Source organism: Antedon bifida, chromosome 1 (genome assembly GCF_963402885.1).
Source record: "Antedon bifida chromosome 1, ecAntBifi1.1, whole genome shotgun sequence".
In the NCBI taxonomy this organism is placed as follows: domain Eukaryota; kingdom Metazoa; phylum Echinodermata; class Crinoidea; order Comatulida; family Antedonidae; genus Antedon; species Antedon bifida.
In genome coordinates this window covers 14,041,015-14,245,533 of record NC_136226.1, presented here as the reverse complement: position 1 = coordinate 14,245,533, position 204,519 = coordinate 14,041,015, and the positions used below count along the sequence as shown (strand labels likewise).

The window sequence follows — 204,519 nt, the reverse complement described above, 5'->3', positions numbered from 1 at the left end:
CAAGGTGCAGTGCACAGATGCTCGTCTGGCATTACGAAAGATCCCTCATTCAGATCTGAATCCATCTGATCATGAGGCCGTGTCAGCAACTTTGGAAATTCAACATTGTCATGGTAAGTATTTATTGTTATAGACACCTCCCTACGTTTTTTAAGTTCTAATTTAAGATCACAAACTATATTTAATGTAAAAATAATACTATATGGTCCTATTGCGATAACTTATTTCGTCTTTAAATGGTTAAAAATGTGAAAAATAAGTTGATTCTAATAATTTTAGCGGCCCGCTATAAATCCCAAAATGCATTGCGCACGGATTGATATTTTTGTTTTTCTTCTGTAATTCACCCACTTTTCGATCGATCGTGAGGCCAAAACAAATGGAAGACTCCTAACTTTTCAGCGAAAATACCGGGTTTTCCCCCAATTTGTATCAACGGAGTCTGGCAAAAATAGAAAGACAATTAATGCAGCAACTAAACAACGTCAGGCTAGGTATATAACTAGTGTACGATGTTCGTACGTTACCGATGTTTACCAGCTAGGCCTACAAAACTAAGCCTAGCTAGGTTAGGCCTAAAGACCGTCCACGAGAGGTCAGTCGCCGCAAGCTACTTTGGTAGTGCATTGTTTCTCACTTTTTATCGTAATTTACCATAAAACGTACATTTAAGACAAGGAATGACCTGGTTTAATGTTTTTAAAGTAATATATATGTATTATTTTTACAAAACGTCACAAATTGTAGGGAAGGTGTCTTTAATATATTTGTTTTTTTTTTTTTTTTTTTATTTATTTATTACGGTATATATAAAATTACAAAAACAATAGCACATAGCTAATAACGTTTGTATTACAATAAAAAATATTGAAATGAAATCTATAAAAACTACAATAATAAATTCGGAAAATACAATTACAAAATTTCACAATTATTCACTAAAATTTAAAATATTAAGAATCTTAAAATATATACAAAATTTTGGAAAATACAATTGCACTTTTATTTAAAAAAACGAAAAATTTACATTATAATATACTAAAACCTATCTGCACTGTTCTTTATTTGATTATTATTATTATCTTTTAGTATAGGTGGCAATATTGCACAATTATTCACTAAAATATTCACAACATTAAAAATCTACAAAAATATATTAAATTTCGGAAAATACAAATACAAAAAAGAAAATTTAAAAAAAAAAAAAAATTTACAGTATATATTAATATTAAACGTTGTCTGCAGTGCTCTTCATTTGATTATTTTAGGCGGTAATATTGCACAATCATTCATTATATATTTTTTTAATTTAATTTTTCACAGGAGGAATTTAATTTGTTTATAATATAGGGAATCGTTGAATTTTTATATCGATTAGTTTTTATTTTAGGTAATGTAAATCTATTGGGGTTACGTAATCTAGATATATTAGGTCTTTCAGCAGGCAGCATATTACGATGTCTCTCTGACTTAAGGATACCTTCTCCAAATTTTAATGTTAATTTTTCTCTACGTTCAGCAAGGCTGGTAATTTTAAGTTGAGTAAGTGCCGTATCATAGCTCTCATAGTCCTGGCCAAGTATAATTTTGCACGCTCGCTTTTGCAACCTCTCAATTTCATTGGTCTGATGTTTTGTAATGCTAGAGTGCCAAACAACACATGCATACTCAGTCAGCGGTCGAATATAGAGTTGATAAATACTTAACATGTCACCAATAGGTGCACTATAGCCTCTCAATACATAAAGAAGAAACATTCTTCTACTTGCTCTAGAGATAATACTTTTGATTTGGATATCCCAACCTAAATTGTCTTGTAGCTCAAGACCTAATAATTTCATACTATGTACAGTATCAATTTTTTCACCACTTATAGTAAATTGGGGATAGTTTATTTGGGATTTCATAAAATTTATATTAATAACATGGCACTTCGAAGGCTTGGGTAGCATGTCATTTTGTTTACACCAACAACTCAAGGAATCTAAATGAGATTGAAGTTCTGATGCTGTACTATTATTTTTTATATTAATTATTTCTCCCAGTGTTAGATCATCCACAAATTTCCAACGATTATCAGTGGTGTTACCCGCATCATTCACCATAACAGTAAATATGCTGGGTCCCAGTTTGGTACCCTGGGGGACCCCACACGTTATAGTTCTTAGTCCAGAACAATGACCCTTAAATTTCACACACTGGGTGCGATTCATCAGAAAACTGCTAATCGTTGGAATTATCGACGGTCTAACACCAGATTCTATCATCTTTGAAATAGCAACATTATGGTTTATCCTATCAAACGCAGTTGTGAAATCAACTGTACATAATGTGGCGTAGGTCCCTGGCACATCAATATTGGATATAACCGTATTCAACATATCTACTAAGTAATGTGTTGTACTAGTTCCTCTCACGTTACCATACTGTTTACAATCCAATACTGGTTCGAAATCCGTTTTTAACCATCCCGCTAGGAATGATTCAAATACTCTACCCAATATTTTAGTTAGTGAAATAGGTCGTAATTGGCCAACCATTGTCGGTTTTTTAACTTTAGGTACTGGTACAATTGATGCGGTCTTCCACACAGTTGGAAACACCCCTTCGTTTAGACAGGTATTAAAGATTAAAAACAGGGGTTGTGCTATTTCAAAAGAAAACAGCTTAATGAGTTTCACCGGAATATCATCTGGGTGGCCAGATTTATTGGAGTTTAATTTGTTTAAACTCTTCCAAATTTCTCCATGGTATATTTTGGGGGGTGGTTTTGTAGGCAAGTACGAGGGAAGTGTTTCCAATCTGAGTGGTGGAAGCTGGCAACATACTCTTGAGAAATGTTCATTAATTTGTTCAGCCTGTTCTTCAACAGATTCACCATAATTATTTAATTTAACATTGTCTGACTTATTGTTATATCCTGTAATGTTTTTAATTTTTTTATTCCATTTACCGGGTTGTGCATTTTTTAGTCCTTCTATATTATCCTTATAATGTTTCTCTTTAGCTTTGTTAATTTCATACTTTACTTTGTTTCTTAGGCTTCGCCATAAATTTATATTATTAGATCTATATGCCTTTTGTCGCTCATCAATCAATTTATGTATGCGATAGTTCATCCACGGCTTTTCATTATTTCGTCGTCGAATTACTTTTTGCGGAAAATGTTCTTCATATTTTTGTTTTAGTATATTTTCAAGGATTTCTGCCATTTTCTCTCCTGATTCTGCCAAATACACCTCCTCCCATGATTCCTGAGTTATCCATTGGCCCATCGATCGAATACAAGATTCTCTGAATGGCCTTGTGATCAAGGCTTTTGAGGTAGGCTTGCGAATTTGATTTAAAGGCTTCCAAATGATAACACAGTGGTCACTCTTGCCCAATGGACTGTGCTTTATGGGTGTTTCGTAGACATTATCAACATCAGTGACAATTTTGTCAAGGCAATTTTGTTTGCGAGTTGGGAAAAGAACGACTTGTTTAAGTAAGAGATGGTTTTCTAACTCATCAGTATCAAATTCATTGAAGTCGCCTAGTATAATAAATTCACGGTATAACAGTAACCAAAACAGTAAAATAAAGGTAAAAAGAAAAAAATTTGTCCAGGTTAGCTAGGAGTACAGGCGTCAGCACTACAGCGCCCTCTTATACGCTTATGTTACATTATGAGTCGGTATACAATATAGATTTATTGGACAGGTTTAGAGTCAGACAAGTTGAGTAGAGCCTATAATAATCAGCACACCATGAGACCATTCATGCACACAGAACCAACAAATCCAATCCAGGGAAAAGATAACAATAAAGCCATCTTGCTTATGTAACATTAGTTGGTTATCTGGCCTTGCTTTTCACAAACCAAAATAATTAATATCTTTTAGATTCATTTATTATTATTTTACTTATAATGTTACGTTTTTCTACTATTCATTTATTAATTTACGTATAATTTTACATTTTTCTATTACAGATGCGCAGTCTCCAAGTCCATCTAATGATTTACCAAGTTTACTAGATAATGTTGAAGAAAAGTTTTTATTAGCTTACAATGAAGTTCAACACAAGAGGTTTCAGTCTGCCTACTTAGCAGCTTTATTAGGCCTTTTACTTTCTGTTATACAGCTAACATCCATTATGGATATTATCTATGCTAAATTTGTAATATCTGCATTTCTTGTGTTGGTTATCTGGATTTGTTTATGGGATATTTGTGTACAAAGAGTATTTGAAGCTAATTCATTCATGGCACTCTTAGAGAATGTAAGAATTCGTAAAATGTACTCGGGGAAATTCTGAAAAAAATAAATATTTATTGTATATTGTACAGCCATACTGCGTTGAAACACTGGTTCTCGTCAGATCACCGAAGTGAAGCAACGTTGGGCCTGGTTAGAGCTTGGATAGGAGACCATCTGGGAATATCGGGTGCTGTATGGAGAATGATGGTGTAATGATAATATCGGATATCTGTACCATACTGATTGCATCATTATGGAAGTGCCTTAGTATTGCTTCGTTCTTTGGATAGGACGTATAGCCGTTAGGCCCATGTACATATAGTGCATGTCAAAGACCTTGGTACCCTATTCGAAAATAGATGGGACCAGAATAAATACTTCTAACTTTACATACCTTTAACCTAAAGATGATTATATTTTTAGATGAAAATTTGAAAATCAACTACTTTAATTTCCTCAACCTTATAAATAATATACGTTTTAAAAGACAATACTGTACAATTATAAAGTTAAAATATATTTTTTCTCAAACTGCATTGTGTAACAAATATTCACTAAAGCTACATTCACAATCATAATTTGTCAAAATACTTTATGGGATTGTGATGTGCCCATATATGGACATGATGATGTCATCTCTACCATATTTAAGAATATCACTACCATATTTGGACACATAACACTTTTTTGTCAATCTAGTTTGATGGTGTAAACAGAGCTTTAGTCTTTATATATTTTTTATGATGAGTGAAAAAAATACAATGACGTACAGATATAAATAGCCCGCTGATGATGTACGTTTTGCGTAAAAAGTGAGAGTTCTATTTGTTTGACATATACCAACTTCTTGTTGGATGGAAAACTTTACATTCAATAACCCAGCTGACCAAGTTATTGTAACAATATGAAAGACTTAAAAAATAAATTTTCAGAGGAGTGGACTTTTTTCTTTTTTTTTTCTCTATGGTCTAGTGAACTTCGAGTACCATTACCATATAATAAGAAAAATAATTTAATAATTAATATACTGGTAGATTCGTTCGTTTCATTAATAGGACAGCGCACGTATGTATAAACTTACCAGTTACAGTATATGGATAGTTAACAGATCGTTAAATGTTAGAAGCAACTCTTTTACTCCAAAGTAGGGCATTGTACTGTTTCTGGTGATCTGAACGCCCGTACATGCAATGACATTTTTAAAAATTAATAATGAATGGCTGAATTATTTTTCTAACTAATTAAATAGATGTACACCTCATGCAGATTCTGACATTAACAATTATGATGATTTCAACAATTTAGCAATAGGCCTATACTAGACACTCGTATTTATTCATTGGATATAGTCTGGGAGCCCAGAAGGTTTTAATTAGCAATTTGAGTACAAAAGGTTTGAGATGTGGAGTATGTAGATATGATCTATGGGACCCAGAAATGGCAATTCTTAAGTGACGGGTCCTGTTCAATTTTAAGGGGGAACCACCCAAATTACCCCTAAAATTGGATTTAATGCAATGACATTTTTAAAAATTAATAATGAATGGCTGAATTATTTTTCTAACTAATTAAATAGATGTACACCTCATGCAGATTCTGACATTAACAATTATGATGATTTCAACAATTTAGCAATAGGCCTATACTAGAGACTCGTATTTATTCATTGGATATAGTCTGGGAGCCCAGAAGGTTTTAATTAGCAATTTGAGTACAAAAGGTTTGAGATGTGGAGTATGTAGATATGATCTATGGGACCCAGAAATGGCAATTCTTAAGTGACGGGTCCTGTTCAATTTTAAGGGGGAACCACCCAAATTACCCCTAAAATTGGATTTAATTAGCATTTCGAGTACATGGACCAAACCAATTCTAAAATGTTCTCTGACCTATCAGGAATCAATATCCATAATTCTTAAGTGACCATTCCTGTGCTAAATTTACTTAAGAACGCCTTTAATTAGCGCTAATTAGACATTTAATTAGCATTTTGAGTACATCAACGAAATTCACACCACACATACTTATGAACATTCATCATTCTTAAGTTTGAAATCTGGGGCAAAAGCCACTTAAGAATGGGTCAAAGACGCTTAAGAGTGGGTCAAATGTCAAAATAATAAACAAACTTTTTGTGCCACTAACTGTACAATGAACCCTGCACTTAACCGTGCCAATATGTACAACTCCCGTCCTGGATTGAAAAAGATAATGGATTAATGTACATTCAGTATCTGGAGAACATACAAATCAATTATTCAATCATATTCCAGTAGAACTCATTGAACTAGCAATGATGCAAATGCTGCTTCAAGAAATAGCAAGAGATGACATGGCGTCTGATAAACCTGTACGGATCAGCGTGGCAACAAGATCTACTGTATCCATATCAATAACCCTTCTGATAGAGATGGATAGTCAACACATTAACAAGTCTAGTTGATACACTGGAAAGTTGCTAATAACATTCAAACCATTAAATCTCTGCTACACTTGAGCTTACTCTTAGACTCTTATCTTTTATTCTCTTGTTTTGCAATCAAACGGTGGTGCTTTCCCTAATAATCTAAGAGATCCCTGTAGGACTTGATGCTGTTTCTATCCTCAGTCTATCAGAAGGGTTATGACAGCAGGGCTATTGTAGATCCTTGCCATGCTTTATATATATCCATGCAGGTTTAATCTTATTAGAAATTATCTGTTGCCTAACAAATGTATTCCAATGTCCAATACTTAGATCTACTAGACTGAAATACGACTAAAATAATTTATTTATTTATTAAATATGGACACTGTACATTCTCTAGAATGGGACTAGTTTACTAGATAATGTTGAAGAAAAGTTTTTATTAGCTTACAATAAAGTTCAAACAAGAGGTTTCAGCAGCTTTACTAGGCCTTTTACTTTCTGTTATACGTGCTAACATCCATTATAGATATCATCTATGCTAAATTTGTAATATCTGCATTTCTTATGTTGGTTATCTGGATTTGTCTATGGGATTTTTATGTACAAAGTGTATTTGAAGCTAATTCATTCATGGCACTCTTAGAGAATGTAAGAATTCGTAAAATGTATTCGGGGAAATTATGAAAAAAAAAATTATTGTATATACCATAGCCATACTGCGTTGAACACCGGTTCTCGTCAGATCACTGAAGTTAAGCAACGTTGGGCCCGGTTTCGTTCTTGATGGGAGACCATCTGGGAATGATATACCGCAGAGTTATGGTGTAATGATAATATCGGACTAGCATGTGATAGCCTATCTGTACCATACTGATTGCGTCATTAGGCAAGATGCCTGACTATTGCTTCTCTTCTTTGGATGGGACGTATAGCCGTTGGTCACGTGTACATATAGTGCATGTCAAATACCTTAGTAAACTGTTCAAAACAAATGGGACCAGAATAAATACTTTTAACTATACATACCTTTAACCTGAAAATTGATTTTGAGATCAAAATGTGAACACCCAGAGGGACGTGCATATTGAATTATGTAAATAATGTGAAAATCAACTATTTTAATTTCCTCAACTTTATAGAAAATATACGTTTTAAAAGACAATAGGCCTACAGTACTGTACTATTATAAAGTTAAAATATATTTTTTCTCAAACTGCATTGTGTAACAAATATTCACTAAAGCTACATTCACAATCACGTAAATTGTCAAAACACTTTATGGGATTGTGATGTACCCATATATGGAAATGATGATGTCATCTCTACCACATTTAAGCATATCACTACAATATTTGGACACATCACACTTTTTTTGTCAATCTAGTTTGATAGTGTAAACAGAGCTTTACTCTTTATATATTTTTTATGATGAGTGAAAAAATACAATGACGTAGGCCTACAGCTATAAATAGTCCGCTGATGATGTAAGTTTTGTGTAAAAAGTGAGTTTTCTATTTGTTTGTCACATACCAATTTCTTGGATGGAAAACGTTACATTCAATAACCCAGCTGACCAAGTTATTGGAACTATATGAAAGACTTGAAAATAGATTTTCAAAGAGTGAACTTTTTTTAATTTATATTAATTATAGGTTACTTCATCAAAATTGGTATATCATTTATGTAAAATTGATGCATTTTTCCTATGGAAAATGTACATAAATCGAAAGAAAATATTTTTTTTTAAATAAATAATATTATGGCCGTTATAGGATTGTAGGCATAAGTTGAAAATCAGTGAATTTATGTCGTGGTTCCACACAAAAAAGGAGAATATAAACACTTGGATTCTATCCTTCCGATTTATTAGTGATCGTTATTGTACTATAGGAACAAAACATTACTTCAATTACATATCATTTAAGTACATGAGAATTCAAGCCCTGCAAAATATTAATAAACGAATAAGAAACATCACTGTAGCCTATATAGTCAATAATATAGTAATTCACAACAATTCAACAACGAACAATTAATTATAATAAATATTACCTCAAGTCATATTTATACAACACCATAACACGGCAACAAGTCGCCCTAAACGTGTAGACGCATCATCTTCCGTTCGAGCAAAATGCTGACAATCATTCAAAATGTATCAAAACTAAGATAAATATAGTAAATGTATATATAAAGTGTCATTAATTGCTAAGCACAGCATGGTTATTTGGTAACAATTGCTTATAGTACATAGGCCTACGATATGAGCAAGAACTATAAGATTATAATAACCAAGTAAACTTGCATGTCATCCAATTGCTAAATACAGTATATAATACGATAACTTACATAAAGGTAACAACTGCAAATGCGAAATAAGAACATAGCGAAAGCCTGAAAGACAACGAACAAAAGACCCGCTCTTCTTTACACACGGCTTTACACTTGCAAAATGATATACTGTACAATGTAAATATGCCTAGGGAAGAGTGAAAGTGTAAGTGTAATTTCACTTTTCCTTATTGGTTCTTGTATACTACAGACTATAACACATGGAGGGTAGCTCTAAATGTATAAACTAAGCACAACACATCTACACATCAAGTAAATAAAATAAAGAGCAAAATGTTACAACATTCAAAAGAAAAATTAGTTTAAAATACAAATAAAACACTAGACATGAAACTCGTCACTTTGACGAGTTAGTTATCCGCACCACGACAAACGCCACGTGCACGTCATACGTTGGAATATTGCACACAGAGATAAAGATTATGGCATTATGACAAGAACTGAAGAATATGATATGCTGTTAGTGCTGAATTCTGTCAATTTTGTGTCATATAGTATATACATGCAAACAGTATAATCTGTATACATATTACATACAGTGTAGAATAGGTGAAATTACGGGACCCGCCATTTATTCCAATTTTTAACATGGCGACGGTATCAAAATGAAACACTTAGATAGCAATTTCAGAAGGAAATTATCTTAGGAACAACATATTAACGTGTAGAAGAAATTTGAATACGTAAAATATAGATGCGCACCCTTTTAAATGTGATGAACTATTACGCAAAATATGAAAATACAACTTTTTTTATTCAACTGGCCATATGATGACGTCACAACATCCGATTGGCAAAATGTTTACATGAATTCGTATCTACAATCCAATAGCTTCCAGAAAACGTTTTAATCGTGATTATCACATTTTATTCTTACGAGCTATTACAGAATAAAATTTACTGTAAAGATGAAATTAATGACCCACGTAATTAAAATTTTTAGGCATGATGACGTCATAAAAATTAAAATATTTTTATCTCATGCTAAAGAAAGTTGATTGACCTACACAATATTTAAATGTAGGAGAAAAAGGAATACAGATAAGCGTGATGCGCTCCATTCACACTAAAAAAAAAAGGTGCAAATCTCTACCTAAAAAGGTGCAAACCGATGCAACAATAGCAGCTCCCTTTAAGGTGCACAACTGCACCTTTGACGGAAGGTGCAATTTTGAACCCTGATAAAGGGTGCTATAATGCTCCTTTGGAGTTCACATTTGCACCATATAAGGTGTAATTTTCTACCCTAAAAGGTGCAAATGAAATGCAACAATAGCAGCTCCCCAAAGGAGCAAAATTCAACCTCTAAATAAAGGTGCAACTTTACACCCTAATAAAAGGTTCAATAATGCTCTTCTAAGGTTCAAATTTCTGTTAAAAAGGTGCACAAATAAAAATCACTAAAATACAAAAAATATTGATTAAGCGTGGTATAATTTTATTCAACTTTAAAACATTACATTATTCAATTCAACTGCTGAATTATTGGATGGCAATTACCAGTCTTTGCACCTTAAATAGAGTGTGGCCATCTCTTAAACCAACAATAGGCCTATTGTTAAAAGTATCTAATGATGACATCTTTGACAGTATTCTCTTCAGTATCCCCATATATCTGAAACAGTGTTCTTGATGTCTGGTTCACCTTTTCCGAACATTTTCACCTGATTATGTACTTTCCTAAAAAGCATGAAATAGGAAGGGAAACTATTATATTAATATTATCATTAATATGACAACATCATACAATACATTATTGACATTGTTCTGATTTTTAAAGTCAAATTACCTAGTCCACATGCTTCACATACTTTAAAGTATGTTCCTCTCCCTTTCCTCAGCTCGTAGTATAGTAGGCCCTATATATACTAGCTAGAGTATTACGGTACATGTGGTCACATTTCTTTCTCCTTTTCTGGACATCTTCATTGCTGCTGATCAGAGCAGAGGTGCTCTTTCATGTTTAAACTTATTTTATCCCTCCATGACATCATGTAGGCTGTAACTATTTATAATTAAAAATAATGTGTATAAGAATTAATATAGCCTAGGTAGGCCTACTAGGCATAATAATACCCAACTACTGTAACTATTAATATTAATAACTAGGCTAGGCCTATTATTAATTATAGGCCTAGCTAGCCGGCTAGGCCTAGACTAGCCTAGTCTAGGTCTGCTTTTAATTAAGTTTAAGGTCTACCTAGCCTATGCCTAACCCACTAACTAGGGCCTAGGCCCAGGTAAGTAGGCTAGGCCTGGTCTAGGACTAGCCCCCCCCCCCCCCCCCCGAGAGGCTACTGTAGGCCTCTAGACTGCCTACTTTAGGCCTAACCTAGGCCGCGCCTAGCCGCCTGGCCTAGGCTACCCTCTAGGTAGGCCTAGCTAGCCTTATTTATTTAGCCTAGGCTTATAGGCCTATATAATAATTAATCTAATAAAAACCACCAAATTACATGCCTATAAAGCTTCGTTACTTACTTTCAACAGCTATCCTACACGGGAGAGGTGTGGGATCCGGGAGCTAGGCCTAGTTTTATAGGCCTGATTTTTTGGGCGCAAACTCTGCTCACAATATTTAAACTGCATGGATGGATGTTTAACAACCGCACACGGGACGCGCTTAAAATTATTGTTCAATTCCTGTTTCAAATAAATTTACAACAGATGCCTACATTATGATATTAAATATTCTAATAATATTGTTAAATATGAAAGAAAAGTTTACTTATTCTAGACTTAAGCAAACCAGAGTAAATAACCTCTGAAATTCAATATTTTAAAAATTGTTTAAAGACATCTTGCGTGCGCATACGGCACGAAAATTGTACAAAAAGGTGCTATTATGCACCTTTTAACTGATGTTAAACCTTATAGGGTGCCCAGTTGAACCTTTGAATTTATCATGTTAAAGGTATAAAACTTTAATTTTCAGTTACAAGCCAGCGACTTTCTAATGTTCCGTAAGAAACAGATTTTTTCGAATTCCGATATTATTATGAATCTTTCTTATTTTTGTTTTAACTTACCACAATAATGTCATTCTAAAAAAATTGTCATAATCATTACCTTTTAAGTTTTTAGAAGCCCTAAGTTAAATATATCAAGAAGCGTTCATTAATCTAACACTAATAGGTCTTATTTTGTCACACAGTCACCATGGCGTCGGCCTACTTGGGCCTTTGTGGTGCAGTTCTGCACCTTTTTATATTTTTCTGCATTTTTCGATATAAAAGGTGCAAAAATAAACCTTTTATGAACTCTGCACCATTTTATGAGAAAAAGGCGCAAATTAGCACCCTTTTATAGGTTTGCACCCTTTATTGCACCTTTAGTTTTAAGTGTGTTGAATGTGATGAGCAATAACGAAAGAGACAAAAATCCTATATTTTACATTCGTGTGGCCATACGATGACGTCACAATTTTTTTTTTAGCCTTATCGATGCATGATCCGATATCTACAACTCATCAACTTCTAGATTTTGTAATAAAAATAAACGGTTCACGGTTTACTTTAGAAACTAAGACTGTTTAAAAAAAGACAAAATTTTGACGATTTTTTAAGCTTTTTCATAAAAAACGCGCATGAAATGTTTAATTCAACGTGTTCGTATGGCGTTATTTAAATTGGAAAAGGTCTAAATTGTTTTCAAAATTACTAGAAAAGGCTTGAAAAATATAATTCAAGAGAAAAAAATATGTTTTTAACGCTACGTGCGCACGGCGTGCGTAAAAAATTGCGCGCCCGTGGGAATTTATGACATGCTCAAAATGACAAGAAACGCATAAAAAGTTGATTAGAAATTAATTTTGCGCATTTTGAAATTTTAAATGCGCGTGCGCGCGTAACTTCTTGTGAAACATGCCATTTTTAATCCATAGAAAGTTTGCCCTTGATATGACTTAAATTTTCACCAAGTGTCAATATAAAATGACTTTTGGTTTATAATCTATGATCAATCATTGAAATTCATAAAATCGCGCGTAACTTACGCTACGCGACTCTAACGTCATATAACAAAGTTTCCTGCACATCTACAGCTACAGGTCAATCTTATGAGAAAGTTATACAAAGTTATGTCTACAAAAATTTGAGATATAGCTGCAACAAAAATCCGGGAAAGAAAGAAGAATAAAGATGAAGAAAAAGAAACGTGACAATAACAAGGGTTATCCGCAACTAAGTTGCGGATAACCAAAAAACTGTTGATCTCATCATGGAGAAATATCTCATACAATAACAAGGAGTTATCCGCTTGGTATACCAAGCGGATAACTAAAAATATGCATAACAATGAAACCAATGAATGGTTAGTTTTCCTTTATACACAAAATCATGAGGATTGAATGACACAACTTTATAATTCTGCATAGTCAAAGCAGTGTTGCTGACATTGGAATCGTTAAATGTTAGAAGCAACTCTTTCACGTAGTGCTAAATTAAAAAGGGGAAGGAGTGAATCGTAAACGATATCGTAAATATGAAGCGTTATTTAGTAGCTGGAATGTGTACCATACTAAAGTTTTGTTTGTTTTCTACGAGAGTGAATATTAATATTGCCATAATCGAAATGGTGGAAACTCATAATTCAACAGAGAGGGACGGCTTTAATGGAACTGTGACATTAGCTGCAAGTTATACAAACAAATATACCGAGGTAATCACTTCACGTTTGTTCACATCAAAATACAAACAAGACAAAATGTGAAAAAACAATCTTATCCTATGTTCTTAACTTAAATACTTTCTAAAAGTCTGTAGTTTTAATATTGAGTTTTCCCTTTCTATCTCTTAAACCCACGCTCGCGTGGTAAGACGATAACTACTACTGTATTTAAAGTTGGACATTTTACACTTTCAATTTTAAACGTTATATAGGCTATTTACGATAATAACTTGCATTATTTTCAGTTTTTGATTATGTTTATGTATACTATAAATAATTTTGGGAACATTGATGGGCTTCATTGTAGAATTGGTGGAACCCGTAAATTAAACTTGATTTTAATATTATAACCGTTTTAAATAACTTATATTTTTTGTTAATAGAGACACATTGCAATATTAGTGACACTTCCAGATTCAATATGCCTGCCTTTTCTTTTATTAATAAACTTAGACCCAAGAGCCCAGCATCCATTTGGTGGTTTATTTGATTGGTATAAAATTTGATATCTTAAAGGGTATTTTGGAAATGAAATGTAAATCTACTGAAATCATTTTGATTAAATACAGATGACAATTCTTATTTATTTATGCTTTACATATTATATTAGCCTAAAAAATCATCCTATACAGCTCGAAGAGAAAATATATTTGATTTAATAATAATAGGGCCTACGTACACTAACTAAATTCTCCAAAGTAGGGCATTGTACTGTTTCTGGTGATCTGAACGCTCGTACATGCAATGACATTTTTTTAAATGAATAATGATAGTGATAATTATTTACAATTTTAAATACGGTGTTGATACCCCCATTAAACCATGATAATAACTAATAAACCGTCTGACGACATGTCGAACTATAATTAAATGTTAAACTATATGCAGAAATAGTGGTATTAGAATTATGAACGGTATAGAACAGTGTAGTGGATTTATATTGTAGGTTCCGAGCGTAATATGTTCTCTGGCGTATTTAATCCACGCGACGTACACTGACTGCCAAATGATTCCACATACAAAAAGTATATTCAACTATAACTTTTATTTCTTGTAACTCAGTATTAATACAATACAACTTTCTACCAGTCTAGACCTTTCTTCTCTATACTCTATACGTCTTTCTACTATCATATTATTTTCTCTACCCTTAATATCTATTACATTTTTCTACTTATACTGGACATGCAAATTAGGGGCTTCAGAGGAGGATAAAATGTTCCCTCCAGGGCCTAGACTCTAGACCTACTTACTAGGCTAGCTAGGCCTAGGCCCAGATAGGCTTATTTAATTTAGTTATTAAATAGACCCTAGGCTAGGGTTAGGGTTAGTGGTGGGTTAATTTCCCACCACAATTACACCATTATGATTGGCTAATCCTTTATCTAACCACAGGAAATCAGAAACATAATATTATGACAACCAGACTCAAACATTTTGTAATTGTCAAATAGCTTTCTGGAATTGAATACATTGGAAAGAACTGAGCATAGTATTTGCCAAAAGAATGGCTTTTCTAACTTATTAAATAGATGCACCCCTCATTCAGATTCTGACATTAACAATTATGATGATTTCAACAATTTAGCAATATGCCTATACTAGACAGTCGTATTTATTCATTGGATAAGGCTGTACGAAACCTTAAGAACGGTAGTCTGCTGCTGCGTATGACGGAATTCGTAATGAAATGCTAAAACTTAGCCTTACCACTATCGTTAAAAGTTGCTTAACTGAGAACAAGTGCACCAGGGCCGTAGCCAGGATCTGTCAAGGGGGGTTCGGACACTAAGTATTTGGGTCACTGCCCCGCGCCATACTAAATGTTGTTTCTGCCACTAAATTAAAATTGAGTTCCATTTCATCGTATACAATATCCATCCGGACCCGGAACTTGATAGGCTTAGTCATAAAGTAGTTACAGAGTTGCAGGGCATTTTATCATTGTTGAATGTTTTGATTAGCCTAATTGTTAAAACGACCTTCACAACTAAAATATTTCTTTGTAATTTATTTTAAATGGAACGCTACAAAAATCAGAGCATGAATACCTAATAACCAGACAAGAACGTATCTTTATTACGTTTTACTATCAATCCATTTTCATATCACGCAATCCATTTTTCAACAATATAGTAGTATAATAATAACATTTTGATTGAATAGTGAGGGATTAGTTACAGTTTGACTTTGAATAAACCATTGGTAATTTACTGAAAATCCAAAATGAACTTGTGTTATAATACAAACAACATTATTCAATCAAAGAAACGCTCTACTACACATGAGAAATAGATGTCGGTCGATAAACTTCTGACGACGACTAAAACAACGACAATCAGCTAAATGTTAGTGATTTTATTTCATCTCTGGCTTGTTACATTTTTCATGACACATTACCGGACTTCCCCCTCCTCTCGCAATGAACGACAGTACAGATCTTCCCTATCTAGGCTCGTGTATGTAGCATACTACGTTATTCACAAATTATCCACGCATAGCAGTGTTACTAGAGCCAGCGCCATCACAGATAACCTCTAATGGATCAATCATTCACACATGAATTCAAAAATTCATCGACAAACGAAATATAGCCTATATTCATTCCTTTTAAATATTAGGCATATTGCCAAGGCTAATAATAATCGATTTGTCCATAATTATTGCGTTTTGCCGGGGGTTTTCCATAATCTAAGGCCAATTTTTAGGCCAAATCATAATTGTGCGTATAGTTTTGTATTTCCGATGCGTGTAGTACCCTATTTATCTTCATTTCCGTACGTTCGTAAATATTAGGCCGAATTTCCGTAGTAATTTATAGACGTTCCGAAATTTGAACCGTGTTATACCGGTAGCAGAGCAAAGTTTGCTTCTTTCTGCAAATGTCCTATCATTATTTTCTTTGTTTTATTTGGAGTGTGGTTTAAAACAACACGTTTGTAAAGTTTATAGTGGATAAATAAAAATGATTTTTTGGAAATTGTGGTTTTAACATCTGACTTTATTTAGCATTTTTAAATGAATTAAAATTCCAAATTATACACCTTTCGCTCAATATATTTATAGCAACAGCTTCATATTTTTTGTATAACTTTTTAAAATTATTAATTGATAATTAATTTACATTAATTGAGTACAGTTATTAGAATGTATTACCGTACCAAAAGTACCTTCATCGGGGACTTCCCCGTGACGTTCGCATTGAACGAAAAAAAAATTATCATGAATTTTACGCGCGAGAGTACCATTTGCGGCCATCTAGGGGTGTCATTTAACAATTTTCTTGCTCAAATACTCAGTGTCTACAGCCCTGGAGTCTTTGGGCAACCCTCTTAAAATAGTCCTGCGACCGCCCCTGATAGCTCTATCTATATTTATTTACAGCAATTTGTTGAGGAAACTAAATATATCAATGTAAATAGGTGGTATTAATACAGTTGAGTAGGTCTACGTATCGGCTGGTGGTCTAGAAAAAAAAAATCGAATGCTATAGGCCTAATGTAAACTACAGAACATGATACCATATATATTATAGTGTAATATATTAAATTCACTATAATCCTCTATGATGATGATACACTATACTTCATAGCCACACATAAATATTGTAGGTAACCGCAGCGTTCCATTTTTTGATGTACGTCGGAAGGCTATATACTTTATGCATGCTGACTGCCAGTGATCGAAACAATAGGTACGCGGTTGTCTAGCGGTGTCCTTTGTACGATTCGTTCGTGCCCAAGCTCGCGTCAATATCATGTTACATCATGGGACCAAAAATTCGTATTATTTTTCAGGTGAAAATCGGCAACCAATTCATTTGTTTAACATTAAGGTATGAGTTATTCACGAACGAGTTTACGAATTTTTAAATTTACAAATAACCTTTTGTATTGTGGGGCACGTATTTGGAGGATTTTCAGAGATGAGGGTGGTGAGGTATTGGGGATGTCGGGGATGGGGGTTCGCAGTCGGTTAAGGGTTGGGGTGGGGGAGGGGGGTGGTTCGCTGTAAAGGGGGGTTCGCCCGAACCAAACCCCCCCCCCCCTGGCTACGGGCCTGTGCACTTTGCCCTCTGATAGACTATGTACCTGCAACAGGAACGAAATTGAATATGAATTTCATCATCAAATGCTCATTTTATTCAGATTTACGTTATGATTTGTATATCAATGTTAGACAGGGAGCAATTTATTTTGATTTCTTATGGGCGCGCATGATTTTGATATTATTTTACCGGTTATCAATTATGTTAACTCCGCCTTTTTATGAGACATAATTAATTGTTTTTGAAAGTTCCGATGTTGTTTGTTTATTTGTTTGTTTTGTTGCTTACCTTCTTGATGTTAATTTTATCAAATTTGTTCTGATGTATTAATAAAGAATTACATTGCATATAATGCTTATAATAATATTTTGTTCAATAGATACCCAGTTACGCCTGGGATGAAAAAACATGTCAAATGATACTTGGTGCTGTTTACTATGGGTTTAGCGTATCAGCACTTCTTGGAGGATTGGTGACGTACAGATTAGGTGGGAAACGAGTTAATCTATTTTCACTTCTTTCATCAAGTATTCTTACAGCACTGATACCTTGGTCAGCTGGAGTTAGCAGTAATCTTGTAATAGTTCTACGTGTATTAGACGGCATGGCACAGGTTAGTAGCGAAACGTGGTGATGAACTTTGGAGTTTAATCAGCTTTATATTGATGCCAAATATCTTGTTGGTTTTAGAAATATACCACAATTATTTTACTTGCATTGATATTTAAATTAACTGTAAGTTATGCCGACATGTAATAGGAAGTACAAGGGAAAACAAGGAAAAGATAATAGTATTCTTGCTTTTTCAGGGATTACACAATCCGGCAATGTTGAGTATACTGGCAAACTGGTCTGTTCCACATGAACGAAGTACACTTGTATCTATTGCTTTTTTAGGTAAATAAGATTATAAATATGCTTTTATCGTAGCATTGGTCATGGAGACTTTGATCAACGTAATTATGAAGAAATAAGTTAATTCTCGTAATATAGTATCAAGACATTGAATGGTCCATCATGATGATTCTGACAACTTCGAAATCACTTCACACCAAACTTTTGAACATTCTTTTTATACAGGTATGGCTTTAGCTGAAGTTATCTGTAACCCACTGTCCGGTTGGATTTGTTCTGCTTACAATCTCGGTGGATGGCCGTTGACATTTTATACATACAGTAACTTGAACAATATTATTCTTGTATTTTACTGTGAGATTACCAAAACACAGAAAATGTTGTGTAAAGAAAATTATCTGAAATGTGTTTTCAAATTATTTATAATATTGGATTGCAAATAATTGGAAACAATTTTATTCATGTCAGGTAGCTTTGGAGCTGTTACTGCAATATTATGGGCTATTTTAATTTACGAAACTCCTGATGAAGATCCGTGTATATCGAGTAACGAGTTGGTATACTTAAAAGGTTTTGACACTGAAGATGGAGAGAAAAATAAGGTATGATGATATGGTAGGTAAGGTATGGTCTATTATACAAATAATGAATTGTTAAAAACAAACACAGAAGAACAATTATAAATAAGCTTGTACTTTATATGAAGTATGTATGGTGAGTATAAAAAGCGTAAACATATCATATCATTCCGCTTTTTATAATAGAGCACTTCGGTTCCATGGTTGAGTATACTGAAGTCGTCAGCTGTTTGGGCGGTAGTCGTTGGTTTCGCTAGCAACGTGTTTGGTTTCTTTTTTATTCTTACTGAAGCACCGACGTTTATCTCAGAGGTCTTAGAATTTGATTTAAAAACGGTGAGTCTAGTAACGTTTGTCTTTTGTTGAGATTCACTCACCCTTTTCCCCATTTTAGTCATTATATTGTACGATGCTACCCAGTTGTATTGTTACATATGGTATTATTTTAATTTAAAAGAACCCTTTATTTGCAACTGAAATTGATGTATATAAGTTTATACTTAAAGATATCTTAACATAACAAGTCATGAAAGTTACACTGATTATTGTGGGACGTGACTAGTGATATTATATATTTTGTAATACCTGTATAAACCTAATTACAGATTGGATGGCTTATGTCGATTCTAGGTATTGTGGAATGCTTATTTGCTCTACTCTCTGGTGTATGTTCCGACTATATTATTCGCCGCGAAATGTTGACTATTTTGCAAACAAGGAAACTATTGGCAATTCTCAGTAAGATTTCATAGATTTATTATCATCATTCGTTAGGAAGTGATAGTCCTATCCTATGGTGTAAGCATATTATTATTATTGATTATTGCCAAGCATAATTATACAACAACATCCACTTTCAACACATATGTTAGCTTGAATACAAATAAATAGAAATAGGTTGTAATAGTATGCTATATTAGTTTCCAAGGTTCAATTTTTTCCATCGGAGTTCGAACGAGCTTTATAACTTGACTTGATGGTTAGAAACTGTTTCTAATCTAGGCTTTCTTGACTTGATGGTTAAAACTGTTTCTAATCTAGGCTTTCTTGACTTGATGGTTAGAAACTGTTTCTAATCTAGGCTTTCTTGACTTGATGGTTAAAAACTGTTTCTAATCTAGGCTTTCTTGACTTGATGGTTAGAAACTGTTTCTAATCTAGGCTTTTTACAAGTTTCACTTTCTTGTATTATGAATAATGTTTCGGAATATATGAAAACTGAAAAGCAAGAATGAGAATCATTCACTAATATAATATTTCTCTTTCTTAGGTATGGGGTTATCTGCTTTCTTACTTATTTGTATAGGATTGTTCCAAGACAGTGCTATAGTATGTCTGATTATGCTAATACTAGCATTCGGGTTACTAGGATGTGATTATACGTGTTTTATGGCGAATGTATTGGACATAACGAAGCACTATTCATCAGTAATCGTAGGAATCATGACATGTTTAGCAAGTAGTACTGGATTTATTGGGCCAACATTATTTGCTGCATTATTAAAGGCAAAAGTAAGTTGTAGTAATAAGTAATATATTCACTGTCTATCGCATGTTTACATTTTGTAATCTTTTGCCCATGCTCACTTTAATTATTCCTTTAGGTCTATTATTTATTCCTTGGGTGACCTCTTCAGTCAAATACTGGTCTCCCACATGAGGGCCCAGATGTGATGAGTGGGTTTGACAGTGGCTGTTTACTAGTATACCAGGGTAACCCCCTACTTTCTCCATTATTGTTATTATTAATTTTCAGAACACACATGATCAGTGGTACTTGATGTTTAATATAATTGCGGGAATACAGTTGTTTGGACTGACGATGTTTTTGTTGTTTGCAAAAGCAGAGGAGCAGTTTCATTCCATCGAAGAAAACATATCCAAACAAGAAATGAAATCTTATAATTCTATAAACGATACTTCTGCAGAAGTTGTTGATACTGAAGAGTGACTGTTGAGAAGGTTATTAAGTTTGTGGCCTAAAGAAAGTGTCGAAAACATAATATAAAAAATAATATACTATAAAATATTATATTATATAATTTATAGTAATATTACACTGTTATGTAAATCTCACTTTAATCATGGTCTATGCTGTATTTCAATGTTGTATTGTAAGAGCAAAGTCAATAAAGAATCTTTAGTTTACATATATGTTAAATTGATGTCAAAATGGTAATTGAGGGATGTGAATAACGGTTTTTAATCAGAGTCACGTTGTAATTCCAATATATGATAATAATTATAATTAATTATAATAATACTAAATGGTAGTAATGCAATATTGGTTTGTTGTTAAAATCAACTTAATATGCCATAACTGTTACGATAAATGATTTATTATAAACAAATACCTTTTCGAAGTATTGGAACAAATTGTCTTTTCTAAAGTTTCCAATTGAGGTTGTTGCTCTTCGTTGTTTGCTGATTTGACAGCGACCATCTTGTGAGCTGTAGTTCAAGGACCAGCAAAAGATTTTTCGTGAACAGGCTAACAAACATGAGATCCGCTGCATATGCGTCATCTCATAACTCCATCCTTGTAAAGAAGATTGCGATATGATGGTGGTGTACATTTCCCAACTTGTGCGTTGCATGTCCGTTAACAACGCTAACGCGATCAGTGTTACGTGGATAATTTTCATTTTGCGATGAAGTTTTCCTAAATATTGCTTATTCAGAATTGAAGGTTTATATATTTTGTACGTAAACAACTGAATAGAAAATATTCACACACGCAGTTCGTTTAGTTCGCTATCTTTTGGGGAGAGAGAACGTTTGGGTTTTATAATAGCAGAAACACATTATGTAAATCTATTAAGTCATTTAATACATTGCACCAATCAAATACACTGCTACAAATTGTACCAAACAAGATAATAAATGTGTCAATATCTTATGTAAGTTTTTTGTATATCACTCTGATGAGGAAGGTTCTATTTCCTATACATCAAAAAAACGGACAAACTTCGACCATCTCATTAAAAATGTGTTACGTGGCACCCCATAAGTAGCCTAGTAGTAGGCCTAATTAAATTTTGAAAAAGTTCGTAGTTTGAATTTCAGTACAGTGCATAACAATATTATCGTAATTGCGAGTTGTTGGTCCGTACAATATACTTTAGGCCTACCTGTAGTAGACTTGTTAAAGGAGGGAAGGGTGAGATTTGGAGCAATATACCAGAAAGCCCGATCAATATACGCGATCGATTAGATGGGAATAAATTCGAGCTATAGGAGAGAAGAGAAAAAATGTATTTATTTATTTGAACATGCACCTTTAAATCGGTAGTAGTCGGGAACAATATTTGGTGCGTTATTGGAAAAATAAAAATGAAATACAGACTTAACTAATACTTATTAGCGAATATGTGGCAGCAGACTCGAGAAATATAGGAGAGCCCGATCAATATACGTGAATAGCCCTAATTTATTTATATAAATATTTATTTTTCAATGTTTAGTGGCTGAATTTGATTAGTTTTAACTATTTTTAGCCCTTTCCTTGATATATTAATTATATTTTACTTATGTTACAATGAAAGAAAAAAATATTGCAATCAATCTTAATCATATTAAGAAAAATTTGTATTTATATTGATCAATGATCAATCGATGCAAGTTTTAAGAAGAGGAAAGTTATAGGCCTACATCGATTTGTATACCAAATTTTGAAATTAATGTGTAAAAATCGATAGTCATTTTTAAAGAAACTAAAGATACCGGTAACAATTTAACATAATGAAAGTGTGTCTATCGATTGACTATATAATTGGAGTTGCTTTGACGGATTGAACTTATACAAATTGAGTAAAATAAATTCTAACCCCATAATATTCGAATTGTTATTTCCACATGATAAATTAGAATGGCCTATTATAAGACCAACCATAATGATGGTATAATCTCTTTAAAGTAAAAACTTACTTAACAATGGTATAATAATGAAACATGTCATTGTTCCGTTACATAGTATAGCTAACAAAATATTATCAATCGAAGTCAATATATCATCAAAACCGTTGCATAATCACAATATTAAACGCAATGATAGAATACAAGTTCCAATAACTAAAGACAAACAGAACAAACTTTGTTGCAAATGCCATCCATATCATTAACTCACATCACCATCGATAAAATACTGTATTTTAATTAAGAAAGAATATGCAAATAAAACTTTTTTAGCTACAACATTTTAAATCTGTTTTTTTATCATACTATAATATATATTTGCCAATCTTTAAGAAGAATTTCTATTATTATTTTATATGATAATGGACAAATACAGCTTTTCAGTATTCAATATTTTATATAATAAATTAATGAATTAACTAATTTCTAATAACATGAATAGAGACTTAGTTTGATGACTACGCCTACTTATTTATATCAACACTTTTATTTGAGAATGTTTGCAGTTTGTCCATGTTGATTTTAGATTGACCAAATAACATACTTGTTCGGTCTTTCCTTGCATATTTTCTGTATTTGGCAGCAATTTTAATAAATAAAAAATGTAATTAACTCCGTCTTGTCGTGTTCGCCTCAATGCCATAGTTTTTGAAAACTAGTATTTATAGTCAACAAAACATTACATGTTTGAAACAATCTTAAGCTCTGTCTACACTATCAAACTTTATGTAGCAAAAATGTGATGTGCCCATATAATATGGATGATGTCATATCACTACCATATTTGGGCACATCAAATTAGTTTGATAGTGTAGACAGAGCATTAAACATGAGATTAAGATATTAAGATTTAAAGAAAAAGCTTTCGATTTTTACAACCTAAGCTCTATCAAACTACGGTTTGTTGACAACAAAATGTGATGTGCCAAAAAAATGATAGTGATATTCCCAAATATGTTCCAATCATCATGTCCATATATGGGCACATCCCATTTTTTGATCACATAAAGTTTGATAGTGCAGACAGAGCATTAGGTATTAATCAAATTTAATCAAAAAAAACGAAGGCACTGTCATCGAAAAATATAGAAAACTCGACATGCATGATGGGAAGCCTACGACCCCTCTATAAGCAGCTGGAAAAGAAGACTACTCGTTTTAGCGCCAAAGGAAAGTGTCTGAAGTCACGTCTACATGTTATGCGGACATGTTTTGGAATAATTTGCCTTTGGCGCTAAAACGTTGAGTGTTTGAGTTATGGGACGCTTTTATAGCAATATTTTGATTTGACGTTCCTTTCGTCGGTACATTCGTTCGTTTTTATGAATTACTATGTTTATGTTTTTCAAATTAGAATGATTATTCGTTGAATATGAATGTATCCTGTTATTCTACTGATTATTATATATATTGTTTTGTTTAACAGTTTTCTAACCTTTTAGTTTAATTTTTAATCAATTCCGTTTTTTTAAATGTATAATGTTATTTATGTTTTTTATTTATAAGTTCTTTAAGAATATGAGTTACATAATCACATTTTTGTCACTTATTATACCTACAGTATAAAACTGTATTAACTTTGATGTCTGAAACATTAAAACAGAAATTCGCAATAATGGCGAACCTAAGTCGCAAATTTTTAGTTAGATATTCGTTATATTGTCATCATCTCATTTGTTACACGTGTGTTTGACCTATAATAATATAATAAGGGATGGTACAGGTAGGCCTAGGTCGAGGGGAAATTCATCAAATTGTTTCATCAAAACAATAACTCATAAGGTCGGAAACATTTAGAACATAAATAGATAATGGAACCAAATTTGCAATAAAGATGAGATATTGCGTTGTTCTCTTTTGTTATCAATCTTTTAATAGGTCACGTAACGTAATAGAACGTAACAGTTGAACATATCACAATAAAAAATCGCAAAAATCGTCATGGATAACTACCATATCTTGGAATCTGACCCAGTAACTAAGAACATTTTTAATGTACATCCCATGATATCATATAAACGAGATCGTAATCTTAAAGATCAGTTAGTGAATTCTAAATTAAAATCATCGAATCATAATGATGTTGGTATGACTAAGTGTAACAGAAATAGATGTAAGACGCCGGTGTAAACATGTATTATGTACTAGTAGTATCATATAGGACCACGTAAGAATTTTGATATTCAAGATAATTTTAATTGTGTTTCTACTAATGTGATATATGCTATTATTTGTACGAAATGTAATGTAATCTATGTTGGAGAAACCAAAAGAAGACTTGGGGATAGATTTGTAGAACATCTACGTTCCATTCATCTTAATACACCCGGTCTTCCTGTGGCAGAACATTTTCATGATAACCATAATATTAATGATATACGGGTTACTGGCATAAAACAATGCAACTCATCCGAACGTGACCGTAGACGACTAGAAGAACGTATACTTTTCAACTTGGAACTCTCAAACCCAATGGACTTAATGTATCATTTAAATCTAGGATTTTAGGAATTTAGGAATTGAGTACTATCTTGTCTATCTGATTGACATGAGTTTATTATTATGTAATACCTTTTGTTTGTCATTGCTTTTGTCAATTTGTTATTTGCTTGTTCATTGTTACGCCCATATAGCCCACAATAGACTCCTTTGTTTTCTAGTGTACCCTCTCTATATGTATTCGTCTTTTACCAATATTCTATCAGTAGTACCTGATGATGACCTATGGTCGAAAGTACTAGTACAATAAATATTTTATTCATTGAGGCAGAAACAAGAACTTTGTCTGTTTTATTTTTATACATGATCCTGCCTATGCAGCACATATTTCTTTTCTGTTCTAACCATTAGACCACTGGGGATTTCGTGGTATTGTTCAAACTCGATTGAATAGCGACTCTTTAACAATGAATTTGATTTAAAGTCGGTAAGCGTGTAAAGACAATTATGTATTTTTGCGAATTGAATACGAGTCGTCAGTGACAGTCAGTTGGTACGCAATCGGCTGATAAAAACTTATATTACAATATAACCTTATATATTTACAGATTGGGTGGCTTATGTCGATTGTACTGTGGAATGCTTATTAATGCGTGATACGGTGGAACAGCTATCAAGAAAACCACTGGGAATCACAACACAAAAGAATTACAGTTTAAATTCCTTAGTTGTGTACGAACCACTTTCTGTAGATTTGAATGCATGCATATTTTTAACAATGTTATTAAAAATCGCACTATGGAAAATTGGTTTAATTTACTGAAACAAAATATTTTAAATAATGTAAATAACCAATGGTCAGAGGACCTCGCATCTAAATCGTCGCTATCTTTTTATGCAAAGTTCAAATCAAAGCCGGATCTTGAAAAGTTTTTACTTGATAAAACAAATTTTAATGGTGCCCGTCTTAGATTTCAAGCCCGTTCCAATACTCTACCTTTAAATTTTAAATTAAGTAAATGGACCGTGGATAATGATGGTCTCTGTTCATTATGTAACTCTGGAAATATAGAGGACATATCTCACTTTTTATTTTGTTGTGATGCATTACAATGTGTAAGAGAAGAACAGCTAAATATACTTAATTTATCATAACGAGTTATGTTTGGGAAACATTCTGCACCAGTAACAATGACGAAAAAACGTTATATGTTCTGGGGACGGATACACTTTCCCTCAGTAATAATATTCTATTGTGTCTTGACAAATTTTGTAAAGAATACCTAACAAGATTATGGAAATTACGAAACAATCTTATAAAACTCGCAGATAGCATGTAATGTTTTTGTTTGTTGCGGTATAGACATCTTTTTAGGTGATCATTTAGAATAAAATGATCACCTATTGTTATTGTATAAAATCTTTATTATTGTTCTTATTTATTTCTTTCTGTACAGATTTTGTGTTTCAATTATCTCAAAAAGTTAAATGTCAATAATCACCAAAATTTTAAAATATATTTAAAATAATTTAATTTAGTTGTAGTTAGGTTTTCAGCGTGATCACTCATCCGTGACGTCATTTATACGCCATTTTGTGAAATCACATTATCAATCATATCTCCATAATTCATTATCACATGTGAATAAAATCACATGTGAATAAAATTCACTACACATAAACTTCAGGTCAAAGGTAAAAATATTAGCAAATAAAAACTTGCGCGTTTCAAGGTCATGCTTATGAAATTGCGCGTTAAAAATTTAAAAAGCTCAAAATTAAGTTTTGATCAATTTAGAGCATCAATTGGGCCATTTGCGTGTTTCAAAAAATTACTGCGCAAAAATGCGTTTTTGCGCGCGCAATATTTAAAAAGTATAAAAATGCGAATATTTTGTGCAAATCGCATTCTACTCACAATCCTTAGTACATTCACCGATTTTGAGTCCATTTCGACTTAAAATAGCGCTATACGAGCACGTTAAATATGGCAATATTCGCACATTAATTGCATCAAAGTGCTGAAAATGGTCAAAAATAAGGTATTTTTAAATAAAAATAACTCTTCAGAATGCACGATGACCGCCACCTTTTTAAACTTATTCTGGAAGCCATTGAGTTGTAGATATGAATTCATGTACACATTTCATGGCCACTCCCATTTAAAAATTAGGGTTTTTTCTCTTTCGTCATAGATTATCACATTCCACATAGCGCATCTCGGTTATTTTGTGCCCGATTTTCGCTCAAATTTGAGTATGTGATTGCTCAATTAATTGACTTTCTTATGACTTGCCACTATTTTCATTTTGATGACGTCATCACGCGTGCATGTTTAAAAAAAAATTAATTTCAGTAACATGATAAAAATGATCACCTATAATTCGTCAAAGTGACGAATTAAATTCTAGTTATTTTTGAGTTTTTTAATATTACTATTTTTAAATTTGGTACAATATTTTTCAGTTATTACTGTACTACTTAAAAATTGTTTGTATTTCTTTTCTTTTTATTCATTGTATATTGCATAAGTGATGTACGACTACGATAGCGATCGAGTCGGCGGCGTACGACTACGATAGCGATCGAGTCGGCGGCGTACGACTACGATAGCGATCGAGTCGGCGGTTGACTAGTTTTATTTTGTATGTTTGTTTTTATTAATTTGTATCTGTTGAATGTCTATCTGTATATAGAACGCACCGTGTATGAACGGGTGCCACCGTTGTAAAGGTGTAGTTTCAATAAATTATTATTATTATATTACATTACTTAAAACCACAAAGCCTTTTGGGCTTAATATTAGGAACATACTCCCACATATCGGTAAAATTATTCCATTGATTATGTTAATACTAGCATTCGGCTTAATAGGATTTATTGTTATAATACGTGTTTTATGGCGAATGTATTGGAGCATTTTTCATCAGTGATCGTAGGAATCAAGTGTAGCAAGTAGTACTGGGTTTATCGGGCCAACAATATTTGCTGCATTATAAAGAAAAAGGTAAGTTTTATTTTATTAATCACTCAACACTGTATTGTATGATTACATTTGTTAACTCTTCCGAACTTGCCTTGCGAGCTGTTTCTTAGTTGCTGCCGCAGCCTTAGATGCTAAACTGCTAGGTTTGGCTTTAAGCATTATATCTAAGAGGTATGTAAAACAATATAAACACATGTTATTATTGGGACGACGCCATCAACCGAGAAAACAGCTGATAGAATTAGCCCGGAGGCATTAAAATTAGCCCAAAGGCAACACAAATATCCCGGAGGCAGTATATGCCCCCGAGAAATACAATACAACAATAGCCAAGAGGCAATACAGATAGCCCGAAGGCGATACAAATAGCCTGGAGGAAATACAAATAGCCCGAAGGCGATACAAATAGCCTGGCGGCAACACAAATAGCCCGGAGGCAAGACCGCCCGGAGGCAATACAACTAGCCCGGAGGCAATAAAAATAGCCCGGAGGCAATACGAATATAGCCCGGAGGCAAAATGGTAGCCCGGAGGCAATACAAATAGCCCAGAGGCAATACAAATTCTAAATAGCCCGGAGGCAATATAATACTAATAGCCCGGAGGCAACACAAACAGCCCGGAGGCAATATAAACAGCCCAGCTGAGGCAACATAAAAAGCTCGGGCGATATAGTGGTATAAAATATAATAGCCCGAAAGCAACACAAGTAAATCGCCCGAAGGCAAAGTTAATATAAAAGTATAATGATATAGCAAGTAATTAAGGTATCTATACTGGCCTCGTAACTTTCCTGGCGTGCAAAACAGCGGACGCTCCGTGCATATCGATACATCCCCGACGATCGTTCTTGAGTGGAATGTCTGCTGAGGTGTACGCCGTAAAAATGCATGTGGGACCAGTCATTCCATAGCCCTCTGTGTTTCCAGTAGGTCACCACGGCATCATTTGCGTAAATAGACTTTAGTTTGCGATTAATATCCACAACTGCGTCATTAAATACATGCCCCACTGGATTGGGGTGCCGTTTAAGCAATTGGCTTAAGAAGTTTTTCCATTGTGCTCGCCTATGTCAGAATTAACCATAATTTATAATTATTTAGAAACGCAATGCGTTATTGTAACAAACTTGTAGCTTTTTCAAAGTGCCTTTATTGTAATTAGACCATAATGATTCAAAATACATATTTAAGCAATATGATCTAAAGAACATGCATTTAACCATATCAGAACAATTCTAAACTTCCTAGCAATAGAATTTGTTTCCATTGAAAGACTTTTTATATATTATTCAAATTCATCAATGCATGCAAACGATATACTGTAACCGCTTAAAAACCGACGCGTAGGTGTATTGAAAACACAAATTAAAACGTTGTTGTAAAATTTGACATCTACTCTTCCAGTGTGGCAATTCTAAGTTAGCGCCTATATAACGAGCAGCAGGAGTGGATCCAGTGTTGTAGGCACGGCCATACAACATCGCCAATATGAAGCGTTATCTTGTAGCTGGAATGTGTTCCATGGTAAAGGTGTGTTTGTATTGCATGAGAATGAATCTCAATATTGCCATAATCGAAATGGTTCAAAATTCTACCGAAAACAACGCTTTAAATGTCACTCTGACAACAAAGGCTACACGGTCTAAAATTATTAACAAAGAGGTAAGCTTAAAAATAAAATTACGTATAACATTTATTAAATGAAGACATTTATAGGATTTTACACAATGTATTTCCTTTATTTTTTTTTAAATTGGAGTGTAAGTTTTTAAGATTACGTGTAGGCCAAAACTATAAAATTTTGTTTGAGGTAATCTTATAAAGGGGTAGGCCTACACTTCTCTTCGAGAAATATTTCCCCAAAAAGTGTGAGAATTGTATTAAAGCTTCAAAGCAAAATTAGTATTCCTTTTGTTTATTTGAATTAATGTTTTGTATGTTGCACCCAAATGGGTGCAAGATACGTTTAGAATCTAAACATCTGGCAAAGCTAAGAATATATTAAGCTGGACTTGTGGAAAAGTGGGTAGGCTACAAGCTATGCTTGTATAATCTAAATATTATATTATATTGTATGTTTAACTGAAAATAGTGTAATTGCACTGATTAGTCTACAAACGTTTTATTTAGCGAATTTTCTGTTGTAAAATAATCTCCACATGAATGATGGGTATACGTATCACAGAAGGATGACAGACGTGACCCTTTTTTGACCAATTTTGTTATTACCAATAGATACCAAGGTACGCCTGGGATGAAGAAACACGTCAAATGATACTTGGTGCTGTTTACTATGGGTATAGCGTATCAGCACTTCTTGGAGGATTGGTGACGCACAGACTTGGTGGAAAACGAGTTAATCTATTTTCAATTCTTTCGTCAAGTATTCTTACAGCACTGATACCTTGGTCAGCTGGAGTTAGCACTGATCTTCTAATAGTTCTACGTGTACTAGACGGCATGGCACAGGTTAGTTTTATTCCATATTGAACGATGCATAGTTGGTTTTAGAAAAAACTGTTCTACTTATATTTACTAATATTTAATTATCTGAAGAATCATGGAGTTACACAATATAAGACAAAAGAAAGGAAAATAATAATATTTATGGTGTTTTTCAGGGATTACACAATCCGGCAACATTCAGTATACTGGCAAACTGGTCTGTTCCACATGAACGAAGTACACTTGTATCCATTGCCTATTTCGGTAAATAGACATTAAAACTTATTTGCTTGCGATCGTTAGCTTTTATCAACGTAATATATTATACGTTCCAACTATGGCGATTATGTTCTTAATTTAGAAATCAATTTATGCGATGTTTTTTATTATTAAAGTTGGCCTTCTTTGTGACCGATATATTTTTCTTCATTCGATATGGTGTTCACACCAAATCGTTGAATGTTACTTTATACAGGTGTGTCTTTTGCGGAGGTTATCTGTAACCCACTGTCCGGTTGGATTTGTTCTGCTTACAAACTCGGTGGATGGCCGTTGTCATTTTATACATACAGTAACTTGAACAATATTATTTTTGTATTTACTTATTTTTATTTATTGTTTAAAGTGAACCAAACTATTATTGACATTACCTCCGCTTATAGGAGGTTACGTTTCACCCTTGAAACTGGCAACAATTCATTTTATTTAGGTGCCTTTGGAGTTGTTACTGCAATATTATGGGCTGTTTTAATTTACGAAACTCCTGATAAAGATCCGTGTATATCGAGAAACGAGGTGGTATACTTAAAAGGTTTTGACACTGAAGAGAAAAATAAGGTAAGGTTTATATATTTTGTATGAAGTTGTATGAAAGGTGATGAGTCTGATAAATATAGCAAACATAACATTAGATGTATAAAAATAACAATTATATATAAATATTTTTTTTCATATAGAAAAGATCGGTTCCATGGTTGAGTATACTGAAGTCGCCAGCTGTTTGGGCGGTAGTCATTGCTTACGCTAGCAACGTTTTTGGTTTCTTTTTTATTATAACTGAAGTACCAATCTTTATCTCAGAAGTCTTAGGGTTTAATTTAAAAACGGTAAGTCTATAATAGATAACGTATTTTTGCAAAATGAAAATAAGAGTTGATGGTGACAATCTGGTTGTTGTGACAAAGGCCTTTATTGACGGCCGGGGATATACTGAATATTAATTAATTTAAAACGATAAAGATGAGAAAATCTGTGAGAATGTGAGAAAAAGCCGTCCCAACCGAGATTCGAAACGTTCCTGCTTGATATGCAGATGTCCTAACCATTAGACCTCTGGAGAGTTCGAGGTATAGTTCAAATTCGATTATATAATATACCTTAAATTTTACAGATTGGGTGGCTTATGTCGATTCTAGGCATTGTGGAATGCTTATTCTGCCTACTATCTGGTGTATGTGCTGACTTCTTTATTCGCCGTGAAAAGTTAACTATTTTGCAAGCAAGGAAACTGTTCACAAATCTCAGTAAACGTTCATAGATTTATTATGGAAAAAAAGTCACTCATTTTAGGAATTTATATTCTATTCAATATACGCCTTATAATAATTGAGTATTGTCAAGCATTTAGACGAAAACAAAGTTTACTTTCACATACGACACATGGATAATAACAACTTGAGTACAAATACTTGTTGTAGTGAACGATACCTATATTTGGGTGTCCAAATTTCTTGCCTCTGAGTTAGTATTTTTTTCACAATTTTGACATTGTATCATAATAGTGTTTCGGAATTAGAATGACAACCAAGAATGAGAATCATTCACTAATATAATATTTCTCTTTCTTAGGTATGGGATTATCTGCTTTCTTACTTATTTGTATAGGATTTTTCCAAGACAGTGCTATATTATGCCTGATTACGCTAATACTAGCATTCGGGTTACTAGGATGTTATACGTGTTTCACGGCGAACGTATTGGACATAACGAAGCATTATTCATCAGTGATTGTAGGAATCATGACATGTTTAGCAAATTGTACTGGATTTATTGGGCCAACATTATTTGCTGCATTATTAAAGAAAAAGGTATAGTTTGCTAATATTAATCACTGTATTGTAAGCTTACATTAATGGAACCTCTTTAATCTGTTCATATCCATTTAGTTCCATATCACCATATTGTTATTATTAATTTTCAGAACACACATGATCAGTGGTACTTGATGTTTAAGATAGTTGCGGGAACACAGTTGTTTGGACTGACGATTTTTTTGTTGTTTGCAAAAGCAGAGGAGCAGTTCCATTCCATCGAAGAAAACATATCCAAACAAGAAATGAAATCTTATAATTCTATAAACGATACTCCTGTAGAAGTTGTTGATACTAAAGAGTGACTGTCGAGACGGTAATTAAGTATGTGGCCTAAAGAAAGTGTCGAAAATGAAGAGCACATGCTAGTTAAATGTAAATATGCATGGTCTAAACCTAATAGATTGTCTAACCGTTGCTTAAAGACACAGATTAGAATTGATTTTAAGCAGTACTATAGCGTCTTAAAAGATTCATGTCTTAAACATTAAAAATGAAGATTAATAAAATCAGACTTTAATAGGCCATTTTGTAGTTTTAATGAAGTTATTACTGTAGAAAAAAAATAATAACAAGGGGTTATCCGCCAAGTGCGGATAACCAATAATTTCGCTTGTAAAGAGACAAAATAAAAGGTTAATTTGACCCAAAAACTAGTAAGTTAAGTATTTTTTTGCTTTAAATTATATTTTTTCAGGTAAATTCTTCTTTTTCGATCAAGTTTTTTGTAAAAGTGAATAAATAATAAAATGACATATTCAACAAAAACTTTTAAATAGGCCTATATATATATATATATATATATATAGGGCGACAATATATCTTTAAGCATATAGTTGTTAGTGGCTGCAGCCGACTTCATGTTTATTTAAATTCTAGCATAGAGTTCGTGTTATTGAGAGACTTGGAAAGAAATCGAGAATATTTGGTCTTTGTTTTATTGTTCACTTTATCTTTATTTATTCCATTAAAAATCTTACAAATAGAGGCCCAAAGGGCCAAATTCCTTGTAATAATTACTTTACCTCAGAAAAAATCGAAGATTCCAAAGGTTTCACTTCCGCCGTGGTAACTCACTTCCGCCGTGGCATTCTGTAATTTGCCGTGGTGTTCCATTATTAATTTGCCGTGGTGTTTCAATACTAATTTGCCGTGGTGTTTCATTTTTAAGTTGCCGTGGTATTTTTGTTAAATTGCCGCGATGTTTTATTTTTAATTTGCCGTGATGTTTTATTTTTAATTTGCCGTGGCTTTTTTCAAATTGCCGTGGCTTTTTTCAAATTGCCGTGGCTTTTTTCAAATTGCCGTGGCTTTTTTTGAAAAAATTGCCGTGATATTTTTTGAAAGTTGCCGTGACACTTATAGGCCACCGTAGTTTTGTTTATTAATTGTTTAGTCCTCCTTCGTAGGGCTACTCAACTCGTACGTATGACATGCCAAATAAAACGCCAATAAATAAGGTACATACCACCACCGACCGGCACACAACAGGGCTACACCACCACAAACACAGAACAGGACAGGGTCTGGGTGGGAATTATAAAATCAAATTATCTCCGCATAATATGATCCATTCAATGTTTGATTTGGCGGAGAAGCTAGCCTATCATATCAAGACGAGTTTTCATGTTCTTGGGAAAAATCCCATCAAATGTTTACCAGACTACTAGGCATATAAAATCATTTATAGCCTTCAGAAACTTTCATCAATGTATACCCAAGTACACATTGTCTAAACGTAGCATAGCGCATGCGTATCATATTAGATGTTGAGTCTTTGAAATTCTGAAATATGAATATTAAAACTGCCTGCGAGTGAGTAGCCAATGGCATGCGGCTGAAACTAGTCAACTGGATAATTTATACACCAAGAATTCTTGGTGTCAAACCACGTGACTTATGCGTGTTTCCCCAGACACGGAGTATCCAAACTCAAGTAATACATGTATGAAACGCCATATGTGCAAAAATATTTATATTTTTACTAATATTAAGACAAAACTCCGTCTGGAGCCCAGACTAAGCTCTTTTTAAGGTTTCGGAGTATAAACAGTTTCCTGTTGGTCTTGGGTGTGCTACTTCAAAATATTCTGAAGGGTAACTCCAAATATAACCGTTTTATTAACTATGGTGATTGGTTTGTGGTCAAAATAAGGTTGTATTAATGGTGGGTTTTTTGCAAAGCAGACCTATAATGCATGACACTTTTTAAGATTAAATTGTAAAGAGTTTTCAGTACACCAATTATAAAATACATTGAGATCATGCAATATTCCTTGTTGCTTAATAGGTCGATTTTCATAAAAAGAAAGACCATCAACGTACGTACTTCAAATATTTTGTCTTGAAATCACTACATTAAGAGAAAATAAATACCATGTGAATGAAGAATCAGCAAAAAGAGAATAGAACATTTATGAATTTGTATAGAGCATTGATTACATAATATAATGCAAATAATAACGAGATACAATAATGTATCAGACAGAAAAGAGAACCGTAAAACCAAAGTATAAGATAAAATTATAAGAAACAACGAATTATTAGTTGAACTAATTGCATTCAAATTAAATTATAATTGTATTTTATAGATTTATACAAAAATAAATGTGTATAAACATAAGAAAATTATAATTGTGTATAAGAAGAAATGTTAAAATAAATCATGTGTATAAACTAAAACATGGGTTTTGGAGCTATTTAACTTTTTATGGAATTAATCTTATTCTAAGAATAAGAATGTCAGATTAGCTACTGTACAATATAGGCTTTGTATATCTATTTTCCATTGAAAGACTATTGTTATAATTATATATTATTCAAATTCATCAATGCATGCAAACGAAATAACTGCTTAAAAATCGACGCGTAGGTGTATTGAAAACACAAATTAAACCGTCAATATTAAAATTTGACCTCTACTATTCCAGTGTGGCAATTCTAAGTTAGCGCCTATATAACGAGCAGCAGGAGTGGATCCAGTGTTGTAGGCACGACCATACAACATCGTCAATATGAAGCGTTATCTTGTAGCTGGAATGTGTTCCATGGTAAAGGTAAATCTCAATATTGCCATAATCGAAATGGTACAAAATTCTACCGGAAACAACGCTTTAAATGTCACTCTGACAACAAAGGCTACACGGTCTAAAATTATTAACAAAGAGGTAAGTTTAAAAATAAAATAACGTATAATTTATCAAATGAAGAAATTTATAGGATTTTACACAATGTATTTCTTTTATTTTTTCTTAAATTGGAGTGCAAGTTTTTAAGATTGCGAGTAGGCCAAAACTATGAAATTCCCTTTGTTTGAGGTAATCTTATAAAGGGGTAAACTTCTCTTCGAGAAATGTTTCCTCAAAAAGTTCGAGAATTGTATTTAAGCTTCAAAGCAAAATTATTATTGCTTTTGTTTATTTGAATTAATGTTTTGTATGTTAATCCCATCGTTAATAACCTGGCAAAGCCAGCATGTATCAAGCTAAACTTTAGTACAACGTGGGTACAAGATACGTTTAGAATCTAAACATCAGGTAAAGCTAAGCACGTCATGCTAAACGTGTGGGGAAAGTGGGTACAAGCCTACTTTTAGAATCTGAACATCTGGCAATTGTGAAAAAGTGGATAGGTTATGCTATGCTTGTATAATCTAAATATTATGTTATATTGTGTGTTTAACTGTAAATAATAATTGCACTGATTGTCTACAAACGTTTTATTTAGCGAATTTTCTGTTGTAAAATAATCTCCACATGCATGATGGGTATACGTATCACAGAAGGATGACATAGATGTGACCATTTTTTGACCAATTTTGTTATTACCAATAGATACCAAGATACGCCTGGGATGAAAAAACACGTCAAATGATACTTGGTGCTGTTCACTATGGGTATAGCGTATCAGCACTTCTTGGAGGATTGGTGACGCACAGACTTGGTGGAAAACGAGTTAATCTATTTTCACTTCTTTCGTCAAGTATTCTTACAGCACTGATACCTTGGTCAGCTGGAGTTAGCACTGATCTTCTAATAGTTCTACGTGTACTAGACGGCATGGCACAGGTTAGTTTTATTCCATATTGAACAATGCATAATATCTTGTTGATTTTAGAAAAACTGTTTTACTTATATTTACTAATATTTAATTATCTGAAGAATCATGGAGTTACACAATATAAGACAAAAGAAAAGAAAATAATGATACTTATGGTGTTTTTCAGGGATTACACAATCCGGCAACATTGAGTATACTGGCAAGCTGGTCTGTTCCACATGAACGAAGTACACTTGTATCCATCGCCTATTTCGGTAAATAGATATTAAAACGTATTTGCTTGCGATCGTTAGCTTTCTTCATTGTAATATATTATATGTTCAAACTATGGCGATTATGTTCTTGATTTAGAAATAAATGTATGCAATGTTTTCTTAAATACTGTTATTAAAGTTGGTCTTCTTTGTGACCGATATTTTCACACCAAATCGTTGAACGTTACTTTTATACAGGTGTGGCATTGGCTGAGGTTATCTGTAACCCACTGTCCGGTTGGATTTGTTCTGATTACAAACTCGGTGGATGGCCGTTGTCATTTTATATATACAGTAACTTGAAAAATATTATTTTTGTATTTTACCTATTTTTATTTATTGTTTAAAGTGAACCAAACTATTATTGACATTGCCTCCGCTTATAGGAGGTTACGTTTTCACAACTTGAAATTGGAAACAATTCAATTTTATTTAGGTGCCTTTGGAGTTGTTACTGCAATATTATGGGCTGTTTTAATTTACGAAACTCCTGATAAAGATCCGTTTATATCGAGTAACGAGGTGGTATACTTAAAAGGTCTTTACACTGAAGATAAAAATAAGGTAAGTTTTATATATTTTGTATGAAGTTGTGTGTAAGGTGATGAGTCTAATATTAATAAATATAGCAAACATGAAATAAGATGTATAAAAATAACAATTTTATATCGTCTATTTTTCATATAGAAAATATCGGTTCCATGGTTGAGTATACTGAAGTCGTCAGCTGTTTGGGCGGTAGTCATTGCTTACGCTAGCAGCATGTTTGGTTTTTTTTTTATTATTACTGAAGTACCAATCTTTATCTCAGAAGTCTTAGGATTTAATTTAAAAACGGTAAGTCTATAATAGATAACGTATTTTTGCAAAATGAAAATAAGAGTTGACGGTGACAATCTGGTTGTTGTGACAAAGGCCTTTATTGTAATACCTTACATGGACATAGAAGAATTCTAGACGGCCGGGGATATACTGAATATTAATTAATTTAAAACGATAAAGATGAGAAAATCTGTGAGAATGTGAGAAAAAGCCGTCCCAACCGAGATTCGGAAAGTTCCTGCTTGATATGCAGATGTCCTAACCATTATACCACTGGAGAGTTCGTGGTATAGTTCGATTATATAATATTATTATATATACATTACATTTTACAGATTGGGTGGCTTATGTCGATTCTAGGTATTATGGAATGCTTATTTGGCTTACTATCTGGTGTATGTGCTGACTTCTTTATTCGCCGTGAAAAGTTGACTATTTTGCAAGCAAGGAAACTGTTCACAATTCTCAGTAAACATTCATAGATTTATTATGGAAAAAAGTCACTCATTTTAGGAAGTTATGTTCTATTCAATATAAGCCTTATAATAATTGAGTATTGTCAAGAATTTAGACGAAAACAAAGTTTATTTTCACATATAGGCTAGGTATCACACGATACCTATTTTTGGGTGTCCAAATTTCTTGCCTCTGGGTTCGTATTTTTTACAATTTTGACATTATATCATAATAGTGTTTCAGAATTAGAATGACAACCCAAAATGAGAATCATTTATATGGTATTTCTCTTTCTCTATAGGTATGGGGTTATCTGCTTTCTTACTTAGTTGTATAGGATTTTTCCAAGACAGTGCTATATTATGCCTGATTACGCTAATACTGGTATTCGGGTTACTAGGATGTTATAATACGTGTTTCACGGCGAACGTATTGGACATAACACAGCATTATTCATCAGTGATCATAGGAATCATGTCATGTTTAGGAAGTAGTACTGGATTTATTGGGCCATCATTATTTGCTGCATTATTAAAGAAAAAGGTATAGTTTGCTAATATTAATCACTGTATTGTAGGCTTACATTAATGGAACCTCTTTAATCTGTTCATATCCATTTAGTTCATTATCACCATTTTGTTATTATTAATTTTCAGAACACACATGATCAGTGGTACTTGATGTTTAAGATAATTGCGGGAATACAGTTGTTTGGACTGACGATATTTTTGTTGTTTGCAAAAGCAGAGGAGCAGTTTCATTCCATAGAAGAAAACATATCCAAAAAAGAAATGAAATCTTATAATTCTCTAAACGATACTTCCGCAGAAGTTGTTGATAGGCCTACTGAAGACTGACTGTCGAGAAGGTTATTAAGTTTGTGGCCTAAAGAAAGTGTCGAAAATGAAGAGCACATGCTAGTTAAATGTAAATATGCATGGCCTAAACCTAATAGATTGTCTAACCGTTGCTTAAAGACACAGATTACAAATGATTTTAAGCAGTACTATAGCGTATTTAAAGATGTATTGTCCCCAAAAACATGAAAATAAAGATTATTAAAATTAGACTTTTAATAGGCCATTTTGTCAATCTAAATCTGACGAACAGATACGTCTGATACGTAATGCTTGACTGTATGTTTTTAGTACAGTGTCGGGGATGACAACTGCTAGGGAGCAGGTACATATTTTTATCCGTGGGTTTACGGAATAGGTCAGTTTTGAGTGTACCATTTTCTATGGTCACTATAGTGTCCAAAAAATCAACGCTACTAGTGGATTTGTTAGCTGTAAATTTGATAGTTAGGTGGGCTGAATTAATATTGAGAAGAAAAGATTCCAAATTATCTTCACCATGGGTCCAGATCATGAAGATGTCGTCAATGTATCTAAACCAAACAAGTGGTTTATTAGTTTGGAGGGACAGAAAATTGGCCTCAAATTGTCCCATAAATAAATTTGCAAAAGATGGCACCATTTTTGTGGTTGGTTAAAATCAACATGACCAGTTCTCGTAAATGAGCTTTAGTAGGCGTTTTGCCTGGAATTTGTTTGCAATTTAAAATACATGCGTGGGCTCCTTCTTCGTGAGGGATATAAGTATATATATATATATATATATATATATAAATCATACTGTAAATTATAGAAACAGTGCTCATATTCGGAACATGATCTCATAATCGCGTCGAGCATAGCTCATTGGCGAAAGTTCCGTATTTTTTTTTTTTTTTAGTTGTATGAAAAAATGTCTCTGGCGGGATTTATATATAATTTACACAGTGCTACGCAACATCATTGATTTATATATATATATATATATATATATATATATATATATATATATATATATATATATATATATATATATATATATATATATATATATATATATATAATTAATGTTCTTTGCCTACTGTGTTTATATATATATATATATATATATATATATAGATATATATATATATATAAGCATATAAGTGATATAGATGTGTTCATAGGGCGAAAATATATCTTTAAGCATGTAGTTGTTGGTGGCTGCAGCCGTCTTAATATCTATTTAAAGAATTCTCGTATTCGAGTTCGTATTATTGAGAGACTTGGAAAGAAATCGACAATAGTTGGTCTTTGTTTTGTTTTGAAATCAATCACTACATTAAAAGAAAATGAATATCATGTGAATGAAGAATCAGCAAAAAGAGAATAGAACATTCATGAATTTGTATTAGAGCATTTATTACATATATAATGCAAATAACAACGAGATACAATAATGTATCAGACAGAAAAGAGAACAAAACCAAAGTATAAGATAAAGTATTAGAAACAACGAACTATTAGTTGAACTAATTGCATTCAAATTAAATTATAATTGTATTTTATAGATTTATACAAAAATAAATGTGTATAAACACATCATAAGAGGATTATAATTGTTTTTAAGAAGAAATGTTAAAATAAAATTCTATAATCATGTGTATAAACTAAAACATAGTTATGGAAATATCACATAAGAAAATTAGAATTATGTTTGTAATAAATAGATAAAAACATATTAATGAACATTTTATATATATAATTATAGATATTCTATAATGTACTAATCGAAAGAATAAATGCGGGTCGACTCACCCAAAAAGAAAAAAAAAGTTTGTGACCCTGATACTAGCACGCGATATAGCACTACGTAATGGGATTCGAATTCTGGGTTTTGGAGCTATTTAACTTTTTATTGAATTAATCTTATTCTAATTCTAATTATTTGTTGAAAATGATCATTGGTCATCTCTTAAATATATCAGATTAGCTACTGTACAATATAGGCTTTGTGTATCTACTTTCCACTTGAAGGACTACTTTTTATATATTATTTAAATTCATCAATGCATACAAACGATATACTGTAACCGCTTAAAAACCGACGCGTAGGTGTATTGAAAACACAAATTAAAACGTTGTTGTAAAATTTGAGCTCACTCTTTCAGTGTGGAAATTCTAAGTTAGCGCCTATATAACGAGCAGCAGGAGTGGATTCAGTGTTGTAGGCACCATACAACATCGCCAATATGAAGCGTTATCTTGTAGCTGGAATGTGTTCCATGGTAAAGGTGTGTTTGCTATGCATGAGACTGAATCTCAATATTGCCATAATCGAAATGGTTCAAAATTCTACCGGAGATAACGCTTTAAATGTCACTCTAACAAAAAAGGCTACACGGTCTAAAATCATTAACACAGAGGTATGCTTAAAAATAAATTAACGTAGGCCTATAATTTATCAAATGAAGAAATCTATAGGATTTTACACAATGTATTTCTTTTATGTTTTTCTTAAATTGGAGTGCAAGTTTTTAAGATTGCGAGTAGGCAAAAACTATGAAATTCCCTTTGTTTGAGGTAATCTTATAAAGGGGTAAACTTCTCCTCGAGAAATGTTTCCCCAAAAAGTTCGAAAATTGTATTAAAGCTTCAAAACAAAATTATTATTGCTTTTGTTTATTTGAATTAATGTTTTGTATGTTAATCCCATCGTCAATAACCTGGCAAAGCTAGCATGTATCAAGCTAAACTTGAAACGTGGGTACAAGATACGTTTAGAATCTAAACATCAGGTAAAGCTAAGCACGTCATGCTAAACGTGTGGGGAAAGTGGGTACAAGCCTACGTTTAGAATCTGAACATCTGGCAAAGCTAAACTTGTGGAAAAGTGGCTAGGCTATGCTATGCTTGTATAATCTAAATATTATGTTATATTGTGTGTTTAACTGTAAATAATAATTGCACTGATTGTCTACAAATGATTTATTTAGCGAATTTTCTGTTGTAAAATAATCTCCACATGCATGATGGGTATAGGCCTACGTATCACAGAAGGATGACATAGATGTGACCCTTTTTTGACCAATTTTGTTATTACCAATAGATACCAAGGTACGCCTGGGATGAAAAAACACGTCAAATGATACTTGGTGCTGTTTACTACGGGTATAGCGTATCAGCACTTCTTGGAGGATTGGTGACGCACAGACTAGGTGGGAAACGAGTTAATCTATTTTCACTTCTTTCGTCAAGTATTCTTACAGCACTGATACCTTGGTCAGCTGGAGTTAGCACTGATCTTCTAATAGTTCTACGTGTACTAGACGGCATGGCACAGGTTAGTTTTATTCCAGATTGAACGATGCATAGTTGGTTTTAGAAAAAACTTTTTTGCTTATATTTACTAATATTTAATTATCTGAAGAATCATAGAGATACACAATATAAGACCTCAAAAGAAAGGAAAATAATAATATTTATGGTGTTTTTCAAGGATTACACAATCCGGCAACATTCAGTATACTGGCAAGCTGGTCTGTTCCACATGAACGAAGTACACTTGTATCCATTGCCTATTTCGGTAAATAGACATTAAAACTTATTTGCTTGTGATCGTTAGCTTTTATACAGGTGTGGCTTTAGATGAGGTTATCTGTAACACACTGTCTGGTTGGATTTGTTCTGCTTACAAACTCGGTGGATGGCCGTTGTCATTTTATACATACAGTAACTTGAACAATATCATTTTTGTATTTTACTTATTTTTATTTATTGTTTAAAGTGAACCAAACTATTATTGACATTACCTCTGCCTATAGGAGGTTACGTTTTCACCCCTGAAATTGGAAACAATTCATTTTATTTAGGTGCCTTTGGAGTTGTTACTGCAATATTATGGGCTGTTTTAATTTACGAAACTTCTGATAAAGATCCGTGTATATCGAGAAACGAGGTGGTATACTTAAGGTTTTGACACTAAGAGAAAAATAAGGTAAGGTTTATATATTTTGTATGAAGTTGTATGAAAGGTGATGAGTCTGATAAATATATAGCAAACATAACATTAGATGTATAAAAATAACAATTTTATATATATAGGCCTATATATTTTTTTTTCATATAGAAAATATCGGTTCCATGGTTGAGTATACTGAAGTCGTCAGCTGTTTGGGCGGTAGTCATTGCTTACGCTAGCAGCATGTTTGGTTTTTTTTAATTATTACTGAAGTACCAATCTTTATCTCAGAAGTCTTAGGGTTTAATTTAAAAACCGTAAGTCTATAATAGATGCAAAATGGAAATAAGAGTTGACGGTGACAATCTGGTTGTTGTGACAAAGGCCTTTATTGTAATACCTTACATAGGCATAGAAGAATTCTAGACGGCCGGGGATATACTGAATATTAATTAATTTAAAACGATAAAGATGAGAAAATCTGTGAGAATGTGAGAAAAAGCCGTCCCAACCGAGATTCGGAACGTTCCTGCTTGATATGCAGATGTCCTAACCATTAGACCACTGGAGAGTTCGTGGTATAGTTCAAATTCGATTGTATAATATACCTTAAATTTTACAGATTGGGTGGCTTATGTCGATTCTAGGCATTGTGGAATGCTTATTCTGCCTACTATCTGGTGTATGTGCTGACTTCTTTATTCGCTGTGAAAAGTTGACTATTTTGCAAGCAAGGAAACTGTTCACAATTCTCAGTAAACGTTCATAGATTTATTATGGAAAAAAAGTCACTCATTTTAAGAAGTTATATTCTATTCAATATAAGCCTTATAATAATTGAGTATTGCCAAGCATTTAGACGAAAACAAAGTTTACTTTAACATACGACACATGGATAATAACAACTTGAATACAAATACTTGTTGTAGTGAACGATACCTATATTTGAGTGTCCAAATTTCTTGCCTCTGAGTTCGTATTTTTTTCACAATGTTGACATTGTATCGTAATAGTGTTTCGGAATTAGAATGACAACCAAGAATGAGAATCATTCACTAATATAATATTTCTCTTTCTTAGGTATGGGGTTATCTGCTTTCTTACTTATTTGTATAGGATTTTATGATATAAGATATTATGCCTGAATACGCTAATACTAGCATTCGGGTTACTAGGATGTTATACTTGTTTCACGGCGAACGTATTGGACATAACGAAGCATTATTCATCAGTGATTGTAGGAATCATGTCATGTTTAGCAAGTAGTACTGGGTTTATTGGGACAAATTATTTGCTGCATTATTAAAGAAAAAAGTAAGTTTGCTAATATTAATCACTGTATGCTTACATTAATGGAACCTCTTCTGTTCCTATCCATTTAGTTATTATCACCATATTGTAATTATTAATTTTCAGAACACACATGGTCAGTGGTACTTGATGTTTAAGATAATTGCGGTAATACAGTTGTTTGGATTGACGATATTTTTGTTGTTTGCAAAAGCAGAGGAGCAGTTCCATTCCATCGAAGAAAACATATCCAAACAAGAAATGAAATATGACAGTATAAAAGACACTGAATAGTGAACTTATTGATTGGCATATTCCAACTTACAATGATAGATACGTTACACAGATTGGTTCAATATGAAGAGTGCAACAGGATTCCTTGTTTTTTGCTTATGCAGGCCTATGTCTCTTTATTTTTTATATTTCTTGTTGAATTATATATAATATAAATATGCCAAATTCAATGACTTGTTGAATCTCGATTTAACTATACAAAACAGGCATAGCCAAATTAAAATTGAAGTCATGAAAGAAATGCATTTACTTTATTGTAGTTTTCATAATTTGTATACAGTTCGTTTAATAAAAACAAGGCCAACAGCCATAAGTCGCGTGCTCTCAGAAAAAAATAAACTTTCAAAAAGTAATGTACTTTAAAACTTTTCTGTACATCAAAACAAAAAAGTACAGAAAAGCGATAAAACGCATAGTGATACCGGACCGACAGACAGACCGACCGACGACATAGTGAACTATTGAGCCGCGTCCACGCGACTAAATAGAGGCATTTAATGCAAATATGTGTTTACTATTATTGAATAGGCCTAACTCAAATGTATTCTTTTATTCTGCAAAATGATATAAAATGTAAAACACTTCGGCATACGGACAACGTGTATCGGATGATTGTTTAACTTTATAAATGTACGGATAGCTTACTGTATACTGTATACAGTCATCAGACCAAAGTATCCATGGTCTAATAAACAATATAATGTAGACTAATAGATATGCTGGTACAGTATGTTATTTTTATTCAAATTCATTTGTGGTTGTAAACAATAAATTGAAGAATTCACCACGTTTACAAAATTACCAGTTAAATGGAATATTAACACAAATGAAGTAAAATAAATTAGCATGTATCGTACACAAATCATTTGCTAAATCGTAAATATGAAGCGTTATTTAGTAGCTGGAATCTGTACCATGCTAAAGTTTTATTTGTTTAGCACGAGAGTGAATATTAATATTGCCATAATCGAAATGGTTCAAACTAGGAATTCGACAGAGAGGGACGAATTTAATGAAACTGTGACAAAGACATCAGCTGCAAGGTATAATGAAATAATTGATGCCAAGGTAAGCACCATCTTCGTTTTTCTTGATCAAAATGCAAACATGAAATCCCAGGGCGTTCATGATATATAAACCAACCTGCTATTTTTGTTGTCAATAGATACCAAGATATGCCTGGGATGAAAAAACATGTCAAATGATACTTGGTGCTGCTTACTATGGATTTAGCGTATCAGCACTTCTTGGAGGATTGGTGACGCACAGACTTGGTGGAAAACGAGTTAATCTATTTTCACTTCTTTCTTCAAGTATTCTTACAGCACTGATACCTTGGGCAGCTGGAGTTAGCAGTAATTTTTTAATAGTTCTATATGTATTCGATGGCCTGGCACAGGTTAGTAGCAAAACTTGTAATTTGGACTTTCATCAGTTTTATAAATTGATGCCAAATATCTACCTACCTACCTGGATCTACATGGATTTTAAGACTTAATGCTTCTGTGCCCCTCGTGACTAGAACATATTCTTCTTATATGGGCTGTATTTTAACGGGTTAGACCAGTGCTTTTTTAGTGTGGTTTTAAATTATTATTATTATTTACATTTTGAGACTCAATCATATTTTCGCAAAGAGCTCAAACAATTTATAGTTCTTATAGAGAACATAATTATTCTGTCTTGCATTCGATACTTTTGATACCTCGCATCATTTTAAATATTTGAAGCATATCGGCCCGCTGTCTTCTGAAAGATAGTGTTGGCAGTTTTAAGTATTTCAGTCTCTCTGTATAATTGTAGTTACGTATTTTCGGAATAATTTGTGTTGCTCTTGCTGAACTGAAATATCTTATATATCGAACAATATGTTTTATATGAATTTATTTATAATTAAATCTGAAGTCGTTCTTTCTATTGATTACACAATGCAACAATATAAGACGACAAAGGGAAAATAATAATATTCGTTGTGTTTTTTCAGGGATTACACAATCCGGCAATGCTGAGTATACTGGCAAACTGGTCTGTTCCACATGAACGAAGTACACTTGTATCCATTGCTTTTTTTGGTAAATAGATAGGCTTATAAATATTTGATATCGTAGCTTATATAAGATCAGCGTAATATACTAATGAGGAAATAAAGAAATCAAAGCCTATTGGGATCTATTCGTGAATATTCGACAGGTGGGCGAGGTCTTTGCTGATGTCGAGTCTCTCCGTGGCAGGGGGAACTAACCTCTCCCGATATCACTTGTACTAATCTTAAGCCAGATATTGTTTGTCTTGATAGGCCAGGAAAAATTGAATTTTTTAGTTATGTGTCCCTTTTGAGCCAAATATATTTAGAGCTCACATTTACAAATCTGAGAAGTTGACCATCTCATAATGACCTCCAATGTAAAAGATTCAATTGTAAATTATTAGAATAAGTTGGTACTTCAAAGATCTAAGTGAATCAGCCCTATAATACACAATATGGAATGCAAAATACAAGTCTGACCTGGGAGGTAACTAGTAGGCCTACACATTGATCAGTTTATAATGGCATTGTGCAATTGTTTCCTGTTCTTAGCGTTTTATTCTGTTATGTCCTCTGCCCCTCTTAAACTGTATTTATTCCTGTTATTTTATAATTTTTGATGAATAAAAGATGAATAGTCATTTTTGTCTTCTATTCACTTCACACCAAACTACATATTGAACCGTCTTGTTATACAGGTGTGGCTTTAGCTGAGGTTATCTGTAACCCACTGTCCGGTTGGATTTGTTCTGATTATAAACTCGGTGGATGGCCGTTGTCATTTTATACATACAGTAACTTGAACAATATTATTTTTGTAAAAATTATTTATATTTTCAAACGATTGATATATTTTTCTTCGGAATAATTAAATTGAATTTTATTTAGGTGCCATTGGAGCTGTTACTGCAATATTATGGACTTTCATTATTTACGAAACTCCTGATGAAGATCCGTATATATCGAGTAATGAGGTCGAATATTTGAAAGGTTTAGACACTAAAGATGAAGAGAAAAATAAGGTATGGTATAATAATGTAAAATGTTTACACGCCTCCATTATACTCTGTCCCATCCTCTCTCCATGGCCTATGTATTTATTTCTAGTTTTCTTCTTCCCGTTATTTATAATACGAATTTATTGTTGTAATTACCTAACTAACAATTGCACCTAGCACTATTGCTACACAACACTAAAATGAAGATTGTGATATATATATAGTTTGTATGAAACATGTTAGTTAATCAAAAACGTAAATAATAAACATTATCATTCCGCTTTTTATAATAGAGCACTTCGGTTCCATGGTTGAGTATACTGAAGTCGTCAGCTGTTTGGGCGGTAGTCATTGCTTTCACTAGCAACGTGTTTGGTTTCTATTTCATTATTACTGAAGCACCAATCTTTATCTCAGAAGTCTTAAAATTTGATATAAAAACGGTAAGTATTCAAATGGTATATTTTGCAATAAGGAAAATGCGAGTCGTGCAGTTACTTGAAAAGAAAGGTTGTTGTGGGACGCGAATGATGGTAACTTATATTTACAGGTTGGATGGGTAATGTCGATTCTAGGTATTGTGGAATGCGTATTGGCCCTACTCTCTGGTGTATGTGCTGACTTCTTTATTCGCCGTGAAAAGTTGACTATTTTGCAAGCAAGGAAATTGAACGCAGTTTGCAGTAAATGTTCATATATTTATTATTTAGAAAACATCTTTGTTCATAGGAAGTATTAGGCCTTTATGCTATTACAATATTAACCTATTTTTGAGTATTATACATTTCGGAAAACGCCGAACGTTTTATTATAGTATTATTTCTAATTCTACTATGCTGTCGAAAGTCTATAACACCTTAAACACTTCTTACGAAAGTTAGAAAAACTCTCCATAAAATCCACAAAGGCAGCAGCTGAACTACTTTAAAAACTATTATTTAGTATTTTCATTTTTTTTAAAATATACATTTTACTTTTGATATACATTTTATCTTTGTAAATTGTGATTATCTTTTTATTGTTCCATATTTTTTAAAGAATACAATTCAATTTAGCACTTGTATATTTATTGTTTTATGGAATAAATATACTAGCAAGGTTTCAGTATTAGAAAGAAAACTGAAAAGCAAAGAATGAGAATCATTTACTAATATATTTCTCTTTCTTAGGTATGGGGTTATCTGCTTTCTTACTTAGTTGTTTAGGATTTTTCCAAGACAGTGCTATAGTATGTCTGATTATGCTAATACTAGCATTCGGGTTACTAGGATGTTATAATACGTGTTTTATGGCGAACGTATTGGACATAACGAAGCATTATTCATCAGTAATCGTAGGAATCATGTCATGTTTAGCAAGTAGTACTGGGTTTGTTGGACCGACAATATTTGCTGCATTAATAAAGAAAAAGGTAAGTTTGCAAATTATTGTATTAATCACTCTGTATTGCAGGATTACATGTGTAACTTTGGTTCCTATCCATTTAGTTATTATCACCATTTTATTACTATTAATTTTCAGAACACACATGATCAGTGGTACTTGATGTTTAAGATAACTGCGGGAATACAGTTGTTTGGACTGACGATATTTTTGTTGTTTGCAAAAGCAGAGGAGCAGTTCCATTCCATCGAAAACATATCCAAACAAGTATCTTATGAAAGTATAAAAGATACTGAATAGTGAACTTACAATGAGTGATACGTTACATATTGATTGGTCTGATAAGATATTACCATTATTAGCATTCCATCATTGCTACTTTAATTTGAAAGCCAACGGGATTGCTAAATTTGTTTGACTTTAATTAGGCTACATTCAGTATTTCAAAACAAGAACCTATCTATATTTTTCACTCTGTTTTATTGAAAATTTATTCTATTACAAAAAATTTTTTTCATCGTTTGAACATGCATTGTAAACAGACAAGAAACAACACAGTGTTCAATATTAAAAGGTAAAAAGTAAATATGAGTGTCGTATTTATTCTGAACACAATTTCGTTTAATTTCATTTCTTTTCCTTTATTTCGTCAAGACAGAAATATAACAAAAAACAAACAAAAACCCGTGACGGTGACGGGATTAGGCCTAAACAGAAGCAAACTGAATTGCTGTATAAACTTTCTCCGCCGTCACGGGTCACGGATCCTTCAAGTGTCCTTAGCCACTCTCACATACTTCCACCGAATTATTTGAATGAATCGTATATACTGCATACTGGTATTCTCAATGAGCTAGCGCAATTATAAATATGTTTTTCATGAAATCATTTTTTTTTTTCATCATATGTAATGTAAATGATAACTTGTGTAATAGTATAAATAGTTTTGTAGTAAGTAACGGCCTTGTGAAAAACACCAACGTTTTTAAATAAAGTTGCTATAAAGAAGGTGTTAAACGATACGACATAATCTACATGGTTTAAACTAAAAAGACTGCCCTTTTGACAGCTGAGCCGATTCTCTGTACTGTTCCGAAGTATCATAAGGAATATATTTGGTAATACAACATCACATTTATTGTATCTAGTAGTAACCTAACCCTTAACCTAACCTATACATGATACAGGCACCGCATGTGATATGAATTATATGCTGTATTCTCAAATATTCCTATGATACCTCGGAAACTGTGGAGATACAGCACTGGGAATCGTCTTTTGAAACGTCCATTATTCAAATCCATTCAAGTCGACCGTACTCCCATACCAGTCGATCAATGGCATATCAAGGCTGCTAACCGGTAGACATTATTCTAGAGTCAATTTTAAAAAGGAATAACGGATAGGGTTGGATCCCGGATTGAATTGTCAGCGAAATCAGCGAAATTGTCAACATGAAGCGTTTTTTAGTAGCGGGAATGTGTTCCATGATAAAATTTTGTTTGCTATGCATGAGAGTCAATATAAATATTGCCATAATCGAAATGGTCCAAACTCAGAATTTGACCGAAGAAGACGCTTCAAATGTCACTTTGACAACACAGGTAGGTTTCAAAGTCTAAACACATTGACAACATGATTTGTTTTTTCTTTCATTTTAGTATTTTTTTAATAAGCATTGGGTTTTAATTCACCCTTGTTTTTACTCAGTTTTTCTTTTAATTGTTATATATATACGTTTTTGCACATTTTGTCTTGACGCTTCGCCTGTACCCGATCCCAGTTTATCTGCAAAAAGGGATCAAGTACCAAGTAAAGAGAACATTGAAGAAAGAAACTTATCATATCATAGTAGGCCTATATAATAACTTTTATTGAAGTTTTTTTTGTAAATTAATCTCTATGATGGGTAAGGACGGCATAATCGATCTTGTTGTTGTCAATATAGGTACCAACTTACGTCTGGGATGAAGAAACACGTCAAATGATACTTAGTGGTTTCTTCTATGGCTATACCATAGCACCCGTTCCCGGAGGATGGATCGCTTGTAGACTTGGTGGAAAACGAGTTAATCTATTTTCACTTCTTTCGTCAAGTATTCTTACAGCACTGATACCTTGGGCAGCTGGAGTTAGCAGTAATCTTCTAATAGTTATACGTGTATTAGACGGCATGGCACAGGTTAGTATGAATAATCTACTTATATTATTATTAATGAGTAATTGAAGTGCAATAAAATTCCATTTGAATATTATTTATTAACTCTTTGGTTTAATAATGATAATAATAATGGTGGTAATAAGAATGATGGTAATAATAATAATAATTCTTTTAAATTATTTTTTTCTAGTTGTAGGCCTAAAAGTGCAATGAAAATCAATAATATTCATCATTGAATCAATGTTATTTTCTTTGTATGATGGAATTCAATTTCAATGCCCGAGACACATGTATTTTAAGGTTGTTTTCGCAATGTAATAAGTTATAGTTATACTGCTAGGAAAGAGTAAATAAATAGCGGTAAAGGTTAAGCGGAAAACAAAACTAAAGATTATATAATCTGTTATTTCTGTAATGACTATTTACACAAAACGAGGACCCATATTAAAGTGAACTATCAATATCTCTATGGAAGACCGGATAAGCGGTTGAGCGGAAACTTTTCTTTTCAGGGATTAAACAATGCGGCAACGGTGGTGACACTGGGAAAGTGGGCTGTTCCACATGAACGGAGTACTCTTGTATCCATTGCTTTTTTTGGTAAATTATTTTCATTATCTTCTTTAAAAGATTTGTTCATTTGTCCACAGTAACTCCGTGTTAATAGAGTTTCATTGATACACTTTAGACCTACACGGATTATTTTATTTTTTTTAGATACGTGAAATTGTATTATTCCATGATGGGAATATCGCACGAACCGTTACTGGATATAGGCCTAATTATAACATTGTTTGATATTATCACATAGGCTGTGATGAAAGTCTACCTGATTCGTTTTTATAATTGTTTGTTAAATATATGAATTTTTGTATTGAATTACGATCTTGAATCTAGACTAAGCCGACCCTCCTACCCAAATCAATCGTGGTGATTTAATATCTGTGATACCTACTTCTTAAAGTATTATACGATTTTAATTCTTGATTCTATTCACTGTAACCATAGAGATTATAATATCTCTATACTGTAACTTAATGGATATCACCGATTGTTTCGTAGGTTTGGCCTTAGCTGAGGTCATCTCTAACCCTCTTTCTGCTTGGATTTGTTCTGCGTACAATTGGCCATTATCATTTTATACATACAGTACGACTACCTTTTAATTTTATATTTTTTTAAACGCAGATTTTATAATAGACATATACTCTGATCAAGAACTTTCCTGCAAGCAATTTGAATTTCTTTGTTTGTATTATGTTTTGTGTGGTAGTAGGACCCACATTTTGTTTAACTTTAAAAACAAATCATTACTAGGCATACAATATATAATAAAAGAATAAAATATGACGTTATACAGACGATTTGTATGTTTGTGTTTATAGGATTAGTAAAATCTTACCTTATTATGATGGTGCATAATATAATAATAATAGTAAATATCATTGAAATATTCACATTTATTTTAATCCAGGTACATTTGGAGCTGTTTCTGCAATATTATGGGTTGTTTTAATTTACGAAACTCCTGATGAAGATCCGTTTATATCGAGTAACGAGGTCGAATACTTAAAAGGTTTTGACACTGGAGATGGAGAGAATAATGACAAGGTATCATAATACAATTTTAAGATGTATTGTCCCCCATAAATATGAAAAATGAAAATGAATAAAATCAGATGTTGAATTGGTCATTTTTGTTAGTTTTAATAAGTTAATCACTTATCACCTATAAAATGACAAAAGTTTTTTCAGGTAAATAATTTGTTTTCGATCCAATTTTTGATTAAAATTAAATAACTATTACGACAATAAAATGGCATATTCATGAAATATCTTTAACATAAATGCATATTATGCGTTCACTGCTATTACTATTGTATCATACAATTCATGGTTTCACTTTATATGGCTAGATTTATAAGGCCTCACACACATTGTAGTCAATCACTAAATCATTTATTTTTTTTGTGTTTTTTAAAGAACATATCGGTTCCATTGCTGAGTATAATTAAATCGTCGGCTGTCTGGGCGATAGTCCTTGTTTACCTTGCTTATTGTTTTGGTTTCTATTTTATTATTACTGAAGCTCCGACATTTATCTCAGAAATATTTGGATTTGACTTAGAAACGGTAAGAGTATTAAGTAACGTATTTTGCTAAAATAAGTCGTACTAGTACATGCATACCATTGCATAGGCATGGATATAATGATATATAGTTGGACTTCTTATTAATATTTAGACTGGATGGCTTATGTCGATTCTAGGTATTGCAGATTGCTTCTTCACTCTAACCTCTGGTGTATGTGCAGACTTCATCATTCGTCATAAATACTTGAATATTTTGCAAACAAGGAAACTGTTCGCATTTCTAGGTAAGAATTCATAGAATTGTCGTGAACGGTTCTTGATTTTAACTGAAATCGTGTATCGTCACATAGTCATAGTATAAACGCTGTTGATTATGTTGTCAACGAATCAATTCATTATTAAAACTCGTAGATACCGTCCTAATGCATATTAAAAGAAATATAGAAACACAGTAAATCAATATTATGCATAATATTTGTTTATAGGTACTGGGTTATGTGCGTTTTTACTTATCTGTATGGACTTTTTCAAACATAGTGCTATATTATCTCTGATTACACTCATACTGGCATTTGGTACACTCGGATGTAATCATTCGAGTGTTATGCCTAATGTATTGGACATAACGAAGCATTATTCAGGGGTGATCATAGGAATCATGACAAGTGTAGGAAGTTGTTCTGGATTTGTTGGACCGACACTTATCGGTGCTTTAATAAACAATAACGTAAGTTTGCTAATACTTTGCATAATACTATTATAAATTCAAAGAAATGTATATAAGATAACAATCTATAATACATACATCATCATCATCTTTCATCATCAACTTTTTAACGATTTGAAAACTGAACGGATAACTCAACAGGCCTAATAATGATTGTCATAAACATTTCCATATATTCAGGCCTATTATTATAATCTGTACATTTATAATTACCATCATTATTTTCATGAAGAACACATACGGACAATGGTCTTTGATGTTTAAGATAATTGGTGGAATACAGTTATTTGGAGTGACGATATTTTTATTGTTTGCAAAAGCAGAGGAACAGTTTCATCATCCTAACAAAGAAAATATTTCAAAACAAGAAATGAAATCTTATAAAGCCATTGAAGATAACTAAGGTATTCAAATACAACGTTTTGGATTAAAAGTGGAATGTGGTGTCAGATCTATTGAGTCGTGTTATGAACTAGGCCTACTTTTTGATATAGTTCTATACTGTACTTTATTATTATTACTATAGGCCTACTCGCGCTCCCCAGTTAAAAATTATCCTGTCCGTTTGAAAGAAAATTCGGATTAGATTAGTAGAATGTGTTAATATCCCAAATAAAAAAGGAATGATAGGGCCTTTATGTCCATTAAAGAGTGTTACTTATTTACAAACGAGAAAGCATTCGTTCGACAGATTATGGACGTTATTTACGATGACTGGTGGATAGACAGGACGTTAAAATAACGGCAGAGGCGACCAGTTCCATCAAGAAACTAGCCGGGTCGGGTATATACAAATAACAAGAAGATATTAATAGCGTCACATCCATAACAAAATATTTAACTACAGTGTTGATGCTATGTGATGGTTGCATTTGATGATGCCTATAATGTTATACACTAAATTTGTATTGATTGATGATAATAATAAATTGATGATATAAATTGTACATTATAACAAATTTCAGTAAATATCATGGTAAATAATAGGCGTATATGAATTGTAGCAAATGATAAAATGTAATTCAGTATGGTAAATAGGCCTAATTATATTATATATATTATATATGGTGCAGGTGAATTTAATAATTAGCCTATATAAGCCTACTTTTGGCCAATAAATTTGATAAGATAATGTAAATGCTGCAATTATATTAAATGAATAGGGCTAACGAAAATGATATTTTGCACAAAGTGGTAACAACAAGGCCATAAAGATGGCTGCAGTCGCGTGCTCATTAGTTTTTACCGACCGACCGACCAACCTACCAACTGACCGAAATTACTGAACATGTTTAAAACTGTTGAAATGTTTAAAAACATTTATATTTTTTCACGTGCGTAGCCTGTCACTTTTGACGTGCTCGTATAACGTAATTTCGCAAAAATCTGCGCACTCATGGCAATTTTGTAAACGCTTAAAATTGCCTGAAACGTACTCTTATTTCATCGAAAATAAATTTTGAAAATTTTAAGCGCGCGTACGCATGCATTACATGCGCTACGCACGTAATTGTATTGCCATATGATGATTTATGCCCTGAAATTTATGAGTACCAAATTTTATTTAATTGTGATTCATGGTTGTGAAGATATGATTACAAACGTGATTTCGTTACATCGTGCGGCGTACACCGCGTAATTTTTTATTTCGCACTGTGAAAACATAACCACATCGATTCCTGGCCATAAGGAATATACTGTGAAAAATTGACTTAGCTAGATTAAACTGATATCGAGATAAGGTCAGAAAGCGATAAAACGCATAGTGATACCGGACCGACAGACAGACCGACAGACCGACAGACAGACAGACAGACAGACAGACAGACAGACAGACAGACAGACAGACAGACAGACAGACAGACAGACAGACAGACAGACAGACAGACAGACAGACAGACAGACAGACAGACAGACAGACAGACAGACAGACAGACAGACAGACAGACAGACAGACAGACAGACCGACAGACAGACAGACAGACAGACAGACAGACAGACAGACAGACCGACCGACCGACCGACCGACCGACCGACAGACAGACAGACAGACAGACAGACAGACAGACAGACAGACCGACCGACCGACCGACATAGTGAACTATAAGTTCAAGTTTCATGATGAGGCTCCGAGTACGCATGCGTACATGTGCCAGAACGTCCTGTGTAAAATGAGGACGAGGTTGAATGTCAAAATAAAAAGTTTTCGACACATGCGAGGCTAGGCCCCGTTCGACTTGCCATCGAGAAATACGTTAGTAGAATAAAACTGGCGAAATATTAGGCCTATATAGTAGCAGTATTATTATTTTGTAGACGAAACAAGTAGTAGACTAGGCTGTGTCTGCTACTATATCAATCATTTAGGCATACCAAGCCTAGGCCCTACTTTAAGTGTGTGCGGTCTGTTGATTCCGTAGTAAAGAGGGCGGTACTCTGCTGCTGAAGTGCTATTAATAAAAGGCATTCAATCAGGCCTAGGCCTAGCCTGCAGTTGATCGAGAACAGTGTTTACTAAAATGGTACTGACAAAAAGTGCAAAAATTAGTATTAGTTGGTAAGTATATATGATATGATTAATTAATTAATATTTGCCAGTGTGTAGTGGTTTCCTTTCGCAAAACATTAAATTTTGAGTGAGCAAGGCAAGGAAATCTTTCTTACCAAACTGCATAAATTCATTGTTTCCTACCTGTGCTTCAAATGGCATGTTTTCTATTAAAAATCAATCATGCACCTTTTTCTGTTTATTATATGGCACAGAGCCTTGGACAAGTACACATTCAGATGGAAAACTTTACATTCAATTAACATTTTCATCACATTATTTCTATTGTTAGTATTCTTATCATTACAATTAATATGGTACATTATACTGTTTTATTTATTTAATTATTTATCTATTTCAAATTTTTTTCGTTTTAAGGGGCTTTGCGTCTAAAGCATTAGCTTACAGCTTAACCCCATTCACAACTTCAATTAATTTTGCATGTACTTTGTATTATCTGAGATTGTGAATAAAGTTATATATGTACACATAACTACTTTTATCATTTTAGGGCTGGTATTATAATTGTAGGGCTCACAAGCTTCGTTATGGCCAAACGGCAAGTTGATCGAAACCGGGTTGAGGTGATGAAAACAAAGGAAAGAATGAGGAATGCCAACCTCTATGCAGCTCATGATGAAAGCATACGATACAAATGAAACTTTAACATCAACTATTATAAAATGAGTTTATCATTAATTCAGTGAAATACACACTTCAGTATTTTTAAAGACGGTTATCTATAAAAAAGACATTCAAACTGCATTCACTGCCTGATTGGTCTTATTGATTGCTGTGGCTGAATTCGATAACAGGATGCATTCTACCCAAGATTAAACAGTATATAAAAGCTCTGTCTACACTATCAAACTATCAACTCAAATAATAAATTTCTGTATACAATATATGATGATAAAATCTACAATACAGTATATTATAAAACAACAAATAATGCCATAAAAATAAAACACAATGTAAAGTATACTTTTATTTTCTATAATTAATACTTTCTAAGAAGACTGTTTTCAACACATAGCAGAATCATAAACATCATGTTATATATTTAATTACTGTATACATTTATAATACGTGATATTTCTACTTTTAATTTGGGCAACATACAAATACAAACAAGATTTAATATTTATATAATTACTAACTATACATTATTATTCATACATGATTTTGAAAGTGCTAAACTGTATCCTCAGATAAATATTCAAAGACTGTAACCTCGCAAAAAGTATACAGTTTATTTTATTAAAATGCTACACATTCTATGTAATAAAATCCATACTGTACATACAGTACTGTGATTTGAAATTACTGGAAAACATGATACTACAATAGTTATAAAAGTTGAAATATTTTTCTGGCAAGATTTTTTAATAATTTAAGTTTTTTAAATTGCCACCAAATTATTATCTTGTTTATTTTAATTTGTGTTTCAAATCTGACTTTTGGAAAAGGTGAATACTTCTTTTCCATTTTGTTGCACCAAAGTCTTTAATTAAAGTCATTCCACAGCTATCGGTAAGGTAATTCTTTATCTGAACATCAACATCATTCCTTATCTTAATATGTGGCAACAGCTCAAAACCTTCGCAGCCCAACTTTGTAACTCTTCGTTCGGCATTACGGTAGCACCTCCATGGATGTGGTTCTATAAGGACAAACCTTGTCATGCTAGATATAATGTCTAAAAACTCCAGTAAACCAGTGTCACCATTATTTAGATGGATCCACATGGTCAATGAGAAGCAACAAACAAGATCAAAGTGTTCTTTTCCGTGAGACTTTAGGAATGCTTTTAAATGTTTAACCCGTGTAGCTCCATCCATAAAGTTGAATGCCTGGTAAGCTATTTTGTCTGGAAACGGATTGTTTTGAAGTGCACGTTGAATTAATGTTTTATCAATGTCACAACCAAGCATTGATATTTCTGGAGAATTTTCACTTTTGTTGATTGTAGTAGGTCTTTGTGTTAGGTTCTTGTACATCCCAACTGTCAAATCCTGAAAAGAGGTTGGTGCAAATAATTTCATAAATAACATATAAACAGTACATTAATTTCAATTTATTTCATACTATACAGTATTACTAACTCCTTTTTTATGCTGAATGGGGTGTGCCTATTTTATCCACAAGTTAGGCCCAGAGACAGAGTAATTAAGAGTTACTTTAGACAGCCACCACAACAACCATACATATTTGTAGTTATACGTTGATCCCTAGTCTACTAGTACTACTAGCCTAGGCCTGCCCGCCCATAGGAGCCTACCTAGTTTAGTTAAATGAGCCGGTTTGCCATATACTAGGCCCAGTCTAGCCCACACACTCTATAGCAGGATAGGGTAGGCTTAGCGTGAGCTACTGCAGTTTCGCACCTAAAACTGGGCATAAGTCACTCACCATCACCGCCGCGCAGCTGGTGTGAATTGGGTAAGCTCAAGAAGAGATGGTGGTAGACCATACAAAAAGACTTACCCCAGCATTACATCCAATATCCAGTATTAATATTCTAGTTGATTTATCATCATTTGTCAAAGAAGTTAACAAACTGTCAGGAATTAATTTCAGTCTGTTCTGTGGTGGATTAAAGGAGTAATAATTAATAAAATTGCCAAATGGAGCGGCACCCGGCTGGAACGGCTTCGCCATTTTGTATTCATGGGCGCTGCCATTTTTAACCTTTTAGTCAAATTCTACTAAATGTTTATGTTAGATTTGTTCAAATTCTACAATTTTGAATAACTTTTGTATACAATAATTAATAAAATATGAAAACAAATATTTTTTTGTAATGCTGTTTTATCCAAAAAAGTTAAAGTTACAATTTAGCATTTGCTTTAAAAACTCTAAATTAAATGTCACTATGGGTTTAGAGTGGTCCAGAGAGGGCCTCCTACGTTATTTATTTATTTTTTGTAGAAGTTTTTTCTACACGTACGACTATAATTAGAATTTTTTAGAGGATGGCCTAGTAATTATCGGGGTTAAAATATAAGTTTATGTAGTGCTAGAATTGAATTATTTTATATTGAATCTATATGAGTACAAAGTATGTCGGAGGAAACTGAGGTAATATTTAAGAACATTTATGATATAGTAAAAGTAGGGCCTAGCCTAGACTTTAGAGGCCTACCTTATATTATTACCTAGTACTAGGCCTAGTAGGAGGCCTAGACTAGTCTAGGCTAGCTCTTACTTAGTGTTCTTATTAGTAGTACTGTAGTAGAGAAGTAGGCCTAGGCCTGCCCTACTAGTAGAGTGTACCCGTTAGTTGGTAGGCATAGCACTGGCAGGTTCTGTACAGTAGGGAATAATGCTTAGTTAGACAGCTGATTAGAACTATATTTCCCTATTTAAAATGACAGATTTGTTGGCATTTGTCGTATTCGAGTGTACCGTTGAGTTGTTTTTCCGTTGAGTACTTCTTAACGGAGTATTTTGAGCGTTGAGATTCTTCTTAACGAAAAAGCTTTCGTTGTCAACGTTTTCTATCCGAATGACTTTCTGTTGAGCACAAATTTACAATTCGAATACAAAAAGTACTCAACGAATCTTTACGTTGACAACGAAAGTTCCCAATCGAATACAACAATTGCCATAAATGAATTGATTGTGTACAGTATCTGTAATCCGTGATTTTATAATTACAGGATACAGATGTCTTTGAGATTACAGATTTTACAACAGCTTCAGAATGGGAAAGGTGATGTGCAAATCTATTTTATAATCCCGCTACTAAATAAACAACAATTTTAATTTAAGTGCACTCTTTTCATTGTATCACACATTTAGCACTTTTCAACACATCTTTACTAAAGTTTTAAAATAGACCCATCAATATCAGTATCTGTGAACAATATTATTAGTTTTTATGAATCATCAAATTTATATATTTTCTATTATTTAAAAATGTTATAATAAATATATATATTTTTTATCATATTAAAAACTGTTTTGCAAACACAGATTTATAGCACGATTGGAACACATACTCCATGACTGGAAATTAAACATTGTCCCACAAAATGATAAAGTGAAAAAAGGAGAAAATGGTTGCTGGAAAGAAAGACAAGAATTCATACAGTTTGCAAACTTTCGATTTATTATTACTGAGCACAGGCTGTTCTTTGAAGATGAACAGACAGAAGAAGTATCATCTAGTAAAGAAGAAGAAACAGATGGTAAAATGTTTTTTTAATTTATTTTTTATATTATATTGTGTGAAACAATAAACTTGAAACTTGATGCAGTAGAAAATACTGGGTATTATTAAACATTTGACTATGATTATTATTATTATTATTTGAGATAAATTATACTGTCCTAACTCAGATTTTTATTGCACATTACTCTTTTTCCTTCTTATTTCTTTTTCTTCTCTTGAATTTTGTCTGTGGGCTTTTCCCAATAACTAAGCCTTAATAACATTAATATCTAAAAACCGTTTTTTCTTCTTATCCCTACTGTAGATCGTTTGCCACAAACAATGGAGGATATGATCTCAATGGACTGTGACTTTCCACCAAGAGCCCACTGTCTTTGTAGATGGTATGTATACACAGGTGTTTAAAATCAAACTTTTCTGAGGCAGCAGTAGTAGGTATGGCTTTAAAAGGTGAACAATTATGGTACTATACCAAGGAGATTGAAATAATTAATAATAAGATAGTAATACTGTACTTTTTTTCCACATGTAGGTATGGTGTACAACATTTTCTTGTTCTAGCACCCTCTGCGAAAAGTGATGCTATTAGCAGTGAAAGCAAGTGTAACTTATTATTAAGTTCTGCCACAGTTGCCATTAACAATACAAATTGGTATGCACTATATCTTCTATTTAATAGCAAAAAAAGTTTAACCTTTATTGTTATGCCTTTTCCTACAGTTGCCATTGATAAAACAAAAAGCAAAACAATTCTGTTTCAAACAGCAGATTTTTACGTTCTACCACAGTTTTTACTACCACTGTAAAAGTATTTTAACACTAAACCACTGAATTAACACCCTGAATTAGGAATATATTAAGATTGTTTTTATTCAATGCTCCTTTTTGCACTATTAACTATCATTATTATTCAAATCAAAAAGCAAATTATGGAGATACAAATAAAATAAGCAAAAAATCTAAATAAAAACGTAAGTAAAACAACCAGAAAGAAATTGCAGAGCTATCCCTTCCTCAGTGCAGGTGCACTATCATTATTATCTATATTGTACTTCTTGCATATTTATATGGTACTCCCTCCATATTTATTGAAATAATTAGATTATTGTTATGAATTTATTATTTTGATGATGGCTTATTAAATCCCAAATTCATTTATCCCTGACAGAGAATACAATAGGCACTAATTTCCCAACCTTTTTTATAATAAAACACTGAACGCATAGATTTGTACAAAATATAAAATATTCTATTTTAATTTTTCAGTAAAGTTCCAGTATTTGCTCAAATTCAGCAGAAATGGAGGCGAATGTATACTGGAGTGGCTGAAGCTCCCGGTGTTCGTACGACCTTTGACATGGTACACCTGATGAAAGCGCCACCACAGTACAATCACTTACAGGGTCTGTTAAATATTTTCAGATCTAAAATTGTAAGTTGCATTATTGTAATACTTTTTTTAATGTTAATGTTGACTAAATAGTAATGAAAGCAGACATAAGATTGTAACATTGTTGTAGCGAACTATATTGCTGAAATTAGATTAGAAGAGATGCTGGATTGACTATGAGAAGTGTTGATATCAAAAACAAAGAGAAATAATGAAAAAAACTGAGTGGGTGTTGTTTATTTAGACCTGTTGTATTCCTAATGTGTGCATCAAATGAATATCGTTTTATTTTTTGTTTATCTATATTTAGGCTGGTACTGTAAATATACCTTATGTTAATGTGTCAGTACGATTTACATTTGTCCTTCAAGACTGGACTCACTACTCAGCTTGGCCTCAACAACCTCCAGGTAAGGATTTTGACTATTCAAATTATAGACCTTTTTAATTTTCTATTAGTTTAAATAGCAAAAATGCTTGTTTTTTTTTTCAAATTCAGATATTGACGAAGTTGATAATGAGAATGACGTGTCCATAGGTTATGCTGGTTTTAAAAGCTTACCGTTTGGAGCTATAGAAGATCCTATACGTGAACTACATCTGTACACTACATGGCCTTGTTTTACTGAAGATATGATGGTTGATAACAGTTCATTTTCGTAAGTACCTCTAGGTTGATAAATTAATAATTAATTATCTATAAATTGTATTTATTGATTCAATCCTGTTATGGGCGACTTTGGTCGCTGTTGGAAGAAGATGAAATAAAATAAAATAAAAAATAAAAAAACTTGATAGTAGGAAGAATTGTATGGATTGTATGGATTGTTGTGAATGACAAGAATGAAATCAGTTTTTTCTCATTGATTGTATCTTGTAATTTATTTGTAAAGGGTTTTTTTTGCACCCATTTCAGTGACCTTGACCCTTTACGTGCACCTGTATGGTCAGTTCGAGTAAGGATGGTGGACAACCCTGAATGCCTTTTAGGTGAGAATTAATTAATTGTTTTATGAGAGGCACAGGTTGGTTCTATATGAATGTGTACTTGTCCTTCCAAATGGGCTGTTCTGCTCAATTTTCACTAAGTGTTAAATCATTAATTTACTTTTTAAAACTAAAACTAAAAAAGTTAACAAGGAGTCTATACTGTTGAATTTAATCTTAACTTTGATATAATTCATAATCTAAATAACACTAATATTTTTTATAGCGGATTACCTTTTAGAGTTTGAAAAACTATGCAGTCGTAAAGAATCAACTGAGCAATTATTAGGTAAGGCTTACCAAGAGGAGAATGAAGAAAATATTGGAGAGGCCTTGCAAAGGCTTACAGATCCAGGAATGGCATTCATATCCAAGAAGGCAACAGTAGTGAGTAGGTTAAAGACAAGAAGAAAAAAAAGGAGAAAAGTGGAAAGCAATGAACCGGAACCAATTCCAACTGAACTTCTTAATGAAATATTATCAGTAAGTTTTGATATTGTTGAAACTTTTGTCAAATTGAGTTTGAAGTAAGTGCTACTGCTTACTAATTCCCCTTGCCCCCTCTCCCCTCAATTTGGCTTGTGCCTTTTGGCAACTGAGCATGTTTGTTAACACTGAAACCGAGTTGAACTAAAATTTAATTTTGTACTGATACAGGAACTAATTTAAGATGTTTTACAGAAGTATTCATTATCATTTTTTTTTCATCTTTAGTATCTTTTTCCTGATGATGCTGAAAACAGTTCAGAGGAATCAAATCCAGTTAATGATGAACAACAAGAAAACAAGGTAAATAAATCGGGTTTTAGACAACTACTCGTATACTAAATTGTGGCATGATTAAAACAAGAAAACAAGGAAAATAAATTGGGTTTTAGACTACTACTTGTATACTAAATTGTGGCATGATTAAAACAAGAAAACAAGGAAACTAAATCGGGTTTTAGACTACTACTTGTATACTAAATTGTGGCATGATTAAAACAAGAAAACAAGGAAAATAAATCGGGTTTTAGACTACTACTCGTATACTAAATTGTGGCATAATTAAAACATGAAAACAAGGAAAATAAATTGGGTTTTAGACAACTACTCGTATACTAAATTGTGGCATGATTAAAACATGAAAACAAGGAAAACTAGATTTAATTCGTCACTATGACGAATTATAGGTTATATACATTGATTTAAATAAAGATAATTGATTTTTAATAGATATATTGATTGATTGATTGATTTTCTCAGAATCTTTAATTATTTATAATATATGATAGGATCTTGCTAACATGAATACAATAGCCGGTATCACAATCCGATCAAAGATCCCTCTGCGTATAATGTCATAAACCACATTGTTACATAAGTAATAAAGACATAAGTTACTTTTTATCTAGATTTCATTATAAATCATATGTATAATCTATACACTAAGAAATATATTTGAACAAACAATACGGATAATAAAAAAAAATCTTATTTCGTTTCACAAGGTGAGACTCGATCTTGGTACCTTGAATGCCTTGAATTGACAATTTTAAACATTTTAAGCGCGCGTACGCATGCGTTATATGGGCTATGCACGTAATTATATTGCCATATGATGAAATATGACCTGAAATTTATGAGTACCAAATTTTGTTTAAAGTGATTCATGATTATGAAGATATGATTACAAACGTGATTTCGTTAAATCCCGCGTAATTTTTGATTGCGCATCGTGAAAACATAACCACATCGATTCCTGGCCATAAGGAATATACTCTGAAAAATTGACTTAGCTTGATGAAACTGATATCAAGATAATTGACGGACAAAATAGTGCTAAGAAAGAATAAATAAAGATTCTGACAGAATCAAGAGGTTATATGCATGATAATGCATATAACCTAATAAATCAGGTTTTAGACTACTACTCGTTTACTAAAAATTGTGGCATAATTTATTTTTGTCAAATGATGAAGTTATTTGAAAGAACTAGAGTAAGTGCTTTAAAGTATTTGTATGCCAGCCTGCTTTTCTTTAAGCAGGCTGTTTATCTGAACATTGTCACTTGTACTAAAGTGTAGTGTATGATAAAAATGATTTAGATTTTTAAACTTAATTTATGAATGTAAGTATAACCCATACAAATGTTGATTCATGTCATTTTCCCCCAGGAAAAGTATCGTCATTTCAAAACTGCACCTGAAGGAAGCTTAGTATATAAGCTTGCTGTGTGTATGTGTGTGGTTAACTATAACCATGGTGGAATGAAAGGAGCTGCACATCTATGGCATGAATTTTTACTAGAGTTGCGGTACAGACTGGAAAGTAAGACATTAATATCAGGGTAAGTTAATGTATTGTTATGTGTGTTTGTCGTTTACTACTATACATACTGTATGATGCTTAAGTAGTAAGGATTTTGCTTATGAGAGAAAGGCTAGTACTGTGGAAGAACCATGGCCCTGAGATTGGTAAGTAATCATGCCATTAAAATACCATTACCAATCGAGAGAATATACACACTTATATTTTTTTAGGTTGAATTCTGGTTCTCCTAACCTTGGTTACTGTATACTTCATCAAAAACTGCAGGTAAGATTATTGCTTCAAATGAATGGAACCTCATAAATGAGAATAACTACTTCAACAAGGAAATGATATGTATCTTAAATCCTCATTTTAAATAGAAAAGGTGTAACTACTGTGGTGTTATCTTGATCTAATGTTTTAATAAATAATGTTTTATGATTTTATTTTATAGATGTTAAATTGTTGTATTTCACGGAAGATAGCAAGAGAAAGAAGATTAAAACAAACAAACTCACAAACAACTACTGAAACTAATAATGAAATTAGCTCCCATCAAGAAATAACCAATACTAAAGAAATACAAAGTAGCAGTGTGTCTGTAAGTGCAGAAGAGGAAATGGTCACTGATGAATTACAAGGATCAGAGTGGAGTGTTAAAAGCAATAAAACAGACAGTGATAGTGATGAAGAATTCTTTGAATGTGATGATGATAGCAGACATTTTGATGATAAATCTTCTAACTCTGACGAAAAAAATATATCGGAAGAAAAATCAGGAAGTTTAGAAGGTACAAGTGATGATGCCAGAACTGACACATCTCCAGATGCTTCATCATTATCAACTGTAACATCACAACAAATATCACCAGAGGAAGAGGAGGAGGAGTCTTTAGGTTCAATAGAGACTAAAAACTTTGTAGATTCGGTTGCTCACCAACCTGAGGGCAGGCTTCGGCAGTGTGATGATTTGCTTCTGCAGAGCTGTAAGGAGCCATTATATATACCCATTATGCAGGTTAGATTTTAATGCTTTTTGTAGGTTAATAATTATCTTAAAGCATTCTTATATGGGATTTCAGAAGACTAATTTAACAGCGTTTTTAGTCGCGTGCAACGCGACTCTACAGCTCACTGTGTCGGTCGGTTGGTCGGTCGGTAAACACTAACTTGAGCACGCGACTGCAGCCATCTATATGGCCTTGTTTATTATTATATAAATAAATGTGTAAAGTAACTATAATTTGTATTTGTTGTAGGATCCAGCCCCAATGACAGAGGACATGCTTGAGGAGCATGCTGAGATCCTAGCCCAGCTAGGCACGTCCAGTGAAGGTGCTGAGTTGAGGGCTAGAATGCAAAGTGCTTGCTTACTCTCAGACATGGAATCATTCAAGGTAGGGATACCCTGCTGACGTTTTTTTGACTGTGCTCTATGACTTACGGTGCTACAGATGTTTTAAATATTTCTTTGATTGATTTCATTTATTTTTTGTCATAGGCTGCCAATCCAGGATGTATCTTAGCAGATTTTGTAAGATGGTATTCTCCAAGAGACTGGATCGAGGAGGTTAATGATGATGGAGTTGTAAAGGGTTCACTGAGTCAAAGAATGAAGGTATTTTAATCTATAATTTTTGTTGGATGTTATTGAATTTAAATTTTCTGAATTGTTGTTATGATGCCATTATAATGAACTAATACATGTAATTGCTTTACATATTATTATTATTATTATTAGATTCCTGGTAATACTTGGCAAGAAGTATGGAACCAAGCAAAACCCTGTCCAGCACACCGACAAAGACGATTATTTGATGACACCAAAGAAGCTGAGAAAGTGCTACATTTCTTAAGTTCAATGACACTAGGAGATTTGGCTCTTCATTTAATACCTGTGCTTATACATACTGCACTTATACGAGTTGAACAAGCAGGTACGGTGGTATTAGTCAGTATTAGCCAGTATACTGTAGTACTGTAATTCCCTTTATCAATTCATGTTTAGTTCATTCAATGTACTAATTTGTGATTTGTGTGGCTGAGTACTAAACTCGTTTAGTTTTCAGTAAGTCTATCAGTCCTTCACTAAGCTGTTAATTTGGTTCTCTTAAACATTTCATAAAACAGTAATTTCTACCATTTTTGTATTTCACTGAAACTGAATAAAAACCGTTTATAATTTTCAGAAATGAAGAACCTGCCAGTTCTAAAGACAACCCTAGAACAGATTATCTCATCAGCCTCTAAGACTACACGCAGTGCTTCACAAGAGGTTACCAAGTATCAGGTAATTAAAAAGTTGGTGTTAGTACTTTGGAATTTTGCCAAATCATGAACAAATTACTGTCATCGTCATTCCTTGGCTACGTCAACGTTTTGACAAAAAATATTATTAAAAATGCTAGCTTACAGTGTCTTAATATGAATTACTTTTGTAATTTCAGGATTTAATCAAACAAATTAAGTTGGTTGAGGCAGTTATTGCCCGTTCTGAGTCACTGAAGACCAAATTCAGTCCCCAAGCAACAGGAACTAAGAACCAAGCCGAGATGGAAACATTTGTGTCTAGCCTCCTTGAACAACCCGAGGTTCCTGTTATTGGAGCTGCTAAAGGGCCAGCTGGCTCACTTATCAAGAAGCTGTTCATCGATGCACAAAGGGTATATATAAATTGCTTTTTTTTAATTGAAGCCCACAAACCAAATCTGCTATCAAGGAATTTCTCCCATATAAAAATAATAAATAAAAATAAACTTTGTTTCATTCGTTCCTTGCAGACTTTTAAATCAACAGATGAAGAAGGATCGTCAACAGGCCAGAATACATCTCAATTCCCACGACCTACAGGTCGAGAGTTTATACTGAGGACAAGTGTTCCACGACCAGCACCATACTCCAAGCCAACTCATCAACGAATGTTTTGTGTTTTGATGCAAGATGAATTTAGGATAGCTGGCGCTTTCTCGGAGGACACTTCATTCCAATAAAATATAATAATTTTCTGCTTAAAAATATTAAGCTTAAAAGTGCACTGTTAATGAATTTAATCAAATGAATATAGGTCTGTACTGTATCTTACAGAAATTACAAAAATATACTATTATTTTAGTTTTTTTGTGTGCGAAAAACAACATGTAAACTATGGCAGTGTATTAGAAGTAATTGAAACCTACTTGAGAGAATGTTGTATTAAATTATTGTATTAAATCTAATATATTATATCATTTAGTAAGAATCATAGATTTTAAATAAATTAGCTCTGTTTTGCTGAGTGAAATCTTCTTTTGTTTTGAGAGATTGACATATAACAATACATTGTGCAGAATGTAAATGAAACTACAAGTTCTTATTACCGTAATGGAAATCCTAAATGTAATCCTACATGACAAGTCTAGCCCCCTCTTATATTGTCGAAAGTTCTTGGAACTGTGGGGCAGGGCATAGTACCAAGCAGACAATTATTTTTTTGTCAAACGTCGTCCAATCGTTGTACCAAAGCAGTTCAGAATACGCGTGATGAACTGTGCTATGCTAAATAGCCAATAAACAGCAACAACAGTGACAGCCGATTCAGCCAATTAAAAGTAAGAAAAACATCTTCAAATTTGCATAATTAAAAGTTTACGTCAAGTCGATCACAAACTTAGCCTACTTCTGCCATTTTGGAAGTCGACGGTGGTGAAGACACAAGCCTTGAGTAATTGAGAAGATAATAGGTAGGTGGCATTAAATACATTAATAACGTATATTTATGAGGCAACAGAAGCAGAAGAATTTTTTTTATTTTAGTTTTTTTTTGTGCGAAAAACGACATGTAAACTATGGCAGTGTATTAGAAGTAATTGAAACCTACTTGAGAGAATGTTGTATTAAATAAAACACATCAAAGAAATTCTGAATTCATCAAGTTTATTGTTTCACTACTTCATGTGAAATCTTTTTGAACAATATTGAGATAACACTGTTGTTTGAGGTACGATAGTATTAAAATTGATATTGAATTTTGAGCCTGTTGAATGCAAAACAAATAATTCTATCAAATAGAATTACAATCATATTTTCACATCAAAACTTCAGTGAAATCATAATAAATAAAAGCTTTTTTGTACAGTTATATCGTTTATTTACTATTTAAATTTTAAAATAAAGAATCTGGCTTGTTTTTAATAATTTCTTGTTCAATTTATGTGATGATCAACAGTCAGTTAAAAAAGTTAAAATTCTAACAAATAAATGAAGATCAATTATTAATGAAAACTAAAATAAGCCTATTTACAATGTTATTTAGGTTTTATCATCTGTATAACATTCTAGCTTCTAAGGCACTTGTAAAAATACTGTGGATATATGTATCAACAAAATCATTACATTTCTAATTATCAAGTCAAAAACAAACCATGGTTAAGAGTATGCAAGACTATTTTAAAGTTGCATTTAATTTATTTACCTAAAATGAATCAAATACAAATGTGTAAAATATATAATTGTATTACAGTATAAACAAATTATACATTTATTAACTTAAACATTTTATTGAAATCACTCAATTTATGACATCATCATAAATAATGTATTCAATTCATTAATAATTATTAGGACATCATGCACATATGACATAGTCCTCTCACATCACCTAGCCAACTCTGCAATTTAACACACAGGGGTATCAACACCTAGATAACACACACAGGGGTATCAACACCTAGCAAACACACACAGGGATATCAACACCTACATTTTGTATGATGTGCACCTCGGTCATTGTGTAAATTTCAGAGTTTTGTTAGGCGATGTGAAAAGGGTAATAACAGTCAATAAACATCAACATGCATAGCAATCAAATGTGTAAATATAAATTGATAGAAATAATAAAATTTATAGAGTTTTATTAATACTAGAACATTGCAATAATATACAGTATTTAAATAACAAATTTTGAATCACTATTAAGCGACTACGAATCTATCATATCAACCATGGACAACATAAAGTAACAACATGACATCATTAGTTAAATGAATGAATGATGACATCATCAGGGTAATGACGTAATTGATGGAATGTCATTCTCATATAAACAACTCCGCATGTTATGTTTAAAAAAGAACAGCAGCCTCTTGTTAACACACTTTACATCAATACCCTTGTAAGCCATTATATACTGTTGGTTTAGATACTTCATTTAAAATTTGTTTAAATTCTGCAATAAAAGAAAACAATAACATTTAAACAATATCCACACACTGCATCATTAATTTGTTACATTTTAAAAGTTTGTTGCGCAATAGACCAAACTTTTGGTATGTTTTAACAACACTAACCACTTGGTACTGGTTGTGGTGATCCATTTGCAGGTCAATGTAAGCTATACATGTGATAGGGTGAAGCGTCAGAGGCATTAACATGCAATTTAACATAATAAACAAAACACTTACTTTCTTTATTTTCATCTGATATTTCACCTTTTGGAAATTTAACATCAAATGTTATGAACAGTGATCCTTTATTGTTGTTATTATCGTAAAATGGCATTCCTTCTCCGGTTTTTCGTATACGAGCTCCAGGCCACGTAATTTTATCTCGAACCACATGAACCTAAATAAAAAATTCAATATAAATACTAGCCATACAAAAAATGATTTTACAAATTCTTATTATTTAGTTACATTTTGTTGTATTAGCTATAATGGTAGCGGTAGTTTTTTCCAACAATTTTGATCATATGTATGGATGCGTGCAGTAGCAAAATGTGTCATAGTATCTTTATTTGTCGATTAAAACTGAAATTAACAGAAATTTGCTTTGAAAAACTGGCATATCATATAAAAATATAAATAAAACAGTAAAAATACACAGAAAATTGCACAACACAGAATAGCATGCTAACAACACAGAAACAACACATTAGTCTGATAAAAGATTAAAAATTACTTATTATTGATTCAATATTACACATTAATGGTAATTAAAATAAGTTTATATGTTTACAAGAGTACAATTAACCTAACACATCAAAAATGCACTCTCCTATTTACCGTTTAACTTTAGAGTTGTATAAATGTATTGCATTAGATACAAAAGAGCACGCAAGAGCGCATACCAGAATTCATCAAGACAAATTGCTTATTTAGAGGGTGCGTTTCATCACCAATGATGCTTTTTACTTTTTTCTTATAATATATAAACTCTCTTTTAGTAAATATAAATACTAATAATACTTAGTAGTGAACGAAGACTTTGTAGGCCTTACCTTATGTCCATCTAAGTGTGTAATATCCATTTCAAATCCTACTAAAGCATCTTGTAGGGATATTGTTACATTCGTATAAAGGTCATTGCCCTTCCTTTCAAATCTAGGATGTCTAAATGAAAGAGGACAGAATCTTTGTTAATAGTTCCCTTTAATATTAGCATTAAATATATTAACATAATACATTATTGATAGTATCAGTTATTATCAAAATAAGACCACAAATGGTCTGAAATATCATTTTATAACTGTGATTTCTAATTTCTGCATACTTCAATTCAATAAACTTTATTGTCAAACTCATGAATGGAATACTGTATAAATTGTTGCTTATTTACAGTATTACAGTACAGTAAATAATAGAATATCAGAATTTCTGGAAACCAGACATATATTAGGTCAGCCCAAGGGTGTCTGGTATTGGGAGAGATTAACACTTACTTTGCAGCAATAATATAAAACTTAAGATCTCCAGCTTCCCCGTCGATGTTTGGTTCACCTTCGGCTATGAACGAGTATTCTTGTCCGTCAACCATACCTGGTTCAACCTCTAATTCTAGAATCTTTTCTTCATTTACTAATCTATATAGAATAGAACAAAACAGTTTTTGGAAGCTCATCATAAAAGACAATTAGAGTAAAACTCACTAATTCTCTGCCCTAAACTCCATAAAGCATTACATAGTTAATAACATGACTAAGTTAATCACTAAATTGTACCACAATACTGATTTCATGCATCCCCATTAAATAAAAACAGGCCTTGTCTTTTCAAAATTATAGGTGTGCTACAAATTGCACTCCTCAATACATTCAGGGATGCTGTAGGTATGTGCTGTTTGTATGTTGTTGTGTAGAAGTTTACCAAATTTAAGCGTGTTGTAAATCGCACTCCTCAAGGGCAGTTTAGAAGTGTGTTAGGCGAGTGATCGCACTCACTTGCCTTAAAAGATAAGGCCTGTAAAAACATAAGGTAGTTTAGAATCAACTTATTTCTTCATTATTTTTGGTGAAGATTGCCTTCCATACATGTCTGTCTTTGTTCTATATTTGAAAGAGAACTACACTTACTTAACATTTGGACATTCATCACAAACTTCGTGTTGAGACATTTGAAATCTTCCTGGGCCTAACTGCATTGTTCGCATCTCCTGTCGACAGTTGCACTTCCTTGTTCCAGATGAGGTATGAGGTACGGGCCTATACCTTACAATCTAAAAAAAGAAGAGAGTTAAAATAAATTGATCCAGGATTTTTAAAAAAGATGAAGACTAATGTCCTATCATTTGCATTATAATTACTGAAATTTAGTAAGGCCCTGGATTACTTTGGGTCGGTTTAGCATTGGATTCTTACCTCTACAAAGTTACCAGTATACAGTTCTTCTAATGATACCTCAAGATCTACATGTACATCATCTCCTCGTGGGACATCATCATTATGTGAATGATGATGACCACCAAAATGGAATCCAAAGTCACCAAAAAAACTAATGGAAGAAATTGAAAGTTTTGTACATAATAAAATATTTTATTAATAGATAACATCAACCTTCATTAAACTTTGTTATAACCTTGTTTTGAACAAAATTGGATGAATGTTATAAATTTGGCTTAGGCTTATACCACTGCATAACAATATAGGACAACATACAGGAAATCTAACATTGTATTTTGAAGTGGGATTATATCTGATCACTAATCAATATTAATTCTAATTGGTTCGAGTTTCAAACAATTTGAAAGTGCACTACCAGCACAACTATAAGTCAAAATCACTTCAATTTGAATTTATTTTGAATTAATTATTAAATGCAAATTTCTGTATTTTTTTTTAAATAAAGAAGCTATTTCCTACCTTGAGAATGGATCTCTGTGGCTACCAGTATCTTTTAGACCTTCTTCTCCATAGTTATCATATTGTTTACGTTTTTCTTCATCTGATAACACCTAAAATTTATTAATTCAAAGTAATTATTATCAATACTTAATGCAGGATACTATTTATTAATATATTGAAATAACAAATTTAATGTGGTGTAGTAATTAAACAGTATTTTTAATTATATATTAAAATAGAATATAATATATTGATAATGTTAAATTTAATCATATACAAATATAAAAACAAACTAGAATTTAATTCGTCACTTTGACGAATTATAGGTGATCATTTTTATCATTTTACTGAAATTAATTTTTTTTAAACATGCATGTACGTTAACATACGATCGGAAAATGTTGATGTATGCCATCCTATTATATGCTTATAGTGCTGAGTTGTGCCTATATGCCATATACAATATGTACAGTATATACTGTATATCTATATACAGTGTAGCATAGGTGAAATTACGGGACACACATGTTCTAATTTTTTGGCATGATGACGTTATCAAACTAAACTTTAAGATGACGATTTCGAAAGATAATTAATTGAGCAAAAAAATATAAGATTTGGAAAAAAATTTGGCTCGTAGAAGCGCTGTGCGCGCTCTTTGAATTGTGTATAACTTTGACGAAAAATATGAAAAAACTAATTTTTCACTTCAACTGGCCATATGTTAACGTCACAACATCCGATAGGCTTAATTTTTATATGAATTAATATCTACATTTCATCAGCTTTCATAATAAATTATAATCATCAAGGTAACCTTCAATTCTGAAGAGCTGTAAGATATTCAAATTTACTGCGAAGGTGAAATTACACGGCCTACGTTATTCAAGTTTTTACGCGTGATGACGTCATTAAAATGAAGATAGTGTCAACTCATGATAAAGATAATTAATTAAGCAAGCACATACTGAAAGTTGTGCGAAATTCGAGCACGCATAACCAAGATGCGCTCTGTTGAATGTGATAATCTACACAAAAAGATAACAAATCCTAATTTTTAAATTCAAGTGGCCATTTGATGACGTCAAAACATTTTGTACGTAAAATGTGTACATGAATTCATATCTACAACTCAATGGCTTCCAGAATAAGTTAAAAAAATCGGGGGTCATCTTGCATTCTGAAGAATTATTTTCATTTTAAAAAAGACCTATTTTTCACCATTTTCAGAACTTTTGTAAAATTAATGTGCGCATTTTGTCATTTTTAACGTGCTCGTATAGCGTTATTTTAAGTCGGAACTGACTCATATTTGGTGAATGTACTAAGGATGGTGAGTAGAATGAGATTTGTAAAAAAAAATTATATTTTTTACGCTTTTTAAGTATCGCGCGCGCAAAAACGCATTTTTGCGCAGTAATTTTTTAAAACACGCAAATGGCCTAATTCATGCTCTAAATTGATCAAAACTTAATTTTGAGCGTTTTAAATTTTTAACGCGCGATATCACGCGCATGAACCTACGTGCGCGTGCGTTTTTATTTGCTAATATTTTTACCCTTGATCTGAAGTTTACGTGTAGTGAATTTCATTAATATGTGATAATGAATTATGGAGATATGATTGATAATGTGATTTCGCAAAATGGCGTATAAATGTCGTCACGGATGAGTGATCACGCTGGAAAGCTTATTAGGATTAAGTTATATTATTTGAAAGATATTCTGAAATTTTTGTAATCATTGACATTAAACTTTTTGAGATAATTGTTACACAAAATAGTGTACAGAAACAATAAAAAGAAAGAAAAAAACAATAAAGATTTTATACAATAACTAGAATTTAATTCGTCACTTTGACGAATTATAGGTGATCATTTTACTGAAATTATTTTTTTTTAAACATGCACGTACGTTAACATACGATCGGAAAATGTTGATGTATGCCATCCTATTATATACGCTTATAGTGCTGAGTTGTCTATATGCCATATGTACAGTATATACTGTATATCTATATACAGTGTAGCATAGGTGAAATTACGGGACACACATCATGTTCTAATTTTTTGGTATGATGGAATTATCAAAATAAACTTGAAGATGACAATTTCGAAAGATAATTAATTGAGCAAATAAATATAAGGATTGGAAGAGAATTTGACACGTAGAAGCGCAATGCGCGCTCTTTGAAATTTGTATAACTTCGACTAAAGAAATTTAAAAACAACGTTTTAACTTCAACTAGCCATATGATAACATCACAACATCCGTATGAATGTGAATTCAAATCTACATTTCATCAGCTTTCATAGTAAATTATAATCATCAAGGTCACATTTAATTCGGAAGAGCTGTAAGATATTCAAATGTATGGTGTAGGTGAAATTACACGACCTACGTTATTCAAGGTTTTACGCGTGATGACGTCATCAAAATGAAAATGTTGACAACTCATGAGAAAGATAATTAAATGAGCAATCATATACAAAAAATTGAGCGAAAATCGGGCGCAAAATAACCGAGATGCGCTCAGTTGAATGTGATAATCTATGACAAAAGAGAAAAAAACCTAATTTTTAAATTCAAGTGGCCATGTGATGACGTAATACCATTTTGTACGTCTAATGTGTATATACATTTATATCTACAACTCAATGGCTTCCCGAATAAGTTAAAAAATTTAGGGGTCATCGTCCATTCTGAAGAGTTATTTTCATTTTAAAAAAGACATATTTTTCACCATTTTCAGAACTTTTGTGAAATTAATGTGCGCATTTTGTCATTTTTAACATGCTCGTATAGCGTTATTTTAAGTCGGAACGAACTCAAATTCGGTGAATGTACTAAGGATGGTGAGTAGAATGCGATTTCTACAAAAAAATCGTATTTTTATGCTTTTTAAGAATCGCGCGCTCAAAAACGCATTTTTGCGCAGTAATTTTTTGAAACACGCAAATGGCCTAATTCATGCTCTAAATTGATTAAAACTTAATTTTGAGCTTTTTAAATTTTGAACGCGCGATTTTACGCGCATGACCCTACGTGCGCGTGCGTTTTTACTTGCTAATATTTTTACCCTTGACCTGAAGTTTACGTGTAATAAATTTCATTAATATGTGATAATGAATTATGGAGATATGATTGATAATGTGATTTCACAAAATGGCGTATAAATGACGTCACGGATGAGTGATCACGCTGAAAAGCTTATTAGGACTAAGTTAAAGTATTTGAAAGACATTGTGAAATTTTGGTAATCATTGACATTAAACTTTTTTAGATATTTGTTACACAAAATAGTGCCCAGAAACAATAACAACAACTAGACATGTAACTCGTCACTTTGACGAGTTTGGTTTTCCGCCGCGCAAGTGGTGCAACATGAACGTGTAACGACGTACCTTACCGTACCGAACATTAAGGGGATAGGTTGAGGACAAAAGGAAGTGTCCACGTTGGCATTATGACCTGAACTGAAGAATATGATATGTTTTTATTGCTGAATTCTATTATTTTGATTCATATATAGTATACACAGTATAATCTGTATCCATATCACATACAGTGTAGAATAGGTGAAATTACGGGACCCGCTATTTATTGCAATTTTTAACATGGCGACGGCATCAAAATGAAATACAAAGATAGCAATTTCGGAAGGATATTATCTCAGCAACAACATATTAACGTGCAAAAGAAATTTGAATACGTGAAATATTGATGCGCGCTCTTTTAAATGCAATGAATTATGACGCAAAAGATGAAAATACGACTTTTTTCATTTAACTGGCCATATGATGACGCCACAACATCCGATTGGCAAAATTTTCACATGATTTCGTATCTAAAATCCAATAGCTTCCAGAAAACGTTTTAATCGTGATTATCAAATTTTATTCTTACGAGCTATAACAGATTAAAATTTACTGTAAAGATGAAATTAATGCCACATGTAATTTAAATTTTTAGGAATGATGACGTCAAAAAAATTTAAATATTTATAATTCATGCGAAAGACAGTTGATTGACCTAGACAATATCAAAATTTGGGTGAAAATGGAAAACGGATAAGTGGAGATGCGCTCTATTAAATGTGATGAGCTATGACGAAAGATACAAAAATCCTAAATTTTATATTAGCGTGGCCATACGATGACGTCACAATGTCCGGTTAGCCATATTAATATATGATCCGATATCTACAACTCATTAACTTTCAGAAAATGTCATCCACAAAAAGTTGACCGTGCAGTTTAGAAATTACGACTGTTTAAAAAAAGGCATAATTTTGACGATTTTTTTAACTTTTTCAACAAAAACTCGTGCAAATTGTCCAATTCCACGTGCTCGTATGACGTTACTTTAAGTCGAAATTGTTTAAAAGTTGGTAAAATTACTAGAAAAGGCTGGAAAAACATAAATCACGCGAAAAAAATATGTTTTTAATGCTACGTGCGCACCGCACACGTAAAAAATTTGCGCACGCGTGGGAATTTTTTACATGCTTAAAACGACATGAAACGCGTAGAAACTTGATTAGAAAATAATTTAGCGCATTTTGAAATTTTAAATGCGCGTGCGCGCGTAACTTTGTGTAAAACACGCAATTTTGGTTCGACAGAAAGTTAGCGCATGATATAAATTAAATTTGTGCAAAGTTTCAATATAAAATGTTATTTGGTTTTTGACCTATGTTAAATACGAGAAAATCGTTAAATCGCGCGTACGTCACGTTGCGCAATTGTAAACATCATGAAAAGCTTCGCTTGACGACGTTACATAAATGTCAAAATGTTAACATAGTTCACAAAATGTTATGTTTGCAAGTTTCAGAGAAAAGCGATACACAAAAATCATACAGAAAGAAAGAAGATAAATAAAAAGTTGATGATGATGATGATTTCGTACAATCACAAGAGGTTTTCCTGCAACTTCGTTGCGGAAAACCAATAAAGATTTGATACAATAACAATAGGTGATCATTTTATTCTAAATGATCACCTAACAATAGGTGATCATTTTATTCTAAATGATCACCTAATTATAAATACTGTATTTAATTTAATAATTCCCAATAAAACTAGGCCTGTATAATTATAATATAGGCCCACTACTAGTCTGAATAAAATAGTTGAATTATTAATTTTAAAATTTATAATGTATTAATTATCAAATAAAACATGTTATTTATAAACAAAAACATACATCATAAAATGGTATACACCACCATACAAATTCAAATTATCCTCCCTATGTTTTTATTGTGTTAGTAATAACTAATACTTATTAGCCAATCACGTTTGGCCACATTTACTCAAATCAACTACTTGGGCTATTCCATTAGGTAGTAGGTTAAATAGATACTGTCTGTTTAAATATAATTATAAATGAGAATCTAGTTTCCTTTAAAATAAAAGATGTGAGATCAGTTGTAAGCATAGATTAGAAAGTGCCTTGTGTTTAAAGTTCATAAGTACCAGGTTAAACAAAAATTATTTATTTATAGACATTTAATTTAAAACATCAATAAATATGAGAAGGATACTACACTTGGTATGTATTAATAAAGTTAATATCAGTAATTACAAATAATTTTCATCCAAGGACCAAGAGTAAATAAATAAATATGGTACAAGGTTTTACTCTTTTCTTTTAATCTCATAATAATCTATCTTTATAAAGTGATATACAAGAAGTTAGGATAGATACAATTTGTAACAATTTAATCAATAATATTAATAATCTAAAATATTTTGAATCATTTCAATATAATACTACACTATATTCCAAACACAGAAAAACATTTAAGCGATATCATGATATACATATACCTTGGGTAAACAAACTTTGGCTGCTAATTATTCTTTAGAATAAATATTAAACTTAATACAGTATTATTAAATGACCTACCTCATAGGCTGCTCCTAAATCCTTGAATTTCTCCTCAGCTTCAGGATCACCCTGGTTTTTGTCAGGATGATACTGTATTGCTAATTTCCTATATGCTTTTTTAATTTCATTTTTTGTTGCTTTTTTCGTGACGCCCAATATTTTGTAGAAATCACGCCTATTAAGATAGGAATAATAATTGTATTGTTATTGTTAAATATTATTATTAGTGTTCTTATTATAAAAATTGACTAGGAAAGGGCCTTTTTTAGTAAAAACTACAGTAGGCCATACCTAGGCCTATGTTAGCCTAATAATGATTGTTGATTTATAGATTATTTTATATCAATCAGTTTTTATAGGCCTACTAGGCCTAGGCCTATTATAAATAAAAATTATTAAAAAATAAAAGTATACTTTAATTATAGGCCTATTTATTTAATAAATCTAAATTTTAAAAATATTAATATTTACAAAAATTACAAATAACAAATTGATCTAGGCCTATCCACAATATGTTCTAATCGGTCCCAATAGGTACACGTAGGCGTTTATGACTGCCTGACGGAATTCATCGAACCCCTGTGTGTTTACCTGTCACAGTACTTCCCTATCTCGTGTGCGCCTAGCGAGGATAGGCATGCATGCTATTACTAGCAGGCTAGGCCTAGAAAATAATTAGCATGTGTACCGATTGGCAGATAATTTAGTTCATAAAGAAATATATTATTACTTACCCAGCTAATACTGTAAGAGAAACTTGAAAAACAAGAACTAGTAAACGTATTAAATAATTCATTATTTAGAAACTTAATTAAATTGACCGGTAGAACATAATAAAAAGTACACTGCCTTTTTTGTGTGCAGCTGATGTGTTGTGCGATCGCGAGTGGTTGATTTCCTTTCCGATCCGATCCCTTATTAATTGTCATGATTGTAGAGGGCGGAATTTACAATTGTTAAAAGTTTTTTAGTACAAAATAGGCCTCAAAATAGCCCATATTTAAAAACATTCTGCCAGGAATTTAAATATAGACCTAAACGTCGTATTTAAACAAGTATATAACAAATGTCTACTAGACAGTTATACCATATGAGAAAAGTAATTATAAATATTTAAGAATTCGTAAACCCATTCTTCTTTTAATTAAAAGGTCGTAAATGTAAGTCAATGATGAATATTATATTAATGACAATGTTTTTAATGTAATTTTTCTTAGGCCTCTAGATCATCTAGATAGTGGTGGTATTTTGTTGAAAACTGATTTTTGTTTATTTCATGAAATTGATATTTAAAGATAGGATTGGTTATGTTGGGCCTAGATTGTCGTTTGTAAGTTGTCATTTGGTGCTATTGATCATGGCCAAATTTAACAAACATTTGTCAATCTTTATACCAGCACAAACTCAGGAACGGGTGATGTAGAGAGTGATAAAGAGAAGGCGACTGACAAGGGGTGGACACCTTCTTCGTCTACACTCTGATATCCAGCGTAAGAAGCTCTTCGAATCTATGAAAAAGTCAAGAGACCAGGACGATAATAAACTAGAGAATGATACGAAAATAAAAATAATAACGTTCGTGATCTTGATGATGATATTTAAAATTGGCCAGGTTCTTTCTTTTATAAACAAATTATCCTTAAAGATTTTTCCCTTTCCTTTGTTAAAAATATTTTTAGCTTATTTGTTATATTATTTTATGATCTGATTAGTCATTTTATGATCAGATTAGTCATTTTATAATCAGATTTAAAATCAACAAAAACATTAATAGCATTATGTTTTATTCTAAGCGAGAAACATCGTTCACTTTTATTATTTATTATTATCTCCAGCCTAAATTTGACATTCAGTGTTTTGTGCACGTAAGCATATAACTATTATTAAACACTTTTTTTATTCCTAAAAACAGAATAATAAATAAAAAACAACAAAAATAAACGTTTCGAGTAGCACATGTTCCATAGGTATAGAGTAGGCCTACGCACGGTGTGTCACACGACCATTATTAAAGCTTGGTTCCCACAAACGAATTGACCAATCCAAGCGATGGATTATTCGAACCGTTCCTTGTGATTGGTCAATTCGCTTTCGTTACGGCTCGTCCTTGCGTTACGTTCTAGTGGGAACCAAGCTTAACGCGTGCGAAACACGAGGCAACCGGGGCCTGGATTACTGCATAAAGTCAAACAGACGTTTCTCCGGCGGTGAAGGTGTTACCATTTCTATCTTCTGTTGTTGCCTTATCATCATCGTCTAAAAAAGATGTCATTGTCACATAATCTGGTCCCTTCTTGTTAGCCGTACCGACTTTTAGAAAAGCTCTTCGTTTTACTTGCTTCTTTATTTGTTTGAAGCTTAACCTAACAAAACAAAAACGATGCTATCTGTCAGTGCTTAACGTTTCATCTGAAAGACGTGTTCTTAGATTATTATTTAGAAGAGAGAGATCCGTTATCTCTATTATACTTACTTCCCGTACTTTTCTCCTTCTTCCATTGTTTCGGGTAAATTTCGACCGACTGTTTCTGGCAAAATCAACACAAGACTACCTGCGATGATGGACAGAATACCGAAAACGATCATCGGTATACCCTCCCAGTTTCGAAGTGCACGCAGCCATAGTAAGGGTGCAGTTATTCCTCCTAGTCGAGCAAATGTAACAGTAATACCAATTCCGGCTCCTCTATAAAAATTAGACACATTATTTAAATATTATAAGCACGGCAGATTAACTGCTGCATCCAAACCCGTGCAAGTAGTGTAGTTCAAAATCCCGGGCATTATGAGTCTCCATTGGGAGCAGTGCTTAGTGGCAAAGAGAGATACATGACACTTCCCCATTGATCTTACAATACAAACAATCCTTGTGTTTTGTTTTTTGTGTATTAATATGAATCGCATTCATTATTGACTGTGATAATTAATATAAGTCAAACACATTTTAATTGGGGTAGTATACTTTACCTGACTGGTGTAGGGAAAAGTTCAGCTGCGTAAACAATACAAATGCCGATTGCTGCTAACACAGTAAACCGTGAGATAATTCTCAAAATCAGTCCTAATAAATTCAATGCTGAAAATAAGAAAGAAAATAATCCTATTCAACTATTCCAACTATCCTTTTTCGATTGAGTGTTTCTGTGTAATAACGCATTCGGATACTTCTGAATAAATAAATGTTGATTGTACCAATCGGAAAACTAAATGTTACACATTGGAAAACTTTGATAAATCATGCCCGATACTAATGATTGGTTCCCTCTAGGACGCAACGCAAGGACGTTAATGCAACGTAAAGAGTGGTTCTCACTAGAACGCAACGCAAAGTGCTGTATTGCGTAACCACAAGTGGGAACCGACGATGCAATAGTGCTGCAAACATCACAGGTTTGATTTCACGCAGGCGGGGCAAACATAATTATTAGAAGGGCATTTGCTTGCGTAGATTGCGTTACGTTGCGTCGCTAGTGGGAACCACGCTTCAGCGTGTTGACCAATGACAAGCGACAGTTCGAATAATCCATCGCCTGTGGTTGGTCAAAACACTTAGGCCTACGTCGCGTTACGTCCTTATGTTGCGTCTCTAGTGGGAACCACGCTTACGGCAAGTTGTGTACATTTCTTTTGATACTATTGAGGTACTGCAACAAAGCTAACTTGAAACAAATTAAATATTCCTTACATTCAGGAATGAACGGCAAGATCAGCAAACTAACTCCTCCAACACAGAAATACACAGATAAAGGCCGACGTCTTCCGAATCGAGCGATAGCTAAGATGAAGGAAAAGTTGGCTGGAAGTGATAGGGCGCCGTTGAATAAAAGGTCTAAGTACCGATCCCCAAATAGATCATCTGTGCCAATTGATATCCCGTAATATACACAGTTTATTACGTACCTACAAAAAATAGAAAGTATGATGTACACTGTAGGCCTACATGAAGGTATTATAATAATAAAGACAAGTCGTTATGAAATTCCTGAAGATATGAGCAAATAAAGTTCGAAATATTGAATCATGGCTTGCCTCACTTTTTCGAAGTTTGTTTTATATCTTATGGAATATCATAATGACATTCTACTGTTACACTTATTCGAAACAAAGGGATAGGCCTATCGTTCTGATATCGTACTAAACTATTGTATTAATACAAGATTTGGCACTCACCAACACACGCATTGAATAATAGTTTTCTTAGCCATATTTGGAGTTTTAAATAAATCCAGCACGGTTGTACGTTTACATTCCTGGGGCCCAAACTTAATGAAAACAAAAACATTATACTAGTTGGGGAGCCAGAAAGGGTTTACCTGCACCCTTCGGCTATATGTCAAAGGTCAAAATTAGGGGTTTATTGACAGTGTTATGATTTTTATTACATTAGAACAAATATAAACATATACTTTGCGAGTAATTTGAGACCACAATTATCACTTTCTAACCAGTGGTTGATGAGATATTCATATGGCCAATTTCTTGACCAGTGGTCAGAAAAGGAGTTTGTCCACTTTCGGCAAAAGTTTCCCATTAGAGTGAATAGAAATCTTCTGAGTAGTTTGGTACACAGAATATTTCAATACACCCAGTATATTAGTTACCAAGTTACGCAAAGTCTTAACTTTGACCATATTGACATTTTGGCTCTTGTTATACTGACCAAGTATCCCAATTTTTTTCGGCCAACAGCAAAAAATTGATTTGTATTGATATAAAGAAAGCAAAAAAAAACACTTTCTGGCTCCCCAACTATACCACTTTTATACATAAAATTAAATTAATATGTCACTTGTCGTAATTATGTCGCAACACTGCGTTAAACATTTTTTGTCACATCGTCGCATTTCGTCATCACGTTAGTCATAGTAATAGCTTATAGTATTTTTTCCTGCTACCTGTCAAACTAGTTCAACAAAAAAGTGTGATGTACCCAAATATTGGTAGTGATATGCCCGAATATGGTAGTGATATGATATCATCATGTCATGGGCACATCATATTTTTTTGTCACATGAAGTTTGAGACTGTAGACAGAGATTTATTGATTCTGTATACTCTTACTTCATCAAACCCGCGTGTTTTTTTGAAGTAGTCTTGAGACAGTGGTCTTTTGTTCATTTTTGCAGCGCGTCTCATCGTTTCTTGAGCGCTGGAATATCGACCTTTTGACATCAACCATCTTGGTGACTCGGGAATCCATCTGCAGAAAAGACATAAGCCTACGTTGACTAATGTGATTATGGTTAAAGCTTGGTTCCCACTAGCGACACAACGTAACGCAACCTATGCAACGTAAGAAAATGCCCTTTCAATAATAGTGTTTGCCCCCTGCGTGAAATCAAACCTGCGATGTTTGCAGCATTGTTGCGTCGTCGGTTCTCATTGTGATTACGCAGCTGAATACATCACTTTGCGTGCGTCAATACGTCGTCGTTGCGTTGCGTCGCTAGTGGGTGAGGGCGATGGTTGACTAAACGATATTGGATAACAATACTTACGGCCACACTATGAGGATGACAATTGCGGGGAACGAGACAAAAAACTGTAGAAGTCTCCAATCACGTACTGTGTATCCTATCCCAGCCAGTAGCAGATGACCAAATGTGTATGCGGCTTCTTTAAAAGCGGCGTACAAAGCACGTCGATTTGGACCAATGAATTCTAAACCTAAAATAAATTTTACATTTAAGATAATCATAGGGAAACGGAAGTTGTTATTGGTAATTCATAAACAAAGCACGGTACTTACCAAGAACATAACCTGAAACCGATGCTGATGAGGCGCATATCCCCGTGAAAATCCGAAGAATTACGAAGGCATGATACGAAGGAGCAGCGCCGGTCGATGAGCCGAAACAAACGAATAATAATATAGAGCTAAAATATACCCGCTTTCGGCCTATTCTGCAAAATAAAATGCGTAGTTTATAATATATATATATATTTAATTATTATGCTAATTACTTACTTATTTACATAGGCCTACAACATGTCCTATTGGTATATAAGCACTCTACGTGTTGTTTACTGTTCTGATGATGAGAATAGTTTCTCGAAACATGTCACATTTTAAGGCCTTTTTATTAAATGCCTCGCTATAGTCATTTTAACTCGTAAGTTTGGTGGTATTATTCATGATATATATATATATATATATATAATGAACTGAATTTCTTTTCTTCTCGTTCTTCTTTTTGAATGAATATAATTTAAAAACTTACAGATCTCCTAAGTTTCCGCCTATAACGGAACCAATCAAAAGTCCTGACATAAACATCGACTGAGCAAACTCGGCTTTCCATCGATTGTCACAGACCAAATCCCACTAGAATAAAATTATTATCAAAATACTTTTTTAATATGTTCGTTTGCGTCACAATTGCTTATGAATTGAACGTGATTTACCAATCACAAGAGACAGTTCAAACGATCCTTCGCATCTGATTGGTCACATCACTTGAGATGCGCTTACTTCCTCACCCGTCGCGTCTCACGCGTTGTACATAATTGAACTACTTACTTCCGTGGAAACAGATTGAATCTCCATATTATGGTAAACATATCCATTATCACATGGTATCGTCGATACACCAACTAAGCTATCTCCAACTTTAAAAGTTGAATTGATGTTATATCTTCGGCAAGAATCGATCAAAGAAGTGCGTGTCTCTAGAAAAGATGGCGTTAAATCCCAGGGAATCGTTAATTTACCAATTGTTATTCTCTCTTGATAATCGAGATAACCGTAGTAACTGTGAACGCTCATAACTTCAGGAACGTAGCAAAAGGTCTCGGGAACCTCAGCAATGTAGCGAAGACTAAGCATTTGAAAAGAGAAGAAAATAGTGAACAGGCAAAGAAGCAACGTTTGAAAACGCTGGAATCGTCCATATTCTCCGATGTCTTTTAGAATGTAATCGGTATGTACCACCATAATGATTTGGCTTTATGTACTAGAAAGATACTACTCTCGTTTTCGCTCAAGAGAACTTCAAGAGACTGGTTCTGAAATAGAATACGGCACGGTTATCAAGCAGAAGAAATTGATTGAATTTATATGGAAAATCTTGAAAATGATAGATGCGAAGTCATAACATTATTACAGCTTTTCACATTTTTAGCTATTAATATGTTTAACCCTTGTACATTTTCATTATCAAGCCATACGGAAATTATTTTTAAATAAATAGGTATTCTTGGGAAGTATTTCTAGGGTACCCTACTAGGCATAATGTTCAATAATTCTGTATAACCAATAATATACGACAAAACAAAGAGTACTTAATGTTATAATTTTACTAACCGTTTCAGTGTCTGTACCATCAGCGTGAGGTAATACAGTAATAATCAATTTTCGTTGTAAATCCCTGTATTATTTGGTGCATATACACATTAAAATGTAGCCTACTCAATAGAATGCCCTTTGATTTGTTTGTTCAAGATATCTAGTAGAGCACACATATGGTATCTGATTACTGAATCAGAAACAATGACTGACTAAAAGATCAACATTGGTCTGCATTGTGATAAATTTGGCCGAATCTAACTTTTACATGTGGTCTTTAAGACGCATCAAAATCAAGTACTTTAGACACCTTGGTGGTAGTTTGTTCCCAGGCAGTGCAGGTTTTCCCCTTTTCAAAGCAACCACACTAAAAGTCTTATCAACTTTCTTTAAGGCATCATCATCAAAACATCGTCAGAATCAACATCATTCATTATTATTCTCATTGCCATTGTTCATTAGTAGATCAACATTGGTCTGCATTATGGTAACATTGTGTTTATTATGGTAACATTGTTTTTTGTACACTTTAAAATAATTGTTGCTGTTGTTTTAAATCAAACTCATATAGATTAACTTTATTTATTATTATCTACCAATCAGAAATCACTGTAAACTTTCATTTCATCAGCTTGGCCAAAATTATTTTAATTGTTAGCAAACAATACATTAATTAATATATTATTTCTATTCTAGTGATTTTAAATAATACTGTTGCATATTACGGATAACAAACCAAACAGTTATTTTTTTTGAGAGAAAATGTTCAAGGTGTAACATTTACAATATAAACTCAAATTAACCCAAATTTGTAAAAATAAAATTCATAATTTAAAAGCAAATTGACCAAATTGTGACACAATAAGAAAACATACGTGTACTGTTTGAACATAGAGTTTAAGGTAGTTCATATTCCTTGGGTCTATAACAGTCGCTCAATACAGTTTGTTTAAAAAATGCTGCTTCACAAAATACTAGTATAATATTGGTAAAATCAGCTGCTGTAACACTACAGTTAAAAGCTTTTAAAAGTTTATTACTGTAATCCTTACAATGTTCTTTTAGTTTGATAAAAGTGTGTCTGCTGTAGCAAGTTTCTCAATAATAGCTGATCATCAATCCTCCAGTTCGTCGCCAGGGAAACCATCAGATGATGTATTTAACAACTTGCCAAGAGTTACTTGAGTAATTGTCCAATTTGTGTCTTCTTCAGATGATACATCACGATGGAACCTAAATTAGTAATAAACAATGTCGCAGTTTTTTTATAAAGGTTTGGGAGAAGCTTTAGTCATAATCATAATTAACGATGCATCAATATTTTAACAAAAGAGAGGGAAAGAGCAATTATTAAATCTTGCTCTAAATGAACACTTTCTTCTAACACTAACTATTTACTTTACAGATCAAGGGCATCATGGCACATGGATTTATATATGGATGAATTATGAAACTTAAAAAGAGTCAGCAATCATTCAACACCAGTTATTCACTACTGATATGCAACTACTTTGAAGTGAATTCATGTGCAAGATTTATTTGTGCGGTTCAATTTACAAAACTCAGGAATACAAACATACTGTAAGACCTTCTCTTTTAAACTATAAACTTACTCAAAGGTACAGGTATAAACTTTTCCCATGTTCTTGAATTGCTCGTCTGACATACCAGGAGGTGGTTGCCCAACTTTGAATCCAACTATACCAGGGTCATTTTGACTATCAGCATTGAAACTTAAGCACCAATATCGCATCAAAATATTCAAGAATTTACCACCTATAAAAGAAATTATACATTACTAACATTAGAAAGTAAATAAATAGTAGCACACTCATCTTTGCAGGATTTGTTACAGAAGTGACTAAGCCTGGCTTACTAATGTTATTAATTCCCTTATGTTTCTGGTTAGATGACACTACTGTTGTTGTAGTATAGTGAAATAAGTGCTGACCAATTTCACTCCATTATCCACATAGAGTCGGAATCAAGATAAATGATGGCAGGTTAAGAAAGCAAAATTTCCTTTTTTACCAGCTTTATCATAATGCACTGCAACATTATAAGGCACAACATGCAGAATATCTTCTAATTCAATTCCTAGACTTCCTCTATCCTTCACGCCAAGGGTTTTATATGTGTCTTCTACTTCAGCTATTGTCTGAAATGAATGCAACAGAAATAAATTACAGTCAGTTTAGATATATTGGAAAAGTTGTATGTGCCTTTTTAACCTCATATTAACTACATTGATTCCGATTTTTTAAGGTATTGATGGTCTCAGAATTGATGACTTCGGCTGGGAAACTGTTCCAATACATAATCACTCACTACAGCTCAGTTATTTGTGAAGAATCTCGGTGCCATACATTTAATAGATATTGTGATAAGTCGTTGGTAAAGACTTAATAAACAAATATAGTGCAAGAAGCTGTTTTCCAAATGCTACTCTGGTGTTTTTAATCAGTTGCATCCAATTGATACTAATTTAATACAAAGCTCTATACCTTTGGAGACACCAGCCCAACAAGACCTTCAAAATTGCCTTCGGCTATTTTTTGGGAAACAACACTCATAGCCTGAAAAATAATATAGGCCTATGTGAATACATTTTTAAAAAGGCTTGTATGAAAGAATTGTGTTCTTCAGATTAGATTTAACCTGGTCTGTACTCTATTTTGGAAAGTTGAATAAATAAGTTTATAATGCATGGCATATTCAGATAACTTTATCAATCATCAACATTAATAAATAATTGGTGTTTTTTTTGTAGCTTAAATAATAATTGCTTAGTTAGTACCTGCTTAGCACCTTCTGTGAATTCTGCCATGGAAAATTCTTTATCAAAATATCCTCGTATCAGCCATGAGTACACAAAGTTCCTTATTGCCCTGATAGGATTTGGAACTGCTACAAACACTGGCTTTACTCTCATTCGTCCATTTTCATTTGAATTTGATGAATAGTTTCTTTGAGAAAATGTGGTTATTAATGAGTTATTAGACGACTGCAGTAAAGAATGCCGTGGCCATGTATTATAATGACTAAAGTGTCTGTATAGTGTACATTTCAGCCCATAATTGCTAGCGCCAGCGACATATGCATTTTTATCACCAGCACCGTCCAGTTCACGGGAAACAACCTGGTCAACTCCGCTTGCTACACAAGTGCTTCCCTGTCGATAGTTGTAATAATGAGGCTTGCGATTTAAAGTTAAGTTTACGCTAGAGCTACATCGGGAAGTTCCTAAATTTACAATTTTTGAAAGCTCATAATCTAAATAGTGTATGCTGCTTGATAAAATTCGTCCTCTAAACTTTAAAAATCTCATTATACGATTGTTCTTGACTGAACCCTAAAAAAGAAGCAAAGTGTAAATATAAAATAAAAACAAAATGTGACAGTTCGCCCTCTATAGTACCAAAGAATATATATATTCTTTGATAGTACTAACAAAGTCACGTGATCTTGCCAAGCAACAACACACAAATCTTGTCAACGAATCGAACAGTCTGTGGTTTTTGTGTTAAGAATTTACTTTTTACTTTAAATAAACCAGTTAGGTATTGTTTTTTGTTGATTACAAAATTAATATATATACATTTAATAAATGCGCTAAGATCTATTTCTAATTAATTAAGTTTAGCTAGCCTCTAGGCCGCTACTAAACTCTAGCCTAGGCCTAGGCCTAGGTAGTCTTCTATCTAGTGGTTTACGATGAAATCGGTCGCGTCTGAAATCGGTTGCGTTTGAAATCGGTCGCGATAAAATCAACTTCCGGTATTTTGTATGGCGCGCCGCTAGAGCTATACTTTTAATGATATCGGTCGCGTTTGAAATCGGTCGCGCTATTTTATATGGAGCGAGATGCATGCTACAGTAGCGGGATATACATTTTCTTTGTTTGTATTGATTTAATTGATATTTTTTAGGAACTAGATTATTTATGTGGATATTTTTTATTTGGTTATTAAATATCAATCATTAATTTTTTTTTTATTTCACAGGTCTCGGAGAAGGTGTCTTTTCAAAATGGCCATTTATAAACACGTTTAAATATTATATTAGTAGGCATATAATAATTTACATCTATTTATAATATGTACTGTAATTATATAGAGAATATACGTCTGTGTCTTTTATTATGCAAACAATTACGTAAAAGAGAACAATTTATTTAAAAACAATAATTGTTACAATGTATAGCCCCAGCCAGCGTATCCATTTTATACTATGCATACTGTGCGATATCATATCCATGTCGTTAACAACTTACTATTCGATCACCTTATTTTTATTTCTATTTTATTTATATCCGTACGTTATTTAGGATAACATTAAGTATATAATGATTATTGTTGAGGCAAATCACATGTATATTTTTATTTCTAATGTTTAAAATAGTTTTTAGTAAATATGATTATTATATGCGGATCGTTAAAAGGCGAGTTACTGAAATAAACCCCCAAATAAGCTATATCGGAGATGCGCCTTCTATGATTGTGCTGAGCTGTTTCCTCTAACAGTACGTTATTTTGCTGACGGGGATTCCCCTTTAAAAAAAAACACGCACAGTGTTTCAAATCATGGACAAAACACGTACGATCGTTGTCCATGGCCACTAATAACCATACGTTTGAAACATCTATAGGCCTCCTGCACATGTTTTTGTGAAACGATGTACTGTATATAATTTACGTATATACGTCGGCGATACTAGGTCTATAGTTTTTAATTTGAATATCTTTTATTTCTTCATTTATAATAATCATTTAATGTAAATAATTAAGTACAACTCAGTGTCTCACATCCATACGCCGTTCGTATCTAAATGTTTAAATATCAGTGCAGATTATCTAATTATTATTCTCACATCTATCATTGTACATCATAGTCCTACTTAGCTGTATAGGCCCAGTAGATTAATTTATAACGGCATATTATCTATATAGTTTATTATTATCCTAAAACCATGCTCACGTCAGAGTGGCGGATATCGAATGTAAAAATCATCGTCATCCATCATCTTCCTTTTTGCATAAACCTCATTGAGCTGGTATCCACTTGCAGGTATAAAACGAGTTTCCTAATTAACTGTGATTAAAAATATGCAATATGCGCGTCTACTTGTTTAACTATTAAATTATTTCAACATTTTCAAAACTTTGAACAGTGGCAGCCAATCTTTTCAAAAATTTAAACAATATTCAATAAAACATTTTCAAAACGATTTTCTGAACGAACACATTACAATTCATTGACATCTGTAAAATAAAATGAAAACACAAATTATTTATAAATAATGAGATAAATATTTATATTTACTGTACTTAAAAAATAATAACGATTGAGGTAAACAAAATGTCAATAGTATTATTAAAATTCTATATTCAAAATTAACTAAAAACATAATTAGCGTTTTCATTAAAAATGTATCTAGTGCGTCCCATACAAATTAGCGCGACCAAAATAAAACGCGACCGATATCAAACGTAACTAATATGATAAAAAGCGTATCTAGCGGCGCTCTATACAAAATACCGGATGTTGATTTTATCGCGACCGATTTCAAACGCGACCGATTTCAAGCGCGACCGATTTCATCTGACACCGTAGGCCTACTACTAGGCCTACTACTAGCTCAGCAGGGAAGGCGGCTCGGAGCTGGAGGCCAATTTCAAACAATCTACATTCGGATGATCCCAACTCGATCGGGACCTTCCTGGGTTGGAACCAAACGGCAGTCCAGTACTAGGCTACATCAGAAACAATTTCCAGGAGGGACCAGTAAATAGTCTAGCTAGGCGGCAGCCTAGACTGTAGGTACTGCCAGTAGGTTAACTAAATGCAGCACTACTACTAGGCCTAATCTATATCCTAGACCTATCTTCTATCTAAATCTATTATGAATCTAGGTTAGCCTACTAGGCCTAGTTATATGCCTAGTATAGCCTATAAGCCTATAATATGATGAAATGATGCAGTTCTCAATTATTTTACAGCATTAATTTAAATAATCAATTACCCTACTATAGTACTTAAGCCTAAGGTGTTAGCATTTGTTTCAATTTTTAGCATTTAGTTTTCTACTAATGAAATGAATTACATTTTTTTAATACACAGTGAGTAGCATGACTCACTGAACTATTTTGTGTATTATTTCAGATGCACTATGCCTCCAAAAAAAGAAGCTGTAGCTCTTCAAAAGTCTCTGGTTAATCAAGAGCATTGGGATGAGATGCTAGCCACTGATGGTTTAACAGGTTTGTAAATGTGATTTGATATTTTGAATTCTTTTAAAAATAAATTGATGTTTCTTTTATTAAATTTAAATTTTCAAACCTTTTTATTAGTCGTTGATATTTACCAAAAGTGGTGTGGACCATGCAAAGCAGTACAAGGACTTTTTCGTCGATTAAAAAATGAAATCGGAGATGATTTATTACACTATGCTACAGTAAGTTTTTAAACAATTATTAAGTTAATACAGTTTAATATTCCATATTGTTTTTGCACAGCATCTGATTTTTTCACTTTCTTTTCATCTATAAATTTAATCTGTTTTCTACCAAAGAAACAATATACACTTTTGTCTGAAATAGATAATTAATCTGTTCCTTTTTTTAGGCTGAAGCTGATGGTATTGAATCTCTAGAAAGATACAGAGGACGATGTGAACCTTGTTTCCTGTTTTATGGTGGTGGTGAACTCATAGATGTTGTACGTGGTGCAGCAGCTCCTGGTCTTCAGCATAGTATTGTACACCAGCTATCAGCTGAGCACAAAGTCCTGGAAGAAGGCGCTGAAAGAAAAGTGGTATAGAATCTTGTTGAGTAATTATTTCCATAGAAGATATAAAGATTTATACTCTTCCTGTTGTTGAATTTGGTAGAGCACATAAAAAGAAATAAGATTTTTTTTTGACTGTGTTAGATTAAAGATCCTATCTTGGCTTCAATGGAGAAACAGGAGAAAGCAGCAGAAAAAGCAGCATCTGACGAACAGAAACGCCTGGAGGAAGAATCAATGAGTATGTACAGTCAGTTATTTATTTAAATACTAATTCTCAGCAGTGAGTTTAGCCCTGTAGTGACCCAATGTGACAAGGGGACCAGATTTTATTTAATGATTAAGCACTTTATAAATATTATTCTAGATTTAAAATGTTATGGGTTTGAGTTTGATACACCAGCTCATTATAAAAGAGAGATATTACTTTTTAAAAATCTGCCTAAGCTTAAACTTCATACCCACTGCTTTAAGAAAACAATTATTGGGAGCTCCCTGGTTCATGATTTTATGCTAGTCAAATAAATAAAAGGAACGAAAGTGTTCATTATGTATTATAAATTGCTGGCTTTAAGGTGGTCATTTTGTTCCTGACATTATTTAAAAAGTGTATGTACTGCATCATTTATAAGAAATGAAATGTATTTATATGGTTTAGACGAGATAGGTGGTGAGGACATCAGTTTGAGGCCTGTTAGTGAAGGCAAAGTCAGAAGGTTTTTTGATGGAGAAAGTTCAGGTAGAAGAAAGGGGTTACTTCTGACTTAAATTTGAATTTATCATTTCAACTTTATGTTAGCAGATAGTTGTTTTACTAACACTTCATCACATGTTATTGTTCTCTTGTTTTAAATGATTACTTATTATTATAGTTGTGTTCCATGTTTTTTATATTGTTAAAATAGATTGTGTTTACTCTGTAATAATTTTCCATAAGTATTGCTTGATTGTTTTTCTCTGTTTTAGATGTAAGTTGATCAGATTAAAATGGGGTTATTATTATATTTAAGTTTACATAACATATTTAAGTAACATTTGTTTACTTTTTTGTAGTATTGTCAGTAGTTTTTAGAATAATTATAACCATTACTGTATTGTTGTATAGTTATTTTCAGAGTTTCTTTCATTTTCACTATAGTATTTGAAACCCATTTGTAACAGCTCTTTTTGATTAATTTAGAACCTGTCCCAAAACAAGTCACAGTTGTGCTTATTAAACCAGATGCAGTAAAAGCTGAAAAAACTCCAGAGATTATTGAAAAGGTAATTAAAATTAAAATTAGTAAATTTAAGAAAAATGTCATCTTATGTAATTTGTTTTAGTTGTTTTCAATGAACAGCCTATTTCCGGTTTCCAATAGAATACTTGCCTACAATTGATTAAACTTTGTATTAAATGTTTGCAGATAACTGCACAAGGCATGGAAATATTAGTCCAGGAAGAAAGGACACTGACAGAGGAAGAAGCAAGAGAATTTTACAAAGACCAGGCAGGTGAAGATCACTTTGAAGACCTTGTGGCATTTATGGCAAGTGGGCCTAGCTGCATCATGGTGCTTACGAAAGGAGACACTGGGGAAGGAGTGGTTGAAGAAGTTAGAGAGGTGATTGGTCCCAAAGATGTCGAAGTTGCAAAGACAGAAGCTCCTGACAGGTGAGTGTGTCAGATACTGAATTCAATATCAAACAAACAAAACATATAGCTTTTAAAAAAAACATACGAGGTGAGTGATAGAATAATTAATTAGATTGTTTTTCATTTTCAATTAGTTTGAGAGCAATATTTGGTACAGACAAGACAATGAATGCTCTTCATGGTGCAGACTCTGGAGAAAGAGCGGCCAGGTAATACTTTTGGACAAATTGATTAACCTTGTCCCTTAGCATTACCATAGACGGACCACTGTTTGATGAAGAAGAACGATTGGAACAGAAAAAAAGACAACCAAATTAAAATTGAATATGGTGGAATATTTTCTAGGTACTTCATTCTGGTGAGGTTGAATGATTCTTAAAATATCCTTCTTTTGTTTATCTAGAGAATTGTCATTCTTTTTCCCGTCATTTAATGTACCCAACGTACCTGGTACAGGACCACCGCTAGCAGTACAGAAAACGCTTGCTCTTATCAGACCAGATGCATTGAAACAACATAAAGGTATGCCCATTAATCCAAATTTTAGGGTGATACTTCTAGGTATACTAAGTGTAAAGTTTATTGTCTGAACGATGCAGTGAATTAGCATAACTACCTGTAGCTGTTTACTCTATGTTTTTGGATTGTAAGCAGAAAAAACTTTTGGTATGTACTGTATAAATTGAAGCATCTATTAATTTTAAGTATGATCTCATTTAAGAAATATTTAATATGATTTATATTTCTATAGATTCTATAATTGAAAAGATCCAAGAGGCTGGGTTTGAGGTGTGTCTTCAAAAGGAAATCCAACTAACAGAAGAGCAGGCTAAAGAATTCTATAAAGAACAAGAAGGACTTGATCATTTTGATGAGTTAATACAACATATGATAAAGTATGTAGTTTCCTGGTAGATACAGTACATAACAAATATACTAAACTTCACTTATTATTACCAGAATATTTATAATAGTCATTGAAGCGACAACAGTTTTTATTTTCAATGCAGACAACAAATTGTTTGTATATTGAGTGCTTTTTTGTCTTTTAGTGGGCCAGTTTTAGCATTAGGTTTAGCAAAAGAAGAAGCAATTCAGGGCTGGAGAAATTTAATTGGACCAAAAGAGGTTGATGTGGCAAAAGAAAAAGCTCCAGACAGGTATTTATCCTATCTAACTGAGTATCAAACATCAGTCCAAATGTGCATTCATCATGTTCATTCTAAAGCTCTGTCTACACTATCAAACTAATTAGACAAAAAAAATTGTGATTTGTCTAAATATGACATCACGTTTTTTGTCACATAAAGTTAGTGTAGACATCTCAGCATAATAGTTTTAGAAATAAGGGACCAGTATACAAATTATGCACTTGCTGTCCTTCAAAATACCTTTCAAAGTTAGTATGTTATTTCATTGTTTTCAGCAAATTTAGTTGTTTATGTTTTCTCTTGTTTTGTAATTTCCAGTTTAAGAGCTCAATTTAGTATCACAGATTCCAGAATAAATTCCCTCCATGGAAGTGATTCTATAGAAACAGCTGAGAAGGAACTTGATATGTTCTTCCCTAAGGAACACACTCTTGCTGTCATCAAACCTGATGCAACTACCGAACATAAAGGTGACCTTTATTGTTTATAGTGATGATGATATTATAATAGTATTTATGACATGAGGATAATTCAAGGATTTGAATGATTTTTTTATGTAATGATTTTGAGGAAAATAGGGTTAGTAGTTGTGAAGGAAGTAGAAAATTATAGTAACATTTTAAACATTATTCTCATTTCATTAGATGCAATTATTGAAAGGATAACAGAAGCTGGCTTTAACATTGCCTGCCAAAAAGATATTCACATGGATCAAGATATTGCAACACAGCTGTACAAAGAACATGAGGGAAAAGAATTCTATGACCAACTAATATCTCACATGACCAGGTTTGGGCCTATTATACGTATATTATATGTTGCTGTGGCCAGATGTTAGATGAAGACCTCTTTCATGCTAGTTATACATGTGTGTCAGTGTAGGTTATCCGTCTATTATTTCTATCAAAGCTTCACTTTTAATGTTTTTTTGTAGTGGTCCGTCAATGGTGATGGTGTTATCAAGAGAAGATGCTATAGACAATTGGCGGACACTCATGGGGCCGACTGATCCAGAGGTAGCCAAGGATAAAGCACCCGAGTCGTTGCGGGCGCTGCTTGGTAAAGATATCCTTCACAATGCCATCCATGGAAGTTCGTCAAAGGGACAAGCAGTGACAAAAATAAAAGAATTGTTTCCAGAGGTCCAAGTAACGGAAACAGGAAAAGTCATAGGTATGTTTGATTTAAAAACATTTTCTAATTTGAATGTAAATTAATATATTAAATTGAAAAATATTTTTTTCATTTCTTAGGAATTATTTTTTTGTGTTGTTATCCTTTATGTCTAATCCTTTTTTGGCTTATTTGCACACAAATAGTTTAAAAAGGTTATCTTAAATTTAAATGATTTATTATATTATGTGGAACAATAAAATGAATGGAAATATGTTTATAAGAATAACATGAAGTAAAAAAAAAACACTTCATGTTGAGAAAATTATCTTTATACTGATTCAAAATTCCAACTATGTCACTTATATTAGTAATATCAAGTACAAGCTTGGTGGTATACCAGGCTCTTATCTACAAATGTTGTATATTTATTCAACCAGCAGCATTAATATCAGTACAATATACAATAACATACAAAACAACATATACAAATAAACAACATCTGGAATTCATATTTCATACTATTATTAATTTTAATATAAAAAATGGATATCTCTTACAAATTGAATTATGTTTTGTTTATTAAATATTACACTATGCAGTGCCAAAGGCAGCTGATGGAACGAAAGATGCCAAAGGAGAAGCAGCAGGTAGTCATCCAGGACTTTTCACTTCATTTAATAACATCACTTTCATTTAAATGTGACATGTTTTGTGTAAAACTAAATAGCAGGGAAAATATATCACTTTGGCTGCTTTTTGTCTTCTCTAAAACTTTGTCTACACTATCAAACTATTAGTTTTACAACAAAAAAAGTGTGATGTGCCCAAATATGGTAGTGATATGACATCATATATTGGTACATCACATTTTGTTGTCACATAACATTTGCTAGTGTAGACAGAGCTTAACTAAATAACAAATCATCCACCTAATTATAATACAATCTTATAATAGGTGAATGTATACTTTTTGTGATATAAATAGGAGATGAAATATTTTCAGTACAACATTGATTCGTATCATTTAAGAATGTCAAATTAATTTATGAACTTTTATTGCACCTTATCTTTTTCACACATTTTAAGTAAACTTCATTTGTATTATGCTATTATGTAAATAACACAATTCTTTATGCTTCTAATCATAAGATAGTGTCTATAATATCTCTATGTTCTAATTTACCTCTTGACTATAATATCTCTATGCTCTTACTACTTACCTTTATCATTGCAATGCTACAAAGCTTTTTGCACTTTCTTTTACTACTAAGTGACGTTGCTTGCAAAAAGACAATTCTTCTAAATGAGTTCTATGGTATAGCCCTTCCATGTATTGGAATATTTAACAACTTTTGTATTTAATAAAAATATCATTTTCTTCTTTATTTCATAAATACATTAAAAAAAATACTGTCGTAACATCCAGAAACTAACAGATTTTCACTACTACACCATTTAATGTAGCACAGTCTGTATTATGTAAATCATGTTTCACCAAATTAACTAACTGTTATAATTGCTATTCTATATTAAAATATTTGTTAATCATTTTTTCACAGATGAGGAGGATGGAGAAAAGAAATCAGAAGATACCAGTAATGATAAAGCAGGTTTGTATATTCTTTAAAACTGTTTTTATAGATTGATTATTTTACTAATTTATATCCAGTGATAGCTCTTTCAAGATGGGATAATGCGTAAATCAGGATAATGTTTTAAAAATGTTTTTTTATTGAAGTTAATGACATTGTACAGTTAAGAAGCCACCCAAATAATGATCTTAACACAGTAAGACGGTTATGATTATCCTAAAACATACTAATTTGAAAAATTATTTTATTTTTGTTTTATTCATTTAAAAATGTTTGTTTTATGCTCTCATTTGTAATATGTTGGTTCTAAATAATTTGAAATGATGGAATCAGTCAAAAAAATCCAAAACGCAACGGATGCTAAACAGAGGTTAAACGAAATATTAGAAGGATATAAAGCACCGTTAATAAGATCAGATCAGCCTGAACCAGAAGTTGTCGCACAACAAAAGTCAGGTGATGAAATATCTGTCAACGAAGCCAAGAATTCAAAGATGCAAAGCAAAAAACTATCAAGCAGAAAACTTGCTGGAAGTAAGAAAGTAACACAAAGAGGACAACAAAATCCAAAACCATCTGTCAAAGAGAAACCAGCAAATAAGAGATCGTATACTGATAACAAAACTAGGATGCATGGGAAAAATAAAAAAACAAATAAACCAGATAAAAAGGTAGATTCTAAAGCAGCTTCTGTGATTGAACCAACCTCATCTGGCCACCAGCGGTTAGACAATGCAATACCATCATCAGATCTAACCAATGAAACCGCCTCTGCAGGGGATTGTGTGCCACATAGTTCATCTGAAGATACAGCCATGTCTGGTAGAGCTGATGGAACTGGTAAAAAAGATGTATTATGTCGTATAACCTACATAGTGTATTGAAGATGTCAACACTGTGTGTCGTATATTCTGTAAAAGGGTCACACTGGAGTGATGTTCATGCATTTGTAGTTGCATAAACCCAAAACTATGAACAATCATACAGTGTCCACCCATCACAAATTGCAGCATTTTCACTAAAATCAATCGATTTATATTTAATTCAATTTGCAAAATAAAAATTCACGATGCACCAAGCAATTACTGTAGGTCTATCCAATAGAAATGATTTACTCGATTGCCACATAGTCCAGTGTCGATTTGTGAAATGAAAGTTTTTACTATTAGAAAAGCAACATCACAATTCTATTTTTTACAATTAGTTGCACAATTTACACAACTTTTCCAGATATTTATGTGGATTTTCTTCTTTTTTTTATATACAGTAACTTCTCTACCTTCTTACAATGGTCACTCAATGAATATACATACTAGATGTTATTTTCAAATGCAACTACTGTATTATATTTGAATTATGTCAATAGTCCATTTATTTGAATTATGTAAAAAAAAATCAGCATATTTGTACATTCTGTGTTAAATATTGCAAACAAATCGTTGTTTAAGTAAGATAAAAATGTTTGTGTTTACTTGTTCTGTAAGGTATTATTTTAAATTATCACAGTATATAAAGCCATTCAATGTCCCTTTGGTGTTTAGTTGTTTTATAGTCCACACACATTCACCAGTACTCTCCCTATTAATCCCAATAATGTTAATAATGATCATTCACATACAATATCTGCCAATAGAAACAAGTATTGCAGTTGCAGAGATTAGTGCCCCAGTAGCAGAAACTACTGCTAAAACCCAAGAAGCTACTGAAGAAGAGAAAAAGGAAATTAATGAATCGGAAGACAACAAAGAAACTAGGACAGAAGAAACAGATAAAGCAGAAAGCAATACAGAAACTAAGACAGAAGAAACGGATAAAGCAGAAAGCAATACAGAAACTAAGACAGAAGAAGCGGATAAATCAGAAAGCAATACAGAAACTAAGACTGAAGAGGGTAATGGAAACAAATTTGATTTAAAAAATCATTTTACAGTGCTAGTCCTATATTATCAGAATTGAAGTTGAAAGCAGTAATTTTATGATCTATTTTGTATGAAATATATCACTTCTTACTGTACTACATTATTGTAGAAAAGATCACTATATTATCCATCCAGCCTACAAATTATAAAAACGTATTTTACAATCCACCTTCTCTGACATTTGTAGTAGAAAAAGGAGAGACAATAAAACCTGATGGAAGTGATCCAGTTGATTCTGTTGAACAGAAAGAGGAACCAGAACCAGCAGATGGTGAGGAAGAGCATCAACACTAAAATAGTTTCTTTTCTAGAAAGCTGCGTTTTTTCTTCTTTCAAAAGTTGTGCATGAAAATTCTTTTATCGCTTACCATATTAGTTATTTCTGCATGCAGCATGAAATATAATGTATCATTTCATATATTCTTTTAGATATTTTAAGATTTGACTGAGATTTCTTTTTTCAAATAATGCTTTTATATAATTTAGCTGTACAGATTTTTTTAAACAGTAATTTGTTTGTGTATTTTTTAGAATGTTTTTTCGTTTCCTTTGAAATAGCACCTTCTAAATCACATTGCTGAATAATCTTTTATAATGAATTTTTCTTCTATATTCTAGCTTATCCTAATTTTCACAAAGAATGCTTGTATTATCTATGAACAAATACTTTTATTCCAATAATTCTTTACATATATAAATATGATTATATACATTTGATTATAGAATTATTAATCAATAGAAATAAAAAATGTATGCTTTATTAGATGCATGTACTACATAGAGTATGTTGTCCACAAATGCTAACTGTTTGAAATGTTAGTTTATCAATTGAAAGTGATGTGTGTGATTTGCATTACAAACAGTATCAATAATATTTTATTGAATCATTTTTCCACTGTATTTTTGACATTGTCTATTTAATATTACAAATTTTAGTCAAGGATGATGCTAACCCTGATGAGGGTAAACCAGATGAAATAACAGGAGATGAGAACAAACCAACAGAAGAAACAAAACCACCAGAGGCAAGTGAGGAACAAGGTGACAATGAAGCTAAGCAGGAGAGTGTAGAAAAGGCAGAAGATGCACAAGAACCTAAACCAGAGAGTGCAGATGATGCTGCAGTAAAATATGGTGACAATGCTAACACAGAGTCTGCAGAAGAACCTAAAGTTGCTGAAGATGCAAACAAGGCAACGGAGGAAGCCAAAACAACCGACGAGCCAGCAGAAGAGGCAGCTGGTGAACAACCAGCAACAGAAACACATGCAGATGAGAAACGTAAGTTAATGCAAAATCTTAAATTAACGATGTAATTAAATCAGAACCACCATAATACAACTTTTTTTCTCTATTTACAGCAGACAACTCTGCAGGAGCAGATGACACTGCTGTGTCAAAACCTGAAAATGGGGAAGGTAAACCAACAGAAGAAGCAACTGTAGAATCCACTGGAGGTGGCGAGTAACTAAGACCAGAGGATTTAAATGGAAAAAATTGGCTCAGCTAAAGAAGTTTCTTTAAAAAATGAAGACTGGTTTACGAACATTCCGTCCATATTTCAATTCATTTATGCAGCACATTGCAAGTGAAGGCACCCATGTTTAATTGTAAATTATTAATATACATTTTTATTGATTTTTTTAAATAGTTTACAATTGATTGTAGCTGAATGTGCCTTGTGTTATTGTTTGTATATTTTAAATATCAATAATTGGATTGACTGTGTACTGATACTATATTTAAAGTTTATATATAAATCATATACTGTGTCAATTTATGTAAAATCAGTTGAGAAGTATGAAATACATAGTATGAGTTCGGAAATACTGTAAACACAACATTTTTTACGCGTCGTGGTAAACAGTCGTTCTGCCAGGTTTCAGGGCTCGCGCAATGATTTTTCGCTTGATGTGTCATATAAAGCAACAAAACAATTTTGCATAGTTATTTTCAAAGTATTTATCTCCTTTTCCATACGTCTGTAATTGGACTGAATTTCCTTAATTACATTACATTCGCTAGAACCCTGTTACCTTTAAAGTACCAAACATCCACACAGTCACAACATTGTTGTATTTTGTACTTTATTTTAGCACAAACAGATTTAATCGTACATAACTGTATACATTTTAAAATGAAAAATATTGCAGTATATACATAAAATAAAAGAATCCATCATATGTTGGTAATGATATATCAGGATAACATATTGTAAGTAAAACAAAAGATCAAACAATGACGCATAGGACATCACCAGAAAAAAAACCCAGTACAAACAGAATTATATTTCTGAAATATTAGCACTTTGCATAAAAGAAATGGTTGTTGTTATTGATGGGAAGTCCCCCCTTGAATTTAAAGCCAACTTCAAATATGATTACAGGCAGCAATATGAATATATATTATATACAGTAAAGGAAATACATTGCTACAATAAGCATAATGTAACATACAAAGTTTATATCACCTCACTGCTAACATTTAAAGAGCAAGGAGTTTGAGAAGCTATAACTGGCTGATTATCTGCTCAAACATCTGAGTTGTGTGCATATGTCATGATTTAGAAAGTTTCAAGATGGATTTATTTTCAAATATTGCATTTATTTCTTGAACTGTGAAGACACCCACGCTAATGCCCACTTCAGATTGGTCAACATAAACTTGAGAGCTTTGGTCCAATGCTCCTCAGAATTGAATTGGATCCTACAACAATATTAAAATTAACTTTAGTGAATTACTGTAAATGTGCAGATCATCGGTGTGCAAAAATTGTTACTAGACGACATCAACCAAGCATAATTAATTACATAGACATAATGGCAGATAAAACGAACATTACTTACTTAATTGAATAAGATGTCTTTGTACTTGGATCTTCTATTTTGCCATTTACCATTGGATAAGGAAGACAGAATCCTTTATCTCCTTTCTCTACCTCCTCTTTGAACTGCTGAAGGCAATCTAAGAATGCTACCATGGCCTGATCAAACCTACAAAAGTGAATTGAGTACATTTAGACAACATATATACCATACAGACTTGCTGTTCCGCCGAAAAGTCTAGTCAGAAATCTTGGCTAGAGTTGTTCTGTCTAATTCCTTGATGAGGTTCCAGTGTTTCTTATCCCTTGCTATTTCTTTTAGTTTTTCTAAATCTTTGTGCATTTCAAATTTAGTTGGGTCAGTTACTCGTTATTTAGTCTTGGTATACCATAACTGAATATGTTAGATTTTTACGTACAGATATTGCATATTATAATTATTTTTAATCTATAGACCAACAACGGTTGTTCCACCTGGGTCACATAGGCTACTTTATTTAATTGCAATTGCTTTCATTAAAATCTATAAATGATTGCAAACTTACTTTGTATCCCAAAAGAATCGAAATCCACCAGATCCATGTAGAGGGAGCTCTTTATTCTTATCAGATAATGATTCCAAGAATGAGTGATTACCATAAGGTACAAGACGATATCTGTAAACAAGTGAAACATAGTTTTTCAACATCATCACGAATGCTGAACGTCTTGCAACATATAACAAGACTTCTACAATCAGTGTGAATATTGGCAAAAGTGTGCATAGACTTATTTATTTTTCTGTTCTGTTCATATTTTCTATCATTTTTATCCATGTGATTTTGGGTCGTCCTCTTGGTCTCTTGACTTTTCTCATAGATTCAGATAGAGCTTTTTACGCACCATATCAAGCATCTTCTCTGTGTTATGTTTTTCAACATAACACAGTTGAAAATATTTAAAAACTATAGGACTATAAAATTGCTATACCTTTGGAAATCATATTGCATTTTTTTAGCAAGTGAGTAGAGTAATAGCACAGTCTGCCCCCACGCTGCATTGATTTCACTCCATTCCACTGGTACACTGGGAAGTCTCCCTAGTCGGAAGTTGTTTATTGTCCCAAAATGTCCACTATGCCTAAAATTAACAAATTCTTCATTTATACAAAACTAATGTATGAAATGTTCATACTTTAATAGTTTATTGTTTATTGTAAACATCAAATATAATAAACATCAAAATAGTGCATTTTATAGAATTTACCATTTAACATCTTCATTTTCTTTTCTATTAATAGAGAACAAAAATCATAATTACCAGATATGGAATGTAGCATTGAACACATTTGTTCGTGTTAGTTTGTCTAGTTGAGCTTGGGCATATTTCAATTGGTTATCAACACTTCTCTGTTCATCTTCTATCTCTAATAGCTGTCTTTTATAAACACTATACTCACTCCAGTACCTAAAAGTAAAAAAAATTAGTATGTATAATAGATTTACTGTAGCTGATAAGCAATGACTACGGTAATTAAATATAGGTATATATGATCACCATTCGGTCAATGGCCGTGTTTCCACAGACATTCTGATTGGACACTTGGTTGTTTAATGACTGATCAAGTGTACTTTATTTTTTTTAATAATTATCTGGTTAAAAATCTAACCGATAATTTTTGTTATGGCTGCAGAAACCTCAGCCAACAATGGAGATGTTTCAATGCACAAACACAAAGGCTAATGAAACAATAATGTGCTTTCGATTGATTCAGTAATTACCCTGTGTTTCAGTTGTGTACAAATGATGGTACATGATGCTTTCTATTGCTTCATAAATTAATTACCTAGTGGTCTAGTAATGAAAATGAAGCACTACATGATACTGTTCATGCTTGCTTTAGTCTATTATGCAAGCAACCCTACTGTATATTTTACCTTTTTTCTTCATCTTCATATTTTTGTAATTCTTCCTTTTGTTTCTCAGTTTCTGCTTTAATTTTTTCTTTTTCTGCTTCCATACTTTCAAGTTCTTCAATAAGACTTTTCTCTTCTAAGCATAACTGAAAAATAAATAGTAAGTAAACTTAGTTTTGTTACTGATAAATATGATTTATTTATTGCACAAATGCATTAGCTGTACTGTTTAGCTAGATAGTTACAATGTTTTAAATTATCAGTTTTGAAAATGCTTAATAAACTGAGAGATACTCAGTGATATACAAATGAAAGTCACACCAATGACAGCAAGCAGCACAGTAACATCTATAGATACTAGTAAAGTGAATATACTATATAAGCAATGAAATATGTCAAAAATAACAGTTGGAATGCATAGTTGATTACCTTATCTAGCTCTTCACTAAGGCTGTCTTTAACATCTCCACCATCACTTTCTTTCAGCTGTACTAATGATTCAGTGTAGTGTTTCAGTTCATCTTCTGTTGTTTTCAGTTGGATATCTAGCCCATCCAATAAGCTGTCTGTGCATTCCTACAAATTTATATTGATATCCATCAACATGTAATCAAGATCTCAAATATTCAATTCGGGAGGTTTGTCTCCAAATCTACCACACTTTTTTTAAGGGTCTCGGCTTAAAAGCTTTGCTTATTTTGAGTTCCCTTTTCAATAACTTTTTGAATGATTTGTAGATATCCTTAGTTTATGGAATAAATTGATTTTGTTTGATTTGATTGACTATATCACTAAATTAAAGAGCATGTCTTACCTCACAAAGTGGGTGGTCAACATCTGAATGACCTGACATAATGTCAAAGAGCTGACCCCAAATCTAAAACAAAACAAATGGTTATAGTATACAGGTTTAGTATAAAAATCAGATTCCATTGTCACACCAATCATTAATCTAGTGTTGGAATCCTTGTTTTGCAATTTAAAAACATTCTGTTTCTGGGAAGCCCTTCAAAAGCCTTTGCTTTTAGTGGGATATTACCCCTCTTAATATGCTATATAAAATTGATAATTATTAATTTTATTGATTAATCTATGATGACTTTCTACATACCTTACAAGCATAGCTTCTAGTTTCAACCTGAGTATTGCCAGCTTCACCTAAAATAGTAAACTCATGACTGCTGTCTGTTGAAGACATCCTAAAAGTAAAATCAGAATTTAGGAAATTTCATTGAATACTGTATACTTCTACTCATAAGCATAGATGACACATTTTGATGGTATGATGTAAAATCTAAGATGAGTTGCTTAAAAACTAAGTTTATTATGTTGCAATGTTGGTTGCTTTTGTACTTTGTTTTGAGTGAAAAATTCTTATTTGATTAGAACTAAATTAGTTCTAGTATCTGATCATTCTAGTCACCAATGATCTTACTAAGCTTTACCTTTGCGTAATAATTTCTTTTCTCGCCACATTATCATCTTTATTGCCATCAAACTGATCTAAGCTAGAGGTTGTTTCTGCTGGCTTTTCAAAATATGATCGTATGAGTGGAGCTGAAATTAAACAAAACACATTAAAATCATAAAGTCTAAAATTCTAATTCCCTTTAAGCACCATTGTTTAATTATTAGAATTGGTCTGATAGTGATACTGTAGAAATTAGACATAGGTCTACAGTTAGAATCCACTAATAGCCTTGGATTTTTTATCCTATAATTTACAAGCAAATGAGGAAGACAAATCAGGAAACATCGATTTGTAAATATCTTTTTTTAATTTTCATAAAAATCCACTTACAAGCAAGATCACTGTATGTTTGGCTATCCAATGAATTGAAAGACGGATCAAGTTTAAGAGGTGCACAGCATCTTTGGCAGACAAAGCTAACATGAGTACTGGCAACTCCGCTGCGCTGAGAGTCACCAATTTGTGCCATCACCTTGCTATTTGAAAAAACATGTTTCATTATAAATAACACAAAAATTGCATAAGTTTTAAAGCTGTGCCTTTATTAAACAAAATATATATTGAATAGGTTTTTGATAAGAAGTTTCTTAGAAAGGCAAGTAATAAATCAAAAACTAGAAAGAAATGCCTGCCTATGTGATGGCCTGTAATAATAAAAAAACATTTTTTAATATAAAGCCTAAATGTATGCCTAGTCTAGAGAAGTAGTAGGCCTAGGCCTAGTATAAAAAAAAATTGTATGACCTGTCTTTATCACCGGCTGGGATCACTTAGATAGCCTACCTCTACTAAGTACTTACTTAAATCTATCTATCTAGGCCTAGCCTAGTTGGCCTAATACTAGCTAGGCCTAGGCTATGTCCTATAGCCTATAAATAATAGGCCTATTATTAATAATCTTATTATTAATATTTTATAATTAATCTATTAAAATATTAATAATAGCCTACAAAACATCATATTCTAAGTAAGTAGGCCTAGCCTAGGCCTAGGCCTAGTATTTAATAGGCTAGCCTAGGTTATTTATCAATCAAATCAACTTACATCTCACAGCAAGCTAATTATAAATATAACTAATTAAAGTTAAATGGTCATTTCTACACTCTCTAAAAGCTAGGCCTCTTGGCTAGGCTAGAACCAGCAGCAGCAGCAAACAATTTACTTTCTTGGCGTATGGGCCCACCTTTTGCAAGGTAGAACATAATACGATTTGATTGGCTAATGGTGGGTGGTGTATTTTTCCAAATTCAGTCAAGCATTCAGTTCAGAACTTACTTATCTATGGAACGCTTGTTCGGTATAGTTACAATGCTATTCTAAATTCTGTATTCCTAGACCTAATTTCCTTTATTATTCAGTGCTATTGTAGATAGATTAATATTCCTTAAATATTAAATGTCTAAATAATAATGTATGCAATAATCTAATTATCGGTTTTCATTTCTCTCACGTCACTACACAACATCTTTTTGGCGTACCATGTTTGATTATGGTCTTTATTAAAATGGTGGCGCTCTCTTTGATAGATTTATGGCATAGCAAAACCTGCAAAAACATAATAACAAACTATACGCCGGAAAGAACAACAGAGCAGCCTAAACACAAGCTAGGCTAGCCTTAATGTCATTGTTAAAGCAGTTTTTACGAGCTTCCTATTTACTCAGAAATTCAGACCAATCACCTGGTAGGTTTATTTCAATATTATCTTTCCATATGTGTTTTTTATTATTAATTAAGCCTATAGGCCTAGCCTCTACTACTAGCCTAGCTAGGCCTAGGCCTACCTAGCTAGGCCTCCACCAATAGTAATAGTATCCTCTGTGTGTGCAGTGTGACAGACTTTTGAGAGGGTGTGTGTAGTACACACAGGGGTACACACAGAGGAGGAAGATGTGTGCTCTTGCTGAGGTTCCTCTTAATACAAGTTGCCACTACATGGCCAATCTGTTGGTCCTGTGATGTATTTCTCTAGTAGTATTCAAATATTATGTTTATTAATTTTAAATAATTAAACATTTATTTATGTTAAATTACAAATTAAAAATATTAAAATATAATAAAATAATAATCTTTTTAGTTGGTTTTTGTATAGGGTATATTGTAATTGTATTACTATCTACACTAAATAGTAAACATAGGATGTAAAATATTACATAATAATAACAATAAATTCAGCACTACCCATGGCATATTTTTTATTCAAACATTTTATTTATTTTTTGTTTTCATGTAAAAACATATGCCATGAATCATTCTTTCATATGATGTTTAATGTACTATGTTTTGATTGTGACATTCTGTGAAGCAAATCTACTTTCAATCAATTCACTATGTACAGTATGTGCAATTTTATATTACATTAAAAAATAAAACTAATTTTAATTTGATTTAATGAAAAGTTATCTATATGCTAGCTAAAATTGATTGGTAAAATTTATGGATCAAATACTGACAATTATCTGAGAGTGAACTTGTTATGTAATTAATTATTAATCATGAACAGGGTTTCAGAAATCCACTCTATATAATTACTTGTGCATTGATCATACTGTACTTTTTTTAGTATAATATTCTTAATGTAGTAAATGCACATTGTTTGAAGTAATCATTATGAGAGTATTCTCTCCTTTTAATTATTGTAATTAAATATGTTATCATGATTAAAATGTTAATATTATTATTCATTATTGAAAACAAATTTTATGTGGCAATAAATTGAATCTATTCTCTCATCTTTACATTTTTTTTAGTATGATATATTCTATATAATATATATATTCTAATATAGTAAATGCTTGTGTTTATATTGTAGTAATCATCATCAAAGTATCTCCTTTTAATTATTATTGTAATCTGTTATCATATGATTTAACATTTTAATATTAATTATTTTTCATTATTGAAAACAACCTCAACTCTTTTTTTTTTGTTATCTTATTTCTTAGCTTAAGCTTCTTTATCTGATATGGATATATTATGTAATCATGGTATTCCGAAACTTTCATGTAATGTTATGTAGCAATAAATTGAATCTTGAATCTATTATCTCATCTTTTAGTAATATTAATACCTAAACGTCAGGTGTCGAAAATGGCAAACAATCCCCCATCTCCTTGTGTGTTTTGTGGACCATCTGGAGCAGGCAAAAGTACTTTAATTAAAAAACTCATGGACGATTATAAAGATATATTTGGTTTTTCAGTCAGCCGTAAGTAGATCTAATATTTTTTAATTGTACTTTTTGTTCAGTACTTCTAACCCCTAAGCTATTTTGTTTGTTAGTACACAACATTTGGCCTGTAGTTTATTATTTTGTTTTAAATGTAATTAATTGTAGGTATATTTTGTTTCATCAGATACCACAAGAAAAGTAAGAGGTTCAGAGGTTGATGGAAAAGGTATATGTTATTCTAATAACAATATTATTCAGATACAGAGACATACTGTTCCTTGTGATTTGATAGCTACATTACTTTATTAAACTTAAAGATATATTGTCCCCCTAAAAAAATATTTTTTTAAATTTTTTTGTTGAATATGTTATTTTAATGTCACATAATAGTTATTCACTCTCACAAAAAATTGGGTCTGAAAAAAATTTATTTACCTGAGAAAAATGTAATTTAAAGCAAAAAATTGTCAAATTGTCTGGAAGACAATGAGTTTTTGGGTAATTTAACTGTTTATTTTGTCTTTTTATAGGTGAAATAATTTTTTTCCCCCGTTTTTTTTCTTATGGAAGTGAACAACTTCATTAAAACTGCAAAATGGCCTATTCAAAGTCCGATTTTAAAAATCTTTATTTTTCATGATTTTGGGGGACAATACATCTTTAAATAGGTATATTGTTTGGCACGCATATTGTTTATTTCTAATATAATAATTAAGAAATTTTAATCTGTTCTCAGATTATCATTTTATAACCAGAGAAGACATGCTATCAGCTATTGGAAGAGGAGAATTTATTGAACATGCAGAATTTTCTGGCAACCTATATGGAACAAGGTATCTACAGTAGTACAGTAATACAGTAGTGTACTAGGTTCTTGTTTGAGGAATTTTTTCAAACAGTCCAGAGTTCCAGAGAAATTATTTTGAGTGCAAGCTTATATGTTTTTACCTCCATGCTTAAATATCATCAGAGTGCAACCTTACAATGCATTAACTGAAGTCTTACAGTACCTCTTGGGTGCAGACAAAAATATGTTATTATAATAAACCTGCTTGTTCAATTCCACTATATATATTGAATCACACTGAGAATATTAAAGAGTCGCTATCCAATCGGGTTTGAACTATACCATGAAAGCCCCAGTGGTCTAATGGTTAGAACAACTGCATATCAAGCAGAAGGTCCGGGTTCGAATCTTGGTTGGGGCGACTTTTTCTCATTCTCACAGATTTCCTCATCTTATCGTTTCAAATTAATGAATTAAATTTCAGTATATCACAGGTGATTTAGAATTACTGTTCTATGCCTAATGTCTTAATATAATAGTATATATATGATATTCTTTGAATGTCTTTTGAATGAAATATTTCTGTTTTGTCAATAGTAAAGCAGCAGTAAGCAAGGTTTTAAATGAAAGAAAAATGTGTATTCTGGATATTGATGTGCAGGGCGTGATGAGTGTCATGAAAACGGACTTAAAACCTATTTACATATTCATTGTCCCACCAAGCCTTGAGATACTGGTATGTATAAACAGTACACTCTTACACTTAAAGATGTATTGTCCCTTTGACTAATTCCAAAAAAATAAAAGATTTAGAAAAAAGGTGGGTCATTTTAAGTATCATAATCACCAAAAAATTGTCGTTTAAAAAATAACTTTGACTTCCAGTCAAAGTTTTCGATCAAAACATATCCCATAATGAGACGCGCTTGTTTGGCTACTCTGTATGCATAATCATAAAACTTCCTCACGATCTGTGTGAAAATACCTTCTCAACCGTGACAAGTTGTAAACAATCCTAATTAGCATATGCATAATGCGTACTCGTGGTTTACTTGTGGTTTACTTTTGCTCGCGACGATTTTCCAGACGAAATGTAATCAAACTAATTTACCTTTTAATTACGTAAACTTGTTTTTGGCTCAAATTTTCGACTTAAAATGAATAACTTTAATATTACTTTGATATGGCCAATTTAAATTTAGAATATTTTGACCTTCATTTTTTTGTGTTTCAAGGGACAATACATCTTTAAGATTTGATGGAATATGTTAATTTCAGTTTTCTGGGAATTTAATTATAGAGAATGTATAAAACAGAAGCTACATGCCTTTTGTAAATTATTACTCTTTGTTATGTTGTTTTAATCAATACATGTTATGTAATTAATTATTATGATTATATTAATAGGAACAACGATTGAGAGAGCGTAAAACAGACAGCGAGGAAGCTATTTTGAAGAGGCTTGATACAGCTCAGCGAGAACTCAAATTCAGTAAGTTTAATATAGCAATCAAGTAGATAATAGATAATTTGTACTAAAACAATTGTGTTCATAATCACATAACTAATGATATCATTAATATTTTTTCAGTTAATGAGCAAAATGATTCTGTGCATAAAATTGTCAACAATGATGTAGATGTTGCCTACAGCAAACTGCAGGGAGTTTTAAGCACAGAGATTGCACGTGTTCGGGACATGCGATTTAAAATTGGCCTCTGAGAACTTATAGTTATGATCAATGCATTAATATTTAGTAAAAAATCCCTGTATACCACTTTTTAAAAAAATCATTCCTAGTACAGTATTCAGTGTTGAATCTAACAAAAAATATTTTGTAAATCTGAGTGTGCTTTTGTACTTAGCCAGTTTGTTTTTCTGTAATTTCACTTTCTGTGTACTACAAACCCACCATAAACCTGTTAAGGTTAATAAGAAATTGGTATTAGTACTATTGCACAAGACTACATATGATTAATGTGAAGCTATCAAAATGGATTGTAAGTACTGTATATGCAATGGCACCGCCATCTTGAAACCATTAAAGGATTTGAACCACCGACCGTGGGATTGGTAAGCAAGCATGTTAGTCACCAAGCCACAGTGCCACTTCTGTACTACACTGGGTATTGTTGTCATATCGTCAGTCCTTATTTTTAAAATCTCCTAATGTGCAACTAGTGAAGATCAATGTATTGTGTTCACCTGTGCTCTAACACTATTTCTCTATCTTTTTTTAGTTCTGTTTTGAATTACTCTTTAAATACCTTCTTTATTAGAACGTATATTATGTGCACCTTCTTGATAATATATAGAGAAATTTAGAATATTTATGCAAAAACTCATTTTGCTATATTTTTGGTAGGGGTTCATTTGTAATGCTTTTGAAAATGACAATTTTTATACTTAGTGATACAGAAAGTTGTGTTAAGTATTTGGACTGATTTTATATACTGTATATATATTGGTATAAGATTAGTACTGAATGTTTGTTATATAGAAAACTATAAATGGTCATTATATAATGTATAATCACTAACATTACACACATAGTAATACTGTTTTTTGTTGTTGACAGATATTACTATATACTATATATAATAACGTAAATACTTGTTTAGTGACCAAAATCATAACCTTGCAGAATATTGATACACAGTATATTATTTCTGGATGTTTCTGTTTTAAAAGAAAGTTTCTTGCAATATATAAATGCAGTTCCAAGATTTAGATATTTGAATATTTTTATTGTTAAACACCACTATAGTAAATACAATATAGGGACCATAGTACATTGAATGAATTTTCCAGTGATCAAATAGTATTTACGATTTTTATCTTAAAATATTTTAAATGGATTTAAATATGATTTTTAATAATCTTTAATATTTTGAGTTTAACTGTTTTACTTCCAAGTGTGTGAAAATAGAAAGAAAATATTGCTTTTTTTCAAGTTTAAAAAAGGGTAGATCACATCTGCTCCAGTCTAGGTTTGCGTCAGATTTTCACAACGCACCATGCAGCTATCAAATAAAAATACTGGCGCATATCTGCATGGAGTTTCATGAAAACAACCATTAACATGGATGGGAGCAGGTGTGAAAGACAGATACACTGATGAAAATATGACCCAAAATTGATTATTAATAGCCAACATTATTTTAACATAACACAGCAACAGCTGTTAAGACAATGTCTCTATGTGTAGTTAAACACTTTTTATTGTTTTATGAGAAAGCCACAGTTAAATAAATGTGTTTACACCGTCAACACTTGATGTATGTACAGTTTGTATGTTTCAAATCACCAATTCAAATTGAATTTACAGATTGTTTTACAGATCCCAACTTCTGTATGTACTGTATTGGCTGGCCTACAAATCTCTGATTTATCAAGATTTGAAACTATCAAATTCTCAGATATTGAATTTATTGAACTATACAACTGTTCACATGGAAATCTGTTTTATTTTAATCGTGGAGGAAATATATAGCCTCCATGTTTCAAGCAATGTATTTAATCTTCTAATTTTTGTCCACATTCATAACGAACAAAGTCATTTACTTGGATGCCTTCTTGGTATAATAATTCTCCAACTGTTAAAGATGGGTCTATCAAATATTCTTGGTTTAGAAGTTCTGTCACAATTATTTCTTCAACATTTTCTGCATCTTCTTCATTTTCTATGATTGAATAAAGAATGTGTATTTTAAAGTATTGAGGGTATAGTGCTCTGCAGGACCAAATGTATGACGTTAGTTATTAATTACTACTGTACACTCGAACCACAGTGTAGTGGACAAGATCAGCCCAGCTGGTCAATTTTCAGATATTTAGAAAATGAATAGTTTAATTGTTTTGAGAAAACAGGTTTTTCTACATACCTTCCTGTTGTATATTCTGTATAGGTGGTATGAATTCACCTATTGTTAGTGGCTTCATGCCAACAATGTGCTGACATAGCCTCCTGCCCATGGCAGCAGGTTGCAATTTGGGAGATGGTTCTTTGATGTTTTCGGCAGCTATGAGTGCTCCATATTTCCCAAGTGAACAGTCATTTGTATTTAAGACGGACGTTTGTGCGATAGAATGAACATAGTTTCCTGTAAATCAAACACAATTTTAACTAGAAATGCAATGTTGAATATACATCATGGGGGTTGGAGTGTGTAAAAATATTGCATCAAAAACTGTACTTGCCCAATATATTTCCAGGGGGAACATGCATACAGACAGCACGCTTTATTGTCAAATTTTCACCGATCTTCCCAATAGCTAATGCTGTAATGTCTTTCAATGTAGTGTTGCTGTCTTTTAAACAATTTAACTTATCCCCTGACAATTCACTCTGCATGTAATTAAAAGTAACATATTTATTCAAGCATATAGTGCTTCATTTTTTTTATAGAGGAAACTGACATTATATATGCACATTAATTGATTAACTGTTTTATTAGTTCAAAACAGGAGTATCTAAATAATTTAATGATGAGGTCTAAAAATGGTGATGCAATAATGCCAATTCTCAAATCAGAATTTAAAAACACTACCTTGCCAACTTCATTTATTTCAGCATTTTTATTTATGTGCTGTCTTAAAGCCATGGATGCCACTTTACCAACAAATGTATGAAAATCAGAATTCCTGGCTACAAAGTCAGTTTCACAATTCACCTGTTATGATAGAAAAATTAATAATCAAACAATTTATATTTGTTTCCGTTTTTGTACCTTTTTATGTTTTTACCTACAATTCTATTCATTCATTCCTCAATATAATTGGTTAACCCACTGAATCCCTACATACTGTATGCAATCTCAAATAATCAACCCAATATAATTTAGGTTGCAGCAACTCTGTAATGCTCTGTCTACACTATCTAAGTAGTTCGACAAAAAAGTGTGATGTGCCCAAGTATGGTAGTGATATGACATCATTGTGTCCATATATGGGTATATCACATTTTTTTTGTCACATAAAGTGTGATAGTGTAGACAGAGCTTTACAGACCTCTACCATAGCAGCATAGTTATTTTGACATAAGATTGCTACCATTCCCTGAGCTGTTTCACGTCCTTGTAAACGGGTAGCTTTACTCCAACCCTCCTTTTCAGCTTGCTTGTATAGCCATTCTTCAGCCTTTTTAAAAACAAAAACAATAGAAAGAGGAATTATATTAGGGAAAGTTTACAGCCTATTTCATGAGCATGGTTCTGTACAGTTAAAGATGTATTGTCCCTTGAAACACAAAAAAATGAAGGTCAAAATATTCTAAATTTAAATTGGCCATATCAAAGTAATATTAAAGTTATTCACTTTAAGTCGAAAATTCGAGCCAAAAACAACAAGTTTACGTAATTAACAGGTAAATTGATTTGATTACATTTCGTCTGGAAAATCGTCGCGAGCGAAAGTAAACAAAGATTTCAAACCACGAGTACGCATTAATATGCATATGCTAATTAGGATTGTTTACAACTCCTCACGGTTGAGAAGGTATTTTCACATAGATCGTGAGGAAGTTTTATGATTATGCATACAGAGTAGCCAAACAAGCGCGTTTCATTATGGGATATGTTTTGATCGAAAACTTTGACTGGAAGTCAAAATTATTTTTTTAATAAAAAAAACATCTGTATTTCAGTTAAATGATTTTTGGTGATAGTTAATAACTATTATGATACTTCAAAATGACCCACCTTTTTTCGAAATCTGTTTTTTTTTTATTTTTTTGGAATTAGTCAAAGGGACAATACATCTTTAAATAAAGGTAGAATATATTTTTACATCTTTTTACCTTTGCCAAGTCATTGTTGAACTGTTTTAAAGCATTTTTACAATTAACAAAAGTGAAACCAGTTTTCTTTCTTAGCTTAGCTAAGTTACTTTTCTCTGCTGATTTACAGATTCTTCCCAGATGAACACTGCGTCGGAAAAGTAAAAATTGTTCTGTAATGAAAACAATTATTATTGTTGTTTATTGATTCCACAAATAATACATATATTTCTTTATTATTTATAAATCATTTAATAAGTATATATAAATGTGCCTGATAATATACCAGAAAGAGACGTACGTAACACTCATTTTTATAATTTTGTTTATTATAGGCCTATTAAATAAGTAATGCAAGTTGCTAATTGCGCAAAGATTGAAATCGCGCACAACATAAAAGTACGAATTGACCACACACGGGTTAGCAACAACAGTCTCAGTCAACTACAGAAGATGTAACATTGCACTTTTTGGCAAACTTCATAGGCCTAGGCTAGACACTATCACAGTCTGTTAGCTGAGGTAGCCTGAACATTTGAAATGTAAAAATAACATTACAAGATTTATATATCCATGTATACGCACAGAATATCAATACATACTTGTTTGAATCATGTTTTTTCGTTAGATTTAGGCCAACCAACACTGCATAAAAGAGCGGCGGTTTTCCCCACCACCACACTCAAAACACGTTCGATTCTTGATTTTTTTCTCACACGACGTCGTTTGAATACCTAATAAACGCGTTTTATTACCGATACAATAAAAGAGAGTGAACCAAAGAACATATCACGTTATTTGGTAATATTGCACGTAAACGCGTTTGAAACGCATTGTTATGTTTTGGATAACTCGTATTATCTCTTGGTACAGAGTAAAGCTGCTCTCGCTCTGATGATGTGGAATGAAAAAATTATAAAATATGGACAACTTGTATCACCAAACAAACAGGTAAATTTAATATGAATTTGATAGAAATTCAATCAATGAAATATGTATAACTTATGCTATTCCAGGCATTATCATGGTGTATAATATTTAAGGTGAAATCGTTCTGTTTTAGGCCTACTGATCACCTCTCCCCTCTCATCTAGCTAGCTAGGCCCTCTATCTAGCTGGTCCTTTCCTCCTAGCTAGATAGTAGTAGAAGTAGGCCGGCCGGTCCTCTCTCAGTACATGTAGTACTTTAGGCCTATAGTATAGTCTTGGTCTAGACCTAGATAGTAGGCCTAGTTAGTATTTCGGAATTCGTCTGTACTTTAGGCCTATATCCGATAAATACTATGTATTCTATTTATTAATATTATATTATTGTTGTATTGTTTGTGTTAAGCGAAATTTGCGCAAGGATTTTCTTGCGCAATTTGAAATTGCACAACAAGAATTGTTTATTTATTATATTCTCTCTTATAAAAATATAGGCCTATGCCTAGATAAAGAGTTTTATTTTGATATTTATAACAAACATTTTATTATAAGGTTTATGTCGAGCTGTGGTTTAATAGTAATACTGAAATACTCTTTGCGCATTTTAAAAAATTCTGCGCAATTTGAATTGAGTATTTTAATTCAATTTAAAATCTTACAAATCATTCAAATTGCGCATAACAATGTGCATTGTTTTATTTCCCTAGAGTAAAGGAGGGCCACCTACTAGGCCTATTATTTCGAATTTTAAAAATGTTTTATCATCTATTTTATTGAATTTATCAATAGGCTAGTGCTAGTAGTAGACGTAGTATAATAATTAGTAAGTATCATTACAATCGTGTATATAATGATATTTAACACATTTCTTACAGAATAATTCATGATGTACAGAATAGTCTTGGCAGGTTAGAGAAGGCCTCGAATGAGAATTATCACAGTACGTACCATTCTATACATTCAACCAAATATTGAATTTATAAATACATATAACTATCCGTATCCATATTTCTACCAAATATTATTATCATTGTATTAATCTTTCTACTTTTACCGATGCTTTACCAACAATGATATATACTTTTCTTATCTCTTAGCTTTAGAAAATGATGTGCGGGATCGTCTTGAACGCATCACAAGTAACTGCGAACGCCTAGATATTCTAGTTAACAAGGAACCTCCATCAAGAAGACAACATGCAAAAATGTAAATTAACATTACATTTTCATAAAAACATCTAACAATAAAATTATATAAAAAATTTTAAATTGTGTTAAAAATTTGAAAAAAGATATATTTTGTAATATTAAATTTATAATATATTATATTAAAATCCAATTTAAACATATTAAACAGAATATTTGTCGTTTTTAACTTGTAGACAAGTAGACAAGCTGAAGTATGATTTATCGCATCTACATACAGCGCTACAGTTGCTCCAACAACGTCGTGAAAGAGCACAACAAGAAGCACAAGATAGAGAAGAATTGCTAAATCGCAGTTACACAACTAATGTAAGTTTTACCTACTTTTGATATACAGTAATGTATTAATAAAATCACACTTTATCATGTTTACTCATGTAAGCTATTTCTAGATTGTCGCCCTCTATCCTCTATTAACTTTTTTCAATTTCTGTAGTACAGTTATATTCAACTCTCCAAAGACTACTGTTTTCTAAATCAATTTTTATACTAGTTGTGTATTTGTTTATTCATTTTTATTCATCTTTTATCTTTTATTTCGGAATCTCTGGTCCATAGAATGTAAAATTACGTATAAATTAACACAAAAATATACTGTACTAACTAATTATAATCATTAAAATATATTTTTTTCATTAATTTGTGTTAATTTATTAATTTATCTTTGTTTAATAATATTATTATTTAGGATAGTGCAGCTATTGATATAGACCATGACTTACAATTTCATTCATCTTTACGGAGTTCTATTAATGGTGTAAGTGATCTGATTGGTCAAGGAGCTGAATCAATGGCTAACCTCCGATCACAGCGGAATATATTAAAGGTCAGTGTCATCTTTCTTTTTTTGTTCTTCCAGTTCAATTTGTCTAAATAAATTAAGCTTAAAGGTTTTAAGCTAAATAAAAGAAAGAATAGAAAATTCTACATCATGAATATAAAAAGATATTTACTGTGACAATGATATTCTAAAGCTCTGTCTACACTATCAAACTATATTGTCACTATGTGACAAAAAAAATGCGATGTGCCCATATATGGACATGATGATGTCATCACTACCATATTTGGTCATACTACTACCATACTTGAGCACATCACACTTTTTTTGTCAAACTAGTTTGATAGTGTACAAAGCTTAATACAACAATTATAGAGATTAATCAAAATTTAGACCAATAAAGTAAGAAAAATGGAAACAAACCCAGGCATTATTTTATAATACATACGTAAGAACCATACTTAGTCTTTACTTTTTATCCAAAACATTCTGCTTTTCTGTCAATTTAAAGACATTAACATTGAATTGAAAAATAAAAGTTCTCTTAAATAATACTTGATTGTAATTCCATGTTACTCATCACACTGTGTTCCTATCATCGCGTTTCATTACACCTATTGTAAGCTGTGGTTTATATTGCGTGTTTAACTAACAATGTGTATAAATATTGCACTGTCCTTTAATGAGAAACACCGAATGCTGTGACACAATTAGCTTAATGTTAACAACTCATTGCATAGACATTTGGCTCTATGTTCTAATTGAATTGATCACTGTGATAATTGTTCATTTTAATTCAGTAATTAAATCAGTCCTTGAAATTAATGCTTACATGCTTTTCTACATTTCTGATGGTGATTGTTGATAGATGATAAAGGAGAGTTGGGTTGTTGACAAATTTATCAAGGAGAACTACTGTAGTGTTTAAATTATTTCTATCATTTCTTGTTCACTTTCATAGAGGCTAACTGTTCTCTCTCCACTCCACATGGTCACATGTTTTGTGTTGTAGAAAATCAACTGGCACCCTTTTTTCTATGCCAAGCCAAGTTTTTATGCCATTTTCTTAAAAAATATGTTTCTTACTCAGTATCTATGCTTTTCTACTATTCAGAAGCAAAATTAGTAATTAACTAGACTTAGCCAACGTTGAAAGTTGTAATGGTATAAACATTAGTTAAAATAATGTGGCTATGATAGTAATATCAGAAATCAGTTCTTTAGAGAGTAACCGCCTACCATCTACTAGAAGAGGCGGATATAAAGTCTATACATTGACTCATCTTTTTCTCTTGTTTATGATTTGTTGTCCGTAATTCCTCTTGCATTAACATGGATTCTGAAGCTTAACGCTTTAGTTATGCGATTATTTCAAGAATTTCAAAATTCTTTTTGAAGTATGTAAATATTACCTCTTATCATGATTTTGTTTGTCATACTGCAATTTTCTCATTTATGAAAATACTCAGTACCTACCATGCTGTGTATTACAATAATTGTATTTTTTTTCTGAAATTGTTTAGTCCTCTTTTAACGAATGTTTTATTTTGCAAACATTTATAAGCATGGAGGTATTTGTTTCTAAACTAATTCCTCTGATATGTAATACTCTTTTCTATTCAATAATATACAAATAATAATAATAATAGTTATAAGCAAACTCTCAATGCAAATAATGAATGTTTATGAGTGGAATGGTACAAATAATGCCATGAGGTGAATGCTGACAGGTTATACAGTATTTCAACAAGGCCAAGGAATTTATTTAGGTGTTAGGTATAAAAACATTTAATGTGTCTCTATTTTAACAGGATGGTCCTTGTTCCTTCATTACAACTGAAACTGGAAACATGTTATATTTGAAATTTTACTGAATGGCATTCAGCCAAATATTGACAATATATCATATAATATTGCCACTCCTTCTTACATACAATTCTTTTTGTGTGTGGGTTTCTTAGTTTAATCTATTTCTGTGTCTGAAGTATTAACAATTCTAATCTTACATCTACAGGACCTAAAAAACTAGAACTTCCAAGAGATTAGCACTTAATTCTTTGTGTTGTACAGTAAGACGTCTAGTTGCTATAGATTATGTGAGGGTATATGACAGATGTCAATATTCTTATAATAATGATGATGAAAACTGTGGATTTTCTTGTTAAAACGGCTATAAAGTACAGTACAGTAGACTAGGAAATGTGGGTGTTTATAAGATATAAAATCAAAATTATTTAATAGTAATATAATAGTTGTCTTGATTTTGTAGGATAGAATATTTGATCATTATGTAAATGCCCTTGATTATTACATACATTAATATTAATCACTAAAATTGTGTAGTAAATAATTTGTAGCATGAAATGAACACTTTATTGGCAGTTCTATCATGCATGGTCATTAAATTATTGAGTTTGTTTTGAATTAGATCTTGCTTTAAATACTGCTTTTAAAGTAACAGATTAGTTACAATGTTACACACAACTTGTTTTGTGTTTTCTCAATAAACTGTCATATTTTGATATCGATTTAATCCCAGAGCTACAACTGAAAGTTTCGTTGATTAAATATCAACTTTGTAGCTGCTCAAATTCATGTTGGCCAAACAATGCGGTAGTTGTTGTGTGGAAACTTCAAATTACAGCGCATATACCCAACTAATAATTGTCACGAAGGAAAAGTGTATCATGGTTCATGTACAGTGGTGACACTGTCAAGAAACGCAATTAAAAACTGTTCATAATAGGTATAGTTGACATGGATACAAGCCTTGTCTTTGAAGAATGTTGACAAAGATACCAATACTGTTTTCCCGGCTTAACACCCAAAGATATCGTATGTCGAAGGCTTTACAAACTAGGCTTTGTGTCATAAATTCATTAGCGATGATTGTATCATTCTTTGCATTTTGATTGGCGTACAAAATGTGAATTATTTAAAAATGACTTTTCAAGATTTTTGTGGAATGTAATTTTTTGAATTAATTAAAAAGTGACCTTGACTTTGCAAACATGAAATTAATTGATATAATTCATATTAATTGGTACTGAAATTGATACTGAATTGGTGCCGTAAAATCAGGTGTGTTTTTTTCAGTTTTCGGTGTTTATGGCCGCCATTAAAAATGTAATTTTTGTTGAGTGGAACATGGAGGTATAACATTTATACCTCCATGAGTGGAAGATGTTTTAGAGAGCTAGCTAGGTTCAGTTTATTCAGGAGCTAAGTTGATTAGAGGTTTAGGTTGATTATATCAATATCTTTATTCATACAAAAAGCACAATGATACATAGAGTTAACTTGATATATTTGGATTTTAAAATTGTGTTCATTCATTCCTTCGAACATACATACATACAGTACTACCATGCACTGTTCTCCAAACTTTGTGGCCTAAAGGCTTTTAAACCCTCTGTTGAAATGACAGTTTAAAAACAGATACAATTTGTTTTTACTCTAAATCCAGTTGTTTTTAACTTTATGCCAGCATTAACAACTAAATATCAATTGCCTATGGAGTGTATCATTAGTATACAGAATGTCCACACAATGCCACCAGAATACCCTAAGTATAGTAGCTCTGTCTACACTATCAAACTAGTTTGACAAAAACGGTGTGCTGTGCCCAAATATGGTAGTGATATGCCTACATATGGTATTGATATGGCATCATCATGTCCATATATGAGTATATCACATTTTTTTGTCATAAGTTTAGAGAGTAGCAACAATCATAGTGACAGTAGCTGCACAAATTAACAACAGAAAACCCATACAAAGAGTAGCTATGTATGTTGGAGATCCCACACAATTATTAAATTACATTAAGATATAAACTGAACAATTGAATTGATTGCATTGTTTTTCAGGGCACAAAGAAGAAAATGTTGGACCTTGCAAACACATTAGGGCTAAGCAACACTGTAATGAGACTGATAGAAAAGCGTTCTGTGCAAGACAAATTTATCTTATTTGGTGGCATGATAGTAACTTGTATCATAATGGTATTAATATATAGATACTATGCATAGCATGGTAAGCCAATCAGCAGAGGATTACAAAGGGAATGGTAATGCACTGTGTGGGTAGGAAACAATGGGAAGAAGAAAAGACAAGTTTAAATGGATAAAGGATGGTGCTGTAACATTTTAATTACTCCTTAAAATTTGACTTATTTTTATGGGAATGTGTTTTTTTCATTATTGCAATGTTGTTCCTCTATCCTTCCCCTATTCCGTATTTAAATGCCGCCCTTGCATGAAGTAAGTCATCAGCTATAGTTGTGCTTTCTGGAATTTCGTGGCCAATTCTTATTTATGATTGGATGCTTCAAGAAACTAGTTGAGGTTGCCAACATAATTTCTTTATTGTCAATGAAGGTATCTTATCATTTATGGCCTTTGATTTAATTTTTGCGTGGGAAATTTGGGCATACTTGATTGGTTGTAATGTTGTCTTGGGATTGGTCGTAAAAAGATAAATATGTGCGCATCTTGTCTGTTTAAAGCAATTAGATAAACAAATTAAACAACATAAATAAATATATATATATATATATATATATGATTCTTATCGACACATCACATTCTGGTAACAAGATTGAATTTGAACGTTGGGCCATTTTATGGTCTATGGTATCTTCACTGATTGTATAATTTTTAAATCATTCCATATATTTTTTAGTATTACACAATATATAAAAGATTAATGTAAATTAACAGTCAATTTATTGTAGTTACACATCTGATTTATGTCATCTTATAGCTTCTAACTTAATGTTAAACTTGTTACTGTAGCTGTTTATTCTTGCATGCTTTACTTAAATGTATTTTTCTGTTCGGGAAGAAATTTATGCTTCATTAATATCTTATTAAAATGTACTTTTCTGTTTGAAGGATGAATCAACGCAATTGCCTTGAAGTGATATTTAAAAAATAAAAAAAAAACATCAGAACTAAAATAAAAGTGGATGAAATTGGCATATTTTAAATGAAAGGAAACATGATGATACATGCATAAATGTGATAACTCCAATTTTGTGTAACATTTTAAAAACTTTCAGACGTTTACACTTTTAAAACTATTTTTTAAAGGTGCCATTGTAGGCAAAACCACGTAATAAGTTTACACTTTAAAACATAATAATGTCCCATATACACTTATTTTAAGTAAAAAGAGGATTATCCCAGTAGGTTCATTGTAAAAGAAAAAAAGAAAATAACGAAAACAATGATATAAATAAATTGCTTTTCGTGCCAGGAATCTAACCCGTGGATAAAACTACTATTCTGTATCTTTTAAAGATGAATTGAAATTCTGCTGTTTGAAGTATTAAATGACATAGCAAATGAAACATGCACTAGTACTATTATACAACTAATAAAAGTAATTCATTGTACGCTACCCATCAGATAAATATATTCGTTTTATTTTTTAAAATATTACTAGTAATTACTTTTAACGTTTTAAAATTTACTTTGATATTTTTGTTTTAACTTTTCGCTTATTATTCCACCGTATTTTGTGTTTCTCTAGTGCTTAAAATTTACTATATTAACTCAGTTGATCTTCATCAAACAACGCGAAAGAATTGTTAAAATTACGTAATACTCTATAAACACTATAATATATATTTTCAATAGTTTATTTATTAATGCCAGCGTTACTGTGAATGTGTAGTACAATTATGAATATTAAAATTTATATAATTAAAGTGTTTTGAATCGTATTTTAAACTGTGTTGTATTATCTACATGACAATGCATTTTTAGAACAACCACCTTAATTCGGCGATTCGGCTTATTAGTAAATATAAATCATGTTGGCACACACACTTGCGTGCCATGCGTATACCTGAGTTGGATTTCAGAAAAGAAAAAAAAATCGAAATTCAAAAGGAATTACTAGATTACATACAGCATGAACTAGACATAACTAGACTTGGGGGAAACCTAAAAGTTTTATATTTGTAGGTCTGCCACTGACCTACAAATGTATACACTATTTATAATGATTGAATTACTGTGTAAAAGAAATCATCTACGAACCAACAGCTAACTAAAAAGTTAAAATTACTTTTGGAAAAAATAAACTAAAACCAGTAAAACGGAAATTGGCTTTGAATTTAGACGTATATAGCTTTATTTTCTGTCGCTGTGTCTCGTAATGTTTCTTGCTGATGTTTCCGTAGTATCATAGCTAGCGGCAAGTTTTTTTTAAAACACCGGTAGGTTTCGATTACTGTATATTGAAACAAATAATATCCGGAAATGCTTGTTTGAAGAGTAGCACAGGGTTTTAATATGCTATTTTTATTATAAAAATAATAATCCTGTACAATATCCGCGATGCGCTTAATAGATAACAAATTGTAATTTTGCCAAAATATGTTATTAATAAGAAAAACCTTGTAAAATGTGTATCATAATTTTACGCCCTTAACCTATTACTATGAGTGCCATATGCCAGATGTAATTTTGTCCTCCCGTCAAGCATAGGTATTCTTTATACCGTGCATGAAAATGTAATTTCCCAGGTCTATTACTAATATGCAATATGAACCAAGGCCATACGGAAATAACAATTACACACGTAAAAAGTTCGATGCCAAACCACTTTCAGCTAGAGGACCATGTGACGATCATCTCTCATCGCTTATTCAACGACTTAAACAGGCTAAATCGCCAAACAGACATTGTTTCGAAAATGTAGACCTTAATCGAATGTGAAAGAACGGAGATTGAAACGGGAAAATATTAACATGTTTGACATCGTTCGAAATCATGTAACTATATAAAACGCTAATCACACATTTAACGTCACTACAACTTTCTTTTCGTCAGTCGTCTGTTAATTATTAAATGACATGTTTAAACATACGTTTATCTACATATTAATGATGACCGCGATAAGAATGTCGATAAAGTCTGTTATCGTTCGCCATGATTTATATTATAATTGATAAAACAACATTACATACTTGCGTATTGTTTCATGTACTTTTAAAGTCAATGTTGATACAACGTTTTTTTCAAAATACGCAAACATTTACGAAATTGTAGATGGTAAATACATTTTTATAACCGTATACGTAATACGACAAAGATACTGAACTGATACTGCCCCCACGAAAGAGCTAACAATATTGTGCACAATTAAATATTTCCACGTTTCTCATTTACAAGTAAAAGTGTATTATTTCCATATTGGTACATGGCCAAGAATTAACTGCCAATAGTTAAATGTCACTAACCGACCGTCCGCGAGACAAACATTTTAAAATCAAATTAAAACTGTACTGTATAAGGCCTAGCTAGACCCAAATATAATGGCAAGCGTCAAAAAGATGACTTAATGAGGTAATGTGCCATAGTCTCCTGGTTCATGATTTGAACGCATGTTACACGTGCAAGGAACTTACCCCAACCTCCAACCAAATTACAATGCTCTTTAGTGCACCCAAATTAAAAGTGATTGTGCATAGACATATATTGATACAGAATGAATAATAAATACATTTTATTGTGTAAAATTACAGCAATTGATTATAAAACAAATTGTATATCGAATACCCGGGTATTTTGAGTGAAGTGACATTTATAAAAACGATTCAGACACAATGCGTTTCTAACAATTTGAGTTTACTTGACCACAAAAATCAACAAGTCCTTAAAATCATATTAATGATTTGTAACGGTGTATTTGAAACGGATGTTATCTTAATGTGTGGTCTTTTAATATAATGTCGTATTCATATATCTAATTGTCCCTATGTGTATAGGAAAATGTAATAATTTTACAGCCTATTTGAAAAGGTTAACGTATTCCAAGACTTTAAAGTAAGTCATATGTAGAAACAATAACAACTTTATTTTCAACCACAAACTTCGCTCGGGGCATGATAATGTCAAATTATAAATATATAGACCCACCAGAGGACACATTTTGTGGCTTCTAACTTCGTTCTCCGTAAGCGTTTAAAGAAATAGGCCTACACCAAATTATGACCACCGCCAAATTTCTTTCTTTCCGAGTTGTTGATCTTTTAGTTTTAGGCCTAATATACATTATTGTGACTTTCCGTACATTTTCCTTGGGCTAAAAAGTCATTTAATGAGTCTAAAGAAAAGTAAAAACGGCTAAAAGTGCAAGAGTATTTGTATGGGAGGCTTACTAATTTGATAGAGCTGATTCATTATGCCAAAGGTTATTGGCCACGATGTATTTAAACATGGCCCTATAGTCAACAGTTTTCACTTTCACTGCATCATTAATGAAATAAGCATCTGAAATATTTAATCGTCTAGTATATAGTATACATCTATACCCGGCGACGGGTTATAAATGTCTGGAGGGAATGTAGGCCTATCCCATGTGCATGACGGTGATCTCACCCCATAAGTATAGACGGCATGAAGGAAAAAACAGCTAAGTGTATAATAATGCACTAACAAATGTATATGTAATCGTACTTTCTATGGACCAGAGATTCCGAAATAAAAAGATTGAATGAATGAATGAAAAAACTATGCGTAGTCTAGCGATTTGAGTTTAGGGCACACGAGTTTTGAGAACCGAGCATTAGAAAAGTTATATAAATGTTTAGGAGTGGACATCGTATGGCAGCAGATTAATTAATTCATTTAGGCTCCTATAATCTCATTTTCATATTTCCATATGTCTTTCTTAGCAAAGTATTGTTCTTAAATTCTATGGAATTTATGACGTCTGCCTGTCTTTATACCCTTAAAGGATAAGTCTTTAGGCCAAGTGGTTATGAATTAATCCGTTGACGACAAATGTGTTGAAATCACATTTTTCCATAATTAATTGTTATTTTCTCACACTTCGAACAGTCGTTTTTTCTGTTTTTAGCTTGTGGAGGGCGGCCAGGTTGTAAATGAGTATGAGAGTGGTTTCGGAAAGAGTTGAATAGTATACCAATACGTGTGATTTTATACGTGGGACACTATACTGGTCTTCGTGGGCTTCTATCAAAATCAAAGAGTTGGTTTTTCTTGGCAATGGCTCTCATAGCCATTGTACTATTATTGTATTGTAAAAACGAATATAGGCCTACAGTTATGTAGATAAGATAATTACTATTGGTAACAGAAACCAGTAGGCCTATAAAATATTGATTAATGTCAATTATTGACCCCAAAAAAATGTCGAACGATATTGTGATTGAAATATTCCTGCTGTATAGGTGGCGTGCTATAATCAGTTTTACTTTTAAAGGTGATCTATATTAGGGTATAGTTTATATGAACACGACAAATTGTATGTTTGAGAATAATATCGATAATACTGTACGATATATAAATGATAAGTAACAATAATAACAGAAAAACAATTATAGTAATTATATTATTATTAATAGTATAGGCCTATCAATGCTAAAACGGCTAGAATGGTATTAATAACAATTATTCGAATTTCTTTTGAATACGTTCCATGTACAAACGGCTCTAAACAATCATGATGCATCCCAAAGATTTTACATACCAAAATTATGAATTCATTTGGCGATAATGATAACTATTATAAATTAGCAATCATGATTATCGTTCTCAATTTATCACTGCGCTATATTTTCTCAAATTAAATAAAAACTACGGTACTTATTTACGGTAAATATTTTCAATGATAATATTAGTTCTTACAATTTACATAAACAACCAAGAATAAAGTATCATATTTGTTTACAAGCGGGAGATCAAAGAAGACAGTTCTATTTGACAATAAATCACCCTGTTGTGTGTTGGCACACGTCAAATTATATGGATATAGTCAAATAGTCTATATACTTTATGATACCCAATTATACACACAATGTCTTTTTCTTCTATTCCTCCAGTCATCAGTAAGTCCGTAGTTCCGACAACTAGAATAAACTCCATACACCTATCAGGCCAAAGGTGCGATATATGTCAATATTGGAATTTTGTCTTACAAATCCAATGTAATATGCTGTAACTTAACATTACGTAAACCGATCATGATCGTCTGCAGTCTCTACTGCCCGCCTTCGACAAGAACCAACCAATCATGACTTTGCAACCCAAAGCACAAACGCGCCTGAAATGAATGATTGATTCTTTGTGAACTTAAGCGACTTTTTGCCTTAGTCAGGAAACAGTAGAATAAGTGCTCAGTTTAGTGCGGGCGTCAGTTTCTAAAGGTTCGCCCTGGATCTATTATTGGTCTGCAAGTAGGATGTTTCTCATAAAGTGTTTAATACGACAACATGAAGTTTGGGTACCTATTCATGGTGCTTCTTTTTGGCCTTAGTTTACTGCCCAGTTGCTCAACCTACTTTGGGTATGTATTGTTTTTGTCGACTTTTAGGTGTTTTTTTTAGCGAGTGAGAAAAGTAGGTATACATAAACATTCAGCTGAAAATGTTATAGGCCTACTAAAATACAAACATATATCATGTGTATGAGCACTCTTTCGATATAAATGTACTTGTATTATTTTGTAGGCATAATTATTTAAAATACGATATGTACTAGCATAATGTATACGTCTTTCAATTACATAATATCAAAGATTTCCCTATATGTTTCACTTTAGGCCTAAGTCAATAAATAGAAGTATTGATATTCATTTAGCTGGGTGAATTGTAGAATTATACGGGTGTTTACCTTAGCATAGAATAAAGTGTGTGTTACATGTTCCGCGTGCTTAAAACATTCGTAAACACAACCTAAATGTTGAAATGTGAATACTAGGACAGCTCGATATATGAATTATCATATTAATATAATAGGACACAACTACAAGATGTTTATATTTAAATGCCAATATTTACGGATTGATACAGACTCCAAACTATTTGTAGAATGAACTTTAAACAAGTCTTTAAAAAATAATTCAGCTAAAACAGCAGCATTATAGTATTAGTTGTCAAAATAATTCAAGTTAAATTAATTTCAAACGATGTTATTTTTGTGGTGATAATAAGTGTCGGTTGGGTGCCTTTTGAACGAATGAATGCCGACACTATACATCTGATGTTGTCTTGTGATAGTATCATCAGAAGCCACCCTGCAACGTATCAACGTCAAACTATTTAAGTGGTTGGAAGGTATTTTAAATAGGCCAGTTTAGGTTTAGAAATTTTGTGACAGAGAGAATTTTCATGATTAACGGCTACAAATATTTTAGTAACTTTTTTGCGTTTCTTTTTTCAAGTTTTATATTACAGTAGTTATATTAGAATTGTCTCGATAGAAAATTGATTTAAACACTAGTAGTATTGTGAAATATTTCTCACTGTTAAAGAAATTAGCATTCAATGAAAAAAATGAATCCAAGAAAAAGTTCAATCATTCCTGTCCCGTAACCCCAGTACCAATCCCCCTTTTTCCAACTCGCTAAATACTGATAATATATAACGTGTTACAGATGGACAGACGAATTTGATATTCTAGTATAATTGATCATTTATTTTAGAAATCATAGTTCTATGTTTTAGCCTTGAATTCATAAGCGATGCTACAGTGGCTATGAATAATTTTTATAACTTTGTTAGGTAGTTGGAAAAGAAACCGGAAATTAGTTTTACAAACTGTCAATGTTTATTTATCTAATTTTTCTGAAATGATACATTTGAATACCATGTTAAAGGGCCATGGACATTTATGAAATGTAGATTATTCTTAATAACAATAACGATATATACGACTATCATCGGTTGTGTATCAAATCAGGCCTCTTGAGCATACATATCTGTTATTCTTAAGTTCTCCGTTTAATGTGCGGTAATAACAGAGAAGACAAAATACACGGAACTTATAATAGAGACCAGTAGCATTGTATTTTTACCCTATTTCTGAAAAGGATATCAATGCCGTATGTTTATAACAAGCATTTGATTCAACCTGTTGACTATAGTGTCCATCAGTGTATTTGAATTGCTGACATTTATCAGGAAGCTGAAATGTCATACCTATATTTAAGTTTGGTTATAGAATTAATAATTTCTAAGAATTTTGAATAAATTAATCGATTGTTTAGTATATTTTATCGGTCCTTCCGTGGAATAATTAGGAGAATCGTCGATCAGTAGATTTGATTCGTTGGTTGATTGATTGAATGAGTGGTTTACTGATAACCTGACTGACAGATGATTTGTCGGTGGCTTTTTTTGATTGATGAATGGTTTGGTTTCAGTTGACTTGTATCTGTCAAATACCTCTGTTTTATCTCATATTATGAACCAAATCTGACTTGATCTTTACTAAACTTATTTTTGAGGGGATTCCCTTTCTATAACAAAATATGAAAACAACGGTAGATACTCATTAAAAGAACACCTTAACTGGTTGGTTTTTAACTCCTTTTCGTCTGAAATAGTTTTCACAGCAATTCCAGTCCAACTTTTATTTTTGACGCTTTGTGCGTAACTTGAGGTGACCATCTTCTATTGAGAACTTTTAGATTCCTCTCATCAGTTGTTTTATTATTAAATAGTGTATGGCAAGTTTCACATAATTATAGTACAGTACATTGTATTATCTGACTACTGTGTGAGAATTCTGCACATTTGTCTTGTAGCCTATACCGCGTTTATGGTTCCACCCCACCATGAACAAATTCAATAAAGAGGCCTACTTTTTGTCAACTCTGTGGCCTAGATTATGCCTATCTAAAATCATCTTCAAACTTCAAAGGAATCGCGCAGTACATTATTTATAAAATTTAGGCTATTCACCCTTTACGAGTGTCGAGATGCATGTTATCTTGAAAAGTGTATTGTGTATCCATCAGGTAGACTTCAGAATATGGAACACTGTACTTATTAAATAGTAATTCTTTTCACGTCAAAATGTAACAAAGTTTTCTGAACCTAACGGGTGTGCAGCTCCAGTTCGTGTTGACGAGATGTATTTGGGCTAATCTAGATTGTATCAATCTTAATAGCGTCCTATCTTGAATAAACTATTACAGATAATGGAATTAAGAAACGTTATATGACCAAAAAGAATATTCATGATTGACTGTGTTTAATACACTATTAACAAAATAGTGAAACTATTAGCATGCTTAATTGATATGTGGTTCAAATCATAGTCTTGTAAGACGTGTTTCCCTCATTTTCCTCATAATTTGCGTTTTTCGACATTTTTGTTTTAGAAGCATGATACAAGATTTAACACTATCCAAACATTGTCATTGTCCATTATACTTATTAATTGATTGTTTTTCTTTACCAAGTCATACTATTAAATAACACTGTTTCTCCCAGGTCTAAACTGATTATGGTATAATATCTCAAAGGAAACTGTATAATTAAGAATAAGGATTGTTCTTATTTCAACACATTATATGAAAATTAAGGTTAACTGATTATCGTACATGAGAGAATTGTATGGCTGTGCACACGTTCTTTCTGTGCTGTCTGGAAGGACGTGATACGTCTGAAGATATCCGAATCAGGACTGAGTTTAAAAGCAACCAATGTGGTTCACTGGCCTACATTATGTATCAGCTTAATACAAGTTAACGGGATAGTTCACACAAGAAATGTCCACGCATTTATAAATAGCAACCATTGACGCAAATGTTACTTGGTGTGAACTAGTCCTTATTGTGTTCTGTATACTGCGTTTCTTATGTGTCAGGAAGATTACGCCATCATTTCAACTCACTTATTTCACAATATACATCAAAATGTCTTTCCCATTTCATTGTTTACGAAAACTTGTTGCGTTTTATAGTCATAACATTAGCGATATGATCATATTGCTAGGTCAACTTCTCTGTCTGTTATGAAAACATTACTAAACATCTAAGTGTTGCCGACATAATTCGATAAACAAGTTATACAATCTGATATTGTTATTATAGTGATTTATTTTATGTGTATACGTAAGCTTTTATATTTAGTTTTTAGTAAGTGCAATATAGGCCTACAGATCACACAGATTGTGCCTTGTGGTTTAATATGTGCACGCTCTGTTTTACTTTACTTACCGGTACTTAGGCCTACGCCTATTCTGTATACGGTTTTAGACACGTGACTTGGTCCAAACTTTGTGTAAGCTTTATTCAAAATACTGTACACTAGACTCTTTCCCCAGTCTGCATTGATTGTCTTTTTTGTTAGTCCACCAGTCAACGTTTCAATTTTTGTCTGGAAATGAATTTCGAGCTAAGTATTATTATACATACGAAACGCCATGTGTGCCAAAATATTATTTTTTTTACTAATAGGCATAATCTCCCATACTCTTTATACATACACTTTAGTAAAATATACACTTTTTGTATATAGGGTCTGTAAGTACCATGCATGAAATTATGATTCTTGAATTTAGGAGCGGGTGGGTTGATCCGTTATCCTTTTACGTACGATTGCATATTGAGCAATGTTACATTTTACTCCGTTGTTAAACAGACCAATCGCTAATTATTAATATTAATGTTTTTAATGCTAGGAAAAATACAATCCCAAATTTCTATTTTTTTAAACCCTTTCTTTATTCTAGGATTTTATCTAACAGACGAATAAGTTTGGACAAAAACAATTGTAAATTCCTTGGACTTAACGGCAAACAACGAAGTATGTGTCGGCGAGACGAAGGTATGATCGACGTCTTGAAGGAGGCTATCGATATTAGCAATAGATCTTGCTTATATGAGTTCCATAATGAACGCTGGAATTGTGATCTTAGTAACTCATCCTATAAGAAAAATTTGCTGAAAAATAGTAAGTAAATATTATTTTATTTAAATCTAAAGTTTCCATTTGTTGGAGCCGCATGACTTTTTTATTTGCTATAGGCCTATTTTATCTAAAATTGTCGTATTCATTAAAAATTGAAAGAATAATTCGCTTTTCCAAATTGCGTAATCGTTGAGCGTTTTGTGGTTCATAAAAAATGAAATTACGTGACAATTTTATTTTTTATTTATTTATTATTTATTTATTTGGCCTAATTATGGTTTTCTCCTTTGTAGGCCTATACTTTTTTTCTTTTTTTTTTGTGTCGGGTGTTTGATTTGAATTAAGACAGAACGATCATAGAGTCTAGTAGCTGAACCAATACAAAATGACAATACAACATATTATATCATCATGTCATGTAACATATAAACGAATCTGATGTAAGTTGTTTCAAAGGTAAAAGTCGTTATGAAAATAAACCAAACACAGGAAAGATTGATAAACGAAAGCAGATGTTAGCATTGAACGATTGAAATACAAATATTGATATATTATACTGTAAAATAAATGTTTCATAGTAGGAGTTTCATGTTAGACATTCCACTTCTTAAATTCGGGAGTTATTTAATGAATATAGTTATAGATTTATTACTTTCATCGACAAACAATATTTATATTGAACTTCAAAACAAAACAATTATGCCTATAATGCTATTTAGAATTCCAGATGGAGCGACACTCTCATTCAACTAAATACTAAAATATATGTGTATTTCAACAATTATACACCTGGTGGATCTTAATACAGCCTGGATATTAGCTGTAAAAATGACGATAACATGTTTTTTTTATATATGCATGTTTATTTTCACCGGTAGACGTGACATCCTTTTTTAACGTTTCATTCAATCGTTACTTGTATTCTTTGTGCTTCTGTTTTGTATCACTATTTAAGGGCCTCATTTCCCTTTATAAAGTATACGGTAAGCAGGAATACAATCATGTTTAAGCACTATAACCGTTTTCTGCGAATCAAGATGAAGACAAGTCAGTCAACAAGGAGGTTACAACGAAGGGAAATGATGCGATGTTTGGGAAATTAAACTTCCCCTCCCCCACAAATAATGTGATGATATGAAATAAATACGATAGGCGCCTGTAACATAGCAGTACCATAACTCTGATTGAGTATATTATTGCATTAGAAGATACATTTTGTAAATGGGGAATCGTTTGCTAGATGTTGTCAAGGTACGGAAAAGTGGCCGATCCTGTTGCGAAACAGGGAGGTGACCAGGAATGATGAAATTAAACTTCCCTGCCAACATATGACTATTAAGATAGACGCATATAACATGGCTGAATTGTATATCATTAATTCTATTAGGCCTATATTTGTTATTAAAGCATAATATATATTCATTTTGTAATAGTTCAAATGCAAATATAAATCATCTGGCACGTTATAACCTTTCAATCCCATACCAGTATTTTCTGTAAAAGCCATTTTAGAATAGATGAACAGACTGTTTTAAACGTCTCGTTGTTTAATGATCATTCACATACTGATATACAGTATATACTTTGTCTGCAGACTCCGGTACCACTAACACACCAATGGTACTGGACCTCTTTTCCTCCAGTGTTACTTGAATTATAAGAAATGAATAAACCTGTGATAGGCCTAGATTTCCATTTTTATATCACGGCGGAATGTATATTATACTTCAATTTCATACCATACAACGACGTCATAATAGTCATTAATTCTTCTAATCTAATCTGTTGAGGTATAGGCCTACAGAATATTAGTCTGTGAATTTTTATGTTTATCAATTTCTTATCTTCTAGCTGCCTAATTACAGATCAAAGGCTACATAATAAACATGCCACAATATTGATTTTGGCACAATGATTGTAAAACGTTGTTCGTTTATTATGTTCATATCACTGGATGATATACAATTAAATCCGAATACAGGATAGGCCTATATATTTTGAAATGAATGCTAAATTAAGCTTCATTCGTATTTGTTCTATTCCGTTTTCACGGAACGGATGACGGCAACGTTTGTTAAATAATGGAACCTTATGAAGACTTGAACAGCGCCGTTTTCGTTACGTAAAACATGTGAATGCAGCTTTAAAGGGGTATCTGTTGTTTGATTGACAATTGCCATTGTGGTCACAATTTCAGGAAAGCACCACATTTTATCCAAACAAACAATGTTTGTAATTGATTGATATCTAATAGTTTGTATTCGATTTTATTTGACCTTAAATCGGCAAATCTGAAATGAGTGCATTTATAAAAACAATAATACGTAGCAGCAATATCTCCTGATTTATCATTGAAGTTTGCGACAGCTGTCAGATTGTAGTGTCAGTTTAATAATGTATTTACTCTAGTGAAACTTCTTGAACAAATTTTGCAAATTATGGCAGACTTAATATCTCCACAACTACTCTGTTCCCAATCGATACGCATGGTGATACTGCAGACCATACATGGAGCACGTGACGTATATTACGGTAGATATTGTTGGTTTCGGGGCACTACACACTTCAGTCAGATTTCCCTCCCCTCATCCGCTTAGTACCCCGCCCTCTCTCCGCATGGGAGAATAACATTCACATGGCGTTGTATTAAAAATACAAAATTAAATAAACAGTTATTTCTAACTCACTAATTGACATCGGTGCCAAATTTAACCGGTTGTTGCAAATACCCTCCTGCAAACACAAAATGATAATCGGAAACGCAATCGGAATTAAGTCTTTACTCTGAAAGACATACACTTGTAGGAGACATTTAATCGCCCCCTGCCTGTGGTTGGACAGGATGATATAAGGTTCATCCCTTGATACATCCGACTTACTAGTTGTCAAGTAAGATGTTCATCAAACCAATTGAAAAAATGGAAATATATATGTCCCCGCTTAGATAAGTTTGTGAAGATGTATGTCCCTGTTATATCAAGAGATGATTCGTCGCCGTTTTAGAGGATCTGTAACAAGCCAATTTTAATCTATTTATCATAGATTTATCTATTTTAAACACGCATGTGTGATTCGTCCGCCAATTATTACTTGTCATAATGTGTTTGACGTGATTTTAGCATAGCCTGTATTAATTATGTTTTTTTTTAAAATATTGCTCAATGAGATACGCCCATTATTACTATAAATTAATTTCATTTTTTGAAAGAACGGATCTTTCGATACTAGCCAATACTTAATTCAAGTAATTTTGTATGAGTATTAACTTATTAGTGTGGGCATTCATCGCTGAATGTAATTGTGCAATTTAACAACATTTAAAACTGAAACTTGTCTAAAATCTGAAATGTTTAGTACAAACGCCGCACCAGCTCGATGGTGTTCGAAGTTGTTTGTTACTTATTAATTACCGTTAATATGTAGACATTCAATAATTTATCACAGGCCTATACATGAGCAGAATTGATGTAACTTATTATACTAATATTCATTGAATACATATCATTTATAACCATCAATAAATGTAACGACTTCAGAACAAACATTTCGACAGTTTTATTGTCACAGAAATATGCTAATTTTATTGTGAAATACCTAATACAAAATTAGCACTGATATAGCATTAAGTGATTAAGATATTATAAATACTTGACCCTGATTTATCATTTTATAATCCTTCTAGAAATGATAAAAAGCTATAGTATTTGATTATTTGATTCATTATATAGCAATTACCAGAATTTTACTTGCATAATTATGAGGTTTTTTATATTTAAAAAAATAGTCATACTAAAAAGACTTATTAGTAATTGGCATAAGATAAAAACACTTGACCCACAAGGGAACGATGTTATCACTATCATTCATATCCTTCTTGTTACTTTACACCTCCTCAAAAATGACAGATTTGTACTAAAAGTGTTTTTTGAGAATTCGTCGTTTAATTAGCTAAGTGTAGGCCTATTTAAGTGTATTTAAATTGAATACCAACAGGATGATCCACTTTTGATTTGCTATGAGTGTTTTACTCAGTTTTTAACTACCCTTTACAAAGGATTTTCTACGAGGCTATAAACCACAGACCATCATTATATTGTAGTATTGGCAAACATTTTACAGAAACTTACGACTCATGTTCACTGTCCATTTCAACCGGACTAATCTTATTGGTCGAAAGTGCTCCTTTAGTCCGTCAACGTAAAAAAAATTATCATTATTCATGCGTATAGTCTATAGTTGTAAAATAAGAGAATATTAATTTTTGTTTGCATATTAAATGCCTTTTCCGTATAACTTTCAGATTCACAAGAATATACTGAGTGTATTGGGAAAACCTTTTTTCAGGGCACATAGTAGGCCTACCTGTAATATCAAATGAATTTACACAAGAAAGGCCAGCATAAAACAAAACAGAATGCCTTTGGATTATAGACCACTTCATTTTTCAAGCTTTAGATGGTTCTCTATATAGTTAGTATAATCCTACGCTGTTGATTGAAATTTCCAAATTCACTTTCTCGTTATAGTCCATAACTTTAATGTGTGCAAAGTATAGCTTTCATCAAATGTCTTATGAGCACTCGATTGATCTAATCATTGAACAGCAACTAAAAACAATTACAGGGTGTCGTAAAATCTTAGGAAATATCATACATCAAAGTCAATTCATGTACATATTCCCTCCTGGTGAAAACAATAACAGTTGTATGTGTACATAATATCTAACTGGGTGTTCGCTATAAATACCTGTTGATGATCCCACGTTAAAAACAAAATACTCCAAAGCAAAATATTTGTTGTAAATGTGTCTCGTATAATTATTAACTAAACTGTGACGTCATACAAATATTACTTATTTGTCAGATTTCCCCATTCTCCCAAATGAACATTCTTATACATGAGTTGTTTTGCACACATCTGGCCAATTTGTCTCCTCGTGTAATTGTTAACTATTTCGTTATAGGCAGTGTTTTATATCTGTCAGTACTATTGTTTGCAGTTCCGTTTCAGTCTGGCTGTGGGTACCATAACGACAAATATGCCTAGTGCCATGCACTTACAAAACTTTTGTTGAGTGTTGAAACATTTGGTTAACTATTGATTTAGTTACGTTATTAAAATTGACTTTGTCTAGGAATGATAATTGACCAAGGTTTGATAAGGTGAACATCAACACGCTATGAATGAAGTTTGAGAGGGATTTAAAAGGGAGAAGTAGGCGAGTGTAGGCACCCAGGAGTTTGAGATGTAGAGTTGCAAAAAGAGTTAGGCGAGGATATACGCTATACGAATGAGTTGGAGAGAAGGAGGAGCAAAATGGGGAGTCGAAGTAGGCGAGGATGAGTTAATGCTAGAGGTGTATCGGTTAAAATTCTTAATAAGTCTAACACAACGGTGTCTCTTTTATAATGCATTTGTTGCTCAAGGAACAGTATATCAGTATATCATTTTAAAGAATAAGAATATAACTACTGTACTAGCTAATAAGACTAACCGATTAAGGAAATATTAATTAAGGAGATAAGTTTTTAATGAAGAACACGATTTATGTTTTGATAAAACTAGATGTCATAGTCGCCTGTCTTCTGTATACAAATTAATTGAGATGATATTTACTTTGACACTTTAAACTGTAAAACGAAAGTCCGAAAGCTGGGTCTCCTTTACTTTGCCTTAATTGTTTTTTACACTGCTATCATGGCGGCTGAACAACGTGTACAAGAGGTTTAGCAGATTTTTTTTCTTTGCACAACGTTAGGACTAGAATACAGTATTCATTAAATGGTTCCACTATTAGTTCGTGTAACACTGTTATTCTTAAGAATGACAGTACTAATTATTAGCCTATATTTAGTTACTCCATCGTGATTGGACTAGAATGTATACATTATATAGATAACACCACAGTATAGAGCCTCTAACGAATAAAAACAGCGAGATTTCTTGAATTATCAAGTTGGTGCGAATTTAAATATGTTATTACAAAGTGTGAAGTCTATATTGCAAGTGTTAAGCTTATCGTTTGAGATCCTTACCATAATAAGTTAAATAATTTAAGCCGGCTGGTGGGAACTGCCTTACCAAGGAACTACTGAATTAGCATGTGTAATTCAAAGTGTATGGCCAACGACAACAGAAACATATGTTTCAGCTGACCAGCAGTTTAAAATGCTTTGTTTTTTTTCGAATATATTAAACAATACACAGAAAATTGAATTACCACATTACCATTGGTATAAATGTGGTCCGGGATTTTCATTTTTGGCATATAAAGTAGTGCTAACACTTATAATATTTTACCACATCCCCGGTATCCGAATTGTACATTGGTGATTAAACGCGTCTTGTTGCACGTTTTGAGGATCTTAATGCTAGCCAAATATCTCAAATTATGGGCGTGATACATATTTCAGGCACCCATCATATCACGTAATCGTTAATCTTCTAATTCAAATAGTAGAGTCATGGATTTTTGAGACAGACATATTACCAGGGGTTCACTCTTCCCTGATATTACCGATCAACATCGATGTTCTAAATCCCTCAATTTCATGTAAAATGATCATTCACTTGATAGGCTATGTCACACACAAGACGGACGGCTCTAGCTATTGCTTGACACTAATTACTCGTTTCCTAACGAAACTTATACTGTATATAATTTTAGCCAACAACGTTAGTTGCTCCGCGTATTTCAGTCGAGACTTCTCCATGGACTTTTTACCAGTCTGATTTCCACCCGTTGGCGTGTCCTTTAACCTTAATTAATATAGTTTACGTTATGTCCTAAAACTATCAATATCTCATTACATGGAAACACATTTGTTATACCATACGTGAATGTGGTTTTTAAATATATATTTTTGTGTGATAATAATATTAGTGTATTATATTGTATTTATTAGAAAATAAATTATAAAAATATAAATCAAGTAGCCTATTTTACGCACTGCCACTCTGCAAACAATATTATTTATAGAATGACCTCGGATAATATATTATTTGTCCTATTTTTTTTTTTTTGTAATATTAAAATAATAATGTTAATCCTTTTATCGCTAATTTATTTAAATTTAGCCTACTTTGCATTTATTAAAAATTAATAACTACCGGTATTTTTAATAGTAAAAAATATTAGAATATTAATTCATCGAAATGAAATTTTTATAGAAATTGTTTATATCTTATGTATCTCATATATTAAATTTATTAACACAATTATTACTCAGCATGTTATTTAAACAGTTATTAATCTTGGATGGGTCTATTTAAGCCTACTATGTACTATGTGTATATTCTTATTGAAACTCATGTGATAAGTCATTAATTCTGCATTATTCAATTACTAAAAAACACGTATAATTTCCTTTAAGGAAAATTCAATACTGTATTAAAGCTTTTACTACAGTTATGAAATATCAAGAATATTCTTGAGTACATACTGATGCTGCATGTCTTTAAAGGTAGTGCTGTATCTCACAACTATTGTATCTTCCTATTTCTTTACAGGGTTTAAAGAAGGATCATTCCTATATGCAGTGTCATCTGCAGGCCTATCCCATGCCATAGCTAGGGCATGTAGCCGAAATCATCTACTGCGGTGTTCATGCGATGAAACCACGTTTGATGTTGATAAAAATCGGGAAACCTGGAGATGGGGAGGCTGTGGAGACAATATGAAATATAGTCAAAAATTTGTACGGGAATTTTTGAAAAATAATAGAAACGATGCGACAGAAAAACTAGATAGACATAACAGTGATTTAGGAGTACTGGTAAGTGTGATTATTATCAATTATTGGTGTTTTATTACTGTGACGAATATCTCATCTACAACATTTACCTTTGCATTAAAATTATCTCCATTTGTTAATAATTAAAGTTAATTTAATGACCGTTTTCAAAAGAAGTGGGTACTTATTGATTGTCTAATCGGGGTCTTGATAAAATGTGCCTAATAAAAACATAAGCAATAATCCTTGATGATGGCTTCTATGCTTAACTGCTTTTCTCTCTCGGCGGTTCCTCTTTAAAAGAATATAATGTTATCAATCAATTACAGTATTACATTTTGTCATCGTCCAGATTCGTACATTTCAAGTTTTAAATCCCACTCTTCGTTTGTTTGTTTGGTTGCCTTATAATTATATGAACATAAAGGTCATTTTGCTCTGCGGTTGTCGTTGTACTTATTAATTTCCTTATTGCGTTGCGATCTATGTCACTATAGCTTGTCAATACTGTACTTTCATGTCTCCTCAGCCGATGTTAAAAGATTGGCTCAACGTAAACATATCTCGTGATATTATATATCTGCAATATCACAATTTTAATTTGCTATATTTGGCTATGTTTATTTTTTTTTACGGCAATTTTTTTTTTAATCGAAAATGGATTTGGCTGCTAATCTCCTGTAAGAGTAGGCCTAATAGACGCACTGCGTCAATTCCCATAGTTGTGATAACATTCCCATTTACCAATGAATGCGTGTGGAAGACCCACAAACCATTTATTATCGCACTCCTCCCCACACCACCAAAACACTTGAATTGTGTGTGTCAAAATGACTAAATGCCTAATTTCACGCGTGCGCGAAATTTGTTTCTCTTCGTACCACTGGTTGTACACTTGAACCCAACGTGTATTTCTTGTACAATAATACAATAATACATATATTTCAACAATTGCAAATTACGCTACTGCCCTTGTTCAATTTAGTCTACAGATACAGTGCAAAGGGTTAATTATTGTCTGGGTACGATTAAATGGCTCTTTGCCTAATCTCCAGGTGACCTGATTTCTCTATGGAACTATTTGTCTGATTTTAGGTTTTGTTTACTATTAGTGCTATATAAATAATTTATTTACACATTTTGTTTACATTTATTTTGTTTGTAAGTTATTCGAATTTAAAGTTAACAGGAAGAAAAGAATTTACAACTCTTCTCTCCCATAATTTATAATCAAAGTTCGGTTAGAATCATTGTGAGAAATACAAAGCAAATAAACATAGCAATAATTGCCAAACACAGTCAATGGAATTAGAACTACTTTACAACTCAGAACAAACAAATCAAAAAGTGTAGGCGTAAAGTTTATTTGAAGTTTGATATTATGTATCGATAGCTCACAAGTGCTGTAACAATGTATGTACACCTTTGTAAAATTGTGTAAAATAATAATAAGAAGAAAAATATAATATAATAATGGAAGTTTTGAAAAAAGTATTCCGATTACCTCATTATTTACTGATTAAATTAGGTATCTTGGTCCTAATACATATTAAATTTAACATAAAAGGAATAAAGATAAATCATCTATAATGTGTAGGCTACATTTTCTGAAAACAAGTATAAAAAGAAACCCAAATCTGCTATAGCAGAATGAGATGGGAAATAATACGTATTATACAGTCCCGTAAACGTTTTTTTTATTTTTACATTCATAGCTTGTAAAGAAAGGAATGAAGAAGACTTGTAAATGTCACGGAATTTCAGCAACGTGCTCAACTAAAACATGTTGGAAACAACTTGCTCCTTTTCAAAACATTTCCAGATTACTTCAACAAAAGTATGAAAGCGCACAAAAAGTTCGACTCGGAAATGGAGCCCGTCCGGGACTCTTGTTAAAAGAAATATCACCTCGTAAACCACTTTCAACAGAAATGGTTTACAGAGATCAATCGCCAGACTACTGTAAGCCGACAGCTCATTCACCAGGTACTGGTGGACGTCGGTGTCAGAAGGATGAGAATTGTGACAGTTTATGCTGCGGTAGAGGATACGACACCAAAACAGAAGAAGTCGAATCAATGTGCAGATGTAATTTTATTTGGTGTTGTAAAGTTGAGTGTGATGTTTGCTATAACACAACTGAAGTGTATACATGTAAACGATACGTTCCTCCATTTTGAGATCATCTTTTTGTTATCTATTATTATAGCGAGATTTATACTACTTTATAACACAGAAAATATTTATTATGATATGCTGTAGTTTGCGCCGCAATCATAAGAGATAGATCAATATTTATTCTGGTTTGATGTGTGATCAAAACCGTGGATAGGAAGACACCGGGAAGAACAAACTGGCTGTGTAATATTACGACGGATATAAGCTGCATTGCGCGCACAAGACGGCAGAACATTGAATCGGTCGGTTGAGGAAACAGCAATTATTGAGAAAGCAGGCCACATTTATTTATTAAACAATTACATATGGCACAAACTCATGGAAAGGCCTACTGGAATTCACAACTGGTAAAGGGGATTAACCAAAGATATACGTATGTATCGTACAGTAAGAAATCTGATTCTATGGCATTATTGGGTGTGTCATGTGGCTCACATTTTTTGGCATCGGGCGTGTGGTATTTTCCAGTACTACTATCTATCATGTAAACGACACATTTGAAAGTGTTCTTGCTTACATGATGAATACACTTACATATTCTACAAAACAGCTTCACAATTTAAGCCCGTTTGTGATCTATTAGCAAATTTATCGATCAGGCATCTGGGAGTTTTTAACATTAATATCTTTGTAACCGTCTGCTATAGCGTGGCATTAAGAAGTAGAGTCGTTGTGTAAGTTAAGAGAAACCGCATTTGTTCATATCCCACACGAGCCATTTATGGCTCAAGTTGTATTACTAAACGTTTTCAATCCATAATCTACTCTGTTCACGTTTTGCTTCATATTGATTAATCTGGACATATTTATAAAGGATATATTTCAACAGGAAAATGACGTCATGATCTGAACAAACTCCATCGGACAATCCGGAGCCATGGTCACCAATTTCAATCATTAATGGTCCAGATAATGTGAAAGTTTTAAGCATATTTTGATTATGACTTGTTTTAGACCTCGATGCATTTGAAAGGAACTAAATTGATACCGGCCCTTCTTTTTTTAATACAATCTTTTTCGATAACATACGGTAAGATGAAATGATATATATGTATTATTATGAGTACTTTTACTACATTACACCACGTTTGGTGTAGGTAGGCCCTAAAAGTAGACAAAAGCAAAACAAAACACTCAGTTTTGGGCACAGCCCACCACAGGTATTTATTGAGTTCATATATCCGACCTACATCCAAATAAGTACTGTCGTTCTATTCGATATTTGACAGTTATAAAAATACATGAATTATTAAATCGATTCTAATTAGGACCATAACTGCACTATGAACTCGGTCCCAATGACTCCGTTTACAACAAGTGGATTTTATGGGATGGGAGCGCCTGGACCCATTTGGATTCGTATTATGATTAAATGTATCAACCTATTCTTTTTAGTTATGTACGCTAACTGTCAATATTTCTAAACCTTTATAGCTATCTATGTCGCGTGATTATATTTTCACTCATCAGGAGCTATAGCAGCTCAGAACATTTTAACCCTTAGTGTACTCTGTAGATGACCTCCACGATAACACACCGATCATATTCATAAACCATAATGTTAATAATTAGATAACGCCATACCTGCCTTGGTAATTATTTTCAAACGCACTTCAACTCAAATAGATTGTGTTTGGGTTAAAACTCGACATTCAACCATGGGACAGCAGGTGTAACATTGTAACAATTTCATTAAATTTCGAATATTAAACCTACAAGAAAATGTAGGCGCCCTCCTATAAATACAGTATTCCAACAGTGTGGATATCAAACAGTGTGCTATTTTGATTAAGTGAATTAATTTTACAAGACGTGTATTCATTATTTATAATTGTCGAAGCAATGATATAATATAGGTTTTTATTTGTTGTAACTGCAGATTAAATAGTACCGTATTGGTATGTGTGCGTTATCATGCCTTTGAAATGTTTCAGAAAGAAAAAGAATTACCAGTGAGAAAACTTAAAACGAAAACTGACGGCCTATTAATAATAATTTTTCCCAAAAGAGCGTACAAAATGCTATTTAAAACTAGAGAAAGCATAAAGTGTTCTTGCATACATTATGCTAATATTCCACACAGAGATATATCAAAAGTCAGTGTTGTCTTATATAGGTTTTTTTAGATTAAGAAATAAATCGTATTTATTGTATATTAGTGAAGTTTGACCACAAAAAGGTCGATAGTTTTCTACAAGATATGTAAGATACTTAACTTTATATAAAGTTTATGTTGTATATTTATGTAAAACATTATAATTATATATTTATATGTATAATCTTTGTTATTTTATATTACTATATGTTAAATCGTGTGATTATACTGTATATGATAAGTAAGGTAATCATTATTGTTCTTGTTAGTGTGTACTACTGTATGATTATTCGTTTTCGTAGCGACGACCTTTTTGTAAAAACAAATATTTAGGATGTATGATGTAGTATTTACCACATGATATCCATATACTTTTCAATTATGTGTAATTATTAGGTCTGTTTTGTTTGTTACCAAACGACTAAGCTTTTGATCCTATGAATTACTCAATATGGCAGGCGAAATTAAATCAAGAAACTCATTTTGATAAATGAATAAACGGAGGATCTGTATCGATGTCCACCAGCAGTATCTAGCTGTATGAGGCCGTAATATAATTAGGAGACATGTAACAAAGTCATTTTTATAAAACTGTATTTTGTACTTTAATTGTTCTATACGCCAAGTGTGCAAGTGGATTAGCAAAATTATAATTTATAGGAAGGACTGGAATTAATGAAATATGTGTCCGCATATTTTGAGACACGAAGCAAAGATATCGAATTGATCCGTTTAAGCTAGGTCTATTCCATCAAACACCCAAACGTGATATATTTGCTGAAACTGGGGGTTTTGTGGGTAAGGGGATTATGAAAGGGTCAGGTGTTGCATCATGACCAAGCTAATTTAACTTAAAATGTGTCTGGTAAAGTTCAAATCATTCATGTTTGTTTCAAAGTTTTTCTGTTAAAATAAAGTTCTTTTGAATAACAATGACCAAAGTTTAAACATTACTCTAAACTCGTCCTACTTCACATATTATGATGCGAAATATACTATTGCATCAACGTGATGTTAACGCAAACGTTGGTGGAGCAGAAGTGATGATGGAGTGGGTCTACAACTCCTAAAAATAAGTTGATCAAATTAATGTTTTAAAGTTTACACAACCTTCTTTGTACGATCGGTGGCGAATTTTCTGTCCAAAACAACATAACAATAACAAGTAAAGGGAGACAAAATAGTTAAATAGACCATGGAAAGTAAGTACTAGGTCTAGGCCTAGTACTTATTTTAATTTATTCATGAATAGACTATATTTACAGCGATTTAATTGGTCGTTAGATCAACCAATCACAAGAAAGAGGAGTTGCATGTGATACACCATGCGGTAGGAGAAGAGCGCAGAAAAAAGTCAATGAAGAGCAGAAGCATGCTTGCACCACCACGTGGGTTGTTTGTGCGGAGAGAGGCTAGCCTAGGACCTGGATGAGACATCAATTGCTTCATTGTTTGAAAAATGTTCATTGTTCGATGATTTCCAAAGATCTATCATGAATGTATAGTTAGGCTACCATATTTATATATAGCCTACCATACATACTAGCTAGGCCAGGCCTTTTAGCCTAGCCTAGGGCCTAACTAACTAGGCCTTTTTAGCCCTCTCTCTATCTAGCTAGGCTATGTAGCCTAGGGCCTAGCTAAAGCCTAGTAATAGGCTAGAGCGGCCTAGCCTAGCTAGTCTACTACTAAGCTAGCTAGCCTACTAACTGTAGACTAGGCCCTAGCTAGAGGCCTTTGTGGTGTGCATGATGATGGAGTGGTGGAAATTTATTACTAGTACTAGGATAGGTTATGCCTAGGCTAGGTAGGCCTAGGCCTGTCTGTACTACACTAACTAAAGCCTTGGACTAGCTAGGCCTTTTACTAAGAGGCCTAGGCTAGTACTAGTAGTAGTACTATGCCTACACTCAGACAGTGCAGTAACTAATACTATAAATAGTTGTTTCTACTAGTCTAGAGCTAGACCTTCTACTAAACAGATCTAAACTAGTCTAGGCATATAGGAAGGTAGGCCCTCTTAGGACTCGGAGTCTATATTATAATAATAATAATTCAGGCATACTCCTAGAACATAGTTTGTTTAGGCTTTAAGGACAGCCTCTAGACCCTACCTATACTATAGCTATAGTCACTAAATAATAATTCGGATATTATTATATGCCTGTGATACCTATAGTTAAGCCTTCTAGAAATTGAATTAACAAAAAAAGCATACCATATACTAGTTATATTATTTAGTTACTAGTATTTAAGCCAGTAAGATTGATTACTCTCCGTAACAGTGTTAACTACAAAATTAGGACCTACAGTACTAGGTATATATGTTTTTATGTGCTTTTTTCACATGGACAACTCGATCATGTGAAGATAGATGTTTTATTTTATCTATTGCACAAACATACTGTATCGATGTATCGAAAGAAGTTTTATTTGTTTCAACATTTCAACTACATTTACTGTACATTGAAAAGCAGTAATTTTTGTAATTTTGAAAATAACATGTTGGAAAAAAAAATGATTATACAGTATTTCAATATAAATGATCGGACATTTTGAACAAAAACATAATAAATATGTATCGTAAAATAACGTTCATAAATGTTTCAATAAAGGGTGAATAGGTCACAAAAAGTAACATGTTGATTTCCTACCGGGGTTTGATTCTACTCCCTCCGCTTAAGTTCATTGATCTAGGTATTTATTTTAAGTTTCTTTTTCGTATTTTCAATACGTCTGTGACCTTACCTATGACCCAACTCCATCTGCTTATCTTTTGAAGCTAATTATACAGTACTGACAAAAGTTTGTGTATCTGACAGTTATTTCTATGTTCAATGTTAGTATGCTGGTTTTGTGATAAATTAGAGATGCATATTTTTTATGCATCTATATTCACAGATGACCATTTCTCAAACTAACTGGTTTTAATTGCTATTATTGTATTAGTTTAAGCATTGTGAAATTGGTATGATACAGAGGATGATATATAAATTACACAAACAAATGTATTACTGCATTAATATATGAATCCGAAGGCAAATTACTGAAAAAATGACAATGCTGTGGGTATCAGTGGCTGGATCTCATCAGTGGCTGCATTAATATATGTATATTTTGAGTGACTCTCATATTACATACATATTAGTTGAAAAAAGCTCAAATAGATTAAAATACTGTACCGTCCATATCTTTATTTTGAAGTAAAAAGGGGTATACATTCAATTGTAGATTTCATGCCATATATGTGTAGAGTAGTGTATATAGTTTATTGTGGGTTCCTTTTTAAGTGTTTTTAATAATTATGAGGCCATCCCTCTTCACATTTTTGTTTAGCTATTAGGGAAAATTTCATTCTGAGATGTCAGTGGTAACATTTGATTTTTGTATAAATTGATTCAAGATAGAACAATTAATTGGAACTTTATTTAATTAACTTGTTTTGTTAGTCCATTGCAAGAAATTGGAACCATTATAGAATAACAGGAACAGAGAAACATAAGATTCATGTTGCAAGTTGACATGTGCCTACAGTACTTATATGACCTAAAATGGACATTTACGGCATAAATTTATTGTAAATGACAAAATTGCTTTGCTACAATCATACAAATCGGAATACTTGGGAGAGTTTAATAAGACCAACTGGGTGCAGCTTCACACAACCAACAAGTCATGTTAACAACGTGACATCATCTTACAGGGCCTCATAGTAAACTGTTACTATGTTCCCTTTACCATGTGCACAATGAATGCATTTGATTCCTTGTTCAATGTGTTAGTTGATATTGCATGGATGCAGGATTTATAGATTATGAAATCTGAAACATGCTCAAGTGTTTAGAAATATTGTATTTCTTGAATTATAGTTGAATTAAATCATGGAGGAAAAACCCTCCATGATTAAATTAACCTCAATTCTAGACATTTAAATAAAATTGATTCCACATAAAAAATTATAATTATATTTTTTCTTCAAACAATGTTTAATGGGCCATTTATTAATAGTGAGGCATTTAAAAATAAATAAGGGATATTTACATTTAACATTCTATAAAGCACACATTTTGAGTAGTAAGTTTTGGTGATTTTTTTAAGCAAGCTTATGTTGTTTACTTACAAAGTGTGCTGTTCTTAATAAGCTTCGACAACTTGCAACTTAAAAACAGATGGACAGGAGAACTGCACTTGACTGGAAGTTCTACCTGATCGTTAAAGTAATAATATCGTAGCAATTTGTCTAAATAAAACCCATATGTCCAGTCATGATATGCCACATTGCCCCTTCCTCTGGCTCTCTCCCCTGATCCGTTACTCGCATTTTGTTAACGGAAACACAGTGCCCAGCTTTAGAGAAATCCCTGGTCGGTTCTTCATTGTGTCATTAAAATAACCTTCATAAGTAAAGTTTGTGACTTTATTTACTGTTAGATCACTAATACAATTTGTTAAAATTGGGAGAAGTGTCGACAAGCAGAATAATTGTTTCCAATTTCTAGGCGCCACTCTAATCCAATGTAGTTGGCTACAAAATTTTCTTTCAAATTGATGTTATGAGGACATAATTTAATATCGCAGATGATATAAAATTTCCTGTACTGATAACTTTGAATATTTGAAGACGCATTAAACATTTAGTGAATTCAATGATTTCTGATATAGTATTAATTTTTGTCCAATTTAATATAATAGTCTAAAGCTACCTTTGTCTACATTACCAAACTTTGTGACAAAAAAATGTGCCCATATATAGACACAATGATGTCATATCACTACCATATTTGGGCACATCACACTTTTTTGTGTTTAATGGTGTAGACAGAGCTTACCATTATATTATAATAACAATATTACCATTTGATTCATATGCATTGCATCTTTGTATCAGTAGGAAACTAGGATACAGTACTCCTATTAGGGACATTATGTTGGGTCTCAAATGTGTACCCTATATACAAGTTCTACTAATCAATTTACATTTAATGATTGTTATCTTGTATTATAGGTTAAAATCGGAATGTAATGAAAGTCCTGCCTAAATCAGGATTTATATTGAACAGAACACAATGTTGAGATGTATTTAACAGTTACCGCAACAACTGTCAAATTTATTGTGCTCCGCTTGATTTATGCATACAAGGAAATACACAACATTTTTACTGAACTAGAAAATATGTTTTCTTCAATGCTTACATTTGGGGCTTGTGGTCTTGTTGCTCATAAATATGTTATGCTATTATTATGTTATTTGGATTGTTGCAAAAGGGTTAGGGATCATCATAAGTTTTGACTGAAATTTAAATGCAGTAAAACCCCTATTAAGGGGATACCTTCAGGATCCCTTAATTTGATGTCCCCTAAATAGTAGTGTTAAAAATATTGACCCATGTTCATTTCACAGGAAAGTGTCCCCTTATTAGGTGTGTCACAATGAGTGGTTTTACAGTAGTTTGAAAAAAGTAAGATGGATTTGATGTACACACAATAGACAAACATGTACTCAATGATTATTGAATATTTATTGAATAAAAATTAGCTGTACTGTTACATTATGGGTCTTACATTAAAGTGATTTAAATTATAATCGACTGTACTACCACAACACATGCCAAAGACAACCGTGTATATAGGGATCTTCCAGAATTATATATCTTCTCCAATTGAAAAGAAATTTTAATAATAAAATGATCATATTGAATACAAAGTTCAATGTATTATAACAAATTAGGTAATTACAGAAATTGTAAATACTGTGACACATTAAAGAAAAATCCTAATATAATATATTTCTGTCAAAAACTTGTTTTGAGAATTTATTTCACGACTGGTTTGAAATAAAGTTATTACTATACTACAATTGTCAAGCGTTTCCAAGTAAGAAACATGATGATGGTGTTTATTTGCATAATTTGAACACTGACCCGATTTGTTAAAATTCTTTAGCAAACAAAATTCATCTTAAGCCAGTCTCAGATTTATCAATAACTCTAAGCAATACAGTTGCTTAATTACTAATGTAAGATGACAAAACTCAATGCTTAAGATAAAAGTACACTAAAAAGTACAGGTAGCTGGGTTAGGCAAGGCTTAACTTAAGCAATAATTATACCCTCCATAATAATGGTGTAGCTAAAATGTGCAAGGTACACTGAATTTCTCGGTTATTGCAAAAAAGGTCATCTACAGTATTCCAAGAAAGCAAGTACTTAACTGTCAAAACCTTAAAATCAATTATTCAACATCATCATTATACTAATTTTATTGACATGATGAGTTATCGAACCGTGTTCTTAAGATTTCCTGTACTGACAACTTTGAATAACAAGTTTTATATAAGTTTATCATTATTACCATAAATGAAAATGGCAACATCCTGCGATGGGAACTGCTGATTTGATGTCAGGAGTTATCAAGCAGAGTTCTTAAAATGTCCTCCATTGACATCTTTGAATAACAAGGTTACAACAATTGTATAACATAGCAACATCCTGGGATGTGGACAGTTAACTTTTACATAAAAATATCAACATCCCGAGATGTGGATAGTTGATTTGCTGTCCTTCTACAAAATGTCAATATTGTGGGATATCAACATGTCCTTGTTAATGACGGATTCATGGCGACGATGGAATATCCGTATAAATTTTCAAAGCTCTTTCCTTGCGAGGTGAATAGATAATTTTGTGACCTGTCCTGTTAAGCCTGAAAAAGGATTTAATGTCAGAAATGATCAATTAGAATAAAATAAAAGGAAGTTTGGTCTGATACAGATGCCTAACTTGGCTCCAAATGTAATGGTTGAGGCAATAGGGATGCCAACTTTTTAAAGTTTCACATTGTGTAGTTATAATTCAGCCCACCTAGCTACACTCATGAAATGTACCAAACTGAATCGGGGATATTATACAACTCCAACAAAGCTCATTAAGTAAATGCCATAGAGAAGTACCATCGAGTGTCCAACCAGAAAGTCTGAAGTCGTGCCCACTCTAGTTAGCACTTCGATGATGTAAAACCTTTTTCATAAAAGGAATTTTTTGGCCATGACAAAAAAAAAATCATTTTGAAAACAATTTTGCATGACACATTTTGTTGCTACATTGCTTAGAAAACAACATAGATTTTTGACAGGAAACCATGCTCACGTATAAGGCTTATTATTGTCAGTATCGAAGATAAAGATATCAGCTGAAGTACAACGTTTGGCCTATAATCTATTTCATGTTACAATGGCTCATATTTATCTATCCCTCATGACTTTATATTGTATTTAGATGATACCGTATACCATATTAAAATTATGCTCTATATTCCGTTATCTATTGAATGGGTTTACAATAATTTTATTTTTCAAATCAATTCAGAATTTAATTACAAATGTATTTGTCTTATGATTTATTTTTTTTAGTTAATTACATTTTTTCAATGAAAAACAATTGAATATGAGTAAATTTAGTAATACAGATACTATAAAAATACAGAAATTCTTCCAAGTAACTATATTTAAAATATATGTATATTTGGATTCTAAAAAGACACAGTACAACCAACAATATTATTATTGCAATTTCATTTCATTTACCTGGCATTTTCTTTTTTCTGAATTTCTTTCTTCTGTTCCTCCGTTAGATCAACGAGTTCCTCTTTACTATCCCTAATTAAAAAAAATAATCCATTAATATTAGGTAAAATTTTTCTTGCTAAGCAGTATGCACCAACATTTAACATTTTCTTTAGTCTTTCGTTATTTGTAAGAGATTAGCTGACCTGTTCTCTTTTCTACAAAACATGTTTAAACGTAAAGAATTTCCATTATTAGATTTATTAACATTTTTACAATGGAATATGATCATGGGAATACATCGCTTTTAGCTGTAAAGTAGAATGATCTAATTTTAAATTTGATTTGATCTATAAAATAAAATTAATCAATTATAGTTTGAACAAGCACTGTCAGAATAATTAGAAGAGGAGTAGTGAAAGGGGAAGTAAGGAGTTGATGCAGCATGAACCCCTCTCTGTAGGCAAGTAAATAAAAAAAGACGAGCAGAGACATGGGACAGAGATAGAAGTTGATACAACCTGATATGTCCTCCCTGGACATTACAGAATGTCTGCGGTAAATGCAGAATTATATCAAGGGTCATTTCTAACTGGGAATAAATCACTATTAATTATCATATAAAACTGGAAACATTTAAATCACATGAAAATAGTTTATCCGAGGGTTTTTTTAATTAACAAAATACACTTAAAAATGTAAATAAAACACAATAATTGAAAAAAAATTCCAAACAATATGAAGATCATGACTACATACAGTAAAGTAGGTCAATTTAATTTGACCCCTGTTTATAAATATAACTTAATATGGGATGAGTATTTCTTGCTACAATATTTAAAGTTATTATACAAGTTAATGGCAACATCCTGAAATAGTTGAAAATACATTTAATCATCTGAATCTCTTTCGTCCAATCACAAAATAATATATATATAATGATTTGTATATTATGTATAGATTTGACTAAGATCAAATTTAAATTTAATATCAGTTTAATGACCCCAATAGAAGAGTGTAATTCTCTGAACTGAGGGTGTCAATATATGAAAGGTTAAGGAACTTTAGACACTTTTGCACAATCATCTCACATTTTTAATACAAATCCTTAATCTTTTAATATATATTTTTGAGAAAGCAGATTTGATAGATATTGAAGATTATATTATATTAAGCAAAACAATAAACATAAATTATTTTAAAATAAAACAAAAATATCTGAAAATAAATAGAATAATGTTGATATTGTTTGAAAGGCAAGACTTACCTGTAATATATAACAGCACCATCATCGGTGATGTACAGAGGCCAAGAGTTGAGTGTCGTGACCTGTGGATTCCACTCCAAATCCGTCTGCATTTCTAGGAGGGATATCTCGGAGGGAAATGCACCACGTCCTTTTGCAAAGTCTATACAATCAGTAGATATACCGCTAATAACACCAATCTGTCAAGTGAATCAAATATAGTATAATTTATTGATTTATATATCAACATTTCATACAGATTTACTGATATCTTCCATACATAATTTAAAGTCAATCAATACTACATAGATACACAAGAAGAAACAAAAAACATAACCTAACTTCATTTTAGTTACTTCCAATTACGCCCTAATTAAAGTCAGTTTTGAACGCTTTTTGGTAAAACATGGTAGGAAATGAAGCCATGACCAAAGACGACATATCAAATTTACAAAAATGAAAATCTCGTAGATATAATTAAAGAAGACTTGCCCGCTTCCTTAGCTCCACGACTGTACAATCGTCTAAAATCACTTCCTGAAATGGCTCCAGCTTGAATTGTGAAGGAAGCCATCTTCTTACAAATAAAACAAGTTGTCCAGATGACTCAACCTTTTCTGGTTCTAAGAAGAAAATAAAAAGAGTGAAGTTAGTGGGTAGATAGAGATGTCATCATTGATATTAAGACCTTAGTATTCACACTGACATGTATGATATGTGTGTCATAATCACAATGATAGTATATCACCAGTTTATATTTGTTAATCTCTAATTGAAACAAACATGTACTTTTCAAACAATGAACTGACAGTCAAATTTTACTTGGACTGTAAATAGTTACAGATTCTATTATATCCTTAATTTTTTTTCTAATATATTGACTGCTTATTATATTGTTGAAATCATTTCTTTAATATAATTAATTATTTTCATTTAATTTGCCATACATTATTATGTATATAATTAATTACAGGAAAACAGTATTTAGCTATTAATAAAAGGATTACTCTTCACAAAGGTCAGCTGGATTACCAAAAGCGTAAACAAACACTGTTTAGTGGCTCTCCAAAAAATACAATAAATTTTTGTGTTGGTAGACTAAACTTATATTTAAATTACTGTAATGTTCTGACAGTAAGTATATTAGATAGTCTCACCTTGTAAGATTTCCACAAACAACTCCCAATTGCTAAATATGGGTATGTCTTCATCGTATACTTGAGTGTCCACATACACAGCGGCTGGATTCTTCCAACTTTTCTTCCGCAAACGTAGCCTGAAAAACAAATAAGGCTTTATTATTAGATTCACAAAAAGTGAAATATAGAGGACATTTTTACAAAAATCAAAACGAAACCTTTAATACAAGTCCCTATTCCCAGTGGTGAAAAGAGAATTATAAAAACATGTTTTATATCAAATCATACCACACAACAACACAGTAGCATTAACTTGTCTATTTTCTTGGTAATGCAATATGTTTGATATGCCCTACCATTTGGCCTTTTCAAATATAATACATTTTTATTGTACTTAAAAGTTTGAATAATATGATATTTCTTAAAAGGATCAAAAGACAATACATAAACAGTGACACATGTCTGTCATATTAATAAGGAATAATACTGACATAAGCAAAAGATGAGATAAAATCCAAAGAGACATAATGGGAGGTATGGTTAATCCTTCAGCATGCCTCAATTCACTACTCTTTCACTTCCATCTAATCTTAATCTAACTCTTCAGCTAAATATCATGCTTCTTGATTGAGATTTCGGCCAAGTCATGTCCTCGTGTTGTTATTCATATCCGATAGGCAACAATCGGTAGTAAAACAATACAAGTGTAATTGCATTCACACTACCCTGTCAAATGTAATGACATTGTTAAAATCTCAACTAAACCCACCCATTAAATATTCTGCATGTTCCAAGTTTTTGTTCTCATGTTAGCGTTCTAGCTGAGTTTTGACATGTTGAATTTATGGAAGATGTTTAGCAAGATCTCTCCTGCGATTTTTACTGGATTACGAGTCCCATGATGAACATTAGTGATTGTTGTATTTGAATAGATTTGATTGGTATTACAACTTTCTCTGATGTTATGAATTAATGAACAGATTTACGATTCACCTTTAAATGCAACATTCCAAAAAGCAAATTTGAATCTTTTTCAACGTAGAATATTGTAAAGACAATCGTAATGTTTTAAAATAAGTTTTTTTTCTGTCTTAGTTTGGTATGGTTTTAGTAACTCACATATAGCTATTTTGGTAGCCCAAACTACATGCTAATCTTATATAGGATTAGGTGCAGTATCAATTGTATTGTCATTGTATTTAGTCCTGTTCTAAATATTATAGTGTAGCTGACACTTAAGTTGTGTTATGTCTATATATAATTTTTTTTAATAATAAATCTAAAGGCAAATAAGTAACATGTAACAGAAGCTACAACATTACATTGTTTACTTAAAATTAATTAATAACATTAAATAATTATGAGTTTAATATTACTATTTAATAGTGATACTTTTAGTGTATTTAAAGATTTTGTTTAAAATATAATTTCATGAAAATAAGTTAATTATGTTGGTATTATCAATTGATATATAATATAAGTGACATATCTAGGTCTGTAAATTCTGGAATACGTCAATATACCAATTAACCAATTAATTAGTAGTGGATTATTTCCTTCACCAAAAAAAAAAACTACTTTAAAATTACTTAAAAAAACATTACTTAAAATAATTCAATGTAATTTAATTTAATAAATGTTGGTTGTATGCCCAAATAATGAGTGATTCATATCTTCATTATGACTGTATACTAATATAATTCCATCTATTTTCTCAGTGCAAGTGTAAATGTAATCATGTGTCATATTTAGGGGATTGAAGATGTGTTATATATCCGTTCTGTTATCCCAAAGCCTAGGCATCTATGTGTCCAAGATATGTTCTATATAAAAGGATGGAATGTGGAATCTACCAGGATTTTAACTCCGGGCCACAAACTAAAGCACATTTTTGATTATGTTTTTCCAGTGGATCTGTTCTTCTTTCTTCAAAGAAGACTAATAAAACACATTTATAAATTACCATGAAACATGCGATTTACAAGGACAACACACTACTGTAGTGTCCACCATAACACCTACAACTGGACGTAAGTTAACCAGTTCTCACCTATTCAATGGAATGTCTAAATCAGAGGATCGCTTCAGTTCTACCTGTATCTCAATCTTGGATGACCTCACGGTTTGCCCTTTTGCCAGTATCCAATCAAACAAGAACTTGCAAGGCTGTGAAAGGAAATTGTGTTAAGTAGATGATAGATATGTGAACAGCAGCTGCCTAAGTGTTCAAGGTATCCTGTTAATGAATACACTATTTAAACACTTATTTGCAAATTTATTTCTTCCTTTAACTTTGATGCTGATTATTGTTGATGAAACAAATACAGTACTTCAAAATTATTATTTGCGAAGGTTAGTCATCATGATGCATAAGTACATATCAAACTTATTATTTTTCCAAAGAGTATATTTCTCTGGGTTCTCAAAATATGTTATAGCAGATCAAAGCTTACTTTTTGGTAAGAATTGCCAACATTGTGATCTAGCCCAAAACTTTACTGCTAGTATTATTTTTGGAAAAAGTGTAATGAACTATATATATGTACTTCTGCCTCATTAGGAGAAGGGTATACTTCTCTGGGTTCTCCAATGTTGTAATATTTTTTAATAGCAGATCAAAGCTTACTTTTTGGTAAGAAGAAAATTGTGATCAAGCCCAAAAGTTTACTATTATTATTTTTAGAAGAAAAGTGTAATGAACTATTAATATACGTACTTCTGCCTCATTAGGAGATAGAAGGAAAACTTTAACTCTACATTCTCCTTTCTTTAATGCTCTTCCTAATTTTACAGATATCTTCCCCTCATCACTATGGGACTGCAAAGTGTCTGTTAATCGTACTATTTCAAACTCTTGATTATTTGCATAAACTCTATATATCTGAAAGAAAAGGAAAATGCTCATTAAAACAATATTTTGCGATGTACAACCAAGGATGTGTTTGGTGGAGGTGGACAAGAACACCCACCTTCAAAGTATTCAACCCAGTTTAAAGATTATTTTAATATCTTCAACTCCCGACCCATTCATTTTTTTGTTTATGTGAGTACTTGCATTCAATTAAAAAGGTTAATAATGATTTAATTTTAAATAAGGGTGTGTGGCACAGTTCGTTGGACTACTGATCTTGAGATTGTGGTTCGAATCTAACTCTCGCCGCATTGCTTGTATCCTTTAGGCAAGATACTTTACTTACGTTTGGCTTTCTCCACCCAGGTGTATAAATGGGTACCCAGTTAGATCAAGACACAACTTTGCGATGATTACTAGCTGCATTATGAGAGTATGTTTCCATACGTGTTTGATGCAAAAAATGACTAGGGTAATAGTTTTCAGCGCTTAGAGGCTTCACAACATTAGGCGGTATATAAATCCAGGATATTATTATTATATCGATATTTATTCATATTGCATTGACAGATGTAATTAATATTTATTTTGAATGAACTAAGTAGAGAATTGGCTGGTATCTCTTAATCTTGCATTCATCACCAAGAATAGCACTAAGTAACAATCTTAGATAGCTGGATAGATTAATTAAGTTAGTTAAGTTTATTTTGTTTCAAAAACGTTAAGACTACCTCTGTTCATGTTACTTGACGGTGATTTGATTCGTTCAATGTCAAAATGAAATATATTAATAAAACTGTATAAACCTTAAAATTCTGCGATGACACTCCAACTAGAGGTTCCAGACAATTCTTGAATGCTTTCAATGTTATCCTCTTATCAACTTGAATGTCAATCACTGAAAAATACATAAATTTATAATTGAAGGTTATGAGTATATAAATGCAAGTCAACAGAGCGGAGAGAAGTTTTCTGGTGACATACTCTATCTAATCTAAAATACTTATCTTTTTAATTTAATACATTTGAATGTACACATAATATACAGTAGTTTTAATCTATTGTAATTGTATGTACTGCACTTTTTATTTGTATTTATACGACGCATTATAAATGCTTTTATTATTATTTATTTGATATGACAACATTTATAAGCAAAATTTTACTGTATAACAGTTTATGGAAGAACTAATGGATGATACCAATACTATAAATTTAGTACCTCGACTTTCCGTTGACGGCTCTACACATTCCCCAGCTTTAAAATACCATTGCTTTTTATTTTCACAATTCAATGATGATGATTCTTCATCTTCTGCATTTGTAGAGTTAATTTCATTGTCCCAGTCCTCTTTAAATTCTTTCTCTGGACAGCTATCATCCTTTTCTTTATCATCATTATCACGATTTTCAGAATTTGTTTTTGTTAATGATGCATCATTATTTGTTTCAGATTCTTGCTTGTTGGACGTTTCTTCTGACGTTTTGCTATCGCATATTTCAGTATCTTTATTTTTGTCTTTACTTAATAAACTATTTAATTCTGCATCATTGATTTTCCTAGCCTCCCTGTATGAGGCTATCTCATTGTCACTTTGTCCTTGTGTTTCTGTAGTTGTGATATCAGATCCTATAGAGTTTGTTGCATTGTCATGATTTTTACAATCTTGCTGATCAATTTGAAGATTTCCTAAAGATTTGTCTATTGCATTTTCTTGATTATCAACATTATTTGGTGATATAGTTTTTGCTGAAAAAGATAATAACATACAATTAATAAAAATGCCTATTTAACATACATTGTTTTTAATCTGGTTTTTATATTAACTATGTGTTAAGTTAAACAATTCATGAATACGTACGTGTAGGACGTTTCGACTTGTTTTCAACAAATCGTATTTAATATTATTATACTGTAATATTATGAGGATAATAATGGTAATGTCAATAATATGGAATTCTGATTGACTAACGAGGAGTCCTCATAATTAGCCAAACAAATGACAAGGATACACTTTGGTGTGTTATAATAGCAAATAAGTTATAATTGGTTTATATTGGTTTATAAAAATGAAAGTATTTACTAACAATTTGGTTGAAGAGGTGGAAGAGTTACGAACAGTCGTATTGTGTTTGCATGACGATCAAGTATTTTATGTAGTTTTGATTGAGGAAACGAAAGCAACGCATCCGCACCATCATTGCACTCTACATACACCTGTAAAAACAACAAAATATATTATCTATGTTCTGGTATTACAAAAATCCAATTAAAACTGACTCCTCTAATCAAAAATAATTTACCGTATTTCAATATTGCAATAGTATGGAATTTATTAAATTAAAAATTGTTAAAATTTACAGGAGAATGCGTTGAGAGATTTAGAGGTACAAACAAATCTTTGTCCTTGATGTAAAAATAAGTAACTAAATTTATTTTATAATTTTATTAATTTAATCAGAATTGAATAGCTATGATTAAATAATGACCTCGCTCTACATTCTTCTTTATTATTTTGTCTAATAATCATATTTAGATTTATTGAAATAAATCTATTTCCTAGTGATTGCCAAAATGATTGTTATACCTTATTACTCTTAGCAAAGTTCTCTGCTTGCAGTGTTTTACTTGGAGCTGCTAACAGTCTCAGATCATTGTAGTATTTCTCTAATACTACTCGCATACTTTCCAGAGGAAGACCAGTTTTCTAAAATAAATAATGATTTCTAGTCATAAAAATTAAGCTACTATATTTACTACAGTAACACTCAAAACAGCAGTGACTGTTGTGTTTATCTCTAACTTATAACAGTTGTTATGTATCTGAATTATTTCCAGTATGAGATACCACATGAACAATATAAAACAACAGAAAGAAAAACAGAATCATGTGGGATGATCCTTTAAATCCTAGTGGAATCTAGCTATATAAATGGACCTTGTCAACAGCATAAAATGCAGTCTATACAGTCCTCAAGACAACATGGGAGAATTAATTATAATAATATTAATAATTGAATTATTGGGATTTTTTTTTTAATGACTTAATTTTCACAGACTGCATTTGTAGTTTTAATAAAGTTAATCACTTAACTTTAAATTGTTCAGGGGGCCAATATATTTTAAGTAAGATTAATTTTAAGTAAGATATGTTCTCTAAGAACAATGTACAATACTCAGATGGCATTTCAATTGTTTATTGCAGAATCTTTTGTGTGTGTGTATGTGTTACTGTTGCATCGGTCCTGTTTTGTTTTGTTTTTGATACTATTAGTCATGTTTCGTTTTTGATACTATTATATGAAATAAAAAAACATAGTAGTAGCACAGTAGCAATTTGACTTACGGTAGATATGGTGTTCTTCAGCTCTTTGACAGACATGGTTAGATAAGCTCTGATAGTAATTGGATTGCTAATATACTCCTCCTTCAGGTCAATCACTGACACTCGTAGTGTTACACCTACAATGTATTACAGTTAATATGAAAATCCAATTTTTGGTCAAAATTAATGACTATTATGTGACATTAAAATGCCATATTCAACAACATTTTCAGGAGAACACTATTATCAGAATTAAAACAAAATTATTAAGTATTGGCTAAAGACATTTTGAAAAATGTTTTGCTTTCATTTTCCGTTTCTAGATTTGTGCAATTATATAAATCATATGGATGGATTGTTTATAACAAAAATTTAGTTCATCTGTTTTATTAGAATACTAAAATTGTCTTCAACTCTATTGAGGAAATAAGCAATAATAATGATTATAATATTTACTAATAAATGTATGTTGTACTTTGGTAACACTATTTTTTATACCCACCTAATGGTAATCTAAATTATCAACGTTTAAAAATAAATTTAATGAGCTTTTAATAGCAAAGCACTATAAAAACTTGTTAAAACATGATTCATTCATTTTTGTCATAAATGTTATTCTTAAAATACCGGTATATTGTTAAACATTCTATTAATTCATGAAAGATAAAAAGACAAATCATGATGATTAGTAATATCCACATTATTAATTATTTGTTTCGGATTAACCCAGCATATATTCTTCCCACACAAATTTACAGTTTCTTCCTTTTACAATTGGTAACTATCCTATATGTATATATGAGTACTGTATGAGGCTTTTTCAGATGTCAATAATTGTTCTGATAGCCACCCACTTTCAATATCTTCAAGGCCGTAGTGAGAGGTTAAAAACAGACAAGGCAAAGATGCTTTAAATATAATTATTATTATTAATATAAAACACAACGATCTGTGCTGGAAAATTGGGATGGGTGGTGAAAAATGATTTTGATTTTGGTGTCTACTCTAAAAGCCAAATACTGTAATGCCCTAATCTTTTTAAGATGCATCAACACTTTCAAAGCTTTGGGAGAGTTTCTAATTTTTAAAAAATATTATTAAAATTGACTGTATACTGTAATGATCAATACAATGAACATTCCTACAAACCAAGAATTCAACTTGCCTGGTTCTCTAAGAGTTTGATAAAACTGTAGAAATCTTCTGGGACCTATGTGCATATTGTTAGTATGAGTAACCCCAGTGCATTAATAGAAAAATGATGTCTGTCTTATGTCATAATAAATATAGGAAGACTACAGCATATGCTTTAGACCATGTACTGTACATGTCCACACTAAAATTCATTTTCAGACCATACATTCCTTTTCCATTCACAATGACTATTGATAAATCCTGCATAAATCTGGCAGAGTTTTACAACTGGTCCTATGGGAAAACATGACTTAAAACAAGTGGTGTCATAAATTCTGCCAATTATTTTAGCTGTTCAAGTCTGGAATACAACAGCTTACAGCAATTGATGGAGAATGTTGTAGCATACCAAAAGTTGTCATTCAAATTAGTGTCATAAAACAACTGAATAATTTTTTTTTCAGTAAAGCTCTGTTTTATACTGTGATTTATATTTTACCTTATTTTGCTGCAATTTTTGGTTAATTTTTCTTGAATTGAGAAGGGAGTTGTATCTACCATATATTCAAATAATGTGTTTTCTATAATTATGGCTATTTTCCTAATCATTATGAGTACTTCTCATAATCTTCTCATTCATTAAGGTGTAAACATCAATATAATAAAATTTAGCATAACATTTTAAAGTAAGATGATACAAATATGTATACAGTAGCATACTTTATACTATGTACAAGACTACAGTACTTTAATACAAAGAAAATAAATGTAAACATATGTGAGAGAAATGAGTCCATCTTTAAATTTGGAGTGATTTACCACCAGACTTCCAAGGGGTTATACTCAAATTAGTTCACCAATTTTGTTCCCGTGAACTATTTTTGTCTTTCTATCAAAATAAGATTTATACATTTAGTCTCTGAGATGAAATATGTGGGTGCTAAGAGGGTACATTTCCTTCCTCCCGTTACTCTTTATACAGAGTTTAACAGGTGCAAATCAAATCCAGGGTTCATTCTATATGATGGAATACTATCACGGTTCGATACAAATACATATGTTACAGTCATGTATCTTTTTATTTTATTATTTTTATTAAATAGGAAGTAAAATGTTTCCTACAAAGTTGTTTTGAATTATTAAATATTTAATAGAACATTTTTTTTTAATTTTTTATTTAAGTTCAACCATTTAAAACTTTTTCTCTCCTTTTATGGAAGAAAACTTTTATTATTATTATTATTACTATTATTATGCTATTTCTTAAATTTACAAAATAGAAATTTGGATATACATTATACTTTAAATGCTTATAGGTAAAATCAGTCCTTAAACATTTTCTTATTAAATCAAAGTAAAACATAAATGTCAAATTGCTCAGAAGTTTTAAATTCTAACATGAATGTGAACCGACCTATGACCCATGTCCTTTTGGCTCTAAGCAATACAGTAGTACTTAAATCCTCCATAAACATGATATACTACATTAATGCTACCTCCTTCAGTATATATCTCTGAACAAACATGCAGTTATGTTATTTTTAGTATCTCAGAAGATTTATTACTACAAAGGTTTTTGAAATGATAAATCTATTACAATGAAATATCTTAATATAGTTATTAAATGCAAAGGAAAATTACTAAAAATTGGCTAAATCTTATCATGATTTTATATAATACAGTATAATTTATGATTTATATTTGCCAGATTCAAAATACAAATAAAAATCAGTTATATATAGTCATACAGTCTAGTAAGTAGTAAAAAATCCTAATCCATTTTTTTGAGCATTCTAATTAACAAAACACAAATCTCTTCAAGAATACACCAATCTTCTTTAATGTTTGATTATTACCTAGGTATAATACTTTCCAGAATCATCAAGTGATTGTTAATTGTTTTTTTTTTATCTATTAATTGGTAAGTTTAAGATAAAATATATACAGAAAAGTATAAAAAGTGTAAGTATGTCAGCAATTTGATTCACTTCACAACTTTACTTCTGTAATATGATGAAGTTAATTGGAAAGTCCTGTATGAACACAAATATAGCACTACACTAGCTTTTTTAAAGCCTCTTTTCTTATAGATCATTTTCTGTACAACTACCTGTAAATCACAAGGCAATTTGAATGGCAACAACTGAGGCCATAACAAGGTACCCACCTATTCATTTTGACAGCTGTATGGTCTTTCTCCTTAAGTGGAAAGTGTGAAAACTGAACCTACTTTCTATGTTGATCAATATGTTTAACCAATAGCCAAAAGATTGCAGATCAATATACGTTTATAACTTTAAATGTAACTGGTAATATCAGACTTGGTTATTGAATTTAGGATTTAATATAGATAATCTGTGAATAAAATCTTGTAGGACTTCTTCTAATTTTTGGATATCATTTAAAGAAAAGTAAAGTTTACTTATAATTATGTTTAATTTTTCTAAAGAACAAAATTAAATTAATTAGCATACCTCCATATTTGTACACCTGAAACTCTTCGTCTTCTTTACGTGTTTCAAGAAACAAATCAAACAGGTATTGTGACTTGACCCCACCCAGTAGTTCACCCATCAGTGTTTGCTCCTCGCCTTCGTAAGATTTCTCAAGCGCGTCATTGTACTCATCATATTTCACTAGCCTACATTGTGTCACAGGAACAGTATCTTCAAATTCCAGGAGCTAAAAACAGCAATGTGGTTGACATAGTATAAATTAACTTAGCATAGAGTAAATTGCTATTGCTTAAAATATAATGTAACAGAAAGACGATAAAGAGAAAGACAAGATAAAGGATAAATAAATGTAAGAAATATGAGGAAAAGTACTGTAGTTTTGGGCTTCGTTTTCTTGAAATAAAGTAAAGTGCATATGCCAATGTTGGTTCATACCTTGTGAGCCATTTCTGTAGCCTCTACCAATGTCTTATCTTTATGAACCTCAAGCTTAGCATCCAGAAGTTTGTTGGTTTTAGGATGCAGACCAAACAACTTGATCTTACATGTGTTCTTTTCTACTTCTCTCTGTTTCTTTTCCGTCTCCTCAACCTGCTTCATCTCTTCCATCAGTTTAAGTAAATGTTCAGGAAAGTCTTGCACAGAGACAAATGCTAAATATTTAAAACAATAAAAAGTATGTAGGTTAAACTGTTGACTGAACTGAACTGATGAAGAGAGGTAACTCAACTGTTATTGTGAAGGACTACTGAACTGTTGATGAGAGGTAACTCAACTGTTATTGTGAAGGACTACTGAACTGGTAATGAGAGGTAACTCAACTGTTATTGTGAAGGACTACTGAACTGTTGAAGAGAGGTAACTCAACTGTTATTGTGAAGGACTACTGAACTCTTTATGAGAGGTAACTCAACTGTTGTTGTGAAGGACTACTGAACTGTTGATGAGAGGTAACTCAACTGTTATTGTGAAGGACTACTGAACTGCCTGGTTCTCTAAGAGTTTGATAAAACTGTAGAAATCTTCTGGGACCTATGTGCATATTGTTAGTATGAGTAACCCCAGTGCATTAATAGAAAAATGATGTCTGTCTTATGTCATAATAAATATAGGAAGACTACAGCATATGCTTTAGACCATGTACTGTACATGTCCACACTAAAATTCATTTTCAGACCATACATTCCTTTTCCATTCACAATGACTATTGATAAATCCTGCATAAATCTGGCAGAGTTTTACAACTGGTCCTATGGGAAAACATGACTTAAAACAAGTGGTGTCATAAATTCTGCCAATTATTTTAGCTGTTCAAGTCTGGAATACAACAACTTACAGCAATTGATGGAGAATGTTGTAGCATACCAAAAGTTGTCATTCAAATTAGTGTCATAAAACAACTGAATAATTTTTTTTTCAGTAAAGCTCTGTTTTATACTGTGATTTATATTTTACCTTATTTTGCTGCAATTTTTGGTTAATTTTTCTTGAATTGAGAAGGGAGTTGTATCTACCATATATTCAAATAATGTGTTTTCTATAATTATGGCTATTTTCCTAATCATTATGAGTACTTCTCATAATCTTCTCATTCATTAAGGTGTAAACATCAATATAATAAAATTTAGCATAACATTTTAAAGTAAGATGATACAAATATGTATACAGTAGCATACTTTATACTATGTACAAGACTACAGTACTTTAATACAAAGAAAATAAATGTAAACATATGTTGAAGAGAGGTAACTCAATTGTTATTGTGAAGAGCCTACTCAATTGTTGTGGGGAGAGCCTATTCTGTTATTGAGGAGGACTTTATTCAACTGTTATTTGAGGAGAGCTTACTCAACTGTTATCTTAAACAAGCACACAAAATAAAAACATTTTCACTTACTTTTATTTCGTTTTGGATCAACCTGTCGATACATCAACATGTAAGCGTTAGTTGAGCTAGAGTATGCAGACGAGTAGCAACCTCTATAGCCTGAAACACCGCCACCATATGTTTTCCGAATGTCATCGTACGTTATCCTTGTAACATGTTGATCATTGAAGCAATACCATAATCCATCAGTAAATGACCTATTATATAAAGTAATTTATATTTCAATTACAGTAGACCTTAATAGAGGTGTATTAAGGGGACACTTTTCTGTGAAACAAATGAGAGGCAATGTTTTAACACTATGGCCAACCCCTATTCAATGGACATCTCTATTACAGTATGGAAACACTTGTTGGTCCTTAGGGGTTCAACTGTAGAAAATAATATGAATGAAAGTGTTCCTACGAATGCAAGTTCTGTTGTTAGAAAGTGAGAGAGATCAGTGCAATAGGAGACCTACTAGATAGTGATTAAGTTCACTTTTTTTAGAAATCCTGTCTCTGGTTGTGTGTGTTGTTTTCTCTTGTTCTTTGTCCACTTTTTGTATTGTATTTTTATGGAGACAAAATAAATGTATATATTATGTGATATGATTGTCTCACTTGATATATGCATAGTAGTGGCCTCCTGCTGCACTTCCAGAATGAATCATGATTGAGAACAGCTCATAGACATACGGTCCTCTGTTCTCTTGTTCTCTCTTGTTCTTAGTATTCGTTGCTGCCATCGATGCAGCCTTGTTTAATTTGTCTGCCTCATCATTCGTTTCCTCTTGGTTGTTGTGAGCAGTGTGGTTCATTTCACCAGTTTCTGTATTCTCCTTAAATAAACAACACTATGCTTTTAGATATAGCAAGGGTTCGAGGCTCACTCGCTCCATGGTTTTGGTGGTAGAACAATTCTTCTCGATAAGGACTATAAACCATAGGCCCAGTGTACACATATGGTCCTTGTGCACTTTAAAGAACCCAGTACATCTTTCGAGATGAGAAGCGGGGGTTCCCCTGTGTGCTAGTTCAAACACAGGCACTTTCACAAACTCATCATGGTACTATACACTGGGCCTCCTGGGAGAACAGTCTTTTACTGAAGAGGCTACACAGTATAAAGAATAAATAATATAATATATAATAATATAGTCTATTATTAAATGTATTAATATTATGGGATAAGAAAATACAGAAATACTCACTGAATTTAGCATCTGTTCATCCTCGTCAATAAAGCTATTTAGATCTAAAATGTCAGGAAAAGTCATTCTAAATAATAAAAAAAAAAACAATACATACATTTCAGATGCAGTTTGTGGAATAAATGGAAATTAAAAATCAGGTTTACACTGGTTTGAAGTGCAAGATTCATATACTGTACACCTCTATCCTTTAGCTGAAAATTGTACAACAGTATTTGGTAGGAAACATTATTTGATATGTTCTTTTTACAGTAACTGATGATGAGCTTCTTTTTACAGTACCTGATGATGAGCTATGTCTATAGCAAAATAACGAATATATATATATAAATATATTCAATAATCTAATTCTCAATCTACATCACATACAATTTGTCTTACTTGTCATTCAGTTTAATCCTATGCATAGTAGAATAATCAAAGTCAAATCGTTTCAGCTGCAGTGTAAGAAAGTAGGGGAAGGTTATGAACTTTAACCCCTTGTGAGCATCATTCTTTTTGTTACATTTCTCACAAAAATACTGATTTGATTCGTTTAAAGTTTCAGGAGAAACAAACGCTTTCAGTGCATCTTCCTAAAATATTCAAAATAGCGCAGAATTAGTATGAGGAATAGAACTTGGAACACAGATTAGAAATTGGTTATTTGGTAAATATAAATTTAAAATACCTCAGTACTATGGGAATAAACATATTAGACATATTGACGTCAACATTCTACTCACTTGAATAGCAGAGTAGTATTTAGCGATCAGTTGTGTTAATCTATTTGTTCGTTTTCATTTCGCTTCAAGACGGAAGTGTAGAACACAATGCATAGTATCATGCTGAGTTTGTTGGGAAATATTGTTAAAGTTAAAATGCAAAAACTCATTAATTTTAATTCAAATACTTACAACACTACTATAGGACTCATTCGATCCAAATGGCCTTATAACAAGAGGAATATCCAAATATGTGTCATTTCTAGCACTCTCATATCCACACTGGAAGAAAATCCATTACTAATAAAAGTTGTCCTTTAATTTATTTTGATTTCATTCGAAGAAAACTCCATATTACAAAATAGCATCATAAAAATAAAATTCATAAAAATTAAATTTTAAATAAAGAAAAGTAAAACAAATATTGAGTTACCTCTAAACATTTGACATAGTCTTTCATCTGACCTTGATAGAGGTCATTGATAAGATTTGCCTGATCTGTTTTTTTCCATGTTTTTTCCAAAGCATCAAACATTACACGGCATAGCTCCTGGACATCATGCTGCTGCCAAACTATTATTATAGTAAAACAATTGCATAATACACAAACTTGCAAACTTAGAATTATGTGCAATCTTTTATTTGTATTATGTCATTAATCAAAACATTGTTTAAAGCTCTGTCTACACTATCAAACTACACTAGTTTGACAAAAAAAAGTGTGATGTGTCCAAATATGGTAGTGATTTAACCAAATATGATAGTGATATGACATTATCATGTCCATATATATATTATAAATCCAAAGGCAAATTACTGAAAAAATGACAATGCTATGGGTATCAGTGGCTGGATCTCAATAGAGATAAAAAAAAAAGCGAAAAGCTAAATCAAAAAGTAAAACAGCCAGAAAAGTTAGCAGAGCTTTCGGGCAACACTAGCCCTTCATCAGTGCAAGTGAAAATACAACAAAAGGAGGCAGGGTGGAGTCTGAATAAGAGTAGAAAACAAAGAAGGTAGCTTGGTAGAGATATAAACAATTTTGGAATGAAACTAAAAAACAGCTTAAATGGTGGTTAATATTGAAACTTAAATTTTGGTAGTCAATGGAATAATTTTACCGATCTGGGAGTATGTTCCTAATGTTAAGTCCAAAAGGTTTTGTGGTTTTAAGTTGTAATTCCCAGTGGTTTTCTTTGTCTTTGCGAGTTTTGTCGCTCCATTTGACATCGTGGTCTATTGCAATAACTCTGAAATTTGCAATCGAGTGACCAGCTGAATTAAAATGTTCGGCTACAGGTTGATCAAGCTTTAATGTTTTGTTAGCTGATCTGTGTTATGTCATTCTCATTCTCATTGCCACAAATATTACAGTATATGAGATAAATGACGTTTTTGTTTAGACAATTAATTGATTGTCTTATCCGAAAAATGCGGCCAGTTTGGTTACTCTTAAATTTTCAGTAGAATCAACCAATGAACAAGTTTTGCAAGATTTGCCGCAAAGGTGACTGCCCAAATTTTGGCTGTCATGAGAGTTAATTTCACTCTTAAATTTGGATCTGACTAATATATCACGAAGGTTGGGAGGTCTACGAAATGAAATAATGGGTGGTTCCGGAAAAACAGTCTTGAGACGTTCTGTGGACTGTAGAATGGGCATATGTTTCTCAATAATAGCCCGTAATGGAGGCAACCTAGGGTGATAGGTTGTGACCAATGGCACTCTGGTCAAATTTTTTGGCTGATGTGGTTTGTATGTGAGTGTTTGACATCAAGGAATATCTTTTGATTTCTTTATAGCAGTTTCGATGTATTCCTTCTTGTAATTTCCATTCCGGAGATGTCCGGTTAGTTCTTCGGTACGATTCTGAAAATCTAAATCTGAAGAACAGATACGTAATGCTTGACTGTACGGTATGTTTTTAGTACAGTGTCGGGGATGACAACTGCTAGGGAGCAGGTACATATTTTTATCCGTGGGTTTACAGAATAGGTCAGTTTTGAGTGTACCATTTTCAATGGTGACTATAGTGTCCAAAAAATCAACACTACTAGTGGATTTGGTGACTGTAAATTTGATAGTTGGGTGGGCTGAATTAATATTGAGAAGAAAAGATTCCAAATTATCTTCACCATGGGTCCAGATCATGAAGATGTCGTCAATGTATCTAAACCAAACAAGTGGTTTATTAGGTTGGAGGGACAGAAAATTGGCCTCAAATTGTCCCATAAATAAATTTGTAAAAGATGGCGCCATTTTTGTGCCCATCACTGTACCATGAATTTGAAGGTAATGGTCATTTCCAAAAATATAATTGTTGTTGGTTAAAATCAACATGACCAGTTCTCGTAAATGAGCTTTAGTACGCGTTTTGCCTAGAATTTGTTTGTAATTTAAAATACATGCGTCGGCTCCTTCTTCGTGAGGGATATTAGTATACTGTACAATGATGAAACATCTAATGTAGCCAGAACAGAATTATTAGGTAAATTTTGAATTTGGTTAATTTTGCGGATAAAGTCAGTGGAGTCCTGAATGTATGAAGGGAGATCAGTCACATATATATCACATATTTTTGTGACATAAAGTTTAATAGTGTAGACAGAGCTTAAGATTTAGTACTTCACTCACCTTCTGAACTGTCCCATCCAAAACTCCTAGTAATGTCCATTGTTTCTACAGCTCTTTTCTTACTTGTTTGCATCACTGAAAATAACCTTTGTAACTGGTATGGGATGTTAGATGACGACGACTCATTTGTTGTGTACTTCCACCTGTTATAAAATAACGCTTGAAATGTTAGAAGTAGAACTACAGATAGTGTTAATGTAATGCTATCAAAATAGATTGTGTAGTACCTTGTCATGATTAGCTATCATCTGATATTAAATGGGAGTGATGCCAAAGTTTGCAGGTATGACAGCCGTTGAGAATGTTTACTGAACCTTACTAATAATAATAATTAATATCCTGGATTTATAAAGCGCCCGCTGTTGTAAAACTTCTAAGCTCTGTACATTAGCGCTTATTACCGCGGTCATATTTTGATCAAACATGTATGGAAACATACTCCAATAAAGCAGCAGGTATAACAAAAACAATGATGTGCTGAAAGCAAATTAAGTACTACTTTTTGACAAATCTGGTATAGAGAAATGAATAATTGAATGACTACATTTACCTATAAATAGCATTCCTAAACTCTGGTGTCATAAAAAGAGTTTGTAATAGACTGTTTAGGTAACAGGTCATTGCTTGATTCACCAACCCGACATAACCTGTGAAAAACAATTAGTAATGTTACTGTTATTTTTTTTTCTTAACTTAGCATTATTCTTATCAACATGTTGCTTTCAATTCTGTCATGGGTGTATAATGTTCATTCAAATGACATACATTGGCCTATGGATATAAGTATATGTATACCTGTGTCAGATTTATTGATGACAGAAGCATAGGAGTAGTCATACGTTGGGTTCATGCTACTTGACCCAGAGGCCTGGTCCAGTATCGGTGATGTCACTGGGCTTGTGTCATCAACGCTAATGATTGGTGCCATCTCATGCTCTGTTCCTGATGCCGCATCAGTACCAATCTACATCAAATTAATGAATATTAAATGACTAATTTAACTTAAAATTTACTAAAATTCGAAAATAAAAGAGTATTTTAAATTGGACATACCACTACTGGCTGTAGACCATCTTTGTCTTGAATTTGCAGAGTATTTCGTTTGTTATTTGGTAAAAAGCCAATGTCCATTAATGACTTGTTTCCACAACTGTATATATCAACCTGAAAACACGAAGTCAGAAAAATCAAATATTTTATGTTTTTAAATTAGAACATAATCACAAAAAGTATACCACATTTGATGCTTGTATCATAGACTGTAAGCGAGCCTTACTTTAGCATGATACAGGCACCACATATACATTTGTCAATATGACAATGATACTACTGGACAAATTATACAGGTTACCAAGAATCGGCTAATAATATAATTATCTAAAATCACAGTGCTACAAAAGAAAAAAAATATTATTTAAGCTTGGTTTCCACAAGGACGCAATTCAAGAACATACTGTAGACACAATAGACCGACACAAAATGCTGTAAGAACATAAAACTTGCATGACACAAATGGGACAGACGACGTAAACACTGTGCTATAGATTTATACAGCACCGTTGTCTGCACGTCACGCAGTGGTGATTCAACTTCTTGTAAGAGGGGGATGCCAAACTTTCTTACATTGTGTCATTATGTTGCATACTCGGTGGTTTTTTGCAGTGGGAACCAAGCTTTAAGACATGTTAACTTACACCCTCATTATCTTGAGATTCAGAGAACCAGACAAGTGTAAATGAGTTGAGCTGGTAATTGACTTTCTTTGCAACATCCTTGTATAGGTCTATTGCAGAGGTTGAGGCTGGCAGGTTGATGTTCCATCGAGGTAAAAGAGGACTTGTTATATCTTTAATAAGGCATAAAACCTTTGGGTCATTCAGACTAGATCCCTTAAAAGATGTAAATATTATATTGAATTATTAATTGAAAAGAAAATCTGGAACAGCATTGCAAATGTAAAGCATACAACATGTAAAATTCTAACTTCAGTAGATAGTATATTATTGTATGTATAAGTATCTGTTTGTAAACAATACTAGGCCTAAATCATTTTAGGTCTATTTATTATTAATTAGGGTGTACTATTACTAGAGGCCTAGGCCTAGTAGTAGTTTACTACTATTTCGACTGTGACACCAAGTTTCAAAAGTATCCTTTCTTTTTAATGCATTTACTTTAAAGACAAATATCATCCATCCACAATCAGTATAAATATAGTACCTCAAACTGCAGTGTATGATAGGTGCAAAAATGATGAATCATTATTGCCATTGTTCTGTTTTATATTTTCATTTAAAAAAAAGAAATATGAACTTAACTACCAAAATAGACAATTTTATAATAAATATATTCATATTGTATAGTGTGTTAAATACTACGAGTATTACAAATAGTACAGTAGCCGCCTGCGTATGTCAATCAGTTGGTGATATTTTTACAATTTATTAGTGAGCCTGAGGTTGAGCCTATGTTAAAAAAAGCCTTCATATTTATCTAGTAGAGTAGTAGGCCTAGCTAGCTCTTTTTTTTGGACAATCATGTTCTGCCCGGATGGGTGGCGTTGAGCCTAATGATGCATGCAATTCCATTCTTTATCTTACCTCGGCTAAAATAACCTCACCGGGTACCATAGTGGAAACGAAGAATAAGTCTATTGTGAATTCAGGTCATTATTTTGAAACTAACGATGTACTTTAAGATATCAAACTTTAAACTTAGAAACGAAGACCATATCACCATCAATATCACGACCGGAAATAATTGGAATAAACACAGAATTTCCCATAGAAAGGTTGTTTACTTTGAACCAATGTCAAATAATTATTTTTACAGTTTAAATATTCTAGGCAAAATGCACATGTTTGTTGTTAAATAAAAGGAGAATAATATTGTTTACTATATGTACTAAAAATATATTTAATTCCGATCAATAACTAACAAATATCATTTGATATATTATGTTATTAGTTAAAGTTGTCTAAAAAAATTGACCTCTATTGCGCCACACTAAATATCTGTCTTTTATGCTTTCGCAGTTGAGTGAGGTGCACGATGAGGTATGAGAAGGGTTTACAATCTATAATAATCACACCAGTCTGTGACTGAAAATGTCTAAAATGATTACATTATTAGTTATATAAAATCATATTAATAAGTGATATAAGTATTTCTAACAATATTGTATGTTTTGAAATATGATTTAATGCTTCTGATTCAACATGCTTCGTGTGTCTTCCGATCCCCACGACGTATACTTTGTAGGCCTACGCTAGCAGTTAAACAATATAATTTGTTTATCTGTAACTAATAATATCTCAAGTGAATAAAAAAGTTGTAAATAGTGGTAAGCATATATACACCTAGGCCCCCTAGTATGATAGATAAAAAAAACCAGTTTTTACAGTTCAATTATTTTCAGAATAGTAACATGCGTGTGATTGAATTGGTAGCGGGACGTTTCGGCCCGGGACAATTTTGCTTCGAGACGATTCGGCCACTTATATTTATAGGTTTTGATATGCATTTTATAAGCATAAATAAGCCTTTTCCCTAATATTTCAGAGAGACTATGTGAGATAATGATGCAATAAAATATTTTTTTAAATATAGGACCTAAAACATCGCCGGAAATGATCATTTTGTTTAGCCACTCGAGCGATCTATACAAATTACAACCTCTCAGATTTTTCGAAATAATAATTGCATATAAACTTACATTTTTAATTTATAGTAATTTATTTTATATATTAGTATGTTAATATACATAAAATAAATTGCTATAAAAATGTAAATTTATATGCAATTGGTTTGGACTAAAGTCAGACTACAGGATTCATTGAATTGTGGCAATAAATGGAGTCGACTCGCGATAACCCTACTAATTTGGCAGGCATTTATTTCAGACATATTTTACTTCCTTTTTTCCCAGTAAGGTATCAAGAGACTCCATATATGATGCAGTAGCTGCAATCATCCAGGGCAGCAAGGATAAGAAGCGGAAATTTGTTGAGACCGTTGAACTCCAGATCAACTTGAAGAACTACGATCCTCAGAAGGACAAACGTTTCTCCGGCACTGTCAAGTATGGAAGTTGCCATCTTTAAATATAACCTGACATTAAGCCAGGTAGCCTGGATATCGTGTTCAGGCGGACCCTCACCCAGGGTCTTAAAATAATTGGGTAGGCTAAGAAAGAGCCGCCACTAAACTAGTTAATTAATTAGGTTGTGCAACAAGTACAGGTAGATTGGTTTTGTTGTAAGTTGGATGGATGCAACCAATAATTAATGCGCTATTCAATGATGTCTAATGCATGTCTTATCTTAAATACATTTGAAGAAAATCTAAACTGAGAATAGCGCATTGAATAAAATTACCAAGTACAGTATAGTAATGAATGGCCAATTGTCATTTATGGAAGTATGAACTAATCACAATCAATGTCGGTTTTTAATATGTTATACAATAATTCAGTAATAGTATGTACAGTCGACCTTCTCATTTTGGTCTGAGAGGCATGCACTCCAGCAGTGGGGATGATGATCTCCTGACCACTAGCTTAGGCCTAGACCAAACGACCTAGGCCTAGACAACTTTTAAACTCGAAATAAACAGAATACGTTTGTAATAACCTTTGCTTTATTTATTCATTTTTTTAAATAATTGTTTTGGGATAAGATAATACTGTAGTAGGTACCTGTATGTAAAAGTTTTATGTTATTTTTTTTTATTCGCTGATGACGTCATCATTCAAACGGCGTTCGTAAAATAGAAGGTTTGTAATTGAGAATGTGTAAATGAGAAGGTCGACTGTAGTATAATATGCAGTGAATATTGCCATATCTAATAAATGACATCTAATGAATGAATTACCTTATCTAGTGTGAATAGAATCTGGCTACAAATTGTAACTATTGACATCACAAACTCTTTCATTAGGTTGCACAAGGTTCCAAGACCAAAGTTCTCAATCTGTATTCTTGGAGATCAACAACATTGTGATGAGGCCCAAGATCTTGGCTTTCCATGCATGAATGCTGAGTCATTGAAAAAGCTTAACAAAAACAAGAAACTGGTCAAAAAATTAGGTACTAAAATTGTTGGAAGTATTAGATTACGCTTACGTCTGTAAACTTATTTAGAATTCTAATTACAAAATTATTCACATCATTCAGTTTTGTTGGTATAAAAAGTTGTATGTACAGTCGACTCCGCCTAAGTTGAAAAATCGCGAGAGTCAAATTTTAATGAAAGTCCCAATTCTTTCCTATACATTACTGTGTAATTTTTATTTGTAAGTCGAAACTCGTCTTGGTCGACGTCTTTTTGCGGTCCGAATACACACATTCTTTAGTGATTTATATCGTATAAGTCGAAGTCACAAATCACGCGGCTGCAACTACGCGCTAAAAAAGCCGATGAAATGTACGTAATTCGATAAATAAACGACAGAGGTGATAATGTGGGACCATATTGGTTCTCTCAAGCAGGTTGTAGCATAGGCGGCATCCTATAACTCGCGCTAGTATATATATCTGAGTTGTTTTAGCGTTGAGAAATTGAGCGGCGTTTTGTGGGTACCTATTTTGTGCTAGACAGATGGCAATAAACAATGGATACCGTTTTCGAATTATAACTGAAATGTATTTATTATACATTTTCTTATTGTTGCGGCTCAATCCATAAAGAAAATACAGTTTGTCATTGCCGATAAAGGAGGCTTAGCATTTATTAAGCCTAGCTAGCTAAGCAAACTGAATTCAAGAAGGCTCATCGTGTGGGCCGCGATCGTGACATGGTCTACTAGGCCTAGCCGTAGCGTGGCTAGTGAGTGGGGCTAGGCCTAGCATTTTTTTTTTACAAATCTGCAAGTCGAAGTTCGCATAACTCAAATTTTTATACCAGTCCCCTTGGATTCAACTTAGGCGGCGTCGACTGTACTATAGTGTTAATTACCATAACATCTGTTTGCCTATAAATAGTAATATTATTCATTATCTTGTTTGTCAAGGTATTACTGGAATACATTATATTTGCAGTCTAATCGACACCTTATTATTAATGCCATGTTGGCCTTTTATGTCAACTTAAGCAAGAAAGACTGCAAACATTAAACTGTATGTCGCTATCTTGTACAGTTAGACAAGTGACTGTTCGAGACGAAACCTACAAACATGTCCCCAAAAGGGTACTTTTTCCCATAGAATATTCAACCCTACTAGAACTAAAGATCTGGATTTATTTGTTTTCAGCCAAGAAATATGATGCTTTCCTGGCTTCAGACTCGCTCATCAAGCAGATTCCCAAGCTTCTTGGGCCTGGTTTGAACAAGGCAGGAAAATTCCCTACCCTTGTGTCTCACCAAGAGCCATTGACCAATAAAGTTGAAGAAGTCAAAGCCACAATTAAATTTCAGATGAAAAAGGTATAAACACATTTTAAATGTCGTATTGTTGTTTCTTGCAGTCTAATTGACACCTTATTATTAATGCCATGTTGGCCGTTTATGCTAACTTAAGGCAAGAAAGACTGCAAACATTAAACTGTATGTCGCTATCTTGCACAGTTAGACAAGTGACTGTTCGAGACGAAACCTACAGACAAATTGTATGATCGAAAAAATTGGTAATACAGCGTGTATTCACTATTCTAACCTAATGAACTGAAAATATCCTGTACCTTGAACCTTTAATGTTCGGTTTTATGTGAACTTTCTTTATCCATACAGTTATTTTTGTTTCTACCTGTTAGGTTCTGTGTCTTGCTGTTGCTGTTGGCCATATTGAGATGACTGATGATGAGCTTGTTGCCAACATCAGCCTCGCTATCAACTTCTTGGTTTCACTGTTGAAGAAAAACTGGCAAAATGTACGTTCATTGTACATCAAGAGCACAATGGGAAAACCACAACGCTTGTACTAGACAGGAAAATAATTTCAAAAACTACTACAGCAGAAATAATGTTTAAATACCATTTTGCAGTTAAGCAATTTGCTATTGGAATAAAAGAATAATGAAAAAAGACAATACATGTGTAATACTATTTTATTCATAGTTTTTGTTTCATTGCCATATATTATGCCCACACCATGCACACGCTTCTGTTCAGGTCCTGGTGTAAGTAAATTCTAGAATTTTTCTAGGCAATCTGAAAGGAGTATATTTTTCAATCATTAAATGTGAACAATGATCTGTCCCTGTACTTCTATGAGGTTTTTTTTAAAGGTCAATTTTACATCATTACTGAGCTTTCAACATTTCTGTTCATTTACAATTGCATCCAAGTTGTTGCACTATGTGGGTGGTGGCATAGCATTTAGCTGAAGATAAACAAGAAATATTTCTTACAAAAAATGCCGATCGACATTTTAAAATAAATGATTGTTCTTTCTTCAGATATATTAATAATTTATAGAAAATGTTTTTGTTACATGGGAACGTGTAACAAAATAAAAATTTGTTGGTTAATCGCAAAAATACACAAAATCTATAGCTATTTAATTATAAATCACATGCCCATTTTGGTGGGTGTTAGTAATCTGGTTGTATTTCATTGAATAATTGATATTTCTGCTAATTTTCAACAGCATTAAGACATGTGTACCTTTCCAACAATGTATTTGCCAACAAATAGTAATTTACTAATTAAAAAATGGCATTTTAAAATGGTCAATTTTGAACTTTAATGTGCTGTGTGTGTGTGAGACCTCAACCTGTAGGCATGCAACTGAATACCCTCTAGAGACCACGTGACTTCACGGTGGTACAAGTGAGAAAATTCTTCCACAGTCTGTTGATTCGCGTCAACCAATCATAGGGCGACAATCCAAAATCGTTCAACCGTGAGCCATCATAGACTCTCTTTTCCCAGACGTTTTTTGGGTCCAGCAGCTGGGACCTATAAATTATAGTCGAGTTTACAAATTCACAAAACTGTCGGCCTTAAAACTATAGCTACCGCGATGATAAAGATTCTTAATGAGTATGTCCTCTTGGGACATTGCTGGCTAAAGCCGCGGCGCGAAAAAACCCCACTGGTTTTCATATACGAGAGGTTAGTACAGTACAGGTACTATTATAATTAAACCAATTTCATATTCTCAGAATTACTGCACCTTTTTTATAGATTCGTCACTTCAATTAATAATAATAATAACTGGTACTTGATATAGCGCATTATGCTGAAAGCCTCAATGCGCTTTACAAAGACAGAAAATTTTGAAAAATTACAAATTAAAAAGGTGGGTTTTGAGGAGAGATTTGAAGACACTGGTGGAAGTAGCCTGACGGATTTCAATAGGCAACGCATTCCATAGAGAAACGGATGCCGAAGAAAATGAACGATTTCCATAAAACTTAGTGGAGGGATGAAATATATGGGCAAGAAGAGACTCAGATCTAGATCTCAGAGACCGCTTAGGAACATAAGGTTGAATAAGTTCAGAAATGAACTTAGATGAAGAATTATGAAGAGCTTTGAAAACAAAGAGCAGGATCTTGAATGTAATTCTTTGTGTTACCGGAAGCCAGTGAAGCTGTCTCAGCACAGGTGTGATATGTTGCCTTATGGGGCTTTGAACGACCAATCGGGCAGCTGTGTTCTGGACTCGCTGAATTTTAGAGATATCCTTTGCTGGTAAGCCATAAAGTAATGAGTTACAACAGTCTAGCCTTGATGTAACAAAGGCGTGAACAAGAATCTCAGTTGATCTTGAATCCAGGTACTTCCGAATGCTTCCAATTTTACGAATAGCGTGAAGCCCAGCTTTGCAGATGTTATGTACCTGATTGGACATACAAAGCGTTGAATCCATGACAACTCCAAGGTTTCTACAGGATGACGAAGGTTGAATGAAAGAATTACCAATCTTAACAGAGGCAGTCCAACACGCAGGCTTAAAACGAGAAGAAAAATGAATAAGTTCTGTTTTAGCATCATTCAAATGCTCTGACTTCGGCAATACAGGATTCAAGTTTACTGACAGCAGAATTACGCTGATTAGGGTTGAAAGTGACATAAAGCTGAGTGTCATCAGCGTACGCCATACACTTCACATTGTGAGATTCAATAAGGTCAAGTAGTGGGGCGGTAAATAAAATAAACAGAAGAGGACCAACCACAGACCCTTGTGGAACACCAACTGTAAGCAGAGTCGGGTTCGACAAAACATCCTTGATGACAATGGACTGGGACCTATCATTTAGATATGATGCAAACCAATTATGACCAATTCCAGAGATACCGTAACGTGATGATAGACGATGTAATAACTGCTTATGGTTGATGGTGTCAAAAGCAGCACTGAAGTCTAAAAGGACCATAAGAACCTCATTATGGTTGTCAAGTGCAATGCTAATATCATTATGCACAAGAAGAAGTGCAGATTCTACACTATGGTTTGGACGATAGGCGGATTGTCTAGTGGCAAATAACCCATTTCTATTCAGATATGATTGCAGCTGACTGGACACAACCCTCTCAATAATTTTTCCAAGAAATGGAAGATTGGAAATGGGTCTGTAACTTGCAAATTCCTCAACATCCAAAGATGGCTTCTTTAACAATGGTGTTATGCAGGCATGTTTGAGTGAAGATGGAAAGATACCTGAGCTCAGTGAGGTGTTGACAACTTTGGTAAAGAAGGGAAGAAGGGTAGGAAGACAAGTCTTAAATAACTTAAGAGGAAGCGGATCCAGGGAGCAAGAGGTAATGGAGGCTGACCTAATGACATTAAGTAAATCATCAGCAGAGACAGGGTCAAAGGTATTGAAATTACTTTTACATGATTGAGATTCAACATAATGAGGGGAGGTTGATGAAAAAGTTCTGCAATATCTCTCAATCTTATTCTTAAAAAAGTCAGAGAATAGATTTGCAAGAGTTTTAGCATCATCATGAGCTGGAAGAGGACTAGAGATGGCAGTAGATGTTAACTTGTCAACAACACGGAATAACTTGCGTTGATCACATCCTAATACCTCATCTTTGTGATACTCCGTCTTGGCCTTATAAAGATGTTCATTGTAGTTAGTGCACTGATTATGGTACAGTTGTTTGTCTACCATGAGACCAGATTTCAGCCACTTGCGCTCCAGACGTCGACGCTCCTGCTTCATTGAATGATGTTCACCTGTATACCAGGGTGCATGAGGGCGAAGCACAAGAGTGCGAAGCATAGGTGGAGAATGAGAATCTAATATTTTCTGTAACGACACATTATACCCCTTCACCATAGAATCAATGTCAGAGGCCAGGGAACATTGTGAGAGAGAATCAAGAACATCAGACTGGAATTTGACGATGTCTATGTTTTTGACATTTCGTGAAACTACTTGTGTTATGCTGGGCCCAGGACGATTGATGTCAACCTGACACTTAATGGCATGATGGTCCGAAGGCATACCATGTTGGATGGATATTTTGCTAAGCAGGTCAGATTCTTTGCGGGAGATAAGTAAATCTAAAGTATGGTTGGCGATGTGAGTTGGGTCATGGATGTGCTGATATAAATCGAATGTCTCAAGAGTGTTGAGGAACAATACAGCATCCCTGTTGTTAGAATTATCAACATGAAAGTTAAAATCGCCTAAAATGACTAACTTGGAGGAGTTCACACTTAATGATTCTAGTAAAGAATTAGCCTTCGTATATGTTTAGTTGTAAATAGTGTAGTCAAAAGTAAGTATTATGAATGGGTTTTTTCATTTAGCTGATTTTTTTTAGCTTGATGAAGATGTCGGAACACGTGGTCATTCTTTGAAATTAAAATTTAAGTTTCACGCAAAAAATTAGATCATACTATGGAATTCATTACCGGAGGAAGTATCTTCAAGATCAAAAATTCAAGTCAGGTCTCGAACAGGCATGGACCAACCACCCTTTAAAATTTGCGCCGTATCGAGATATGATGTCATTTTAAAGAGGGGCTTATGGGCATAGACTCGACACCGGATCCAGAACATGCTGAGCTCCGGAAACAAGTAATTCATTTTAGCTATTGTAAATCGTTTATATAATAATACAATTTGAACAGTACCATGGAAGCCCCAGGTCTTAGGAGATAGTTTTTGATTTTCGGAAGAAGATAAATTACCTCCCCAAGATCAAAATCAATGGTGAGACCATTTCGGAAGTTAAAACTTACAAATATTTAGGGATTGAAATTGATAATGAACTTAAATTTGATGCAAATAGTAGGTGCATATACAATAAATTACAAAAACGTCTCTTCTTTCTACGCAAATTAAACTCTTTTAAAATTGACCGTACGATTTTACAACTTTCTTTGTTTTTGCTTAATTTGTTATTATGGTAATTAACGTTTTAAAGATAGACTTTTACTTAATAAAATAGTTAAACAAGGCAGTAGAATAGTAGGCTCTGAACAAATTCAACCTGAAGTTTTATATAAGGAATTAATTAATAGTAATTAAAAAATTCAAAATTATTTTAAGTAGTGACAGACTCCTTCAAAGAAAAATTAAAACAAATAGATATGGCAATTCATTCATCCTTGCTGCAATACGGTTTTATAATGAATGACATGCGCTAGTTTTATTTATTAGTAGTATTTTAATCGACATTTTAGGATTTTATATTTATATTTTTTACCGTATGGCTTTTATATCGTAATTTATATATTTTATGTACTGTATTCATTTTATATTTGTATGTACTGTATTTTGAAAAGGCCAACAGAGTTTCCCCATGGGGATAATAAAGTTTTACTTGAATTGAATTGGGGCATATCAAGCAGAAGGTTTCGGATTCGAATCTCGGTCAGGGCTTTTTCTCATTTTTACAGATTTCCTAATCGTTCTCGTCTAAATTTCTGTATATCATCGGGCGGTTTAGAATTAGTATGTGCTTGTATACATATACATATGTTTTTTCGAAACTAGATTCTAGGTATGTGTTCTGAAACGTCATGTATTCGAAATGTTTTTATTTTTGTAATTTTAAGTAAATCTAAAACCTACAGAACGACACGTGTGGTTCAGTTATTTTTAGTCGCGTGCAACATTGTGCCGAACTTCTGATGTTGAAACACAATGGTTTGTAATGTAAACTCTTTACTATATATTTTATGTTTATTTTTATATACCTTTTTAAATTATCAACTCAAACCTATGATACTGTAGGACAATTTAATACAGTACCTGTATTACCATGTTGATAATGATTTTTCTTTTATATTTTTGCAAATAGTTTAAGAACCTGTATCCGTCATATTATGTATTGTTTTGATGTATTATGTTAATTTGGATGCACCACTTCTGTGTGTGCCACCGATGCAAAGGTGTCATTTCCTAATAAATTATTATTATTATTATTAGATGTATTGTCCCTTGAAACACAAAAAAATGAAGGTCAAAATATTCTAAATTTAAATTGGCCATATCAAAGTAATATTAAAGTTATCCACTTTAAGTCGAAAATTCGAGCCAAAAGCAACAAGTTTACGTAATTAACAGGTAAATTAGTTTGATTACATTTCGTCTGGAAAATCGTCGCGAGCGAAAGTAAACAAAGATTTCAAACCACGAGTACGCATTATGCATATGCTAATTAGGATTGTTTACAACTCGTCATGCACGGTTGAGAAGGTATTTTCACACAGATTGTGAGGAAGTTTTATGATTATGCATACAGAGTAGCCAAACAAGCGCGTTTCATTATGGGATATGTTTTAATCGAAAACTTTGACGGGAAGTCAAAGTTATTTTTTTAACAAAAAACGTCTGTATTTCAGTTAAATGATTTTTTAATTTAATAATAATACTGGCAGAAGGGAATCATCTCGAATATTATCCGTTCTAACGTCCTAATTTAACGGTTTAGTAATTTCTTATTTTTGTAGAGGTTTATGTATGTTATGTATATATTCTGATAAAAATAACAAACTTGAACCTAGTGGTTGTTTTTTCTGTTGCTTTTACCATTTATTTTTATTTTAAATGCTTTTTCTTATATAAATTTTAAATGTATTAATATCTTATCTCTTGCCAAACAAGAGAATTTTCAAAAAATGGTTACATTTTATACGAATAAGGTTTATTTGTCTCTGTCTATTTTGGTCCACTCATTACATAGTATTATGGTTCCCATACTGAATTCAGCATGCAATCGCATGTCTGATAAACATTAACTGTTTTGAAATAAACAGATTGTCGTACCAGCCATTAAATGAGATATATATATATATATATATAGGGCCTATATATATATAAAATAAATATACAGGTACTTTTTTAAAATCAATTATTGCTTCTCGTGATGTATACAATTAAATGTACAAACATGTTTATGTCTCGTATGGTCTCCTACACACGTTTGTGCCAAGCACCGTTTGGCTTGGCAAAACATAATTCTGCACATAAGTAAGTAGGCTATATATTAACTGTTCATTTTGTTCATTTATTTAGTTAGCCAACCTCATTGGCATCAGGTCGTCAATTGTCGTATTTGAACTGGAACTTTCGCTGTCAACGTAAAGATTCGTTGAGTACTTTTTGTATTCGAATTGTAAATTTGTGCTCAACAGAACGTTATTCGAATAGAAAACGTTTAAAACGCAAGATTTTTACTCGGGGTACCCGAGTCTAGGACTCTTTACTCGGGATACCCGAGTCTAGGACTCACTCATCTATTCTTCTCCTCTTCCTCTTCTTCTTCTTCATCTTCTTCTTCTTCTTCCATCTGGACACTATTGAGCCAACTTTCAAGTCCTACTAGTTCTTTACGCGTCGTCTGACGGCTCTGAAAACATGGCATGCATATACTAGGGTAATAAGTAAGGGTAAAAATTTTCGTACTTCAACCGGATGCAGAATTATGGCTTCATAAACATGATACCAATCGAAAAAATTTCGATTTATAAAGTACTGTACAACTCCTTCCAGTGGCGGACGGATCCAGGGGGCGCACTCTCCGCACGCCCCCTATGAATCTGGAGAAAAATAAATTATCCTACCATAAGGAAAACAAAATTAGGGAAAAAAGCGTAAAAAAGAGTAAAGTAGTTTCACTTTTGATTACACATTGTTTCAGCGCCGTGCTAATTTGCTTTTTATTAGAGGTCAACATTGCCGTTGCTGTCTGTAAATTTCTAAGAGTTGCGAAATGAATTGCCTGTTTTCACCTGAAATTCAACGTATTTTGGTTCCTGAATGTAACATGATATTGACGCATGTATCGTACCCATACTCGGGGCACGAACGATTCGTACAAATAGGTGGGCAGATTAGAGGCTATTTTTTGGTTGAGGTGGCTTTGGGGGAATATGTCTAAATCGCATAATCAAAATGGCCGCCATTTTTTACATAAGAATTATGGTTTTAGGATAATTTAAGTTAAAATTGCTTTTCTCCAAAACTACTCACCAATAATCATTAAACTTGCTAAAAACATACTCTGGAAAACGAATAAAACAATAAAAAAAATAAAATATCCATCGCCATAGCAACCGTTGCTATGCATATTTGTACATTACAGATTTTACACAGAATTTTTCCGTAAAAAGGGACAAAAGTTTTTATTTACATTAATAAACATTGTATTTTTTATCAATTTTTAAATAAAAACTATCTACTAGTATTGTTAAATTAGTTATGTAAAAAAAAATCGTTTTAATTACATAACAAAAATTCATTTTTCCTTTCCATAGCAACAGAGTAAAATTACAAATTGTACAGCTAGTTTCATTCTATATAAATAAAAATCATCTGATATTATAAGAAAGTTAAATTTATAACTTAATAAATCAATTATTTGGGTATTGGAAAATGACTAAAATAATTTTTAACAATTAAATTTTTATCACCATAGCCACTGTTGCTATGCACATTGTTACATTACACAGCTTTTAAACAGAATGTTTGAACAGTTTTTTGCATTACAGTTTATTATACACTGGTTTTGGTTTTTTTTTAATTACTTTTCGGAAAAAAAACTTCTAGTATTGGTAAATATAGTTATGTGAAAAAAGGAAACATTTTTCGTTAAGTTTTTCAGTTTTCACAGAATTAATTCACAATAATCATGTCAATAAAATCATTCTTCATATTGAAATAGCCTTCAAATTCATTTAATTCAACCAAAAAAACACTCTACATGCTGCATCTGTATGTTTTGTAAACTTTTCATAGACTCATTTCCAGCCGTTGATTTTCTTCTATTTGACCCCATGTAAAAGGTTTTAGAATTTAATTGCGCCGTATAAAAAAGGCCGATTTAAAAAGAGCCGAACGTAATGCAGAAAGAGCCAAATAAAAAAGGGCCGAATCAAAAAGAGCCGGACATAATTGGTAAATGGGCCGAATAAAAAAGGATGTTGTTTAATTGGTTTTGTACTTATTTAACGGAGTATTTTGAGCGTTGAGATTGTTGTTAACGAACAAGCACGAATGTGCGAAATAACTTACAATTGTCCCACCTTATTGACCATTTTGAGAGAGAAAAGGTTTGATTTATGGCCTAGGCTAGCTAAGCCTAGTATCAGCCTAACATTTAATAATAATAATTTACCCTTTCTCTCTCAAAATTTGTTAAAAGATGACTTAAATTTAGGTTATTCAACACATCTTTAATCGGTTGGCTACTCATGGTTGGCGCCATGATAATGAAATGTTTGTAAACTTTTTATAGACTCATTTCCAGCCGTTGATTTTCTTCCATTTGACCCCATGTCAAAGGTTAGATTTTAATTGCGACGTATAAAAAAGGCCGATTAAAAAAGAGCCGAACGTAATGCAGAAAGAGCCTAATAAAAAAAAAGGCCGAATCAAAAAGAGCCAAACATAATAGTAAATGGGCCGAATAAAAAATAGCCGAATGCTGAAAGAGCCGAACGTAATGGTAAATGGGCCGAATAGAAATGCGCCGAATGCTAAAAGAGCCGAATGTAATGCTAAAAGAGCCAAATAGAATTAAAGTTTGCTGCCGGAGGCAGCGATGGCGTTCCATAGCTTAATGATATATATTCAATCGAAGCACATGGTGGCCAAATTAGATCCCGAGTGGATTGGTTTGAAAAGGGAGAAAAAAAACACATTCTTTTTAGGATTAGAAAAATCCAACGCAAAAAGAAAACACATTACTTCAGTATTAAAAAGTAATGGAAAATACACATCAGACACATCTGAAATAATTAAAGATGTACGTTATTGTCCCTTGAAACACAAAAAATGAAGGTTAAAATATTCTAAATTTAAATTGGCCATATCAAAGTAATATTAAAGTTATTCACTTTAAGTCGAAAAGTGTAGCCAAAAACAACAAGTTTACATAATTAACAGGAAAAATTAATTTAATTACATTTCGTCTGGAAAATCGTCGCGAGCGAAAGTAAACAAAGATTTCAAACCACGAGTATGCATTATGCATGATGCTAATTAGGATTGTTTACAACAACTTGTCATGGTTAAGAAGGTGTTTTCACACAGATCGCGTGGAAGTTTTATGATTATGCATACAGAGTAGCCAAACAAGCGCGTTGCATTATGAGATTATGTTTTATCGAAAACTTTGACTGGACTTGCCAAACACGAGAATTTTCAAAAAATGGTTACATTTTATACGAATAAGGTTTATCTGTCTCTGTCTATTTTGGTCCACTCATTACACAGTATTATGGTTCCCATACTGAATTCAGCATGCAATCGCATGTCTGATAAACATTAACTGTTTGAAATAAACAGATTGATGTACCTACCATTAAATGGGGATTTAACAAAATAAATATACAGGTACTTTTTTAAAAATCAATATTGCTTCTCTTTGTGTATACAATTAAACGTACAAATATGTATAATGCATTGTTTTTACATTTTGTTGTTTAAAAATCATGTTCGCAGTAACTTTATGATTTCGTTATTATCTTAACAAAAACCTTTAAACAAATTGATTGTTTTGATATTAAATTCGATATTTAAAGCCTTGTGAATGTTATACATTTTTTAAGCAAATGACTCGACTCCATACGCTACATAGACATAGTTGGACACAAACATGGCCGGTGTGCACACCACGTGACTCAATTAAAGGGACAGTCACGTCACAAATATTTTTAAAAACAGATTTTAATACGTAATAATTGTCTAATTGAGTTGTTATTGCATCAACATGTTAGCCTTGACCTCCTCTACATCTTCCGGTCAAAGTTCATTAACATTTTATTCATTTACACCCTCTACGGCGAATAAGTAACTAGCTTTTACGAACGTTATAACACTTGACCTAGTTCCTTTTTTCAAAATATTTTGGTATAGATCGATGACCCTTGACCTACTCTAGCATTTTCCACCCTAGTTCCGCGAACTTTTTTGCATCTACGCCTTCTACGGCGAATAAGTAACTGGCTTTACGAACATTATAACACTTGACCTGTACATTTTTTCAAAATATTTTGGTATGAATCGATCACCCTTGACCTACTCTACCATTTCCCCTCCAGTTCCGCGAACTTTTTTGCGTCTACGCCCTCTACGGCGAATAAGTAACTGGCTTTACGAACGTTATAACACTTGACCTACTTAATTTTTTCAAAATGTTTTGGTATGGATCGATCACCCTTGACCTACTTTACCATTTGCCACCCCAGTTCCGCGAACTTTTTTGCATCTACGCCCTCTACGGCGAATAAGTAACTGGCTTTTACGAACGTTATAACACTTGACCTACTTAATGTTTTCAAAATATTTTGGTATGAATCGATCACCCTTGACCTACTCTATCATTTGCCACCCCAGTTCCGCGAACTTTTTTGCATCTACGCCCTCTACGGCGAATAAGTAACTGGCTTTTACGAACATTATAACACTTGACCTACTTAATTTTTTCAAAATGTTTTGGTATGGATCGATCACCCTTGACCTACTCTATCATTTGCCACCCCAGTTCCGCGAACTTTTTTGCATCTACGCCCTCTACGGCGAATAAGTAACTGGCTTTTACAAACGTTATAACACTTGACCTACTTAATTCTTTCAAAATGTTCTGGTATGGATCGATCACCCTTGACCTACTTTACCACTTGCCACCCCCCAAAAAAATTAAGTAGGTCAAGTGTTATAACGTTCGTAAAAGCCAGTTACTTATTCGCCATAGAGGGCGTAGATGCCAAAAAGTTTGCGGAACTGGTGTGGCAAATGTTAAAGTAGGTCAAGGGTGATCGATTCATACCAAAATATTTTGAAAAAATTAAGTAGGTCAAGTGTTATAACGTTCGTAAAGCCAGTTACTTATTCGCGTAGATGCAAAAAAGTTTGTGGAACTGGGGTGGCAAATGGTAGAGTAGGTCAAGGGTAATCGATCCATACCAAAATATTTTGAAAAAAATAAGTAGGTCAAGTGTTATAACGTTCGTAAAGCCAGTTACTTATTCGCCGTAGAGGGCGTAGATGCAAAAAAGTTCGCGGAACTGGAGTGGCAAATGGTAGAGTAGGTCAAGGGTGATCGATTCATACCAAAATATTTTGAAAAAATTTAGCAGGTCAAGTGTTATAATGTTCGTAAAGCCAGTTACTTATTCGCCGTAGAGTGCGTAGATGCAAAAAAGTTCGCGGAACTAGGGTGGAAAATGCTAGAGTAGGTCAAGGGTCATCGATCTATACCAAAATATTTTGAAAAAAGGAAGTAGCCTAGGTCAAGTGTTATAACGTTCGTAAAAGCTAGTTACTTATTCGCCGTAGAGGGTGTAAATTAATAAATGTTAATGAACTTTGACCGGAAGAAGTAGAGGAGGTCAAGGCTAACATGTTGATGCAATAACAACTCAATTAGACAATTATTACGTATTAAAATCTGTTTTTAAAAATATTTGTGACGTGACTGTCCCTTTAATTGAATTTGAATAAGGAACTAGGAACTAGGAACTAGTAACCAACTTCACAGACATCTATGGCGCGCCAAGCTGTCATTTATTCAAGCAATAGAGATATCTTAGTTTTAAATAGAGATATCTTAGTTTTAAACAGAGATATCTTAGTTTTAAATAGAGATATCTCTATTAATAGAGATATCTCTATTAATAGAGATATCTCTATTAAAAACTAAGATATCTCTATTAAAAACTAAGATATCTCTATTTAAAACTAAGATATCTTAGTTTTAAATAGAGATATCTCTATTAATAGAGATATCTCTATTAATAGAGATATCTCTATTAAAAACCAAGATATCTTAGTTTTAAATAGAGATATCTTAGTTTTTAATAGAGATATCTTAGTTTTATATAGAGATATCTCTATTAATAGAGATATCTTAGTTTAAAACTAAGATATCTTAGTTTAAAACTAAGATATCTTTATTTCCGAATTAATGACAGCTTGGCGCGCCATAGACATCTCTCTACTATAATAGGTGACTTTCATAATTGGCTGTCCAAAATAGGTGACTTTTTGTCCACAATAGGGGATTTTATTGGAGTAGTGCGCCATCCATTGTGTTGTCCATAATAGGTAATTTTTTTGGCGTACTCTCGTACGTACGTACGTACGTAGTTTGTTTCGCGAGTAGAAGTAATACTAATTTGCTTTCTCTTCAGACTTTGAGTTGAGGCTACCGACCTAGGCTAGGCCTAATTAGTATATTATTTAAGTCTCTCTAGCCTAGTGGTCTCTCTAGCCTAGGCCTAGGGCCTAGTCCTGTTAGTTAGACTACCTCTATACTATAGGCCTACTACTACTAGCCTGGCTGGGGCTAGGCCTAGCTTAGATACAGCAGCAGGGTACCTCCCTGCTTACAGGAATACAAATGACATGGGCTCCATATTAGGTAGATATGTTTCCTACTACAAACAACTAGGCCTAGCCTCAGTTATCTTGTTTGTTTGTTTTTTTATTATTTATTAATATAATATGAATATATATACAGACTAACATACTATTTTACTCGTAACTATATTGCCTATTCTGCAGGTCACTGGCGGACTAAATGACTAGAGGCCTAGTCACTATTTAATACGGTCTTTTACTACTGCCACCGCTACTATACTTTGAAGACCGAAATCTTCAAATCACAAACATCTAGATTGCTAGATTGAACTATTGAAGTATTAAAATGTTTGTTTTTTTTATTATTTTGTGAATGAACGAGTCTTATCCAGACAGTTCGGACAGTTAATAGGTTGGCAGTATAGTAGAACCAGAGCTAGTGTTACTGTGTTATTAATTATGTCATCTATTTAAATCTCACAATTGTTTTCCCATATTTTTTGCGTGTATTACAGATTGTGTACAGTGTATCTTCTGATCAATGTTATAGTACAGTAGCATGGAAATGTCTATTAACTAGGGTAAGTAACAGATAGGCCCAACCTACAATTGAAGAAAAATACTTTACATATAACCCACTACATCTTTTAGGAGATTTTTCTCAAGATACTGTGAAATCCCAAAAAGAAGCCTATTTCAAAACAGTATTTGTTTGCAAAAGTAATCTCGAAAAGGAGGATACAAATGAGACAAACTGAATATTATCAGTACCGTAGTAGAAAAACTTACTGACAATACATTTGAAATGTTCTATTCATTTGCTTTGCTAGGAAAATAAAAGTAGATATTTCTTTGTTTATTTCCATTCATTATAAACATTACAATCACCATACAAAGAATAGATAAATCCACTGACAAATTCATGCAGAAAATATTTCAAAATTTAATTAAATGTTATATTATTAAAGCATTCATTCAATAAAGCCTTTATCTTTAAACATTTAATATAAGTTTTTATATAGTGAGTATGGTAATAATTTACTCTGACAACTGGCATAAACATAAATTTAGTAAAACAATCCTACATATCTTTTTTTTAAATGCAATAAAATATTTAAACATAATTGTGTCCCACCATACAACATGACAATTTGACTCAGCATTACTAAGATTGAAGTTACTTTTATTATACAATACCTAAACATTATTATAGTGTTTAACTATTTCCTTTTTTTTATTATAGGCATACAGATGTTTGATATTCTGCCCATATATCCTGCTGAAATGAAAAGGTACATCATTTCAACATAATATCTTTGATCATATCATCATCGGTCAATACTTATAGTAATAAACATAATAATTATGGTGTATTTTTTTTATCTTTGCTATTTTTTAAATTGTAGTTTAACCATATTTTTACACTTTTAAAATTAATATAATTCAGTATTTTTGAATGTGATTTAGATTATGAATAAATTTAGAATACAGAACAAAATTGTTGATTGTACACTGCGTGTATGTAAACTGGATTTATTGTCGTATTCCTAATGATTCAAAATAATATTTATTTTGCTTCATTATTAAAGATGTATTGTCCCTCAAAAACATGAAAAATTAATTCAATCAGACTTTGAATATGTTATTTTGTAGTTTTAATAAAGTTAATCGAAAAAAAAAACAAAAAAAAAATAATGTTTTCACTTGTAAAATGACAAAATAAATGGTTAAATTCAACCAAAAATCCATTGGCTATCAGCCAATTTGACCATTTTTTGCTTTAAATTACATTTTTTTCAGGTAATACATTTTTTTTCAATCTAATTTTTGGTCAATGTGGATAACTATTATGTTACAATAAAATGGAATGGAAAATTTTTTTTAAGAATTATTTTTTCAGGGGGACAATACATCTTTAAACATTAAAATTGATTCATTTAATTAAACAACAATAATAATAAATGGATGAGAACTGCTGCTGTTGATTGACTACTGACTGGGATGATTTGTCATGGATTTTGAAACAAGGGACGACCTAAAATGACGAAATGAAGTGCTGAACTCTGATGTCTTTTGCAATATTAAATTGATAAAGTTGATTTTTATTATTACTGTTAACAAAACAAAAAAAACAAAAAATTAACGGTAAAGAGAAAACATTATCATATATCTATATAACCTATGTGGACTATCATCAGGAATTAAAGGTATAAAGGTATAAAAACGTATTTTACTAAAACAATAGGAAGATTCAAATGTTGTAAGCCTACATATTTACAAAAGGAATGGAAAACCCAAAGATGAAATGAAAAGCTGTTGTCAAGCGTCTTTAACTCCTATAATTTGTAAGATTGTTGAGAAATTGCTTTGATGTATCTAGAATAGTATAATAATATACTAATTACATTTTTTCAGTTTGGAATTAAACAAATGTATAATATTAATATTGAACTTTTACTTTCTAAGGTTTTCATTCATGGGCACAGTTAAAGGCTGTAAACATTTTAATTTTTGTTTTCTTGACTTTTCTTCTGCACTGGACGGTGTCTAATAAAAAGAACTTAATAACTCAGTAGCTGTTGGTGAAAACACCAATGGATTACAGATTTTATTTTAAATAAAGCGCAAGTCAAATTTGGTGATATTGTAAATAATATTTCTTCTTTTTTAATTTGCTGATGATCACACCTTATCACGTCCTATAAAAATAATGATTGTATAATGCTTCAAATAGATTATATTTAATTGCTAAATGAGCAAATGTCAACAATCTTAAAACCTTAAATCCTGTACAATGTGCCATAATATTCTCTCAAACTATTTACATACACACTGTAACTTAGTGAACATTGTCTGATTCTTGAGTAATTCCACTTGTCTTTACGTCTTGTTACATGCATTATATAAAATATGTCTTGGTCAAGTTGAACAAAGCTCTATTACTCCTAGTGGTTAGATTGTAGTGTGGGCACCATTTGAGAAATATTATGTTTAGAGAATAAAAAGTATACAAAGGAAAACAACAAGGAGTATACAAAGGAAAACAACAAGGAAAGTGATTTTAGACACACTTGGGACATAGGGCCTACCTTATTTTTATAGTTTGAAAGTGCTAGAAATATTACCTATTGGTTGATTGATCACTTTATTTCAGAATAAAAATTTCATACAACAATTAAAAAAAACCGGAAAATCACACTTTAATAGGATTTTTTCTCTCAAAACCTATTTGAAGACTCTATTGAAGACTTGTTTGAATTACATTTAAACTTTTATTAGGATTTAAGGTGTTGAAGGGTTACTATAGTTTTTTTGGTTTTGTTGGAATTCAAAAGGCAATTCATAATTCTTCCCAGAAAGCGAATTATTATTTACGATACAACTTTCCTACTATTAACTCAGACTTGGAGGCCTATAGGATATAGGCCTAGGGCCTAGGCTAGGCCTAGTTTAGTTAGTACTTGGTTGGCCACTATCTAGCCTATACTAGGGCCAGGCTACTTAATTACTAGTCTACTATGCTATGGAGTTTCCTACACAAGTTACACATTACAAAAATCACCTATTATGGACAACATAATGGATGGCGCACTACTCCAATAAAATCCCCTATTGTGGACAAAAAGTCACCTATTTTGGACAGCCAATTATGAAAGTCACCTATTATGGACAAACAACAGCGCCCTCTAGTCCCTATTGTGGACAGAAAGTAACCTATTATGGACAGAAAAGTAACCTATTGTGGACAGATTTCACCAACCCCGCTCTTATTTTTAGTATTACCTGAATAGCAGTTGATTCACTTTTGGTCAACAATTTACAACTAAAAGATTTTAGGTAATTTAATGCACCATCTATATTTACAACTGGATCCCCATTGCTGCTGTTGAATAAGATAAAACCTTTTTAAATGTTTAACTTAGCACTTAAATAGATCAAAATTAAGATGGCATTGTTTGCTTTGGAGACTATCATTCTCTTGGTTCATCTTTGATTCTAATTCACTATCCCATCAGTGCATGTCACCAGTGAGGATCGTAAATCCTGAAGCACTGATTCTGTACGGAACCATCTTAAACTGATGAGAGCTCGCTGCCGGATGCATTTCATACTTGTATATATATATATATATATATTTTAACACAAGTCTTGTGTAAATACTGTTATACTGTACCGATATTTACTTTATGTAAGGTAATGCTCTTCCATAATATGTACGGGGTGTAATCGTTCGATGATGGGGAGCGTTGTACGAAACTAGCGTATCTGTAAAATATAAGAGTTTCTTTACAATAATTAAAGATATGTTGGAGTAACAAGATAATTTATTTAATTGCGGACAAAGACTGTTATTATGCTCACAACATTTTATTTATGTCCTTAAGGCATTCTAATTGCAAAAATTCCATATTCTCTCAGATAGTGGATAGATAATTTATAACTAGAAACTTACCATATCAGGCCAGTACGTTGCCATAACAATACTAAGCATCGCTCCGAGTGACGTACCGACAAGTGCTATTCTAGAAGAATCCACATATTCTTGAGAAGAGAACCACTTTAGAGCTTCCTAAGTTAATATAAGCAAATTAGACAACATTTTTTTGTTTATGAAATTGAAGACACAGGTACCACCCGTAGTCACAATCTGATTTAAAATGAACCAATGATTTTAAATGTAAAGGTTCATATCTTTTTAGAAGAACTTGATTACAATTGAGCTTATGAAAATGGTTTGATAAAAATAAAAATTACAGTACCTCAAAATATCTTAAATCGACATCAGCAACGTCTTTTACTAGATCTTTGTAACCAAAGTATGGCAATGCATAGGTTACAAAACCACATGAAGATAACAGAGCTGCCCTGGATGGCTTTAAACCACCATTCACGCCATACATGTCAATAATTCCTGGGAATGGCCCTTTTCCTTTATAATACAAAATACGTATATGTACATTAGTATTGCATAACAACAATTTGGCTATGATTTTAAAAACAAAAATAATTAAAAATATACATGTAATATATAACATGTCAGGACTAATTTCAGCACGTCACTATGTTTTACTATTATGTTCCTGTGGCCGTATTCACCAATCACACTTAAGTGAGATATTTCCCTTAAATCCTAAGAATTTCCCTTAAATCAAGAAAATATTAAGGGTTTCACTTAAGTGGTATTCACAAAGGGTTTAAGGTTAAGGGAAACCCTTAACTTGGTCTATTTTCCCCTTAACTTAACTTTTAAGAGGTCCCTTAAAAGTTCCCTTAACTATTCAGTACCTTGGTTGTGCTGACGATTCTGTATGTGCGAGTACTATGCCTACTTGTAGACAGCCCCAGTCTAGGCTAGGTAGAGATGCTAGGCCCCCTGTTGGTGTGCCCAGTAACCAGCCTAGCCTAGGGATTCATGTTTGGTTTGATTTGAGTAGCATCTAGACCTTTTTTGCTGATTCTCACCATACAAATTAGTCTAGGCCTATATTCATTTATTTGTTTTTATTTTGACTGCCATTATTTTCGTGGAAGATGGCTTCTCATTTCGTTGTAATAGAAATTATCCCCCAGTCTAGTAGGCTAGGTAGAGATGCTAGGCCCCCCCTGTTGGTCTGCCAAGTAACCAGCCTAGGATGCATATTCCTCAACACAGACAGGTTTAAGCCTGCACAGAATGTTGGTTTGTTAGTAGCATCTAGGCTAGACCTATTTTTCTTGATCCTCATACAAATTAGTCTAGGTCTATTCATTTACTTGTTTTTGTTTTGACTGCCATTTTCTTTTTATTGATCATCGTCACGTCCACACACTTTCTCCCCGTCCCCCTTCCCCAATCTCCTTACTCTTTTTTAAAATATGCAAATTAGTTTTAGAGAGGAAAGTGATTGGACCATAGGGGAATTAAATCCTCTGTGATTGGACAATGGGACAACTCATGAATATTTATGATTATTTTTACCCTTAAGTTTTACCCTTAAATTAAGTGTTTTCCTTAGGTAAGTGAATCCCTTAACTCATTTGTGAATACCCCTTAAGTGTTTCCCTTTGTTAAGGGAATTCTTAAATTTTAAGGGTAAGTATTTCCCTTAGCCTAAGTGAGATTGGTGAATACGGCCACTGGTTCTGGTAACACTTACCAGTTGGTATAAAAACTGTTCCTCGAAGATTCCCATCTGAAACATCATATGTCTTTACATGGTAAGAAAGAAACCTCCTATTTAATTGACATGATGTCATTGCATCTGACTTGTCAATCTCTTGTTTAGTTAGTGCACCTTGGTGAACACTGAAGACCATCTTCAATGGCTTTTGAACATCTCTAACTGTCAAGATTGTAGCTTTAACTTGTTTCATACATTGAAGACTCCAAAAGAGTCCAGCATTGTCCAGCCCTATAGTTGATACCAAGAAATTAATAAATCGGCCTCCATTGAAACCTAATTAGGTATACTGTCCTCTAATCCAAAAACGTTTAATATTTTTTTTCAGAGACGTATGAAAATATATAGAAATTATATAGAAAATTGTCAGTTGTTTACCTGTGTAAGTACCGCCCAATGACGAGTGCTGATTAAGATCAATTTCGCCTGTTGCTGATGATTTGAAGTGGCCGTAAGAAACGAAAGTTTTGTCGAGATTACGGACACTTCCTTTTATGGTATATAGTGAATCTGGCTCAGCAGACGTTACACGGATCCTTGGACATTCATCCACCAAGCAAGAAGAAGGAGAAACATGTATATGTATTGACATCTGCTGGTTTAATCTATAGGCAAATAAGATGTTCATGGCAAAATTAATTCGTTTTGTATAGACAGCATAAATCAACTTTTTATAATCTTAATGCATAAGAACAGGAAACAAAAGAAAAAGTCAACGCTGGCACCTGGTTTTCTTGGACGATCCTGATCGAAATCACTTTTTCTCACCCTTTTTATCTCTTTTATGAATTTTTAATGGTTTTTAAAATATTTTAAACATATTTTAGTTTTTATACGGTTTTATATGTTGTTTTTAATACTGTTTTATTCATGAACCTTTTTACTTGTTTTATGTGATTTTGATCAAATAAATGAATGAATGAATGAACTAAATAAATGAACAAAATGAACAGTTAATATATTGCCCGATTACTGATGTGCAGAATTTTGTTATTACTATAGAGAATCGCTGTACAAACTAAACGCGCACGCGTAGAGCGTGCATGGAGCGCACAACCAGAGCCGTTCCGAAATTGCTATTTTTGTTGTTTTTAATCATGTTCGCAGTAACTTTATAATTTTTTTATTATTTTAACAAAAACCTTTAATCAAATTGATTGTTTTGATATTAAATTCGATAATTAAAGCCTTTTGAACGTTATCCATTTTCAAAACAAAAGACTCAACTCCATACGCTACATAGGAATAGTTGGACACAAACATGGCTTCTAATCCATTCGAAGTCGTAACTCTCTCTATATATGGCTCTGATTATGGACAGAGCCATATATATAAAGAGTTACGACAATAAAAATTAGAAGCCATTTTTGTGTCAAAGAATTCGCACGCTGAGGGCGCGCGCGTCTCTTTTGTATAGCGTTTTCCTATAGTTCATGCATTATTTTTAGATTTTTTTGTCTATGAAATAACGCTTATATTCCGTTTTTATTTTAGTAATTAATTTTATTAATGGTATTAATTTGGTAACGTACATATATTGTGTCTATAATAACAAAAGAATAAATGCTAAGGCCTACATGCAAGTCAGGATACATCAAAGCATGAACCAATACAAAAAACACACAAATTCACCCCTCTTTTTATACAGTATATGGCTCTCAGTGTGTTTTTGACACAAACTTTCAGAGACTCGTTCATCATTTCATTTGTAATAATTTGCCTTTATTATTTTAATATTGTTCATACCCTATTCAATATATTAACAAATATATCCACGACACTTTATTATTTTATTTAGTCATCAAAGCATGCATTATGAATTGAAAATATTACATAATTGTTATTAATAGGACGTAGTTATGGGATGTTTCGTTCCAAATTCAATCAATCGAACTTTATAATGTACTAGCGCACGCGCGCGCAATATTCTTTGCCGCAAGTACTTCTGTACGCTGTGCACATCGATATTTCACCGTAAAATGTGCAATTACATTTTTTTAAATATAAGAAAAAAATTAAAGTATTTTCTTGCTCCTATACTTTACATGCAATAACGGAGACAAGTTTGACACAAATTGATCTGCATATCACGTGACTATAATCCAATGTCGTAACTCTTTATATATATGGCTCTGATTATGAACAAACAACAGCGCCCTCTAGTCCCTATTGTGGACAGAAAGTAACCTATTATGGACAAACAACAGCGCCCTCTAGTCCCTATTGTGGACAGAAGGTAACCTATTATGGACAGAAAAGTAACCTATTGTGGACAGATTTCACCAACCCTATTGAAAAATAATGCACAATAATAATTGTATTTTTAAATTATACACCTTTTACAGATCCATGGCAGGAATTTTTAAACGGAGAGAGCAAACATTAGGCCTATATTCTTTCAAAATAGATATCACAAATAAAAGTAATTCATAACTTCATTTTAGATGTGAAAAAGAGCCCATATACACTCCCACCAGAGGATCTGATCCATGTGATGGTCTACATACTTCATTATTGTGGTTGGGTCACTATTGAGTTTGGGTTTCTCAACTTAACTTTACAGTATCTTATACTGCTTTTCTTCATTTCTTAAAAACCTAAGATCGGCTCGAAAACAATCGATTTACTGTATAGACAAAAGAAACGTTATTACAGCAAACAGTTTAAACTTTAATGAACCATTTTTTCCCTCGAAACATTTATTTTAATTAATGTTATTATACTAGATCGAAAAAGCCAAAGCTGATTTCCTTTTTATTGCTGGAGAAGATGATCAAATTATTCCAAGCGTATACTGTACTTCTATGCTGACTGATAGGTTGAATCAGCATGGTCATCGCAATCACAGGACATTGGTCTACCAAGGAACTGGTCATCTTATTGATCCTGGATTACTACCAGTCACTAATATAACGAAGAACCCATTTAACGGTGACTATTTTACTTTTATATGTGTTTTATACATCTTGATGTTTTCTTTTGTCTGTGAAATTTACTAGAATTGTTTTTAAATTTGTATTGTAGTCGATACAACAATTACTTATGGAGGAAGATTACCAGAGCATGCAAAGGCACAAGAACATTCATGGAAAATAGTGAAAGAGTTTCTAAGGAAAACATTGGCCATTCAACATTATAATAATAAAAATAATAATAATGATGATAATAATATTTAATAATCTATGCTTATAGCGCATATAAGCAAGCTATCAATTCGCTGTGCATAAATAAAATAGACAAAAAGTAAATTAATGAAAAACTTGAAAAGGAAAGATTTCAATTGCGTGTAAGAGTTTAGAGTAGTACACTGATCGTACAAGTTGAAATGGTTGATTATTGTAGACCTAGATAGAATAATGTAATAGCGCATACAGTATAGAGTAGCGTACTGGCAGAAGGGAATCATTTCGAATGTTATCCTTCTAACTTCCTAATCTAACTGTAAATTAGTAATCTCTTATTTTTGTAGAGGTTTATGTATATTATGTATATATTCTGATAAAAATAACAAATTTGAACCTAGTGGTTGTGTCTTCTGTTGCTTTTACCATTTATGTACACCAAAATCAATTCAATTCATCTTTTAAATATATTTTGTTCTAAGCGAAAACACATTCAACATTTTTTATTCGTTAGTTTAAATGTATGTTTTATCATGTTCAAATGTATCTTAAATGCTTTTTCTTATATAAATTTTAAATGTTTTAATATCTTATCTCTTGCCAAACAAGAGAATTTTCAAAAAATGGTTACATTTTATACGAATAAGGTTTATCTGTCTCTGTCTATTTTGGTCCACTCATTACACAGTAGTATGGTTCCCATATTGAAATCAGCATACAATCGCATGTCTGATTAACATTTTAAATAGCTGTTTTGAAATAAACAGATTGACGTACCTGCCATTAATTAATTGAGATATTTAACAAAAATACAGGTATTTAAAAAAAATTGATTATTGCATCAATTGTTATTCTTGTAGAGGTTTATGTATGTTATGTATATATTCTGATAAAGATAATACAGTACTGTAATACCAAGTCTGTAGCCTTTGTGCTTCTCGAGATATACACTTAAACGCGCAAACATGTTTAAGTCTCTGTGGCCGTATTCACCAATCTCACTTAGGCTAAGGGAAATACTTACCCTTAAAATTTAAGAATTCCCTTAACAAAGGGAAACACTTAAGGGGTATTCACAAATGAGTTAAGGGATTCACTTACCTAAGGAAAACACTTAATTTAAGGGTAAAACTTAAGGGTAAAAATAATCATAAATATTCATGAGTTGTCCCATTGTCCAATCACAGAGGATTTAATTCCCCTATGGTCCAATCACTTTCCTCTCTAAAACTAATTTGCATATTTTAAAAAAGAGTAAGGAGATTGGGGAAGGGGGACGGGGAGAAAGTGTGTGGACGTGACGATGATCAATAAAAAGAAAATGGCAGTCAAAACAAAAACAAGTAAATGAATAGACCTAGACTAATTTGTATGAGGATCAAGAAAAATAGGTCTAGCCTAGATGCTACTAACAAACCAACATTCTGTGCAGGCTTAAACCTGTCTGTGTTGAGGAATATGCATCCTAGGCTGGTTACTTGGCAGACCAACAGGGGCCTAGCATCTCTACCTAGCCTACTAGACTGGGGGATAATTTCTATTACAACGAAATGAGAAGCCATCTTCCACGAAAATAATGGCAGTCAAAATAAAAACAAATAAATGAATATAGGCCTAGACTAATTTGTATGGTGAGAATCAGCAAAAAAGGTCTAGATGCTACTCAAATCAAACCAAACATGAATCCCTAGGCTAGGCTGGTTACTGGGCACACCAACAGGGGGCCTAGCATCTCTACCTAGCCTAGACTGGGGCTGTCTACAAGTAGGCATAGTACTCGCACATACAGAATCGTCAGCACAACCAAGGTACTGAATAGTTAAGGGAACTTTTAAGGGACCTCTTAAAAGTTAAGGGGAAAATAGACCAAGTTAAGGGTTTCCCTTAACCTTAAACCCTTTGTGAATACCACTTAAGTGAAACCCTTAATATTTTCTTGATTTAAGGGAAATTCTTAGGATTTAAGGGAAATATCTCACTTAAGTGTGATTGGTGAATACGGCCACAGGTCTCCTACACACGTTTGTGCCAAGCATCGTTTGGCTTGACAAAACATAATTCTGCACATAAGTAAGTGTACATTAACTGTTCATGTTGTTTATTTATTTGGTTAACCGTCCTCATTAACATCAGGTCGTCATTGACTTATGGTTTTCAGTTGGCATATGCATTGCCTTTGAGAGTGACCAGTATGTGTGTGCCTTCCATTTGTATGAATGTGATCAAGTTTAGATTTCATGGACTGTCCAAAGGTAGCCAGCGTTGGCTTTTTCTTTTGGTTTCTTTAGAAATTATAAAGTTGTAAATGTAAATAAAAAGTTGATTTACACTGTCTATACAAATCGAATTACTTTTGCCATGGACATTTTATTACAGGTTTGCCAATAGATTAAACCAGCAGATGTCAATACATATACAGGTTTCTCCTTCTTCTTGCTTGGTGGATGAATGTCCAAGGATCCGTGTAACGTCTGCTGAGCCAGATTCACTGTATACCATAAAGGAAGTGTCCGTAATGTCGACAAAACTTTCGTTTCTTACGGCCACTTCAAATCATCCGCAACAGGCGAAATTGATCTTAATCAGCACCCGTCATTGGGCGGTACATACACAGTTACACAACTGACAATTTTCTATATA

The 204,519-nt window shown here is 32.5% G+C and overlaps 20 protein-coding genes, 1 long non-coding RNA gene and 1 pseudogene across 34 annotated transcripts; 13 read left to right on the top strand and 9 right to left on the bottom strand.

The window, feature by feature from the left end:
* The first annotated feature begins 4,322 nt into the window (after window positions 1–4,322).
* Window positions 4,323–4,440, top strand: LOC144853743 (5S ribosomal RNA; annotated as a pseudogene).
* Window positions 4,441–10,605: 6,165 nt separating this feature from the next.
* LOC144839612 (uncharacterized) lies at window positions 10,606–11,566 on the bottom strand. The gene is made up of 3 exons (XR_013611769.1): window positions 11,482–11,566; window positions 10,793–11,008; window positions 10,606–10,683 (listed from the first exon to the last, which is right to left on the bottom strand). It is a non-coding gene; the product is annotated as an uncharacterized LOC144839612 (long non-coding RNA).
* Window positions 11,567–18,210: 6,644 nt separating this feature from the next.
* LOC144843349 (sialin-like) lies at window positions 18,211–33,394 on the top strand. Of its 3 annotated transcripts, none has more exons than XM_078700147.1 (8): window positions 18,211–18,329; window positions 18,526–18,613; window positions 18,797–18,892; window positions 19,040–19,173; window positions 31,893–32,042; window positions 32,327–32,459; window positions 32,785–33,023; window positions 33,137–33,394. In XM_078700147.1, exons 1-8 carry the CDS (start codon window positions 18,321–18,323, stop codon window positions 33,329–33,331), a joined length of 1,044 nt encoding a protein of 347 aa, XP_078556273.1. In that variant the 5' UTR covers window positions 18,211–18,320; the 3' UTR covers window positions 33,332–33,394. The 3 variants fall into 3 exon arrangements, with proteins under 3 accessions (XP_078556273.1, XP_078556278.1, XP_078556269.1); XM_078700152.1 differs by lacking the exons at window positions 31,893–32,042; window positions 32,327–32,459 and adding exons at window positions 19,336–19,485; window positions 19,755–19,887; XM_078700143.1 differs by lacking the exons at window positions 31,893–32,042; window positions 32,327–32,459; window positions 32,785–33,023; window positions 33,137–33,394 and adding exons at window positions 19,336–19,485; window positions 19,755–19,887; window positions 20,420–20,661; window positions 20,906–21,169.
* Window positions 29,968–31,797, top strand: LOC144852185 (sialin-like). Its single transcript, XM_078709936.1, has 5 exons — window positions 29,968–30,153; window positions 30,727–30,960; window positions 31,113–31,200; window positions 31,412–31,507; window positions 31,646–31,797. The coding sequence occupies exons 1-5, from the start codon at window positions 29,980–29,982 to the stop codon at window positions 31,795–31,797; spliced, it is 744 nt and encodes a 247-aa protein (XP_078566062.1). The 5' UTR covers window positions 29,968–29,979.
* Window positions 33,395–35,996: 2,602 nt separating the features above from the next.
* LOC144843248 (sialin-like) lies at window positions 35,997–39,537 on the top strand. Its single transcript, XM_078700045.1, has 9 exons — window positions 35,997–36,193; window positions 36,860–37,093; window positions 37,252–37,339; window positions 37,538–37,633; window positions 37,776–37,903; window positions 38,027–38,176; window positions 38,497–38,629; window positions 38,919–39,160; window positions 39,274–39,537. The coding sequence occupies exons 1-9, from the start codon at window positions 36,041–36,043 to the stop codon at window positions 39,472–39,474; spliced, it is 1,425 nt and encodes a 474-aa protein (XP_078556171.1). The 5' UTR covers window positions 35,997–36,040; the 3' UTR covers window positions 39,475–39,537.
* A 2,147-nt stretch (window positions 39,538–41,684) lies between these two features.
* On the top strand, window positions 41,685–49,684 carry LOC144834978 (sialin-like). The gene is made up of 9 exons (XM_078689984.1): window positions 41,685–41,858; window positions 42,542–42,775; window positions 46,962–47,049; window positions 47,702–47,797; window positions 47,892–48,025; window positions 48,295–48,444; window positions 48,552–48,684; window positions 49,171–49,412; window positions 49,523–49,684. Exons 1-9 carry the CDS (start codon window positions 41,685–41,687, stop codon window positions 49,682–49,684), a joined length of 1,413 nt encoding a protein of 470 aa, XP_078546110.1.
* A 989-nt stretch (window positions 49,685–50,673) lies between these two features.
* Window positions 50,674–55,348, top strand: LOC144843258 (sialin-like). Its single transcript, XM_078700055.1, has 10 exons — window positions 50,674–50,988; window positions 51,333–51,566; window positions 52,058–52,145; window positions 52,608–52,694; window positions 53,020–53,156; window positions 53,529–53,678; window positions 53,790–53,922; window positions 54,124–54,365; window positions 54,598–54,770; window positions 55,053–55,348. Exons 1-9 carry the CDS (start codon window positions 50,839–50,841, stop codon window positions 54,766–54,768), a joined length of 1,392 nt encoding a protein of 463 aa, XP_078556181.1. The 5' UTR covers window positions 50,674–50,838; the 3' UTR covers window positions 54,769–54,770; window positions 55,053–55,348.
* A 1,204-nt stretch (window positions 55,349–56,552) lies between these two features.
* LOC144843454 (uncharacterized) lies at window positions 56,553–57,859 on the top strand. The gene is made up of 2 exons (XM_078700241.1): window positions 56,553–56,922; window positions 57,425–57,859. The coding sequence occupies exons 1-2, from the start codon at window positions 56,885–56,887 to the stop codon at window positions 57,570–57,572; spliced, it is 186 nt and encodes a 61-aa protein (XP_078556367.1). The 5' UTR covers window positions 56,553–56,884; the 3' UTR covers window positions 57,573–57,859.
* Window positions 57,860–57,881: 22 nt separating this feature from the next.
* Window positions 57,882–59,581, bottom strand: LOC144843398 (pre-miRNA 5'-monophosphate methyltransferase-like). Its single transcript, XM_078700185.1, has 2 exons — window positions 59,401–59,581; window positions 57,882–58,928 (listed from the first exon to the last, which is right to left on the bottom strand). The coding sequence occupies exons 1-2, from the start codon at window positions 59,572–59,574 to the stop codon at window positions 58,344–58,346; spliced, it is 759 nt and encodes a 252-aa protein (XP_078556311.1). The 5' UTR covers window positions 59,575–59,581; the 3' UTR covers window positions 57,882–58,343.
* A 277-nt stretch (window positions 59,582–59,858) lies between these two features.
* LOC144843171 (rab3 GTPase-activating protein catalytic subunit-like) lies at window positions 59,859–69,043 on the top strand. Of its 2 annotated transcripts, XM_078699910.1 has the most exons (20): window positions 59,859–59,994; window positions 60,576–60,628; window positions 60,892–61,106; window positions 61,395–61,473; window positions 61,623–61,742; window positions 62,357–62,522; window positions 62,791–62,890; window positions 62,980–63,139; window positions 63,397–63,470; window positions 63,694–63,950; window positions 64,182–64,256; window positions 65,624–65,796; window positions 65,990–66,044; window positions 66,214–66,777; window positions 67,019–67,156; window positions 67,261–67,377; window positions 67,501–67,696; window positions 67,949–68,049; window positions 68,207–68,422; window positions 68,540–69,043. In XM_078699910.1, exons 1-20 carry the CDS (start codon window positions 59,977–59,979, stop codon window positions 68,747–68,749), a joined length of 3,087 nt encoding a protein of 1,028 aa, XP_078556036.1. In that variant the 5' UTR covers window positions 59,859–59,976; the 3' UTR covers window positions 68,750–69,043. The 2 variants fall into 2 exon arrangements, with proteins under 2 accessions (XP_078556036.1, XP_078556047.1); XM_078699921.1 differs by lacking the exons at window positions 64,182–64,256; window positions 65,624–65,796; window positions 65,990–66,044.
* A 611-nt stretch (window positions 69,044–69,654) lies between these two features.
* On the bottom strand, window positions 69,655–80,622 carry LOC144843337 (dnaJ homolog subfamily B member 11-like). 2 transcript variants are annotated; one of them, XR_013612256.1, is made up of 10 exons: window positions 80,480–80,622; window positions 79,764–79,920; window positions 73,870–73,961; window positions 73,369–73,501; window positions 73,084–73,226; window positions 72,454–72,594; window positions 72,013–72,124; window positions 71,198–71,357; window positions 70,494–70,962; window positions 69,655–70,435 (listed from the first exon to the last, which is right to left on the bottom strand). XR_013612256.1 is itself a non-coding variant. In XM_078700133.1 (9 exons), the coding sequence occupies exons 1-9, from the start codon at window positions 80,539–80,541 to the stop codon at window positions 70,898–70,900; spliced, it is 1,065 nt and encodes a 354-aa protein (XP_078556259.1). In that variant the 5' UTR covers window positions 80,542–80,622; the 3' UTR covers window positions 69,655–70,897. The 2 variants fall into 2 exon arrangements, 1 of the variants encoding a protein (XP_078556259.1); XM_078700133.1 differs by having other exon boundaries at window positions 69,655–70,962.
* Window positions 80,623–81,930: 1,308 nt separating this feature from the next.
* LOC144834968 (organic cation transporter protein-like) lies at window positions 81,931–86,679 on the bottom strand. Its single transcript, XM_078689974.1, has 10 exons — window positions 86,266–86,679; window positions 85,967–86,070; window positions 85,495–85,649; window positions 85,244–85,412; window positions 84,807–84,945; window positions 83,916–84,007; window positions 83,431–83,645; window positions 82,713–82,821; window positions 82,219–82,431; window positions 81,931–82,108 (listed from the first exon to the last, which is right to left on the bottom strand). The coding sequence occupies exons 1-10, from the start codon at window positions 86,677–86,679 to the stop codon at window positions 81,931–81,933; spliced, it is 1,788 nt and encodes a 595-aa protein (XP_078546100.1).
* Window positions 86,680–88,121: 1,442 nt separating this feature from the next.
* LOC144843368 (m-AAA protease-interacting protein 1, mitochondrial-like) lies at window positions 88,122–90,400 on the bottom strand. The gene is made up of 5 exons (XM_078700160.1): window positions 89,828–90,400; window positions 89,535–89,606; window positions 89,062–89,188; window positions 88,644–88,806; window positions 88,122–88,263 (listed from the first exon to the last, which is right to left on the bottom strand). Exons 1-5 carry the CDS (start codon window positions 90,356–90,358, stop codon window positions 88,146–88,148), a joined length of 1,011 nt encoding a protein of 336 aa, XP_078556286.1. The 5' UTR covers window positions 90,359–90,400; the 3' UTR covers window positions 88,122–88,145.
* Window positions 88,445–103,009, top strand: LOC144843184 (thioredoxin domain-containing protein 3 homolog). Of its 8 annotated transcripts, none has more exons than XM_078699972.1 (21): window positions 88,445–88,611; window positions 93,193–93,290; window positions 93,381–93,484; window positions 93,655–93,843; window positions 93,961–94,057; window positions 94,475–94,555; window positions 94,997–95,079; window positions 95,223–95,470; window positions 95,587–95,661; window positions 95,856–95,974; window positions 96,204–96,348; window positions 96,505–96,612; window positions 96,922–97,073; window positions 97,248–97,392; window positions 97,538–97,776; window positions 98,319–98,366; window positions 99,279–99,329; window positions 100,945–101,202; window positions 101,418–101,501; window positions 102,167–102,511; window positions 102,595–103,009. In XM_078699972.1, the coding sequence occupies exons 1-21, from the start codon at window positions 88,478–88,480 to the stop codon at window positions 102,696–102,698; spliced, it is 2,907 nt and encodes a 968-aa protein (XP_078556098.1). In that variant the 5' UTR covers window positions 88,445–88,477; the 3' UTR covers window positions 102,699–103,009. The 8 variants fall into 8 exon arrangements, with proteins under 8 accessions (XP_078556098.1, XP_078556090.1, XP_078556082.1 ...); XM_078699964.1 differs by having other exon boundaries at window positions 88,452–88,611; window positions 101,421–101,501; window positions 102,592–103,009; XM_078699956.1 differs by having other exon boundaries at window positions 88,453–88,611; window positions 102,592–103,009.
* Window positions 103,010–103,312: 303 nt separating this feature from the next.
* LOC144843269 (beclin-1-like) lies at window positions 103,313–108,614 on the bottom strand. Of its 2 annotated transcripts, none has more exons than XM_078700066.1 (12): window positions 108,465–108,614; window positions 107,751–107,896; window positions 107,395–107,506; window positions 107,061–107,148; window positions 106,764–106,826; window positions 106,379–106,525; window positions 105,971–106,095; window positions 105,354–105,500; window positions 105,024–105,173; window positions 104,600–104,710; window positions 104,077–104,223; window positions 103,313–103,936 (listed from the first exon to the last, which is right to left on the bottom strand). In XM_078700066.1, exons 2-12 carry the CDS (start codon window positions 107,887–107,889, stop codon window positions 103,834–103,836), a joined length of 1,332 nt encoding a protein of 443 aa, XP_078556192.1. In that variant the 5' UTR covers window positions 107,890–107,896; window positions 108,465–108,614; the 3' UTR covers window positions 103,313–103,833. The 2 variants fall into 2 exon arrangements, with proteins under 2 accessions (XP_078556192.1, XP_078556199.1); XM_078700073.1 differs by having other exon boundaries at window positions 107,751–107,892; window positions 108,465–108,611.
* Window positions 108,615–108,970: 356 nt separating this feature from the next.
* Window positions 108,971–114,649, top strand: LOC144843127 (guanylate kinase-like). Its single transcript, XM_078699856.1, has 7 exons — window positions 108,971–109,104; window positions 110,479–110,628; window positions 110,777–110,818; window positions 111,329–111,425; window positions 111,977–112,115; window positions 112,787–112,871; window positions 112,971–114,649. The coding sequence occupies exons 1-7, from the start codon at window positions 109,041–109,043 to the stop codon at window positions 113,099–113,101; spliced, it is 708 nt and encodes a 235-aa protein (XP_078555982.1). The 5' UTR covers window positions 108,971–109,040; the 3' UTR covers window positions 113,102–114,649.
* On the bottom strand, window positions 114,568–117,847 carry LOC144843116 (elongation factor Ts, mitochondrial-like). 2 transcript variants are annotated; one of them, XM_078699836.1, is made up of 7 exons: window positions 117,758–117,847; window positions 117,177–117,328; window positions 116,390–116,518; window positions 115,930–116,052; window positions 115,580–115,727; window positions 115,264–115,482; window positions 114,568–115,062 (listed from the first exon to the last, which is right to left on the bottom strand). In XM_078699836.1, exons 1-7 carry the CDS (start codon window positions 117,768–117,770, stop codon window positions 114,896–114,898), a joined length of 951 nt encoding a protein of 316 aa, XP_078555962.1. In that variant the 5' UTR covers window positions 117,771–117,847; the 3' UTR covers window positions 114,568–114,895. The 2 variants fall into 2 exon arrangements, with proteins under 2 accessions (XP_078555962.1, XP_078555971.1); XM_078699845.1 differs by having other exon boundaries at window positions 114,568–115,050.
* Window positions 117,848–117,984: 137 nt separating this feature from the next.
* LOC144843443 (Golgi SNAP receptor complex member 2-like) lies at window positions 117,985–125,775 on the top strand. Its single transcript, XM_078700231.1, has 6 exons — window positions 117,985–118,106; window positions 118,958–119,022; window positions 119,180–119,288; window positions 119,464–119,596; window positions 119,976–120,113; window positions 123,938–125,775. Exons 1-6 carry the CDS (start codon window positions 118,078–118,080, stop codon window positions 124,097–124,099), a joined length of 636 nt encoding a protein of 211 aa, XP_078556357.1. The 5' UTR covers window positions 117,985–118,077; the 3' UTR covers window positions 124,100–125,775.
* A 4,432-nt stretch (window positions 125,776–130,207) lies between these two features.
* Window positions 130,208–145,921, top strand: LOC144843109 (protein Wnt-9a-like). Its single transcript, XM_078699823.1, has 4 exons — window positions 130,208–130,391; window positions 134,567–134,787; window positions 142,255–142,520; window positions 144,194–145,921. The coding sequence occupies exons 1-4, from the start codon at window positions 130,318–130,320 to the stop codon at window positions 144,656–144,658; spliced, it is 1,026 nt and encodes a 341-aa protein (XP_078555949.1). The 5' UTR covers window positions 130,208–130,317; the 3' UTR covers window positions 144,659–145,921.
* Window positions 145,922–152,251: 6,330 nt separating this feature from the next.
* LOC144843101 (ubiquitin carboxyl-terminal hydrolase 47-like) lies at window positions 152,252–175,670 on the bottom strand. Its single transcript, XM_078699810.1, has 26 exons — window positions 175,484–175,670; window positions 174,578–174,772; window positions 173,937–174,047; window positions 173,679–173,847; window positions 173,434–173,530; window positions 172,884–173,026; window positions 170,682–170,821; window positions 170,441–170,530; window positions 169,926–170,119; window positions 169,545–169,611; window positions 168,955–169,172; window positions 168,362–168,549; window positions 166,900–167,117; window positions 166,483–166,690; window positions 162,896–163,011; window positions 162,137–162,256; window positions 161,637–161,766; window positions 160,771–161,298; window positions 160,355–160,446; window positions 159,414–159,578; window positions 158,748–158,863; window positions 156,716–156,834; window positions 156,051–156,181; window positions 155,580–155,758; window positions 154,334–154,405; window positions 152,252–153,453 (listed from the first exon to the last, which is right to left on the bottom strand). Exons 1-26 carry the CDS (start codon window positions 175,511–175,513, stop codon window positions 153,366–153,368), a joined length of 3,924 nt encoding a protein of 1,307 aa, XP_078555936.1. The 5' UTR covers window positions 175,514–175,670; the 3' UTR covers window positions 152,252–153,365.
* Window positions 175,671–175,877: 207 nt separating this feature from the next.
* Window positions 175,878–179,909, top strand: LOC144843436 (large ribosomal subunit protein uL1-like). Its single transcript, XM_078700223.1, has 5 exons — window positions 175,878–175,939; window positions 176,812–176,964; window positions 177,822–177,970; window positions 179,135–179,307; window positions 179,634–179,909. The coding sequence occupies exons 1-5, from the start codon at window positions 175,935–175,937 to the stop codon at window positions 179,802–179,804; spliced, it is 651 nt and encodes a 216-aa protein (XP_078556349.1). The 5' UTR covers window positions 175,878–175,934; the 3' UTR covers window positions 179,805–179,909.
* Window positions 179,910–196,853: 16,944 nt separating this feature from the next.
* LOC144834951 (acyl-coenzyme A amino acid N-acyltransferase 1-like) lies at window positions 196,854–199,385 on the bottom strand. The gene is made up of 5 exons (XM_078689954.1): window positions 199,136–199,385; window positions 198,734–198,988; window positions 197,357–197,526; window positions 197,050–197,166; window positions 196,854–196,862 (listed from the first exon to the last, which is right to left on the bottom strand). The coding sequence occupies exons 1-5, from the start codon at window positions 199,383–199,385 to the stop codon at window positions 196,854–196,856; spliced, it is 801 nt and encodes a 266-aa protein (XP_078546080.1).
* Window positions 199,386–204,519: the final 5,134 nt, after the last annotated feature.

Bases quoted from the DNA above. Each gene is read 5' to 3' on its own strand.
- LOC144843349 (XM_078700143.1), top strand. The intron at 18,614-18,796 runs GTAAATAAGATT...CTTTTTATACAG, and splicing joins TGTATCTATTGCTTTTTTAG to GTATGGCTTTAGCTGAAGTT. The intron at 19,486-19,754 runs GTGAGTCTAGTA...ACCTAATTACAG, and splicing joins TAGAATTTGATTTAAAAACG to ATTGGATGGCTTATGTCGAT.
- LOC144852185 (XM_078709936.1), top strand. From the start codon at position 29,980: ATGAAGCGTTATCTTGTAGCTGGAATGTGTTCCATGGTAAAGGTGTGT. The intron at 30,961-31,112 runs GTTAGTTTTATT...GGTGTTTTTCAG, and splicing joins TACTAGACGGCATGGCACAG to GGATTACACAATCCGGCAAC. The intron at 31,508-31,645 runs GTAACTTGAACA...CATTTTATTTAG, and splicing joins GTTGTCATTTTATACATACA to GTGCCTTTGGAGTTGTTACT.
- LOC144843248 (XM_078700045.1), top strand. From the start codon at position 36,041: ATGAAGCGTTATCTTGTAGCTGGAATGTGTTCCATGGTAAAGGTAAAT. The intron at 37,904-38,026 runs GTAAGTTTTATA...TTTTTCATATAG, and splicing joins ACACTGAAGATAAAAATAAG to AAAATATCGGTTCCATGGTT. The intron at 38,177-38,496 runs GTAAGTCTATAA...TACATTTTACAG, and splicing joins TAGGATTTAATTTAAAAACG to ATTGGGTGGCTTATGTCGAT.
- LOC144834978 (XM_078689984.1), top strand. From the start codon at position 41,685: ATGAAGCGTTATCTTGTAGCTGGAATGTGTTCCATGGTAAAGGTGTGT. The intron at 42,776-46,961 runs GTTAGTTTTATT...GTGTTTTTTCAG, and splicing joins TACTAGACGGCATGGCACAG to GGATTACACAATCCGGCAAT. The intron at 48,685-49,170 runs GTAAATGTTCAT...TCTCTTTCTTAG, and splicing joins GAAATTGAACGCAGTTTGCA to GTATGGGGTTATCTGCTTTC.
- LOC144843258 (XM_078700055.1), top strand. From the start codon at position 50,839: ATGAAGCGTTTTTTAGTAGCGGGAATGTGTTCCATGATAAAATTTTGT. The intron at 51,567-52,057 runs GTTAGTATGAAT...TTTTCTTTTCAG, and splicing joins TATTAGACGGCATGGCACAG to GGATTAAACAATGCGGCAAC. The intron at 54,366-54,597 runs GTAAGTTTGCTA...ATTTTCATGAAG, and splicing joins GTGCTTTAATAAACAATAAC to AACACATACGGACAATGGTC.
- LOC144843454 (XM_078700241.1), top strand. From the start codon at position 56,885: ATGGTACTGACAAAAAGTGCAAAAATTAGTATTAGTTG. The intron at 56,923-57,424 runs GTAAGTATATAT...TTATCATTTTAG, and splicing joins GCAAAAATTAGTATTAGTTG to GGCTGGTATTATAATTGTAG.
- LOC144843398 (XM_078700185.1), bottom strand. From the start codon at position 59,574: ATGGCGAAGCCGTTCCAGCCGGGTGCCGCTCCATTTGGCAATTTTATT. The intron at 58,929-59,400 runs GTAAGTCTTTTT...ACCTCTTTTCAG, and splicing joins ATATTGGATGTAATGCTGGG to GATTTGACAGTTGGGATGTA.
- LOC144843171 (XM_078699910.1), top strand. The intron at 62,891-62,979 runs GTAAGGATTTTG...TTTCAAATTCAG, and splicing joins TTGGCCTCAACAACCTCCAG to ATATTGACGAAGTTGATAAT. The intron at 64,257-65,623 runs GTAAATAAATCG...ATTTTCCCCCAG, and splicing joins ATGAACAACAAGAAAACAAG to GAAAAGTATCGTCATTTCAA.
- LOC144843337 (XM_078700133.1), bottom strand. From the start codon at position 80,541: ATGAATTATTTAATACGTTTACTAGTTCTTGTTTTTCAAGTTTCTCTT. The intron at 72,125-72,453 runs GTAAGTGTTAAT...TCTTTCATTTAG, and splicing joins TTTTATATTATTGCTGCAAA to ACATCCTAGATTTGAAAGGA. The intron at 71,358-72,012 runs GTAAGGCCTACA...TTTTTTATTTAG, and splicing joins CACACTTAGATGGACATAAG to GTTCATGTGGTTCGAGATAA.
- LOC144834968 (XM_078689974.1), bottom strand. From the start codon at position 86,679: ATGGTGGTACATACCGATTACATTCTAAAAGACATCGGAGAATATGGA. The intron at 85,413-85,494 runs GTAAGTACCGTG...AATTTATTTTAG, and splicing joins GGTTTCAGGTTATGTTCTTG to GTTTAGAATTCATTGGTCCA. The intron at 82,109-82,218 runs GTAAGTATAATA...TTGTTTTGTTAG, and splicing joins GAAGGAGAAAAGTACGGGAA to GTTAAGCTTCAAACAAATAA.
- LOC144843184 (XM_078699956.1), top strand. From the start codon at position 88,478: ATGAAACTTAAAAAGAGTCAGCAATCATTCAACACCAGTTATTCACTA. The intron at 88,612-93,192 runs GTAAGACCTTCT...GTATTATTTCAG, and splicing joins CTCAGGAATACAAACATACT to ATGCACTATGCCTCCAAAAA. The intron at 95,975-96,203 runs GTATGCCCATTA...ATATTTCTATAG, and splicing joins TGCATTGAAACAACATAAAG to ATTCTATAATTGAAAAGATC.
- LOC144843368 (XM_078700160.1), bottom strand. From the start codon at position 90,358: ATGAGATTTTTAAAGTTTAGAGGACGAATTTTATCAAGCAGCATACAC. The intron at 89,607-89,827 runs GTACTAACTAAG...ATTATTTTTCAG, and splicing joins TCACAGAAGGTGCTAAGCAG to GCTATGAGTGTTGTTTCCCA. The intron at 88,807-89,061 runs GTAAAAAAGGAA...TTTCTTTTATAG, and splicing joins AGTGCATTATGATAAAGCTG to GTGGTAAATTCTTGAATATT.
- LOC144843269 (XM_078700066.1), bottom strand. From the start codon at position 107,889: ATGGCACAAATTGGTGACTCTCAGCGCAGCGGAGTTGCCAGTACTCAT. The intron at 107,507-107,750 runs GTAAGTGGATTT...GTTTAATTTCAG, and splicing joins AACATACAGTGATCTTGCTT to CTCCACTCATACGATCATAT. The intron at 103,937-104,076 runs GTAAGTAATGTT...ATATTGTTGTAG, and splicing joins AAGACATCTTATTCAATTAA to GATCCAATTCAATTCTGAGG.
- LOC144843127 (XM_078699856.1), top strand. From the start codon at position 109,041: ATGTCATTGTTAAAGCAGTTTTTACGAGCTTCCTATTTACTCAGAAAT. The intron at 110,629-110,776 runs GTAAGTAGATCT...TTGTTTCATCAG, and splicing joins ATTTGGTTTTTCAGTCAGCC to ATACCACAAGAAAAGTAAGA. The intron at 112,872-112,970 runs GTAAGTTTAATA...ATATTTTTTCAG, and splicing joins TCAGCGAGAACTCAAATTCA to TTAATGAGCAAAATGATTCT.
- LOC144843116 (XM_078699836.1), bottom strand. The intron at 116,519-117,176 runs GTAAAAAGATGT...GTTTTTAAAAAG, and splicing joins TCAACAATGACTTGGCAAAG to GCTGAAGAATGGCTATACAA. The intron at 115,728-115,929 runs GTAGTGTTTTTA...AATTACATGCAG, and splicing joins AAATAAATGAAGTTGGCAAG to AGTGAATTGTCAGGGGATAA.
- LOC144843443 (XM_078700231.1), top strand. From the start codon at position 118,078: ATGGACAACTTGTATCACCAAACAAACAG. The intron at 119,023-119,179 runs GTACGTACCATT...CTTATCTCTTAG, and splicing joins CTCGAATGAGAATTATCACA to CTTTAGAAAATGATGTGCGG. The intron at 120,114-123,937 runs GTCAGTGTCATC...ATTGTTTTTCAG, and splicing joins CACAGCGGAATATATTAAAG to GGCACAAAGAAGAAAATGTT.
- LOC144843109 (XM_078699823.1), top strand. From the start codon at position 130,318: ATGAAGTTTGGGTACCTATTCATGGTGCTTCTTTTTGGCCTTAGTTTA. The intron at 134,788-142,254 runs GTAAGTAAATAT...ATTTCTTTACAG, and splicing joins GAAAAATTTGCTGAAAAATA to GGTTTAAAGAAGGATCATTC. The intron at 142,521-144,193 runs GTAAGTGTGATT...TTACATTCATAG, and splicing joins ACAGTGATTTAGGAGTACTG to CTTGTAAAGAAAGGAATGAA.
- LOC144843101 (XM_078699810.1), bottom strand. From the start codon at position 175,513: ATGGTACCCGGTGAGGTTATTTTAGCCGAG. The intron at 169,173-169,544 runs GTGAGTATTTCT...TGTTTATTTAAG, and splicing joins ATGAACAGATGCTAAATTCA to GAGAATACAGAAACTGGTGA. The intron at 163,012-166,482 runs GTATGCTAATTA...AATACATTGTAG, and splicing joins TCAGGTGTACAAATATGGAG to GTGTAACACTACGAGTGTCA.
- LOC144843436 (XM_078700223.1), top strand. The intron at 177,971-179,134 runs GTACTAAAATTG...ATTTGTTTTCAG, and splicing joins GAAACTGGTCAAAAAATTAG to CCAAGAAATATGATGCTTTC. The intron at 179,308-179,633 runs GTATAAACACAT...TCTACCTGTTAG, and splicing joins TTAAATTTCAGATGAAAAAG to GTTCTGTGTCTTGCTGTTGC.
- LOC144834951 (XM_078689954.1), bottom strand. From the start codon at position 199,385: ATGAACATCTTATTTGCCTATAGATTAAACCAGCAGATGTCAATACAT. The intron at 197,527-198,733 runs GTAAGTGTTACC...TGTATTATAAAG, and splicing joins AACAGTTTTTATACCAACTG to GAAAAGGGCCATTCCCAGGA. The intron at 197,167-197,356 runs GTACTGTAATTT...ATATTAACTTAG, and splicing joins TCGATTTAAGATATTTTGAG to GAAGCTCTAAAGTGGTTCTC.